General features: G+C 42.0%; 2 protein-coding genes across 6 annotated transcripts in view; both read left to right on the top strand.

Moving 5' to 3' along the window:
- Window positions 1-93,620, top strand: part of NEK1 (NIMA related kinase 1) — a 145,082-nt gene extending 51,462 nt beyond the window's left edge. For 2 of the 5 annotated variants that reach the window (XM_077815444.1, XM_077815447.1), the window contains 20 exons: window positions 14,715-14,893; window positions 14,974-15,105; window positions 29,845-29,947; window positions 37,701-37,784; window positions 39,716-39,793; window positions 40,097-40,135; window positions 41,286-41,381; window positions 43,067-43,240; window positions 47,629-47,694; window positions 47,791-48,013; window positions 53,930-54,082; window positions 56,731-56,913; window positions 57,395-57,521; window positions 58,864-58,967; window positions 61,878-62,095; window positions 69,797-69,951; window positions 80,445-80,656; window positions 84,171-84,304; window positions 84,574-84,706; window positions 91,678-93,620. In XM_077815444.1, the coding sequence (XP_077671570.1) occupies window positions 14,715-14,893; window positions 14,974-15,105; window positions 29,845-29,947; window positions 37,701-37,784; window positions 39,716-39,793; window positions 40,097-40,135; window positions 41,286-41,381; window positions 43,067-43,240; window positions 47,629-47,694; window positions 47,791-48,013; window positions 53,930-54,082; window positions 56,731-56,913; window positions 57,395-57,521; window positions 58,864-58,967; window positions 61,878-62,095; window positions 69,797-69,951; window positions 80,445-80,656; window positions 84,171-84,304; window positions 84,574-84,706; window positions 91,678-91,691 (2,607 nt within the window). In that variant the 3' untranslated portion in view covers window positions 91,692-93,620. Of the gene's footprint in view, window positions 1-14,714; window positions 14,894-14,973; window positions 15,106-29,844; window positions 29,948-37,700; window positions 37,785-39,715; window positions 39,794-40,096; window positions 40,136-41,285; window positions 41,382-43,066; window positions 43,241-47,628; window positions 47,695-47,790; window positions 48,014-53,929; window positions 54,083-56,730; window positions 56,914-57,394; window positions 57,522-58,863; window positions 58,968-61,877; window positions 62,096-69,796; window positions 69,952-80,444; window positions 80,657-84,170; window positions 84,305-84,573; window positions 84,707-91,677 lie in introns of those variants that run through there. The other 3 variants (XM_077815445.1, XM_077815446.1, XM_077815448.1) reach the window with 3 other exon arrangements.
- Window positions 93,621-133,162: 39,542 nt separating this feature from the next.
- On the top strand, window positions 133,163-287,566 carry SH3RF1 (SH3 domain containing ring finger 1). The gene is made up of 12 exons (XM_077814509.1): window positions 133,163-133,549; window positions 211,364-211,639; window positions 213,127-213,222; window positions 225,520-225,822; window positions 227,922-228,032; window positions 243,981-244,135; window positions 248,059-248,229; window positions 248,416-248,675; window positions 255,412-255,417; window positions 259,160-259,512; window positions 262,475-262,815; window positions 287,398-287,566. The coding sequence occupies exons 1-12, from the start codon at window positions 133,163-133,165 to the stop codon at window positions 287,564-287,566; spliced, it is 2,628 nt and encodes an 875-aa protein (XP_077670635.1).
- Window positions 287,567-288,358: the final 792 nt, after the last annotated feature.

Raw genomic sequence — 288,358 nt, 5'->3', positions numbered from 1 at the left:
CAAATCAAATATCCTTAAAATACTGTTAAATATACAGACATGCTACAAAATATGTCTGAGAGGTGGTCTACAACTTCTCTCTAGATAACCTCTCATGGACATTACATCAGTGTCTGGACTTTGGTGGTGTAACTGAATCAGAAACATCTTCCTGCTTTGTAACGCTAAGGTCACCTGTAGTAGAAACAGGGACATGAGCCTCACTGGTAGCATCACAAGTCACTGTCTACAGTTGTATTGTAGGCTTGGTGCTTGCAATCAGCATCACTGGTGTAGGACATCCTGAAAGCTGGTTGACGTGTTTGGTGGCACTTCTATCCAATAAGACAGAGGACCAGTCTGTGATGTAATCACTCTGGGTTTCAATGAATTATCTGAGTAGTCTCTTCATAAGACACTTTTCCACATGAAAACCTTGCATCTGGGGGTGTGCACAATTTGGCTTTTGATCATTGTTTCTTAAGAACCTCTCTCTGTAGATTGAGTTTAATGAGTCCAGATGAAACCTCAGATGATATTCTACAATGCTGGTATCTGATTTGTAGTAGCATGCACTTCCTTTCTAGAAGCCAAGAGAAGATTTGCAGTTGTATGTTGTAAACTGGTACAGTATTATCCAGAGCCATCGCATGTATCACTTGCTTGAGTATTTGGATAAACCAATAATGTGAATTGAAGTTATCCCTTTACATGTGCTAATTGTGAGGTGCTTCTTTCACTGTCTTCAGTTTCCATTTGTTGTAGGTAGGGTTGGGGCAATGTCTTACCACCAGCTAGGGATGCAAATGTATGGGTAGTTTGAAGTAATCACAGCTACCGACTATCCTGTTTTTCTTCATTACTGGCACTACAGAGGTGCTCCATTAACTCCTTACTCTTGGATAAAATTCTAGAGAGCTATAAGTGCTGTAGTTCTGCTTCTACTTTTGGCTGTATCACAAAAGGTACTGGCTGTGCTTTGAAAAATTTAGAAATTACTCCCTTTTAAAAGCATGGTTTTTGTTTTCTTATGTTTTAAAGTTCTGAAACCATCCTGAAGGATATCAGCTGCCTTCTCCAAAAGTTCAGCTGATTTTTGATTTGTGCTGGAGTCTGGTTGGTTGAACATGCAAGAATGTTATGCTTTGCTAGTCTAGCTAAATCTCAGCCATTCTCTGCCAAATAGTACATGATCCCCTCTTTATATCATTGAGGTTCACATAAGTTACAGTAGCTTTTCTTTAATAACAGCCAAGGCTGGCCTTTGGAGTGGGCTGTATGGGCCCCCGCCCAGGGCAGCCTGCCCAAGGGGGTGCTGTGCGCAGGGTTTGGATTCCCACCTGACCTGCTGCCGAGAGGCCAGCTGGACTGACGGAGGCAGCAGGGTAGGCAGGCAAGCAGCAGTGTTGGGGAGGGGGAAGAGACCCGAGCTGCAGGGCGCAGTTGGACGACCAGCCGTCAGAGCTAGGTGACTCCTCGGAAGTAGCAGTGCCCCTCCTCCGCCCTGCTCCACGTGTGCAACTGCTGCTGTTCCTGTCCTCCCACCCCCCTGTTCCTCCCTGGAGTTGTCCCGGGCCACTGCAGACTGGGAGCGTCCTCCTGTCTGCTCTGCGGGAGGAGGTGGGGCTGATGGCGGGGTCTCCCCCTCCATCCCACCCGTGTACCCAATTTCCTCTAAATTGGGATGACAGGACAGGGGGAATCTGTGTGCTGCTGCCTCTCTAGGCCTGGAGCTGCTGGCAGATGGTTGTCTGAACGTGTGTGCCTGAGTGAGTGAATGCGCTTTCTTTTTAAGAAAGCACTCATGGTCAGGAGCCTGAAATACACACTTCCCCTCAACACAGGCACACACGCATTCCCCTCAACACCTTCCCCCCCAATACACACACCAGGGCTCCCTGCATCCAAGTCACTTCCCCACCTGGGCTGTGCTGAGGCATCAGGAGCTGCTGCTTTCCTGCCCTCCCCTTACACAGCCCGCAGGGAAAGTGACCTGGATGCAGGAAGCCCTGACATTGCTCCTTGCTCCTCCTCCCCCTCACAGCCCCCTAGGCCCCCGTGGGGCAGAGGAGCAGCAGCCCAATGGGGGAGTGAGCAGCAATGCCAGCTGCTTTGTGCATCCAGGTCAGTTTCCCCATGTGGATGCAGGAGGAGGATGCAAGGTTAGGGGCAAAGGGGGCACAGTGCAGGGGTTAGGGGCACAAGAGGGGGGCAGGTGTTAGGATGCATGAGGTGAAGGGGGCATGCACAGTGCAGGGCTTAGGGGCAGGGGTTGGGGTGAGGAGGCGTGCACAGGTTAGGGGCTTAGGAGGGAGGTGCAGGGGGTAGGAGGGTAGGAATTGGGGCACAAGAGGGGAGTGCAGGGGTTGGGGTGAAGGGGGCACAGTGCAGGGGTTGGATGCACAGGAGGGGGCAGAGGTTGGGAGTGAAGGGGGTCTAGGGATTAGGGATGCAAGAGGTGGAGCAGGCATTAGGGGCGAAGGGGGCACAGTGCAGGGATTAGGTGGGAAGGGAGGGTGAGGAGCCCATGGGGGGCCACGGGCAGTGGGGGCAGGGGTGTCACCCTCACAGGGACCAGGGGCACCAAAATGCAAGTTTGCCCAGGGTGCCATTTTCCCTAAGGCTGGCCCTGATAACAGCCAGTTGAGCAGGATTTCCACTGTGTATGGCTTTTACTAGCACTGAGGTTTTCTGCAACTTCAGTTGTTTAAGTAGTCTGTGATAATGCTGTGAAATTGCAGAAACTGCAAATTTCTGACCAATCTTCATTTTAAGTCTTTCTCCATCCACTTGTAATTAAATCCAAATAACACTTTTTGGTTTTTGCATACTGCAAATATACATCCTACTCATGATTTGTGGACACCCCAGCACTGAAATTTGGAATATTTTCACTAGCAGTGTACAGCAGAAGTTGCACATGTGCTCTTCATGCTCTTGTGCTCCCTCCCCCCTCTGCAACATAAAGAACATGGTGACCCACTTAGTTCCTTCAGACCACCTTAAGTAGAACAGTTGAAACAACCCTAATGTCACTTGGTTACTTTATTCTGGACTGTACTGGAAAGTAGGTCGACATAGCTATGATGCCCAGGGGTATGAAATTCACACTTCTGAGTGCTGAAGCTATGCTAACCTGTCCGTTCCCTTCCCTTCCCCCCGCTCCCCCCAAAAATAGATGCAACTAGGTTGATGGAAGAATTACCCCCAAAAGGAGAAAAAAAATTAAAAAGGCTCCTGAGGCAATCCTGATAATTATAGGCTAGTAAGCCTAACTTTAGGACCCAGCAAATTGCTGAAGCTATAATAGAGAATAAAATTTTCAGGCACATAGATAAACATGATGTTTGGAAAGAGTCAGCATGACTTTTGTAAACAGAAATTACGTCTTATTAATCTGTTAGAATTCTTTGAGGACATCAATAAGCATTTGGACAAGGTTGATCCAGTGGATGTAGTGTGCTTGGATTTTTAGAAAGCCTTTGACAAGGTCCCTCGCCAAAGGCTCTTAAGCAAACTAAGCAATCATAGGATAACGGTTACTTGTTGAAAGCTAAGAAACAAAGGGTAGGAATAAATGATCAGTTTTCACAATGGGAAGAGGTAACTAACAAGGTCCCTATGGCAGGGACCCTATCAGCCCCGAACTGGTGCAGCAGGTGTTAACTGTTCTGTCTTGTCCGAGGAGACCACACCCCCTCGACTCTGCTGGGTATGCTCCAGCTGGAAGCAGGATATAAAAGCCAGCAGAACAGCTCAGTCTGGGCTGAGCACCCCGGGGTGATGGCCCAGCTCACCAGTGTTACTGACTCTGGCGTTAGGCCACACTGCTCCAAGAGCAAGGGACGTATTATTGACTCGGGCCACTAGGAAGCACTTTCCCGAGACCAGGGGCTATGTTATTGACTCCAACCATCAGGCTGCACTGCCCTGATTGCGAGGGTCATCTGACTAAGGCCACAGGGCCACGCAGCCCCGAGACTGAGGGGAACCCTACAGATACACCCGTCACCCTACAGCCCCACGGTTGCATCAGCCCTGCGACAACTGGTCGAGAATGCGAGCAGCGATCGGGACCTGCTACAAGGACCCAAACCAGACAAATGGAAGCCAAGAAACTTCTGAAATGGCTATTAGAAAACCAGTAGCAGAAGGCTGCGCAGCAGCAGCAGACACAGCTGCTTCAGCAGCTCACCTCCCAGCAACAGTTTCTGATGGCGCAGGAACAGCAGCACCAGCTCATGCGGGAGTTAGCCACCCAACAACAGGCGCAGCAGGAACGTCTAGTCCCATGAATGGCATGGCTGTTGTGGACCTCCCCAAACCCTTTCCCTAGCTTGGCAGGAGCAGACTGGGCGGTCTGATGGGGATACCGATATGCCACACAAAGATGGGGCCCAGTGACGATCCAGAAGTGTTCCTCATGACACTGCCACCCAGTGGCTACCCGAGCACTGGACCCCTACCTGACTGGCCCAGCACAGACTGCATACAGGAACCTCAAGCTGCAGGAGGCATTAGAATACTTAAGGGTCAAGACAGCCATCCTGGACCAAACAGACGTCAACGCCGAAACATACCACCAGCGACTCCGCTGTGAGCGGTACCCACCACGGGTCAGACCCAGAGTGGTGGCACAGCAACTCCATGTTGGCAGTGGCTGGAACCGGAACATTGGACTGGGCTCCAAGTGGCCGAAGCTGTGGCCCGGAACAGTTTATCCAGATCTTGCCTGCTGGGGGTGGAAGTAGTGGGTGCAACAGCGTCACCCGACGACCCTCGCTGGCAGAAGACTACATGGCTGCTGAGGGATCGGAGTGATTGGCCCATAAACGGGGGAGCCCAGGAGATCAAGACTGACCGGCAGGCTGGGGACCCCGCAAGACTGACGCGGGGAATCCTCACCTTTTATTCCAGGTCGCCGGTGCCGACAAGGACGCTCAGCACAAGGGACCCAATTGGGGCAACCCCTGCCTGGGAAGAGAGGACCCACCAGGTGGACGGAGCACACCCCAAGCCACTCTACCTACAGGGAGGAATCGTGTCCGATATTACGAGTGTGGACAAGGGGGGCATTTCTGTAGAGAATGCCCTACATGGATTGTAACTAAAAGCACGCATGGGTAGTCGGTCATGGTGCCTGGAAGAGGGACCCAGGTAAGATCTTGATTTGTTCGGGTGAACGGGTTGCCAACAACAGCCCTGGTTGATTCAGGGTGCAGCCAAAAGCTCATTCGGACCAGCCTGGTGAAGATCACAGGCTCGGCCAGAGCACCCATACATCTTCAGGACATCCACAGAGATGTGAGACCATACCCGACCGCCCAGGGAGTGACTTGAGGCCGTTCATCAGGAAGGCCTATGCTTGGTTGGGGTGGCCCCAAAGCTAGCCTACCTGGTGATCTTAAGGCGTGAATGGCAGGGCTTCACTGAGCTCCTGCATGGGTGGAGGGTACACCCTTCAGGAGCTAGCAGGGCATGCCCTGCACGGGGGGCGTTGTTGGGCCTGGACAACCCCAAAGAAGGACGCTCGGGGAACCTTGGGACACCAGAGACCAACCTCCCCCCACCTGAAGCCCCACCCAGGGAAGGGGAAGGGTGGCTAGACATTGACAGGGACCTCCTAGAAGAACAAAGGGAAGACCCAACCCTCAACCGGTCCTGGGAACAGGCGACAGGCCCTACCTAGGAGGAGGGCTAACTCCAGTGCTTTCCCCAAGGATCCCAGTTTGAGATCCACCACAGTCTTCTCTACTGGCTGGTCCAAGACCTGCAGACAAAGGAAATCCTGTGCCAACTGCTGGTCCCACGGTTGTTCTAGCGAGACTTGCTGCGCCTGGCCCATTCTGTGCCCTGGGCTGGGCATCTGGGGAAGGAGAAAATGCTTCAGAGGGTGGCCCAAAGATTTTTATGGCCTGGTATACACCAAGAAGTGCGGGACTACTGCACCTCTTGCCCCGAGTGCCAAAAGGCTGGCCCAAAGGTACCGAGGGCCGCCATGGTGCCCTTACCTGTGGTCAGAATCCCTTCAATCATATCGGCCTAGACTTGGTAGGGTCCGTGGAAAAGAGCAGCACAGGTATATTCTTGTCGTAGTGACTACGCAAAGCGGTACCCCGAGGCTGTCCCTTTGCGGTGCACCACAGCTCCCGCTATTGCTAACGAATTCATGCAGTTCTTCACCAGAGTTGAGCTACCACATGAGATACTAACAGGCTGGGGAACTAATGTAACATCAAGGTTGATGGCTACCCCGCCTGCTAAATATCTATGCCCTCAAAACCTCAGTCTGCCACCCCCAGATGGGTGGGTTAGGGGAGCGATTTAACGGGACCCTGAAGTCAATGCTGAGGAAGTTCGTGGAGGATTATCCACGGCCCTGGGATAAGTTGCTGCAAGCACTACTCTTTACCGTACGAGAGGTCCCACAGGTGTCCACTGGTTTTTCCCCCTTTGAACTTCTCTATGGAAGACAGCACCGGGGAATCCTGGATCTACTGAGGGAGATCTGGGAGGAACAGGAAACCCAGGTCAGAGGATCTGTCCAGTACAAACTACGGTTGCGGAAGCGACTCAAGGATCTAGGTACTTTGGCTTAGGAGAATCTATTGCGAGCCCAACATGCCCAGGAGAACCAGTACAACAGAGGGACAAAGATGAGGACCTTTGATCCCGGAGACCGGGTCCTGTTGTTAGTTACTACTCTCCTCAGAATCTAAGCTTCTGGCTAAGTGGCATGGCCCCTTTGAAGTAACCAAACTGGTAGGGCCTGTCGACTACGAGATACAGCTACTGGGACGCTGGAGAAACATGCGGGCCTACCATGTGAATCTCCTCAAGTCCTGGAAGGAACGGGAAGGCCTGATGATTACCCTGTACCCCCCGGAACCTGAGCTGGGGCCACTGGCTGATGAACCAACTGAACTGAGGCCAGTGGCAATTGGCCAGGAGCTCAATGTCGAACAGTAGAAGCAGGTACAATGGCTAGTATCAGCCTTCCCCATTGTCCTGACAGCCTGGCCAGGGAGGACGAATGTGAAGAGCAATCACGTTGCCACTATCCCTGGCCAGAAGGTGAGAGAGAACCACCATCCACTCTGCAAGAAGAAGTGGGGGGTTGTGCAGAAGGAAGTAGAAATGATGCGAGCTCTAGGAGTGGTTGAGGAGTCCAGAAGTGAGCGGCGGAGCCCCATAGTCCTGGTCCCTAAGCCTGACAGAGCGGTCGGATTCTGCATTGACTTCAGGAGGGTGAATGCTGTCTCTTGGTTTGATACATACCCCATGCCAAGGGAGGATGAACTGCTCAAGTGGCTGGGCAACGCAAAATTGATCTCTGTTAGACCTAACCAAGGGATACTGTCAAATCATTCTGACACCAGCCTCCCGAGAGAAGATGGCTTTTCCTATGCCTTTTGGCCTATATCAGTTCACCAAGATGCCTTTTGGCTTGAATGGGGGTGTAGCCAGCTACCAATGGCTTATGAACCAAATACTGATTTCCCCCATAATTCATACGGTGCTGCATACATTCACAATGTTGTCTATAGCGCAGGCTAGAAGGAACAACTCCAACACCTCACCAGCGTGCTGCGGGCCCTGTGGGATGTGGGCCTCACCGCAAACCCAGCCAATTGTCACTTATGACAGCGGGAGGTGATGTGCCTGGGCTACACTGTGGGTAAGGGAAAGCTACGTCCCTTAATAGACAAGGTGCAGGCCTTGTGTGACTCCCCACTCCCATGACAAAGAGACAAGTGCGGCAATTCTTGGGGCTGGCTGCATACTACCTCTGTTTTGTACCTAACTTCTCCATGCTTGCCATCTCACTGACAGACTTGACAAAAAATTCCCAACCTCGGAAAGTCCAATGGTCAGAGGACTGTCAGGTCACTGTCCAGACCCTATGAGAACAGCTGACCTGAGAGCCAGTGTTTTCTACGCTGGCCTTCACAAAACCTTTCTTCCTCCAAGTGGATGCTTTGGAGGTAGGACTGGGAGTGGTGCTGTCACAAGAACTAGAGGGGGAGGAGCATGCAATCTTCTATCTCAGCCGCAAGTTGTTCTCCTGAGAGACCTGCTACTCCATGATAGAACGAGAGGCCCTTGCTGTTCAGTGGGTTGTCGATGCCTTAAGGTGTTACATTTTAGGGAACTCCTATCTCTTGGTCACTGATCCTCTGATGAATCCATAGTATGAAGGACACCAATGCATGAATCATGTGCTGGTACCTCTCCCTCCAACCTTATGCCTTCTACGTGCTGCACCAGCCAGGGACGGCCCATGCGAACATAGACGACTTCTCCTGGGCGGAAGGAGAAGAAGGGGAAGGAAGACAGTCCCCAGACACCACCTTAAGGGGTGAGAGGGGATGTGATGGGGTGTATCAGCCCCGCACTGGTGCAGCAGGGGTTAACCCTTCTCTCTTAGCTAAGGAGGCCACGCCCCCTTGGCTCTGCTGGCCATGCTCCAGTTGGAAACAGGATATAAAAGCCAGCAGAGCATCTCAGTCTGGGCTGACTGCTGGAGAGGAAGGAGGTGTGCTGCTGACTTCCAGCGGAGGACTGCCTACACTCCAGGACGCAGAGGCCAGCCAGACTGAGACGAACCCCCCCACACACTCTCGGGATGTCGCAGAAAGGGGAAGAGACAGTGGAGGCCCAGAGACAGCAAACTACAGAAAATCGGGTAGGAAGCCACCAAGGGAAACTTTGTGGGGAAGCTGTTGTAGAACCATAGACAGGCTGTGTGTTTCAGTAGGGTCCTTGCCGAGCTGGTGATGGGCAACGCCGCCACCAACAGGGCCCTGGGTTGGGACCTTGTGGAGAGGGCGGGCCTAGGTCCCCCTATCCTGGCCACCGCCCACCCCAGGTTGGTGGCCTAGCTCAACAGTATTACTGGCTCTGGCCACTAGACCGCACTGCCCCGAGAGCAGGGGCCGTATTATTGACTCTGGCCGCTAGGCTGCACTGCCCTGATCACAAGGGTCATCTGACTAAGGCCACAGGACCACACAGCCCTGAGACCGAGGGCAATCCTACAGATGCAACCGCCGGACTGTAAAGCACCCCACCCCTACCCCCAAAAGGGTGATGGGTATATTAGCCCTGCTACAGTCCACCAAAGATCTGAGGTGGGACCAGTGCTCTTCAACATATTCATAAATCATCTGGAAAAAGGGGTGAACAGTGAGGTGGCAAAATTTGCAGATGATACAAAATCACTAAATATAGTTAAGTCCAAAGCTAACTGTGAAAAGTTACAAAGGGATCCCACAAAACTGGGTGACAAAATGGCAGATGAAATTCCATGTTGTGAAGTGCAAATTAATGTACTCTGGAAAACATAATCCAACTATATGTCCAAAATGATGGGGTCTGAAATAGTTCTTTCCACTCAAACAGGAGATCTTGAAGTTCCTGTGGATAATTAACTGAAAACATCTGCTTAATGTGCAGCAGCAGGCAAAAAAGCTAGCAATGTTAGGAGCCATTAAGAAAGGGGCAGATAGGAAAAGAGAAAATTATCATAATGCCATTATACAAATCCATGATCCAATTACACCTGCAGTAGTGCATGCAGTTCTGGATGTTTGGTGTCAAAAATATATATTAGAATTTGAAAAAGGCTCAGAGAAGGGCAACAAGAATGATTAGAAGTATGGAACAGCTTCCATATGAAGAGAGATTAGAAAGACAGGGACTGTTCAACTTGGATATGATAGATGCCTCTAAAATTATGAATGGTATGAAAGTGAATAGTAAAGTGTTATCTAACTCTTAACGTAGTAAAAGAACTAGAGGTCACCTGATGAAATTAATAGGTGGCAGGTTTAAAACAAACAAAAGGTAATAGGACTTCACACTACACACAGTCTGTGGACTCATTGCCAGGGAATGTTGTGAAGGCCAAAACTATAATGGGGTTGAAAAAAGCATTCAATAAGTTCATGGAGGATAGGTCCCATCAATGGCTATTAGCCAAGATGGTCAGAGATTCAACCCCATGCTATAAATATCCCTAAACCTCCAAAAGCCAGAAGTTGGGACGGGATGACAGTGGATGGATCACTTGAAGTTGTTCTGTTCTGTTCATTCCCTCTGAAAGATTTGGCAGCAGCCATTATCAAAAGACAGGATACTGGGCTGGATGGATCATTGGTCTGACCCACTGTGGTGGTGTTATGTTTTTATGTTCTAAAGGAGTAACTGACGGCACTCAGTGCCTGAGCTTGAGTGCCACATCTACAAAGAGACTGGAAAGATAACTATGCTAAGCCTATGACATGGTAGTTACTATCATTGGCTGTGTTGGCAGTGGTACATCAATCACTGTCTGTCTGTTCCAGCACTATCTTGCTTGGAATCTTTGCTTTTGGCGCTGTCAGTTTCATCTTCAGTAGCACTTTCAAAGCAATTAGAGGAGGCTCCAGATCCCTCAGCACACATACCCTTGAAGAGGGGTTTCACAGCTCTGAAAGGATTGTTCGTCTTTTTTGGATCTTAAGATCACCTCAGAGTATGCGTTTCCATTATAAGAGACTTCTCCTATTTCTGTGCCACCAAAATCTCTTTGAGAAAGATCTCAGGTACCTGTACTGAAAGTTTATCTCCAGCAATGTGACGGCGAGAATGAGAACAGAAGTCTTACCCAGATATTCAAATCTCCAATTGTTACCCGATCAATGGAGGGGCTTTTGTCTTCTGAGTCCAGCTCCTCCTTGGAGTCCATCAGGAGTTCTTCACGTAAGAGGAAAGCAGGTCAGCAAACAAATAAAATAAAACCAGACAAGACAGTATAAATGAACCTCATTATTCTTGGTTTCCTCTGAAATGAGTGAATGTCTTATCCATTTGGTCTACAGATTTGGCCGTTTTGGCCACCATGACCTCAATATGCACAGTATTCAGGACAAGTTTTCCCCCTAGCGTGTGGGGAATCATTTTTAAATCACTTACTCCAAGTGTCTCATAATTCTCATAATTTGGTTATGGAAACAGAAGAACATCAGAACTCTAGTGGTGAGAAAACTCTGGTTCTTCAAGAAGATTCATCTGGAGTTCCACATGTTTCTCCTCCTTCACCTGATTGATGCTGTTTCATCTTCTGTACTTATGGCAATGGACGATTTAAAAACCTTTCAAAAAGTATTGAAACATATAACACAAATGCTGCGAATCCCATTGAAAATGGTACAGGAGAAGACATATAAACTGTTTTTTTTTTTATATATTTTACAACTGGCATATAACAGTAGAGTTGCTCTTTCTACAGATGCAGGAATTTTAGATCTGGCAAAGACTTTTGAGGTACTTTTGGGGTACTGCTGGCTTGGTTGTAACTACTTCAGAACATGCTGTTGGTAGAAATCAACTGCCCACCATAGGTTTTGAGTATTTTTACACTCATCTGACTCCATCTTCACTTGTCTGTGTTGCCAAAGAAAAACTGAAACAAATAGGAAAGTGAACTCCCGAAGAAAGAGAGAACAAGTGAGACTAGATATCTTTGGAAGAAAAAGTTGTCAAGGCTGTCCCCCTTCAATGGGGCAGTCTGCTAATTTTAGGAAAAAACTGCCCTTTGATCTAGCCTTATCCCTAAATTCTATGTGTGAAGGTTTACTAATTGTTGAAACCTTTCAGGCTGCACTGGATGCAGCTGATACCAATGTCCATTCAATGGCTACACCTATTGTTCTGAGATGTGCATCATGGTTGTCAGCATCAGGGTTGCTTGCCTAAGGAAGTTCAATCAGTTACTGAAGATTATCGATTTGGTAGACAAAATCTGTTCAGTGCTAAAATGGATGAGTCTCTTTATTCATTGAAAGACTCAACGTTCATTCAGATCACTATGGAGATATACACCCACTTTTAAAAGGAAGCAATTTCTTCCTCCTTTCTTCTTCCAGATATAAGATCACTGCATATTCCTTATATTTGTATCAACAGAGCTCTTCTGACCAATGCAAGAACATATTAGGATATCCAAGAAGACTGTCAGCTCCATCATGCTCTTTGGTAATATTCCAATCAGGATAGACACAGCGGCATCAGATTTGATATGATGGTTGAGGGTCTTGGAGGGAGACAGTGGAGAGATACAGAGAGAGAGGTGATGTGTTCAAAATGATGGGCTAGGAAAATGGTCTTTCGAATGATATTCTGAATGGATATCAGAGGGGCAAGATTGCATTTGTCAAACAAAGTAAAGGTAGTTGCTGTAGTCCAAACATGAGATTAGAGGTGGGATGAGCATTTTAGTTGTGAAGATGGATAGGAAAGGCTATATTTTAGAGATGTAATGCAGAAAGAATCGGAACGATGTAGACACAGCCTGGGTGAGAGGACCTAAAGAGTTTTTTGTGTCAAAGATACAGCACAGGTGATAGGCAAGAACAGGGGTGGGCAAACTTTTTTTGTCCGAGGGCCAGATCGGGGTGCGAAACTGTATGGAGGGCTGGGTAGGGAAGGCTGTGCCCCCCAAACAGCTTGGCCCCTGCCCCCTATTCACCCCCTCCTACTTCCCACCCCCTGACTATCCTCCTCAGAACCCCCGCCCCGGGATCCCACCCCCTATCCACACCCCTGCCCCCAACAGTCCCCCTGGGACTCACCTGACTGCCCCAGAACCTCCTCGCCACCCAACCCCCTCTCACTGCTGCAGTCTGCCGCTGCCCCCTTACCATGCCGCTCAGAGTGGTAGGAGCTCGCAGCCCTGTTGTCTACGCGGCCGCATGGCTGTGGGGGAGGAGGAACAGCGGGGGAGGGGCCGTGGACTAGCCTCCTGGGCCAGGAGCTCAGGGGCTGGGCAGGATGGTCCCGCGGGCCTGCCGTGGCCTATGATCCATAGTTTCCCCACCTCTCGGCAAGAAGGTGGTGGTGGTGTCCACAGTGATTGAAAAAGGAGTTAGTGGGGAAGCCTTGGAGGGGGAGGGGAGATTAGCAGCTCTATTTAAGTCATGTTGAGTTTGAGGTGATTGCTAGACATTAACAAGATTTTGGATTAATTTAGATTTTAATTTGCCCAGGAGACAGTTCTAGAGTAGAGAGAGTGATCCATAGAGAGGATAGTTCGAATTTTTGTTTGCAGATGAGATTGCCAAGAGATAAGGTGTAAATGGAGGAGAAAAGGGAACCGAGGAGAGAGCCTTGTTGAACCACCCCCCTTCTCCCCTCTTCCTCCTCTTCCCCCCCGACCCCCCCCCCCCAAAAAAAAAAAGTTGTGACCGGATGAGGGTTATAATCAGAAAGAAACACTGAAGGACCAGTTGGAGAAGTAAGAGGAGAACCGGCAGAGGACAGTCACAGAAGCCAAGGGAGACGATTTTAAGAAGAGTATAATCAACTATCAGAAGTGGCTTGACAGGCCAAGGATGAGGATGGAGTACTGGTTCTGGCCTTTAACTAGGTAGAGGTCATTAGAAACTTTGGCAAGAGCGGTTTCAGTGGAGTGCAAGGGACAGAAGCCATATTGGAAAGTGTCTAGGATGAAATTGGAGGAGAGGAACTCCTGACTGATTGTGCATGTTCTGATGCACATGTTCAGTGATCTTAGAGATGAAAGGGAGAGGAAAGATGGAGCAGTATTTGGAGAGGCAAGTGGGCTCAAGGGTGGGCTTTTTTAGGATTGGAGAGACTAAAGCATGCTTGTATTTTGAGGGGGAAGAGCCAGAAGAGAATAGGAGGTTAAGGAGGAGAGTAAGGATTGGGAAAAATGTGGGGTATGAAGGAGATGGGACGATTAACTTAGGCATCTGTGATGGGAGAAGGAGGTGAGATTTGTAGGAGGGGAAAGCAACGCAAGCTATGAGGAGCGAGGATTAGTAGTAATAGTATCACATGCCACTGACAGCAGTAATTTTCTACATTGGCTCTAGAACACAAATCTTTTAAATAATTTAGAAACTGATAATTTCGTCAGTGAAATACTAGTGTTTTATAGATCTGTCAGTAGAAATTCACTGTAGAAATGTTATTGGTGTGATGTTTTTCATTAGGGAGATATCCCCATGTATTGCCAAGAAATATTGAAAACTGCTGCCAGTTTCACACATGACCTGCAACTTTAAAGCTACTCATGTGTATTCTTTGTAGCAAGAACTCCAAAGATGTCTTTATAACTGGCATATTAATTGTAATATAAGTGGACCCTTTTTGTCTAATAACTGCAGGAAAGAATTCATGTCATTCTGGGATTCCAGTGATTCCAGTTACTTTATCCACAATAAAATGACTGTTGCGTGTCACAGTCACCAAACTTTCAGAATATGCACATGGTTAAACCAAAACTGAAGACTGTAATGAAAAACAGGGTTTATTTTAAGAAAAAGACATATGAGAGGCACTAATTTTTACCATTCTTTTACTTTTATAATGATAGCACTGTCCCTCTTTCCTTGATGATTCAGTTCCTTCACTGTGGTAAATGACTTAGTCTTTGGTGTAGTTTATCGATTTTGAAATGGGATGATTTCCTTTTATATCAGAGGGTCAGCCGTACTGTTATGTGATAGATATAGCACATATAATTTAACTGCTGACAGAGGATAATAAATAAAATATTAATGTTACTTGAGTGTAAGTTTAAATCCTCCTACTCTGTGTTAAAACAGGTACATTTTGGGCATATTAAACTTCAGGAAGAAATACTGATTTGTTGTTGTTTTATTAAGAGTAGTGGACATTGCCAGGGTTTATTAGGACAAGGGTATGAGAGTTATTTCTTTAATTCCCAGGCACCGTTTTTTGGCGGTGGAGGAGGTGTTGGGCCTTCCCCTTTGCCTGCCAGAGGACAGTATGAACACTACCATGCTATCTTTGACCAGATGCAACAGCAAAAGGAAAATATTAAAGTAGGTGAGGAGAGAGAAACCAGCTGGAGAGCAGAAATACGAAGTCGGGAAGCTGTTGAAAGGTATGACTACCTTCCATTAGAGTTGCATGTGCTCTGTTTTGATGAAAGTAATGAAAGTTACTGTACATATTTATCTACAGAGGAGTTCCACCTGGAGTACGTCCAGGATTTCCTAATGGGCCTGATGGTCATCACCATTTACCAGATGCTGATGCAATTAGGAAAAAAATCAAAAGATTGAAGGAGGTGTCTAAACAAGCCAATGCAAACAGGTTGGACTGTGATAATCTGTGAATGCATCCCTACGTGTTAGATTTTTGTCCTATGTTGTGTTTAGCTTAATCCTAGACACTTTTAAAAACCATCTTTATTCACTGAAGCTGTTTTGTCTGTTCATGTGTTGGTTTCTCACAGAATGCATAACCCTTTTAGAACCATTGGTGCCTTAGTTCCCACTGAAGATGGCCAGTGGGTTTATGTATCTTATCTTGCAGCCGATTCTACCGTTTCTTCCAGTGCTTATGGATGAAATCATTAGTAAATCTAGCTACTATATATGCTGACAACTTGTTCTGGTAAACTCAAGTTGTTAATGGTTGTTAAAAAATTAGTCTGGTAACTAATTACGAGCAGCCTTTAAGAATGCTGTGCTTTTGGTTTAAAGACCCAAATTATAAACTACTAATGAAATGACAGCCTGGACTAACCCATAAGCCTCCTTTTTTTTTTTTTTTTTTTTTTTTTTTTTAAATAGTCCATAGTTCTCTACCAGCTGTCCTGGGGCATTCCCTCCTTTTCCCAACTCTTCCTGTTACCTGACCTGTTTGATTCTCTCGTGTGGAAGTCTTACAAAACTCACCACTAGCCTGCTTCCACTACTGTATTTCCAGTTGCTCTGCTTAAAGCATGTTGCTCAGGAGGAGACTTTGGCGGAGCAGGCTGGGGATGAGAGTAGCTTTCCAACACTGCTGACCAGAAATGGGAAGACCGGATAATATAGCTAAAAAGAGGGTATGTCATTGTATGGTAACAATGTCGTTGAACTGTGGAAGAGTGCTGTCATTACTACTAAAATTGTGGGGGGGGAGGAGGGGGGTTTCTTCAATAAGTGTAAATATTTTTAAAACAAATGCCCACTCCCAAGTTGAGCTTCTTTTATGCTACCCTTCTTTTTCCTAGGTATGATCTGCATGGTATGACCTCAAAGGCTATGTCTATACCACTCAGTTGTGACAGTGTCTTTTTAGCAAGAACAGTGCTCAGGCACAGTTCATTAACCTAGTTTCCCTTGCCAAAGCAGACAGGGCGAAATCCTCTCCCACGTCTTTACCTAAACAGCTGCTGCAGGGAGGAAGGGCTGAAAAATATGTCCCAAAGAACCTAATTCCCGCCCAGAGATAAAACTGAGGGGTAGCAACAGGGGGGGATAGGAGGAATACCAGGGCAAAGATTGACTCGTTCTCCAGCCCAATCTTTAGATAACTAATTTTACTGTATTGTATTGAAAAATATGTGATTACCTAACTCAAACTATCATCATCCATATGTCTAAGGGGACAAAGTTAAGCTTGCACATGCAGTATTAACTTTGCCTTTCTGGCTTTTCAGTCCTAAAATTTGTAACATTAATATCATATTATAAAATCTCTGTTTAATGAAGTCATTTACCATTTTGTGTATTAGCACATAATCACTATCTCTGAATTGTGGAAGACAGTCAAGACTATTGTTGTACCGTGACTGCATATGTTCTTCCAGGCCATCTGGCACACTATCTTCATCCTTGATGACTGGAAGAAGGGTGCTATTCTGCGTCTGTTCAAAAAGAATAATAAGGCTGAAAAGAGCAACTACAGCAGGTGTTCTCAAACGGGGGTCGGGACCCCTTGGTGGTCATAAGGCTATTACGTGGGGCGTCATGAGTTCTCAGCCTCCACCCCAAACCCCTCTTTGCCTCCAGTATTTATAATGGTGTTAAATATATATAAATGTATTTTTAATTTATAAGGGGGGGTCGCACTCACAGGCTTGCTATGTGAAAGGGGTCACCAGTAAACAGTTCGAGAACTACTGAACTAGAGAAAGATTATGCTGTTTACCTTCCCTGGGACCAACTTTACTTCTGTCTTAATGTCTCAAATCAACAATGCACTTCATAGCAAGTGCTGGGATACTCAGTGCAGCTTTAGATCTGGGTGTTCCTTTGTTGACCAGATCTTTACTTTGATGCAGTGCTTTGAGAAGATGGTTGAATTTAATAAATTCTGTGCAACACTTTTTATAGACTTCAGTCAGACCTTTGATTCATTGCATTGAGCAAGTTTGTGGGATGTGATGAGGTGACTTGGTGTCCCTTGGAAGATCGTGCCATTGAGGGAAGAAGCCTATAAGGGAATGGAAATCTGCCTTTGAGTCAGTAGCAGATAGGTGGCATGGTTTTCTATCTCCACTGGAGTCTGGCAAGCCTGCGTTCTGTCACCATCGTTTAATATCTGCAGTGACTGATATACTCCTGGGGCAGTTCCGTGCCAAAAAACTAAAAGTTCTAGACACGGTATTTTTAAATTCTTCAAAATTCCACATTTTTTATTTTGTCAAAATAACACTATATAATCAGGCCAGTTTCAATTATTTTTGTCATTTATTTCAAAATACCTCTCAGCAACTATGTCTGTAACAATACAGATACAAAAAATTTTCCCCAGCAGTAGAGGTAAAGAAACCAGTTTCTCTGCCCCACCCCCTCCGCCTCAGACCAGCAGAGGGGCCTGACACCATATCCCTCCCTCTCCAGAGCCCAGCTGTGGGTTCCCCCCAGCCCAGACACCCTTACCCCCTAAAGCCCAGCTGCAGAGTCATCTCCCCCGCCCAGACACTCACATGCACCCCTTATACCCCAGAGTTCAGCTGTGGGCCCCCACCCAGCCCAGACCCTTGCATCCTCTCCCCACCAAAGGCCAGCCATGCCCCCCACCCAATGCCCAGTCAAGGGGGCCTCCCCAAGGCCGGACACCTGCACCCCCTAACCTCCAAAGCCCAAGGATCCAGAGGGAGAAGCAGCCTGATGCTGCATCCTGGACTTTTGTGGAATTTGCTGCACACTGCCTCCTTCCTTCAGGGGATGCTGAGAACTGCAGCTTCTGGGAACCCTCCAGCTCCTCCTCCCCACTAGCAAGCAGCCTCCAGCTCCAGTTTACTCCCAGCTCTGTATTAACCTGCCTAGATAGGACATCAAGTATGTAGCAAGTGTCAGATATTTGGGCAGCATCATTGCAGGTGCTGGAGGGTGCTTGAAAGCCAGATGTGGTTCTTCTTTGAGAGCTAGTCCATATCCATATTAGTTGAATGTATATCCAGTGCAAGCACATAGAAGAAATTTCTAGTCAGCTGTATCTAATGGGATGATGCATGTGCCCTTCCCTTCCTTGTACACTTTGTGAAGGTGTAAAGGGTGGAACTTTCCTGTGAGAGACAGTTCATTCTCTACCACCGGTGGTATTTGTTGGAACTACTCCCTCCAACAATTTTTTTCCTACAGCGATTTTTGCAGTAGTTAGTTACCTCTTCAGGATGCCTTAGAGGAAGAAGAGCCCTCTTCTTTGGTTGCTGGTGATGTTGCCTACTATGGCTGACCATGGAAAATCCCTGGGATTTAAGAACTGCTCACCCTGTGAGGTTTCTGTTGTGCCTCGGTGAGGGGCATGCTGCAGATCGCTGTGAAATTTGTAGGTCCTTCTCAAAGCAGACCCAGTACTCAAGAGAGGCACACCAGAGGGTGTTCATTATGGAGCAGTGATGACCCTGGACTCCAAGTGTCTAGGCTTTTGAAGTCCAGAGGGCTTCAACTTCTGCCCTGGCATCTGCCTAAGACTTTCCCAAGCTGATGCCTTCTTCATCCAGAAAGCATAGAGACAAGTTGTATGTCTTCTAAGGAGAAGAGGTGAAAATTACCCTCTCCAGATCTGACTGCAAGGCCTCAGACCACCAGCCTGTTGGTCATTAAATGTGTTTCAAAACTTAAAAAATGTTCCTTGAACATTGGAGCTTGTACTAGCAGAACAGAACCACACATACTAGAAGCTCTGGCAGTTGCGTCCGTGGTCATTTTAGTGTCTTTGGTACCAAGGCATCGGAGTGGCCACCATGGTACTGGGCAGAAGCTCTACTCTGGTACCAGCCAGGCATATCCTCACCTAAGACTACTTTACTAGGCCTAGCACCACTGTACCTTTTAGAACTGTACCCTCCTCTGATTCCACTAAGGTTCCTGGATTCAGTAACCTTGTTGCCCCCATCTTTGGGCCAAGTGCCCCCTATGACTATGGGAGGAGCACCCCCTTTTTCAAGAAGTGGTTCCCTCTTGTCTTTTGACTTACAGGGAAGTTGCCAATCCTCTCCAGGCAGGTGTTGGGGCTCTGCAGTATCAGTTGAACTGATCTTGTTTTTCTTGGTGAATCTATGGCTGTTGCCAAAACCCAGGACTGATCTAGCCTCATACCAGGACTATTGGTGCCAACCCCTATGGAAAAGTCTCTACCTGTCAACATCAGCCCTTCTTCCAGGACACAACACTCAAAGCCCAGGGATGCAGACAGTGGCCCTTGAGAAAGAAATCTGCGGGGGAGAGGGGGCAACCTCTTTATTAAAACTCCCAGAATGACACTGACCGGGTAGCATATTTGACCTGGTGCTTGGGGGCAGCATATCAGTTATTCTATGTTCTTTACCCTCTTCCTTTTGGCAACTGTCTGTCTTGCTTTCAACAGACCTGATCCAACATCTCCTCCAGATGGTTGTGTTTTGGATGCGGTCCAGAAAGGCTGTGCTATCCAGTTCCTTCCTGACTCTCTTCAGGGAACCCTCCCACAGGACTCTGCTTCAACATGAAGCATAGTCCCTTCTGGGTCTGGGTGTGATAGAAGTTCCCCCTCACTGCAGGGGAAGGGCATTCTAGTCAAGGTATTTCTTTACTCCCAAGAAGTCGGGGTGTTCTGTCTGACTCTAGATGTCAGAGCTTTCAATACTTTTATGAAGTTCAGGTTGGTCTCCCTTGGATCCATCATTCCCTCTCTGGTCCAGAAGGACAAGTAGTTTCTCTTGACATCGTGATTCCCCCAGTACATAAGTGTTTTCTAAGGTATGTGTTGAACAACAAACATTACCAATACTGGGATCTGCCCTTCATGCTTTTAACAGCACCTTGTGTTTTCACGAAGTGCCTTGCAGTGGTTGCAGCTCACTTGAAAAGGGTGGGCATTCAGATGTTCCCATACTTGGTTGAGTGGCTCGTCAGGGGCCACATGCAATCTCAAGTTTGGACATACATCGTGTCCATCCTACACTTGTTCACTTGTCTAGACCTCTTTGGGAACAAAATGAAGCTTATATTTAAATCCTGCTTGATAAATAGAATTCACTGGGACTGTATTCAACACAGGTCTTGTGACTGCCAACCTGCAACATGACAGATTTCATATAAAATACTATATCTGCTCCCACCTGCAGTCCCCACCCCCTCACAAAAGCCTCAGGCTTTTGGTCTTGTGGCAGCATGTGTATTTGTTATCCCATACACTGGACTCTGCTTCTGGCCACTTGCAGCACGACTATCCTTGGCTTTCTGGCCAAGAAGATGCCATCCAGTCAAGGTTATCCTAGTTCAGAGCAACTGAAAGTCTATTCCCCCTGGGTCATCCAGCCATCACCTCTGTTGGGCAGAGTCCTGCATCTTCCTCCTTTGTGACGGGGGTATTTCCAGATTGAACAGTTCCCTGACTACGCTGTTGTTATCCAAATGATAGACTGTCTAAGTAGGCCTGATTTGCTTCTGTTGGAGATGGTAAACTATGTAATGCCAACAGTTAAGTTACCACACAGTTCTTTCTATGCAAGCACTTGTCCTCTTAAGATAAAATCATTACAGAGAAAACGTATTAAAAACAATAAAAGAACTTGCATGCATGCTAATAAGCTTACCAGAAATCACCCCCTCCCCCAACTACAACCAGGACTTTGTTTTGTGGTTAGTCCTTCAAACCTCACTGAGATTTTTTTTTTTTTTTCTGTAGCTACAAGTTCATCACAGATTCAGCTCAAAACAAGCACCCAAATGGGCCAAAGGTCTATCCCTTCCCTGATTGATGCCTCCCTTGGATCAGAGGTCCTGTCCATGTGCTGGATCAGAAAGAAGACCCTGGGTCAGTTTTAATTCAGGGTATTGAACCAACAGTCTTTTCATTGTCTGCTGGCCCATGAAGAATCCAGTTTAAACTAGCATATGCGAGCCTCTCTACAAATGGTGGTAGCCCTCTGGAGGTATTAAAATCGATTGAATTTGCCTAACCACACCCACCTTTATTAGTTCCTGGAGGGCTGTAGTCCCTCTCCCCCTGGAAATATGTACAGTCCCTCAATAGTACATAAACACTTAGCATTTTTAATACAATGAATTCCTAAAATACTTAAATTCAGCAAGGTTTATTCAAGATATTTGTCACAGCATCTCCCCTTGTCAGTCCTTCAGTCACTGGACTGGGGGAAGGACTAGTGCAACATTTGCAAGAGTTTTCTTTACAGCACCATTTCACCCTCAAGGACTATCATAACTGTTGCCTCCTTGCTTGGATGCGGGACTCAAATGGGGAACTTTAAAACTCAGGGCCTGTGGTCCATACAGAAAGGGCCCTGCACATTGGTGTTCTAGAACTCATGACTATACCCACAGCATGCACTGCCTTCTTTCTGGACATTTGGTGCCGATCTGTATTGGTGATGTCTGACAACATGGCAGCTGTCTTACTTATGCCAAGAGGTCATTTAACTCTGGGTTTTTGTCACACATTACTTTGTCAGCCATCTCCCAGGAGTGGACAACATGAGGGCAGACGGCCAGAGCAGGCATTTCTGTGACAACCACAAGTAGTTGTGCCACCCGAGGGTCCTTCAGGACACTTTTAACCTTCTGGGGGACTCCCCCACAAGGACCTCTTTGGGAAACCAGAACAAGTGTCCCAGCTTTTTTTTGGATTCCTTTCTCCTCTCTTGAATAGAGGGCCTAAATACGTTCCCTCCCATCCCCCTGCTTCCCAGTGTTCTGCAGAAGATCAAGCAAGAGAAAACCAGGGTAATCCTTATAGCCTCGTTGTGGCCGAGGCAAATGACCTTTTGCACCCAAACATGAGTGCTCTTCACCTGGTAGCATGGATGCTGGCTGGCTGACACTAGTGGAGTTGGTCTGCTCACAGGACATTTAGAAAATCCCTATGAATAGCAGGAGAACTTCCACTAGGTCCATGTACTACTTCAGATTTACAAATGGAGCTTTACAGCATCAGTCTTCCCCTCTGCATACTGGAATACAATAGATTCTGGACTATTTCCTGCACTTGAACTCTGGTCACTTGCTAAGCTCGCTACAGATTCACTTGGTGGCCATCTCTGCAATTTACTCACCTGTGACCAATTTTCTTTCATCCTCTGGCAAACAGTTTACTGAAGAGCATCTTGAGGCTATTCTCACTTGTCAGAAATCCAGCCCCAACTTGGGATCTTAACTTTTTCCTTTTGAAGCTGGTGGATGTCCCCTTCCAGCCTGTGGTTACATGCTCTTTACCCTTTCTTTCTATGAAATTGGCCTTCCTCTTGACAGTCACATCTGCTAGAAGTTGGAGAATGCAAACCCAGATAGCAGAGCCATTTTATACTATAAATCTTATACTATCATTCATAATGACAGTCTCTGAGACCACATCCCAGATTTCTTCCCAAAGTTGGTGTCTGAATTCCACACTAATGAAATCATCCAGTTACTTGTATTCTTTCCCAGATGTCATGCTGGTAGAGCAGAGCAAAGACTGTGTACTCTAGATGTATGTAGAGCCATTTTATTATACCAGGACAGAACAAAATGTTTCTGGAAGTCACCCAAGCTCGTTCTTTCTTACACGGGGAGTGTCAAAGGACAAGCCATTTCTACGTGGAGAATATTTAGTTGGATTGTCCAGTGCATTAGATCATGTTACCAACCAGTGGACTAGCAGTCACCTGACAAGCTGCATGCCCACTCCACCAGGGCACAGTCCACATCTCAAGGGAACCTTCTTTGAGGCTGACAGGCCAGGTGCCAGCGCATGTCAGAGTCTCGGGACAATTCACGTGTATGTGAACATCAAAGAAGTGTTAAGTGTTAGTGTGCATTCAAACTAATTCATTCGTATGTTAATAGAAATGAAAGGAGATGTTGATTATATTGTTTTCATCTGCCTATATCATGTAGTTTTTGCTGTTAAATTATTTCTACATTTAATTAAATAACTCTAGATCAAAGGAGTGTTAATGTAGAGTGTATTCAGGTGTTAGAATCGAAGTGAAACATGGACATTGAGCAAGGCTGAAGAACACCAGATTGATGTTTGCAGTTCTTCTTCTTGTTTGCATCAGCTGCTTTGTATCAAGTGGCAGGAGAAGATCAAAAATAAAGCCGAACCCAACAACTTCCTCCACTAGCACTGGTTTGGTTCCAGCAGCTTTCTTGTATGGACGTTTTATTAGTGCAACACAGCTGAATTTCAAAGCATATGTATCAGAGTGCCACTGCATGGCCAGCAACCATGTTGGGCATCAGGAGTTTCGGTGTCACAGTAAGCTTTCCAATGTACTGCCAAGATCACCTACTGCACTTTTGCCAGAGATTGAACTGGGTGGTGCTTGATCTGGAAAGAGGCCATTTCCTTTTGGGATTTGCCATGATGATGATGGTAATGACATTCACTGTTTTGGTTACTGTTTCCTATGCAGTAACTTGAGCCTTTGTGATGTAGTTAATGTTTTTCCTGCTGCACCCAGTAAGTGGGCATCTAGTCAGCTACATCTGCCACCTTCGGACTTAATTTCTTCGATTTCCCCCTCCCCATTTCCCTCCCTCCCTCCTTCCCTCTCCCCAGGCCATGTCTAGGCTAGGAAAATGGGTTGTATTTTTAAAAATGCTGGTTAAAACATGTTAGCTAACATATTTTAACCAGCATTTTTAAACACTAGTGTGAATATGACTAGCCAAAATATTTTAAAGGTTTAAACCCTGTCTACACTCGTGCTTAAAAACATGTCCATTAAACATCGCATGTTAACTAATATTTCAAACATTACCTATTTTTTCAAGACTAGTTTGAGCCATAAAGATTTAAAGAAATTAAGACCAACCAGGGTGGGGAAAGAATAGGGTTGAATATGATTTCTTCTAGATCTCACCTTTTCAGAGTGTTTTTCATTTATAAATTGGATCATCTTTGGACTTAAACCATGATATTATCGTCAGAAATGTGTGAAATACTCAGTGTATTACCTATAAGCATTACACTATTTAACTTAGTAATAGTTCCCTTGTGTGTGATGGTTTCAACTGAAGGTGAACTGCAAGGGTATGAGAGTAGGATGGTTGGTTAAAGCAAGAAACTAGCTAAAAAAACCAGTAGTTCAGTTGTATTTATTTTTAAATTAGTTCATACACATATCTGAGTGACTGAAAAACCTTATGTAGTTTAACAGAGCCTTTCACTAGATCTTAAAACTGTTGTCTTTGTATAATGTATACCGTTCCTGTACCACACACTGTGGATGTAAATGATTACAAATTCATATTACTAGTGATATTTGAGTGAACCTTTCTGCTTGTCAAATATTGTATGCAATATATGATTATAAACAAGCTTGTTCTGCAAAAAGAACAGGAGTACTTGTGGCCCCTTAGAGACTAACAAATTTATTAGAGCATAAGCTTTCATGGGCTATAGTCCACTTCATCGGATGCATAGAATGGAACGAACACACACACACACACGTTGGAAGTTACCATACAAACTGTGAGAGGCTAATTAGTTAAGATGAGCTATTATCAGCAGGAGAAAAAAACTTTTGTCATCTGAAACCACTTAGTTGACAAGAAGGTGTGAGGATACTTAACTTAAGGAAACAGATTCAATATGTGTAATGACCTAGCCACTCCCAGTCTCTATTCAAACCAAAGTTAATGGTACCTAGTCTGCATATTAATTCAAGCTCAGCAGTTTCTCCTTGGAGTCTGTTTTTGAAGCTTTTCTGTTGCAAATTGAATCTATTTCCTTAAATTAAGTATTCTCACACCTTTTTGCCAAGTGTCTGCATGGCTTTCAGACTACAAAAGTTTTTTTCTCCTGCTGATAATAGCTCAACTAATTAGCCTCTCACAGTTTGTATGGTAACTTGTGTGTGCGCGTGCTTACTATATGTTCCATTCTATGCATCCGATGAAGTGGACTGTAGCTCACGAAAGCTTATGCTCTAATAAATTGGTTAGTCTCTAAGGTGCCACAAGTACTCCTGTTCTTTTTGTGGATACAGACTAACACGGCTGCTACTGTCAAACCTGTCATTATGAAAGGCGCTGAATTTAGCTGTATGGAACGGAAATCCATCAACTTTGTGAAAAAGCTCGTACAGATACAGACAGATATCTTCCTTTCTAAATGCAAACAGATGGACATCATACGAAAAGGACTAAAGGTAAAAAATCCATTAACATCTACTTATCACACAGACTATGCTGAGAGATTGTGCCACACGCTCTCAAAGAAACTGCGGAACCACCTGATCAACATCCTCTACAGCAAACAGGGAAAGATTCAGAATGAGCTCTCAAAACTGGATACTCTCATAAAAAACCAACCTTCCACACAAACTTCCTTGTGGCTGGACTTTACAAAAACTAGACAAGCCATTTATAACAAACTTTGCTTCTCTACAAAGCAGAAAGGATACTAAACTACTACATGCCACAAGGAGCCACAACATTGGTTCCCTTAACCCATCCAACAATATTGTTAATCTTTCCAGCTGTACTCTTAGTCTGGCAGAAAAGTCTGTCCTATCTCAGGGCCTCTCCTTTTGTCCCTCCAGGCCCACGAACATGATACAGTTCTGTGGTGACCTAGAATCCTACTTTCGATGTCTCTGACTCAAAGAATATTTCCAACACACCTCTGAACAACATACTAACCCACAGAATCCTTCATATCAACACTACAAAAAGAAGGATTCTGTGTGGACTCCTCCTGAAGGTCGAAACAACAGACTGGACTTCGACATAGATTGCTTCCGTTGACATGCACGGGCTGAAATTGTGGAAAAGCAAAAAGAAAAGGAGTACTAGTGGCACCTTTAGAGACTAACCAATTTATTTGAGCATAAGCTTTCGTGAGCTGCAGCTCACTTCATCGGATGCAGCATCACTTGCCCCATAATCCCAGCCGTGCTGAACACAACGCCATCAACAGCCTCAGGAACGACTCTGACATCATAATCAAAAAGGCTGACAAAGATGCTGTCATCATCATGAATAAGTTGGAATATGAACAAGAGGCTGCTAGGCAGCTCTCTAACTCCACATTCTACAGGCCATAATCCTCTGATCCCACTGAGGATTACCAAAAGAAACTATACCACTGCTCAAGTAACTCCCTGAAAAGGCACAGGAACAGATCTATGCAGACACACGCCAAGAATCCCGACCAGGGGTACTCTCTCTGCTTCCCAAGATCCATAAACCTGGGAATCCTAGACACCCCATCATCTCAGGCATTGGCACCCTGACAGCAGGATTGTCTGGCTATGTGGATTCTCTCCTCAGGCCCTACGCTACCAGCACTCCCAGCTGTCTTCAAGACACCACTGAGTTCCTGAGGAAACTACAATCCATCGGTGATCTTCCAGAAAACACCCTCCTTTCCACTGGATGTAGAAGCCCTCTACACCAACATTCCACACAAAGATGGACTACAAGCCATCAGGAGCAGTATCCCAGATAATGTCACAGCAAACCTGGTGGCTGACCTTTGCGGCTTTGTCCTCACCCACAACGATTTCACATTTGGGGACAATATATACCTTCAAGTCAGCGGCACTGCTATGAGTACCCGCATGGTCCCACAGTATGCTAACACTTTTATGGAGGACTTATAACAAAGCTTCCTTAGCTCTCGTCCCCTAATGCCCCTACTCTACTTGCACTACATTGATGACATCTTCATCATGTGGACCCATGGGAAAAGAAGCCCTTGAGGAATTCCACCATGATTTCAACAATACCCATCCCACCATCAACCTCAGCCTGGACCAGTCCACACAAGCAGTCCATTTCCTGGACACTACTGTGCTAATAAGCGATGGTCACATAAACACCACCCTGTACCGGAAACGTACTGACCGCTATACTTACCTACATGCCTCCAGCCTCCATCCAGGACACACCACACGATCCATTGTCTACAACCAAGCTCTACGATACAGCCGCATTTGCTCCAATCCCTCAGACAGAAACAAACACCTACAAGATCTCTATCAAGCATTCTTAAAACTACAACACCCACCTGCTGAAGTGAAGAAACAGATTGACAGAGCCAGAAGAGTACCCAAAAGTCACCTACTACAGGATAGGCCCAACAAAAAAAATAACAGAATGCCACTAGCTGTCACCTTCAGCCCCCAACTAAAACCTCTCCAACGCATCATCAAGGATCTACAACCTATCCTGAAGGACGACCCATCACTCTCACAAATCTTGGGAGACAGGCCAGTCCTTTGCCTACAGACAGCCCCCCAACCTGAAGCAAATACTCACCAGCAACCACACAACAAAAACACTAACCTAGGAACCTATCCTTGCAACAAAGCCCAAATGCATCCTCTGTCCACATATTTATTCAAGTGACACCATCATAGGACCTAATCATATTAGTCACGCCATCAGGGGGTCGTTCATCTGCACATCTACCCATGTGATATATGCCATCATGTGCTAGCAATGCCCCTCTGCCATATACATTGGCCAAACTGGACAGTCTGTACGCTAAAGAATAAATGGATACAAATCTGACATCAGGAATCCTAACATTCAAAAACCGGTAGGAGAACACTTCAACTTCTCTGGCCACTCAGTAAAAAAATTAAGGGTGGCAATTCTGCAACAGAAAAGTTTCAAAAACAGACTCCAAGGAGAAACTGCTGAGCTTGAATTAATATGCAAACTAGATACCATTAACTTGGGTTTGAATAGAGACTGGGAGTGGCTGGGTCATTACACGTATTGAATCTACTTCCACATGTGAAGTATCCTCACACCTTCTTGTCAACTGTCTAAATGAGCCATCTTGATTATCACTACAAAAGTATTTTTTTCTCCTGCTGATAATAGCTCATCTTAACTAATTAGCCTCTCACAGTTTGTATGGAAACTTCTAACTTATCTGTGTGTGTGTGTGTGTGTGTGTGTATGTATGTGTGTGTGTATATATATATATATATATATATATATAATGTCGTCTTACTATATGTTCCATTCTGTGCATCTGATGAAGTGGGCTGTAGCCCACGAAAGCTTATGCTCTAATAAATTTATTAGTCTCTAAGGTGCCACAAGTACTCCTGTTCTGTTCTTTTTGCGGATACAGACTAACATGGGTGCTACTCTGAGAGCTTCTTCTGGTTGGCTACATATAGTTCCAGAGCCTCACAAAAAGGACATTTATTTTTAGTTAGTTCTTTCATCATGCTTACAGCATACATTAAGTAATCTTTATGTGCACTAAAACTTCAAAAAGCCTGAACTATACCACATGGTTTTTGGAGTTAAAGATGGTTACTTTTGTAGTGGAACAAGGTTTATTTTTTCTCTGGTATTGTATGTTGATCACTTATTTGGCTGTACACGGTGCTATTGGACACTAGATATGTACTTTGATTATGGAATTTATATTCAGTTTACTTGACAGTTTTCTAGGCATGAAATTACTTCGTCTTGCATCAAACAATAATGAAATTTGGGACTTATACTAACACTATTGTTTCCAGTGGCATAATTTCAAGCTTGTCTGCCAGCAGAGAAAACAGTGTTACAGAGGGGTGATGGAACCTGACATTTTGCAGTTTGGTATTACAGCCTTAGATAGCTTAGAGGAATGAGGGAGAAATGGAAACCCAACTGGAAAACATGGTGCAACCATAATTGATTCACTTGTAAAATCCTCAGGAATAAAACCGAAATATCTTTGCATTACAACATTATTTCATTCACCTTTTTAACATTTCTAATGTGTGATAAATCACCAGGTTGATACTGTACACATTATACATTTTGTCATTTTTGTCTAAATTTGTACTTTTTTCTTTTAAAAATATTTTGTTATTTTATATATCTTAGTTTCTGGCTGCTGCCTTTGCCATCACAACCATGTTGTCTTATTTTTAGTCTTTGGAAAAGTAGTTTCCTGTTTGGGAAAACACCTGTGCTGCAAAATTGTAATATAAGCTGACATGATTGAGTGATATAGCATTGAGGCAGAATTTCTTTATCTCACAAATCAGTTAATCTGAAGTGAACAGTAGTTATCAAACTTTACCACAGGATAGACCACATCTTAATCCCGAGATTCTCATACACCCTTTCCTTTCCCAGTTGGACTTGCATGCACCACCTCCCATTTGCAGTTGCATAACACCCCTTGGCAACTACAGCAATTGTGCTTACACATTAAAGTATTGTATCTTTGGCTGTCTTTTAATGAAGTTTAGCATCTGGAAATAAGGAACAGTCAGTGCCAAGTGATCAGCCAGCTGTCTGCAGACCATCTTCAAGTGTTCTATGGACTGATAGTGATTCACACACCACAATTTGAGAACCTCTGGAATAACTTCATGCTTTAGTAAAAATAACCTCACTAGCCAAGTTGTAAGACTCCACTGTGTGGATGGAAAACATTGGGGGTTGTAACTGCTTTTTCAAAAGTGGGGACAAACCAAGTGAGCTTCCTGTCAACTTCCTTTTGTGAAATGTCTGTGTTTTGTTTTTGGCTGGTAAAAGGTGCTATTAGATGGTGCCTTCACAGAATGCTGACTTCTTTGTTCTCCTGTTATTGTATGTAAATACATTCATTTTGAATGTGGCATTCAGAAACTTTTAATTGGCATATGTTCCAATTACTCAGGCAAAGAGGATGGGTAGCAGCAGAAAGAGCAAAACAAGTTGAAGAATTCTGGCAACGAAAGAGGGAAGCTATGCAAAACAAAGCTCGTGCTGAAGGACATATGGTATGGGATTTGGTCTTCATATTTATATTACTATTAATAATTGTCAGTTATGAATATACATCCTTTTGAAAAGTGAGACATAGTGTTTCATTTTGTCAAACATTTTACGTTCTGATTTTATGATTAATAGTTGACATGTTTAAAAATGTACTTAACGTTTGCTGATTATCTTATAGTAACAGTGCGTTGGTGGAGTTTTAAAAATTTTATTTTGAAATTATAAATTTAAGTAGATAAGAACTGGAAAACAATTTTTACATTGATAAGTGCATTTAAAATTAATTATGTGAACTTTGTGCATTGTTCAGCAGCTTGCAGTTTACGGTAGTTTGTCCGCTGTGTCTCAGCTACATTCCCTTGATTTACAATAACCTATATGCATATTAAGTTATTTTTAAATTAAGTACATTAAAATAATTTTTACTTTAAACATATTATAAACACTCAACATCAAAGTTAAAATCAACAAATAGTTTTAACCTTTAATGGAGGTTAAAACTTTTGAACATTGGTATAACATGTAGATGAGTTATCTTTTTGTGTCCAACTAGTTGTTTCAATTATAAATGTAATACTACTTTGGAAAGTTTTTCACAATACTGCAGCTTCATTATATAACTTATTTGCTTAGAATAGTTCCATTGTTCAGTTGAACGATGTTTGTTTGTTTTTTGAATAGGCAAAGAGATTTGTGTTTTCTAACACCAGTCCACACCACAAATACAGCCAAGTCAGGGATCCTGTTACAATATTGTTGTCCTTTAGACCCAGGTGGAGCTGGTTGCGGTCTTGTTGCAGTTGGGTCAAAGGGACAATGAAGTTGTAAATGAGTCCCCTTACTCAGGTATTACTGAATCTTAGAGTACTGTTTTACCGGCCACTTCTTCATTTCAGGGCTAATTTTGGTGCCAGTGGACAAATTCCTTATATATCTTCTCTGTTTCAATTTTGATGATTACTGCACTCCCCTTTGCTGATGTGTAAGATAGTGAAGCATCCTTAAGAGGCTTCTGTCAGTGTCTTTGTCTTAAGGTGGCATGAAGACAGATTACACCTTTCAAAACCATAACTCAAATCAACAAGTGGCCTTCATGACACACATGGTCTACATCAGTTTAGGAAGAGGCTCACTGTTCAGGGATGAGTTCAGTGTTTGATATCCATTCAGTCCTTGGCCTTGGTTGCAATTAATGTAGTATAATAGAGAAGAAATCACTAAGATTGCCTAATTAATGTGTAAAAACAACGAGGAGTCCTTGTGGCACCTTAGAGACTAACATATTTGTTTGGGCATGAGCTTTTGTGGGCTAAAACTCACTTCATCAGATGCTTGGAGTGGAACATACAGTAGGGAGGTATAAATACACAGAATATGAAAAGATGGGATTTACCTTACCAAGTGGCGGGGGGGGGGGGTCAGTGCTAATGAGACAATTCAATTAACAGTAGGATACCAAGGGAGGAAAAATAACTTTTGCAGTGGAAATGAGTGGCCCATTTCAAAAAGTTGACTAGAAGGTGTGAGTAACAGTAGGGGGAAATGAAGTTTAGGTTTTGTAATGACCCAACCACTCCCAGTCTTTATTCAGGCCTAATGTGATGGTGTCCAGTTTTCAAATTAATTCCAGTTCTGCAGTTTCACACTGGAGTCTGTTTTTGAAGAATTGCCACTTTTAGGTCTGTTATTTAGTGATCAGGGAGATTGAAGTGTTCTCCTACTGGTTTTGGAATGTTGTCATTCCTGATGTCAGATTTGTGTCCATTTATTCTTTAGTGTAGAGACTGTCCGGTTGGCCAGTGTACATGGCAGAGGGGCATTGCTGGCACATGATGGCATATATCACATTGGTAGATGTGCAGGTGAATGAGCCCTTGATGGTGTGGCTGATGTGGTTAGTTCCTATGATGGTGTCCCTTGAATAGATATGTGGACAGAGTTGGCACTGGGGTTTGTTGCAGGGTTTGATTCCTGGGTTGGTGTTTTTGTTGCTGGTGAGTGTTTGCTTTAGGTTGTGGGGCTGTCTGTCAGCGAGGACTGGCCTGTCTTCCAAGGTCTGTGAGAGTGAGGGATCGTCCTTCAGGATAGGTTGTAGATCCTTGATGATGCGCTGGAGAGGTTTTAGTTGGGGGCTGTAGGTGACGGCTAGTGGCTTTCTGTTACTTTCTTTGTTGGGCCTGTCTTGTAGTAGGTGACTTCTGGGTACCCTTCTGGCTCTGTCAATCTGTTTCTTCACTTCAGCAGGTGGGTATTGTAGTTTTAAGAATGCTTGACAGAGATCCTGTAGATGTTTGTCTCTGTCTGAGGGATTGGAGCAAATGTGGTTGTATCTTAGAGCTTGGTTGTAGACAATGAACTGTGTGGTGTGGTCTGGATGAAAACTGGAGGCATATAGGTAAGTATAGCAGTCAGTAGGTTCCCGGTATAGGGTGGTGGTTATGTGATCATCGCTTATTAGCACTGTAGTGTCTAGGAAGCGGACCTCTTGTGTGGACTGGTCCAGGCTGAGGTTGATGGTGGGATGGGTATTGTTGAAATCATGGTGGAATTCCTCAAGGGCTTCTTTTCCATGGGTCCAGATGATGAAGATGTCATCAATGTGGAGGAAGTAGAGTAGGGGCGTTAGGGGACGAGAGCTGAGGAAGTATTGTACTAAGTCAGCCATAAATGCGAACACTGGCTTTTTAAGAGTTGGACTATGACTCTCAAATGGCTTCACATAAGATATCAAACCAGACTTCAGATAAATGTACTAGACCTAGATTACATTTTAGCTAGAAGTCTCGAGGCTCAGTAACTGAATTGACAGACCCCTCAACCATCCTTACTGTGAGTAATGTGTTTCTGGCCTAAACTATTAATGAATTTGCATTGCTGTCTCGCATTATAAAATCCAAATCCTTGCAATACAAGATTCTAATATTCATATTCTGAGAGGAACTCAACTATGAAACAGTGAATGAAGTATTATTGAGTGTGTCTAACTAGATACCTAAATTCTTAAAGCTTTTACTTCCAATTTCTTTCTCACTTAGAGACAACTTCTATTCTAAAATACCATGGCTCCAAAGCTGCCAGAAATAATTTTAAGCTAATTTAAATATAAACATGAAAAGCAGACTTAAGAAATTTGAGGTGACAGTGAGCATTTTTGTAAAGCTGATAGGTACCATGTATTACACAGCTTTATAAGAGCTGGAAATTTAAATCCCCTCTCTCTTCCACTCTTCCACTCTCCCCTTTCCCCATTGTGGTAATATTTGGAAAACTCTCCATTCAGCTCAGCTATTGTAGATTGAAAGGGTTAACAGTTAGAAACATTTCTATCCTATTTTGAGGGACTCTATCAATCATAAATTGAGATCAGAATTTCATCTGCTCATGGCAGATCTCCAGATCTTATGTAACCCAGGCTTACTTCTTGTGCTGTGCAGTCCTCCTGTAGTAGTTGGATCACTGACGTTTATAAGTCTGCTGCAGTCTTCGAACTACTTGAATCCAAATGTCTCAGATATGATCTTCCCCGCCCATCAAAAACCTACCTGCGAAATCACATTACAAGTAGTGACCGCAGTTGGAATTTGAGCTGGGTGGACCTCTAAAGTTTCCTCAGCCAGTGGGAGCATGTAACTTGTACCCAGTGTGGTGCTATATTCCTTTCTATTGGCTGGACCACATAGAGATTTACAAGTCAGTTACTGACTTTTAGTTAACAGATATGGATTTTTTTAGCTCAAGCTGTAGAGACTTGTGCTTTTAGATCCAGATTCCCCTTGCTGATGACCCGCCCAGGAGCATCTCATTACATGCACCTCCATTTTATTTTAAATTTTTGTTTTGACTAATGGGACAGTCTTGAGTGAATTGGCTGTCTCTGCAAATTAGAATTATTATTCAGGTTTTTTCAAATTTCAAGCAGAAGAAGAAGTGACTGCCACCTCACTGTTGAAAAATGTGAACTTTTAAAGTTTTCTTGCAGTTGTTTTGAGCTTAATTATGTTGTGAACTCCCTTATGTTTTTAATTATTGGCTTCCTTAGTTTTTGTGGTGTGTGTGTGTGTGTTTGCAAAATTTACTATCATGAAACCCTTTCTCGCACAAGTAGTCTGATTTTGGTGTGGTGTCAATAAAAGGTCACTAGTTTGGGGCTGCAGTTCCATAAGAACTGGTAATTATATTAAGGCATTTTTAACTTTTGATGGGAACAGTTAGGCAATATGTTCCCTGGATTTATCTGTGCAGTCTTGGCAATTTTACTGTATTTGTCATGTTTACAGTTCAAAACATTTACTTTCTCTTTCACAATTGTGACTCTTCTCTGATTTAAAATAGGACTTCATGTTTGCTGTAACCAGCATTGATACTGGTAGGATTGGTGGAGAAACCAGTGTTCATTTATGCTCTTTGGTTTGTTTAACAAATGTCATGAAACCAAACATTTTAATTAGATTAGAAATGATGTTTTTTTAACCAGAAATACCTTTCTTATTTTTATTTATTTTTCTGGTATGAAAACACTTCGGAAGTGCAGGGAAAAGCAAAATGTTTCTAGTCGCCAATTTACAATACAACTCTATTTATTTATTTTTAAATCTAGTAAATGCTGTGATAAGTACTTAAACTGTTTATATATACACTAATCTAACTTTGGATATGAATAAAATTTCCATGAGCTATTGTTAATATTTTACATTTAAAACTAGAATAAAAATGATTAGATATACTAGGCTTAGCTGAGGAATGCATTATTATTGTCAGCTGTGTGCTGCGGATGGTGCAAAAGACAAGTAAAAAGAAAGCCCATACCCCAGAGAATTTATAATATAAAAGATTTAGCTAGAAAAAACTAGACACATATGGAGATCAGAAGAGGGAGCTAAATATGTATAAAAATCTAATTTATTAGACTGCTCTGAGGCTTTCTCTTTGGTTACTCAGTGTTTTTGATTATTACTATCAAATGTTTCTTGTAAATAAGACTTGTCAGGGAAACTCATAAGAGCTGAAAATCATCTATGTTTCCCATAAGAAATTTAATACAGTTATTGTTGGATAAGGTAGATAATGTTCTGGCCCTAGCCATTCTTAAACTTGATACATTAAATGGTGAACAGGGTACACTGCAAAACCTGGCAGCTATCTATGGAGGCAGGCCCATTTCTGCAAGAGGAAGGAAATCCAGAAACAAGGAGGAAGAGGTATGCTACCCGCATGTTTGCCACCTTCATCACAAAATAGCATCACTTTGACTTCGCCTCTGCCTTGTTTTCCTGCATGGTTTATAATTTATAATAAATACAAGAACTTCATAGATCCCAAAGTATTATAGAATATCAGGGTTGGAAGGGACCTCAGGAGGTCATCTAGTCCAACCCCCTGCTCAAAGCAGGACCAATCCCCAACTAAATCGTCCCAGCCAGGGCTTTGTCAAGCCTGACCTTAAAAATATCTAAGGAAGGAGATTCCACCACCTCCCTAGGTAACGCATTCCAGTGTTTCACCACCCTCCTAGTGAAAAAGTTTTTCCTAATATCCAACCTAAACCTCCCCCACTGCAACTTGAGACCATTACTCCTTGTTCTGTCATCTGCTACCACTGAGAACAGTCTAGAGCCATCTTCTTTGGAACCCCCTTTCAGGTAGTTGAAAGCAGCTATCAAATCCCCCCTCTTTCTTCTCTTCCGCAGACTAAACAATCCCAGTTCCCTCAGCCTCTCCTCATAAGTCATGTGTTCCAGTCCCCTAATCATTTTTGTTGCCCTCCGCTGGACTCTTTCCAATTTTTCCACATCCTTCTTGTAGCGTGGAGCCCAAAACTGGACACAGTACTCCAGATGAGGCCTCACCAATGTCAAATAGAGGGGAACGATCACATCCCTCGATCTGCTGGCAATGCCCCTACATATACATTCCAAAATGCCATTGACCTTTTTGGCAACAAGGGCACACTGTTGACTCATATCCAGCTTCTTGTCCACTGTAACCCCTAGGTCCTTCTCTGCAGAACTGCTGCCGAGCCATTCGGTCCCTAGTCTGTAGCGGTGCATGGGATTCTTCCGTCTGAAGTGCAGGACTCTGCACTTGTCCTTTTTGAACCTCATCTGATTTCTTTTGGCCCAATTCTCTAATTTGTCTACGTCCCTCTGTATCCTATCCCTACCCTCCAGCGTATCTACCTCTCCTCCCAGTTTAGTGTCATCCGCAAACTTGCTGAGGGTGCAATCCACACCATCCTCCAGATCATTTATGAAGATACTGAACAAAACCGGCCCCAGGACCGGCCGTTGGGGCACTCCACTTGATCCTGGCTGCCAACTAGACATGGAGTCATGGATCACTACCCGTTGAGCCTGACAATCTAGCCAGCTTTCTATCCACCTTTTCGTCCATTCATCCAGCCCATACTTCTTTAACTTGCTGTGAAGAATGCTGTGGGAGACCGTGTCAAAAGCTTTGCTAAAGTTAAGGAATAACAAGTCCACTGCTTTCCCCTCATCCACAGAGCCAGTTATATCATCATAGAAGGCAGTTAGGTTAGTCAGGCATGACTTGCCCTCGGTGAATCCATGCTGACTGTTCCTGATCATTTTCCTCTCGTCTAAATGCTTCAGAATTGATTCCTTGAGGACCTGCTCTATGATTTTTCCATGGACTGAGGTGAGGCTGACTGGCCTGTAGTTCCCAGGATCATCCTCCTTTCCTTTTTTAAAGATGGGCACTACATTAGCCTTTTTCCAGTCGTCCGGGACTTCCCCCTGATCGCCATGAGTTTTCAAAGATAATGGCCAATGGTTCTGCAATCGCATCCGCCAACTCCTTTAGCACTCTCGGATGCAGCGCATCCAGCCCCGTGGACTTGTGCTCGTCCAGCTTTTCTAAATAGTCCCGAGCCACTTCTTTCTCCACAGAGGGCTGGTCCCCTCCTCCCCATGCTGTGCTGCCCAGTGCAATAGTTTGGAAGCTGACCTTGTTCGTGAAGACAGAGGCAAAAAAAGCATTGAGTACATTAGCTTTTTCCACATCCTCTGTCACTAGGTTGCCTCCCTCATTCAGTAAGGGGCCCACACTTTCCTTGATTTTCTTCTTGTTGCTAACATACCTGAAGAAACCTTTCTTGTTACTCTTAACATCTCTTGCTAGCTGCAATTCCAGGTGTGATTTGGCCTTCCTGATTTCACTCCAGCATGCCCGAGCAATATTTTTATCCTCTTCCCTGGTCATTTGTCCAGGGAAGCTTCTTTTTTGTGTTTAAGATCAGCAAGGATTTCACTGTTAAGTCAAGCTGGTCGCCTGCCATATTTACTATTCTTTCTACACATCAGGAAACATTAATGCATATAGTCCTAGAGTTTGTTGCTCAATATTCTTAGTAATAGCTGTCTACATCAGTCGTCTTTCAAAAAAAAAAATCATTTCTTTTCTTTTTAAATAAACACAAACACCCCAGACAAAAACAAAATCCCAAAGCCACCTCCATTCTTTTTGTAATAAATACAACTACTCCTAGTTCCCCAGATCTTAGCAATCTTAATAACCGTAAGCTTATCAAGTTTAATATTGTGGAACACTAGTTATGGTTTTCATTCATTTCATTAGAGAAGAAATCAGCTGAATTTCTTTTAGAAATTAATAAATGTTAATTTAGCAGTAGTTTTTCCTTTGTTTGACCTTTTTGTGGAACCATATGAATTTAGATACAAAATGCAAAACTCATTGTTGCCTTTTATTTGAAACTTGACTTCCTTTTTCGTATAGGAATATTTGGCAAGATTAAGACAGATCCGACTTCAAAACTTCAATGAACGCCAGCAGATTAAAGCTAAACTTCGTGGAGAAAAGGTTGGACGAAAATAACTTTAAAGGCTTTGAGGAGCTAGTAGTGAAAGGCTCTAGAATATTGCTCATGAGATCTTTTTATGCAGATGTAATTCTCCCCACCCCACCCCCCCTTTTTTTAAATGTACATCTTTTAGGCTGACATTTTCCATGTTGAGGCTTTATCTAAAGGTGAATCTTTTTTCATTAAGTATGAGCAGCTCCATATAGCCCTTGTGGAGTAAGTATGTGAAACTTTTTTATTCTTGAAAAGAAATGGAAAGAAAAAACAACCCTGGAACCATAATCTTTTAAAGAAGATTGTACAAAAAACTGCTGAAGTTTGAAACAATACAGCTGAGGTGCTCTTTGAGTTCTAGTACTTACTTTTCATTCTAGTCTGGCTTTGCCTTCTTGCTGTATCCTTAATTTATGTATTTTGTTATTTAATCCAGTCTAAGGCATTGAAATGCCATCAACAGGTTTAAAATGGAAATTGACTTTGGATCAGTTTAAATGGCCAAAAACCTGCCATGATACAGGGTTACAACCAAGGAACCTGGGGGAATCCCCAGGGCCAAGAGGGGCAGATTACATTTTAAGAATTTTTAAACTGCTCTTAAGGTTGTATATTTATATAGGTATGAAAATGTTTGATTTTTCTAATCAATCTTTTACTAACTAGTGAATGTTAAAGCTACAAGTATGAAGCTTACCAATTATGTTGATAAAGCACTATTTACATTTGTTGCTTGTTGCCTATTAGAACTGGGGACTCTTTCCTTTAAAAATACTTGGAACTTTTAAAACTCCTTATAAATGCGATGTGAAAGAACCTGCCAATGCTGTGTTAAGGTTGTACAGTTTAGCACTCAAGTCAAAAAACTTAAAAGTTAAGATTGAATGTTCAATCTGAACTCTGATCCCTTGTGTGTATACATTAGAATACTGTCTTCACTTATGCTAACATGGCTTCTTCAAGTAATTGTTCATATGGCTTCTACTTCTGGTGTGCTTGTGCCTCACGCATATGAGATCTGATTCTTTTGACCAGGAGTGTTTTGGGGCCACAGCTGCACCCTGGATTTCCTCACGCCTCTTTTTCCTCCTAAGGCATAAAGGGCAAAGGAGGCCTCAGTTCCTTCTTATTCTCTGTATCACTGAAACAGAATTTTCATGGTGTATTCATACTTTTCTGCCACTCTAGTAGTATTTAGTTCTCTATTAGTTAGCTAGTCTTTTAGTCGCCCAGTGGCGCATAGAGTTTTTCTCCTAGTTAGTAGGCCTGGAGCCCACCCCCGTTACCAAGACTTTAGCTATGATGTTAGGAGCTAAATTCCTGAGGTTTAATGTCTGCCTCTCCTGTAATGCTTGTGTGCCATTTAATAGTGGGCACTCTGGTGCTTGTTGTACTTAGGCAAAGGGCATACAGTATCTCAGACCTTGCCCCATCTGCTGCCTTTTTCATAAATACTTTTATGTTAAATACAGTCTAATAATATGTGATGGCAGAATTAGAGATGGCTTTGTAATGTATACAGGTAGGGTTAAAGCTGTGCATTCATGCTTAACTTTCTGATTTTGTGAGTGCTAAGCCTTGCAACCTTAATATTGTGTTAATGTGGTTATTGCTCTTAATAGAAACACATTCTTGTATGTATTTACATTAACTGGATTAAAGGTATTTTAAATGTGGTATACTTTTAAAATAATTGTTTTCTGTTGGTTTGTAAAAATTTCAAACTTTCAGTTTAAAGACTGGATTTGTTCATAAAAGATGTGTTCCAGTTAAACCACAGGTTACTGACCTTGATGCAGGAATTACTGAGTGAAATTTTATGGCCTGTGTTATGCAGGGAATTAGACAAGCTGATCTGTGTTCCCTTCTGGCCTTCAGATCTGTAAACTGTGAGCTAACTATGACTTGCTCACTTTTAAGAACTTTTACTTTGTAGAATGAAGCTGATGGTTCTGATGGACAAGAAGCAAGTGAAGAAGCAGAATTGAGACGCAAAAAAATTGAAGCACTAAAGGTAATTGAAAAAAGAGGTTTAGAGTAAATTCTTTAAAATCCACTTAATATTCTTCTATCTGCATTGAATCAGGCAGTAGACTAGGAATATAGTTGTACAGTTTTACAATTGTATATTTGTTATTTGCAGTAGCTACACTACATTACTAAATATTTGGTATTTCTCATTGTAAACATTAAATACTGTAATGCGTGAATCTGTGTTTTAATGACACCCTCTGTATATATGAAGAGGAGTTGTATTTTTTCTGTAGCAAAACATACATTCTCTAGAAGTATGCACTGTGCACCATTCTTCATTTAGCTTCAGGTTGCTGTGGAGAAGTCTGGTGGACATGTAAAAGTAAGTTTTTAGTCTTGAGTTTGAACTAATTTAACTTATTTCTTCCAACACATAGGTTTGTTTCCACTTTTTTGAAAGATAGAATTATAAATACTTTGAATTGTATTGCAGTAACAAAACTATTAAGTTGACATGTTACTTCAATACTAAAGTTTATTTTTGGTCACTTACACTATGACATGTTCATTTAAAAAAAAAAAGCAAGCTACATTTTGAGTGAACCTTTTCTCACTGTTAGGCTTGGTTCTGAAGACAGTTTGGTGTGGGCATGATGGAAATGCTGGAGGAAGACTGAGTGCACCATGAATAATCTGTCGTTTTTTGGGGGAGGAGGAAGGGGTTGAGTTAATTAAACACTGGCAAGAAAAGACTTTCCAGATGCTCTTGCATGCTTTGTGTTCAGGCCTGGTCTTCAGGCCATAGTGTAAACAAATACAGTTGTGAATAAAGCTTCATGGCTTAATTTCAAAATTATATTTCTCTAGCAAAGTTTTGAGCTTTCTGTTCCACAGGAGGTCTACAGAGTTCAGAGCTTTTAGTCTGAATTGTGCTCCATGGTCTCTTGTAACGATAACTGTCTACATCACACTAATACCAAGTATGTGTCCTTTAAAGTTGATGGGGAAAATGGGCAATGTGAAAACAAATTTGACTGTAATATTATGATTAAAGTAACTAATTTTGGTCTTTTCTGTATATGTATTATATACAGAAATGCAAAATGTTTCATTTAATGTTCATGGTTTCTGTAGAAACCATGACCTTGAACTTCTGTATTGAAAATTTCATCTTAATGCTGCTTTAGTTCAAGGTTTTTATTTCCATTTTGTTTGTATAAAAAGTGTACAAGGACATTTTGACATTAGAATCTTCTTTTAAAAAATTTATTTGGGGCAGGATGGATTGTTGTGAAAAGACTTAAAAGTTGGTGAACTACATTAAGTAAATTCTGTGTGGAACTATTTTGTATTATTGGGTGTTTTCTGAGTATGACATTAGTTCTCATATTTGACATGCAAAGTGTCACATGTTGACAATTGAAGAACTGAGGATCTGGGATGTTTCATCTGAAGTGGTCTGCAGAATGAAGAAGTTGGAGAACTACTGTTTATGACATTGGATTGAAGCCTATTTTTTTTCTTATTTGTAGGCTCAAGCAAACGCGCGAGCTGCAGTTCTGAAAGAGCAACTAGAGCGAAAGAGGAAGGAGGCATATGAAAGGGAGAAGAAAGCTTGGGAAGAACATGTAAGAAAAAAAGAGCTTTCTTACACACTGTTGGTTTTGTTTGGCATGACCACTCCCCAGACTTGGTCTCTCAGCCAAAGAGTACAGTGTTGGCCTTATATTTTAGTCATATGAAGAAAATGTTAAGATTTTCAGATCTCTGTAACTGTAGTTTTGGCTGCTAAAACTGAGGTGTCTCTCTCTGAGGGCACTCTTATTTATGATCTTAACTTCAGGCACCAGGTATGAAAATCTTGGCTTAAGTTTGAAAAGTACACTGAACTTTAAAAAAAAAAAAAAAAAAAATCATTAGGATCATGTTGAAATATTTACTATTGTTCATGTGTTGAAATCCACATAACTGTTCTTTTAGTCATAAAAACTTTGGAGTGAAAAATCAGATTGGTAAAATAGCAGCATAAAAGAAGAATGTTTTGATGCTTGTAAGTAGGAAATAGTGAAAGAGTACAGCTGTTGATCTTTTTAGGCAGCATGAAATGGTGTGTGAACTATTTGTCCCTTTTCATAGTACATAGGAGCTTGTTGACAAGCTGTGCTCAACTCAGACAATCTTTAATGAATGAACAAATGGTGATTTATAATGAATTTTAACTGGTTTCTATTGATGCAATGAACTGCAACAGTGGCAAGAATTAATGTTATAATTTATACTTGTTTTCAACATTTGACAGGCTATAGTGCTATTTTCAGTCTTTCACTTGGTGGCAGTGCTGTTGTGAATTTAAAACTAAATTAAATAATGAAATTTACCTGAAAATGCTAAAAACAGGTTTTCATAAAATCTAACACCCACGAACTCTACTCCTTTTTAAAATACTCAAGCAAAAAAAAAATTTATTTTGGGCAAAAATTCAAGGAAGAAAAATACAAATAATATTTACTGTCTTGTTGTTCCCCAGCAGTAAGTGGAGAAGCTTTCAGCCTTGTGGCGTGATTTCCCACCCACCCCCTACAAGTCTTTTTAATATTTCATGGGCATATACAGGGTCCTCTAAAAATAGTTCTCATAAACTGTTTTTAAAGATGTCCTGTCAAATTAAATCATGTAATTTTAAAAAAACCTACCTGTGAGTACTTCAGATGTCACTGAGGCATGTCTATATTCTGAAACTACTTTCTTTTCAAGGGGTTCTACCATCAAACTTTAGATCAGCAGTTTATCATGCCTTTACTATGGTAACTCTTTGGGTGCTGAAATCTAGCTGTCTTCACATCAATCTGGCTAATTTCCCATATTTCTAATTGTTTAACCTTTTTTTTTTTTTTAAATTATTACCCCCTGTTAGCGCTTACATGCAGAACCTTTTTATTTCTCCATTCTAATACCCCTTTCTTTTTGGGTTTTGCTAAGTTTAGAGAGTGCCTCTCTACTATATTGCTGCTTTATTTTACATGAGTTGAGTCTTTAGTGTAAAGTGTTGGTCTTTCATAATAAATTAAGAATCAACAAAATATTTAACACCTGTCTTTACAGAGCGAAGATATTTACCACTTAATTTTGTTTTTGAGGAAATAAATGTAATAACACTTGACAGTTCAAGGAGAAAGTCTTTTTCTGTCATAGGATTAAGTGAAACTGGCAATCTCACTTTAGATTTAAGTAGATTCATGGTACATTGATAACTTTGTGCTATTTTTGTTGGTTCATGTTAAAATAGAATAGCTTTTTTTTTTTATAAACACAGTTGACAGCAAAAGGGGTAAAGAATCCTATGGTGCCTTTTAATGTGTCAGCAGCTGGGGTTAATCCTGTCCCTGGGCAACAAGAACCTGGAGGACCTCCTGCCAAACCACAACTTCCATTGAAGCCCAGTACACCACTTATCTCTATGACTTCAGCTTTGAAGGAAGTGGGTGTGGTAGGTATCTGCTAAAATCTAAAATGAACAAAAATAAAAAATGAAAAAAAATCTGCTGAACTGGCACAAGATTTTAGAAGATATATTTATCCAAGACTGTTCGGATTTTATAAACTTAGTTTAAGAATACTATGTGTTTTTAATGAGAACTGGATGCCTTAGAAATTGATGGAATTAGTATTGGTATAAATTACAGATCTATCAAGTTAACCTCCACAGAGATCATCAATTTATAATTTAGATTGGTCAACTTCATTTAGTATCAATGCAAACACTAAAAATCCAGAATATCACCACTTGAGCTAATACATATTGAAGTCCAATGAGGCCAGGATTTTGCCCACAGTCTGGAAACTTCCAGGGAGGTCATTGGGAAGCTGGAGCTTCAGTTCTTTCCCCCTCCTCCCGCCCACAGACAAGGTAGTTGCAAAACAATTTTTAAACTTATGACTGTTTTGTGTTACTCCTTTCTCAGAGTTTTAAATTAGCTTACTATGTGAGAAGTTTGAGAAGATTGTAACTGTTGTCACTATTATTTTTGTTGTCTGAGACAATAGCAAAGAGTTTCTTCTTGCTTTTTTTTTCTTTATTCCGGGGCCTTGATCCTGCAAACACTTATATATGAGTTTAACTTTATTATTGCGAGCGTCCCATTTAATTTCAGTGGACTAATGCAGGAGCAAAATTATGGACGTGTGTGTTTGTAGAATGGGGGCTTTGGATAGTATCTTTAATGATTGGGACACAATATCTTACAGGATTTTTTTTCAGTCATACAATCAATGGAAATATGTAAGAATACATTTTTCCTCAATATGGATAGTTCTCATCATGTCTCCTCCTATATTCAGCCATCCGTCTTGCATTAATGTCATTGTTGATTCTTTTAAATCTTCCTTTGATTTTGTTTTTCCTTTTTTTCACTTGAAACATCTAGTTATAGAGCTTTCTTGGGTCTACTCATCTAAACAAATTTAAACTCAGTTGTTTATATTTCTTTAAATTGTTCACTTTGTGCTACGTTAAAAACTGTAACTTTTTTAGCAAGTTCCAAGTCTCTGACTTGCAGTTGTTTTTATAGTCTGATCAGTGATATGGATCTCTGCCATGTTTAGGTGTTGAAGATGAACAGACATACTTCCTAAAATGAAGCTCAGATTGAGTTGCTGGTGGAAGGTCTGGAAGAAATATTTAAATTAGGGCTGACAAGCGATTAAAAAATATTAATTGCGATTAATCATGAGATTAAAAAAATTAATTGCACTACTAAGCAGTAGAATGCCATTTATTTAAATATTTGTGGATGTTTTCTATGTTTTCAAATATTTTGATTTCAATTACAACACAGAATACAAAGTACAGTGCTCACTTTATTTTTATTTTTATTACAAATATTTGCACTGTAAAAATGATAAACAAAAGAAATAGTATTTTTCAATTCACCTCATACAAGTACTGTTGCGCAATCTCTTTATCATGAAAGTGCAACTTACAAATGCAGGGGGTTTTTTTGTTAAATGCCTGCGCTCAAAAACAAAACAGTGTAAAATTTCAGAGCCTACAAGTCCACTCAGTCGTACTTTTGTTCAGCCAATCACTAAGAGAAACAAGTTTTTATTATTTTAAAGGAGATACTGCTGTCTGCTTCTTGTTTACTATGTCACCTGAAAGTAAGAACAGTAAGAACGGGTGTTTGCATGGCACTGTTGTAGCCAGTGTCACAAGATATTTACATGCCAGATGTGCTAAAGATTCATGTGTCCCTTCATGCTTCAACCACCATTACATGCGTCTATGCTGATGACGGATTCCACTAGATAATGATCCAAAGCAGCGCAGACCAGCGCATATTCGTTTTCATCATCTGAGTCCGATGCCACCAACATCAAAATCAAAAGGTTGATTTTTCTTTTTTGGTGGTTCGGGTTCTGTAGCTTCCACATCAGTGTATGGCTGTTCTAAGACTTCTGAAAGCATGTTCCACACCTCATCCCTCTCAGATTTTGGAAGGCACTTCAGATTCTTAAATCCTGGGTCGAGTAGTGTAGCTGTTTTTAGAGATTTCACATTAATATCTTCTTTGCGTTTTGTCAAATTTGCAGTGAAAGTGTTCTTAAAATGAACAACATGTGCTGGGTCATCATCTGAGACTGCTATAACATGAAATACATGGCAGAATGCGGGTAAAACAGAGTAAGAGACATACAATTCTCCCCCAAGGATTTCAGTCACAAATTTAATTAACGCATTATTTTTTTTAATGAGCATCATCAGCATGGAAGCATGTCCTCTGGAACGATGGTTGAAGAATGAAGAGGCATATGAATCTTTAGCGCATCTGGCATGTAAATATCTTTCGACGGCAGCTACAACAGTGCCATGCAAATGTCTGTTTTCACTTTCAGGTGACATAATTAAGACGTGTGCAGTATTATCTCCTGTAAGTGTAAACCAACTTGTTTCTCTTAGCGATTGGCTGAACAAGAAGTAGGACTGCGTGGACTTGTAGGTGCTAAAGTTTTACTTGGTTTTGTTTTTTGAGTGCAGTTATGTAACAAAATCCCTACATTTGTAAGTTGTACTTTTATAATAAAGCGATTGCTCTACAGTACTTATATGAGGTGAATTGAAAAATACTATTTCTTTTATCATTTTACAGTGCAAATATTTGTGATAAAAAAATAATATAAAGTAAGCATTGTACACTTCGTATTCTGTGTTGTAATTGAAATAGATATATTTGAAAATGTAGAAAAACATAAAAAATATTTAATAAATTTCAATTGGTATTCTATTCAACAGTGTGCAATTAATTTTTTAATGTCAGTTCATTTTTTGTTAATAGTGTGAGTTAAATGCGATTGACAGTCCTAATTTAAATTATTATTGTGCCTATATTTCAGTCATTGTAGTAGCTTAAAAAACGGACTCATCAAACTTGACAATGATTTGCTCTTCCACGTCAATAGATAATTTTATTCAGTGGCACATTTGATCCTCAAAAATATCCTCCCAAAAAACACCCTAATTTAATATCCAATTTTTTTGTGATAACCCTAAATCTTTTCTCTTGTTGCTTAGTAACTGTTGGCAGGACTTACATTTTACCTTACAAGAATTCTGTTTTCATTACATCATTTAGTTGCTTATTTCCTTCCACGTCTCTCAACTTTTAAACATGTTAAGTCAGATAAATTCATGCAGTGATGTTTGGTAATGCTTATCACTCACTTGCAATATTAATGAATAGTTGTCACATTTACGATAGCAAGAAACAATCATTTAGTGAAATCAGTACTCTGAATTCTGAAAAATAAGCTTCCTGAGTTTATATAGAACCTTATTATCACATATCTCACTTACATTCCAGGATTTTCTGTATTCTAGCAAACCATGCTCCTTAGTGGTACACAGTACCATTCATTCGTCTCTCTTCAACATTCATTGGCCGCTGATTCTACCCAATAGCAGTCGCCTTTTTCCACCCACTCTTTTTCCCCCTTTAGAAAGCTGTGTAATTTTCTTCTTCCTAGTTGCCATAAGCTGAACTTTGATGTTATCACTTGCCTTTCAGTTTATTCTAAAAAATTTTGATTTCATAGATTGAAATTAGTGTGTAATGTTTCTAATGACAAAACCTTTCAAATGTTTAAGCTCCTATATGTTTCTGTGTGACATAAAAGTTCAAAAATACTTGATAAAAATCTCAATGTAGCCATAAATGAGGGGCCACCATAAACTGGTGTTACATAGTTGCCAACATAATAGCATTTATACTTTTTTGAAAAAATTGTGGATCCATTTTTTTCTCCTCCTCCTCGATCTGGATGACTACTTTTGATACTACTGATTACTTTGTGCTCAAATATTGAGAAGATGATGTTTCTCTCATTCTTCTCCCTACTTAAATCCAACCACTCTAGCCACTCAATTTTTATTTGTAATGAAGATTTTATGTCTTCCCTTCCCTTTTCCTTTTTGTGTAGGCGTATCTTAACTCTTTCTTTGCCCATTTTCTGTTCTTTCAAGAGTTACTCAGTCTTAACTTCAGGCATAAATGTGAGTGTTCATAGATAATGCCCTACTTTATCTCCCCTGGTTTATGTTCTGATGCTTCTTTTTACTGTCTGCTTATGTAGACTCTTAGCTTTTTAACTTTTAACTTCCAGGTACTGAATGTTTCAAAGACAAAATTGGTCCTAGAAATTCTCTGAGTGAAGCTACATAATAAAAGTATTGTACAAAAATGAAAAGAGTGAACAGTTATCAATGGAGAGATTTTTAGAAAGATTTTCTTCTTCCTTCACCTAGTACAGATTATAAATATTCTAAAGATACTTTTCTGGCTTGCATTCTTGCATTGAATTTCATGCTTCCTGGATCTACAGGATGAAAATACAACTGCTATCCAGGAAACCACAGAAGAAACGAAGAAGGCAGATCTTGCTGTGCAAGTAAGTCAAATTATATTTGGTTTTATTTGATTTTTCCTGTTCCTTTCTCGTCAGAATTTAGAATAATTTAACCGGTATACTTTTGCCCTTTTTCAGAATAAAAGAGAAATACTAAGAAGATTGAATCAAAATCTTAAAACACAGGACGATGTAAAAGGAATAAAGGAGCCTAAAGACACCTGTGAGGCAGCTATGGCTGAAGAGAGTAAAGAAGAATATCCACTTCTAGTAGATCGCAAGAAATGGGAGGTGGCAGCAGCTGAGTTGGTGGTTCCTCTTGCACAGCTAACTATGGAGGAATCATTTTTGGGGACAGAGAGTAAGCAAGCTTTCTGCTTTGCCTACCTGAGCATTTCCATCACTGATACCTAGGTGCCAATCTGTTGTGTATGGTATCAATTCACTAGAATGAAAGTGCTCCTAATCTTAACCCTTTCACTATCTAAATGGTTACGCTGCCTCTCGGTCCAAGTTCTTCAAAGACTTCAAGATGACTATTTCTAGGGCTGTCAAGTGATTTAAATCGCGCAATTAATTGTGCTGTTAAACAACAATAGAATACCATTTATTTAAATATTTTTGGATGTTTTCTACTTTTTAAAATATATTGATTTCAGTTACAACACAGTATAAAGTACACAGTGCTCGCTTTATATTTATTTTTGATTACAAACATTTGCACTGTAAAAAAGAGAATAAATAGTATTTTTCAATTCACCTAATACAAGTTCAGTAGTGCAATCTCTTTATCATGAAAGTTGAACTTACAAATATAGAATTATGTACAAAAAACGTTCCTTCAAAAATAAAACAATGTAAAACTTTAGAGCCTATAAGTCTACTTCTTGCTCAGCCAATCGCTCAGACCAACAAGTTGGGTTAGGATTTGCAAGAGATAATGCTGCCTGCTTCTTGTTTACAATGTCACCTGAAAGTGAGAACAGGTGTTCACATGGCACTGTTGTAGCTGGTGTTGCAAGATATTTACGTGCCAAATGCTGGGTTCTGCTCGCTAACAATCCAGAGCAGACTGATGCATGTTCATTTTCATCATCTGAGTCAGATGCCACCAGCAGACGGTTGATTTTCTTTTTTGGTGGTTCAGGTTTTGTAGTTTCTGCATCAGAGTGTTGCTCTTTTAAGGCTTCCGAAAGCATGCTCCACACCTTGTCCCTCTCAAATTTTGGATGGCACTTCAGATTCTTAAACCTTGGGTCAAGTGCTGTAGCTATTTTTAGACATCTCAGATTGGTACCTTCTTTGCATTTTGTCTAAATCTCTGTAGAAAAAACATACGCTGGGTCATCATCTGAGACTGCTATAACATGAAATATATGGCAGAATGCGAGTAAAACAGAACAGGAGATGTATACAATTCTCCCCCAAGGAGTTCATTCACAAATTTAATTAATGCATTATTTTTTTTTAAATGAGTGTCATCAGCATGGAAGCATGTCCTCTGGAACAATGGCTGAAGCATGAACAGGCATATGAATCTTTAGTGCATCTGGCAGGTAAATATCTTGCGATGCCAGCTACAACAGTGCCATGCGAGCACCTGTTCTCATTTTCTGGTGATGTTGTAAACAAGAAGCAGGCAGCAGTATCTCCCGTATATGTAAACAAATTTGTTTGTCTTAGCTATTGACTGAACAAGAAGTAGGACTGCATGGACTTGTAGGCTTTAAAGTTTTCCATTGTTTTGTTTTTGAGTGCAGTTATGTTTAAAAAAATAAAAAATAAAAATAATCTACATTTGTAAGTTGCACTTTTATGGTAAAGAGATTGCACTACAGTACTTGTATTTTTCAATTCACCTCATACTATTTCTTTTATCATTTTTACAGTGCAAATATTAGTAATTAAAAATAATATAAAGTGAGCACTGTACACTTTTTGTGTTCTGTGGTTGTAATAGAAATCAATATATTGGAAAATGTAGAAAAACATCCAAAAATATTTAATAAATTTCAATTAGTATTCTATTGTTTAATAGTGATTAATCGTGGTTAATTTTGTTTGATTAATCGCAGTTAACCCACACAATTAACATCCCTACTGTGTTCTATTTTGGTTAAGAATTGATGTACGAGTCAAGGGATTAACTAGTTTTACTGAGCTGGCCTCAAAGGGGTTAAGTTCTACTGCTAGAACAAATAGTTAACTGAGCTTGAGTGTTTGTATAAAGTTATGCTGACTAACTCCCATTGCAGATTATCACTACAAGAATCTTTTTACACATTTATTAATCACACGTAAGAAGGTAAAGCAGTTAAGGCATTTAAAATTTAAGAAGTGAAAGAAAACCTCACCATTAAAATGTCCATGGTACCCTTTCCATTTTAGATGGTATTAAAAGCCTTTGTTAGGAAAAAGAATCAGTCATAGGATGACTTGTTGCTGAGATCTGAACCGGTTTCTTTTGAGGACAAAACAAAAAAATTACAGAAGGAAAGAAACAATATCAAAGATACGACAGAGATACAGTTACTGTCTTTTTCACTTGCATTTCAGCTGCTGGAAAATTTTCAGGCAAAACTCTTGCTTTTTTACGTATCTGGCTAAAGCATTATTTTTAATTTGTCTCCTTGATCACATTTTTGTTTTTGGAGGGGGGTGAGGCATATATTAGCAGAAACCTTCAGTTTGTATCCCAGATGTTCAGTTGTTGAGTATTTAACCCAGTGAAGCTGGTGATGTCATCTGGCTTCCTTCTTCAGTGTGTTTAGAATATCTTTCAGGATCAGGAGAACAGTGTAATGGCAAATTCCTGGGTCCCAGTATATGATGGTGAAGTATATTTCCTCCCGTTGTTCCTTCTCAAATAAGCTACCAAATACACCCAAAAAACCCAATTTCATTCCATTAAAACTGATCATCTGGTGGTCTCATGTACAGGCACTTATTTTCACTTTAATATCATATTGGCCCTGTTTCTATAGCATGTTTTGACTTTACTCAATGTTTCCTAATTATAGATTTTAGTTTATATCATTTGACTCTAATCTGTGATCATTTTTATAAAACCATTTATATACTGATCACTATGGCCTCTTTGTTACCTTTTTAGTTCCACCTCTTTGGACCAGCTAAAATTCTAGCCCAGAGTATCAGTCTCCACAGAAGTAAACTATCATTCTTCTTTGAGTGTTTTCTCATATCCATTCCATGCTAGGCGTGTGCGTGTGCACTGCGTGCAGAGTTGCTGGACATTTTTTCCCTTAGTGCTATCTGTAGGACTGGCTCTAGCACTCCTTGGAGCTGCACGCACATGCACCAGTATAAGGGGCTCTGCCCCCGCTCAGTTCCTTTTTACCGCCCATGATGGTTGCTTGGAGTGATCCTTCCTGCTCTGGCAAGGCTTTCTTCTCAGTGGTTTGGACTTTTGTCATATATTATATAGTTATTGTAGATAGTTCTTACTACTGTTAGTATGGATAGTGGTCCCTGTCGTTGAGGGACTTTCGCCCCTAGGGCTGGGCATGTCCCAGTCCCCAGACTTCAAGCTGTGTACTGGCTCCAGCAAGCCCATGCCTGTGAGTGACCCACACTCTAGCTGTCTAAAGTGCCTCAGGAAAACTCATGTTAAAGAGAAGTGCCAGATATGCATGTGCTTCAAACACGCTTTCAAAAAGATAGAAACATTTGTCTGAAGGCCTTCCTCATGGAGGCAGCCTTCAAACCGGCCTCAGAGCTGAGCCGCTCCGAATCGGCGCCAAGCAGTTCAGCTTCTGTGTGAAGCGCTCCATTGGTTCCGTGCTCCTCCTGGCACCATTCTCCATCCGTGGTGCCAAAGAAGAAGCATAAGAAACAGCTTCACCCGAACCTCACCTCCCTGCACCTGACAGCATGGTTGCTTCGTGGCTGAAACCTGAAGAGCAGGCCTGCTTTGAACAGGGTTACGACGAGTCTTGCTGGGTAGCAGAAAGCCTGCCATGAGGGCCACCTACTTGGCTACTTGTTGGGCCTCCAAATGGAATCTTTCTCCATCCCAGTCTTCTCTGCAGTCTGTCTTGGACTATCTGCTCCACTAAAACATCAAGGTCTGGCTCTCTCATCTAGTAAGGTTCACTTGACAATCGTTTCTGCCTTCCACCCTCCAGTTCAGGGCTGATCAGTGTTCTCCCATGAGATGACAGTCAGGTTTCTCAAGGGCCTGGAAAGACTATACCCTCAGGTTCATGAACTGATTTCCACAATGGGACTTAAACCTGGTCCTGTTAAAGCTCACGGGACCTCACTTTGAGCTGTTAGCATCTTGTTCCATACTGCTTCTCTCTTGGAAGGTTGCCTTCCTTGTGGCGATCACCTCAGCCAGAAGGTCTCTGAAATCAAAGCCCTGTTGTCAGAACCCCTTTATGTGGTGGTCTTCAAGGACAAGGTCCAGCTGCTCCCCCATCCGGCCTTCCTACCAAAGGTGGTGTCCAATTCCACAACAACCAGGACATTTTTCTTCCGGTCATCTTTCTGAAACCTCACAAGACCACCGAGGAGCACTGGTTCCATACACTAGACATTTAGCAGGCCCTAGTCTTCTATGTCGAGAGGACTAAGCCCTTCTGCAAATCTACACAACTCTTTATAGCAGTAGCAGAAAGGATGAGAGGGCTGCTGGTGTCATCCAAAAGAATCTTGTCCTGGATATCCGCCTGTATCTGGGCTTGTTACAAGCAGGCGAAGGCTCCGCCTCCAGCCATCGTGACTGCTCATTCCACAAGAGCTTAGGCTTCATCAGCAGCATTCCTGTCACATGTACCAGTCCATGATGTCTGCAGAGCTACAATATGGTCGTCGGTCCATACCTTTGCATCCCACTACACCATCACCCTGCAGGCCCGTGATGATGCCAGGTTTGGAAGAGTGGTGTTGCAGTGAGCACATCCATAAACTCCGAGCCGACCTCCAAGGGGTACTGCTTGAGTCACCTATCATGGAATGGACATGAGCAAGCACTCAAAGGAAAAGAAACAGTTACTTATCTTTTGTAACTGTTGTTCTTCGAGATGTGTTGCTCTTACCCATTCCATGACCCACCTTCCTATCCCTCTGTCGGAGTTATCAGCGAGAAGGAACTGAGATGGTGCAGAGCCGGCGGTGCTCCTTATACCGGTGCATGTGTGCACGGGTTCAGGGGGTGCTAGAGCCAGTCTGAGGGATAACACTAAGGGGAAAATCTCTGGCAACTGTGCACGCGGCACACACATACCTAGCATGGAAGGGACATGAGCAACACATCTTGAAGAACAATAGTTACGAAGGATTAGTAACCATTATTTCTTCTGATGGGTGTATGCCATCTCAAAGTACTAGAAGATATAATGGAAGAGATTTTTCAATTTAGATTTATTACTTTTATTTTAGTTTATGTTGGACCCTTTCTCAGTTTAAGCTTGATAGAATTCTTGATATTGTTGTTCAAGCTTAATACTCTTAAATTTTGTCTTCTCCACGTCTGATAGTCTTAAAAAGTGGGAGTTCCCCTTCTCCCTAGCAACTGATCTTTTGGCTCTAAACTAAAATGCAGGACTGCTGTTCAGGAAGGATGTTGCAAAACCCTCTGCTTTTAAGCATGCATAAAATGGGAAGCTCAAAGTCTCCCTTTGCAGCAGAACCTTTCAAAGGAATTTTTAAAAATTTAAACTGAGTTTATCTAGTTTTCTTTATTCTATTGGGTGCATTTCTCAGAATTATTTTCAAATATATATATTTTTGGAGACTTTTGGGGGCTTCTGAGGCAGCACCTTCCTTTGCCCGCCCTTTCCCTCCCAATCCTTCCTTCTGAAATGGCAGACGCAGTCAGCAAAATAAGGGTAAGAAATGTTGCTATTGTCCCTTCCTTCCCCAAAAGCCAAGTTCTTTGATGCAAAGGTGAAGTTCTTGGTATGAAGTCAGGTCTGCACAAGCCCGTTGAAAAGGTTGTGGAAAATTCCCCTCTTTGTGTGGCTTACCCACATTGCCTCAGGTACTAAAAACTAACAAACAAAAAAGACACACCACCTCCTTCTCACTAAAACTTATTGGTGGGTCTGCTGCTGTTATGATTAAGTGGAAATTACAGGGGAAACTTCTGAAGCTGGTGCCCAGAGAGATTTTCTGACTTTTTAGATTTAGTCAGGGATCTATCTTTGCAGGATTGTGTGTTCAAAATAAAAAGCAATAGACATAGTCGTTCCTTGATTTTATAGGATTGTGAACAACGATGATAAACAGATTTGTTCTTCATGATTCCCAACAGGGCAGACCGTGGGGGAGGTAATTAAACTAGATGTTGGTGAGCCCCAGAGAAAAGTTTGGGGCAAAAGCCCTACTGATTCAGTTTTGAAGATACTGGGGGAAGCAGAGCTACAGCTTCAAACTGAATTACTGGAGGAAATAATTATCACAAATGGTAAGCAGGAATTGGGGGTTGTCTGAACTGCAGGGTTAGAAAATTACCTTGCATAGAGTTTGAGAGTAATGTTTTTTCCTGTTGAACTTCTTATCACAATATAATATCATGATTTGGCTAGTTCTTCGAGTGATGGTCCCTACTGTATTACGCTGAGGGTTCGCATGCACCTGGAGTCAGAGAATTTTAAAAGTGTCTTGATCTGCACATATGCCTGGATCACCTTGTGCTTCTGTCCAGGGCAATAAAGGGTGGGGCAGATTGACTTCATCTACAGTTCCTTCTTCGCAGTGCATGGTCTGGGTCAAAAGTTTGTGTGCTTGTCTCTGACACACTTGTAAAAGATGGTTGTCAATAGTTTTAGTGATTTTTTTTTATATATATATATATATATATATAGCAGTTTTAGCAGTTTTGTTTTCTTCGTAGTTTTAAGAGTTAATAGTTTTAGTTATTGTTTTAGATAAACTTTGGGCTTCAGATTCTGTTCCTCCTGTCCATGATCCTTCTTGGTCAGCGGCGACCACCAATGCTGTCTCTACTGCCTGGGAGAAGATCATATCCGTCTCCAGGTGCAGTATTTGCTAGTCCTTGCTCAGCTGTGCCTGAGAAGGCTGGGCACTTAGCCTCCAGAAGCATCTCATGGAGCTCGCCATAAGAGCACATTCAGATCTAACCAGAGGAACCGCGCCCCCCCCCGAATACATAGGTCTGATTCAGCAAGGAGCACGCTTCCAGCTACTATGGCTGACCCCAGTGCTGGTGTAACCACCCCCGAGACCTCAGGGTGGGACCTAGCTGGGAGATAAGGAAGCATGGGACTAAGTCTTCCTCCAACTCAAAGAAGATGGACACTCCATCCATTAGCTCAGTCCAAGGGGATGGAGTACTTTCCGAATCTCTCAGGCACGAGAAAAAGACCCATAAACAATGAGATCCAGTGGTTCCAGGCGGTATTGATGATTCATTGCCATCTCTGGCACCCCCATAAGATGTGGATGAACAGACACTAGTTTCAAATTCTCTGACTCCAGGTGCATGGTGTGCATGCATAACCCTCAGTGGAATGCAGACAAGGAACACACAAATCTAAGAACTTCCAGTTACAGGTAAGTAACTGTCACTAATTTTTCAGGTAGGATCTTAATTAACAAGACAGTAAATCCGCTATTCAGCAGAATTCTTTTCAGCAGCTGTTGCTCACTTGCTTTTGTGCTGAGGACTCCTTCCTAGCAATAGAAACTTATTCTGTTCCTGTTTGTTCCTTCCTCTTCTTCTTCTTCCTCATTCCCACTCTCATATATCAATTGTGATAAATACAAAGAAACAAAATTAAACTTGATAAAGAAACAGGATGCTAAAAAGGACTGTGAAAGGCAGGAAATTTAATTTTATTGAAGCAAATTTGAAGTTGCTTCAAAATAATATTAGAATATCTGGACCTGTGGGTTTTGTTGTTGTTTGTTTAAATGAATAGCTTCAACTGGACAAATAAATTTATTATTTAGCTCCATAATCTTCTTGTCTGTGTTAATTCAGGATTAGACATCTGGCAAAGTGGAATCGTTTGGACAAAAAAATAGGAGTCATTCTTTAAAACCAGTGTCTTGGCACACTTGTGGTCTGATATTAGATAAACATATTGAGCTCCTCACCTATCAATCCTGGCACTTTCAAAGCAGCTATCTCTGATAGGATTAATATCTTTCCCCTGTGTTCTTTGGCCTCTCTTTATTTTATTTCCTCCCCCTCCCCCCCCCCGCCGCCCCATGCTTCTGGTGTTTAAATGCCAGATGCTGTTAGTGTTTCAACATCTAATGTTAGTTTCTTTCCTTGTGATTCTCCACTGAGACAGTGGACCATGCTGTCCTGGCAGAGAGAGACAAATCAGTGTAATTGCACTGGGATTTTCAACTCTTAAACATAATCCCATGCTCTAAAACTGAGTATGTCTAACTTTTTGGAATGGTACATTGGTGTACTAAGGTAGTAAAAGTTTAAAAAATCTTAAGAATTAGGATTTGACAATAATTAATTGTCTGTCTTTTGCAGCTGTGCTGGGTAGATCATTAAATACCAATAGTTATTCTCACCTAATCAAGTAAACAGAAAATTCATTCAGCATAATGTTAAGGCACATAAATCATATCATCTTACATAAGTCATTTGTAATAATGTCAGTTTTGTGTCTTTTGTGATCTCTTTTCATCCTTTCAGGGATATGTGAACTCATGTATGTTTCCAACCTTTGTACACTTACATTTTCATAGATTAGGTAAAAAGATTCCTTTGGTAAAACTTGTAATACTGCAAAAGAATATTTTATATTAGTCTGAAGCATACAGACTTAAAAGAGCAAGACAGTTCCATTTCTGGGCAAATATAGTGTTTTTATTACCCTGCAATTATGAAAATAATAATAAATAAATAAACCTGTTACTATTTTTAAAGCATAGTAGATTCACCTTTCCTCTTCATGATTTTTTTTTAAAAGTTTGTAAACATGGTGTTTTCCTTACTCTTAGTATGTGTAGTTGCTTATTTTTAAAAGGCTTATCAACTCTACAGTTTACCCTTTATCATTACCAAAATAGATAACGCTCACTTTTTAAAATTGTAGAATAAATTTGTATTATTTGATACTATAGATCTTCCTGAAGAAGGTACTCAGCCCTTAACCATGAAAGAGAACAGTGAAGTAGAAATTGCTTGTATTGGAGAGAAATCTTCATCTCCAGTTGTTGGTATCATAGAATCTGAAAGGACAATACCAGAGGAGTCACAAACATTTGATGCCACCCAAGTGCTGTCCAGGCCTGTTGTGCTACATGGTATGATTTTCATTACTAATTCTAAAATAAACATTTTCTTAATCAGTAGGGAATTAAAAATAATGTAATTGATTTGTTACTTTTTTAAATAAAAAATTGCCAGAACTTTGATGTATACTAATACGTTAGTATGTCATATTACAGTTCTAGTATATTAAATGCCAAAAACTTGTAGACAATGTTACATTGGGATACTGGGGATAGAATTAAGGAAACACTGAGTTTTCCTTGGAGGTGGCCTCTCCATATTCCCAATTGTGGGTTGGGCACCCTGGCACTGCTGTGCTTTGGGAACCTACTAGAAAGCAGTGCCTTTTGGGTCTGCAAAAGTGCCTTCTGTTAAAGTCCTAAAATCACTGAACCTCCAAGAATGTAAATGTAACCTTTTCAGACAAGAAACACTTTTGTGAGGTTTTTTTTTTTCATTTGAGCATCTGACTGTGATACTCTGTAGTTGTGATCATTCTTTTATTTACTTTAGAGCTGGATGATTTGGAAGCAGAAGTGTTGGAAGAAACTGAAAAAAATAAAAAGTGCAAAAGTGACCAACTTCTCATCACTGTTCATGATGTGTGGGTTAAAGAAAGGGAAACAATAACGGAGAATGAGTAAGTAACAATTTTCACTTTTTTTTTTCTTGGGCACTGTCTGTAGAGCCATTCAAAACAATAGCTAGCTTTTGACAGACTAGTACTTTAGATATGTCACTTAATTAAAATGTTCTACTTGGCTTTAGCTCTGATGCTTCTAATTGTCTTGTTAACGTGGGGTATATCTACTCTTGGATAAAAAACCCATCGCTGGCCTGGATCAGCTGACTCTGGCTCTGGGGCTCAAAAATTGCTGTGTGGACATTTGGGCTTGGGCTGGAGTCTATGCTCTGGGAGCTTGTGAGGGTGGAGGGTTCCAGAGCCGGAGCTCGAACATTCACAAGCAATTTTTAGCATGTGATCCCGAATCACCTGATCTGGCTAAGCTGTTGTCATGTCATGGGGCTTTTATCCCTGTGTCAGAATGGATTGGATTTAAATCAAAGTGATTTAAATCACTAGTTAGGAAGAATCAATTTAATCATGGATTTCTACATAAAAGTGCATTCTTGTTGGTTGTTATAACCTTAATACATATTCTTCACAACTCAGAGATAGATATAGGTTCCATTTTTAGAAGGCACACACTATACATTTTTAAGTGATTTATTCTGAAAACTTTTCAGATTAGTTTTACAGCTATATCAGACAATGAATGATTGTTTGGTTATTTCATTTACCAAAGGTAATTGAAGCAGCAATTTATGAAGTCATTGGGAGGTGAAGGATCTCCGGTTCAATAGGTTAATCATTAATATTTGGAGAGTTTTCTTTCCATGCTGTATTAGGAGGAAAACATCACCAGACAGACATTTAAATTGTTTTATTTAACTATTTCTCACCTCTATTTATTTATTTTATTTATTCGTTTAAAAATGTTTTTGCTGTTAACAAGCATGTTATCTCTGGAGACACAACTCCACTGTTCGAGAACTGCAAAACTGAACATCTCTGATGGTATCTTCTAGGCTGAGCACTGAGTCCCATTGGGTAGATAGAAAGATTAACCTAAACAATCTATACAGAAGCCCCTGGAACCCCATACGATTGGGTCCCTAATCCATGAACTATTGGAACTCATTTACAAAACTCTTTTTAAACATTACATGAATATATTGTCTCATACTATAGAATTAGAATTTATAATCCCTATTCCATGATGAGAGATCTTTGAGCTATCATGTATCTTCATTAAAAGTATCTTTAGATTGTTTTTTTCCTCAAAAAGCATTTTATCAAAAAAATTGAATTTAAATAAAAAAATTGATTTTTATCTACCCTGCCCTGTGTAGACCTGCCCTTGATGGCTGGCTGACTTTCTCTGTAGATGAATTGCATTAATAGTGATTTTAAATTGCAGGCCCCTGGAAGATACTGCCTGTCAGAAAGATGGTGGTGGTGAAGAAGCAGCTTTGGAGAAGGAAATGCCGCAGAATGCGCAACCGCGTAATGAAGTTTCTGCTGGTCAGTGAGCAGACTCCTTTTTTTTTTTTTTTTTTTTAAATAGTAGCCTTGGTTAGACAGTTTATGGGTATTACCTTTTAACTACAAAAGACAAATCTGTTCTGTCCTATTGCCACTTTCACTCTGTAGTTCTAGAAAGTTCGTAAAGGCATTCTGCTGATAGATTAAGAAAGCCAAATCTTGGACTTCCCAATCAAACTTTTTCTTCCCAAAAAAGTGCCGTTTTTCTTTTCAGTGATTTGATCACTGTACATTAGGTATTAGTAAAAGCACTGTTAACCTGAAGTTAGAAATATATATTTCTCTCTAGCTTGGATAACTACTAATAATTTCAAGTATTGCTAGCTGATTATAACCTTCCTTCTCTGTAGTTGCTAGAAGAATTTCTTCTACAAGGGTTCACCGGTGGTCTATGGAGTACTTCCAGGTGATCCACGGACTTTTTCATGTTGAAGTGGCTGTCCGTCTATGAGAATGACAGCCCTGTTAACTGTAATGCAGTCCAGGACTCTCTTAGGGTTTGCATTGCCTTTGTCCAACTAGTTTGAAAATCTCAAGCACCTTTCTTTCTCCTTGGGATTTGCTGCAGGTCTTCTTTTGTTAGGTGGTGTTATTGCTGTAAATCAATTTTGCGGATGACACCAAAATTGGAAGAGTAGCAAATAAACAGGACAAAAGACTTCAGCTGCATAGTGACTTAAAGAAATTGGTGCAGGAAGGATGTATAGACAACTAAGGGATATTCATTATCATGAAATGTAAAGACTAAATCCAAACAAAGAGGAAGAAATAAATGGGTGGGTGAAAGGGGAATGTTAACAATCAGCTATGCCTGTAGCATTAAAGCAGGTTTTTATACCTGCTCTTCTTAATTTTCCTAATATTTTTTCATATAAGCAAACAAAAGAGTAGCCACAGAGAAGATGATCACTTTAAGACCTTTATCTGAAGCAGTTGTTCCCATTTTGAAAAATGTTGAGGGGAAACTGCAGTGCCTGATTGATGCATACAAACCTATCCCTTGGCTGAACGATACACAAAGGGTATTATGCAATTCAGAGGTCTGCAGTGATGTAGAGCTTCTTTACAGCCATGGGCTCATTTCTAATATGCTCTGTTAAAAATCTCACAAATTTAGGAGTCAACTTCCATTGACTTCAGTGGGAGTTTAGCATAAGCAAGGATTAAGACTGAGGATTGTAATTCTCAAAAGGCCCAGAGTTAATTTGTCTCTTCCCTTACGTCCGAGTTGCTTCTTTGTTTCTTTCCCTCCATCAAATGAAGTTTGACCTTGTGCATTCAGTTCATCCATGCTGATCTGAGGTGGAGCTGTGCAGAGGCAGGAGTACTACAGGGGGATTTTGGGCACTCTATACTTATCAGTTTCCTGCTCCAGGGCATCCATCAGGGAGAACAGGTTGAATGTGCAGACAAGGCTTCACAAGTTACATTACTGGAGGCTATCCAGTGCATCACTTGGATGCTCTTAAGCCATCCCCTACATGGCTAATGCCATCCATTCTTGGAGCATGACTGTCTAGATCTGGATTTCTAGTGTTAAGGTGGTGTGTATGTATCTTCTTCCACTGTGCTTTAGCATTCTGCTGAAAGCAGAATCCTCTGTCCTGGGTTATTTCAGCAGAAACTGGTAAACTCTTAGGGGGAGTGGAGGTTTCTGTTGCATTTTTCAAAAAAACAAACAACAAACCCAAAAAGTATTTAGGGTCTTTTTTAGTGGAGGTAGAGCAAGCAGATTTGGAAATATTTTGCTTGTATTTCTTCATCTAGTAAGCTGCTCAGGGAATTGGCCTGTCTTTTTAGTGTCTTCTGTGAAGCACAAGTACACTTAAGCCACTATAAAATAATAAATAGTAATAATAATAATAAATAATAAACCTTTGTAGATCCAGGATAGAGGAAGCTTTAAAGAAATTTTTTGCTCCTATGAAATTTAGGGCTCCAATTTATATGGTGCGCACATACATACAAAATACTGTATTTTTAATACTAGTTCCAAATTTCCCATAATGGGTATTTGTCCTACAATATATTGCATGCAAGACTAAAACAGGACAAAGTAGAAATAAAACTATATCAGAATGACTGGACTGTGCTGCAACAGTTAATATTATTAAACAAATATGTTCCCACGATCGACACATTTTAGGGATGATTCAGTATCCCTGACATAAAATGAATACTTCAGAACATGTACAGTATTTTACATGATTGTTTCTATATTAAGATTTGTATTGTGAGAAAATACTCTGTCAACTAATTACATTTCTAAATTTCATCAGACTATATATATTTAACTTTTTGTGCTATAGGTTTTTAACATAATGTACAAGATTTTATATAGTAATTTACAAATGAAATGTGGCTAGTCAAAACTTTCTTGCAGTAATTCCTTATGGGAGCTTCTCTGTAATAAACTACAAGCAATATACCCTGCACAAATGTACCTTACACTAATGAAAATGAACCACCTTAGTTTTGTAAGATACAGTTAAACAGTGTGAAACCAAGTAAAAATATGACAGCAGAGTATATGTTGGCCATATACAAAGTAGTAGTTGACAACTTACACACAAGTTTCAAAAGCTGAATATTGATTAATAAAAATATTCATACTGCAACTTTGTAATATTTTGCATCTATTTTTTTAAAGGCCTTGGTAAATAAAGGAGGGGAGGAACCTGAATTGAATTTCCTAGCATAAACATTTTTGACCATTTATATTAAAACAAATAAAACAATATATTAAAGCAAGTGAAGCTATAGAGATTAGCTGATATGCCTCTCTTTATGATATAATTGGACTATCCTAATTCAACCTTTGTTGCCATTTGCTTAGGGGTTTGGAATTTTTGTCTACATGGATTTGTAACATTTCTCTCTCCACCCCAGACACTTGTCTCAGTGACTCTATGCAACCTGAACCCTTTTTCCAGAAGGTGGCACAGCCACAAGCCGTACCAGCAGCCTCACCAGTTCTGTCAGCTCAGTCTTCACTGGAAGAGCCTTTTCCACCTCGTTCACGCTCTGTATCACCAGCAAAAAGTAAAGGCAAAAGTTCATTATTGATTGGGCTCTCTACTGGCCTGTTTGATGCAAACAATCCAAAGGCGAGTACACAGTAATGTTACCTTTTATTAAAATCAATCTTATCTTTTCCAGAGCTTGTCTACACTACAAAGTTTTACTGGGAAAAGTTTTGCCAGTATATAGCTACAGACATAGCTATTTGAGAAGAGAGCATTCATATTTGGCTGCCATAGCTGGTGCAGTCTGTCCTCACAGCACCAGGTTACATCAGCTGGTTGTAGTACAGTGCATTCTAGTGTCCCCCACACCATTGGCCAGTGCACCACCTTTTGGGAAATTTCTTCAGTGTAATTTTCTCAGGGAATTGTGGGAGTTAATGTTCAAATGCCCTCTTGTCCATCCCAAAATCTGCTTCTTCACACTGGATTTTCAGTCTCTCACCTTTGTCACTCGCAGAAGCTGCAGGTATTACTTTCCAGGTGTACATGGTGGTTCAGTGGTTGTGGCCCTGTGAAACGAGCACTGAGTGGTGGGATCGAATCACGGTGCAAACTGGGGATGACCAGTAGTGGCTGCAGAACATTTGGTTGTGGAAGGCCAGGTTCTTGGGTGAGCTTGGTAAACAGCTCCCAGCCCTGCAGGGCAGACACACCAAAACAAGAGCTGCGCCGGCAGTGGAGAAGTGGGTGGCAATCATTCTCTGGAAGCTTGTAACCTTAGATTGCTGTTAATCAATGAGAAATCAGTTTGGTATTAATACAACATATCAGGCTGAGTCTTAGATTTTGTGAAAATAAATTAGCTTTATTTATTAAGTAAGAACAAATAATATAACATGGAACTGGAAGCATTAAAAAATAATTTTATATACACAAACTGCTCATCTTACCCTGTCTGTGTAGGTCTATCTTGAGCTTTTAATTTATTTACAAATATACATACATAGTGTGCCATGACTTGTCTGATGTCACCTCTCAGTACCAAATCTTGTTGAGTTACTGGGATGACTTCAGGAATCCTTCACCTTCTCTTAAGAGTATTTCCCCTCCAAAGCCCACCATGATCTGCCTTTGTGGGAAGTGTCTGGGGATAGGGACACCAAGTTGAGCTCTCTTCAGGTTCCCTCCTCAGAGGTCTAACTTCTCTTTAGTTAGCCCACTTCTCAGGTAAATCTAGCCAGACCTTCTGTCTGGCCCTCTGACTCCCAGTTCCCTGTGACTGCCCTGTTACAATTCCCAGATTGCCCTCTCTTGAAATCCACTTTCCAGCTGTCACTCTGACCAACCCCTCCAAAGGTTCCACTCCTGGTGGTGGTAACAGTCTTTGCAGTTCCTTCACACATACCCCTCCTGAGAGCTGAGGTTTCATGGTCCAAACACCTAGCCCCTGGACCCAGTGCTGACTTCCCCATACTTTTTGCATCCTTTTTAGACACCCCTTTGCAGAGTTTCACCCTTATAGGCATCCTGGATTCATAGGTTAACTCTTCAGGGGCCTGAGGTAGGTTTAGCACATAACACACACATGTGCGCATATCCATATATAGGATTCTAAAACACCATTGCTCTTTATTGAGAGAAAGCACAAGAAAATACGTATCATTTAGAAAACAAAAAAACCCTGAATATATGTCCCTCACTGTAGCTTATCTTTTCTATGGGGGAGCCATCTGAGTTCAGGTAGGCAGAGTTCTCCCCTGCCTCATCAGGCTCCTGCAGCAGTTTCCCTGAGCTTGAGCTGGTGAAAAATGGTCAAAGATCCCTAAGTAGAACAGCCCCTGTTCTTTCATATCTTCCAGTCCCCTCAGTTAGGTGACTCCTTGATCAGCTTCCTCAGGTGATCAAACCCTTACAGGGTAACCTCTTCACTGACAAATGGTGGTTGTGGGTGGGAGCCAGCCTGTGGTCTAGGATGTTTTTATTTGAATTGAGGAGGTCCTGATTTAATGATCCTCTATTGTCAGCGCTACATCACTGCCCTTTGGAATGACGAGATGGGTGAGGTAATATTTCTTTTATTAGACCCACCCAACTTTTGTTGGCGAGAGAGACAAGCTTTTGAGCCACAGAGAGCTCTTCTTCAGATCTGGGAAAGATATTTAGAGCATCACAGCTAAATGCAAGGTGGAACAGATTGTTTAGCATAAGTAGTTATCACATATTCTAAGGGACCATTCAAGGTAGAGTGTCCTGTTAACACCTCTGCGGTCATAGGGAAAAAGAGGGGGTTAGTGGGTTGCAGATTGTTGTAATAAACCCTAAATCCAGTGTGTCTGTTCAGTCAATGATTTTTGGTGTCTAGCAGAGTTATGAATTTCAGCTCCCAGGCTCATCTTCTGAAAGTATTGTTCCAGTTTCCTTTGAGGAGGAGTACTGATAGGTCCAGATATAGAGTGATTGCTTTGTGGAAAGTGTTCGCCCGCCGGTGATAGGGTGTTTTTTGTCTTTTATCGTTTTCTTCTGTGAGTTCATTCAAGAGCTTAGTGATTGTCTGGTTTCACCCACATAGTTGAGACATTTAGGGCACTGGATGAGGTATACCACATGTTGTGATAGGCATGAGTAGGATCCATGGATTTTGAAAGTTGTGTTATGGGGGGTGTTGGTCATTGTAGCAATGGAGATATGGCTGCAGGTTTTGCATCTGTTTTTCTGTCAGGGTCTGGTGCATCTTTGAGTTGGTTTGTGGGGAGCTTGCTTCGGTTGGGGGCAGGGGAGTTGTTTGAAGGCCAGTAGTGGGGGTTCAGGAAACATTTATTTCAGGATGGACTTGAGTATGTCTTATAGTTGTTTGTTTGGTACCCCATATGGGTTCCAGTGTGGGGTGGTAGCTGTCAACTAGGGGGTCTGTGATTGGAGAGGGTTTTATTTCTTTATGGAAGCTGGTTCTTTTGCGGTATTTGGGTGGCCTGTTCCATGATGCAGTCTACTTTTCTGGTGGAGTCTTCTTGTTTGGCAAAGGTGGTTTTGAGTATGTTAAGATATATATCCTGGAGGTTCTCCTCAGAGCATATTCTGTGGTATCTGAGTGCCTGGCTGTAGATAACTGATTTCTTGGGAGGATGTGGGGTGGTTACTGGATCTGTGAAGGTAGATGTGGTGATCTGTGGGTTTCTTGCATATGGTTGTCTGTAGGATTCCATTATTGAAGCTGATGGTGTTGTCCAGGAAGTTTGTGCTAGTTTGGGAGTGTTCCAGAGAGAGTTTAATGGATAGCTGGTGATTGTTGAAGATGTGGTGGAACTCTATGAAGGCATTTACTCAGTCTGTCCAGAGTAGGAAAATATCATCAACGTGTCTTTGGTATGTCATTGGTTTTGTGGTTCGTTTGTTCAGAAATTCTTTTCCAAGGTGGTCCATAAAGAGATTGGCATATTGGGGACCCATCCTAGCACCCATGGCAATTTTTATGGTTTGGACAAAATGTTTGTTTGAATGTAAAATTGTTTTGGGGATGAAATGGATGAGTTTGGCAAAGTGTTTGGGGTGGATATTTGAGAGTTGTTCATTGTCTCAAATGGTCCCTTAGAATATGTGTTTAGCATAAGTACTGTAGTTAGCAATCTGTTCCACCTTGCATTTAGCTGTGACGCTTGGAGTACCTTTCCCAGACCTGAAGAAGAACTTTGTGGCTTGAAAACTTTTTCACCAACAGAAATTGGTCCAATGAAAGATATTACCTCACCCACCTTGTGTCTCTAATATCCTGGGACCAACATGGCTACAATTGCAATGCATATCCTTCAGAATGTCAGCTCAACATGGAGCTAAAAAGATAACAGAAAAGGCAAAGAGCTGCACATTCAAATGAAGTTGGCAGCCTGATGAAGAAACATACAGAGAATTCATAATCTCACCCAGAATCCATAAATTACACAGACAGGTTCCCCAAAATATCACAACAGTACTTCTTGACAAACTGGAAGCAGGGACATTTTTTCCACCGGCAGTGGTGATCCTGCCAGATACATAGCTCATGAAGCTGCCAAAAGTCCAGCAAAGGCAGCCATTCAAGAAGTCTTACAGTTGCCTGGACTGTGTGCTGTTGGCTTCTTCACAGTGATGGCCTCTCTCCCTCCAGGGATCCTTGGAGAGTGGGAAAGTGTTCTACCTTGGCTGGAGAAACAAGGCTGCTGTGCCTAGAAATGTCTGGGGAAAAGATCAATTAAAACTTTCTTGAAATCTTCAGTGAGATTGCCCAAGAGGACCAAAAAGCTGCACAGGCCAAAATAAACCAACAACCTTGCAAGTAGTGGAGGGTTTTGATTGCTGGGTATATTGGCCAAACCAAGTCCCCTCTGAGCTAACCACACACTGTTTTTGTCTCTTTCCACAGCGTGCAAATCATGTGTTTTGGATTTTTAAACCAGTCAGTTACAATGTATGTTTTGCAAAATCATGTTTTCTGAAATCCCAATTATTGGTTTGCTTGCAAGTACTATTTTCTGTTTTAATTGTATGTATTCTATTTTATTTGTAAGCAGGTAGTCATTGTCCCAATATGTACTTTGAATGCTCAGGTATTGGTTTGTGTGTAGCTTACAATTGCTGGAATTTTTTTCTCCTGTTTGCAGTGTGTTTAATTTTATTTGGTTACATTGCCTGTGAAGGAATGTATTTCAAGATCATCAGGGCTATTTGCAAAGGTATTTATTTGGGAATGCTTTTTGGTATCTCTCCTCCCCCGCCCGCCCATTTTCATTCTGTTGGTTTTGCCCAGTACTGCCAGTTCATGCTCTTAAAATAAACTGGTTACTTTAAAATATAATTCCTTTGTTGCCTGCGTGCATGCAGTCAGCTACCATTTGAGGGGGTGGTGAAATGTATGGTGCTCTTGAGAAAGTGGTTCATTGGTTGGATGGTTTGTTTTTAAAGAGCCGCATAAATAGGAATTATAAATGTTGCCTTCCTGAGTCCTCTTACTCCGTGATTAGTTTGCTCTCTGGGTGTCAGAGTGTCTGGCTCTCCGTTGGCTGCTTACTGTCCATGTCCCCCCTGCATCATCCATGTCCCTCTCCTCAGTGAGCTCCTTTTTATTCTGCAGTTCTGAGGTGCCTTCCTCTGGAGCTCATGAGTGTCTGTCAATAATAGGATGGCATTGAGCTCCACATAATAACAGCAACTCTTGGGAGCAATGCCAGACTTTTTGTTGCTCTCCTTTGTGTCCTGGTAAGCCTGCTGTAGCTCCTTCCCATTTTCCTGGCATTGAAACTTGTCCCTGTCGCACCTAGCTTCCGTGTCTCCTTTGTAATATCAGCATGTACCTCTTTATTCCTGTGGGAATTCTGCAGCTGTGCCTGCACAACTGCTTCTCCCTAGAGGCTGAGGAAATCTAGGACCTCTTTCCTGGACCTGGTAGTCGCTCACACTTTAGTTGGAGTTTTAGCCAGAGCCATACTTACATACTTGCAAAGATGAGGTAGCAGAAAAAGTGTTTCCAAATACAATGGGAATTTTAAATGATAGGGTGTTACCTGCTCAATTTAATGCACCCTGCCTATACGTTACCGAGGGCTCAAGGTGTGACCTGGTCAATTTAGAACACCCTGCCTATATCATACCGAGGGCTCAAGGCGTGACCCAATCAATTTAGGAACCCCCACCCTTTCATTTTTGAGGGCTCAGGGTATAAGGCACCTATCCTTACCCACAGCGCTCAGGAAGAAAACTGGTCAATTTAAGCACCTGCCCTTTCCCTCGGGGCTCAGGTCTCTACGGGTCTGTGGAACCTTTTCACAGCGGAAGAGCCTTACACAGCTGTGCTCTAAACATCTATTTATTAGCAACACACATAGAATACATATACCAAGCAAATCTCTTATGCTCACCACTCCCAATATACAGACAAATTTCACCTGATGGCCAGTCAAGATTCATTCATCTGGGGGTTCCTGGCGATGCCTCTGCACGTCACAGTCGTGCAGAGGGGGTCGGAGTTCTAGCAGCCTGACGTTGCACTGCAATTGGGAAATGGTTCCCAAAAAGCTTTTGTTTTTCATTTACATTATATAGGTAAAACTAGCTCCCTCCTTCAAATTTACTAAACCTATCACATATCAGAGGGGTAGCCATGTTAATCTGGATCTGTAAAAAGCGGCAGAGAGTCCTGTGCTGAAGAAGCGGGTATTCACCTGCGAAAGCTTTTGCTCCAGTACGTCTGTTAGTCTATAAGGTGCCACAGGACTCTGTGCTACTTAAACCTATCACATTATCCCATGCTCCTCAATAACAAATTTTTTTTCTTTTTTTCTTTTTTTTTTTTTTTTTTTTTTACCAATTATGCCCTGGCACCTATGTGTCCTCCTTCCTGCCCAAGTTCTTTACATTTTATCTTTCATGCCCAAATTGTAACTTAGTTGTGACCGTCTCTATTTGTCCAGATGGTCAGCATAAAACACTGGTCAGAGCTTATTTTACCATTTGTTGAGTCTCTTTCTGTATCCTCCCTAATTTCCCAGCGTCTTTACAACCTCGGTGGTTATAACTCTTGTTAGGAACATTCCTGAGGTGGGGGGGAGGGTGCTTTATTAGCTGCAGAACATTCCTTTTTTCAATTGTAGTGGTGAACTCCAAGTTTCGCCCAAGGCTGGTTTAATATTGTGGGTAAGGGGTGTGGGAAGTGTTGAACAGCTCTCAGGCCTACAAGGGCATATGCTTCTGGTCATTATGACTCCAGGGCAGCAGAGTTCTTTGATCAGAGTGGTTGCTTCTGTGGAAACAGTTAAATTGTGGGCTTGTTGCTAGAGTACTGTACTGCTGTCTACTTCAGCATTCACACTGGCATTGTGCTGATAGAACAGTACTTAAGTCCCTTGGGGAACTGGTTTAACTTCACCAGCAAAAGTTCAGGGTTTTGTCAGGAGGATTCAAAATTGTGTTAATATATTTCAAAGTTCAGAGATGCCGTTTTTCTGGTAAACTTCAAAGTGTAGGCCAGGTCTTAGTGTTGTTTTTCACCAAGAATGTGTATAATGTACAGTATGGTTTCTAGAAACCTAATTATCAGAACCGTATCCTTTGTTTGAGCACAGAGCAAACAATTACTTTGTTCTATTTTTTTAAAAATTTCTGTTGAGGTAGAATCAGAGGGTGTTTTGTTTTGTTTTTAAAACAAATAAATATTCTTTGTTTACCACTAACATTCCAGAACACTGCTGTGGATGAGAACTTGTAAATGAAACTGACTTGAAATGTACTATGAAAAAAACTGAATTGACTTGTGTTCATTTCCTTTTCATCTCTCAGCTTAAACAAACACTATAAATAGTGCAAAATAAACTGACATTTAAAAAACTTATTTCAATTTTAATTATAGAAGGTGATTTTAATAAGTTAATTGAGATTTGTTTTGTAGAGGTGGTTTAAGATGGTAGTGATCTGATGATGACTTTTAGGAAATGTCTGTTCTTGAACTAATATATATGTATATATCATTTGTCCGATGTAATTCGTTTTTATCTCCGTAAAGTTCTTATTTTTTAAAAAGATAACTAGCAGGAGAATGAACAGTCTCTTATGTAAAAAAAATATAAATCAGTTTACATGTGTTCTGAGTTTCTCAGACCCGCTCAACACTTAAAGTAAAAGGAACATTTTCCCATTTTAGTGGAAAGGCAAAACATGCAGTCTCATGTGTTCCATACTTAGTTTGCTAATTGTGTAGAGGTTTTTTATATAATATTTTAAATAGGTATTCCTACTTTGATTTGATCTTTAATTTCCAGTTCTGTTTCTTGTTTGTTACTGAATATCCTAATCTGAAGTTTTTTGTGACCTTTTCAGATGTTAAGAACATGTTCACTCCCAGATCTTTCCAAGTTGTACAGAACACTAGTTGACGTTCCCATTGTAGCAGATGTACAACATCAAAACAATCTTGAAATAGAGGATATGGAAGATGAGCATGTCAAAGAAGGGCATTCTGATTCTGAAGACATGTAAGCATAATTTATTTATCAACTCTTGCAAAAAAAAAAAATAGAGAGAAATAATAAAGGCCTCTTAATTTAACTGAAATACACTAGAAAATAACTATTAACCTCATCCACCTATACTTCTATTTTATCTCTTTTATTGGACCAACTTCTGTTGGTGAAAGAGACGGTTTCGAGCTACACAGAGCTCTTCCTTCGGTCTGGAAAAAGTACTCAGAGTGTCACGCCTAAGTACCACGTGGAACAGATAGTTTAGCATAAGTAGTTAGCACATATTTTAAGGGACCGTTCGAGGCGAAGTGATCCTTGAATGGTCTCTTAAAATATGTGCTAACTACTTATGCTAAACTATCTGTTCAGCCTTGAACCCAGAGTGTCACAGCTTAATAACTTACCTAGACATGAGGAAGAGCTCTGTGTAGCTCGAAACCTTATCAGAAATTGGTCCAATAAAAGATATAACCTCACACACCTTGTATCTCAAATATCCTGGGACTAACACGGCTACAACAACAATGCATACCACACAGAGGTATGTTTTACTCTCTCCCATCTTAAACAAAAATCAAAACCCTACCTTAACACCTCTTGCTTCTCCAGCTACCACTCTATCTTTCTTCCTTCCATCTCTAAGCTCATTGAATGCACTGTTGTCAGCAACTGTTGCCTGGAGTTCATCTTCTCTAGTTTATTCCTAGATGCTCTTCAGGCCCCTTGCACGCCACTAAAACGAAACTCTTGTTGACACTAATAACTCTTTTCTAGTTAAAGTTCAGAACCCAATACTCCATCCTTGTTGTCTTTGACCTGGCCAGCCACCATCACTGACCGTGCTCTTCTTGAAATTTTGTCCTCCATTGATTTTTCATGGCTCTGTCCTCTCCTTGTTCTTCCCCTACCTCTCTAATTGCTCCTTTAGCTTGTCCTTTTGAAGGATCTCCTATACAGCTCTGTCCTTGTTGTCTCCTCTTCTCCCTCTATACCTTATCTCTGGGTAGTCTTCAAACACGAATTCAATTACCATTTCTATGTGGAAGATTCATAGATCTACCACTCTATAGTTTTGTCCAAACTATAATCTTTGCCTGTCTCTCTGACCTCTCCTAGTGGATGTCTAGTTTTCAGCTCAAACAGAACATGGCTGAAACAAAGTTTTTACTCTTCTTCTCCCAACCCCCCACCGCAATTCTATCTGCGACCGCCTTTCTTGATCACCGTGGACAACACCAGTTGCCTGTCTATCAATCAGGTCGATAACCTAGGTGTCATCTTTGACGTGGATCTCTTTGTAGGTTATCATAAATATAAAGGGAAGGGTAAACCCCTTTAAAATCCCTCCTGGCCAGAGGAAAAATCCTCTCACCCGTAAAGGGTTAAGAAGCTAAAGGTAACCTCGCTGGCACCTGACCAAAATGACCAGTGAGGAGACAAGATACTTTCAAAAGCTGGGAGGAGGGAGAAAAGCAAAGGGTCTGTGGCTGTCTGTGTGATGCTTTTGCCGGAGACAGAACAGGAATGGAGTCTTAGAACTTAGTAAGTAATCTAGCTATGTATGTGTTAGATTATGATTTCTTTAAATGGCTGAGAAAATAGCTGTGCTGAATAGAATGATTATTCCTGTCTGTGTGTCTTTTTTGTAACTTAAGGTTTTTCCTAGAGGGATTCTCTGTTTTAAATCTAATTACCCTGTAAGATATCTACCATCCTGATTTTACAGAGGTGATTCCTTTACTTCTATTTACTTCTATTTCTATTAAAAGTCATCTTGTAAGAAAACTGAATGCTTTTTCATTGTTCTCAGATCCAAGGGTTTGGGTCTGTGGTCACCTATGCAAATTGGTGAGGATTTTTACGAAACCTTTCCCAGGAAGTGGGGTGCTAGGGTTGGAAGGATTTTGGGGGAAAGACGTGTCCAAACTCCATTTTTTCAGGAACCCAGATAAAGTTTGGTGGTGGCAGTGGAAATCCAAGGGCAAAAGGTAAAATAATTTGTACGTTGGGGAAGTTTTAACCTAAGGTGGTGAAAGTAAGCTTAGGAGGTTTTCATGCAGGTCCCCACATCTGTACCCTAGAGTTCAGAGTGGAGAAGGAGCCTTGACGTAGGTCCTCTCACACTACGTCTAAATCTTGCTGATTCTTTCTGCATAACCTACAGCCTTTTTTCTCCGCCTACAGAGCCAAAAATCTCATTTAGGTTCTTCCTCATCTTATGTTTTGATTACTGCAACATCGTTTACTGTGGTCTCGACAAATGCAATCTTGCCCCACTCGTATGCATCCAGAATGCTGCTGCAAAGATTGTTATCCTTCCCCATTGCTTCTACTGTGTCATGCCTTCTCTTTGCGTCGCTACCTTGTCTTTCCCGCTTCTCTGTTGCATAAGAACAGCCATACTGTATCAGACTAATGGTCCATCTAGCCCAATGCTAGATGCTTCAGAGGGAATGAGTGGAACAGTGCAATCAAGTGATCTATCCTGTTGCCACTCCCAGTGTCTGGTAGTCAGATGCTTAGGGACACACACAGCATGGAGTTGTCCCTGACCATCTTGGCTAATAGCCATTGATGGACTTATCTTCCATGAAATTATCTAATTCTTTTTTTAACCCAGTAATACTTTCGACTTTTACAACATCTCCTGGCAACGAGTTCCACAGGTTGACTGTGTGTTGTGTAAATAAGTCATTCCTTTTTTTCTTTTAAACTCGCTGCATATTAATTTCATTGAGTAATTTTTTGATTATGTGATTTTTTGTCTTATGTGAAGGGATAAATAACACTTCCTTATTCATAAAAAGAAAAAGAGTACTTGTGGCACCTTAGAGACTAACAAATTTATTAGAGCATAAGCTTTCGTGAGCTACAGCTCGCTTCATTGGATGCATACAATGGAAAATATAGTGGGGAGATTTTATATACACAGAGAACATGAAACAGTGGGTGTTACCATACAGACTGTAACAACAGTGATCAGGAAAGGTGAGCTATTACCAGCAGGAGAGCAGGGGCGGGGAGAGGAACCTTTTGTAGTGATAATCACGGTGGGCCATTTCCAGCAGTTGACAAGAACAGTAGGAGGGGAAATAAACAAGGGGAAATAGTTTTACTATGGCTAGTGGCGTTCTGTTATTTTCTTGGTTGCGCCTGTCCTGTAGTAAGTAACTTCTGGGTACTCTTCTGGCTCTGTCAATCTGTTCCTTCACTTCAGCAGGTGGGTACTGTAGTTGTAAGAACGCTTGATCGAGATCTTGTAGGTGTTTGCCTCTGTCTGAGGGGTTGAGAGTACCAGAAGTTACCTACTACAGGACAGGCCCAACAAAGAAAATAACAGAACGCCACTCGCCATCACCTTCAGCCCCCAACTAAAATCTCTCCAATGCATCATCAAGGATCTACAACCTATCCTGAAGGAGGACCCATCACTCTCACAGATCTTGGGAGACAGGCCAGTCCTTGCTTATAGACAGCCCCCCAACCTGAAGCAAATACTCACCAGCAACCACACAACAAAAACACTAACCCAGGAACATATTCTTGCAACAAAGCCCGTTGACAACTGTGTCCACATATCTATTCAGGGGACACCATCATAGGGCTTAATCACATCAGCCATACTATCAGAGGCTCGTTCACCTGCACATCTACCAATGTGATACATGCCATCATGTGCCAGCAATGCCCCTCTGCCACGTACATTGGCCAGACTGGACAGTCTCTATGTAAGAGAATAAATGGACACAAATCAGACGTCAAGAATTATAACATTCAAAAACCAGTCGGAGAACACTTCAGTCTCTTTGGTCACTTGATTACAGACCTAAAAGTTGCAATTCTTCAACAAAAAAACTTCCAAACCAGACTCCAACGAGAGAGTGCTGAATTGGAATTAATTTGCAAACTGGATACAATTAACTTAGGCTTGAGTAAAGATTGGGAGTGGATGGGTCATTACACAAAATAAAACTATTTCCCCTTGTTTATTTCCCCTCCTACTGTTCTTGTCAACTTGCTGGACATGGCCCACCTTGATTATCACTACGAAAGGTTCCTCTCCCAGCCCCTGCTCTCCTGCTGGTAATAGCTCACCTTACCTGATCACTCTTGTTAGAGTCTGTATGGTAGCACCCATTGTTTCATGTTCTCTGTGTATATAAAATCTCCCCACTATATTTTCCACTGTATGCATCTGATGAAGTGAGTTGTAGCTCACAAAAGCTTATGCTCTAATACATTTGTTAGTCTCTAAGGTGACACAAGTCCTCCTTTTCTTTTTACAGATAGAGACTAACACGGCTGCTACTCTGAAACTTCCTTATTTACTTTCTCAACATCATATCATGATTTTATACATCTCTGTAATAGCGCCCCCCCCCCCCCCCCCCCAGTCATCTCTTTTCCAAGTTGAACAGTCCCAGTCTTCTATTTCTCCCTATATGGAAGCTGTTCCATACCCATAATCTTTTTTGAGTTGGGGTGACCAAAACTGCATGCAGTAGTCAAGGTGTGGGTATACCATTGATTATGGCATATTTTCTCTTTTAGTATCTATTCATTTCCTAATGGTTCCTAACATTGTTAGCTTTTTTTCACTCCTGCTGCACATTGAGCAGATGTTTTCAGAGAACTATCCACAATGACTCCCAAGATCTTTCTTGAGTGGTAACAGCTAATTTAGACCCCATCACTTTGTATGTATAACTGGGATTATGTTTTCCAGTGTGCATTACTTTGCACATCTACTATTTTCTTGCCCAGTCACCCAGTTTTGTGAGATCCCTTTGTAATTCTTCACAGTCTGCTTTGGACATAACTATCTTAAGTAAGTTAGTAACATCTGCGAATTTTGCCACCTGTTTACCCCTTTTTCCAGATCATTTCCGAATATGCTGAACAGCACTGGTCCCAGTCCAGATCCTTGGGGGGAACCCCACTGTTTACCTCTCTCCTCTATGAAAACTGACCATTTATTCCTACTGTTTCCTGTCTTGTAACCAATTACTGATCCATGAGATGACCTTCTTTCTTATCCCATGACTTCTTACTTTGCTCAAGAGCCTTTGGTGAAGGACCTTGTCAAGGACTTTCAGAAAGTCCAGGTACTCTGTAACCACTGAATTACCCTTGTCCACATGTTTGTTGACCTCCTCAAAGAATTCTAACAGACTGATGAGGCATGATTTCCCTTTACAAAAGCCATGTTGACTGTTCCCCAACAATACTCCTGAGGGAATTCTGCAACAAAATATTAAAAATTCTTCCACAAAAATATTTTAAAATTCTGCATATTTTATCTGTCAAAATAACACAATGTAATCACACCATTTTCAATTATTTGCTGAGAAGTATTTTGAAATAAATTACCAAAATAATTGAAAATGATGTGATTATATTGCTGCGTTTGTTATTTTGACAATTAAAATATGCAGAATTTTAAATTGTTTGGGTTTTTTTATGCAGAATTCCTTCAAGAATACCAGGGTTTTGTGTTGCACAATCTGGGTGCGGGGTCTGGGTGGAGGGGGAATAGGACTCTACTGGGGAGTCCAGGTGAAGGTGGTTAGGGCTCAGTGGGGTGGGGGGGTCACGGTTGGGGCTCAGTGGTGGGGTCTGGGTATGGGGAGCTCCTCATGCAGGGGCTGAGGCTCGTGGGGTGAGGATTTGGGGAGCGGGTAGGGGGATTCTGGGTGTGGGGGTCTCTGGATGCAGAGGGGACTTGAGGGGGTTCTGGGATGTGGAGGGGGCTTGAGGGGAGGGGTTCTGGATGCGCAGGAGGGGGAGGAGTCACTGTACAGGGAGCTGCTCCCGCCGCCCGCCCGCCCACCCAAAACCCCCGCCCCTGCACTCAGATCCCTATGCTGAGCCACCGCCTTCTCCTCCTCCTCTTCCTCCCCCCGTGGTGCAGAGCTTCCTGCAGCCAGGGGAAGTTTCTGGGGCATGATCTGATCCAGCACCATCTGTTCCATGCAGGGAAAGGTGAGAGAGAGGGGGAAGTCAGTTTCCATCTCTCTCTCTCTCTCTCTCTCTTCTCCCCCCCCCCCAGCCCCCAAACTGGTAATGTCCCTGGACAGCCCAGGCATCCCCAGACCCCTCTCCCCCACCCCCGTGATTTACCTCTGCTCCCCCTCCCGGTTGCCCAAACAGACATGTCTGAGCTAGGGATGCCAACTTTCTATTTGCAAAAAACTGAACATTCCAGCCATGCCCCTTCTCTGAGGCCCTGCCCCTTCCCCAAGGCCCCGCCCGCTCTTGGACGCCCTGCCCATTGCTCACTCCATCCTCGCTCGCTCTCTCCCACCCTTGATCACTCACTCCTTCTCATTAGGCAAGGGGTTGGGTTGTGGGAGGGGGTGAGGGCTCTGGGGTGGGGCAACGTGTTGGGGTGTGGGATCTGGGAGAGAGCTTGGGTGCAGGAGGTGTCTAGGCAGGGGGTTTGGGCTCCCCGTGGCGCTCACCTCAGGAAGCTCCTAGAAGTGGTGACATGTCCCTTCGGCTCCTAAGTGCAGGGGTGACCAAAAGGCTCTGCGCACTGCCTCTGGCCACAGACGCAGCCACTGCGGCTCCCATTGGCCACATTCTCAGCCAATGGGAGCTACGGAGCCGGTGCTCAGGGTGGGGTGTGGGCAGTGCGTGGAGCCTCGGAGGCTTCCCCTGCATCTAGGAGTCAGAGGGATATGTCGCCACTTCCGGGAGTGGCATGGAGCCAGATAGGGACCGTCCCTGCACTGCAACTGGATTTTTAATGGCCCAGTCAGCGGTGCTGACAAGAGCTGTCAGGGTCCCTTTTCCGGGTGTTCCAGTTGAAAACCGGACACCTGGCAACCCTAGTCTGAGCTGCTGAGGAGGGGTGAGTGAGTACTGGTGCAGTTTCTCTTTGCTTCCCCACAGAAACCATTTTCTGCAAGGAAGCAAAGGGAATCTGTGGGGTGGGGGCATTTTTCTGCTGCACCACAGTGGTGCAGAATTTCTCCAGGAGTACCAACAATCATGTTCAGCCATTTGTCTGATAATTTGTTTGATAGTTTAAACCAATTTGCCTGATACTGAAATTAGGCTTACTGGTCTGTAATTGCCAGGGTCACATCTGGAGCCTTTCTTAAAAAGTAGACATTAAGTATCTTTCAGACATCTGGTACAGAGGCTGAGTTAAGTAGTAGGTTACGTACCATAGTAAGTAGCTCTGCAATATCATATTTGAGTTCCTTCACAATTCTTAGGTGAATACCATATGGTCCTAGTGACTTATTTCTGTTTCATTTTATCAGTTTGTTCCAAAACCACCTCTATCAACAACTCAGTCTGCAACAGTTGCTCAGATTAGTCACCTAAAAAGAATGGCTCAGATATTGGAAGTGAAGACTGATGCAAAGAATTAATTTAGCTTCTGTACAATGGTCTTGTCTTCCTTGTGTGCTCCTTTAATGGCTCCACTTATTGTTTGGTATTCTTCCTGCTTCTGATGTACTTACAAAAACTAACAGCAATTTTTTTTTTCTTTGCTAGTGCTCTTCAAATTCTTTTTTTTGGCTTGTCTAATTATACTTTTACATTTGATTTGCCAGAGTTTGTTCCTTTCTATTTTTCTCAGTAGCATTTGACTTCCAATTTTTAAAGGATGCCTTTTTGTCTCTAACCACCTGATCAGTTACACAGGGTTTGTCTTCACTTACAAGGCCCTTCACAGCATATTTCCACTCTGCCTATCATTTTTCATTCAATATCAAGATGTTGACTCCTGCCTCCGATTGGTCCACTTGTTAAATTTTCAAATAAGCACCTTTGTGCTTTCTCCCATGCAGCCTCTCCATGCTTGGATGTAAACATCTGCAAAGTTACCTCAGAATCCTGCTTTGCTCTGACTCCTACAAAAAACTTAACAGTTAGGATGTTGGTGTGCTGAGACCACTGCCTATCATGCTGACCAGTGTTGTTTCCTTGTACTCTCTATCTGTTGCGTCTTGCTGTGACGTTCCCTCTGGTGTTATCTGGACTGGTGATCTGCTAGGTCAGTCCAACCCTTGACTCTGGGAGCCAGCCTTACCCTGCTCTGCTGTGAGAACCCCCGCTCCCGGGATGTTCACACACAGCCTCTGGCATGTAAGCTGCTCCTTGGATTGTGCAACCGAATGAGACTAGCCAATACCTCCGGTCCCAGACACAGCCCTAGGAACCTCTGTCTTGCAGTGTCCAGTTATGCCCGCTGGACGCTGCAAGCTTATTTGAGTTTGTCAATTTAACAAAGAAATTGATATGCACCAGGTTGTTATCCCAAGGGGAGTCTCTTATCATGCTTCAAACCAAACGAACTGCTTCAGGTAGAATAAACAACAGATTTAATAACTATAAAGATAGATTTTAAGTGTTTGTAAGTCAAAGCATAACAAGTCAGATTTGATCAATGAAATAAAGGCAAAACGCATTCTAAACTGATCTTAACAATTTCAGTGCCCTTACAAACTTAGATGCTTCTCACCACAGGCTGACTGGTTGCTCTTTAGCCAGGCTCTCCCCTTTGATCAGCGCTTCAGTCACTTGGTGTGGTGTCTGCAGATGTAGGTGGAAGAAAGAGAGAGAGCATGGCAAATGTCTCTTCCTTTTATCATGTCCTTTCTTCCCTCTTGGCTTTGCCCCTCCCCCCCTTCAGAGTCAGGTGAGGATTACTTCATCACAGTTCCAAACTGACCAAAGGAAGGGGGGGTGACTCCCTCGAGAATCTAACCGATTCTTTTGTTGTTGCCTAGGCCAGTGCCCTTTGTTCCTGTGAGGCTGGGCTGGGTTTGTCCCATACCTGGGCTGATGAGGTGTGAACTGCCTCTCTGCTCTTGGAGAGTTTTTGCCTGGGCTTCCTTTAAGCCATGAGGATACATTTTCAGCCTCATAACTACATACATGAAATTATAACCTATAATATTACTGTAACAACAATGCTCAGTGCATCATGAGCCTTCCAAAGACACTTGACATGACAAACTTTTAATTGGATACCCCACAATCATTTTACAAGGATGAACATGGGGGGTGTAGGGTGTTGCCCCGAGGTACAGAGCGTCACACTTGTTTTATACTGAGAGTGTAAATTCTTTGTGGGCAGGGGCCATCTTTCTGTTCTGTGTGTACAGTGCCTAGCACAGTGGGGTCCTGTGACTAAGGTACAAATAGTAATAGAATAAACATAACCAAGCTACATTTCTAATTGGGGACAGCAGGGGGATGCTGGGGAAACTAATGTGCTGGCCTTTTACCTGTGGGGAACACTGTCTTCAAGCAAACCAAATGTATCAAATTGTTTCAATGAAACTTCAGTTTGAACAGAAGTGAATGTGGCAAAGCATAAAATACCACCAGAGGCTGAAGACTTGTGGAAAATATTCTGCTAAGTCTTACAATTTAAAAATGGTTCAGTAAGTTACTGTCATGAGCTGCTGCTAAATTTAAATACTTGTGTATTTTACAGTGTAAATGTATTCTTGCAAGACTGGGTGTTTTGTACTGTATTATATAGGTATAGAAAACAGATGTGGTACTGTCACTGCTTATCAAGTACCTTACCATCATGGCTTATCATGTTTCACAAATTAAGTTGCACTATTACAGTGAAGATTCATTCAGGATAAGTGTAACTCTGTATCCTGGCTTCTTCCTCGGTGAGAGACAGCTGGTTTTCCCTTCTGTTTCTGAGAATGTCAGAGGCAATTCATACTTCCCCACAGGGCTCTAGGACTTGTTTGCTTACCTTCCATCCTTACCCCAGTTTCTCACTCCAGCAAAACAAAGAGAGCAGGGGTACAGCAATCCTGCTTTATCCACTGCTATCTTAATTTGGGGGAAGCAGCGAGTGAAACCTTTCCCCCCCGCCACTCTCCTTTTGCTTAGTGGACCAAAACTTAAGGGCTTTATTCAGAGACAAAACTAATGCTGAGCTATTTCCCTTCTCCCACACACTTCATTGTGGTGGGACAGACCTAGCAATGCTATGTCTGCAAGATGATCCTCTCAGGTGTCACAGAATGAGAGTTCTGCCATGACTGCTCCCAGTTCTAAGGGCAGCCTCTTGCCATTCATTGTATTCAAGCTGTAAAGGAGAAAGAGCCATCAGTCTAAGTGAATGCAAGATGTTTTCTTTAACAAAAAATGGTAATAAGAAAAGGAGGACTTTTCTTACAGCTCACTTCACGTAGCTCATGAAAGCTTATGCTCAAATAAATTTTGTTAGTCTCTAAGGTGCCACAAGTCCTCCTTTTCTTTTTGCGGATACAGACTAACACTGCTGCTACTCTGAAACCTGAAAAAATGGTAATGTATCATTAGCCAGTGTCATAGTCTTAACTGCCACACAAGTATAAGGTTTGGAATGACCTTTCTACCTAAGATAAGGAGGGGAAATATCACCCTCTTTCCAAGAATATCCCTAAACATTTTGGTTCAGATTTAGAGGAAATTTTAGAACTGTCTGGATGGTGTTACCTTTATGTTATTTGTGTATATTTTTCTTCTCCAAGTATGTTTGGTGAGGCAGATACAGACTTGCGGGCTCTTCAGGCCTCGATGGAACAGTTACTTAGGGAGCAGCCTAGTGAGGAATTTAGTGAAGAGGAGTTGTCTACCTTAAAGGCAGATACTGCAGCACGCATAGCAAATGGTACCGAGTTGGATGATGAGGATGACAACAACCCCAGCAGTGAAAGTGTACTTAATGAAGAATGGCAATCAGGTATAAACTTTGTTACTTGCAATTTCTCTTACTGATGTTAGTGATATAAATACAGAATTCAGTAACAATTCTATAAAGGGTTTTAGCATAGTCTCTATAAAAGACATTATACAGAATTAAGCTTCATTTTATTACAAAACTTGGAAAAGTCAAATTATAATTAGATCTTATTTAGGGTTATAACATATAACCAGTGTTGAAGGGAAATGTTTAGTTTTCAGTGGACAAAGATTACAAATTAGTATGAAGTAACTTTGTTATCTGGAACTGTTACCTTCAGGAAAAATCTAAGACTATGCACTGCTGCACATCTTTTCCCACCTACAGTGCATGATTGTGTCACATAAATGTGAACAGGGAATATAAACTGGTGTGACTGGAGTAAATGAGAAGCTGCACTAGGATAAAGCATACAAAGGACACGAGGTTTTTCAACCTTGCCATTACTAGAAATATCTAAAAAAGAAAAAAGGAGTACTTGTGGCACCTTAGAGACTAACAAATTTATTTATTTAGTCTCTAAGGTGCCACAAGTACTCCTTTTCTTTTTGCGAATACAGACTAACACGGCTGTTACTGTGAAACTAGAAATATCTATTAATGCGATGGAACTGAAAATATGATTTAGTTCGTTTCAGAAAATCCCATTACCTTGCTGCTTTTAGGATGTGATGTTAGCAGCATAAAATGCTGTACTAAAGTCTTAATCTTACATTTCAGGTTCTAAAATTCTAGTTAAAAGTAGAATATTTTAGTACCGCTTAAAAAAGGCAAATGTGAAAATTTAGGAAGTGGTCAGGATAAATGAAGGAATTTTAATGAGTTCTGTGTTGTGTGGGAATATAGTATAATTTATGCAAGTGTAAAAGTGTAACAATATTCAAGAAATAAGATTGTATAGATATCCCTATCATTCTTGGATTGATGTAGGGTACGTCTCAACAAACCAAAGATATGTGATGTCCTTGTAGTATAATACTTCTTTTTTATGAGAGATCTCAAAGACTTTTATAGAAATTAAACAAGCCTCATAAATTACTACTGCTTTTCTCCTCCTAATTCCCACTTGTCTCTGTAGGTGTCCCCATTTTACAGGTAATTAAGTGTTGTTCACTCGTGAATTTTTATCAGAAGTCTCTCACTATTGGTGTCGTCTTAACGTGACTCCAGGAGCTGGGGCATTATTTCATGAGAATCTTAGCTTTCATTTTTAATAAAGTATTTTAGACCTTATGGTACAGAGTAAAGCTTGAAAACACAACTCCTACAGGCTCAAAATCCAGAGGGCAACCTCTCCCCCTATAATATAGTGCTTTAAAGATGTCATGATTTAAAGATAAGCTTATGATTTTTTAACACTTTAGGTTGGCAGTACTAGATTAAGCTTGTAATTTGGTCAAGTCTGTAACTTGCCACAGTCATGGAGAGCGTTAGTGGTAGAACCGGCTATTAAAATTTGGAACTGGAATTTGAGATTTCTGGGGTTTAACTACTAGACAATGCTACCTGCTTTGCAAAATTTGTTAATGTAAACTTTATGACAGTACTTCTGGGTTTCTATTGGCAATTTAAAAAAATGCACAGTAATAGGTATGTGCTCCCTATGTTAAATTGGAAACACAAATCTCCTCTCAAAGTCCATGCACCATGTTATACAGATCTCTGAGCTGTTGTCAGAAGTGAACCCAAGGGTTGTGTGCATGCGTATTGTTTTAGGGTGAGATTTAGGACTGTTAGGTATTCACCTTTGAAAATCATCCCTTAATGATAAAGATTGTATATGTTCTGCCTAAATTAGTGGATGGGCGCATTTTATTAAGCTGTTAGAGTAGAACCTCAATGTTACGAACACCAGAGTTACGAACTGACCGGTCAACCACAGACCTCATTTGGAACCGGAAGTATGCAATCAGGCAGCAGCAGAGACACCCCCCCTTCCTATCCCCCCCCAAAAAAGGCAAATATAGTACAGTACTGTGTTAAACATAAACTGCTAAAAAAAGAAAGTTTAAAAAAGATTTGACAAGGGAAGGAAACTGTTTCTGTGCTTGTTTCATTTAAATTAAGATGATTGGAAGCAGCATTTTTCTTCTATATAGTAAAGTTTCAAAGCTGTATTAAGTCAATGTTCAGCTGTAAACTTATGAAAACAACCATAACATTTTTGTTCAGAGTTACGAACAACCTTCATTCCTGTGGTGTTCATAACTCTGAGGTTCTACTGTATATAAAAATGCTGCTTAACATGTACAAAGCAATAGAGAAACTGAAGAAACATTTGCTGTTCCTGTTTCCTACTCCCGTTGAAAGGTCTCTGAATTGTTGGTTTCTGACCAGATAGCATGTGGTTTTCCGTAGATGAGGTATTATCTTGGTGTCCTTAATGTAAAGAAATTCCTTAATAAATACGAGTGAGCTCCAAGCCTTAATAGCTCATCTCTCTTACACTAATTCTCTTAGATCATGTCTCGACTCAAAAAATAAATTGTGTTTTTAAAAAGTGTTGGCTAACAGGGTTTAAAATAAGAATTTCTATCTTGTGCAGACCAGGCAAATAATAATTTATAAAAAATATTTTAGCTGGTCATGGTTCACTCTAAGCTCCCACATGTGTTGACCATGTCCAGCTAACAAATTTAAAAACATGTCTTGTCTTCACTATGTGCAAAGTCCAGCTGTTTTTCTTCCCTACACACGAGGGCACATATAGGCTAGTTTTGCTACCAAATCAGGATGTGAAGTGAGAACTTGGGAGTTAACTAAATTATGACTAAAAAAAGGAGGACTTGTGGCACCTTAGTCCTCCTTTTCTTTTGTGGATACAGACTAATACGGATGCTACTCTGAAACCTGAATTATGACTGGGTCTTCCCAGAAGTCACCTAGATTTATTGTGGTTGGAGAAGGATGTACCTTAGCACAGAAGGAATCCAAACAGATGATTCTTTATATTCAAATCTTTATCTGCAGATGGAAGATTAGATGCCAGATTACGGACTCATTTTGTAGGCTTTTGCAACCTGCCATGGTGTGTTAGACCCATTTTTGAGACTTGTGGAGTGGTTACATGGAACTTTACCCGACAATTCTGTTTCAGTGCCAAGCTTAAGTCAGATGTCTGTTTTGGGACAGCTGTTTTATTCTTTTATGTGAATTGTTACTGCTGGTTAATCTACAGAGTGGGGTGTATGGAGAAGACAGCTACGTAACATTCGAGCACCAGGGACACTCCGACTGTATTGGTTCCACAGAGCCACATTCACGCACCTTCTTTCCTCACAATTTCTTCAGATCATCCAAAGGAGAAAGGGTCTGTTACTGCTTTTAATTAGTGACTCAGTGCTGCTGTGAATGTGTGGTAGCATGTGGCGCATTCTTGAGGTGAACTGCCTTCAATTTGGTTCACAGGTCTGGGTGGACTTCAAAAGTTCAGGGACATGGAAGCAATATATTCAGAACTGAAGTGGGATTAAACTTTTTGAATTGTTTCTCCTGTTGTATTTTCCTTTCCTAGACAACAGTGATGGGGATATTGCCAGTGAATGTGAAGCATATGACAGTGTCTTCAGCCATTTGGAAGAATTGAGATATAATCTGGAGCGGGAAATAGGCTTTGATAAATTCATTGAAGTTTATGATAAAATAAAGGTTTGTGGAGTGCTCTAAGTGAAAAATAGATCAATCTACCTTGAGTTGCTCATTGCTGCATAGTGTTATATGACTAGAATTTATGAACATTCCTGTAACTTCGAATTCTGTTCTGCATACTAATGCTAATACAGAAAATTTCATTGTGTGACCTAAAAGATAAATGTTTGTGTTAATCCATGATTCTTTTTATAAATTTGTAAATTGTTTCACTTTATGTTCATTTCAAATTTTAAATTGGACCACTTACATTGTCTACTCTTTTATAGGCAATACATGAAGATGAAGATGAGAATATTGATGTTTGTTCAACAATAGTTCAGAATATTCTGGGAAATGAATATAAACATCTGTATGCCAAGATTCTTCATTTAGTGATGGCAGATGGAGCCTATCAGGAGGGTAATGTTCTTAATACTTTATTGCAATTGCGTACTATTTCTGTATTATATTCTCCTACCCTAGATAATCTCATTTGTGATAGTCTCTGACATTAATAATATTTTTTCTAAAACAAACAGTTTTAAACTCATTATTACATTAATTACTTGGATTAAAAACTATCAGAAATTCACAAAGGATATTGGGAAAAAAAATAATCCTTACAGCAAATAGTAGTTAAGGAAATTTATCAAATTTCTCACATTGAACATTTTTTATTAGTACTGTGCACATTCATAGAATCATAGAATATCAGGGTTGGAAGGGACCTCAGGAGGTCATCTAGTTCAACCCCCTGCTCAAAGCAGGACCAATCCCCAACTAAATCCTCCCAGCCAGGGCTTTGTCAAGCCTTACCTTACATTCCTTCTGTAGCTAATCACAGATGTGCTCCTAAAGGTGAAGTTGGTTATTTAGCTCTGGAGCGTATATGAATGAGGGCAATAAAGAAGGAATATAATAAATAGTAAAGCTTTCAAAACTAAAATGATTTTGCTGAAAAGCGGTGATTGTTACAAATTCATTAGTGCTTTTCCTTCAGTGAGTTGCAATGGTAGCTGAACCAGGTTATCTGCAGCTCCTCTTCACTACTGCACAGGTTACTCTTCCCTTTCTCAAAAAAGTGTCAAAAAACGCTGTCCATCATGCTCCTACTATCGCGGTACACTGGCACACTTAGACTAGCTGCACCTTTTCAGAAACCAAGCCAACATTCATGATTCTGATGAAAAAAGCATTGCCAAATTCTAGGACTGGGTTGAAATTATAACATTCAGGATAATTAACTGAAGTACTACTTCTACTTCAAATCTGAATAGATATTGGTATAGGGAGAGAGAACACAAGACGACAAATTCCCTAGGGAAATCCTCAAGCATAGGCAGAACGTGCCAGTGCTACTGCACTCGCCTACTTCCATGACACCCGTGGTCAAGACAGCAAACTGTTGAGAAGTTAAAGCTGTTGCTGATGGATGCAAGGTTTGGTAATAAACAAAACCATCACACACACTGCTTGTCATCCAGCCTCTGTAATAGAAAGTCTCTTCCAAATCAGAGTGACCCTCTTGGCTACTCAGTATAGCAAACGAGGGAACCAACAGCAAAGGAAGCAAAGTAGCAGTCCTGTTTTCCTTGAACTTAAGATTCAGAAGAGACCCTACCTTGGACACAGCTCCCATTGGTGAACTGAGGCCACTGGGAGCTGCGGGAGGCCGTGCCTGCGGACAGTCAATGTCAGCAAAATGTCTTGTGGCCTGCAATCAGATTACCCTGATGGGCCGCAGGTTGTCCACCACTGCTCTAGACAAATTGGTGTGGATTCCTCCTGCAGTCCTACATTCCCTAGAACGGTGGTTAAATAGGAAAATATATAATATAGGGGGTGTGTGTACCTTTTTCCTGCCCCCTCCCAACCAAGACAGTCATTACCAATGATTGTCTCATAGGGTGGGATTCGCACCTAAGGGTATTGTGAACCCACACATTAAAGGTAGAGTGAGAAGCTGCTTGTCATGTGTCCTTGCACTTTGAGCAATTTACAAGGCTTTACCATGCTTTTTCCCCTCACATCAAAGGCTTCTTGGTTTAGGTACAGACCAACAATGCAACCACAAGATACTAAACTGGCAGGTCAGGGCACAGTCCAATCAGCTATGCCAGGAAGCTATGAATCTCTGGGACTTTTTTTTATCAAGGAAGATATTTCTCCCATTGCTGCTCATTTACTGGGCTCCCAGAATCAGTTGGCTGACCCCCTCAACAAGAGGTTCTCCCAGTGTCATGAATGGGTTCCTTAAGAACAGTGTGCTGAGGACTGTCTTCCAAGCCTGGGGTATTCATTAAGTCTCAGACCACTGATAAAAAAGAGTAGGCGCACTGGTTCTCCTATGAAATCTTGAACACTGTTCCACAAGAAAGCCCTGAGACATTGGGTCCAAAAGGGAGAGTTTCTGTGAGGTTCCAAGTGGCTCCAATATTGTGAAGTCTTCTAAAGCATATTGTAAGAGCCAGACCTTAAAACAGGATTTGGTACCAAGGATATCTTAAATTTTGGACAGTCGTACCCAGGTTACTAGAGGTTCTGCCTGAAAGAGATCTGTGTATTCAGACTCTGTTATCCCTTTGATACCTATACCATCATCCTGTACTTCTGCATTGGTACCAATGGAGTTTGACCCAGATCTTCCTATCAGGCATATGGGTTCTGTACTATCGATAGTGAAGCTGGCTTTCACAGGAAATCATCTAATTCTTACCTATATACCATGGTTCCAAAAGAGTTTAGATATGCTAAAGACCATGTCTCCACTAAGCCCGGATCTCTGTTACTAAACCATACCGGTCATCTTGCAGTCTGCTGGGTCACCAACTCCACATCTGTCATTGAGGCCATTTTACTCACCAACTTCAGTCAACCAGGGCAAACCATTCTCTCTCTCACACACCCACCCACCTGTTTTCACCTCCCCCTGAATATGTTGAAGAGGACTCTGACTCACAAATTTTAGTAAAGGGTTCTCCTGTATATTCTAGGAGGCATCATTTGCCCACATGTACTGACACTATGGAAGAAACAAGACCTCAACTCCCACCCACTGAGTATGACCAGTGGTTGATGTCTTTCCTGTGCCCTTTGGACCCTCCCCCAGTGGGCTTGTTGGGATCCTCTGGCTATTTACCTGTTCCAGTTTAGGTCAGCATCTACTCACTCCCAAAGGGAGCATACACAGTGTCATTCTTCTCAACCTCCTCTCTCATCCTCCCAAACAGAGGAGGGGAGACTTTGGAGGAGCAGGAGGCAAGGGCTGACAAAGAGGTGACACCTGTTTGTTAATATTTTGTCGCCATTGTCTGATGAAGCCATCATGCCTTCACTACCTTCCATGGCGGATGACTTCAGGATGTTTCAGGAGCTGATGAAGCATATTGCCAGTATGCTTCAAACTCCATTGGAGGAGGTCCAGAATTCTAACCATAAACTCCTGAACGTTTTGCACAGCTCAGCCTGTATGCGTAGCCATCCCTGTCAATGAACTTTGCCGGAGCCTGCTAAGATTATCTGGCAGACTCCAGTTACCACAGCACCTACTTCCAAATATGCAGCTAACACGTACTGTGTCCCAGTCAAGGATTCTGAGCTTTTATTTTCTCACCCTATACCTCTTTAGTAGTGGAGGCCATCAATGGATAAGGTAGGCAGTGCAATTCTAAGTCTGCCCTTTTCTCCAAAGATCACAAGAGACTTGACCTCTTTGGTTGTAAGTCCTACTCCTCGGCCACATTACAGTTTCAAGTTGCGAACCACCAGGTGCCTATGTCAAAATATGGTTATTTAAACTACAAGTTTAATTCTCTTATTCAAAACTTACCAGCTGAGCATCAGAAAGGTCAACTTTTGGCAAAAATATCATTACAGACATGCCTCCTTTAAATGCAACCTACACTGCAGCACAGTCCATAACCACCATGAGCGTGATGTGACGAGAATGTTGGCGGCAGCTGCTGGGTTTCCCTAGTGAGGTTCAGAGTACTGTTGACCTTCCTTTTGACAGCCACCAAACCATTTGCTAAGTCTACCACTGACTTTCTTCACCCTCTGAGGGACTCAAGGACCATGCTCAAATCCCTTGGGATCTATACACCTGTGAACAAAAGAAGGTTTAGCAGGTCTCAAGATTTCACAGCAGTCTCTTCTACACCGTTTTTCTAACTTCCATAGGCCACCTGAGTTACCAACCAAGAGACCTAGATATTCAAAGAAGCCAGCTTCTGCCACAGCTACTTTGTCCCACCATTCACATCTTCTAAGCACCAGTTTTGATGGCTTGGACAGGAGTCTCAACCGTTTAGTTGACAGATCTTACTGCTATACCATCCTATGGTCAATCCCCCTTTTGGATACCATCTCTCTCTCAATTTCAAGCTGCATGAGAGAACATAACGTTGGACAAATAAATGTTGGAAACCATAACATCTAGTTACACGATTTCATTTCAATTCCATCCCTTGCCCACTACCCCATCCCTTTTCAGCTACCTGTCTCATGCTCAATTGCTGACACAAGATATTGCCTCTCTTCTGTGTTTAGGAGCCATAGAACCAGTTCTTGTATAGCACAAGGGAAAGGGATTCTACTCAAAGTATGTTCTGGTTTCCAAAAAACAGAGGATGGAGGCCAATCATAGACCTCAGACATCTGAACACATATGTGAAACAAAATAATACAGGATTGTGACCCTTGCACGCACAATTTCCTCTCTAGATTCTGGAGGTTGGTTTGACTTTCAGCCTACAAGAACACATTTTCATGTGGTATTCCAACCTCCTTACAAGAGGTTTCTTCTATTCCTGTTCAATTAGGACCATTACCAGTACCAGGTGCTCCTTTTTGGCCTCTCCTTGGCTACAAGGATATTCTCAAAGGTTATAGCAGTCAGCCACACACCTTCATCATGGAGGCATAATCATCTTCTCTTATCTAGGCAATTAGTTGTTCAGGGCGGCCTTTATCAGAAAGTATTATCAGCGGTACAGGTGATACAATCCCTATTCTGCAGCCTAGGCCTCCAGCTCAATCTCAAGAAGTCCATTTTGATACCACTTCAGCGTCTAATTGTATAGAAGGTTTTCTGGATGTGCTGGCAGGCAGGGCTTCTATCCCTTCCAACAGATTTCTCACCTTCCAGAATTTCATCTCAAGAATTCAGTGCATTCCCCAGTTGGCAGTGAGAAACTGTCTTCAACTGCTGGGGCACATAGCAGCTTGTATTTTGTATTTCAGCATGCCAGGTTACATCTTTGGTGTCTCCAGTGATGGCTTCGGATGGGCTACAGACTACACAAGCACAGTCTGGACAAGCTTATATCTGTTCCCCAGTGGGTTCTGAAGTCACTCAACTGATGGAAGACCCTGTGAATATCGGTGCCAGAGCCACATTTATCCAAAATCCCTCTACTGTCATGATAACATCAGATGCATTATTCTTGAAATAGGGGACACAGCTGGTACCCCACACAATTCAGGGCAAATGGTCACTGCAAGCACAGCTCTTCTGCATCAACTTTCTGGAGTTGAGAGCGGTCAGAAATATTCATTTTCATTTTCTCCTTCTAATCTGAGCCAATTCAATCAAGATAATGACAGACAGCATGGCCTGCGTGTATTATATCTATTGTCGCGGGAGACACATTCCCCTCTCCTTGCATGGCTCCTCAGTGGTTCTCAAGGTTAGAGATTTCCTGTTCCTTAGAAGTGCAACAGGTATTAATGAATAGTAGAAAAGAATCTATAAGACATAATTAGCTTCAGAAATGGACATATCTTTGGTGTAATAGGTGAAAGCTTTCACCTGCTCATTCTTCTCTTTCCAGAGTCTTGGATTACTTGTTAGAATTGATAAGATTGAGATTTTTTTTTTTAGTTTTGTCAGGGTTCACTTAGAAGCGATTCCAGCTTTTCACTCTCCATTAGAAGGTTTTTTGATCTTCATCCATTCTATCATAGTGAGATTTCTGAGAGGTCGAGTGAATCTCATCCCACCAACCAGAGATCCTTGTTCTTAATTGCCTCATGAAACATCCTTTCAAGTTACTAGCTATGTGCTCCTTCTTACATCTATCTGTGAAGACTGCCTTCTTGGTGGCCATATCTCTGCCCTTAGGGTCAGGGAACTGGGGGCTCTAATGGAAGACCCTCTTTTCAGTGTTCTCTACAAAAAGGTGTTACTTTGACCCCATCCAAACACATTTTATCAAAGGTTTTTTCTGAATTTCATATTAATCAGACAATTCACCTTCCAGTTACTTTCCCAAAGCCACATCAGACTAGATAAGAAACTTCTTTCCATACCGTAAATGTGAGGAGGCTGTTATTCTTTTACCTGGATAGAACCAGACCCTTTAGAAAAATCTTCTAGGCTTTTTTGTGTCAATTGCAAACAGATTTCAGTGATCCCCAGTCTCTATGCAGAGACTCTCAAGATGGATCTCTGGTTATATTATATTACCTGGAATGAGTTGGCTGCTGATCAGCCTTCCCCGAGAGTGATAGCTCATTCTACAAGATGACAGTCTAGATCTGTAGCTTCTCAGATATGTTCAAGTTGCTGAAATCTGCAGGGTTGAAACCTGGACATGTGCACCTACTTTCTCCAACCATTATGGTTTTGGTTAATGCTGCTAGATCAGATGTTGCAGGAGGCAATGCAGTTGTCTCTTCAGTACTGAACTCTGCCCCGAAGCTCCCTCCTCCTTAGGGAGGTACTGTACTGGAGTCGCCTGAAGTGGAGCACCCCTAAGGATGTAATCAAAGAAGGAGCGATTACTTACCTCGTGCAGTAACTAGAGTTTTTCGAGATGTCTACCTAATGGTGCTCCACTACCCCTCCTCCTTCCCCTTGTGGAGCTTTACGATAGAGAAGGAACTGAGGCCAGTTTGCCCACACAATGCTTTATATCCTCCTTGTGGGGGCACATGTATTGGCTGAATGGGCACTATTACCAAAAATCTCCGATCAAAGGCGCAAGGGCATGCGTGCATTTGAAGTGCAACACCCATATGGACATCCATCTTGAAGAACTCCAGTTACTACATAGGCCAAGTAATCTCTCTCTCTTTCTTAGTAGTGAAAGGATTTCATTGTGATAACAGCTTTGTTGTATATGATTTAAGTTGAGCAGGCCATATAGAGTGCAGCAATCTTAAGAAGTTTATTAGTCCAGTAAAGATGTAATGCTATTCTTTGCTTTACAGGCTTGTATGCATAGTGCTTTCAGTGCTGTTTTGAAGTCTGTTAACAATTTTTTTAAAGTTGTTCATTTCAGTCTTATTTTATAATAGAATTTTTATCGTATATGGTTGCTTACTTAACTATTTATCTTATTAAGTTTTACTGAATCTGCTAAATTTGTCTTTTTTTCCCCTCTCTACAGATAATGATGAATAAACCTGCCTCAGGAAATGCGATATGTAGGTGTCTGGATTCTGTACAGCAGAATTGCGAGTTACAGTGGAAAATGTAATAATAACTGAATAAGGAGCAAGAAAGTGGGAGACCTAAGAAAAGCATGCTGATTGCATGATGAAGATGGAAAAACATGCCTATATTTCAGATGAGATGTTTATGTATTTCCTTTTATATGTTTCCTCATTTTTAAAGTTACCTGCTGCAGAAATTACACTTTATCTTAAAAATTTCAACCAAAGTATACGGAGGATGGCCCAGAAGATGGTTTTTGTTTTTTTAAATCAAGATAGATTTATCATGTATTAGAGGCCTTGCCATATTAATTGTTGGCTGTTAGGTGTAAGCAGTTAAAAGGATTACCGTGTTTTGAAAATACCTGCTTCTAGCTCTTCACTTACACACTAAAAATAATTCTATTTATCCCTACTAAAGATTGTATTTCATTTTCAGTTGACCAGTTAGACTGTATTTAAATAATCACATTGTGTCAGTAGCCCAAGTTTGAATATTTCACATTTTTAGAATAAAACTGGTAGCATGTTGAAGTTTCCATTTGTCACTTTTTAACCAGTGTCACCTGAACTATCTTAATAGTTTTTGCAAATTAAGGCAAACTGGTCTTTAACACGTCATTGAAAAAGTTAATTTTTTTTCAAAGGGATAATGGAATTCCTTTGTAACTGGAGAGTTTGTACCATAATCTTTCTAGCAGACACATTCATATTTTGAATTTTGCTATCTTCTCTAACTATAAAACTGTGCAAAAGTTAAGGCTGCTCTCCCCCCCCCCCAACTCCTGCCACACACACGCAAACAAAATGGAATAACCTTAAGTACTGTTACTATTGTCATTTTGACACTGATGATTTGTTGTGTGATCTCCCTGGACAATATATACCTAGATTTTCCCCATACTCTGCTCCACTGTCAGAGGGAGCACCATATTGGCAAAATACGGTGTGTTTTTTTTCCCCAGAGACAATAGCTAGAAAGTGTTACTAGTCTGTGTGTATAACAGGTCAGGTATTACAGATCAAATGAAACTTATAATTTTCAGTTACCCTATTGGAGAGAGATGGATTTCCAACCCCTGAGTAATAGCAAGCTCAGGTGGAAAAATTTAAAAATTAAATTATTTTAGCACTAAGTGAAAGTTAATATGTACATTATTTCTAATCTTCATAAATAAATACTTGATTTTTGTATAACTCTTTATTTTTATGGTATTACTATTAAAAATTCCTCTCTTGCCCATTGCAGGGGGGCAAAACAATGTTAAATTCTTTTTGCTTCTGTGGAATTGTTTTTCTTTACATGTTTTAGAACCAGAGTGTAAAATTAATTGGAGGAAGAGGGTCAAAATCCTTTGTTCTCTTGGCTGGGTTACCAATTTAGGAATCCATAGTGAGATTCCCACTGATGTCAGTGGGAGATTGTACAAAGATCAGAGGTAAATGGCAATGATGTATTACCTAAACTTTCAGTTGTTATTTATTGAGTACCTTAGTATTGTCTCATTCAGTAGAAAAATTAACTTCACCTTTACGACCCATCCTCTTCCTATCTTGTGTTTCTCTTCTTTCCCCATCTTTTCTCTATTTCTCTTTGTCTTTACTACATGTCTGCATTTCATTTTCTGCAACAACTCTGTTCTTCCCTCCAGGCTTTATTCTCTTCCTCTTTCCCCATTTTATCCACTAAAATGATCAGTACTAAAGTAGTTAAGCCTGACATTTCAAGTATCTATAGAGATAACTATACAAAAAAATTAATTGGGAAATGGGGAGATCACACCTTTTAAAATTCATTGTTTCAACCTGTCTACAGACTCAGATGCACCCTTTGACACTGGTTTTAGTTCATATTTTCAATGTTATCTTTGTAATTGTTTAGAAATAAAAAAAAATCCCAGATTCTGCAGGATCTGAATATGCCATTCAGACCACAAATATACATCAAACTGGCTGTTGGATGCTTTTGTTCTAAAATCTTAAACTTCCACAAAATTCCTGAGATGAAATCTGAGCCCAGTGATGTCAATGGAAATTTTGCTATTGACTTCATTGGGACCAGGATTTCACTTAAATGTGCGTTACTTCTAACACATTACCTACACTAGGCACGGCTTGCTTCCTATAAGAGTAGGAAGTAAGTTTGGCCATACTGAGTGGACTACAAGCTTTTAAGATGATGGGAGTACTTTTGCCAGTTAACTGTTTATGCAGAATCCATGCATATTTTTCACATTTAAAAAAGAGAATAATCTTAAGGCCTTCCAATCAATTCTGAGTTCTCCTAAATCCCTCGAGCTAATTTAAGGCTGCATGAAATAGTAAATAAGAATATTATTCGAGTGTGGAAAAATTAATCCACATTTTAAAAAATATTAATCTGTCTAAATGTACACTATAAGAGGATCAAGACAAATGTTTGCAGATTTCAATCTATGTAGGAGAATTATTTTTTTTATGTCAATTGTTTAAATACTTGGTTGGGAATTAACACAAAACCCCAGCCAATTATAAGAGGAGGTTGTCCATAACGTGTGTAGTATCTTGAGTGTAAGTTATGGCAGTTTATTTAAAGAAATGCTCTTTAGGCTCAGAACTAACTGGGCCTTAAAATTATTTAAGGAAAGAGATCGCTTGTTGAGAATCTAATTTTGCAATGACTTTCTATTATAGAAAAAAACTAAATACTAAAAATTGGCCCACTGTGGGTCTGATCCTTAAGCCCTGTGCATTTGAAATTCCTGTTTACTGCAAATTGAGTTTTGAGCTTCTTTTCTCGATTTCTTCACTCCTTCCCCCCATCAGACCAAACTGAGCAAGCTGAAAACTAGGAGGTGCTTGGTATGCAAAGAGACTTAAGAGCTGCAAAAAGATAGATATTTCTCCATGACCGCTTCCAGCATGGGGACCATCAATCTGCCAGGCAAAGGCGTTCTGATTCAGGACATATTGTCAGAGCCTCTGGTCCCTGCCACATCAACAGATTCCATCAGAGATGCCTCCACCAGGATGGGTTTGTCCTCTTCTTGAATCAGCTCTCAGGACTCAGTAAACCGGATTATCCTCTGCAAAAAAGGCATTTCAGGAGTAAATAAAAAAAACTTGCCCACACCTTGAAAGGGAAAAAAGCCCCAGGGTCGCATCCCAGTTGTGTAATAATCAGTCAGGAAGAAATTTGGCGTCTTTCTGCCTCCCTTTGTTCAGAGGGGAAGATGTGGGTCTCTTAGGGATATTCCCTTGCACTTGCTCTCCAATTATGTTTTAATTGATGAGGGTTCAGGACTCCTTACATGGATTAAGATTCAAAAGATATTAGACAATAATAGCTAATGACCCAAAGTGGGTATGACAACACTTTTTCCCCAAATGACCAACCCTCTACCCCCACAAAAGTAAAAAAAAAAAAATTCCCCACCAAACATGCCTAGATCTTAATCCCTTACAAAACTCTCACTCCTCCGTCAAGGAAAAGGAACCATTGGTTTTGGATAATGTAAAATTCAAGCCAGAGAGGCTGGAGAGAGATTCCTCCCCACCCCGACACTGGACTTAATCCCAACTGATTTAATTCAAGAAAATTTCAGACATCTGTGAAGTTGCCACCTGGTTATCCTTTGATACCTTTTTTATATTAAGAGCTACAGACTTGACCTTTATCCCTCTGCAAAAGCATCCTTATGTTCTTGGACTGGGGATTCAGAATGGAAGATTTTTATGTGGTTTCCTTTGAGAATGATCTCTGCCTCATTATGATCCATCCAAAGCACGTTCTCCAGTTGTCTATGCAATCACCTCTTCAGGAACCATGTATGTAGCTAACACAGTGAAATGAGATGTAGATATAGAACATTTATACTTAACCTCTTAGTAAAAATGTTGTTTTCCATACAGGTATGGCACAATTGTTCTTCTTTGAGTGATAGCTCATGTCCATTCAACTGAGGCGTGTGTGCTCGCAACATGCACCGGTGCCAGATGTTTTCCCCTCAGCAGTATACGTAGGGGACCGGCTCTGGCACCCCATGGAGTGGCGCACATATGCACGGCATATAGGGTGCCGCCGGCCTCCTCCACCCTCAGTTCCTTCTTGCTACCAGTGACGGTGCATGGACTGTTGCTGCTTCAGCTAGCGCTGTTGCTTCTCATTCACTCAAACCTATTTACCTCTTGTATATTATTGTATATAGTTCCCCTAGTTTTAGTTTCCCTATTTGTTAGTTAGAGACTTAGTTAGTTAGGGACTTCGCCTTGGGATAGGGCATGCCCCGGTCCCCAGGCTTTAAGCCCTGTGATCGCTGTAAAAGGCCCATGCCCATTAGTGATCCACATAACAGTTGTTTACAGTGCTTGGGCAAAGGTCACATTAGGAATAAGTGAAGAATCTGCAAGTCCTTCAAGCCCAGGACAAAGAAGGAGCATGACATTCACTTGAAAGCGTTCCTTATGGAGTCTGTCCTTACCCTGATGCCAGAGCGGCGCTCTGATTTGGCGCCGAGCACCATGACCTCTGTGCGCAGCGCCCCACTGATACCGTCTGCGCAGCACCGGTCCCCTTCCATGGCTCCAGCCAAGAAGCCTAGGAAGACGGGGTGAGGAAGGTCTCCAGTTTCCCGCAAGGGAAAAGACAAGTCTGAGGTGGACCAAGGCCCTGTCTGGGGCCCCTCTTCACCCCCTTCGGGATCTCGGGCCCCAGCTCAGGTTGAGCGGTGTAGCCCAGTCCACTCACCGCCGGCTACCCTGGATAGTGACGGAGGTCCTTGTCAGCTCTGGGTGCCGTCCACCCCGGAGGCCCTGAAAGCGGCGCAAGAGATTATGTCCCTCCAGGTGACACCCACTCTGGCCCCTGCAGGGTCCTGGTGTAAACCTGCGTTTGGACCACCACAGTCTCCACATATATGGCAAAGATCCCCATCCAGTCTCTGGACCTCGGACAAGGGCAGAGAGTCTCGAGGTGCAGCTTGCCAGTAACCAGGTGCAGACCTCTGGAGGCACATGCCCCCCCAGCAGGAGTTTTGGAGTTGGCACCAGAATCTCCGCAGCACCGATACTGCTCCAGGGACAGGTCGAGGGACAACGGTACTGTTCCCTGGACTGTCGCCAATCCCCCAGGGTGGCATCACTGCATGTGGCTGCAATTTCATGATGCCAAACCCACTCTGGTTCCCAGTCCTGCTCCACATCCTGGTATCGCTTGTTAAGTGTGAGCCGTAGATCACCGGCTGGGAGCTGTCGTGGATCTGCTGGTCACCGACGCCCTGATCCATGCGCTCGTTGAGGTCAGTGAGATCCAACTTGGGGAGGAGCGGCTGGTACCGATTGGAGCAAAGCCACCACTCAGCTTGGTCTTGGTTGCAGGGGAGCGACCCCTCGGGATCTAGCTCACGTTCGGAGTGAGGTTCCCTAGCTGCAGGACAAGCTCCGATACCTACGTCGACGGCACCGCAGCTGGCCCCGTGGTCTCAGGCTCCGTGGCCGGCACAGTGGTATCCATGGAACCCATGGGGATTCACTCAGCCCTCCCAGGCCTCCTGCTTGGTATCCGGAGCTTCAGAGAGACTGACTACCTCCCTCTCCCACCCCCTCTACAGTTCAAGAGACCTTGGCTGCAGGCACCCTACAGGCACAGGAGGAAGTGGGAGAGCAAGCCGCCGGACCACCTCTGCTTGTGGAGAACCTCTTGATACTGGCTTCCTCCTCGTTGTTGCCAGATGCGGGTGTAGTGGGGGTCCTTCCACTGGTTCCCCAGGATGATGCTAAGGCACATCAGGAGTGTTAGAGGGTTGTCGCCAAGCTGGGCTTCCAGGCGGACTCCCTCTTTGATGTTCTCTGCCCCGTAGCCCCGGCCAGGGTAGCTTTGCCCCTATATGAGGGGGTTGCAAAAATTACAAGTGCCTTCTCTGGAAAACCCCCTCCTCCTTGCCTCTGGTCTCCAAGAAGGCAGAGTGCAAGTACTTTGTGCCATTCAAGGGTCACAAATACCTTTATAAAAAGAAAAGGAGTACTTGTGGCACCTTAGAGACTAACCAATTTATTTGAGCATAAGCTTTCGTGAGCTACAGCTCACTTCATCGGATGTTGAACACAACAGGCAGAGCATGATCCTTGGCCCTCTGCCAAGAAGCACTCTGTCTCTGGGACTTCTGCATCGGACATGGAATCCATCCAGAAGCGGGTCACCTTCTGGATGCCAGGAATACGCTAGCAGATCACCGAAGCAGGGACTTCTCTCACCACGAGTGGGCGTGCCACCCGGAGGTGGCCGTCACGATCTTCCAGAGGTGGGGAACTCCACAAGTGGATTTGTTCGCCACCATGCAGAACAGGAAGTGCCACAGGTTCTGCTCCAGACAGGGTCTGGGCAAGGGCTCCCTCTCCAACGCCTTCCTCCTATTGTGGGCAGGAAGCTTGATGTATGCATTCCCTCCGATTCTGCTCATCAGCAAGATCCTAGCGAAATCAGGAGGGATGCACGTGGGAGAGGTTGCATATCAGGTGTCTTCAGGCCTCTATTCTGAGAGTATGGGACCATTCCCTGGAGCAAATGCAAGACCAGGTACTGGTTCCCAACCATGTGCTGAATTCCCCAAGATGATGGACGGTCCCAGAGAATGTCAGCAGGGGTCTTCTGATATGACTTCTAGTCCTGCAAGTTCTCACAACAGACAACAGTCTGAAGGAAGGGTGAGCCCTTCTTGGGACTTGGAATGATGTAAGGTAGCTGGAGCTCCAGGGCAAGAACCACAGCATCAAGCTCTTGGAGCTCACAATTATCAAACTATCACTACTGAGATTCCAGAGCTCCCTAGAAGGCAACTACATCTTGGTCCAGCCAGACAGCATGGCCCCTTCATTGCATACTTAAACAACCAAAAAGTGGATACAAGGAGGGTAGCTCTACATGCAGAAGTGATGGAGACAATGGAATGGGCAGACAAGACTCCCACTTCCCTAAAAGCAATACATGTGAAAAGAGAGCTGATCCAAATGGCAGGGTGGCTCTGCAGATGCAAAGTCAACTATTCAAAATTATGCCTGAACCAGGAAGTCTTCATTCTGGTCTTACAGACATTCGGTCTCTCCTCAGTCGACCTCTTCGCCAATCACAAGAATGAAAAACAGTCAAAATTCTTCATCTGGGAAGCAGACCCCAAGTCCATAAGGACAGATGCTCTATTGCACAGATAACCAAAAGTCCTGCTGTATGCATCCCCATCCTTCCCTTTCCTAGAAAAGATGGTCCAAAAGATAATGTGAGAAGAAGCAAGGGTGACCGTGGTAATTCCATACCAACCAAGGAGAGAATGGTTTTCTGATCTGATAAAACTGAATCTGGAACCACAATTGCAACTTCTGACAAGACCAGACATCATTTTCCCAAGGCCTATTCCTCAGTCAGATGCAGATAGTCTTCAAATAACAGCCTGGATACTGACAGGGAAGCACTAGCTACACGTGGCCTATCTTTCAATGTGATCAGGACTCTGCTCTCATCCAGGAGAATTTCCATGCAAAAAACCTACTCCTCCATGGGGACCAAGTTCAGTTTGTTGTGCAAAGCATGCATCACAGATTCAAGGGCTCCTGGGATTCTGGCCACTCCAGACTTCCTTCAGGAAGGTGCGGATAAGGGCCTTCAGCCCAGCACTGTAGCATGCCCAGTATCCACCCTCAGAAGTGTACTATTTGCAGGATCCTTGTCAGAATGCTCAGGTATCCAGATTTCTCAGAGCAATCAGACTTGCCAGTCCAGCGATCGGACAGATCTTCCCTAAGTGGGACCTACTACTGATGTTGAAAGCCTTAACCAACCATCCCCTTGAGCTTCTGACTGCCTTCATTCTGTCGAGCACCAGAGCTTCCAACCAAGAAGTAGTGGCACACTCTAGATGTCAGAAGAGCACTAAAAACTTATAACAAGCATACAGAATTCAAAAAGAGATTGGGCTTCCTATTCATTTCCTTTCATCTTGAAGTGCTAAGGGCTTACAGTGTCCAAGCTATCCCTTTCTAGATGAAACAGACTATGCACTGTTGAGGCATACAAGCCATCCAGTGCACCTATTCAAGAAGGAATCAAGGTGCATGATCCCTGGCAATCTCATGGGCCAAAAGAGTGTGCGCTTCCACTGCAGAAATCTGCAGAGCAGCCGCATGGTCATTTGGCTAACACTGCTGTCATACCCTTTAAGACTTGTTTCCACCAAGGCCTCCTTGCTAGGAAGGTGCTGCAGGTGGTAATATAACTTTTTGCCACTGCAGCAGTTCAAAAGGGGTGTTTGTGCCTTCCTGATATCTTAAGAAAATAAGAACGGCTGTACGGGAACATTCCAGTGGTCCATCTAATCTAGTATCCTGTCTTCTGACAGTGGCCAGTGCCAGATTTGTCAGAGGAAATGAACAAGACAGGACAATTTCAAGTGATCCATCCTCTGTTGTCCATTCCCAGCTTCTGGCAAGTGGAGGTTTAGGAACATGTAGAACAAGGGGTTGCATACCTGACCATCTTGGCTAAGAACCACTGATGAACCTATCCTCCATGAATTTATCTAATTCTTTTTTGACCCCAGTTATACTTTTGGCCTTCACAACACCCCCTGGCAATGAGTTCCACAAGTTGATGGTGCATGGTGTGAAGAAGTACTTCCTTATGTTTGTTTTAAATCTGCTGCCTGTTAACTTAATCAAGTGGCCCCTAGTTCTTGTGTTATGTGAAGAGGTAAATAACATTTCCCTATATACTTTTCTCATACCATTCATGATTTTATAGACCTCTATCATACCCATCCTTAGTTGACTCTCTTTAAAAAGAATGGGACTATTCATTTTCGATCTCTCTTCATATGGAAGGTGTTCCATACCCCCAATTTTTGTTGACATTGTCCGTACCTTTTCCAATTCTAATAAATATTTTCGAGATAGTGACCAAAACTGAACATAGTATTCAAAGTGTGGGTGTACCATGGATTTATATAGTGGTATAAAGATATTTTCTGTCTTATTATCTATCCCTTTCCTAATGGTTCCTAACGTTAGTTTTTGTTGACTGCCATTACACATTGAGCAAATGTTTTCAGAGAACTATCCATGATGACACCAAGATCCCTATCTTGAGTGATAGCAGCTAATTTAGACCCCATCATTTTGTATGTATATTTGGGAATCTTCTTTTCAATGTGCTTTACTTTATACTTACGAACATAGATCTTCCTCTGCCATTTTGTCAACCAGTCACCCAGTTTAGTGAGATCCCTTCGTGACTCTTTACAGTCAGTTTTTGACTTAACTATCTTGAGTAATTTTGTATTGTCTACAGATTTTGCCACCTTACTGTTCATTTTTTCCAGATCTTATGTTCACTTTTTTATCCCTCCCTACACTTGTTCACTGCTCGCTACTTCCCATATGCACCAGAATTGTGGGAGAGACAGTGGGCTGCAGAATGAAAAATTTCTTACCAGCTAATTTCCTTTCTGTTAGGAGCATCTCTCACAATTGTACCCATCCTGAATGGCTTCACAGCCAAGGGGCAGCATTTTATTTGTATCACATAGGCAGTGGCCTACTGTACGTAGTTAGTATTATTGTTCCTAATAATTTTCTAAGTTTTCTTTTTTTCACTGCTTTGGAATGAATCATCTGGCAGCAAGCAGCAGAAGGGGTCATAGCTAGCATAGGCTGTGCTGCAACTTTGAGTCACCTCCAGAAACTGCGGACAGGAAAGGAATAGCCCATATGTATCAGAATTGTGGGAGATGTTGCTAGTAGAAAGAAAATTATCAGGTAAGAAACTTTCCATTCCTGCTCACTTTGTGGAGACTGTCTGTCATAAATATAAAGGGAAGGGTAAACCCCTTTAAAATCCCTCCTGGCCAGAGGAAAAATCCTCTCACCTGTAAAGGGTTAAGAAGCTAAAGGTAACCTCGCTGGCACCTGACCAAAATGACCAATGAGGAGACAAGATACTTTCAGAAGCTGGGAGGAGGGAGAGAAACAAAGGGTCTGTGTCTGTCGGTATGCTGCTTTGGCCGGGGATAGAACAGGAATGGAGTCGTAGAAGTTTTAGTAAGTAATCTAGCTAGGTATGTGTTAGATTATGATTTCTTTAAATGGCTGAGAAAAGAACTGTGCTGAATAGAATGACTATTCCTGTCTGTGTGTCTTTTTTGTAACTTAAGGTTTTGCCTAGAGGGATTCTCTATGTTTTGAATCTAATTACCCTGTAAGGTATCTACCATCCTGATTTTACAGAGGTGATTCCTTTATTTCTATTTACTTCTATTTCTATTAAAAGTCATCTTGTAAGAAAACTGAATGCTTTTTCATTGATCTCAAATCCAAGGGTTTGGGTCTGTGGTCACCTATGCAAATTGGTGAGGATTTTTACCAAACCTTTCCCAGGAAGTGGGGTGCAAGGGTTGGGAGGATTTTGGGGGGAAAGACGTGTCCAAACTACATTTCCCAGCAAACCCAGTTAGAGTTTGGTGGTGGCAGTGGATATTCCAAGGGCAAAGGATAAAATTAATTTGTACCTTGGGGAAGTTTTAACCTAAGCTGGTAAAAGTAAGCTTAGGAGGTTTTCATGCAGGTCCCCACATCTGTACCCTAGAGTTCAGAGTGGGGGAGGAACCTTGACACTGTCTCTTACTATATATAAGCACAGCACATTGGGATCCCTGATCTTGTTTGGAGCCTCTAGGTGGTATTCTAATAATTTAGAATTAAAATTTAAAATGTACTTTGAAAGGCAAGATTCTATATGATATACACGCATATGTACGTACAAGTGATACATGTTGTCAGATAATCTGATCAGATTCAAAGTAGCCAGTCAGAGTTACAGAGCTTTTATGATTAGAAGTCAGTTAACAAAAACAAAATCCACACATCAAGTTTACAGTATTCTTGACAAGGTTGTGTATTCCTGTTGTGGATAACACCATTTGTCAATAATTCATGTTCTAGCTTCTCATGCCCCTTTTGGCTGGCTTGCTCCTTACTCTACCTGAATATTGTATGTTTGCTCTTTATGCATGTTCTCAACTGCCTTCCTTCTAAAATTTAGAGACAAACCTTGGACACTGGTGATGGAAATTTGTGATCATTGTCAAATTCTGGCAAGGGTGTTTTCCATGTTTCTTTGCAAGAGAAATGATCCACTATATTAAAAAGCTTCTAGAGCAGTGGTTCTTAACTTTTACTGCAGCCTGCACCCCTTTGGTTCTCAAAATATATTCTCGCACCCCTTATCAAAAATCATTGAAGTAGGTCAGTTCTTTAAACCTAGATATATTTTTGTTTGTATATTACAGTAATCGTTAAAGTATAATGTTAATAAATACATAGGTTTGATGAAACAAAGTAGTTGTACTTATGTGCCTGTGCTTAATTTGTGTTTTCGATGATTTACCTTCTAAAAAAAATCTGGCACATTTTGCACCCCCAGAAAGGGTATCTCGCACCCCCAGGGGGTGCATGTACCCCATGTTAAGAACCACTGTTTTAGAGGAACTTTAACTGGAATTGAGCTGTTAAAGCTCCTGTCACTGTGCTCAGATGATACCCTTTCCAATTGGTTAGTTTTGTAATTAAAGTATTCCTAATACTTGCTTTAAATTAAGCATGCAATATACTGTACTTTGGTACACTTCACTGTAATTTTTTAAAATATACTCCATTAAGGCTGTAAAACAGAAAACACATTTTGCAGTGGCCAAGAAACCTGTTATCAGCCACTACATTATTCAGTTTGACTTATATTAAACATGCTTCTAGAAACATGCAATGCTTAGCTTACTGGTATGCATTTTAACTTCTCTTACACCATCTGGGTGCCAATAAACACAATCCTATATTTGATGCAGTTCTTCCGAATTGGGCAACTCTAAGATAGGGACAGCATATATAAACAGAATGCTCTTCTGCCCCCATATATCATGGAACTATGGGATGCTGCATGGAGATCATGCAAATATGTATGAACAAGGGAAGAGGAAAGTAGGGGGAAAATACTACTACTCTTAACTATTGAAGTCATTAAAGCAGAACCTAAAATATTCATACAAGGATGGGGGTAAGACCACTAAATCATAATTGCTGAATTGAATTTAAGTCACGATTTCCAAGAATCAAAAAACACATCTAGTAAATGAAATAGCCTTAATAAAATTACTATAATTTTTATAAACTAGATTATTTAATTGTAGGTGATTTGTGGCTTAAAATATTAGCTTAAATCATGTCTCATGAAAATGTTTAACAAGATAGCCATTCTTGCTTTTAGATCCTTCCCCACTGTCATGTTAGAAATGCATTTTCTTGTCTTTTTAAGGATGGTATTGAAACACTGGGACCAGTATAGATAGTTGCCACAGGCTTTCTTCATAAATGCTCTTTGGTTAGCAGACAGTTAGTGTCAGAGGTCAAGACTAACACAGAGGAATGTTCTGCATTTGAGGGAGTTATATTCCCAAAGCAGAAGTGTCTAAAGTATTTAGTGATTAGAGAGGACACAAAGCATCCTACTTAGTTGTTCCTCAGACACTTTTAAACACCCTCATCTCTCATACTAAATAATGTGCCTCCAAGGCATTTAAAATGAATCCAACTATTAAATTAATGTCATTTCCTGCTAAACTAGCTATGCCCTTATGGCTGGGATCCAAGTCAAAGGCCAGTTGTTCATTTCCAGTATATTCTTAGAAGTAGCATAGTTGATCATTCATGGGAATAAAATGCTAACAAAAACTAAAACTTGCTTGTCTCTGTTAAACAGCTGGGTCACAGAAAAGGAAGTTAAAGTCCTGCCTACGGTATTCAACACTCCAGCAGAAGTGTTCATGTGTGCCACTAAATAGCAGTAGCTGTAGTTCCCATGGAACAGTACCCATGGAATCAATGGATACAGACCCTTGCTGTGTGATCAGGTACAACCTTATATAATTCTGAACCACACCATAGGTCAGGAGGGAAAAGCAGTCGCTTACTTGCAGTCCTGCTTGTCACCTTACACCCCTGGTATTGTATTGAAAAGTGCCAGTCTCCACCTCCACTGCTACCATGTGTTTAAGCAACACAAAGATGGGCCATGGGCTGAGCACTGAAAGGAAAGCAAAGATGCATTTTGTATCAGAAAAATATGCACCTAACCCACCACCCAGGTGTGCAAAAATAGCATGCAACTTAAAACTTATTTAATACTGTCACGGTTTCCAGAACGGGTCACAGCTGAGACAGTCTCAGGTCAGACTGTCAGAAAACAGGGTAGACGTCCCCAAAATGGAGGTATGTTCTATAATTAGATTTAATCAAACCAGCAACAACTGTGTGCACCTGGATCATTATACTAGCTTACCATGCAGCCACAGTCAGTCCCCAGACACGTCAGCCTATATTACCATTCAGGCAAACTGGACTTAATTACGAAAGGTTATTAAAACAAGAAATCATCACACATTTGGTTACTCCCAGCCCAAGAGAGCCAGTCAGTTACCCCAGGTCAAGGTATACTTCAGATCTCCCCAAAGACAATGCGGAAGCCAATTCCTTTATTAAACTAAACTAAAGATTTATTAGTTAAGAAAAAGAAATTAGTTATTTAAAAGTTAAAGCAGGTAAAATACATTACAGATGAATCAAAGTTTGTAGGTCCAATATGATGGCAGAGGGGCAGTAATTTGCTGGTTTCCAATAGTCTCTCAGGGTTACCTAGAATGGATCTAGCAATCTCGGTCCAACCACTCAGAATTCCACCCTGTCAGAATTCATCAGTCCAGAGATGCAGAATCATTCCATTGAATCAGTATTTATACATCAGGCTCACATAAGGAAAGCTGACAAGCCTCTTGACCCACATGGGTGCTTCCTTTGCTGATGAAGATTAGGAAATGCAGCCTGGGGCTGTGAACCCCATTGAATAAAACAATGGCTCTTGCTTTGAAGTCAGCAGCCTTCTTCATTTAAATTTCCAACTCTCCAATCTTGTATGGATAAACATAATGTAGACACAATGTGATAGCCAGAAACAATTCATTAGTTTTCATGCAGTGTTACACATCAAGTACATTTACATCTAAACACTAAGACATATTTCAATTTAAATCTAATTAAGTACAAGATAGCAATCACAGGAAACAGATTGGTGTAGACAATAACATTACCATTTCACTAGCTTTCATGCATTTAAGCAAATGTAATTACCAGGCACCTGCCAAGTAAATTGTAATTCGATAACACCCCCCTTTGTTCTATTCTAACAAGTGAATTGGCTTGAACTTATTATGACCTTTTAGCATTTGTTTGATATACACACATAAGTGAATTGCCCTGTTGCTCTGATTTGAGCTGGTCTGTCTGCGTCACAGAGCTGGTAACCTGTTTAGACAGCATTGCAAGCACATACAACCTTCTCCTGTACAATAAACCTGAAAATAGTTCAATTTGTGGATAATGGGTCCATTTCTTGCTCTATCATTCACTCATTGTTATGGTAGCTTGCATTGCTCAATCAGCCTCTTTGCCATAATGTTTACCCATTTATATAATGGTATAACAACTGTTTTGATGATGGAATTTAGAATCCTAAGTACCAAAATCCCCACTCCTAAATGAGATTTGGGCTTCTAAATCAGTTGGATTTTGTGATGCTAAACACAGTAACACCTAAATAGCTTTAAAATCTGAGTCTTAATCTTTGTGTCTCAGTTCCCCATCTGTAAATGGGGATAATAATATTCCATACTACACATGGAATGTATTTCTATACACTGACAACTGTGATGCACTTAGATATGATAATATAAATACCATAAGATAAGCTATAAACGTTTGTTGTTTTTCCTCCAAGGAATAAGATGCTGTAAACATGTGTTCCTAATGTAAACCATATTCAAATGACACACACATCCTACAATCACCTTTTCTGAATTAGTTTCAAAATTACCTTCCTACTTCTCAAGTCTCTGGGTATGCTGCATCCTATCTTTTTGGTTTATATTCAGCTGCTGAAAGGGATAGAGAACAAGACAGAAAATATCATAATGCCTTTATATAAATCCATGATACGCCCATCTCTTGAATACTGCGTGCATATCTGGTTGCCCCATCTCTAGAAAGGTATATTGGAATTGGAAAAGGTGCAGAGAAAGGCAATAAAATGATTAGGGGTATTGAACAGGGATTAAAAAGATGGGGACTCTTCAGCTTGGTCAATTTCACTGTCATAGGAATTTAAAAATGGTAAATTTCATGATTTCACCTATTTAAATCTGAAATTTCATGGAGTTATAATTGTAGGCCCAAAAAGGAGTTTTGGGGTGGTCACAAGGTTACTGTAGGTGGGGGTTGCAGTACTGCTGCCCTTACTTTTGCGCTGCTGCTGGCAGCAGCCCTGCCTTCAGAGCTGGGCAGTGTGGCTGCTGGCTAGAAGCCTAGCTCTGAAGGCAGAGTCACTGCCAGCAGCAATGCAGAAGTAAGGATGGCATGGTATGGTATTGCCACCTTACTTCTGCACTGTTGCCTGCAGAGCTGGGTGCCTGGCCAACAGCCACTGCTCTCTGGGCACTCAGCTCCGAAGGCAGTGTAGAAGTAAAGGTGGCAATATCGCGACCCCCCTAAAAGAACCTGCAACACCTGGCAACTCCTTTTTGAGTCAGGACCCCCAATTTGAGAAATGCTGGTCTCCCCTGTGAAATTTGTATAGTGTAGGGTAAAAGCACACAAGAGACCAGATTTCACGGTCCGTTATGTGTTGTCCATGTTTGTGAATTTGGTGGGGCCCTAAATATGACCGTACTTATGCTCTCCTCAGACTTGGCTACATCTGTATTCCCTCCCTGCACTCTCCAGCAGTTACTTGGCTTGCAGATCATGTTTTGGAAACATCAGAATCATAAACTACCTGTATATATTGTGGTGTCTGAAGTTGGTGAGTGAAGAAAGTAAAGCAGCTATTGTCCCTACTGCTGTGCTTGGAATTTTGTAATATCAACGTCAGTAGTTCACTAACAATAGTGTTAATTTCTTTGTCCAGCCACAGGGTGGCAGCATAAACCTGAAAACTGTATTGGAGGAACACAATAACAGGAAATACCAAGAATACATTACTCTTCGATAGTAAACTTGTTGGGGCAGGGACCCCACAGCGGTATTTAGTTTATCTATGAGCAGTGCCATCCATCCCCATGACTCTGTGTCAATGTTAAATACTAACATGCTACAGTTATGTTATGCTGCTGTGATGTCAATTTTATATACATAGTTGTTATAATTTTGGAAAGGGATATAAACCCCCATGTTTCAGGGTTTATGCTAATCTCTGACTACTAACTAGAGGACAGATTATCCCACATCTGCCTATTGAAAGGTTTCTTGCACTTTCCTATGAAGTGCTGGGTGCTAGCCACCGTTGGAGACAAGATACTGGACTAGATGCCCCTTGGATCTGATACAGTATGGCAATACCTATAATTTTACACATTTTTATCATGATACCATATTCTAAAGACACCTCATATATGCAAAACTTTCACTTCATCCACCAACAAAATGCAGTCACTATTTGAGAGCAATGCTGTAACCGTAACTGCACCAGTAATACGGCATAGCTGTTTTAAGACCAGGAAAGAATACATTACTCAACTGTACAAGAGTATTCAGTCAGATTCAGTGTAATTGCTCAATTTTAAATTTACGTGGGATACTATGTCTAACACCACCCATATCCTTGAAAAAGTGTCATGGAATATTTAATTTCACCCCAAATACCTAGGGCATCAATATGTGTCTTGGCATCTTTTCCCAGAACAGTCCTCCCCAACAACATGGTGAGTTGTTAAGTTCAACAATGACTCAGAAAAAGATACATGCCATGAACCGAATTACCAGTTTGACTTTCTCCAGTATTTAGGGCATGTCTACACAGACAAAAAAAAAACAAAACAAAAGACATTTGGTGGTGAGTCTTTGAGCTCACACTGTAGGGCTGAAAATAGCACTGTAGACATTTGGGCTCAGGCTGGAGCCAGGGTTCTGAAACTCAGCAAGAGGGAAATGTCTCAAAGTCCAAGCTCCAGCTATTTTAGCCCTGTAGTGCAAACCTTGGGAGCCTGAGTCAGTTGACCAGGTCTGATATTTGCTGCCATGGGTTTTTTTTGGCTGTATAAACGTACCTTTTAGCTGTCTCTCATCAAGGTCCTAACCAAGCAAGATTTCCCCTTAGCTAGTAAGATACAATGAGACACTTTGATTTACACTGGATGCTATCCCATCATGTCTTAAAATCTGTCCTGCTTCAACCTGCTCAAAGTACCTTCCACTCTTTCAGTATCAGCTTAAAACTCTCCTTATTTGTCTAACTTTTATTGATGTTTGAATTTATATCTGTTTTGCAGAACAAAATTTTTTCATATAACAATGATTGACTTTCAAAAGTATTGTATAATAATGTGTTGTACAGTAAATATTCTATATAGGTAAAAGCTTAGCATAAAGTGTAATTAAGTTAGCTATCATTTATACTGTGTACTTGCTTTTGCGACTTTTCATGTATTTTGAGATGGAGCAGCTTACAGAATTGTAAATATTACTCTTAAGAGCTATAAAGACATTCTTCCTGTAATTTAAAATTTGTTTCTAATGCCACATTTTACAAACACATCTGTAAGTCAAAATATGTTTTGCAGTTCAATTGAGCTGATGATTGTCAATTCAAATAGCATCCCTTTAAACAGCTGGCTTGTGAAAGGGGATCTTTAAGCCTTAAAAACATTTGATCAACAGTTGAATCTATCATTAAGTAAACATAATGTAAAGTTGTTTGTGATCGTAGAACCGTAGGGTTAGAAGGGACTGCAAGCATCATATAGTCTATTCATAATATACATTCTTCTTCAAGTTCTTGCTCATGTGGCTTCCATTCTAGATGTGCTCACACCTTAGCGGTATCTGTAGGGTCAGCTGTGGCACCCTCTGGAGTGTCTTGCTCATGTGTTGGTATATTAGGCGCCAGCAGCCCTATGCCCTCTCAGTTCTTTCCCCTGGTTGCAGGGTTTTAAGCCCTGCACTGACTGTAACAGGCCTATGCCTGTTAATGACTCCCACAGCAGCTGCCTGAAGTGCTTCGGGGAATCACATGTAAAAAGTGTCGCATCTGTAAGAACTTTCGTCACAGAACACAGAAGGAGCACAAGGCCAGATTAGACTCCCAGCCCTTTGGCATCGCTGCGTAGTGCACCCCCGGCAGCCGGTTCTACCCGGCACAGCTCCCCTTCGCTGGTGCCCGAGAAGAAATTGAAGAAGCGTGACCTGGCACTGAGCAAGAAAAACCAAGGGGCATGGGGTAAAGAACCCTGTTTGGGCTGCCTGACCACCCTGGAACCACATCAGAGTGTCCCCCATTTGGAGGCTTATAGCCCCCCAAGGGATCTGCCACTGTCTCCAGGGTATGGTAGGGGTCCCAGACTCTTGGCGGAGCTGCTGCTTTCCCAGGCCTTCCCGGTGCCTAGAGAGCAAAGGACACTCCTAGCGCAGCTGGCATTGCATGTTGCAATGGCTCTGGCAAAGGCTTCCTGTGAGGGCAAGCCAGCCATAGTATCCTCCCAGAGGGAGAGTAAACACTGCTGGACCCCAGAGCCAAGGCAGTGCACTCAATCACCACGCCCTAGATCTCCTAGTTCACCACTTTAGATCACTGGCACTGTGCTCCCAGAAACCACCCTCTTGAGGAGGTTCACCCAGAGAGAGACATGCTGGTCACTGTATGGCTGGTTTAGGTCATCCTCCCGCCAACCGTCTCCCCGATGTAGGTCGCTGACAACTGGACCATGGGAATGTTCCCTAACGCGGTACCGATCCCTCCCACTCCCGGCACTGATCCGCTTATTCAAGGCACTGTTCACCCATGGTGACACTTAGCCACCAGACTCAGGTGTCAATGGTCCGACCGTGGTCACTGGAAGGGGATTCCTTCGGCATGGAGAGGGAGTTCAGCCCCTCACCGAGGCAGCACCAGCACGACTGGGCATCTGAGGCTGTGTCCACCTGTGCGATGCAGTCCTGGCAGCAGAGCCAGTAGCTGGCGCATTGGCCATCCTGAAGGACCTGGGCTGTGCTAGTTATGCCGATGACTCCTTTGTATCAATCGTCGGTAACTGCTTCAGAAAAGCGACAGACAGCACTGGGATTGGTGCATGAAGTGCAATCAGATGCCGGATGGAGGAGTGAGTGCCAACCCCAAAACCTTCATCCCCCATGGGGTATGAAGCCCCGGGCTCTCCCCCAATGGTCCAGAAGTCCTAATCCTCTCTAGATGAGGCTGTTGCGGGGCCCTCTCACGCTAGCCCACCAGACTATTTTAAGGAGCACCAAGCCCTCCTCTGAAAGGTGGCCACGAATGTAGGCCTAGAGGTGGAGAAGACGGCGGAGCAATTGGACACCTTGTTTAATGTGCTTTGTGCATCAACCCCCGCACGCATCATGATTCCAGTGTACGATGGGGTCCTAAAGATTGCCAAAGCCCTCTGGCAAACCCCATCCGCAATCTCTCCCACCTCCAAGAAGGCTGAAAAGAAGTATTTTGTCCCAGCCAATGGGTTCGAATACTTGTACAACCACTCTCCCCTGGGGTCGTTAGTCATTTCTGCAGCCAACGAGAAAGACAGATGGGCAATCCAGTGTACCCCCAAAAACAAAGAGGCCAAGAGGATTTTTTTGAAGGAAAATTTATTCCTCGGCCAGTGTTCAGTTCAGGGTCACAAACCACCAGGCTCTTTTGGGGACATATAACTTTAACTTATGGGACTCCCTACCCCAAGACTCAGCCCAAGAATTCAGGGCCCTTATTACCCTTATTGAGGAGGGTAATACAGTGGTATTACAGTGGGTCCCTCCAAATGGTGTGGGACGTAGCTGATTCGGTGGTCAGGGTGGTCGCTTCAGCGGTGGTCATGAGGTGCAGTTCTTGGTTGGGGGCCTGTCCTGGGAGATGCAGTCCTAAATCTAGGACCTCCTGTTCGATGGGGTTGGACAGATGTGAGGCTGTATGGGCTAAAGGACACACAGGCCACCTTCCACTTGCTGGGTTTCCATACACCTCAGTCGACAAGGAAGCAGTTCTGGCCACTCTCATCCCCAAGGCCTTGGCAACCTCAACAGGGGTCTGCAAGGAGAAGGGATAGGGACATTAATTTTAGTTGGCAATGGCCTTCCTCCTCCCACTAACATACACAACTCGGCCCAGCAAAACATCACAGGGGCCAGAAGCGCCTCATTCTTTTCTCAACCATCTTCGTCCCTACCGTTTGGCCTGGTCACGGGTCACCTCAGACCTGGGTGCTAGAAATTGTATTTCTGGGCTACACTCTACAATTCATCGCCACCACCCACCCCTCCCCCCTCCCTGTTCCTCTTCAGGGACCATTCTCATTCAGGAGGTCGACAACCTCCTGCAGTTGTGGGAGTAGAGGAGGACCCTTGGGAAATAAGGGGGAAAGACTCTTCTCCTGCTATTTTCTAATCCCAAAAGCAAAAGAGGGCCTACGACCCATTCTGGACCTGTGGCAACTCAACAAATATTTCAAAAAGCTGAAGTTCCGCATGGTCTCCATCATTCCCTCCCCGGGTCTGGGAGACTGGTATACTGCTCTCGGCTTGAAAGACACTTGTTTTCATAATTCCATCTTCCAAGGACACAGACGTTTCTCCCTTTTATGGTGGGCTAGCATCATTTCCAATTTATGGCGCTGCCCTTTGGTCTCTTGTTGGCCGCAAAATACATGGACCTGGTAGCCACTTACCTGAGATGTTGAGGGGTCGAGGTCTATCCTTATCTCGATGATTGGCTCATCAAGGGCAGATCACAGGATCAAGTGCAGAGAAGTCTCAATCTGGTGTGTTCTACCTGTCACGACCTGGGCCTATTAGTAAACTAAAAGAAACAGGTGCAAGGGATAGAGTTCATAGGGGCAGTCCTCAACTCCACGCAGGCCAGAGCCTTCCTTCTGGAGGCCCATTTCCAAGCCATGTTGGACTAGATTTCCCATATAAGGGGCCACCCACTCACCACCGCCCGCTCCTGCCTGAGGTTGTTAGACCACATGGCAGCTTGTACTTATGTGGTCCATCGTGCCTGGCTCCATCTCTGGCCGCCGCAAGCATAGTTGACATCAGGTCTACACACCCAACAGGAGTGATCTAGACCTGGTAGTCGGGATGCCGGAACACATCCAGTTGTCACTGGAATGGTAGTTGGACCCCGAATCGCTGTTGGAGGGGGTTCCCGCCACGGCCCCGTTGTTGACCCTGGTTTCTGATGCCTCAGGCCTGGGCTAGAGGAGTCCACCTGGCTGAGCTCAGCATGCAAAGTCGCTGGTTGCGGGACAACCGCTCCCTCCACATAAATGTCAGGGAGCGCAGAGCAGTTGGTTTGGCCTGCCGCACTTTCTGGTCCCACTTGAAGGGCAAAGTGGTACAAGTCCTGATGGACAACACTACCGCAATGTTTTATATCAACAAGCAGGGTGGAGCCAGGTTGACAGCCTTTTGCCAGGAAGCTCTCTAACTCTGGGACTTCTGTGTGCAGCATGCCATTCATCTCGTGGCCGTGCACCTCCCGGTGACCAGAAACATACTAGCAGATCACCTCAGCAGGACCTTCTTGTCTCACCATGAATGGTCACTCTATCCCGATGTGATCAGTGTGATCTTCCAAAGGTGGGGAACTTCCCAGGTGGACTTGTTTGCGACTTGTCAGAACAGGAAATCTCATGCATTTTGCTTGATTTGGGGGATCAACAGAGGCCTGTCAGATGCCTTCTTATTCCTATGGTCGGGGGCTCTGATGTACACCTTCCTGCTGGTGCCGATAATCCACAGAGTCCTCATGAAGATCAAATAGGACAGGGAAAAGGTAATACTAATAGTCCCGGCTTGGCCTTGCCAGCACATTGCTGGATCTCTTGGTGGTGGCCCTGTGGCAGCTGCTTCTCTGGCCAGATTTGTTGTCCCAGAACCACAGCAGTCTTCTGCACCTGAACGTGGCAGTGCTGCATCTGGCAGCTTGGCTGCCACATGGTTAAATGTGGAAGAGCAGAAGTGCTTGGCCCATGTCTATCAGGTACTGTCAGGCAGCAGGAAGCCCTCTACCAGGGCAGCCTACTTGGCCAAATGGAAACATTTCACGTGCTGGGCCTTGGACCAGGGTATTAGGCCTGAGCAGGCTTCGCTGCAGTCGATCCTGGACTACCTGCTACATCTTAAGCTCCAGGGCTTGTCCCTTTCATCAATTAAGACCCACTTGGCCACTATATCAGCCTTTCACCTTCCAGTTCAGGGTAGCTCAGTCTTCACTCACGACATGCCGGTCTGCTTCTTGAAGGGTCTCAAGTGACTCTATCCCCATGTCCAGGACCCCATCCTTCCTTGGTACCTGAATCTAGTGCTGGCATAGCTCATGGGTGCCCTATTCGAGCCACTGGCTTCCTGTTCTCTTCTTCTCTCCTGGAAGGTGTCATTCCTGGTGGCGATAACGTCTGCCCTTAAGGTCTCTGAGATTAGGGTCCTTACCTCGGAGCCACTCTATACGGTGTTTTTGAAGGACAAAGTCCACCTGCGGCTGCACCCAGCTTTCCTGCCCAAGGTTGTTTCAAGTGAGCCAGGACATATTCTTGCCAGTGTTCTTCCCAAAGCCTCAAATCTGAAGAGGAGCGTAGATTGTGCACTCTGGACGTCAGGAGAGCAAAAATCTCTGACAACTGTGCTCGCAGGCACACGCACACCTAAAATGGAATGGACATGAGCAACACATCTCAAAGAATAACAGTTATGAAAGGTAGGTAACCATTTTTTCCAGAGGTGCTTGAGGCCAACAATTTGGATGCTGAATTTGTTAATTTTTATAGACTTTATTCCCAAGGTCTTTTAAAGAAAAATGAGGAACAGTTACTTTAGATTAATTCATTAACTACATCAAATACCTAGTCAACTTGACAGTTTAAAACTCACAGGCCAGATGCTTGGTTGTATTCTGGCCTTCTTGCATTACCAGATTGCCCAGCGGAGGATTCCACCAGTGTGGAGGAACAATCAGCTGGCACAGAGCAGGTGTAGCTATTCTCCACTCAGCTCCAAAGTAGGCAGTGTGTCAGATGTGCAGCTGGAACATGATGTGCTCCACCTATGCTCAGATGACACATACTCCCTTAGGGATTATAGCCATTTTGGGGAAATGAAAGTGGTTCCCATGCTGCTCTAAATTGCACTGGGGCTCAAGCTGGTGCAAATGTGCTCTGAGAATAAGAGTGCAGTAAACTGATCCCTTATGTCTCTGCAGCATCCAGCAGAAATTCCAGGCCATAATCTTTTCTCTGGGGGGTGGGAGGGACAGAGGAGGCACATTTGAGTATATAATGGAAGTTGATCCCTGGTTTGAAATTTCAAACAAAATGTCTTCAACTCTATCTCCATCTTAATGTAATGTGAAATCTCATGCTGGCTTTGTTTAGGGAGGGTATTCCTTCCCCACATCTCTCATCAGTAAGCAAGAAGTTACATTGCAGTTTGATTTTTGTTATAGCTAGTACTGTTTTATTTAAGTGGAAGTGTTAACAGTATATGGAATTGATATTTTGATAAATAGCAGCCTTGGAAACAAGTGATATTGAAAAGGCAATGATTGAAATGGGAGAGCAGAGAAGGTTGAGGAAATTTGTAGAGTCTCATAATAACTAGCTGTATCCTCTTTTTAATGTGAATCCATATTAATTTGCCTTCTGCTAAACAGCCAGATTCTCAATTTGGGTAAATCAGAGTAGCTCATGTCTTCTTGTTATATCTATGAACTCTGTTTTGTACGTATATTTGGGCCATAGCAACTACTGATAAAGATGTCAAAGACAGTAAGAGCTGACATGTGGTTTGTTTGGTGTATTACTTTTATTGTAGCATGCTTGATCAATTAGCATAGTTCCTTTCTAACATTTTATGTTCTGTAAGCATTCAATTGATGTTACTGAAGCCATTAACAACCCTTAAAAGGAAAGGAGGGGAAGGGACTCTGTTTGCAATAGGGTTCCAATTTTCTAATAGCACAAAACTGAACACCCCACCTGCACCCCTTCCCTGAGGTGCCTGCCCCGCCCTTCCTAAAGCCCCACCCATTACATTCCCCTTCCTTGGTGGCTTGTTCTCCCCCACCCTCACTCACTTTCACTGGACTTGGGGTGCAGGGGGGGTGAGGGCTCCATCTGGGGATGTGGGCTCTGGGGTGGGGCTGGGGTTGAGGGGTTTGGGGTACAGGAGCAGGGCTCCAGGCTGGAGGGTGGGACTGGGGCAGGGGTTGGGGGGTGGGCTTACCTCGGACGGCTCCCAGTCAGTGGCGCAGCGGGAGGGCTAAGGCAGGCTGCCTGTCTGTGTTGGCGCTGTGTGCACACTGGTAGCAGACAGCAGGTCTGGCACTAGTAGGCGGGGGCGGTGCAAGAGGCTCCATGCATGCTGCTCTCGCCTGCAGGCACTGCCCCCCCCGCAGCTCCCATGTGGAGCCAGTGCTCGGGGCAGGGCAGCAAGCGGAGCCCTGTGGCCCCCCTGCCTAGGAGCCAGACCTGCTGGTCGCTTCTGGGGCGCAGCACAGTGCCCCAGGACAGATAGACTAGCCTGCTTTAGCACCGCCAACCGGAGCCGCCAGGGTCCCTTTTCGACCAAGTGTTCTGGTTGAAAACTGGACACCTGGTCACCCTAGCTTGCAACAAGAATCATATATTCTACTGAATCCAAAATGGCTGACCATTAGTCTGCATTGTTTTACAGTCTTGCCCACCTGACCACGCTCGCTCGAGAGGAAACTGAAGCTAGACAAATTCAGACTGGAAATAAGGCATACCTTTTGAATAGTGAAAGTAATTAATCATTGGAACAATTTACTAAGGAGTGTAGTGGATTCTCCATCACTGACCAGTTTTTAATCAAGACTGGATTTTTTTTTCCCTAAAAGCTATGCTCTAGGAATTATTTTGGGGAAGTGCTATGGCCTGTGTTATATAGGAAGTCAGATCAGACGATCCCAATGGTCCCTTCTGGCCTCAGAATCTATAAAATCAACAGGTGAAAAGAGATTGTCTTGAAATTAGAGCTTTTCAATAAAATGTTTTTTGGATTTACACTGAACAGAAATTCTTTTCTGCCTTCTCATTTGGAAGAAACTTTGTAATTAGTGGCTTCCAAATGCCTGCACATTAGTAGAGCACATACACTTAGACACCCACGAGGTGTTAGTAACGACATACTTCAATTTACAAAATGTTTCCACATCAGTGGTCTGATTCCTAGCCTATCACAAGATTTGTTGTTGGTTTTGTTTGTTTTTTGCCAATTAAATCTTTTGTCAAGCTTAGTGATGTCCTGCTTGTCACCCAGGCATGGACAGGTGTTTTGAATAAGCTAGTTTCTACTGTGGCTAGTTTTCATCATCATTCCTGATGGTCACAAGTGCCTGCACATTTCTGTCCAGCTGGCTTCATGTTCAAGGTGCTTGAGAAGACTATGATGATGTTGGCAAAAAGACACACAACAGATCTACAATGTGTGCAGTCCTATTTATACAGATAAGTGGCTTCTGGCAAATTTGACCTCTGTCAAGCAGCTAACCAGTGCCCTGTGGAAGGGTAGGTGAAGGACTGTTTCTACCATTGACACTGACACTTACCCACATTGGCAGTGCACTGGTGGAGAATTAGCACAGTGGAGAACCACACAGTCAATGGCTTTACTCAAAGGAAGCATAATTCAAATAAAGTGTGACCATCTGTTTTTGTGGTATATGTCAAACAGCAGTCAGTGTGGTAAATTCCTCTAGCATAGAATGGGCCTTAACGTATTTTCTTAAAAAATCACTGTGGCAGTTTATTCTAACTTTCATCAGTTGGCAAATGTATTCTGGCTTAGAAGCAGTTAAAAACACACAAATCCCAGTAAAATTACATCAGTCATCATCACTACTGTGTTTTACAAATGGTGATATTTCACACTGATTGCTACCTGGAATATGAAAAAAATTAAGTCTTTCTACAGTCACTCATTTTAATTAAGAGTGTTTTAGATATTCTGACCAACTCTGGCATTTTCAGATAAAGTTTAGAAGGCTGGGCATGTGGTTAAGACAGAGTACTGGGATGAAGGAGATGTCATTTCTACAGACTTCCTGTGTGGTCGCTGCCAAATCACCTACTGTGATAAACGGGGCGGGGGAGCTCCCTTTTATGGACACCTAGCCATCCAGTTAGCTAAAAAATCCCTGTTAGTAGCTGTTCTCCACTTGCTTTACCTATAACAACCAAATGCAGTTCAGTGGTTGAGAAGTGTCAGAAAGCCTTTAACCAGTTTAAGGCGGCCCTTACATCTGACCCTGTACTAAGGGCCCTGGACTACAACCAACCTTTCGTCATAATCACAGATGCGTCCAAGCGTGGTGTAGGAGCAGTTTTAATACAGGAAGGATCAGATCAACTATTCCATCCTGTCATGTTTCTCAGCAAAAAGCTTTCTGAGAGGGAAAGCCACTGGTCAGTCTCAGAAAAAGAATGTTACGCCATTGTGTATGCTCTGGAGAAGCTAAGCCCGTACATTTGGGGATGGCAGTTCCACCTGCAGACTGACCATGCTGCACTGTAGTGGTTTCACACAGTCAAAGAGACTAACAAAAAACTTCTTCAGTGGAGTTTAGCTCTTCAAGACTTTGATTTTGAAATACAACACATTTCAGAAGCCTCTAACAAAGGGGCTGATGCACTCTCCCGGGAAGGTTTCCCAGAATCAGCTGGGTAAAATGTCCCTATATTCTAAGTCATTGTAGTCCTTAAAATGTGAAAAATACTGTTTAGCTCTTCTTGTAATTAGTAGTAAAATTAAAGGTGCATGTATATTATTAACTCTGTTTCCTAAACCTCCAGGAAGAAATCCCAGCTGGTGTGGACCTGACCTGAACTAGGCTGGCCAGCACCGTCTGTGATTTGGGGGGGGTGTGATAAATGTAGGGAGGGAGGTAGCTCCCTTTTATGGACACCCAGCCAGCTACTGTTAATAGCTGTTCTCTACTTGCTTTTCCTATAAAGGGCTAAAAAGTTCATAGGTAAAAGGAGGGGAGTGGGCACCGGACCAAAAGAGCCAATGGGAAGGCTAGAACTTTTAAAATTGGGGAAAAACTTTCCTTTTGTCTGTCTGTCTGTCTGTTCTCTGGAGAGAGAGGACAGAGCAGAGACAGGGCTGGAGGTATGCTGTAAAAAGCTGTGGGCCAGGTATGAAAATCACCAGATCATACCTAGAAACTACTCATTTGAAACCCCATTTATGTAAGTAGATCAGGAAATGTCTAGGAAGATGCAATTAGCTTTATCTTTTATTTCTTTATGGCTTGTGGAGTTCTCTGTGCTAACCCCAGGTGCATTTGTTTTGTTTGTCACCTTTAAGATGGACCTCAAGAGAGCTATCTTGATGCTTAATCCTTGTAATTGTTTTTTTTAAAATCTGGCAAAAAGCCTAAATTCCAAATGTATTTTCTTTTTTTTTAAATAAAATTTACCTTTTTTAAGAATAGGATTGGATTTTTGTGTCCTAAGAGGTTTGTGCATATGTTGTTTAATTAGCCGGTGGCAAAAGCTAATTTCCTGTTTTCTTTCTCAGCTCTTCCCCAGAGGGGGTGTGAAAGGGCTTGAGGGTACACCACAGGAAGGAATTCCCAAGTACACCTTCCTGGGTTCCAAAAGGGTTTTTTTGCACCTGGGTGATGGCAGCATCTATCCATCTAACGTCAAAGAGAAGCTGTAACCTTGGGAGTTTAATACAAGCCTGGAGTGGTCAGCATTAATTTTTAGAATCCTTGCGGGCCCCCACTTTCTGCACTCGAAGTGCCAGAGTGGGGAATCAGCCCTGACACCTACTGTCGGATTTATTTATTTTTTAAATAAATCCCACTGATGTCAATGGAAGGTTCAGGTGCGCAGAACCTTTGACTATTAGGCTATTAAACTCTGGTTGCCTCTCCTCCCCATTTATAAAATGGGGGAAATGCTCAGTGTGTTGTTGGAAAGCTATGCACACCAATGTTTGTAAAGTGCTTTCTGATCTTTGGACAGAAAACATTGCAGAAGTGCAAATTATTTTTTTTAATAAGAAGAATGTGGGATTTCAGGTGTACTAGGAAAATGTTTGATCCTTAGTTTTTTAGTTGGAGAATAGATTTTTCTAATGAACACACTTTCTGTGACTCAAGCTTTACTATATATTGGGCATAGAATTAGTCAACCAGGGGAAAAAAAGGAACATTAAATGGAACAGCAGGGAGGCCAACTCTCCATCTCTGACTCCCATCCCTTACTGTGTCACTTTCACGTTCTCATTCTCTCCCTTTCTAATGCAAGCTAGGGAAACAGTGACTGGCTCAGCAGTAGTCACATGAAGAAAAACATTAAAAGCAGCATGTGGGGAGGCTACAGTTTCAACCCCTCTCCCTTCCTTGCTCAGGAAAATATCACCTCTTGACACATCCCATGGGAAGCACATTTTGTGCTTTTAAATATTATTAAATTGACATGGGCATTTGCCAAATAAATACAGAAAACTACATTAAAATAGCATTGTTTCTGTCTTGAACACACAAAAGTCATGGAAAGTTTGAGTTAAGACTCCCACAGCACCCATAACATGCTAAGCCCCTTCTGGACAGTCATTGCAGCAGCACAAATGGATCTGTATCAAAGGATTTCTAATACGTTTTCAGAACACCTCATAGCCTAGCAAAAACCTTTTGGAAATGAAAAATAAAAGTACCAAAAGTAAGTTATGGCCTGTCCCTTTTTTAGTGTCCCAGAAGACGTGGTGTTCTGGCTACAATTACCTTGTTCAATGCTGTGTAACTCTATGGTCAAAACAGGTGTCTGCCTGTTCAAATCTCTTGTGAAAATAAGAAATTAAGGTACTAAAAGGAAATTATAGCCTGGAAGTTTACTCTTGTTTTGTCATGTGATTGCTGGGATGGCTGATTACTGAGTGAGTGTTTCGATTAACACAATATTTGTTTTATTTGCTAGCACCTGCCACAGTTTCTAACTATTTTCCTACTGGTTTGGAGCAGCATCTAGTATTGTGGGATTCTCTTATTTTTTATTTTACATTTGTGAAATTTACATGCCCTTTCCATGCTCTGGGGACCCTTATCTAATTTAATTATCACAGTAACTATCTTAATAGATTCTTCAATCTGGTCCAACAGTAAATTAAATATACAAATATGTCCCAACAGACATAATAATAAAATAAAACTCCTTCCACAGGAGGCATAATGATGTGAGCTACGTGCATTTTTTCCTTGACTGAAGAGTTCCTTTGAAATCTTGAAACTGAATTTCCTAGCTTCTTTATTAAGGAAATAATGACTGACTTAAGCTTAAACAGGGAACATTTTTTTTTTAAATGACTAAAAATGTAAAGTGAACAGTCTATTCTTTTTAAACTAACAAAAATAGTGGCAGTTAACAGAACAAAAAAGGAATTTATTTATGGCAGCTGGGGAGATATATATATTTTAAAGCAGAATTAGCCCAATATGACAGTTACCACCCTGTCCACTTACTTGTATTCTGTATCCCATTCTGCTACCCGCTGTCTTCATAGATTTTCAAGGTCTTCAGGGCATACTGTGTCACCCTATACATCCAAATAGCTCACTGCATAACACATAAGTAAACAATGATAAATAGGAAGGAGGGCTTACTCACCTCATGGAGTAACTGGAGTTCTTTGAGATGCACCTTTGATCAGAGGTTTTCAGTAGCAGAGCTCATTTGGCCCATGCATGTGCTCTAGCTATCCTCATGCCTTGCAATGAGGGTATATAGGGCTGCAATGGATGCAGTTCCTTCTCTATGGCACAGTGTGATGGAGATGAGACTCCAAAGGAGGGTGGGTAGTGGAGCTCCCATAGGGCGATACATCTCAAAGAACTCCAGTTACTGCCAAGGTGAATAATCCCTTCTTCTTTGAGTTGAGTCCCTATGGGTGCGCCGCTTGTGGTGACCCCTGAGCAGTTTGCTCTGAAGGAGATGGATCTAGAAGTGTTTGCAGAACTAAAGGTCACGTCAACTCCAGAGATGTGCACTAAGGCCTAGTGCTCAAGAAGGTGTGAACTGAAGCCCATGTGGCAGTTTTGCAGATTTCAAAATGGCAACAGAGGTGAACTGAGCTCTGGTAGTATGGGCTATGATCCTAGAAGGGCATGGCAGTTTACCAGCTGCATAGCAGGAGAGGATGCAGCCAAACACCCACTTAGAAAGTCTCTGGGTGGATATTGGTATCCTTTTAACCCTGCTTGTGATGGACACAAATAGCCTTGGAGAAAAGAATAAATGGACAAAAATCTGACATCAGGAATCATAACACTCAAAAACCAGTATGAGAACACTTCAACCTCTCTGGTCACTCAGTAACAGACTTAAAGGTGGCAATTTTGTAACAGAAAAGCTTCAAAAACAGACTCCAACGAGAAACTGCTGAACTGGAATTAATTTGCAAACTAGATACCATTAACTTGGGCTTGAATAGAGACTGGGAGCGGCTGGGTCATTACACAAATTGAATCTATTTCCCCATGTTAAGTATCCTCACACCACCTTGACAACTGTCTGAAATGGGCCATCTTGATTATCGCTACAAAAGTGTTTTTTTCTTCCTGCTGATAATAGCTCATATTAATTAATTAGCCTCTTAGAGTTGGTATGGCAACTTCCACCTTTTCATGTTGTCTGTATGTGTATATATATCTTCTTATTATATGTTCCATTCTATGCATCTGATGAAGTGGGCTGTAGGCCACGAAAGCTTATGCTCAAATAAATTTGTTAGTCTCTAAGGTGCCACAAGTATTCCTGTTCTTTTTTTTTTTTTAAAAAAATTTAGTTCTGTCCCAATAATATTTTAGCACTCTAGTAACATTTAGGTTGTGAAAGGCAGCATCCACCCTAGTTTGATGAAGTTTAGGGTGGAAAACTATCAGATGAAATTGTCCGATTAATATGAAAGTCCAAGACAACTCTACGTAAGAACCAAAGGTGTGATTCAAGGGATCCCTTATCCTTGAAGACTATGGAAAGGGGGGTCATCCCTCAACTCTTTAAGCAGAGGTAATTGCCACTAAAAAGGGAGTTTTCATTAAAAGGTTTAAAAGGGTACAAGTAGCTAGTGCTCAAAGGGAGGGTGCATCGGAAATTAAGAACTAAGTTCAAGTCCCAAGTTGCGGTGGGTTCTCTGACATTCAGGAAGAGATTCAATGACCATTTGATGAATCTAGAAGTTGTAGGGTGAGCAAATAGCAAGAAACTTTCTACAGGAGAATGAAATGCTGTGAAGGCTACTGGGTGAACTTCAGTGGAGATCAAAGAGAGACTCCTTGCTTAAGAGTGAAAAGATATTCTAGAACAGTGGTTCTCAACCAGGGGTACACATACCCCTAGGGGTATGCAGAGGTCTTCCAGGGGGTACATCAATTCATCTAGACCCCTCTCCCCCCCCAGAGGTGGTCTCCCTCCAGGGCAGGGCTGGGACATACTGTGGGGTCAGCAGGCTTTGCGGCGCCCTGGTCATACCCTTCCTACTGAGAGACAGGGCTCCAGTCCTCAGCCCGGCAGGACAAGTCACAGAAGTGTTGCCATCTGAACAGTTTTATAACAGACTACAGAAAAAGTACTAGCGAAGTCTGTGCAAACTAAAATTTCATACAGGCAGTCACCTGTTTATGCTGCTTTATATACTATTCACTGAAATGTAAATACAATATTTATATTCCAATTGATTTATTTTATAATTATATGGTAAAATGAGAAAGTAAGCAATTTTTCAGTAATAGTGTGCCATGACACTTTTGTATTTTCGTCTGATTTTGAAAGCAAGTAGTTTTTAAGTGAGGTGAAAGTTGGTACACAAGACAAATCAGACTCCTCAAAGGGGTACAGTAGTCTGGAAAGGTTGATAACCGCTGTTCTAGAACATCCAAGGTAGGAAAGTTGAAAGGAAACAGGAACGGTGACTACACCAGTGGTAAAATCTTTTCCATTTCTGAAGGTAAGTTTTCCTGGTGGATTCTCTTCCTGTTCAACAGGACTTCTTGAATTCTCTGGAACAGGAGAGTCATAACCCTGAGAGCCATCCAAGCTCTGGGTCATAGTGTGTTCAGGTTGGGTGGGGTCACAAACATTCCCCGAATCCTGAGTGAAGAAACTGGGAATCAGCAGGAGATTGATGGCTGGCTGGGAAAAAAGGTAAAATAGGTAAGCCAACTACACTTGTTTTAGCCATATTGGTGTGATTAAGATTACCAAGGCTTTGTCCTGTCTAATTTTGTTTAGAACCATGAGGATTAGCAGCGTTGGAGGGATCTAGGAGACTTCTCAATCAAGATAGGATAAAGTCAAACCCCCCCCCCCGGAACAGTGACCAAGACACATCCTCTTGACAAGAATTTTGGACATTTCTGGATTATAGTGCTGGTGAGGTGTACGTTTGGAAAAGACCAGGTAAGCAATATTTGCCTGAGAATGGATCTGTCAAATATCCACTTGTGATCTTGAGTGAAGTGACTGCTGAGGTCATCAGTTATAGTATTTTAGAGCCCAGGCAAATGATAAGGATTCAATGGGCTATGCACCAATTCTATAATCTGATTGCATTTGGGCAGAGGAAGGGGCTCTCGCTTAGCCTTGTCAGTTTATGCAGTACATACTGGCCCTGTTGTCTCTCATTATGCAAGTGGGTTGACTTTCCCTCACAAGATCGGATATGGTGGCAAGCGTATCTCCTGGTGGACCATGTCTCCTGGATAGCACTGTACTGTTAATATGCTCCCCATCCTAGGAGAGATGAGTCTGAAATGGGATAGCTGAAGGGAATTCCTGAGCACACCTTGTCCAGATTCTTCCACCAGTCAAGAGAGACTAACATGAGGCTGGGAGCAGAGAGTAACTTTTTTAGGCTGTCTTTGCTGGGAGTATGAACTGTTCTGAGCCAGGCTTGGAAGCAGTGTGGGTAAAAGTGGGCATGTCATGTGAAGGTAAATGCTGTCGTGCACAAGCAGGTGCAGGCACCATCTGGCAGTGACCTGTGGGCTCGCATGAACTTGTGCGATTAACTGTGTTCGAATGAGAAATCTGTCCTCTCATAGACAGGATGAAATCTGTCTTCTCTGGATGTCATGGCATAGAGAGTGGCCCCTATAAACTCTATCCATTGCAGAGGTAAGAGGGAGGACTTTGCAGTATTGAGCTGAAGGCTGAGCATGTGAAAGAGAGACATAGCATTCTTTACTGCGGTTGGAACTTTGACATAGGAATGCCAATTGTTGAGATAGGAGAAAATGAGCACTCCCCATTAGTAAAGCTGTATAACAACTACCATGATAACTTTTGTAAACATCGTAGGGGTGGTAGAGAGTCAAAAAGGAGGATTTAATACTGATAGTGGTCCGACACCTGACCAATGACAAAGCATAGGAATCTCTTGTGAGAGATGTAGCATGACATGTAAGTATGCTTCTTGAAGGTCACAGGTCTCAAAATATAGTGTCCCAGATTCAGGAATAGAATAGTATCTGTGAATGTTGCCATCTTGAATTTCTGCACCATGATGAAGGTAATCAGCATTCTGAGATCAAGAATTGGCCTCCACCTACCCTTCTTTTTGGCAACCAGAAAGTGTACTTGGAGTAAAATTTGCTTCCTTTCCATTGATGTATTGACTTAATGGAATATATGGGTCAAATGTGTTAATATAACCCAGTCACTATCCAAGATTAAATAGTGTTAAATAAGGTGTGGGGTTTGGAATAGAGACCTCAACCTGCTCAGTATTCTGGCAAACACCGTTAAACATCTTTTTAACCTTTTAGTAAAGATAAAGAAAGGAGGGAAGAACTTAACATTTGCAATATAAAGTGTAAACTAAGGCTTTCATTTTAACAACATCCCTTGTTCCATTTCCTTTTAGCTGGAGAGAGCTTTTTACAAGGAACTTTCCCGCCCCTTTGTTTGACAGTCTCTTAAATGGTATGAAAGATGGCAAAACCTGTCCTTTTGGGGGAAAGAGAAGAAACTAGCTTAGATGGGCTGGAGGTGGTGGTGTTAAAGTCCAATCCTGTTTCGTGCCAGGTGGTAGCTGGGATTCAGCTGGAGCTGGTATAGGTGGTGATGTCATATGGGTCACTCTCTTTGGCCCTGTCTGGTCAGGACATCTTTTAGGATAAGGATGACGAGATCCCAGGAGATGATGGGGTACGAGCCACGATGGTGAAACTCGCTCCAGTACCCAATTTTCCCCCCCGCAAAGTCTTCCTTTAAATACTCACAATGGGAATGGTAGGCAGAATAGCCCATCCCTTCATTATTTTGTCCACCAATTAGGCATAATTTCTGATACATGAAATTTGGTTCACTGATGTCTGGTTCCCCTTTTCTTGTTTACCATGCATGGCATTATCAGTCCTTGAGTTATATCAGTAGGCCTTTTTGTTTGGACTAATTAAGTCGGTCTCCCTTTCATACCCTTTACCATCAATATTTGTTGTTATAGGTCTTAGGAACTTTCACTTACTTTTTACTGTTGAGTTCACAATTACAGTAAATTTGTAGGCCCAATTATTACAACAGTACTCAGTGGGAACTATATCCACAGCTTAGAAGCAGAGGGAAAGAATAGAATCATAGAATATCAGGGTAGGAAAAGAACCTCAGGAGGTCATCTAGTCCAACCCCCTGCTCAAAGCAGGACCAATCCCCAATTAAATCATCCCAGCCAGGGCTTTGTCAAGCCTGACCTTAAAAACTTCTAAGGAAGGAGATTCTACCACCTCCCTAGGTAACGCATTCCAGTGTTTCACCACCCTCTTAGTGAAAAAGTTTTTCCTAATATCCAACCTAAACCTCCCCCACTGCAACTTGAGACCATTACTCCTTGTCCTGTCCTCTTCTACCACTGAGAATAGTCTAGAACCATCCTCTCTGGAACCACCTCTCAGGTAGTTGAAAGCAGCTATCAAATCCCCCCTCATTCTTCTCTTCTGCAGACTAAACAATCCCAGTTCCCTCAGCCTCTCCTCATAAGTCATGTGTTCCAGACCCCTAATCATTTTTGTTGCCCTTCGCTGGACTCTTTCCAATTTATCCACATCCTTCCTGTAGTGTGGGGCCCAAAACTGGACACAGTACTCCAGATGAGGCCTCACCAATGTCGAATAGAGGGGGACGATCACGTCCCTCGATCTGCTCGCTATGCCCCTACTTATACATCCCAAAATGCCATTGGCCTTCTTGGCAACAAGGGCACACTGTTGACTCATATCCAGCTTCTCATCCACTGTCACCCCAGGTCCTTTTCCACAGAACTGCTGCCTAGCCATTCGGTCCCTAGTCTGTAGCTGTGCATTGGGTTCTTCCGTCCTAAGTGCAGGACCCTGCACTTATCCTTATTGAACCTCATCAGATTTCTTTTGGCCCAATCCTCCAATTTGTCTAGGTCCCTCTGTATCCTATCCCTGCCCTCCAGCGTATCTACCACTCCTCCCAGTTTAGTATCATCCGAAATTTTGCTGAGAGTGCAATCCACACCATCCTCCAGATCATTTATGAAGATATTGAACAAAACCGGCCCCAGGACCAACCCCTGGGGCACTCCACTTGACAAGGGCTGCCAACTAGACATGGAGCCATTGATCACTACCCGTTGAGCCCAACAATCTAGCCAACTTTCTACCCACCTTATAGTGCATTCATCCAGCCCATACTTCTTTAACTTGCTGACAAGAATCTCTTGTCTCGGCTGAGCGAAGAAAAGGGACAAAGAATGTGTTTAAGCAGTTGGATTTGTTTTGATTTGTTTGAGAATTCTGGAGAGAGACAGAGGCTGCTCTCCGTAGAACAGGGTAGTGGTGCCTTATGTGAGGTTTCTGTGAAGGGGAGATGTCTGGGTATAGTTTATTCTCATCTCTGTTTGAGGAAACAAGACTTGCGTACATTTTGTCAATACACAAATTACACTAACATACTTGATGCTTCGTCACTGATTTCTGTTCCAAATGTAAAATTGACCTGCCATACTCCAAAATCTGCTACTACTCACACAGGCAATAATACTAATAACTTACAATGTCCCCTTACAATCTCTGTAATACTTCTCACATTCACATGCCCAAGTGCTCCCAAAACAGAGTTGTTACACAATAAGCAGCCTGTTCATCTATCAGAGAAGAAAGGACAGAAAGAAAGGAGAGTGGTTGACTGCTTGGGACAGAAGGTGGGAATTATACAGACTGTATAATGCATAAATACAATGAGCCAAATGCCACTTTCATCTATACTTGGTTATCAACCTGGAGTGCTTCTGTTGACACAAGCAGGTCTGAATTGTGCAGTTTGTCCAACAGAGGGCAGTGGTACATACACTAGACAGTTTATTCCGTACATTTGTTTGAAAATTATCTCTTGCATAACTCCTGCTCATGAATTATTGTTTTGTCTTTATGTATGGCAGCTCTTCTGTGTGAGGCTCTTTATAATTTTAGCTAATATATCAAGATGTGTTAATATTTTAGATACTTTACTTAGAATGTGATTGGAGCAACATTCCTCATACAAAAACATAAATACGAGATCCTCCTTCCTGCTTCTCTGAACTTCCACCTCACTTCACTAGCATATCTTCCTGAACATCAGTGTCCTTACTGCAATAACAAACTGTTAACAAAGCTGCAGCTATGTTGCCTACAAACTATTAAATGCTAAGAAAGCTCAGTAAGATGGTACTATTCAACACTGTACCTTGAAGAGGATCTTTTGAGAAAGTTATGGTTGATAAAGAAGTCTGATTGTGGGGTGGATTTCATTATAGCAGATATAATAGGAATCAATATTTTAATCTGCTGATGATCTTCCTTTTTTGTTATGGTGGTGGGACAGGAGGAAAAACAATGGTGAGATAGAATATTCCTAAATGTGGTGTTTGTTCTATTCTTCTATATTATTATTTTTTATTTTTATTACAGTTGTGCCTAGGAGCCCCAGGTATGGATCAGGCCCCACTGTTTGATCTAGATTAGCACAATAACATGGAATAGGTGTTTTCTAATTAATAGTGTACATGGTGTTTAGCATTTATAATAACAATTAAATGTGTGCTATTCAGTATTATTGTGTGTATTCAAAAATAATACAGTAATCATTGTTTCCTGTCATTTGAGTATTGGATAACTAAATATTTTATTGTGTAAAAGGCAATTTAAAAAGTCCTAGGAATGGTGGGATGTGATTTTTGTGGGGGGGGGGCACCCTATGAAACTGACTTGCAAAAATACATTTAAATAATGCTAAGGTTGCACCAGAAGCCAATAAAAACTAACAAAAAATGTAAAGATACATCTCCCAAACCTAGACACGAGTCCCTCTTTGGCGGGTGGGTTCCTTATTGCACCACAGCAATCAAAGTAATTTAAAACTAGGAATGTCCTCCTTTATATCACAATCTTCATGTTCTCATTTTGGTTTAAAAAATATCAGTGCTTTTCTGTTTTCACGTGATATCTGATTTTACACCAGCCTCAAACTTTTTTTCCTTTTTTATTTTGGTTATAGTTAATTGTTTAGAAATATTTTACAGGCAAGCTTCCTGTGAGAGAACCACTGAGCATCCTGATTGTGAGTTGTGTGTTGGAGAAAATATACAAAATGGAGAGGGTTTCTCAGATTATTTAACTGAAAAACATTAATTTAAAAACTTCTGTTTTCTTTTTTCTTCCACACACACACACACAGAGAGAGAGAGAGAGAGCGAGAGCGGTTTAACTCTTTGTAATACACTTGTCTTTATTATCCAGATTGATGCAGAGCGGTAAAGAGGAGACAGTATCTTGTTTCAGAGGCTGGTGCCATAAACCTTCCCTCGGGCTCGAACGCCTCCCATCTGCTGAAGTGGGCTGTAGCCCACGAAAGCTTATGCTCTAATAAATTTGTTAGTCTCTAAGGTGCCACAAGGACTCCTGGCTTTTTTGTGGATACAGACTAACACAGCTGCTACTCTGTAACCTCATCCTAGTTTCTCAGGTATCACCCCAATCCTCCCATTCCTATCAGCAGTTCAGTCTGAGTCCCAACTATCACACCAGTTCTACCTGTAATAACTTCATCACAGGTAAAAGTCTGAAGACAGCAGGGTCCTTAAGGGAATTGCCCAGGCCAGCTTTCACAGTGCTCCTAGGTTAGGTAGTGTGTCCAACATCTCGCACGAACAGGCTGCTGCTACATGTTGCCTGGCTTCTTTCACGGGTTGGGGTTTTGGACCGTGAGTCCCTTTGCTATTGTCCTTTTCTGCCTGAGTGGCAAGTTAGTACCCACCCCAATATTGTCTCTGTTTTGCTCCCCTTTACTAAGATTAGGCAGCTTTCTTCACTACGTTAGCGGGAAAAGGCTTTTCATTGCTCATTCCCCGAGGCAGTGTCTGCCGCCCGCTTGGTCACTGGAGCGGAAAGTGCCTCCCTTCCGGCACGGAGCGCGGTTGTAGCACCGAGCCTCTCCCACCTTCCCCTCGTCCCAAGGCTCGCTCCCGGGGTGGGAGGCCGCCCGAGCTGTGCGGCGGGGCGAGGCGGGAGTTTTACCTGCGGGGCGCAGGGTCGGGGGCGCTCGCTGCCCAGGCTCTACGCTGGCTGTAGGCGGCGGGTTGGTTTCCCCAGGCGGCACCTGGCTTGGCGGGAGCGGGGCTGCGCCGGTGTGACGGGCAGGGGGCTTTGGGGCCGGGGTCTGGTGCCTCGTTCCCCTTCTCGTTGCTCTTACCCCTCCTCCCACGGGGTGCCTGGCGGAGTCGGCTCCGCCAGCTCGCCGGGCGGGGCGGGCTCCACCTCCAGGGCCGCCCCCTCCAGCCCGAGCCCGGCTTTCTCTGCGGGGCGTTGCGGTGCCGCCCCCCGCGTCAGCCCCGCTCGGCGAGGGGGTGAGGAGGAGGCTCCTTGGTGCCGCGTCGGGAGAGAGACAAGCGGCGAGAGCGCGGCGGCGGCTCCTCCCGGGAACAAAGAGCGGAGCGCGGCAGCGAAATGGTGAGTGACGGCGCCTCTGTCCCGCTCGCCGCGGCAAGAGGGTCCAGATCCGAGGGGCCCGGCTGGCGGCGGCGCAGCCGAGCCCAGCTCCCTGCAGGGCTCCCAAGAGGGGGCGGAGAAGGCCCTGCGGAGCCCCCAGGTGGTGTGACAGCCTCTCCCTCTGTGACAGCGGCCCCAGGGACCGTCACCCCCCCCCCAGAGTCCGTGTCACCCCCTCCCCAGACAGGGTGCGGTGCGTCCCCCCCGAGTCCGTGTCACACCGCCCCCTTCCCCAGACCCTGGTGGAGTACTGTCTCTTAGGGACCGTGTGACCCCCTCCCCCCTTTCCAGGTGTGAGTACAGTTTCATCCCACTAGGACCGTGTCACCTCCTTCCTAGACAGGGATACGGTGCCTCCCCCAGAGATGGTGTCATTTCCCTCCCATAGGGACACTATGTCCCGCACCAGCCCTGTGACACCCATATACCCCAGACAGTGATATGGTGCCACTCATGCACCCCCCCATACATGGATACAATATCACTCCTCCTGAAAGAAGGTATCACCTCCCCCCGCAACTGTGATACATCGCCACAGCCCCACGCCCTCAGAGACAGGAGACGGTGTACCCCCCCATCTGCAGGCAGTGATATATTGTTCCCCCAAGTGTGTCCTTCGTCCACAGAAAGCATGTCACCTGCCAAGAGTGTCTCTCCCCCCCCCACCCGCACAGGGTATGTCACCTCTGCTCCCCACTGTGTGTCGTCCCCCATATATGGAACGGAAGTACACATGCACAAATATGTGCCAAATATATAGTGCTCGTGCCACATATATATGTGTAATAAAATATGTTTTATCTCTGTAAATATCTCAGTAACTATAAGTTTAATAACAAAATCCAGAGAATAAGTTATTAATGTTGTATGTGCAGATGTATGTAATATATTCTACACCCATATGTCTTATGAAAAGTGAATGTTCTCCAGGCCTGAAATAAATTTTGAAAGTAATTTTTAACTCTGTTTCTGAGATTGTGTGTGTCCGTTTTGTCTCTCTTTCTCCCTCTAGCCTCACAGTGAACTCTAGAGAAGCCCCATGTACATAATAAAAATCTATATTATGTGTCTAGTAGTGTTACACCAAACAGCTGTGTTTCTTAGCATCAGGTACTGGAAGCTTTCTGTGGCCAGCTAGCCACTCAAAACGTCTGCGGGGAGGGGAGGGGAAGGGAGGGAGAGAGAGAGAGAGAGTGTGTATATGTATGTAGTGGTGAAGGATTATGAGTGAAATAAGTGCTTTTCTTGTTGAGTGTCCTTGATGTGACTTCCCAGCAGCTTCCTGTTACTGGCTACATTGCATTCATGTTCTACTACCAGTATTCCAGCACTCAATACACTATAAAATGATTTTGGTAATAGTTTTGTGGTACTACTTAGATATAATACCAGCACTGCAATCTATCATTTTGTCAACTTCTTCAGTAAACTTAAAAGCTTGTGAATTAGTGTGTCTGTTTTCAAAACGGATGTGTTAAAACAAACAAAAACACCTTCGTCTTTTTCTTCTCAAAAACTTGACAAATTAGATTTTTTTTAGCTCATTCTAGACTTACATCTGACCCTGCTAGTGACTCTCTCTGATAGTGGACCCTTTAGTCCTATAGAACAGCTTGCAAATTCAGGGTCTTATTTTTATTCTCTCTTGTTTGTTTGTTTTAATTATGGAAAGGACAGGCCTGTCTAATATGAAACAAATTGTAAGAAATATTAATTTGTCTATTAATTGTGTTTTCCACAGTCATTTATTGATGTATCCTACAAGGACAAACTTATTAAACTCTAAAATGGTTTAAGAATATTGAAGATAGTTAGCAGTTAAAAGCAGACAGAACTGCAGTTTAAAATCTTAATTGTTACTCTTGATCACCATGTTTGAGCTAAGTAGCTCGCTAATGCAGATAAGATTGCCATTAGGATGACCAGTGATAATTCTCTGTTGTTATTGCCTTTCATAAATTGTTCATATTTACAGAAAACCTTTAGCTATATGTTTTAAATTGTTTTTAAACATTTATGTACAAAATGAGTATCTGTAGTGATTTGTCTTAAATTAGACTGGAGATCTTTTAATTTTTGATGTTGCTTAGTGAAGGAATCTTGTCAGAGGAAATACTTATGTGGATTCATTTTTAAAAAGCTAATTGTTTTTTGCAGATTATTGATGGTTTGTTCTTTTTCTTTGTTTTCTAAACAATTTCAGAGCAAAGTCTGAAGAGGCATGGATGTAACATGAGTCCCTTTACGTACTCAGAATAGATATGAATTTTGCGAAAGTTTATTTTTTGGTAAATTAAATAAAAATGGATGAATCGGCTTTGTTGGATCTGTTGGAGTGTCCTGTTTGCTTAGAACGTCTTGATGCTTCTGCAAAAGTCTTGCCTTGCCAACATACATTTTGCAAACGTTGTTTGCTGGGCATTGTGAGTTCTCGAAATGAGCTTCGTTGCCCAGAATGTAGGACTTTAGTTGATTGCAGTGTTGATGAACTTCCCAGCAATATTCTACTGGTTAGACTACTGGATGGCATCAAGCAAAGGCCCTGGAAACCTGGGACTGGTGGTGGGACTAGTTGCACAAATGCATTAAGAGCCCAGAGCAGCACTGTCGCTAGCTGTGGTTCAAAAGACCCACAGAGCTCACAAGGTGGACAGCAGCAAAGAGTACAAGCACGGAGTCCCCCTGTTAGGGTAAGTATCCACTATAAATAATAAGCCATACCTACAGGTAGCAGTTTGTTTTGTTGTTGCAATTACATCTCTTTCTAGACTGTTTCAGAACATTTGAATAATAACATTTGTTGCTTCAGGGGTTAAAGAAGGGCAATCAAAAGTGTCATTTGCAAAAGCAAAATAGTATCTGTTCATTCCCAGTTACGATTTAAACCAATTTTTCTGTATAACAAAAACTTTGAGCTACTGTTGCTAGAACATTTCCAGGGAAAATGTCAATATTTATCACTTTCTTATATTATATACCCTTGGCTGTATTTATATTGGTAGTTACTGACTGCTGGGGGGAATGTTTGTAACCAAAAGGTAGGATGCATTTTTCTGTTTAAAACTTTTAATTGTTGAATTTAAAATAGTTCGGGGGAAGAAAACCAGCACAGGACCTTAATGTTCCCATTGACACTAAAGAGGAAGCTAAATACCTTGAACAAGACAGTTGGTATGAATTGATTGGTTGTATAATGAACAATTATTCAGTCTTGATAAGAATATTTTTTAAATTGTTTGCCACTTGTTAACTCTAACACTAGAAATTGATTTTATTCTAGATTGTTCTATGTTCTATTGATTTTTCTGTAAGAACAAGTATTGCAATCAGATTTCCATAAATTTCCCATAATGGTTGTTAAGCACTTTCAGGGAAATTCTTGCCTCATTGAAGTCAATGCGGATTTTGCCATTGACTTTAGTGGAGCTAGAATTTCACCTCTATTTAAGAACCCTAGAATTGGTGGTGTTTGATCATTTCTCTCTACTTTTTCACTTTTTGTTTTTAAAAGGGCAAATTTTATAACCATCTTTCATAAATTGTTCCATCACATAATGGGTTGGCTAATTCCTTTTGATTTTTTTTCTTTCATTTTTTTACTTTTGATTAGTACCATAAGGATCATATATATTCATGCAAGTTTTCTGTTTAGTTTTCAATAAAATAGATAGATTAGCTAAAGTTCAGTTATTAGGAAGTGTTGTTTTACCAATGAATACATGGAAAATTCTCTTATTCTCTGATTATTGTATTTAATATCTGTGTATGATGTTGATATTTGAACTCGTTTTGTATGTATGAAACCCAGGCACTGAGAATTGAGCTTATTGGCTCGTACCTCTGCTTCTGTTTCTTCTTGGGATTCATTCAACTTGTAGAATCTTTCATGCCTTGTACTCAAAACTTCAGTAGCTTGATTTATTATGATTTCTTCTAGAATCAGAAATTGAGATCATTTTCTGAGCTGACTTGACCCATCTTTGTTTTATCTAATGACAGACCAGATTAGCTTCTTTTAAAAGGTTTTGCTGCACATTTAATGAAACTTATACATGTAGAGCTTCTGGGTATGAATTAAAATTGGCTTAATGATTTAAGTGCTTTACCTGTTTGAAGAATGCGTTGTATTTTGAGAAATGGCCTGATGAAGTTGAAGAAAGGGATGTAAGTATTAGTTTTAGAGGGCTATTTTTTACCTCAAGTAAATCATCTATATATTTAGGTTTTTTTGAGGCTAAGGAATCAATGACTTGCACTGAATAACTTAAATAATTACTGCTTTCCTGAATTACTTGTATTTCTCAGATGCCACTTAGGTACCTCATGTACGTCAAACTGTGTTGAGAATATAAAATGTATGGATTCTTCCACCAGGTTTTATATTTTGGCCTTTATATTCTAATATTCACTCTACGATTTTCTTTAGAAATTTAAAAAAATAATTTGTCATGCCATTTTCTGTAAACTGTCTCATGACTTGGATGGAGTATGTCAGTAATAAGTGTAGATATTGATAGAGTAAAGAATCCAAAAGGGTACAACAATTTTTGTGTTTAAAAACTGAACTTTGTGAAGAAACAATAGCAGTTACAAAAAGGCTCTCAATCTCTCCCAGAACCCCAAAGCAATTTCACATTAACAGCAGCAGCTACCAAAAATATTCAATTGCAAAAATACAAAATACCAGTAATAATTTCAGTACGTCTTACCCTTTAGACCTTTCTAAACACATACTTTATAAAAATTATTACCTTTTTAAAAATGTAAGAGATTTATATTTCATCAACATGCTGTGAACTTATTCAAGTGCTCTCCGTAACTTCTCAGGTTTATGGGAAAGTTAATATTGAATATTCCCTTTTGAATTCTTCTCTAGGTTTAAATGTACTACAGTATCCTGAAAAAAGAAAAGGAGTTCTTGTGGCACCTTAGAGACTAACAAATTTATTTGAGCATAAGCTTTTGTGAGCTACAGTTCACTTCATCGGATGCATCCGATGAAGTGAGCTGTAGCTCACAAAAGCTTATACTCAAATAAATTTGTTAGTCTCTAAGGTGCCACAAATACTTCTTTTCTTTTTGCGAATACAGACTAACACGGCTGCTACTCTGAAACCTACAGTATCCTGATGTGGAACATTTGTGTTTCCATGTTGTGCAGAGCAGAAACTGATAACATAGGGAATGTTGCATCAGTTTATTAGTTATGTGATACCATGTGCCACTAGAATTGTGGCCATGTGCTTCCCTCATGTAGTTAACTGACATTGAATGAACATTAACAGCAGACTTGAACATTTACAATATGCTGTACACATCTTTTTCCAGGAAGCTAAGGTTGCCTGCTTGACATAATATAGACATTTCTGTTTTATCTTTGGCGTGGAGGTGGGGAAGGGTGACCCACAACCATTCACCCATTCTGGCCTGTTGAGACTCTTTGGTGGAGGGGAGAAACATGAAAATCAGGTGGTTGTTTTGTAAAGGGAGCAGCTATCTAACTTCTTTATCAAAAGAATGAACAAAAGTAGAGTGAGAAAGCTCAGAAAATCTATCAACAAAAATAGGAAATGGTAATTTATGTTGCTTCAGTGTTAAGCTGAATGCAACAGTTGTGTTAAGAACTGTAAAATAGGGGTGGCTGCGCTACAAATGTATCAGAAGGCTTCTTTACTGGAATTGGGTGTAGAAGAGTCTTTCAAGATGAGTGGCAGAATCAGTAGATTTGTTGAGCTATTAAATTTTTCTAAAGGGGAACTAATAAACAAATGTTGCTCTTAAATTAAATGAAGTGAGGTGAGGTTTAAATTAAATTAAATTAAATGAAGTAGGTGAGGGTTAAATATTCTGCTTGCACCTGAAGGAAATATTAAACCAATACATGCCCTTTCGGAAGATGTTTTATTTTTCAGAAAAGGTTAATACATCATGCACTGTTGCATTAATTCCTGAACTGTGTCAGTAGCTGCGGAATTGCTAGCCCTTTTATTACACAGTGCTGTGTACTGCGTTCTTTCTGTGTGTATGGACACATTGTGCAATATGCAAAAAAAAATGTACTGAGCTTCTACAAGATTCAGGATATGAACATAATTTTGAGAACAGGTGTAGATTGTTAAGTCTATCAGCAGTTGAAGTTAGTTTTCATTTACAAGAATCTGAAACTGGCTTTTATAGCAGCAGTTGGGAAGGACTGGAGGTGTTTCAGGGAATATAAACCCTTTAAAAACATTTTTTCACTTTGTATAATTTTAAAATTCTTCCTTGAATTTTTGTATGCATAATACATATGTATACACACTCCTTTTCTTCATTTTCCAAGGTATTTCTATTTCTGCCATTTTCCTGGTAGAGACTATAGCCTTAGCTAAAGTTTGTTGTTGTTTTTCCGCTATATCATATCACATGCCTGTGAGTAACATTTACCCTGTAGCCAACCTAAAAGGTAGTGTTTATTTGAAAATGGATGGGCATGTGCATGGCAGTCTGGGAACACTGGTCTTTGTATTCTCCATATTGTGGGACACGGAACATTCTGAAAACTAGTAGGAAATGAAAATGCTGCTGTTGTTTGGAGATCTGGTAGTGATCTCCTATATTTAGTTGCCTGTAGTGTTCTGTTCTTAGGGATGTTTTTTTTTTACATGTCTGACGTCACAGTTATTTGCAGCAGCTCTTTGAATTTCACCAGCAATAAAGCTCTTAGATGCAGAAGTACCTGTGTTTGTCCCATTCAGTTTCATTCAGATTTAGCTGAGCTATAAAGTATTAAACCCTATCATTTCCATTCTCTTGTGTTCTTCAGGAAAATTTTGGTAGCAAGCTAAAATAATAATGAACACAAACATTCTGAAGAGCTGGGCCCAGACCGTTGTCAAAACAGCAGCAGCACATGCTACACTGAGAATGCCTTGGAGCTGCAAGGGAGGGAGGAGAGTGCGGAAAGGATCTCCTTCCCAACCACACTCTCTGGGAATGGCACGCTGCCCCGCATCCCCATTTCACCCTCTGGGGGCATCACATAGTGAGGGAGCCCTTCACTTTTTGGGAGGTCGGGAGGAAAGTCTCAGGGTGGGTGGACGAGTCTGGGCTTCCCTGACAGCTAGTTGCAAGCAGTACATGACACCATCAAACCAAACACCCCTCCTTCCTGGATAACAGCTTCCTTATTCCGCCAGCTAATATAATTAGTCCTGTGCAGGGTGGATTTGATTTAAATCAAATTGATTTAAATCACTATTCAGGAAGACTTGATTTAATCATTAATTTCTACATAAAAGTGCATTCTTTGTGGTTGTTATGACCTTAATACATATTCTTCACAACTCAGAGATAGATGTAGGTTTCATTTTTAGAAGGTAGAGACTAGACATTTTTAAAGTAATTTATTTTGAAAACTTTTCAGATTAGTTTTACAGCTATATCAGAGAATGAATGATTGTTTGGTTATTTCATTTACCAAAGGTAATTGAAGTGGATATTTATGATGTCATTGGGAGGTGAACAATCTCCAATTCAACAGGTTAATCATTAATATTTGGAGGATTTTCTTTCCATGCTGTATTAGGAGGAGAACATCACCAAACAAACATTTAAATTTAAATTAAAACAACATTGTGTATTCTGGATTTTTTCTTCAACAGCAAACATATAATATTTTAATAAAACAAGCATATGAATTTTTGAATTTAGGTAAATATTCAAGTTTTTTAGAATCAGGTTTGTTTTTGTTAAAATTGTTTTTAACTAAAATAGTTAAATGAAATATTAAAAAAAAAAAATTAAATAGACTGTGTCAGCCAGGTCAACATGAGAAACTTAAAAATATTGGCTTCTGCAGCCTACTTAGTTATTTTGATCTTCATTTTCCTGTTTGTTCATAATCTGGAAAAGAAAAACAATCTTCCCTGCTTTTTCAGGTCCCAAACGATTTCTCAATTTGGAATGAATTAGTCCAAAGGAAAAAAATATTCTTTCTACGCTGGCAGAAGAAGCTACTGCTGTTAAAAGTGAGATTATCACTTCAACTGTCTCTAAATCCAAGTGCTTAAGTGACTTCTACCAGTTCACTGGTGTGACGTTCTTAAAGCTTCACTAGCAAACATATATTTCTTGAATGGTGCTTATTCCCAAACTGAGTCTCTCTTACGGCCTGCTGCCATTATAGGTTTTCCATTCCAGTGAGAGAATGGTATGGTAGATCTCAAATCAATGAAGGCTACACTCAGAAAGACCTCAAGATTTCTGGAATATGCAGCTCAAACAGTTTCACTTTGTTTCTACACTGTGTCCCTCTCCTCTCACATTTATCCCAGACTACTTCTCCTTGTCCAGATCTATTCAGCCCCCAGCAATCTTCTATTCACTGAACTTTTTGAAACTTTGCACTTTTAGAGAGAGGTAAGGGATTGACTCTGTGTACACAAATTTGCAAAAGGACAATAGGGTTGAGGTCTGTTATTTCTCACCTCTGTATATTATTTATTTAATTATTTAATAACATGCTTAGCAAAAATGTTATCTCTGGAGACACAAATCCACAGTCTGAGAACTGCAAAACTAAGCATCTCTGATGGTATCTTCTATACTGAGCACTGAGTCCCACTGGGTAGGTAGAAAGATTAACCTAAATAATCTATACAGAAGCCCCTGGAACCTCATAAGATTGGGTCTGTAGTCCATGAACTATTGGAACTGATTTACAAAACTTTTCTTAAACATTACATGAATATATTGTCTCATACTGTAGAATTAGAATTTATAATCCCTATTGCATGATGAGATATCTGAGCTATAATGTATCTTAATTAAAACTATCTTTAGATTGGTTTTTTCCTCAAAAGGCATTTTTTCAAACGAAAGAAAATCTGATTTTTTTTTTAATATATTTTTTTTAAATCATTGATTTTTATCCACCCTGGTCCTGTGGTAGATGTCTATTCTGAATTCCCAGGTGTCAAACTCTGATAATGACACAAGTTTGCAGGGAGGAGGGGAGGTTGCATTGTACATAATTGTGGCAAATTGCTGACACTACTATGATAGGTCTCGCGCTCTCTCTTCTTGGGGGGGTTCAGGGCACCGTTTCTTGCCCCTGAACTGGGGTATTAACTGCCCCACTAGTGTCCTAGAGGAGGGGAGTGGAGAGGGAGGGACCCAGGCCCACCCTCTACTCCAAGTCCCAGCCCAGGGGCCCTAGGGATAGCGGTAAATCACTTGAACTAGCGGTTCCTTCCCCGGGCTACTTCCCTCTCCTCCCTCTCCTGTGGGGCTTCCTGCTCTCCCTCTACACAAAGCAGGTATCCCTTTACCTAAGGTCTTGGTCTTCTTAGCTGACCGCAGCACTTCTCCAAACTCTCCTCTGCTTCCCTCCAAACTGCTCTCTGCTCCAACACCAATCCACTCTGCTTCAACTCCTCCTCTTGTCTGATTGAAGCAGGGGTTTTTTATCAGGTGACTGGCTTCCAGTGCTTTAATTAATTAAACTATAGCAAACTTTCTTCCCTCTACAGGGAATAAGGCTCCCTTGTAACACTCTCCTGCTGCCCTCTGGCCATGCTGTATCACAATAATATAATTTGTTTTTGCCTTTTTCTTTTAAACAGAATGTCCTAGGAAATCACATTAAAAGAATGTTATGTTATGTTATGTGGCAAAGTGCTTGAAATTTAGGAAATGCCAGATTTTTGGTCGTTCATGCAACATTAATCCCCTTGCCCCTCCCCCCCCCAGCACACATGCATTATGATAATCTTCAATTGCAAGATCATATACAATTTTTCCACAGGACACTTGCCTCATTCAGTACAGATTTTGGTCCCACAAGGGGACAGAGTTTAGGTTACACAGGCAACCATAAATTTGGTATTTCCTAACTTTTGAGTGTGTGATTTTTCAGCCTAAATAATTGGGGTGTTTATAGTGTGTGTGTGTGTGTGTGTGTGATGGGGTTAGGGACAAAGTTGCAGTGTGTCCCAACTTACAGTTTAAAGGAGGCTTAGACAGATGCACATAAACATTCAGAAATGAAAAATACACAACATTTGACAAGATTATGTTGACCAATGTATGTTTACTTTTCTTTCTCACATGGTCTTACAAAGAGTAAAACCAGTATATTTTTCTTAAGGTTGCTTGTTAGGTATTTTTGAATTCTGAAATTGAGCGAGGTAACATTTTAACTGTTTCTATGTAGCAATTCTTTGTCATGTTTTATTTGATTATACTTTAGTGATAGTGGTGTCTGTAGCAGGCAAATGAACTGTCTCTTGTGTTGTCACTGTGTGTTTTCTAAATAACTAAGCAAAGGAGGAAATGCTCTTTAAACTATGCCAGTGGACTGGCATTCAGAACTTCTAGATTAAATTCCTTGGTCTGCCACATACTTCCTTTATAACCTTGCACTCAGGTTTCTTTGTGTCTCTTTTTCTCATTTGTAAATAGGAATGATAATGGTTCTATTGTCTGACTCATTGTTTAGCTTGGTCTGCTATGTGGGGCAGGGATTGTGTCTTCCTTTCCAGATTGGGGCCACCAGGCACTAGGTTAGTAAACACAGTTCACACTTTCAGTGTTCAGATTAAATTTCAGTGTAATTTACAGATTGCTTCAGAGAGATGTTCACAGTACATTTTCAGTGCCAAGGATTGTCCTGTGGCTTGTGTTAAATCATTGGAGGGATTTCACATTGGTTTTGGACAATTAATAGTAAATTAGATAAATAGCTCAGCAAGGGAGAGGCAGACATTTTTTTTTAATCTTTAAAAGCTACTATATTTTTTGGCTTGAGAAATTTGTGTGTGACTGCAATACCTAGTGTGATTTTTTTTTTGTAAATGAATAAAGAAAAAATATATATTATGAATGCTACTGCTAATACAGAACGGTTTTATTCATATATTTTGACTCTTGATAGCAAACTTTAACTGCCTGCTAGTCTTAATTAGTACTTTCTTGTTTAAAAAGAATAATTAGTGTTACTCAATCATTTAGAAGACAGTTAAGTTTTGAAGTAATTTTTTAGCATAACTTCACAATGTGGGTTATTTTGTTTGAAAATAACATGCTATGTACGTGATATTCAAAAACATTACATCTCCTTTGTTGTTGATAAATTGTTTTTCTGGATATCATTGGAAAGACTGTTGCCTGAACAAGCATATCTCACTGGCTGTCTTATTCATTGTCTTAGTATTTCTCTGTCTCTCAAGACTCTATCAAGAGCTTCTGTGAAACAGGAAATAGACATGACATGAAATAGTATTTTTGGTAAAAGCAGGTGCAATAAATTGGCAAGTGTGGTTACTGCTCTGTTCAAAAAGTTTTGATTATTCAGAAAAAGTGTCACTATCAAAAAGATTTAAAAGTTATACTTTAAACATATCCATGAAAGAGACATTTGTAAAAAATAAACTGTTTTTTTGCTTATTACCATAGAATTAAAATACCTGGATTGACAAGAGACTGGTAAAATACCAGTTAGTCATGTAATTGAGTGAGTTATTTTATGTGTGGTGTGTAGCTTTTGTTTGGTACCCCTTATTTCTAAATGTGTATAGCTGTAGGAGCAGTGGCAGAAGCAGCCAAAGCAGGGACTGCTGCATTGGGGATGAGGGAGAAAAATGGAGCCTACCCAATGCCATCTATGCCACCACACCCAGAGTTGTGCAAGAGAGACCCTCCACCCCAACAAACACACTCTGGGTCCTGGGTGGTCCCTCAACCCTTACCCCCATGTGGCCTTGGGAAAAAAACTGCAGAGAGGAACTATCCAGAAACTCCACCTCTTTAAGAGAAGCTGCAGAAGCAGCCAAAGCAGAGACCATCAGACATTCAGAAAACTTTCTACAGTTTTGACTGAACTTTCTCTGCCCTGTGCTGATTGGCTGTTTGTATTAACTCTTTATTGTATTCACTTTAGCTTTACTCTTAACTTGCCCCCCCTTACACTTTTCTTCCCTGCCCTGTCCCCTTCATCCCCTTCCTTTCAGTGTCCCCTCTCTCTTCACTTTTCATTTAGTTTTATCCCTTCCTAACTAAACCGACCAAAATAAATAGATTTAAAAAATCATAGAAATAACATGAAGGTTGCTGCCATCATGTTGTTCATTCTGTTATATGTTCTTTTTTTCTACCTTGTGTTTCCAGTCTATTCAGACTGTAAGCTCTTTGGAAAGTTACTGTTTGCTCATCTGTGTTTGTACAGATCCTAATACAATGGGGACCCATTTTTGTTTGGTCCTTATGCACTACTACAATAAACATTATTAATAATTAATAAAATAAGCAGAGTATGTTTTTGTTTCTTGGAGTTTCAGTAGATGGATATGGGAGCCTCCCAGTAAAATTTATAGTGTGGTGTCAACTGTTGTATGGATGAAAAGCACTGTATAGAGTTAACGTTATTTAATATTTTTGTCTGTATTGCATATTTTGTTTCTTCATCCTGTTCAAAGCCATTTTTTTTTATGCCTGACTTTCTCTGCATGGGGAAACCGATCCTGTGTGACAAGATGTGAATGTCTCAAAATAGTTATTGGTTAACTTTTCTTAGGAGGTTTCTAGGAGCTTTGGAATTATCCAGTCCAATTATCAGAATATACTAAGCTCTAGAGGGTGAACATCTGATTATTGTAGAGTGTGAAAAATACAATGGCCACTCACCCATCTACCTCAAGCAACTTGTGACTGCAGCACACATGGTTTTCTATTATCAGAAGTTAAATTATTGTGGAAATGTATGTTCATACTTTTAGCAGTACTAAAGAAAACCGATTCTTGTTTAAGTCACAGGTTCTTAGCTTTAGATCAACTGTTTATATCTGCAAAAAACAGACATTTGTGTAGTCTGAAAATTGCAACAGAATACATCTTGCAAGTGCTTCCAAAATGGCCATAAGACTTCTTTCACATGATACATTGCTAATGTTTGAAAGGGTGCTCTGACTATATCTAATCAGCTGAAAGGTTGAATATGACTTTAAAATATGAAAATGGGTTTATTTTGATATGAGCTCTTACTTGGTGTGTGTTTGTCTGCCCTTTGCACCTTATAAATGTGCGTGATTCTTTAGACTCTAAAGTTTAGAGAGTTCATACAACATACCACATTCATTACTCATGTAGATATGCGAAGTGCAGTTTTATAGTCTCCAATACAGAAATTTTTGTTATGCATAAATACATTTTGATAAAAGATCATAATTTGAAGAATATTTAGAAATAAATAGATGTGCCTTTCTCTCTTTGAAGTCACCTACATTTTTAATCTGCTGCTAAAAAGAAAAACAAACCAAGCCTAAAACAGTAAAAATTTCCACTGGACTGCATATACCTGAAGCATTCAAGAGCAATGGAGCAGTTTTCTGTACAGATGGTGTTCTTTTGTAAGATAAACCACCTTTGTTCCATGTCACTGACTCATTTCTTACAGGTGAGGTCACTTTGCTCTGGGTATGTTGTTCCTTTTTATAAAAGGGAAATGGATGCTGCACCCTTCACATTCCATTTCTCACAGTCCCCAAAAGAAGTTTAAAATGTGCATTAAAAGCTTTTTCAATAATTAAAGGCATTTTTTTGCAGATTCTGTGAACCATAAATTCACAGTAATTCTCTGTTTCGGGCAAAAAAAACCCTATTCAATACTACAAGACTTCCAAATTGTTTAAATAAAGGAAAGGAGACTGGTCTTCTTGTTTGAGCATAGATGTAAGAAATAAATATTGAATAATTTGAAACAACAGCTCCCAGTTATTCTTCACCAATATACTAACTTGATTGTTTAAGTGCGCACATTATAAGATACATTGTCCTATTTATATCTGGTGTAGAAAAACTGAAAAGTTGACAGTTTTAGATTTTTTTTAATCAAGGAAGTCTAAGGATAAAAGTGTGAGGGGGTAGCCGTGTTAGTCTGTATCCACAAAAACAACAAGGAGTCCAGTGGCACCTTAAAGACTAACAGATTTATTTGAGCATAAGCTTTCACGGGTAAAACCTCACTTCTTCAGTTGCATGGAGTGAAAGATACAGCTGAAGGATAAAAGGTATTCAAAGAATATCAGATGAGTATCTAACTTGGCATAAGTAGGTCATATCTGTTCTAGAAGCTAATTTTAAATAAACACAGTTAGGATATGGTAATATGGTTTTGAAGTAGATGTAGCTTTTACACTGGATCTTTGAATTTACGAATAATAAAATAAAATCAATTTCATCTGGTGGGCACCTCTCTCTCTCTCTTTCAACATTTAAATAAAAACTTCATACTATTGCATGCCCTTCTTTTTCTTTTCTTTCCACTTACAAACAATCGGGTGATAGGTCTTTAGAGGAATCTGTGAATCCCTATCCATACTAGACAGTTAAGCCATTTAAAAAAACCCTTTTTAACTTAAAGCAAGTTTTAAATGCGTAACCTTATTAAGTTAACAAGCCTTTAGCCATGCTACAATGTTGTGCTATAGGAAAAGATGTTGACTCTGTAGACTGCCTTCTGGAAGTCCTTATGGTGATATTTTTCTTAAAATTTATCATTTTAACAGTGATAGCAATGGTGGAAGTTGTGGGATAGACAAGGTATCAGTGGTTTTGTATCACTATAGTGTTTAATCCTCTTTAGAGGAAGTTTAGATGACACAATGGGTACAAATGCTGGCAGTCACTAGTACCTTTTCCACACTACAGCTCCCACCAGAGCTACTTCTCATGGTGCTGGAATAGGGGAAAATGTTAATGAAAAGGTTAGTGTAGATGAGGGGTTAAGGTTAGTACCTGACCATTAACTCAGCACGTTGTTAAGGATTATTGTGCTACAGAAAGATGAAAGACCTGAAACCGAGGATCTGTAGCCTAATCAGTAATTTTAAGGTTAACTTTTATTTAGTATGCAGTGATCTGAGAATGTTCAGCCCCAGATCGGCTACACTATAAGGTTGTCATTAAAATGTGAACCTTGAGTAGCACACAAGAAACAATTCAGTGCTTTTATTAGCAGTTTCACTTACAAGACTAATAAGTTAACTTTAACTATAATTTAGCATTTTGTTAACAAGACAAACACAATCATGCACACTGCAATATAGCAAATCAGAGAGAGAGAGAATATAGAATGTCCGGTACTTGGATTACTCAGATCATCCCTTGGGGAAACTCCGAAGTAGGAGGTTGATGAAGTCTCAAATGTTAGTAGGTGATCATCATTGTGGTGTGTCTCACTGCACACAGGCTGGGTAACATCTTTTATAATGTGTTACACTGATGCCCCCTGTATCTTATACATATTAATGAGGTTTTCAGACCCTTTCTCCTTATCTGAACTTCTGCTTTTGTTGAGCTCCCCCAATGTCTGTAGGTTAATTAAGTATTTACATCCAATTTATTAGCATTTACATCAAATAATTGCCCTGGTATTTGTGTGGTTAATATCTATAATTTTGGTTATACTTATTCCCTAAATTTATCCTAAAATACCAGTAATCTTTATTTGTGGTTTCACCCTTCATACCAATCAACTTTCCTATGAATGGGATTAATCTTGTGACTTGCTGTCACTCACCTGTTAGTTCTTTATATCAAGCTACTCATGTCAAACTAGGACTTAGTTAAGTTAAGCAACCTATCATACTTGCTTTTGGCCTGCTATTTGTCACTTACATCACTTTTCTTACTCTAATCTAATTATCCCTTTAGTGATCGTAATTGGTCAGATCTGTAGCCTTGCATATATATACATGTATATTTATGTGCATGGCTACAGATCTGACCAATTGTGCTCGCCGAAGGGGCACACTCAGATCAGATTTTGTCCAAAATGTAGGTTCTTTAGAAATAAAATTTTGCAAAACCTAATAGTGAAAACATTATTCAAAATAAGGAATGGAGTCTCCTAGCCAACCAGAGCTGGTAAAAAGAGTTACTTGTGCATATTGCTATGTGGGAGGTCAGCATCAGCAAGAAATCTAAGGTTACTCCTGGACTATGGACTGAATTGACCAATTGTGGGTGGGTATTTTCAGTCAAACATGGTTGAATTTGTATTTATGGATTAGATTACCAAGAGATCATGTGTAGTTGGGGGAGAGAAGGGGACCAAGGACAGAGCCCTGTAGAACCTCCACAGAAAGTTGGGGGCAGGGTTTGAGGAGGGTCCTCCAAATGGCATGCTAATGGAGCAGTTACAGAGAGGGAAGAGGAGAATCAGAAGACAGTGTCATGGAAGCCAAGGAAGGACAAGATTTCAAGAAGAGAGCATCTTCGGCAGGGTCAAAGGTGGCCAACTGGTGAAGGAGGAAGAAGATGGAGAACTGGTTCAGAGATCTGGCTAGAATAGGTCATTAAAGACTTTGGCGAAAATGGTTTCAAGGTAGTGCAAGGAGCAGAAGCTGGATTGGAGAAGGTCTAGGATGCAATTAGAGAAGAACTGCAGACAGAAACTGTAAACAATACATTCAATGGGCTTAAAGATGACAGGGAGAAAGGAGATGGGTGGTAGTTGAAAAGGCAAGTGCGGTGAAGGATGGGTATTTTTAATATGGAAGAGATGAAAACATGTTTGTGTAGTACCAGAGGAAAGTAAGAGGTTAAGGAAAAGGATAAGTGTGTATATGAGAGAGATCAGGGGATAGGATGGGATCACTGGGGCAATTGGCGGGGTTAGAAGAGGAGAGCAATCAAGAAACTTCTGCATCTATGACAAGACAGGAGAACGAGAGAGTTGTAGGAGGTAGAGGGGGAAGGTCACGTTATATTTTGACAATTTTCTCTTGGCAGAAACTGGTAGGATCCTGCGCAGGCAGGACACAGGAGCATTGGAGGAGTGAGTAAAGATGTGGTAGAAAAAAAGAGGTGGTGGAAAAGTGGAGTTAAAAGGTGGTGGGACTGTGGGGATGGGATTCAGTTGAGTTAGTTATTTAGGTAGGTATACTGCAGAACTGAAGTATGAGAGAATTAATTTGTAGTGGAGGAAGTCAGCCTGGTCAGGGGATTTTCACCAGAGATGCTCTTGCAGAGTGAAAGCAGGAATGGAGGAAGCCTATCTTGGGAGTGAGCCAAGGCTAAGTGTTGGTAGGATGGACCTTGTGATGGGAGAGAAAAGAGTTAAGGGCTCAGAAGAGTGAAGCATGAAGAGAATCAACAACCATATTGGTGGAAGAAATGGAGGAGAGGGCTGAGAGCAAACAAAGTTATCAATGCTGACGGGTTATCAGTCTTGGAAAGGTAGAGTTACTGCAGGGGAGGTGGAGGGGCTGATGAGCAATGGTGAAAATGATCTGGTTACAGTTGGAGAGGGAGAACTCAGCAACAGAGAAATCAGAGAGAAAGAGGGAGAAATGCTTGGTGAAGACCAAGTCAAATGAACTTTGTGGTGATTGGAAGTATTGAACCAGGGCTGCAGGTTAAGTGAAGAGGTGAGGGCAAGGAATCTGGCAGCTAAGGGGCTGGATGCATCATCAACATGGAGGTGAGGTCACCAAGGATTAGTGTAGGCGACTGCAAGAAGAAGAGAGCCAGGAATCAAAATCTTATAGGAAGGCTGAAGGGGCAGAGTTAGGTGGATGGTAGATTACAACAATATGGGTTAACTCTAGTTAACTTATACTAAATGACTAGCTAGATTCCACCTGTATGTTTAATTATGTGCAGTATTCTTCCTGTTTTAAAATATTGTATACTATTCAGTGTACTTTTAAACCTCTGCATTTCACTTCAGAGGAAGGTGAAGACTTCTTTATGCAGGTGTATACGGATTAATTTATTTAATTCTCTAAAGTGCTTTGAAATTCTTTGCTGAAAGGTGTTACGAAAATGTAAACTACTATTCAAAAACATTTTTATAACTCTTACAGAAGCCATAGGCTATGTTCTAGTTAGATTTCCTCTAAAAAGCAGCTCAAATATACTTTGTTTAATGTATAGACTGAAGACACAATACAATGTACTTCTAGGCACCTTGGTGTTGCTTGCATTAACTTGGATTTTATTATTATGAAAAGGATACCCAAAGAAGTGAGGAAAACGTGCATTGAATGATTACCCTAGCTTTGTAGCATTTTCTAGCATCCTTCTTCCACATTATCTTGAATCAGTATTTCTTTCTTTCAGGTCACTTTGCACTCTGCAGTGGCCATACAAAGATGGAAACATTCCTAATGGCTTACTGGAGAGAGTCACAACTTTAGAGAATGTACATTTGAATCTAGTCCTACATAAAAATAAAATGGAGGTTGTGGCCTAGGTTCTCTAAGCATACTTGCAGGAGTATTTTCACTGCATTTCCAGTTTAGCTCACTGCAGCTCAACTTTCTATGAAACACTGTGTGGGGGAGCTGTCTTTCAAGGATTAAATTTCCCAGGAATGTGTTTTGTACAACTCCATACACTTTAGGGATGTAAATATCGTTTAAAAAGTTAACTGCTTAAATGATAAGGAGTACTTGTGGTACCTTAGAGACTAACAAATGTATTTGAGCATAAGCTTTCGTGAGCTACAGCTCACTTTATCGGATGCATTCAGTGGAAAATACAGTGAGGAGATTTATATACATAGAGAACATGAAACAATGGGTATTACCATACACACTGTAACGAGAGTGATCACTTAAGGTGAGCTATTACCAGCAGGAGAGCAGGGGGGGGGAAATACCTTTTGTAGTGATAATCAAGGTGGGCCATTTCCAGCAGTTGACAAGAATATCTGATGAACAGTGGTGGTGGGGGAGGGGTGGAGGAATAAACATGGGGAAATAGTTTTTACTTTGTGTAATGACCCATCCACTCACAGTCTTTATTCAAGCCTAAGTTAATTGTATCCAGTTTGCAAATTAATTCCCCACTGTATTTTCCACTGCATGCATCCGATGAAGTGAGCTGTAGCTCACGAAAGCTTATGCTCAAATAAATTTGTTAGTCTCTAAGGTGCCACAAGGACTCCTTTTCTTTTTGCGAATACAGACTAACACGGCTGCTACTCTGAAACCTGTCATTATGCAAGGCACTGAATTTAGCCGTATGGAGTGGAAATCTATTAACTTCATGAAAAAACTCGTACAAATACTGACATCATCTTCCTTTCCAAATGCATACCAAAAGGACTGAAGGTAAAAAATCCATTACAATCTATATAACATACAGATTTCAGAGTAACAGCCGTGTTAGTCTGTATTCGCAAAAAGAAAAGGAGTACTTGTGGCACCTTAGAGACTAACCAATTTATTTGAGCATGAGCTTTCGTGAGCTACAGCTCACTTCATCAGATGCATACCGTGGAAACTGCAGCAGACTTTATATATACACAGAGAATATGAAACATACCTCCTCCCACCCCACTGTCCTGCTGGTAATAGCTTATCTAAAGGAATCATCAGGTTAGGCCATTTCCAGCACAAATCCAGGTTTTCTCACCCTCCACCCCCCCCACACAAATACACTCTCCTGCTGGTGATAGCCCATCCAAAGTGACAACTCATCACATTCAAAAACCAGTCAGAGAACACTTCAATCTCTTTGGTCACTCAGTTACAGACCTAAAAGTTGCAATTCTTCAACAAAAAAACTTTAACGGACTCCAAGGAGAGACTGCTGAATTGGAATTAATTTTGCAAACTGGATACAATTAACTTAGGCTTGAATAAAGACTGGGAGTGGATGGGTCATTACACAAAGTAAAACTATTTCCCCATGTTTATTCCCGCTCCCACCCCCCACTGTTCCTCAGAAATTCTTGTCAACTGTTAGAAATGGCCCACCCTGATTATCCCTACAAAAGGTTTTTTCCCCTCCGCTCTCCTGCTGGTAATAGCTCACCTTAAGTGATCACTCTCATTACAGTGTGTATGGTAACACACATTGTTTCATGTTCCCTATGTATATAAATCTCCCCACTGTATTTTCCACTGAAGGCATCCGATGAAGTGAGCTGTAGCTCACGAAAGCTTATGCTCAAATAAATTTGTTCTCTAAGGTGCCACAAGTACTCCTTTTCTTTTTGCGAATACAGACTAACATGGCTGCTACTCTGAAACTTGTTTAAATGATAGAATTGTAATAGTTTAAATGGTTAACCGATTAAAGGGAGAGGGGCTGGGGTGGGTCAGCCAGCCAGCGGGTCTGGGGGCCAAATGCTTACTGGTTAACATTTTCCATCCCTAATACACTTTACAAATAAATGGCAATATTTTCCTACGAACCACTTGAGTGACTAGTACAATTGGAAGAGAGTGTCTTTGGCATTTGTACGCAGAATTGTACATCTCACTGAACATAGGATTGTGTATGGGTTTCAAAATAGCTCAAAATTTTACATGAAAATTAAAGCTTACAAAAGGTTCAGGGAGGTCTGTTACACAAACTGCACATTTATCAACATTTTGTGTTTTGAAACACGCATGCTCCTGCTATCTGTCCTTTACTTCCGTTATACATACCTGTTTTTAAGCAATGTTTTTCTTTTTTCATACTGCTGTCTCTACACTCAGAAAGAAGAGCCCTAGTTGCAAACTTATTTTTAATTATGGCTCATGGTATATATCTTTTTATTTAGTGAGGTAAACAAACCTTCTCTCTCATTTTTATGCATAACGTACGATTAAAGCTGGTTGTTTTTATGGCAAAAATGAAAAAAAATCACAGCTCAGTGATTGCATCATGATGCACACCCCTAGCTAACACAAAAAAGAGAGAGGGAAGGGGGGAAACTAGACCCAAGTTAATTTTAGCTGGTTAGGGAAAAAAACAAAGTTACCATGCACATTTTTTCTTATACAACCAGAATTTTTTATTTAAATTATTAAAACATTAAATAATTATGTCCTATGTATTTAAATAGGAAACAATGTTATATACCTGGATAGAATCCAGGCTTGTTCTGGTAATATTTCATCCACCACCTTCTTCGTTCTGTTCCGCATAATGGTAGACAGTACTTTATCCAGGATCGATAGCTGTACAATACCTCTTCAGTTAGGGCACTTAAGGGCTTGTCTTCACTACTGGGGAGAACGATGCTGCTGCAATCGATGCAGTGGGTGTCGATTTAGTGGGTCTAGTGAAGACCTGATAAATAGATGGTAGAGCGCTCTTCGGTTGACCCCAGTACTCCACCTCTCTGAGAAGAGTAAGGTAAGTCGACCGGAGAGCGTCTCCCGTTGACGCAGAGCAGTGAAGTTATGGGGGTAAGTCGACCTAAGCTACGTCGACTCCAGCTATGTTATTCGCGTAGCTGGGACTCCAGCTACGTTATTCGCGTAGCTGGAGTTGCGTAATTTAGATTGTCTTCACTACCGGGGTAAGTCAAACACTGAGATCACTCTTTTTTGGCAGTGCCACCTTTCCAGTCCTATAGCATTTGTTCTTTCACCCATATTTTACTGCAGACATTTGTTAGCTGCTCAACCAGAATTTCACCTCCAGCCTTTAGTATGTCTGCTTGAATTCTGTCAACCCCAGGAGATTTCTGCTGTTTGAGACTTTTGATGTCTTCTTTAATTAACTTAGTATTGGCATTTCTCTAGAACCTGCACATGATCATTGGCTCTAGACAATTTAATATGGAATGGAAATGTTCTTTCCATCATCTGGCTTTTCATGCATTTTCAGCATCTGTCCATGAGAGTTCCTGATGGGCATCAGCTGTGTCTTCTTCTTTCTGTGAGGTCTTTCACTATAACTGCTTCAAATTTCCCTTCTGTGTTGATGCTTCTAACTTTGCAGCCTTCAACTGAACCAGACATTTCTATCTTGCCTGCATCTATTTTTTATTTTTGTCCTTTTCTTTGTATCTTACATCTGCCTCTAAGTGCCTGTCTTGCACTCTTCCTTTTTTGTCTTTCCACTCATCAGTTGCTGACCATGTTTCAGGTGCAATCCATGAATCTTTTACCCTCTTCAGTGGTCCACTTTTTCCTCTGCTGTCTCGACTAACATTGACCATCTTTCTTCCAGACTTTCATCAGCTTGGTCCTATAAAACACTCGAACGATTGCTAAGTGCAATCAGCAATCTGATTTGCATTTCTTTTCTTTGTTCTTCAACTTCTCTATTGCTATAACACTCTTTTTGTCTGATAATCATGATCTTTTTGAGTTTAAGTTGTAACATGGCATTGAACTCACCTATCATCAGCTTGATATTGTGGTTGGGCTCATCATCCAATACTTACTACACTTGCTTGTAGAATGTATGCTTTTCATTGTTGCATGTTGCATTTGTTGGTGCATATGCTTGGATTATTGTAGCATTTGACATGTCTTGTTTGCATCCTGGGTGATAATGTTCTGTTGTTCTTTGGCTCCCAAGCCAACAGAATCTTCGCTGTGTGATATTATCCAGCATAATTCCTATACCTCTTTTGTGCATTGTTCCTCCTGGTTATAAGATTGTAGCATCATCTTGCCATTCCCTGTTCATCTGTCTCACTGATACCAAGTACGTTTAGATAGTATTTTTTTTCATTTCTTATGTGGTCTGTGCCAACTTTCCTGTACCATATAAATATTTACATTCCACATGCCTATTCTTGTTACAGGTTTGATCTTCAGGATTCAATGTTTAGAGACCTCAGCTTCCTTTTGGCTTTCACTGTCATACATGGTTTGGAGCCCCATTTACATCTACTATCTTCAAGTTTTGGTTTAACTGTACTGTCTGTTGCAGTAAGGTTTTATCTGAGTGGGTTGCAAACCCAACTTCAGAACCCTCCTCTTTTATCCAGGCTTTGGACACTACTGTTGCTAACGGTGGTGGAGCTGCGATAGGCAACACTTAATAATAATAATAATAATTAAAAAAGAAATAAAAATAATTTTAGCACCATTTTTACACTTGCATTAGGAGAGAGCATTTGAATTTGTGGTACTCGAAGGCTCAATTCTGTGAATTAATCTACACAGGAAGATCTGACCCCTGCATCTGTATGGAGCACTGTTGATTTCAGTGTGACTGCACATAAGTGCAGTAGGAACAGCTTGGAGAAGTGGAACCTAAGTTTGGTTATATTAATAAATATTAGTGGCTCAAGCAGGACTAATAATTAGGACGCCACCAAATTCACGGTCCATTTTGGTCAATTTCACTGTCATAGGATTTTAAAATCATAGATTTCATCATATCAGCTATTTAAATCTGAAATTTCATGGCGTTGCAATTGTATGGGTCCTGACTCAAAAAGGAGTTGTGTGTTTGTGGGGTGGGGGTTGCGGCTCTGCCTTACTTTTGCACTGGTGGTGGTGGTGGTGCTGCCTTCAGAACTGGGCAGCTGGAGAGTGGCGGCTGCTGGCTGGGAGCCCAGCTTTGAAGGTAAAGCCGCTACCAACAACCGTGCAGAAGTAAGGGTGGCATGGTATGGCAACCCTTATTTCTACGCTACTGCTGGAGTGGTGCTGCGTTCAGAGCTGAGCTCTTGGCCAACAGCTGCCGCTCTCCAGCCACGCAGCTCTGAAGGCAGTGCTGAGGTAAAGGTGGCAATACCGTGACCCCCCCTAAAATAACCCTATGACCCTCCTGCAACACCCTTTTGGGGGGGACCCCCAATTTGAGAAACGCTGGTTTCACCTGTGAAATCTGTGTAGTATAGGGTAAAAGCACACAAAAGACCTGGTTTCACAGTCCATGATGTGTTTTTCATGGCTGTGAACTTGGTAGGGCCCTACTAATACTAATATGGATATTATAACTGTTAGGCATACCTTATACTTCTAAAATATTTCCACATAGAAGTATTTTGTGGCCTTCTTTAACTTTGAAAAACATTTGCTAAAAAGAACATTTGGTAATAAGTCTGCCTTTGGCAATTTTAGCCATAGAAAATGGAGAACCAAATAGTACAAATCATGCTTTTAAAACAAATCCTAATGAATTGTTTTAGCAAATGTATTGATTCTGTTTGGGGAAGCAGTTAGGTATCTAATCTGTGTTGAAAAAGCCGTTTCATGCTTAAACAGCTAACTATGCCCCCTGGGTTTGCATATTTGCTGCAATCTAATTTAAAAATGCCATGGATTCTTCCCTTTAAACATCTTCTACTTTAAATGTTACTGGGTGCAGTTGGGAACAAATAATATTGGGCTCCATTTGCTGAAAATTTGGGTCCTATTATTGGATTCCTACTGTCCGCTCAAAGCAAACTGGCTCTACTAATTTTCCAACATTTTGAGCATAAATGGGTTTGCTTAAAAATATTAGCTCAGTGTTCCTTCCCCATTTTTAATTTTGTGAAAAAGGTGTAGATAGATAAATGCTAGAGTCAAGGTTATAAAACTATTGGTAAAATATATATTTCTCGTTTAGTAAAAACGCATTGTATCATAAGAATGACAGACCATCAAGCTGCAATTGCAAAGTTCAAGGAGTTCAAGTGGAAGTGTCATCAGTAGCATTGTGATACAGTAGTTTTAGGTGCACTCTCAACCACTGCTGTTTAAGTTGTGTGTTCAACTGCTGCCAAAGTCATGGTTTTCTTTTCAGCTATGACAGTTGAGTTTTATACAGGTAAATGAATATGGATATTTCAGTAGCAGTACTAAATGAATGAACTTGGCATTTGAAGTATACTGAATTTTGTTTAAAATATAATTTCACTAATTTTTCTATGTTAGATTTTACTGGAAGCAATCCATCCAAGGGGGTCTTAAATAAATACCAATTGCATTTATATTTCTTCATATAGGTCTTAAAGCATTAGAAGTAGAAATGCAGTTTTGCAATTCATTGTCAAAGTATACTGTGGAAGTTATGATACTGTTAAGCTAGAGATGTTAATGATTTCCAGCAATCACAGACCTTGTTAAAGTCTATGGGTGTACTGAGCACCCTTCATTTAGGGTAAAGGAAGGACAGTTAAATGTCCCTTTTTGTAGCAATAGTTGGAACAATAGGAGCCACTGCCCAAGTCAATGGCAAAAATGGCAGGAACCTGAGCAGAAGCTAAGCCAAGCTATGTGAACTGAGGGGTTTCCCTTAGTGAGTCACTGAAAATGCAGGGCATTGATTAGTTGCACCTGTGTCCATGTACCAGCAGGAAAAAGAGAAAGAAAAGGGACAGCGGAGAGTGGGAGAAGAAGTTGTGAGCATAGCCCTGAGAGGGAGCAAAACCTGAGGTCCTTTGGGCAAAGATTTGCTGGCAAGGCAGGCTTAGAAATTGTGAGCAAGGAAATTGCCGCCTCCTTGTTTGTTCCTTTTGTGTTCAGGGAAACAGGACTTTGTATACATCCTCTGTAAATAAGATTGCACCAAAGAATATACTTGACCTATATAAATAATTCCTCCTTGTAATGGAAACAACCTGGCAAGGCCCTGAATATTGGGTGACTTCTCACACCAAGGGACAGCAGTACTCTGGGTTGTACTGAGACCTATGCTTTTTTTTTTTCCTTCCCCTTTCTTTGAATTAAGTGCTTTCAAAAGATGTCAGAGTGATGCTAATAAAGAGTGAGAGAGATGTTTGAGGTTCCATATCTTATTTTAAATACCTGTTGGCCGTCTGTTTCCTTGTATTTAGTACAACTTGATTCAAGCAGTAGACTTTGCCTCTTTTGTATATCTTGATAATTTAGTACAGGTTTTAAAATGAGTTACTTTTCTTAAACATCCTTCATGGCAATAATAATAATAATTAGTATTTATTACTTTTTCTTTACAGAAAGACAGGGTTGCAAGTGCTTTGGAGGATAGGATTAAAATTCAAAATGATCTGGATGAACTGGAGAAATGGTCTGAAGTAAATAGGATGAAATTCTATAAGGACAAATGCAAAGTACTCCACTTAGGAAGGAACAATCAGTTGCACACATACAAAATGGGAAATGACTGCCTAGGAAGGAGAACTGTAGAAAGGGATCTGGGGGTCATCGTGTACCACAAGCTAAATATGAGTCAACAGTGTAATGCTGTTGCAAATAAATCGATTCTTATTTTGGGATGTATTAGCATGAGTGTTGTAAGCAAGACACAAGAAGTAATTCTTCTGCTCTACTCTGTGCTGATTAGGCTTCAACTGGACTATTGTGTTCAGTTCTGTGTGCCACATTTCAGGAAGGATGTGGACAAATTGGAGAGAATCCAGAGAAGAGCAACAAAAATGATTAAAGGTCTAGAAAACATGACCTATGAGGGAAGATTGAAAAAACTGGGTTTGTTTAGTCTGGAAAAGAGAAGACTGAGAGGGGACATGATAACAGTTTTTAAGTACGTAAAAGGTTGTTACAAGGGGAGTGAGAAAAATTGTTTTTCTTCACTTCTTAGGACAGGACAAGAAACAATGGGCTTAAATTGCAGCAAGGGAGGTTTAGGTTGGACATTAGGAAAAACTTCCTAAGTGTCAGGGTGGTTAAGCACCGGAATAAATTGCCTAGGGAGGTTGTGGAATCTCCATCATTGGAAATTTTTAAGAGCAGGTTAGACAAACACCTGTCAGGGATGTTCTAGGTAATACTTAGACCTGCCATGAGTGGAGGGGACTGGACTAGATGACCTCTCAAGGTCCCTTCCAGTCCTGTGATTCTGTGAATATTTTAATATACAATCCTCTCAAAACTAAGTTATGTTCTTAGAACAGAACTATCCAGCTTTGTCTACAAGAGAGAGTTGCTCTAGTTGAATTTGAATTGGTTTTAAACCTGTTACCAACTGAATTAAGCTAAACTGAAATAGGACAGTCTTAAAACAAACTAAGAATCCCTACACAGAAGGTTTTCATCAGTTTAACTATGTTGACGTAACATAACACCTTAATTAAACCAGTGCAACTTTCTCATGTAAACAAGCCCTCAAATATTTACTCCGATACAGGCACCCATATTATAATCTTTATTGATAAACTGCAAAGTAATGTGCACATATCTATCTTGATTCTGGGGATCATTTCAAATCAGTGGTCTGAGAGAGTTAGATGTTCAGGAAAAAGACACATGCTATAGACAATTTATGGCATACATGACGTAAAAGTTTCCTTGGCCTGGAATGAGGCATATGAAAAATACTCAGGAAAGAATGATATGATGTCCTTGGTGGGGTATGTGAATTGATGTGATTTGCTTAATTCATGCAATGTTATCTCATTATGATGGGATGTATAAACCCCACACTGGGCCCAAAGGGGTTAAAGGACAGTACTGGGCTCAGGTAGCAGTGTCCCTACAGACCATGTTCCAGTTGGATAGCAAGCTTAAAAGAGAGCAACTCAGCTTAGAAGAGGCTGTGGAGAAGACAGACCTACCTTGAGGGCTCCTGAACAAGGGTATTGAAGAAGCCTCCTTGTGAGGAGGAAGACTACCTTTTGAACTGACAATTGGCTGAAGGTTTAGTTGTCTTTTGTTTTTTTGTTGTCTTGTATTGGACTAGGAGCCATGATGAGAGATGGATAGTAGGAAGTGACCTGGGGAGTAACTCCAAGGGCACTATAGGGTGCTGGTCATTGTTGGCTCTCATTGGGCCCTGGGCTGAGCCCAGTGGAGTGGGAGGGCTCGGCTCCCCTTCCAACTGCCTTTGCTGCAGAGGGACATAAGCCCCATTCTCCCTCTAGTAGCAAACGGACAAGGACATAGAAAACCATGAGGTAAAACTAAGCCCCATACAAGGGTTAGGAACGGGACTGAATGTCCTTCTTGCTCGAAGGTGAGCCTGGAAACTGGGTGCATTACCCACTAGGTCATCTGGCCTCTGAGGACTCTGTTACATCATTCCATCCCCATAATATGTTTTATTAGACAGGCTGTATGCACTAGTTTATTGTAGTTCCTTACAAAGTTACTGCTACTAACCAGGGTTATTTTTCCTTTCCTCCCCATGATCCTGGTATATGTGCACTAGTTTTAACCCAAGGAAAAGTTATGGCTTCAAGTATGTTGATCCCAGTTATATATAAACATAGAAGAGCCTTCGGGGTGGTACAGTGAAGGGGTCATATAATTTACAGTGGATTCTTGAATCCACAAAAATGTCTTGTGAAATACCAGACTGGGTAGGAAGACATCAGCTGTTGTTCTTAGTTTAGTAGAAAACTCTTCACAACTATCAGAAAGGTTGTACATAATCAACCAAGCTCATTTGTTATGGAGGTGTTTCCAGATTTTTAAAAATTAAATCAATGGGTACCAGCCTGGCACCCCAGAAATATGCCTCTTACACTGCTCAAGACCCCCTTGATGAGAGTAAGCTCATTAATTAGTTCATCGTTTCATCAGAGGAAATGATCAGGCCACAGCCTTTGTCAACCTGAGTAGAGATTTCCAAGATACTCCAACCAAAACACACTGTTTTAGATAAAACATTAAAACAAGTTTAACAACTAGAGAAAGATAGATTTTAAGTGATTATAATTGATAAAGGCATAAAAGTCAGAATTTGGTTACAAAAGGGAAGAAAAATAAAATTGCAATCTACTTCCTGAATTTTTCCAGGACTAATAGTTCTAAAAGCAAAAGTGGTTGTCTCATCATAAGCTGTGATACTGTCTCCTTTCAGTCCAGGACCAGCCCTCCCATAGTTCAGTTCTCTTTATTTTCCAAACAGTCCTGCTTCCATGTGTCGAGATGGGGGAGGAGAGGTAATGGGGAAGCCATTGTCTCTTATTTTTGTACCTTCCCTCCTCTTCTTGAGGAATACCCTCTGCCAGGTGCAGACAATTAGTCTGTGGGAGGCGTGAGATTTGAGGGGTCTTTCAGGTGAATTGTAAATTTCTTGCTTGCAACGTTTGTGTATGTGACATTTGAAGCATCTTCAGGGATGACATTCAAGGCCTTTGTTTACAGTACTTTTGTTATCTTTAACGACCTAGTCTGTGAGTGTTCCCTGGACTCACAGCATGTCCCAATAACAAACATATAGTAAAATTTCATAACTCCATATACAATGATGATACACACATGTTAACAGGACACAAGGCATGCTTTGTACAAATGTATCATAACCATACAAAAAGTGGTGAACGTGGGGTACACCTGGGGAACGCGGATCAGGGTGTGTCAAGGTTCCTTCTCCACTCTGAACTCTAGGGTACAGATGTGGGGACCTGCATGAAAACCTCCTAAACTTACTTTTACCAGCTTAGGTTAAAACTTCCCCAAGGTACAAACTATTTTACCCTTTGCCCTTGGACTTCCACTGCCACCACCAAACGTTTGTCTGGGTTTATTTTTGTTAGGAAAGCGTTGTTTGGAAACGTCTTTCCCCCCAAAATCCTCCCAACCCTTGCACCCCACTTGCTGGGGAAGGTTTGGTAAAAATCCTCACCAATTTGCGTAGTTGACCACAGACCCAAACCCTTGGATCTTAAGAACAATGAAAAAGCATTCAGTTTCTGAAAAGAAGGATTTTAATAGAAGTAAAAAGTAAAAAAGAATCACCTCTGTAAAATCAGGATGGTAAATACCTTACAGGGTAATTAGATTCAAAACATAGAGAATCCCTCTAGGCAAAACCTTAAGTTACAAAAAGACACACAGACAGGAATCGCAAAAAGAAAAGGAGTACTTGTGGCACCTTAGAGACTAACCAATTTATTTGAGCATAAGCTTTCGTGAGCTACAGCTCACTTCATCGGATCCAATGAAGTGAGCTGTAGCTCACGAAAGCTTATGCTCAAATAAATTGGTTAGTCTCTAAGGTGCCACAAGTACTCCTTTTCTTTTTGCAAATACAGACTAACACGGCTGTTACTCTGAAACAGACAGGAATATTCATTCTATTCAGCACAGCTTAATTTCTCAGCCATTTAAAGAAATAATAATCTAACGCATATCTAACTAGATTACTTACTAAATTCTAAGACTCCATTCCTGTTCTGTCCCCGGCAAAAGCATCACACAGACAGACACAGACTCTTTGTTTTTCTCCCTCCTCCCAGCTTCTGAAAGTATCTTGTCTCCTCATTGGTCATTTTGGTCAGGTGCCAGCAAGGTTATCCTAGCTTCTTAACCCTTTACAGGTGAAAGGATTTTTCCTCTGGCCAGGGGGGATTTTAAAGGGGTTTATCCTTCCCTTTATATTTATGACAGGGTGTCACTTGGGATGTAGTGTGTCACAGTACCTACTCTGGAGAACACACGTGGAAACGTCAAGCCTGGTGATAAATGTAACAAGGAAAATGGAGATGATGATGATGGCTAAATGTGAAGGGGCGTGTGTGTGTGTGTGCGCGCGCGTGCGTGAATAAATCTCTGTAAGCCAGGGTCATGATCTTTTTTTTTTTTTTTTTTTTTTGGTAAAGGTTCACATCCAATGTGAGCGTAGTATTGAATACTTAGTAAATGAAGATATCTAATTTTTTTTACTTAAAAAAAAAAAGAAGTGCATGAGAAAATAATATTTGTACATGTGTGGTTCTGGATACTTAAAATGTTTGAAATTTGGGTCATGTTTGTGAAGGAGTTTTTAATGGAAAGATTTCAGTTTGTGATTTGGTATTCTCGAATCATCTTTTGGGATGAACATTTTCTGTGGATTTTTTTTTTGTTGGAGTTTGAAGAGAATTTAGATTCCAAAGCCAGAAGGGACCATTGTGATCATCTAGTCTTACTTCCTATATGACACTGGCCAGAGAACTTCTCCCCAAAAATAGAGTATAGCATCTAATCTTGATTTTAAGATTGGTCGGTGATGGAGACTCCAGTATGACCCATGGTAAATTATTCCAGTCATTTAGTTGTTTTTATCAGCACATGAATAAATGATGACTTTTCACTAGCTAAAGCACTTCCATTAAAATATATATATATTTTTTTTAGCTCAGTAACTTTGGATTTAAAACTTCAGGCTTGCCATGTTTATAACCCATGATCTTTTGCTAAGTTTGAAAAAAAAGTTTTATTTAAAAAAGTGATGAATGAGTGAAAATTAATATGGTGGCTATATTATCCTCTTATTAGCAATTATAATTAGCACACAGATTATAGGTGCTTACGTGCACAGGAGTAGTGTATGTGTCTCTCTGTAGCCATACTCATCTCTTGGTCTTTCCTGCATCCTGACAACGTTTTCCTACTCCGCCATTTTCTCCAACTCAGATTTCTACTTTTCCTGCTTTAAAGATGTCACCTGAAGCAGCCCAACGTGAAGTATATCCTTCCAGCTGGGATTCCAGAAATAGAATATTAAATTTTGAATCCTCTAGATTGCAATGCATGCAGAGGGCAAACAGTTTGAATTTGAGACTAGAACTTGCATTGAAATGTAGTGGCCGTGCACAGTCAAATGCTAGTTTTTGTTTATTTAAAAAAAAAAAAGTCCCTAACACCCAAGAAAATTAAAAATTAAAGCTACACAAATGCTGTAGTGTTGAGAATTCAAAATCAAGGTCAAAAGTCAGAATTATGATTCTGTTGAACTGTAACTGTTCTACAAATGACTCCTTGTGTGCTGCTTGTTTTTATAAAACCTTCTGCTTTCTAAAAAGCTGGGGATGACATTTGTGTATTCTTAGCCACAGTGGTTTCTAAACTCATGGTTTTTTCGCAGTTTGCTTTGTGGTTGGCAACTATTTTATTGCCATATTTAAGTGTTTGGATTTTTGAATTGTAAATAAGTAGAGCACACACAAAAAAGGCTGATGGGTTGGCTTGAACTCCCTAGGATGTTATCTACTCTAGAATAATTAGTATGGTTATTGCAGCAATTTCCAGCAAGGCTTTATTTACTCTGATAATTCTCCCACTATTGTCATAGCCGGGCTAACAATGGTGGAAGCAGAGCAGTGCTGTAGGCTAGCCACTGGCATTTTTACCACCGTGTTACCCAACACTGATCAGAGCAGGTCTAGATGACACCGTGTTAAAAATATTGGCATCTGGTCTATCATAATACTCCCTCCATTGCTAGTACTGGTGGAGTTGCAATACAGGTCAGAAATAGCCAACATTTTGGGCTTGTCTACACAGGCAATTTAGAGCGCTACAACTTCCTTGCTCGGGGGTGTAAAAAAACACACCCCTGAGCGCAGCAAGTTTCAGCACTGTAAAGTGCCAACGTAGACAGTGCACCGGGAGCTACGCCCCTCATGGAGGTGGTTTTTGTAGAGCGCAGGCAGAGCTCTCTCCCAGGGCTCTGCTGTGACTACACGAGCCATGTTAAAGCGCTGCTGCAGCAGTGCTTTAGCGTTGCCAGTGTAGACTAGCCCTTTATGTCCTTCCAGGCACACTGCGAAAGCCATCTGTTTGACTGGGTTTTTGGAGAAGGCTGAGGGTGTCCCTCCAGATGATGAAGGGGTAGAAAGTGTCTGGCAGGTTGAGTTCCTGTTGAACTAATCATTTAATGTCGTGGACGTTTAATTGTATTAATGAAGTACTCGTGCACCTAGACCCTTGGGTAGGTGCCTTTTTTAATGTATTTATTTTGATTTAATTTTTTCCTAGTGTAGTTGCTCATTAGGATGCTTTCCCCTGTCCTCACAGCTAACAGCTTAGATTCCCTGTCAGGACTTCATCTTGTAATAAGACAACTGCAGCAAGTTTTCAGACCTGCATCAACTTGCTGTGTGTGGTTCCATGGAACACAGAATGTGGCTTTCAGTCATGGGGCTTCTTTTGCCTTGTCCATAGTGTTGATCAAAAGCAAACATTAGCTGGGCAGCGGTAAGAGGACAGCCCATATACCAATCAAGATGTTCTCCTAACTGTGCTGTCTGCACAATGATATGTCTCAAGAGTGGGATGGAGATTGGAAATGTAGAAACAAAATTGGTTGTTATGAAAAATCCAGAAACTGTATAAAGACTACGAAGAACTGTAATTAATGCTAAATTGTTGTTGAACTCAGTGTGTGCGTGTATATGTACATACACACACAATGCCCAGTGAAAATACAAAAAAATACAATTTTTGTAATCAACTGTTATTAGCCTCTAAGCTTCATCATAATACAATTCCAGTTCCAGACAGTGTCTGTAAAGAATGGTTGTCATTCTGTTTCTTGGGAGGAATAGCGGTTGTTTCAACCAAAAGGAAAGATATAATAATTAAGAGGCATTTCAGAGGATGTCTTTTAAAAAATCTGAAACAAAGACAATAATGGGGGGGAAAAAAGTACATCAACTGTATTCCTAAAACATGCCCTAAATTCAAAAATATAGCCAAAGTCAACTTTTATCTTATTGAATTTTTAATTTTTTTTTAAAGAAATTCCAAATCCTTTTTCTAAAAAAAGGTTAAAAATCCATTGTGATTGACTATTTAGAACACAATTCTGTAATTTTGCTTTAATTGGGTTGGTACATGTAAAATATTGGATTGCCTTTCCTACTGCGTTTTGTATGTAAAATGTAGCTAACAATACATCACAGAATGGGGCTCAGGAAAAAACAGAGAAATTCCAAGGACTTTTTGTAGTAATGCAAGGAACCTTTCATTTTGAATACAGAACTGTATCCAAAGTTTACTAGGCTCTTTTTCTAAATGCAATAACATAAGACTAATTCAAAAACAAAAGTCCATACCACTTGTAAATATCATCAGGTTGTATTGTTTCAAAAGAATGTGGTAATCTTATTCTGTCGGGTAATCTAAAATGTTGCTGAGATAAGATGAAGGAACTGTTAATGAATAAACAGTAGTACCTTTGCGGGTATGTGTAATAATAAACTGGTTAATTTAAAAACTGAACACCAACCTGTGATTTGTGCAGGAATTCTTGATGAGGGAGAGAGAACTAAATGTAGATGTTTACTTTCCAGAACAAAAAACTTATAGCATCTGCATGGTACTAGAAGGAAGAAGAAAGTAATTCTGTACAAGTGTGTGTAAATACCAAAATTACTAGTTGAGATCAGCCCAATTTTCCGTAACTTTTCTCTGGATCATCATGAGGATGGTTTTTAATTAATGTTGTTAATTTTAAAGGCATTATCACAATTATGGATTTTTACTTGTTACAAGTGTTTTAACCACAAACTCTCTGAATATAAAAATTTATCCGGCTGATGACATGCATCATACTAGATACTGTGCAGTTGAGATGGATTTAAGGTAGTCAAAGAGCAAGTGTAAGGTCATCTTGGACAGAGGAAAACAGCCCATAATTAGAACTAACTCTTCATGACCTTCTTTAGATTGAGCACTATATTGCAATTCTGTAGTCATCAAACCACTTATGTGCCCAATTATGTGATGAGGAGGTTAAATCCTCTTTTGTTGTGTGTAAAGACATTTTCTGCTTTTAAAACCACGTTGAATGTCTTTCATAAGCATATTATTTCAAAGAGCAAGTTATCAAATTAATCACTACACTTTTTGAATGAGGATATTTAATATATTAATGCAGATTTTACAGATGAAAGCTAGTAAATTTGGTTAACTGGTTGGGGAAGCAAAGGAGGGAGTTAGGGTGCCAATATTCTGACTGAGTGGATAAGAATTGCTGCTTTTTTACTACAACAAGTATATTCTTCTGGGCAAATAACCTGGATCTTCTAGAGCCATTGCTTGAATTCAGCACTAGATAATTTCTAATTTTATTCTTTAAAATAGATTATGGAGTCCTCTTTTTCACAGAAATAACATTTAAAATAAAAGGGGTGCAATGGGAAAAAAGCAGTCATCTATGCCTGAATGGACGGAACCCTGGGCCGGCAGAGGGCTGAGCAGGGCCGGGACCCGGCCTGGTAGGATCTGGCGGACAGAACCCCAGACCAGCAGCGGGCTGAGCTGCTCAGCCCACTGCCGGTCTGGGGTTCCGGCCGCCGGCCCCGCTCAGCCCGCTGCCAGCCTGGATGGACGGAACCACGGGCCGGCAGCGGGCTGAGCAGGTTGGCAGCCAGGACACCTCCTGGCAGGGGCTGGCAGACGGAATGCCGGGCCGGCAGCGGGCTGAGCAGGTTGGCAGCCAGGACACCTCCTGGCAGGGGCTGGCAGACGGAATGCCAGACTGGCAGCAGGCTGAGCTGCTCAGCCTGCTGCCGGTCTGGGGTTCCATCTGCTGCCTCCGCTGCCGGTCTGGGGTTCCATCCGCCAGCCCCTGCCAGCCGGGGTCTCTGCTGCTGGCCCCGCTCAGCCTGCTGCTAGTCTGGGGTTCCATCCGCCGGCCACTGTAAATATAAAATGTATTACTGGCATGCAAAACCTTAAATTATAATAAATAAATGAAGACTTGGCACACCACTTCTCAAAGGTTGCTGACCCCTGTACTAAACATCCTGAAGACCATTTCGGTTTAATGTTTGGTTAAATAATGTAGATCTTTAGAGAGTTCTCAAATAATGAGAATTCAGTATTCTGCAATAGTCTGTACAATAGTAGAAATAAATTCTGTCTTACTATGCTAACGCATTAGCTGACAGTGATATTCCTGTTGGAAGAGTAGTGGTGGTAGTGATATTTTTTTTTAAGCATGTGTATGAATTCTGTTGGCTGCCTTCACAATAAAATTCCCTTACATATTTTTCTTTGTTAGATTACTCTACTCATCTGCATTAAATCATTATACTTTTCTTCTTCACAGAATTTCCCTTAATACAGCAAATGTTTGCCGCTCAGGGATGATTGTATTATGATGCAGAAATAATTGCATAAAATGGACAATCCAAAATTCTGAAAAGCAGAATTATACTTTTTAATGAGTTTTCATTTACCACATATGGCTTGACCCCAATGGGCATTGTATCAGGTCCATAATTCTGAAGTGGTGAAATAGAATGGAACCACAAGTGAGTGGCCTTAAATCAAATACATGGAAATAGTTATTTTGCATAAACCTTGTAAGATGATCTCTGACTTCCTGTGAAGGCTTTCTTGCCCATGTATTTGTTCTTACTATCAGTAGCAGTAACACTGAAACTGAAAATAACATGTTTTCACAGTTAATGATTCACATCTGTTATTCCCTTTGAGACAAATATTAAATTGTATTGGAAAGTTACTTCCATTAAAGTGTATGAATGTGCATGCAGGTACTGTATTAGTACAATAACATGTTTTTACATATAAAGACCTTGTAGTATAGAAAGCATAGATTATACAAAAATCTGTCCCAAATCCATTTTTTCCTAACAATAGGCAATTTTCTTCCATGCCTGGATTATGTATGCCTGGCCCCCTTTCCAGCACCACACATTCTGGTCAGGGTCTGTTGGTATCAGTGGAGACAGAGAATACTTCTGTTTTTTAATGTTTTTTCACTCCTTGACCAAGGAGAGGCGAAGAATAAATCCTCACCCCCACATACTGTTGCTGTAAGGAAGCCCAAAGATATATTTGATTAAATGGAGTTTATTTCTGTAATAACTTACAAAATAGCATGTCATCAGAGAAATATGGTAATTCAGACGCTGCAGTGAAATTAGACAGTGTTTCAGACCATTTATCAAAATGATTGCAGTTTTAATTTTTAAGGCAGGTAAAATGAGAAATACTGAGCAAAATTAATCTGTATTCAGAGCACTTTAACAGCATTAGTGCCAAACTGCTGGCTATTGCAAACTGTCTTGTGGAGGTACTGTATTTTAGAGAATTGATTTAGGACTAAGAATATCTCTGGTTTTCTATCAAAACTTGTTTCCTAGTCTGGCACTCTCCTGAAATTCTTTTTTTACTGTTTGCCATCCCCCACTTTTTTTTTATTTTTTATAATTGCCAAGAGAACAGTGTCTTTTGGGAGAAAGGATGAGCAAACATATTACATATTTCTTGGAGGAAGTCATTAAATCTAACAGGATCTGTTTAACAATAGTTCATCTTGCAACCCCTCTTCAAGATGAAAAGGAGTACTTGTGGCACCTTAGAGACTAACCAATTTATTTGAGCATAAGCTTTCGTGAGCTACAGCTCACTTCATCGGATGCATTTTCCACAGTACGCATCCGATGAAGTGAGCTGTAGCTCACGAAAGCTTATGCTCAAATAAATTGGTTAGTCTCTAAGGTGCCACAAGTACTCCTTTTCTTTTTGCGAATACAGACTAACACAGCTGTTACTCTGAAACCCTCTTCAAGATGAATCTAAGAGCATAATCTCAGTTCAATTTCAGTTGGCTCAAGGTCTTTGAGGAGGCTCAAGGTCACTCCCAAACCTAGATTGTACACATCGTACCTAGCCTGCCAACATGGAGTATTCTAGATAAACTGTTGAGTCATTGTATCCTGAAAAGAAACAATAGAAAACTACGTAACATTAGAGAAAATAAGGTAAAAACAAAACATACACCTCTACCCCAGTATAACGCGACCCAATATAATGTGGGTTCGCATACAACGTGGTAAAGCTCCAACACGCTGCTCTGAGCAGCGTGTTAAGGGTGCCGGGCCGGGCGGTTGGAAAAGGGGCAGAAGGTCTTGGGGGCGGTCAGGGGCTCCCCCCCTTGGGTCTGGGAGGCAGGAGATGGGGGGGGCACTTTTGGAGACCCCGCAGTCCCAGAGTGGCCCGGGGGATTAGTGGGAGCCGGGAGCAGCCTGCTCCACTTCCCTCACCCCGGCCCCAGCCATGTCGCTTGGGGGAGGGGCCTTGGGGAAAGGGATCCCCCCGTGCTCACCGGCAGTGGCGGAAGCAGAGCAGCCTGGCCCCAGCCCGCTCCACTCCGCCAGCTCCCAGCTGCAGCACTCCGCTTCCCGCTGCAGGTGAGTGCAGGACCTTTCCCCAACCCCCACCCCCCACCAGCGACACGGCTGGGGCCAGGGCAAGGCAAGTGGAGCAGGCTGGGGCCACATCGCTCCGCTTCCCGCCACAGGTGAGTACGGAGGGCGTCCTTTCCCCAACCTCCCTGTACTCACCAGCGGCAGGAAGCGGAGCGCCGAGGCTGGGAGGTGGCGGAGTGGAGCGGGCTGGGGCTGCGTTGCTCCACTTCCCGCTGCTGCTGGTGAGTCCCTCTCGGGGGCGGGGTATGTGGATAGGGGTCGGAACAGTCGGGACAGGGGGGTTGGGTAGGGGGTGAGGTTCTGGGGGTGATTAGGGACGGGGTCTCTGGAGGGGGTGGTCAGGGAACAAGGAATGGGGGGTGTAAAGGTTCCTCCCCCACTCTGAACTCTAGGGTACAGATGTGGGGACCTGCATGAAAAACCTCCTAAGCTTATCTTTACCAGCTTAGGTCAAAACTTCCCCAAGGTACAAAATATTCCACCCGTCGTCCTTGGATTGGCCGCTACTACCACCAAACTAATACTGGTTACTGGGGAAGAGCTGTTTGGATGCGTCTTTCCCCCCAAAATACTTCCCAAAACCTTGCACCCCACTTCCTGGACAAGGTTTGGTAAAAAGCCTCACCAATTTGCCTAGGTGACTACAGACCCAGACCCTTGGATCTTAAGAACAATGAACAATCCTCCCAACACTTGCACCCCCCTTTCCTGGGAAATGTTGGATAAAAAGCCTCACCAATTTGCATAGGTGACCACAGACCCAAACCCTTGGGTCTGAGAACAATGAAAAAGCATTCAGTTTCTTACAAGAAGACTTTTAATAAAAAATAGAAGTAAATAGAAATAAAGAAATCCCCCCTGTAAAATCAGGATGGTAGATATCTTACAGGGTAATTAGATTCAAAAACATAGAGAACCCCTCTAGGCAAAACCTTAAGTTACAAAAAAGATACACAGACAGAAATAGTTATTCTATTCAGCACAATTCTTTTCTCAGCCATTTAAAGAAATCATAATCTAACACATACCTAGCTAGATTACTTACTAAAAGGTCTAAGACTCCATTCCTGGGCTATCCCCTGCAGAAAACCAGCATATAGACAGACACACAGACCCTTTGTTTCTCTCCCTCCTCCCAGCTTTTGAAAGTATCTTGTCTCCTCATTGGTCATTTTGGTCAGGTGCCAGCGAGGTTACCTTTAGCTTCTTAACCCTTTACAGGTGAGAGGAGCTTTCCCCTGGCCAGGAGGGATTTCAAAGGGGTTTACCCTTCCCTTTATATTTATGACAGGGGGCCAAAGCAGGTTCGATATAATGTGATCTCACCTATAATGCTGTGAGATTTTTTTGTCTCCCGAGGACCGCATTATATCGGGATACAGGTGTACTTTTAAAAAATTTAAAAAACCCTCTGGTATCTATAGGATGTGCTTAGAAATGTTATTCTTGTCTACTTAAATTCAGTTTATTTGAGAGAAAGGTCTTGCGGTTATAAATAGGATTTGGATCCTGGTTCAGTTACCAGCTCTGCCACAGGCTCCCCATGTGGCCTCAGGCAAATCACTCAATTTCTGAGTCTTAGTTCCCCATCTGTAAAACAGGAATTATACCTCCTTCCCCCTTTTGCTACCTTGCTCGCTTGTCCATCTTGTCTATTTTGAATGTGAGCTCTTTGGGGCAGGGATTCTCATTTAATATACATATGTACAGCATATAGTATGTGAATAGGGGAGAAGTGGTAGATATGGTATATCTTGACTTTAGGGAGGCTTTTGATACTGTCTCACATAATCTTCTCATAAACAAACTGGGGATCTATAGCCTAGATGGAGCTACTATAAAGTAGGTACAAAGCTGGTTGGAAAACTGTTCCCAAAGAGTAGTTATCAGTGGTTCACAGTCAAGCTAGAAAGGCATATCAAGTGGGGTCCCACAGGGATCGGTCCTGGGTCCAGTTCTGTTCAATATCTTTATCAATGATTTAGATAATGGCATAGAGAGTACACTTATAAAGTTTGCGGACAATTCCAAGCTGGGAGGGGTTGCCAGTGCTTTGGCAATGACCTGGACAAACTGGAGAAATGGCCTGAAGTAAACAGGATGAAATTCAATAGGGACAAATGCAAAGTACTCCACTTAGGAAGGAATAATTAGCGGCACGCACACAAAATGGGAAATGAATGCCTAGGAAGGAGTACTCTGGAAAGGGATCTGGGGTTATAGAGAATCACAAGCTAAATATGAATCAACAGTGTAACACTGTTGCAAAACAGGCTAACATCATTCTGGGATGTATTAGCATGGGTATTGTAAGCAAGACACGAGAAGTAATTCTTCCGCGCTACTCCAGCTGAGGCCTTATCAGCAGGGAGTATTGTCTCCAGTTCTGGGCACCACATTCTTCTTCGAGTGCTTGCTCATGTTGATTCCACTCTAGGTGTGCATGCGCAGTCATCAGACTTTTTGCCTTGGCGGTATCCATGGCACTCAAGGGCCGGCTTTGGCACCCCCTTGAGTGCCACGCTCATGCGTCGGTATATCTGGTGCTGCCGGCCCTGCGGCTGCTCAGTTTCTTCTTACCGCCCATGGTGTGCCTTTCCTTGCATAACAAGGGCTAGCGGTTTTTCATCTCTACTGACTTCAAGCCTTAGGACCTTGTACATGGTTTGTTTTCAGTAGTTCTCGTCAAGTGTAGCTAGTAGGTAGTCCCAGCTGAGACTTCGCCCCAGGTGGGACATGCCCCTGTTTTCAGGGTTTAAACCCTGCACTGTCTGTAACAGGCCTATGCCTTAAGTAACCCCCATAGCATCTGTCTCAAGTGCCTGGGGGAGTTACACATGAAAGACAAGTGCCATATTTGTAAGAACTTTCGGCCCTGCATGCAGAAAGAGCTGGATATTTGTGTATGGGCTCTCCTCATGGAGTCCGCCCTCCGTCTGACTTCCAAGCCATCCCATCAGGATTCGCCGAGTACCTTGGCACCCATGTGCAGTGCGCCTCAGGCCCCGCCTGACACCGGTCCCTGTCACTGGCACCCAAGAAGAAGGCGAGAAAGCACAGCTCCCCGGCACTTGGAAAGAAGAGCCAGGGGTCTTCGGGCAAAGGACCTGAGTCAGGCCGCCCAGCCACTCTGGAGCCACGCATTTGCACTTCTCCAGTTGGGGCTGTTAGCCCCTTTAAAGGTCCTCCTTCAACTCCTGGGAGTGGCATAGTACCTAAACCCCTGACTGCACTGAAGCCTTTGCAAGCTCCCCCGGTGTTGAGAGAGCAAAGGCTTCTGTCCGCGCCGCCGACACAGCATGTGCTGCAGTTTTCGGCAAAGGTTCCCCCAGAGGGCAAGCCAGCCACCAAGACTCCTCAGGGAGCAATGGAGCACCGCTGCTCCTGGAAGATGACGGCATGCTCTCCACCTCCGTGCCGCAGGTCACTGGAGTCACCGTGCAGATCCTCTGGGGGTTGCCCTTGGTCACCAGCACCACGATCGCGGTCCCCGCCATCTCAACACAGATCGCCTAAAAGGAGGCACCAGTCTCCAAACTACCAACACCGCTCGTCCTCGCACTGGTCATCTTCTCGACACTGGTCCCAGTCGCCTAACCTATGGGAGTGCTTTCCATCCCGTCTCCGGTTCCCCTGGCACCGACACCAGTCTCCACGATACCGGTCCCCTCGATCAGGCACTGTCTCAGACAGTGAAAGCCAGCAAACACACACAGGTGTCTATCGCCCCACCATGGTCACTGGAAGGGGATTCCTTTTGTGCAGAAGGACAGTTCGACCCCTCACCTAGACTCCATCAGCAGGAATGGGCACCTGAGGCTGCATCAACATTGTCAGCGCAGTGGCAGCCCGACCAATGGCTAGCGCAGTGACCTTATTGGAATGCGTGGGGTCATGGCGATGCCCCCTTCGCACCATTCGTCTGCCGCTGCCTCGGAGCAGCAGCTGGCAACACAGGGCTCGAGAGAGGCACCCCCGGAGGCTGAGGTGGAGGAGGCTTTGCCCACTCCTCAGCCTGCCACCCCCTTTGAGGGAAGAGGACCAAGGCCTCCCCCAGTGGTACAGTCCTCGTATTCATCCCCTGACGGGACAGTCGAGGGACCCATGAGGGCCATCCTGCCAGACGATTTTAAGGATCACCAGGCCATGCTTCTTCAGATGGCCAAGAACTTGGTCCTGGAGGTGGAGGAGATGGCTGAGCAGGAGGACACTTTTTGTTTAATATCCTGTCAGCCTCTACCTCAACCCATGTCGCACTAGCAGTGCATGATGGGGTCCTCAAGATTGCCAAGACCCTGTGGCAAACTCCTTCCTCCTTCTCTCCCACATCAAAAAGGGCTAACGGACACCAGGACCCACCTTCGCTTGCTGGGCATGCATATGCCACAGGCAGTGTGCAAGCAGTTCCGGCCGTCCCCCTCACTAAGTCCTTGGCAACCTCATCAAAGGTCTTCGTGGAGGAGGGACAGAGACACGAGTTTTAGTCATCTCTGCCCTTCCTCCTGCCACTTTCCCGTGCAACCCGGCTCAGCAAAGCATCCCATGGGCCAGAAGCACTCATTTTGACGGTGTGCTCGAGAGCGATGCCCCAGTCAATTCCCCACATCCACCTTATTCTTTCCTTGACCATCTTCGGCCCTACCATTCGGCCTGGTCGTGGGTCACCTTGAATCGCTGGGTACTGGACATAGTATCTTGGCGCTATTCCCTGCAGTTTTCGGACATCCCTCCCTCCACCCCCCTTTCTTCCCCGTCCCTCTTTATGGACCCTTCTCACAAGCAACTCCTTGTATAGGAGGTTGAAAATCTCCTGCACCTGGGGGTAAAGAAAAAGGTTTCTCAGGACATGGAAGGAAAGGGGTTCTACTCCTGTTACTTCCTAATCCCAAAGGCAAAAGGGGGCCTCAGATCCATCTTGGACTTGCATCAGCTCAACAAGTCTCTCAAGAAGTTGAAGTTTGCATGGTCTCCCTGGCTTCCATCATCCCCTCCCTGGATCTGGGAGACGGGTATGCTGCCCTCGACTTAAGATGCTTATTTCCATATTCCCGGTCACAGGTGCTTCCTCTGTTTCATAGCGGGTGGACGCCATTTTCAATTCATGGCACTGCCCTTTGCCCTCTTATCGGCCCCAACGGTGTTCACAAAATGTATAGTACTGGTGGTGGCCTACCTGAAATGCTGAGGGGTCTAGGTGTTCCCATATCTCAACTACTGGTTCATCAAGGGCAAATTTCAGACCGTGTTATGTCGTCCCTGGATTGGTGGTTGAACTTGTGGTTGGTGTTGAAGGGAGTCCCCTTTGCGACCCTGTCCCGGTTGCTGACCCTGGTCTCTGACGCCTCGGGACCTGGGCTGGGGAGCCCACCTGGGCAAGCTGAGCACCTAGAGCCACTGGCTGTGGGACAATCTGGCCCTCCGTATCAATGTCAGGGAGCTCAGAGTGGTTTGCTTGGCCTTTCTTTTCTCACTCAAAGGGAAAGGTGGTGCAGGTCCTGATGGACAATACCCCTGCGATGTATTACATGAACAGGCAGGGTAGTGCCAGGTCCTCGATTCTTTGTCAAGAAGCTATCCGACTTTGGGACTTTTGTGTGCGGCATGCCATTCAGCTGATAGTCGCACACCTACCAGGAACCAAGAACGTCTTGACGGATCACCTCAGCAGGACCTTCTCACCAGTGCCGTTGACTCACAGAGTCCTTGTGATGGTCAAGCAAGACAGGGCGATGATTATCCTAATAGTCCCTGCGTGGCCTCACCAGAACGGGTTCGGCATGTTGCTAGCCTTTTGAAAGCCGCCTCACTGCAATTGCCTCTTCAGACAGATCTGCTGTCCCAGAACCAAGGCAGCTTTTTGCAGCCGAACCTGGTGGCACTGCACCTGTTGGCTTAGCTACTTGGATGACTTAGCGTGGACAAACGGGCATGCTCAACCCATGTTCAGCAGGTTTTGCTGGGCAGCAGGAAACCCTCCACTAGGGCAACCTACCTGGCCAAATGGAAAAGGTTCACGCTGGGCCTCAGAATGGCATATTTGGGCCGAGCAGGCCCTGCTGCAGGACATCCTATGGTTGCACCTTAAACTCCAGGATTTGTCCCTCTCATTGAACAAGGTCCGCCTGTCTGCCATTTTGGCTTTCCAGCCTCTGTTCCGAGGCAGGTTGATCTTCACCCATGCCATGGTTTTTAAAAGGTCTGGAGTGTCACTATTCGTACATGTGGTATCTGGTCCCTCCTGGGACCTGAATCTTGTGCTGTCGAGGCTCATGGTGTCTCCCTTTGAGCCTCTGGCTTCATGCTCTCTACTGCTTCTCTCCTGGAAGGTTTCATTCCTGGTTGTGATAATGTCGGCCTGCAGGGTGTCCGAGATCAGGGCGCTTACTTCGGAGCCACTCTCTACAGTCTTCTACAAAGACAAGGTCCAGCTACGTCTGCACCTGACGTTTCTGCCCAAGGTCGTTTCCCAGTTTCATATTGGTCAGGACATATACTTACCCATCTTCTTTCCAAAGCCTCATGCATCGGATGAGGAATGCATACTGCACACCCTGGACATCAGGAGGGCGCTGGCCTTCTATTTGAAGAGACCAAAGCCATTCTGTAAGTCAGCACAGTTGTTTGTTGCGGTGGCAGAAAGGATGAAAGGTCGTCTAGTGTCTATTCAGAGGATTTTGTCATGGATTACGGCCTGCATCCGATACTGCTATGAGCTGGCGGAGGTGCAACGGCACACTTGACGGCATCATCAGCGGCCTTCCTCGCACAGATGCCACAATCCAAGAGATCTGCAGGCCAGCTACCTTAATGTCTGAGGATAGGACAAGAAGCAATGGGCTAAAATTGCAGCAAGGGACGTTTAGGTTAGGCATTAAGAAAAACTTTCTAACTGTCAGAGTAGTTAAGCACTGGAACAAATTGCCTAGAGAGTTTGTCCAGTCTCCATCATCGGAGGTTTTTAAGAACAGGTTAGGCAAACAACTATCAAGAATGCTCTAGTTATTACGTAGTACTGCATTGAATGCAGGGAACTGGACTAGATGACCTATTGGGGTCCTTTCCAGTCTTACACTTATGTTTCTATGATGGCATCTCTCGTGCCACTGCAATATAAATGATGAATTTAGGTTTAGGTAAAGAAAAATAGATTCCATGAAGGATACAATATTCTAGAAAGGGCTTACCAGATTCACTTATCTTTCACTTATTAACTGTGAAATGTGCTTCACAGGGTGAAAGTTTAACCAGAAAATCAGTAAAGTGAATAAAGTACTGGAAACAGGTCTTTAACGTGAACTACTTTTATATGAAGCAAGGGTAATTATACTGTTAAAATATGTATAACAACAGATCAGTAAATTGGGTTTAGCTATAAAACATAAAACTTAAGTGACTAATTATAAGGAAGGGAGTGAATAACGGAAGTACCAGCAACTCTGGTTCTGGCCCCGCGGCATCCGTTGAGTCTGGTTCCGATGAGGAAGATGCCTGCACTGACTGTTTCCGCACCAGTGGTTTACCAGCTGGCTATGTCTCTGCCTTTTTGTCCCGACCTCTCCCTTGATCCAAGACTGCCAGGGCTACATCAGTGTACTGTTGGCTGGATGGGCTGCTGAACCTTTGGGTCCATCGGGACTGCACCTCAGTGTTCCCCTTCTGCAGCCTGTGGAAACAGGGCTGTTGCTCTGATCAGACCAAGGGACCATCTCTGTCTCCAGGAAACTCCTCAGTACTGTTGCATTCAGCACCATTGATGTTACCATGGTGTGTCTCACCACCCTCCACTTCAGCACTGTCAGCTACTTTGGTGCCTTTGCTGACTTTCAAGGTCAATGTAGGCGTATTTGATGCGGTGGTACCATTTCCACCATCACTACCAGTCCCTTCTTTATTTTGGGTGACGGATGAGTCAAACCAGTTACTCACCCCCTAGGGATTGGCTCTACCTTTATCCCTGGAAACCCAAGGCTCCATGGTGCTGAGGTCAGAATCTTCCTCCTCCTGCTCTCCATCTCCTGACCCACATAAGGGGCCATTTAAAGAGTACTCTGAGCACCAGGATTGACACTCGTTTTGCAGTTGGGACAGGGCCCCCTGGCCTAGTGCCTGCTGGCCACCAATGCCCTATCCTTATGCCTCGTGGTCTCCATGGAATCTTTGGGATGTTCCTTGGTCACAGAGGTCGCACTCTTAAGCTCGCCAGTATCCAAGACATCTTGGAGTAGTTGCTGCATCTTCCGTTGTCAGGCCTTGTGCTTAGCTCATTGAGGGTGCATCTAGTGGTGATCTCAGGTTTTTATCCACTCATTCATGGAAAACTGGTATTTTCGAGTATCATGGAGGCGAGATTTTTAAAGGGAATCCTTCGTCTCCATCCACTGGTGTGAAAACTGGTTCCCTTGTGGAACCTTAACATGGTTAGTGGCACTGATGAGACCTCTGTTTGAGCCTCTCTCATGTCAAAAAACTGCATTCCTTGTGGTGATCACATCTGTGAGGAGAGTATGAGAGTTGCAGGTTTTAATGACAGAGTCTCCATGCATGTAATTCTCCAAAGACAAAGTGACATTGTGGCTACACCCGAAATCTGTGTCTAAAGTCATCTCTGTTTCATTTAAACCAGGTGGTATATTTGCCTGTGTTTTTTCCCTAAGCCGCATTCATCTCTGGAGGAGCAGTGTCTTCACACATTAGAAGTCAGATGATATCTGGCCTTTTATCTAGACAGGATTAAACCCTTTCGGGCTTCAGTTCATCTGTTTGTGTCTAATGCAGACCATATGAAAGGACTGGCAGTCTTCTCTCAGAAGATCTCTAAGTGGATAACTTTCTGCATCCAGACTGTATGCAAAACAGCTAGTGTGAGCTCATTCTATGATAGCACAAGCTCCTTCAATAGCGTTCTTAAGTGACATCTCAATATTGGATATTTCTAGGGTTGTCACATGGTTGTCAATACATACTTTTACAAATCACTGTACCATTACTGCAGCATCCAGCGCTGACACAGATTTTTAGGAAGTGCTTGTTTAAATAGATTCCCAGCCCCACCTCCAATGGGTACTGCTTGTGAGTCACCTAAGTGGAATAAACAGCTGCATCTACTCCAAGAAGAAGAAATGGTTACTTACTGTAACTATGGTTCTTCAAGATGTGATGCAGATGTGTATTCCACTACCCACCCTCTGTCCTGTTTGCATCAGAGTCTTGTCTATGGGCGTTTAGTGCGCAGGAACCGAGGGGTGGGGGGTTGGGGTTGACCATCCTCATTTAACCAAGGATGGGGCTATGGCCGCGAGGCACAAGCAGCACCTCTCTATGGGTACTGCTAGACAAAATTCTTCAGCTCAGCTCTGATGCATTGAGCACGCATGCACCTAAGTGGAATACATGTCTGCATCACGTTTTGAAGAACCACAGTTACAGTCAGTAGCCATTTCTACTATTGTTTGAAAAATAATGTGATCACATACTATTACATTTTGGGACAGGTAAGTTTGTGTACGCAGCCATAATTTCATTTTCTGACTTTTCAGTGTTTAGCTATACAATTTTAACATTTTCTTCATTTAATTTGGGATGGCATTTCCTAAGTTACACAGTATGTTTAAGATAAAAAAAAATAGGAAAAATTCAAACGTGGAAATATTTGGTGAGCACCACTTTAAAACTGCCTCATGCACTTTCAGAATCTGCAGGATGAAGCCCGTATATACTTCACCAAGTCTTCAGGAGAGAATAATTTGCCTGCAAACTTCAAGAGCTTAGCATTTTTACTTTGCAAGAAGAGCTGGCAATCCCCTTCCCTTATTGACTGTTTGCCTTTTGTTAGTATTTATTAAAATTAGCTGTGTGACCTTCCTCAGCTGAGCATTTTATGAGCTTAGTGAGAATTCCTTGCAAAATATACTGTGTGTGCTGAGTGTGATTTGTTTAAATGGCTCATGACTCAAATCAAACCCAATTCCTCAGAATACTCAAATGCACTTCCCTTCAGTGAGGATTATTGCAATGTTTGGCCCCAGTTGTTTAGGTACTAAGAGTGTTTTACAACATAATAAACCAAGATTTATTTTTATAATAGGGAAAGTATTTCTTTTCCACACTTAATGCCAGCCAAAGTATGTTTGCTCTGACAAAAAACAAACAAAACTCCCACAACACCCCACAAAAAATCAAAGCAAATTAACAAAATGAAACCTTTATGCTGAGAGCATGACTAGAAAAAAGCCAGGCAAAAGGTGAAAGCAACAGAGAATGTGGAGTTAAATGTGGAAATGCTTATACAATTGAATTATAGCAGGACAAAATTTTGGTTAACAGTCTATTTAACATACAGTTTAATGCTGCATTTTTTTGATTGGAGATAGAAAGCAGTAGTTGTGAGAATTTTCTGATTTTGTTGCTGTGGAAACCAGATCTTGAAAGTGGTTCCAAATCCGTGACTGCATTATGAAAGAACAGCAGGTTGATTGTCTAGCATGTTTTGTCTTAGACATTCGTTTTGCTATTCAGATGTGGTGCTTTGAGATGCTATTCTGAGTTCTGTCCACAAAGCCTGTCAGAAAAAGCCAAACACAGGAAATGTCCTCCCCTGTCTCTGCTGTTAATCATATGATAGTGCTAACATTTATAAAGCTTTGAGTAATCTGATGAGGTCTAATTGTTATCTTCTCATATTAATCTTATTAGGAATTATGAATATATAGGGAAAAGAGCAAAGCTTTGAGTTGTTACAGGCAAAATTTGCTACAGAAAATGTAAACTGTGAGTGTCAACATCTAATTAGCAACTCTGATTTTGTTTAAAATCAAGTTGTATTTAAACTTTCCTGCAAACTGAGGTACAAAAAACAAAACAAACCTCCTCCCCAAAATATAAAAACTGTATCCTATCTGAAACCAGTGTTGTTTTTTTTAATTTAGTGAACTTCAAGGATCAGAAAATTAAGAACTCCCTATCAGTTAAAATCATAAAGTAAATCAAGAGTGAAGGGCAGGATTTAAAACATAAAAATAATAAAATATACATTTTGCAATTTATAGCCCTCCTAACACTTTCTTGTAGCCCGCCTGCTTACTTGTCTTGTTCAATTTGTTCACTCGTTATCAGGAACAATTAGTAGGCATGACTGAAGTTAGTTAATCTTTTCCAGATTCAAATTTTAAACATTTAACTATAGTAGAATTGTTTGGGATGACACAATACATTATATTTATTCATATGCCCAGCAGAACAGTGTCTTTCTCCAAAAAAGAAACCAACTTCAGTACGTGAATAAGGCAAACTGAAGTCAGTTTCATAGCTCAATTTCTTCATATGTAGAAATGCTGTGTTTTAGTTGTATTGTTTGTTTTTTCATTTGTATTTCAGTAGTACCCAAACGCCCTCTATTGTTAGACATCATTATGGTAGGCACGGTCCTTGCCTTGAATAGCTTATTGATGGTAAAACAGACGTTAATTGCTTGCAGATTTTGTAATCTAATGAAGTAAGTGGGAAGGTAGTGAGGGCAAATACTAGTGATAACTTCTAATTATTTGTTTGGTATGAATTTCTGAATTTTAGAATGACAGACAGTGGGTTCCTGCTTGGGATTGTGCAGTCCCTCTCCACCTTTAATTTTGTGAAAAATAAATACCAGAGGAAAGAAATTATTTTCTGGAGGAGGAGGTGAAACATAATTCATTTCTGGCAGAAGACAGCCTTAGCATATAATTGGTAACAGAGTTTGTGAAATGTAATATTATTCAAAAGGAGTGCACTTTTTCTTGATCTTCATGCCTGAGGGATTTAAGCTTTATTCTGGCTAGCCAGTAATACTTTACTGTTAGTTGCAAGGGGAGATGCAACTCACACACAGTTTATGCTTGATTAGCTCACAGATATGTGTCTATGGTAAAACTTGAAATTTTAATATAAAGTTTACAATGTAAAACTTATTACTATAATTTAAAGATATTTTAATGTGCCTGTTAGTCTCAGAAACTGAATAATAGCTTCAAAGAGAGTGGATTACATTTAATATCATAGTACTAAAATGCTGCAACAGTTTTCCAGAAGGAAGACTTGTATGTAGAACAGCAGTTTCTCTATTGAAGACACTTCAGCTGCAGAAAAGATGAGTAGGATAAATACCACTCTTCAAAATGTTAAATGATTACCTGAGTTCATCTTTGTCCTTATTTTTAAAAAAAAAAAAACAAACCATTATGATCTGATCAGAAAATCCACTGGTGAAAACTATCTTAGTTTCTTAACAGCAGGAACCCACTTTGAAAGGTTATTTGAGACTGAACTAGTTGAGTAGTCAAAGCCTGCGGTGACTGGTACTTTGCCTATTACACAAGATTGAAGGAAGCGGAAAAGAAAAAGGATAAAGAAGAAACAAACACAACTGTCAACCTACCATATGCTCTTAAAATATTTTTGAAGAGTCGAAAGGAAGGACACCAGGTTTCTGCAACATGGAGCTTTGAAGGGTGTGGAAATAACTTCACTGAATAAGATAAGTGTGTGTGAGAAAACCCATACAAGATAATAGTAATATTTAATGTTTTTGCTGACAATTTTCAGCAGTGAAACATGAAATAACAGGCTTTTGTAGGCAGGGAAATAGGAGGAAAAGGAATACAAAGAATTTACTTGCTACCATGAAACACTGGGGGAAGTATCTGGTTAAGTAAAGGAAGGAGGGAGGAAATATTGTTGCTTCAAGGGACACTGCTTCACAAAAACAAATGCACTCTTGACTGTCCCTTTAATGGCTCCTGATCCATATTCTCAAGAAACAAGTTTTTCCTGTAGTGATTTTAAAATTCCATCTTGTTTGGTTGACCAATCTTGTGCTTATATTCTCTTGACAGTATGTAAAATCTAGCAATCTGGACGGCATTGTCTAGCTGATAATATATTTTGTGCAGCTTTGATGCTTTTGTCGTAAGAATTTCTTTTTATTTTTTTGGTAGGTAGGGAGATGCCAAATGTTCATTTTTAAATACTTAAGTGCACATGCACTTAAAAGAGTTCAGAGTCAATATGTTCGCATGTTATGCTTTTTATAACTTTTAAATTATGAAGATTGCAGTTTGAGATACTGTACGAATCTTGATATTTGCAAATGTTCTTATTAACCTCTTAACTGCTCTTGTACTGGTGATCATGGCAAAGGAAAGAGGTACTATATGCCACGACCTTAACCCCATTTTTACCATTCTTCCCATATGGCTTTAACAGATTATTTCGTCCACCCCACCTCCCAGCATTAGTAGTGGACCCTGGCCCCACTCCAGAGCCCTCACCCCCAGCTGGAGCACTCACCTCCTCCTGCACCCCAGCCCCCTGAGCCTTCCAGGTGAAAATGAGCGAGTGAGTGAGGGTGGGGAGAGCGAGCAACAGAGGGAGGGGGATGGAGAGAGTGGGGGGTGGAGCCTTGGAGAAGGGGCAGGGCCTGGGCAGGGCTTTGGAGGAGGGGCGGGGCAAGGGAGTTCGGCTTTCTGTGAGTAGAAAGTTGGCAACCCTATTTAAAATAGTTGTTTTCAAGTGATCGTAAGTTATGCATTTACTATCACATTAAGTGTTTTATCAAAGCACCTATCCGTTTTTCTTAGATTTGGTGGCAGAAATCTGACAGTTTTCAAATAATGGGCACAGTTGCTTCTGTGAGTTATACATCTGGTGGTGATTTTGATTTCTAATTAATCAATCCTTTGAAATGTAATATATAAACAGTATGCATAAAGTAGCTAGGCTGACCGGCATTAGCTGTCCCAGTTAAAGTTGCCAACTTCAGGAATACTGTAATCCTTGGTAATAGTCAGATGTCAAAACAGTCTGTCAGATTTTGAAGATATTGGATCTAATGGATCTCTATGGTCCATTTAGTGTGACAATGTCCTTTTATTATGTTTTAATACTTGTTATCATGATCACTGTTGGGCATCCAACACAAGAAAATAAATTTGCAAAACAGAATTTTTCAGTCTTATCTATTTACACACATAAGTGTATGGGTGAAGCTGACAGCAGTGCCGAATGTGCCCTTCCTACAGGCCGGTGTCTTGTGATCCCAAGTATTGTTTCATGTTAATATATGTCCTCCCTCCCCCCCCCCCCACCCCAAAGTTTCCAAAAGAACTTAAGGCCCATTTTCAAAAGAGACTTAAGCATTTATGTACCATTGTCTTTAAATGAAACTTAGGTTCTAAGTATCTAAGTCACATTTAAAAATGGGGCTTTGGCTCCTAAATCACTTATTCTCTTGAGAAATTTTTAACTTTAATTTCAGGTAGCCTTTAATATAGGCAATTGTATTAAAATGGCCTGATTTTTTTTAAAGGGCTTTACACCTGCACTTCCTTTTATTACTTTTACTGAGGTGTTGAAAATATGGAGTTAGAATCTCTTCAGAATTATGGCCTTCATTTAATTCAGGGTTAAAGTTATATCTAATATAATGATGAACATATTTTTATATTTTGTGTGTTTGTTTCAAAATATCCCTTCCTTTTCCTTAATGAAGTAGATCTCATTAGTAGTAAACTAAAACATTTCATCAGCCATTCTGGAAAAAGCAAACATATTAAAGAAGCAACAGCTTACAAAACAGGAATGACAGCTTACAAAAAGCAAGCTGGAATGATAATACCTTGCAGCAGTCAGCCTTTATAATAGGTGGAACTGGTAGCACAATGTATTATTTAGGCTGTCTCATGGTTTCTATTATAAGACCCCTTTCACTTGCCTTTAATTGTCCACGCTTTAGCCATAAACTTCAGCCAACACAACTGAGTTATTCCCGAGAATGGGCTAAGAAAAAATAGGTGGTTTTGCCTATGTAAAAAAAAATCTGGTGACCTTTTCTTTGAATTGCTCTGGGTCCCCTATGCTTTGTCGCAGGGACTTGCAATTTTGTAGTGGATTAGCATTTCCATGAGGGAATGAAAATCCACTCAGATTTGGCCAAGCTATACATTTTTTTAAAAACCGCAATTCTGATATGCTCAATAGAGACTTTCTTAGATTTTATCAGCTAAATTCCCCAAATTCCCCAAAGGTTCTGTCTCTGGGCTCTAGCCCAGAGTTGAGCAGGACTTTGCCTGTAATTGCAGCTCTGGGCTGTTATGGACTGCCTGCGCTCCAGATCCAGGCACTGGAACTGAGAGCAGAGAGACTGTCGTCATCATCATCATTTTATTTTGTGTTGTGTTGTGTGTTGTATGTTTTGTTATGGGGTGGGGCTTGTTCTCCATATAGGTACTTATAAACTGTGGTCAAGTCACCTCACAACTTTCTCTTTGTTAAATGAAATAGATTGAGATGCTTGAGTCTTTTACTATAGGGCATTTTTCCCAGTCCTTTAGTTATTCTTGTGGCTCTTCTCTGAACCATCTCCAATTTTTCAACATTCTTGATTGTAGACTTCAAAACTGGGCACAATATTCCAGTAGCTGTCACACTAGTATCAAATACAGAGGTATAACTTGCCTACTTTTCCTCAGTATTGCCTTGTTTATACATTCAAGGATCTCATTAACCCTTTTGAATTAAATAACTGCTTGTTAAATGAGAGTGTCCATTCTGTGCACTGAGTGATTCAGGGGCCTTTTGGAAAAAATAGTATGTGATTATGTAGTTAAAAACTGTATCATAAAGCATATAGCCAAGGGGGCTGAATTAAGGTTGCAGACAACCTTAATTCTGGCATTTCCTAATTTGAAGTGCTTGACTTTGCAATCTTAGTGTGTATGTGAGAGTGAGTGAGATATGTAACTTACTTGAGGGAAAGACCTGGACATGAAAAAAGGGAGTGAAAAACTGTTTCGTGTTTTGTTAGATTTAAATTTGTCTTGCTAGTTAAGTTGCAGGCTAGCTTTTCTGATTTTTTTTCTTCCTTTCCTATAGAATTCTGCACTTCAGATCCGATAACACCCCCAATAGGGTGAAGAACCAACCCTGCTATAGTACCTTTTTTCTCTGCTCCCGAAACAGTGAGCTTCTCATGCTATTAGTCAACTGTTGTATCTGAATGATGTGAAGTTACATTAAGGATTTATTTCTTGGTTATTGGGTTTTTTTTGTTTCTTTGTATAAAAGGTTATCCAGTCTAAAGAACAGATCCAGAAACTTGTCAGTCCAACTCATTTCAGTTAGTAGAACAAATTACTATGTGATCTATGTTTGATTCTGCAGTCAAATTTCTGATCTGGGTTAGTATACTGGCTTGATAACTCTTACTAATGCCTCTTTTTCTCAGGTTGCAGAGAACTAAAGATGTCTTTTGATATTTTTTGTTACAATGCATCTTATCACCAGCCCTTCTCCTGAGTGTATATATATCCTCTATCCTCTTTCCATCCCCCAAGTCAGGTCTTCAGTAATCCTGTCAGATTCTTAAATTTCCCTGATTACATTCTCCTCCACCTCCCTGGTTTGCTCAGGTGCTATCTGCTCACTTTCTGGTGGGCCTTTCTGTCTGTGCTGCACTTTGATCAGCCTGAGGGGTTGCTGTTGATTGACACAAAGTATCTCTCTACCCACAGGGCAGATTGCTGTGTCTCAGCAGCATCCTACCCCATCGTCTCTGAGAGCAAGAAACTAGGACAGAGACACCAGGTTTTGGATAGCATTTGGAAGGAATCAATTTATAAACTGAACATATTGATTTCTAACAGTTGTTTTATAAGGATAATTTTCTGTTGAAATCACCAAAAATTTGATTTGTCATTCACTTTAAATGAAATTCATGTACTGGACATGAAATACTGTTTGTTGTGGTTATGTTTGCCTTTTCAGGATAATTTCATTTCCTTAATGAAGATTAAATCTACCTAGTCATGTGGAAGTGATTTCCAGAGAGTGAAATAAACTATAATTTTGAACAAATACCAGATAATATTTGTAAAGGGACAGTAATGAGATGGACCAGTGCAGAATTATCTTTGCCTCTTGTTGGAATGAATTAACTACTGAACATACACATATCTTCAGGAAGCAGCTGTTTAGTAGACAGTGCAGAAAACGCCAGCTTTTGAGGATTAAACTAGCATTTTTAGAAATTAAAGTATTTTTTCTATTGTCCATCTGTAAACTGAGTCAGAAAGATGTGTAAAGAGAGATTAGAAGGTGTTAGTGCTATTAAAGGATGTTGATACTAATTATGCCAGTAATTTAAGAGGAAACTGAGTTATGAAGATCTTGGAAACCACTAGTATAATCTGTAGTTATCTTGACTATGAAAGATAACTGTTTATAGAAAAGAAATGAGAGATATTGACTCATTTGTGTCTCTATTCATTAGGATCTAATACACATTTATATTGTAGTTCAATTTTCTTGTAGTTCAGCATATATCCAATATCTGCAGAAGGTAAAATCCTTATTATTGAAATAATGTCATTGTAGACCTTTATATTTTTTTTAAAAAGACACAGAGATAAGAATTTTTTTTTCCTTCACTTCAAAGGACAAAGTTCAGTTTTTAAATTGCCTTGTTGAAGTTTGCAAGTAGATCTAGTTATGTGACTATATACATATGAATAAATTATAAGAAGTAGAAAATTAGATTAAAGGCAACATGTTGATTTACTTTGGCTGTGGGAGGATAAAACTTAATAGTTCTGCTGTCTTTTTTTCACAGACAAATAAGAGTCCTATGTCAAAATCATAGAATATCAGGGTTGGAAGGGACCTCAGGAGGTCATCTAGTCCAACCCCCTGCTCAAAGCAGGACCAATCCCCAACTAAATCATCCCAGCCAGGGCTTTGTCAAGCCTGACCTTAAAAACTCTGAGGAAGGAGATTCCACCACCTCCCTAGATAACCCATTCCAGGGCTTCACCACCCTTCTAGTAAAAAAGCTTTCCTAATATCCAACCTAAACATCCCTCACTGCAACTTGAGACCATTACTCCTTGTTCTGTCATCTGCTACCACTGAGAACAGCCTAGATCCATCCTTTTTGGAACCCCTTTCAGGTAGTTGAAGGCAGCTATCAAATCCCCCCTCATTTTTCTCTTCTACAGACTAAATAATCCCAGTCCCCTCAGCCTCTCCTCATAAATCATGTGCTCCAGCCCCCTAAACATTTTTGTTGCCCTCCGCTGGACTCTTTCCAGTTTTTCCGCATTCTCCTTGTAGTGCAGGGGTAGGCAACCTATGGAATGTGTGCCAAAGGTGGCACGCGAGCTGATTTTCAGTGGCACTCACACTGCCCGGGTCCTGGCCACTGGTCCAGGGGGCTCTGCGTTTTAATTTAATTTTAAATAAAGCTTCTTAAACATTTTATAAACTGTATTTACTTCACATGCAACAATAGTTCAGTTATATATTCTAGACTTCTAGAAAGAGACCTTCTAAAAATATTAAAATGTATTACTGGTATGCGAAACCTTAAGTTGGAGTGAATAAATGAAGACTCGGCACACCACTTCTGAAAGGTTGCTGACCCCTGTTGTAGTGTGAGGCCGAAAACTGGACACAGTACTCCAGATGGGGCCTCACCAATGCCAAATAGAGGGGAATGATCTCGTCTGTCGATCTGCTGGCAATGCTCCTACTTATACAGCTCAAAATGCCGTTAGTCTTCTTGGCAACAAGGGCACACTGTTGACTCATATCCAGCTTCTCATCCACTGTAACTCCTAGGTCCTTTTCTGCAGAACTTCTGCCTAGCCACTTGGTCCCTAGTCTATAGTAGTGCATGGGATTCTTCCATCCTAAGTGCAGGACTCTGCACTTGTCCTTGTTGAGCCTCATCAGATTTCTTTTGGCCCAATCCTCTAATTTGTCTAGGTCCCTCTGTACCCTATCCCTACCTTCCAGCGTATCTACCACTCCTCCCAGTTTAGTGTCATCTTCAAACTTGCTGAGGGTGCAATCCACGCAATCCTACAGATCATTAATGAAGATATTGAACAAAACCGGCCCCAGGACAGACCCTTGGGGCACTCCATTTGATACTGGCTGCCAACTAGACATGGAGCCATTGATCACTACCCGTTGAGCCCAACGATCTAGCCAGCTTTCTATCCACCTTATAGTCCATTCATCCAGCCCATATGTCAACTTGCTGTCAAGAATACTGTGGGAGACCGTATCAAAAGCTTTGCTAAAGTCAAGGAATAACAAGTCTGCTGCTTTCCCCTCATCCACAGAGCCAGTTATATCATCATAGAAGGCAATTACGTTAGTCAGGCATGACTTGCTCTTGGTGAATCCATGCTGACTGTTCCTGATCACTTTCCTCTCCTTGAAGTGCTTCAAAATTGATTCCTTGATGACATGCTCCGTGATTTTTCCATGGACTGAGGTGAGGCTGCCTGGCCTGTAGTTCTCCGGATCCTCCTCCTTCCCTTTTTTAAAGATGGGCACTACATTAGCCTTTTTCCAGTCATCCGGGACCTCCGGCGATAGCCATGAGTTTTCAAAGATAATGGCCAATGGTTCTGCAAACACATCCGCCAACTCATTTAGCACCCTGGGATGCAGCGCATCCAGCCCTATGGACTTGAGCTCGTCCAGCTTTTCTAAATAGTCCTGAACCACTTCTTTCTCCACAGAGGGCTGATCACCTCCTCCCCATACTGTGCTGCTTAGTGCAGTCTTCTGGGAGCTGACTTTGTTCGTGAAGAAAGGCAAAAAAAGCATTGAGTACATTAGCTTTCTCCACATCCTCTGTCACTAGGTTGCCTCCCCCATACAGTAAGGGGCCCACATTTTCCGTGACCACCTTCTTGTTCCTAACATACCTGAAGAAACTCTTCTTTTTACTCTTAACATCCCTTGCTAGCTGCGACTCCAAGTGTGATTTGGCCTTCCTTATTTCACTCCTGCATGCCTGAACAATATTTTTATACTCCTTCCTGGTCATTTGTCCAATCTTCCACTTCTTGTAAGCTTCTTTTTTGTGTTTAAGATCAGCAAGGTTTTCACTGTTAAGCCAAACTGGTCGCCTACCATATTTACTATTCTTTCTACACATCGGGATGATTTGTTCTTGCAAGCTCAATAAGAATGTTGTAAAATGTTACATTTAATCTTATTTTTTCTTTAAAGTACATTTTATTAGTGTGATTTTCAAAGGATTAGATATTAGAAGATGTATTGTTACCCATTAATTATGCAATCATATCTGCCACTATAGTTAAGGGTCTCTCATTTTTTAATTCTTATTTTTATTTACAGGTTTAGTGAGCAGTAGAAATGTTGGTTGACAGGCCCTCAGCACCTTGCAGGTCTAAGATCTATCTAGATCTGCCTTCCAACCTGAGGAGGCTCTGAGATCAATTGTACTCTTCAATGAGGAGTAGTTACACATCTGGTTACAAAGCTGAGATGTTTATTGAATGATCTGTGTGTAAAACATTCATACTTTTTTTAAATGGGGAAAATGTTTTCTTCTCTCTTGCAGAATTCAGTCAGCAAAGAAAAAAATTTCCCTTTGACCAAATACCAAGGATTAGAAGCTTTCATCCAAAATGGGATTTTTTTTCTGAAAGTCATGATCAACAGGGGGGTTATCATCCAGACCATTCAGAAATGTTAACTATTAGTGTGTGCTTGAACACTTATAATGATACTTATAAACTAAAAGAATTGGATACTTTTGAATCACTTTCTAAATGTTTTTTAATTTATTATTATTATAACTTTATTATGTTAAAGTAAAGTTAATATTCTGATTTAAAAAGACAAAAGCAAGGAAATTCTGAGCTAATGTAGAGCGTTTAGGTTCATAAGTGTATTTTATTATGATGGATGTTTTTGTTCTGTACAGTAGTTTTAGTTAAGATTCATGTCTGGTCTTTCCATTATGAAATGGAAGAGTTTTATGTGATTGGGTACACTGGTAGTCTGTCAGCATTAGGTGCTGGTGGTTTTAGTACACATATTTGACTAATTGCAGATAACTGTTATAAAAGGAGATTGAATTATCTGGAAGAATGTCTCGAATTGTTGGTTCAAGTAACATTTATACAGAGGCACTTGAAGCTTGCATTGGCTGTAAACAGAATTATGAAAACCAAAATATGCTTCATCATACACATCTGGAAAAGCTTTTATTCTAAATGGTTAATGCTCTGTTCAGAAAAGCAATTTAAACCTAAGTTATTTTTACTAGCACAAGACAGCTTAATTGCGTTCTCACAATGTTCTCTCTCCATTTTGGGAGGAGGGGCGCATTGTACTACAGTATCTGAGCTGTTAAAATGTCAGTGTGCCTAAATAATTCCATTGAAAAAGTCAGCTACAAGTGATATGTTGTTAAACTATTTCCTTAGTGACATAGGCACCAAAAAACTAGGCAAGAAAAGAGCATGTGCTTAATAATCCCAGACGAAAGCTTGAAACACAAAAAAAAATGTAGATGCAAGGAGCATTGAAGAAATCATCTTGTCAAGTCTGGCTTCTTCTACACAAAGCTAGTCATTTAATAATCATCTGTGGAAATTTAAAGTAAGTTTAATTTGTTAAATTAATGTCTAAAACTTTAAATTTCGGACAGTGTGTGATTTCTTTCAGGTAATCTGATGTATGTGTACAATTAAAGCTGCAATTTGTAGATGATTAATGAGAAGGATGGAATTGTATGCATGGGTGGTTTGAGAAGGAAGACTGTTGTATTGTAATACTCTGCATTTTTGTAGTTTAGATTTGTATTTATAGTATAAAGGCAAGATAAGTACACTAGTGCCTGACCAGTATTGAGATAGGATATCAGGAATGTGTCTTAATAATATACCAATAGCAACTTCATAATTTTTGAGGTCCCTGAAGAAACTGTGACGTGGATGCATACTTTAGATCGGAGTCGGCAACCTTTCAGAAGTGGTGTGCCAAGTCTTCATTTATTCACTCTAATTTAAGGTTTCATGTGCCAGTAATACATTTTAAAGTTTTTAGAGGGTCTCTTTCTAGAAGTCTAGAATATATAACTAAACTATTGTTGTATGTAAAGTAAATACAGTTTTTAAAATGTTTAAGAAGCTTCCTTTAAAATTAAATTAAAATGCAGAGCCCCCCAGACCAGTGGCCAGGACCCGGGCAGTGTGAATGCCACTGAAAATCAGCTCGCATGCTGCCTTTGGCACGTGCGCCATAGGTTGCCTACCCCTGCTTTAGAAATAATTTTAGTCTCATCCTGCATAGGCAGGTATAATCTTTAGTTCTTGCTGTAATTTACAGACAAATTAAATGCTGATTCTGGAACATGTGTTAAATAATTGAATATATAACAATTGGGGAAAAAAGGGGGAAACATAGTAATCAAAATCAATTAGAAGTTATGAGGGGTAGAAAATTGATAAGGTGAATTTAAGACATCAGGGGAAAATCCATGGCCAGCAGGGCTAAGGACAATAATATGAATGTATTTAGGAACAAAGATATCTTAGCAATGGTTTAAGCCTCTTACTAAATGGAGATGGTAAAACTGTTAATAATGACAATGCTGGAATGCAGAAGTGTTGTATATTTGAAAAGAATGTACTTACTTAGTATATGAGGATGATGAAGCACTTTCCAAGTTGGTAGTAACCAAGGAGGATGCTAAACAACATATATTTAGGAATAAATATTTTTAAATCTGGAGGACCAAATAAGTTTCACCCAAGATTTCTAAGGAAGCTGGCTGAGGAGTTCTCTGGCTCACCAATGTTGATTTTTAATAAATCTTGCAATCCTGTTGAAATTCCAGAAGATTGGAGGAAAGCTAATGTGGTGCTGCTAATCAAAAAGGGGAAGCAGGATGATTTGGGTAACTATAGACCAGTTAGCCTGACATTGGTCCCAGGCAAAATAAAGGAAAAGTCGATATGGTATTCAATTAATAATGAATTAAAGGATAAGAATATAATTAATGCCATACAGTATGGTTTAATGGAAAATAGATCTTGTCAAACAAACCTGACTTCATTCTTTGATGAGTTTACAAGTTTGATAAAGGTAACTGCATAGATGTAATATACTTAGACTTTTGTAAGATATTTGACCTAGTACCCAATGACTAATAATTAGCACTGTACACTATCAATAAAGCACGCAATAAATGGATCTCAAAAAGTAAGAAAATAGTCATCAGTAGGCAATCATCACATGAGATGTTTCTGGTAGGGTTCTGCAGGGATGGGTGTTAAGTCTGATGCTATTCAACATGTTCCATAGTGACCTGGAAGAAAATATAAAATAACTGGTGATAAAATTTGCGAATGACACAGACTGGTAGAATGTTAAATAATGGTAAGGACAGGGCAGGTCTACAGAGTAATCTGGATCACTTGGTAATCTGGGCTCTTTCAGACAGAAAGTGGTTTAATACAGCCAAATGCAAAGTTTTGCATATAGGAACAAGAAATACAGGCTATATCTGTAGAATGGGGGACTGTATTCTGGAGAGAAGAGACTCTTAAAAGGATTTTAGGGGTCAGAGTGGACAAACAACTGAAAATGAGTTTTCCTTGTGATGCTGTGGCAAAAAGGGCTAATGTGATCTTGGATGTATAAATGGAGGAGTTGTGAGTACGAGCAGGGAGTTAATATTACCTCTGTTCATGGCATTGGTAAGACACAGGCTGGAATACTGCATCTAGTTCTGGTGTTCACATTTTAAAAGGGATGTTGAAAAACTGGAGAGGGCGCACAGAAGAGCCCCAAAAAATTTTTAAGAGCTGGAGAAAATGCCTTACAGTCGAAGATATAAAGAACTCAACTTGTTAATCCTATCAAAAATAAGATTGAGGGGTGACTCGCTTACAATGAATTAGTACCTTCATTGAGTGTAAATACTGGATTGTAACGGTCTCTCCATTTTAGCAGAGAAATGTGCGACCAGAACCAATAGCTGGAAAGTAAAGCCAGACAAATTCAATTCAGAAATAAAGCACATTTTTAACAGTGAGGCTCTTTAATCATTGGCTCAAACTGCAAAGGGAAGTGGTGGAGTCTTCATATCAAGACTGGATGTCTTTCTGGAAGATACTCTATAGCCAAATGCAAGTTACTGAATTCAGAACGGGGGGTAACTGTGTGAAATTTAATGGTTGTCATATACAGATTAGATGAGCTAATGGTCCTTCCTTGCCTTAAACTCTATAAAGTATACAGGATATTGACAACATCTGATTCACTCAAGAAAATTTTTATATAATACTGAATAATATTAGAACAGACCATAGTTATGGATAAGTGGATTATATCCCCTTCCAAAATAGTGTAAATACCTGTGTAAATACCTTTGTCAGTATGCTAATTATAAAGGATATTTTTTACCCCTGGAATGCTAATGGGCAAAGTCACACCTTTGACTTGAAATATCAAAAGGAGGGGAGAAACTGCAAAAGGGAAAAGTGAGCCGTTGACCAAAAGCATCTTAGGGACTTAGATTACCATGTGCATTCTTAGATGTAAGTGCATACTTGATTAAAGTACTGTTTTATAAATTTGTGTTTTTAGATAAAGCTTTTACCCAATTCATCTTATCTATTTTTATTTTAATATAATTTTCTTTTTTCTAATAAATCTTGGTTTTAATTAAAATCCTTTTGATCTTTTACAATTTTGAGGAAATTCACACAGCTAACCCAGAAATAAATAAGCTTTCTTGCTCTGAAGAGAGGTACTAAAATAGGGTGTGGAGCCTTAAGCCTATTTAGGAGTCCTGGTCACAGGCATGGGCCAAGGGGTACTCTATCATGAGGTACAGTTAATGTCCATGCTGGAATTGGCACAACACATGGGTAAATCTTAAAGTTAGAGGAGTTTAAGGTAGCACAGCTCAGTTCTAATTTTGAGGAAGATCCCAGCAACTTTGGTAGAATCAGTAGTTCAGAGAAAGGGATAAAGAGCCTTCAACTTTTAGTCCTTAACTTGTTTTAGCTTCAGTCTCTCATTGTCATGCATCACAGTTGGGTAGTAGAATTAAATACTCTCTTTTTTCAAATTAGAAATAAGTACTTCAAATAAGTGGTTTTCTCAAATAAATTCTCAGAGTCTAGCTGTTCTGTCCACTCCCTATTAATGTTAGAACGATAAATAATACTCCGCTTCTTAGAAAATTCAAAGGCAAGAGGTGCAAATGCTAGAATTTGTCAATGAGAATTTATAGACACTTATGAAGAGTAGTTAGAAAAATTAAAGGTGCACAAAATCTGTTTGGGCATCTTCCTTCCAGTGCAGGGCTAGATTGTTTCCTTCAGAAAATTTTCTAGTACTTAGTCCATTCTAGTCATAAGTCATTTTATTCAAGCAATTTCATTATCTGGTGAGAACAGGTTTTAGAACCGGTCTGAATACAGTGGTGGTAACGTTTCTTAAAGTTTCAGAGTTCACTTACTGCAGTGAGAAATATTTTATTACTTCACAGAAAGTGTTGAGAGCCCTGGGGTATTCCATTTTTCAGACATTTTACAAGACATTTTAATTAGCCACCATGTGGATGGAAAAGATGAGGGGCTTAATTTACCATTTTAGATGTTACAAGTTCTTTGTAATATTGAAACTTCACAGTTCCATTTTTTCTTAAAATTGTCATATTGTCACTACATTTTGAGATTAATCTCAAGCCATCAATGAGTAAAGGTTTAATAATGGAGCCATATAAACATAATCATATGGAGTATGCTCTGTGCGTCCTGAAATATTAACATTTTTAGGACTTTCAGCAAGCAAACTGGGAGCAGAGGGAAGGGAGTGGTATCTGTTTATATGGCCCAGGGAATTCTACTCCCTGCCCAAAAAACCTCAAAACAAACAGAAAAACAAACAACATCCTCGCAAGTTAGAAATAGCTTATGGCACAAAGGCCATAACTTTAATAAATAAAAAACAAGAATGTAAATAAATGAAGGTGGGAAAGAGTTTTTGCAGAAAATTGTGACTGTAGCTGCTCCACCTTATCGTGAGCCACAATCTGTTCTGATTGGCAGACGCCCATGTCAAAAGGCTATCCAGATAGCGATGCTGTCTAGCCACCCAGGGAATGATGTACAGTTTGAACCACAAGCCGTATTCCACTGGCATCAAGATAGAACCACTATGGAGATAGACTCCAGGCCATCTCTGCTAGTGAGTCTTTCAATCCGCACTCTACACCGAATCCCACAATTCTGAGAGAGAAGTACCTCTCTCTACCTTCTGTCCAAACTTAAACAGCCAATTAAATTTCTATTCAAAGTCAGCATTCACCAGGAGCTGTTTGGTTGACATCCCACCACACACAAAGAGCCTTCTGCTATTACTGGCACCAAATAATATAAGTAAGTTAAATACTGTAACCAATATACAGAAATGCACACCATTCAAAAGAAACAAATCTGGGCAATCATAAGTAATATCTGAATGCTCCAGAATGTCCCCCTTGTAATTGACAGTGTACTTCCTGACTCCTCAGTCAACATCTCTCCTAGATGTATCAGTCTCCAGTGCTGAGGAGGGTCCGTCTAAATCGCACTACAAGTTCTTGTTTGACCAAACCATCCTGGCTACCAGAGTATGTACCCGAAGTATGTTCAATCATGTTTCATCTTAAGAGGACATTCAGTGCTAAAGGAACACCTCTGAAATGGTAAAAAGACTCCATTAGGGTGAGTAACCTGTTTCTCTCTTTGTTTCATAGTTACGCACAAGCTGTAATAACCTTTTCCAAGAAAAAACAGACTGTTGATTAAACCATTTCATCATGCTGTGCTTGACCAGAACCTATAGCACTCAAGCTTCATTTGTTGGGGCTATAAACTTTTTTCTGTTGTATGAAAAAGTACAAGAAAAATATCAGTACCTCTGGCTTTGTGAACAAGTTAATACAAATTAAATGTGATGGATCATATTTTTAACTGCCTATTGCAACAGGAAAAATGATGCTTTTATTTGAACTATATTAGAGACCCAATGTCTCATTTGTGCCTTGGTCACAGCCAAGAAGAAGAGTGTTGCCCCCTTCATCCTTATTCCTGTGTACAGTTTGAGAATAAAAATGTATTAAATATTTCTTGAACGGAGTGTACAGATTGGTAAATATAATTTTGGAGCTTCTGAATGCAAGAGTGACCTATATTTCAGATTTAATTTATTTTATGAAGAGAACACCAAACTGTTTGCTGGCACAGGGTGGGGAAAAAAGGAAAACCTTTAGGAGAACTTGTCTGACATAATGCTAGAGATGACAAGAACTGCCTTATGCAGTGAGAGAACTTGTTTGTGTAAAGGAGGAAGCACTTGTCCAGATGATGTTGAAAGACTAAAATACCATATTATAATTAATGCCTTCTATTTTGAGGCTATTTAAGTGCAGTATAAGGCTGTCTGACCAAAGAAGAAAATCCCAGATGAAATTATCTCTAAACAGAGAAATTTAATCAGTGTTAGAACTGCATACTAATTGTTTGTTCTTTTTAAAAATTCAGCTTCTTTCAGGAGTACTACAAACATAGCTGGTGAAAAACTATTTTTTTAAGTTGTTAAAATAGCTTCCAGTTTTGGTGGCAGTGTGGATCTGTTCTGTTTACATAATTAGCCAGTTACAAAAAATGTCAGCAATTGAAATGAACTGTAGGATCGGTATTTATGTAAGCAGTGCAAACTGAGCAGGCTGTCTCTGGAACTAAGCTTTTGTAATTTTTCTATAGCAGGAACAAACAACAAGCCTTTCTCTTGAACGTAAGCTTCCTTTTTCACATCACTTTTTACCCTTGTTCAGATGTGACACTGAAAAACTTGTTTGGAAACGAGTAAAATTTAAAAGGAAGTAGGAAAAGTTTAATAACACCATCGTTCAGATGTATTCTGCAGTACCTACCATTGCTTTATCTACCCACTGGGGACATCTCTCCTGCTCAGACCTGTGCTATAGCATTACAAGGATGAGAAAAATTAAGTGACATGACTGAAGTATTTAAACTAACTGTTATGGTAAAACATAAGTATCATGGTCCAGTTGAGACTATTGGACAGACCAGAAATAGGCAACATATTTAAGAAAAATATAAAAGCCAGATTCTGCCAGCCTTAATGAGGTTGAGTGGTACGTTGAAATCACTGGAACTGTTCATGGAGTAAGGTACTAATCAACATAAGATGAGCAGAATCTGGTTCAAAGGAAGTATTACTTTACTGAGAGAATGGTGAACAGATGCAAGTTACTACAAGTTGAGGTATGTTTTGAAAGTGTTACAGGGTAGTGATGGCTGTGTCGTCATCACATCATCATTACAGACATAAGGAGCCCACGACATGCTTTTAGCCCTATACAGTTAAGTTGTGTTCTCACACACTAATATTCCCAGGCTCAATTATATCCTTTTGAGTAGCGCAAGAAAGATTTATTACAATGACTGGAATGTAGTACACTGTTTCAGTATACATTACCAGATCTGAGTCTGCTTTAGCAGCTTCACACAGAAGGATTATCTTAGCCTGGAAATGGAGTAATGGTTTTACAGCCTGGCTGACCTTCATGTAAGGTGCAAATTTGAACTTTTCTCTACAAGGAAAAAATGTCAATATAACAGTCTTCTGTGTTCACCTAGTCTTTTGTTATGATGAGTTCCAGTGATTTCAACGTACCACTCAACCTCATTAAGGCTGGCAGAATCTGGCTTTTATATTTTTCTTAAATATGTTGCCTATTTCTGGTCTGTCCAATAGTCTCAACTGGACCATGATACTTATGTTTTACCATAACAGTTAGTTTAAATACTTCAGTCATGTCACTTAATTTTTCTCATCCTTGTAATGCTATAGCACAGGAATGTATATTTGAGGGAAAATATGTAATTCAGTTAGAATTAGTTGCCTTTTCAAAAGGCCAACCAGCTGCTTGAAGTAGAATACCATAAAATGTGTTCAAACAAAATTTTATTTCAATCAGTGTCTCACTTTGGAGCATAGGGAGTTTAAAGAACAAGAAATAATAAATATCAAATGGAGCGTGTCATTTATTCTGTGCACGTAGAGTATGTACATTTATGTATAAAGTAGTGAGAGCCAAAATTTGCAACTTTTCCTCTCCACAATAGGCAAGTGGGTTTTTCTAGCTCTGTATGTCACTGTAATGTTAACTTTGTTCCAAGAAGACTCCAAGGGAATGAAGACAGTCCCACCCCACAGCCATGTCTCCATGCAAATGTCTTGTGAGGAAAGACTGGGACTTCCCTGACTATCACTACCAAGGTCCTGTAACTCCCAATCTCAGGCATGGGTCCGAGAAAAAGACATGTTCCTGGATCCCAAACTTGAATTGGCAGGAGTTTTCCTTCTATTTTTTTCTAGTTAACCCCCTCTTAACCTGGGAGCCTGGCAAAGAATTTACGTATTCTCCCTTACCCCCAAGATCAGTGATCTTGTGAGTGATGTCTGTCACAGCTAAGGTCAACTGCACCTGTATTTTCCCTCAGTGATCCAGCAAGGGCACCCACTCTTAGGCTTCCAGCTCCCCAGCTGTTGCTTCTCCTGAGTTCTTCTGCAACTCTCATCTTGGCCCTTTTTCCATACATTTCCTTACACCTGGAACTTCCTCTGTCTCCTTTCACGCATTGAGCAAAGTCTAGCTCTTTCAAATCACCTCTTACAAAATGCATTTTTATGAAGTTTATCAGTGGTAATCTGCCAAAGAAAAATATGCTGCAGAAACACCATCTTCTCTCTCATCAGCCATCCTTCTTTAAGCCACAGAACCCGTGGTCCAATTAGTACCTTGGCAAAATAGGCAAGACACCTCTCTATCCCACTCACCCTCCCAGTATAGATAGAATTAAATAAATCTGTGCTTTGTTTATGGATATTATCAGCCCATCTGCCCTATGAACTGAACAGTGGCCTCAATAGTTACCATCTGCATAGATGGACTTTATTATAACCTTTAGCAAAGTCATAGTGAAGAAAAAATATTCATTCAACAGGACATTCACAAAACACCATACTGCTGTAATCCATATACTCAGCATCACAGACTTCAATTTCAGGTGACAGCAGGTGAGAATCTCTGCAACATATGTAGTGGCTGGATCACTTCAACCGCTAGAGCAAGGAGCCATCATACAGAGGACAGATAAATTCCCCTTTATTTCCTCTCTCTATTTAATTCTTCTGCTTTTTTTCTTTTTTTTTTTTAAATACCACAAAGGCTAACATTAGAAGGCGGGAATAAAAGGGAGCTTGCAAAGCCCTTATAGCGTGGTTCTGTACTCCAGCAGCAATCCCATGATAAATGAGATCTAATCAGCATGGTGCATGACAAGGTGTCATACTGTAGCAGTGGCAAGAAACAAGTGTGAACGTAGAGCATCAGATGCCCCCCACTGGTCTTATACTGACTAGTGGGTGCAGTCAGCAATAAGGGTTCATGTTTAAGAAAGTGACATTTCACTTTCCCAAGACCCGTTTAAAGCTGCCTGTCTGAAACCCAATCTTTGTGTCAGGCAGTAAAGCTGTTTTGTTGTTTTTTAAATGGAAAAAAATTATGTTAAGTCTTCCTAATACAACTTACACACTTAGCAGAGTTATGTCATAGAAGACACTGAACATTTGACTCATTTATTGATCACTGACATTGGACTTTACATTCAGCAGAGGTCCCTGCCGCTACCTCAAGGAGTTGACATTCTAAAGCTGACAAGAGCAGAAGGGTTTATCACAAAGAAATGTATAAGGGGCACAGCAATATTACTCTTAGGTCTCTTTGTGAAGACTAACATTCAAGATATAGTCATATCTGGATTTTAGGGAGAGAGTAGCTTGCATCCCATATATGCAGTAGTTGTTTAGCTGTTTGTAAGCTAGCATGGATGGTTTTGGCAGGGAGACCGAGTGCCAGAAATACATATTAGAGTAACTGAGAGCTGTGGCAGTAGTAGAAGGGGATCTTCACACCAAATATAGAGCATGTATTATCTTTAGTTCATGTGGCAACTAAAATAAAAATGTACAAATGAATAGGAAGGAAATAAAGGGGAATATGGAATGGACAGGGAAGAAGTGGTTTCGGGAAACAATAGAACAATCTAATATGGCCTCCCTTTAGGTCTTTGTTAATTATTTCAAATTCTTTGTGCGCTTTCTGTGGTCAGGTTTCTTTAAAGTTTGCAGTTGTAGTATGGAGGTAAAAATTGTCCAGAAAAATTGAATGATGCTTAGATACATATACGGCAGCATTTATCATCCTCAGGAAATTAGTAATGATGCATTTAACTCCCTGCCGAAGCTTTGTGGTGGAAGAAACAGTTGTTAGTAGCACTTGCAGGGTTATTGCAGTGCGACTGCATGTCTTTGAAAATGTTTGTATGTGCAAAATGGAAAAAGAGCCTCTGGTCATTGGTCATATCGTGGGTGTTGGAATGATCCAGTAGTTACATAAATCAGGTCCAGTGATACATTGGCAAATCACTTGGTACGTGTCAATTTTAGACTCTTCCAGTTCATTGAGAGACTGTTAATTTAGATGTATTCATTTTATATAACAATAATTTTTGTGCTTCTATATACAACCATTTCCATCTCCACGTTCAAATCTTCCTTGGATCTACTTCTTTCAAAAATTGTTTCTGGCCCTTTTGGTTGTAAGATAGATCACACTGGGCAGGCAAAATGAAAAACAGGTGAAGCCCTGTCTTTCTGGTTGTGCAAGCAGCACAATAGCTGTTGCTCATAGCTTTGCCAAGCACCCATCCAACTCAAAGCCCTTTGGTAACATTAATGATTTAGTTTTCACACCTCTCCGGAGATGTAAGTTTGTATTATTTCAATTTTTTTTATATGTGGATTCCCATTTTGTAGATGGGGAAAGTGAGAGAGGATGAGATTTTCAAAACAGACGTCAGTAGGAGTTTTACCATTAATTCCTTTGGATGCAGAGTTAGACCAACACTGCAGAGACCAACCCAGAGAAGTTAGGTGACATACTAGAGGTCACACAGCTGGCCAGTGACAGTGTAATAATGTCCACAAAGCTAGTACATTCCAACCTGCCACCCAATGACCTACTAACTGTTGTCACAGTAGGAGCTGGATTCTGACAGATGACCCAGTCCTTTGAGCTGATTGGTGGAACACTCACTGGGTGTCCTGAATGGTCCACATCTCTTATTTAAACTCAGCACATGAGCAGGAATTTGTTCATGCAACTGGGTTCTTCCTGCTTAGGACTGAATCCCCCTGCAATAACTGCTCCTACTGCCTGGTGCTGACCTCCTGGTAACCTGACCCTGCCTGCCTCCTGACACCTGACTCCTGGTTTGCCCTCTGGCCTGTCTCAGACTCTGACCCCCTGGTATCTGATCCAACCTGACTCCAGACCCCTGCTCCGACTGCTAGGACAGACTGCCCACATCCTGATCATGACAGATACTGATCATCCATGCATGGTAAAGGGCCTGTAGCACTCTTGCCCAAGAATGAGTTAACTGCCGTAGCAAAGGGGTATTGAGTGATCAGCTGTGGTGTAACAACCCAGGGTACAAGAGTGAGATTCCTCCCCAGAATATGAGCAGCCCTTTGAGTTGGGGCAGCTTGTTTTCTGTCTGAGAATGGGGCATCAATTAACTGTAGATGCAATAGGTTGGTTTCATCTGTTGCCACTGTCCAAGCAGAGGTAACAGTAATGGCATCTTGTCAAAGGTCTGGCAGAGCCATGTGTGCTATCACATACAGACCAGAGGTTGGTGTATAGTTCAGACAGCTGTTTTTGATACTAAATTCAACATGGTGTCATCAAGCTGTGTGTGGTGGCTGTGCCCCCAGATCGTAGAGAAGTATCAACTGGAGAAAACACCAGGGCCAGTACAAATGAACAAAGGACCAAAGTGGCTGCTCCCCAGGAGGTTCTCTGATAGTTTTCATATCAAGGCAGTACAGGAAGAGATCTTCATTTTCAGGTGTTCCAGGTGAGGCGGTATATCAGGCTATGGTCAAGTTTTACTCCTACCCATGTGACAACTGGACAGAACAGCAGTGGCCATCTTTGGACACTGATAGGCTCAAGTTATGACTTTCACTGTCACAGACTTTCAAAGCAAATATACTTTGCTGTTGAAAAGAGTTACTGTGTATCAGGACCTTAGCTCAACTCACAATAAGCTTTAGGGTTGCTTTTATATTCTTGTGAAGGATTGTATTTCAAAGCAAAAAGATGTTGTAGTAAGTGGTGATTTGGGGAGTTTTTCAAAGTAACAAATTGGAGTTAGGCATCCTAACCTATTGGCTTCCCCACTGAAACATCAGTGGGAGTTAGGCACCTAATTCCCCTTTGTGCCTTTGAAAATTTCCTGCTCAGTCCTTACTATGTGTAAAATGTGGTGGTTTTTTTTTTTGATCCAGTGGTGGTCTTCTTTTAAAGGGCAAATCCAGTTTCTAGACAGTGACCATAGTCATTTTATTTAGCAGAAGTGAAAGTAATGAAATAAAATATTACAAGAGATATGTAACTTACTTCCTTTCTACTTCCTCTCCCCAATCTTTCTGCTTTGTATGGTGTGGGTTGTGAGGCTCATTTTAGTAGAAAGTATCCAAAATTTTCTGTGCTTCTCAAAACTGCAGAATCCTTTAAATAGTTGAGAATTCTGGCTCTCTGGTGGGCTAATCAGTGAGGCTGGCCTTCTGTGGAAGCTCATTTATTTGTTTTTAAATAAACAAAAATGTAGGTATAGTGTGGAAAGCTGTTGAGCTGGCCACAGTGTAAAAGGCTTTTTTATAAATGAGCATTCATCTAAACTGCCATGACGTTCAGGGTACAGCTACACTTCAAGCAGGAATTTCCAGCTCGGGAGATGTACACATGATAACTTTGCTTCAAGTAGCATGCTAAAAACAGAAGCATAGCCATGGTGGCAAAGGTAGTGAGATAGGCTAGCTGCCCAAATAAGTAGCGTGGTTCCCTGGTGGGATTTTACTTGGGGCACGTTGCCCGTCCTGCTGCCTACGCCACCACGGATACACTTTTATTTTTAATGCACTATCTCAGTCAAAGCTAGAGTGCATACATCTACCTGACCTGGAAATTACCCCTCCAGCTTGACGAGTAGCCATAACCTCAGTTTCATAGAATCATAGAAGATTAGGGTTGGAAGAGACCTCAGGAGGTCATCCAGTCCAACCTCCTGCTCAAAGTAGGACCAACCCCAACTAAATTATCCCAGCCAGGGCTTTGTCAAGCTGGGCCTTAAAAACCTCCAAAGATGGAGATTCCACCACCTCCTTAGGTAACCCATTCCAGTGCTTTTCCACCCTCCTAGTGAAAAAGGAGGTTTGATTCTTAAGCCTTCATGTAGCAAATTCTGAAGTGCCTTCAGATGCCTTCATATCCTTAATGCCTAACTTTTACTTCCAAAAAAAGAAAAGGAGGACTTATGGCACCTTAGGCCCTAACAAATTTATTTGAGCATAAGCTTTCGTGAGCTACAGCTCACTTCATCGGATGCATTCGGCTGCTGTAGCTCACGAAAGCTTATGCTCAAATAAATTTGTTAGTCTCTAAGGTGCCACAAGTCCTCCTTTTCTTTTTGCGGATACAGACTAACACGGCTGCTACTCTGAAACCTTTTACTTCCAAAACACCTTTGGGCCACAGGTTTTTTCATAGTTGTATTTGGCAAACTTTGGCTACGTTTACAGGTGCACATTACCGGTGTGCTATATCAGCAAAACACTCCTAGTGTGGCACAGTTATTCTGGCAGAGCTATGCTTTGTACCAGTATATTAAATCTCCTCCTATGAGAAAAACAGTAAAAACTCAGTAATGGTGGTATAACTGCTTCTGCCAACAAAGCTACGTTGGCATGGGATCATACCTCTTCACACCCCCTAACTGACATTGCTACACCAGGCAAAGTCAGTAGTGTAAACTAATATTCCTTTTCTGAGTCCAGCGAGGGAGAAATGGTAGCAAGACTTTTCCATGCATACCAGATGCAGCAGAGGCAAACAGAACAGCACAAGGCTTTGGCAAACGGATATCCTAGCTACACTGCAGATATCACATCTGTAAGTCAGGACAGGGAGAATTGACCTCACAACTTCAGACCATGATTTCCCCCCTTAAAGTGCATCCCTGACGCAGTGAAATCAGTTCCTTTTATCTGCAGAGAGAAAGTCTATCCTTGTGTTACACTCAGGGAACCCCTAGATGTCCTATGTCATGGAGTTTCTCTGATGCTATCAGGAGTGAAGTTAACTGATAATACTGTGTGTGGCAATCAGATCTGTAATGTCATCCAGCCACAGGAATCCATGGATGCTGACGCCTGTCATGTGATGAGAGAAATTAACTTTTGTAACCCTGTGCCATGTCAGGTGATGGTGGCCAAGAAATAGCATTTCTGTGTGTCACATCCACATTACATTTAAAGTTAGTGGTATAAATTGTCAAATGCAGTGGTATACAGAAACACAAGCATAGAGAAATTTTATAATTTACCTTGAAGAATCAGGTTAGGTGGAACTAAGAAGCCCATCAGCCCTACACAGCATTCACTAAGACTTTTCTTTATCTGAACTGACTAATAATAAACACTTTGCCTGATTTTCAAAGATAGCAGTCAGCTACGGTTCTCATTGATTGGAGCTGCAGGTGCTCAGCTCCTTTAAAAAACTGGCCAATGGGGTTGGTTTTTATTTGTTTATTTCTTATGCTGCCTCCTACTTTTTTCTAAACTAGGCTTCCCAGAAATGACTGATTGCTGTGCACCATTTGAGAATTTAAATAGCCATACAGATATGAGTTTTGACTAAATTAACCTAGTTTCAAACCGAGCCTCACCTGATTTACAGTTATTTTTTCATTAAGACAAGTAGGCTCCATTTTCTAGTCCTTTTTTTCTGTACTTGCTAATAGAGTTACTTCTGTTAAACACAGTAACTGTAATCAAAGTAGTGTCCAAAGAAATTTGCATTCATTAAGACTCCTACACATTTCTGTAAAACTGGTTAAAAAGATGAGGAAAATATTCACAAACCTTTCATGACTTTCCCCCACCCTTTGCCAAATTTTTTTTGGACAGAAAGTTGTGACCAGCTGTACCAAGGACAGTGAGCATTTCTCATTTACCCCTAGAAATAATTTTAATTTTGATGAGAGAGTTTATCTCCTATACCACCTTTGTAAAGGCCCATTCTCAGCTAATGTTATTCATCAGTGCTTCATGGAAGTCAGTAGAGCTACTGGAAGTTACACCAATAAGGATCTAGCCCTAAATACATTTATCTTTATATAACAGATGCCTCTTTATCCTTTACCAAGAAATCTGTACTCAAACTCCCTCTCTGTGGGCTCCTAATTACCTCCACAGCCATCCAGAAAGGTTCTGATACTACAGGTAAATACATAAAGTTGATTTAGGTAAGAATTGAGTGCTAGCTGAAGTAAATATTGCCCCAGTTAAGCAATATTTCTTTGAATTATTTCCTACATGAATAAAGCTAAATTTAGAAAGCCAACTTTCATATCAGTGAGTTTCTGGGATCATTTGCATCCTGGAATTCTGAGGAAGGAATGGAGTGTAATCCTAAGAACCCCTCAATGCCACCTGACAGAGGGCACACTGTTCTGTAACCCTATCAAGCCTGACACACCCACAACAAGTAACACATTGCTGTTATAGTATTTACGTGTGAAGAGTGTCATGTGTAGTATCAAAATGAAAGCTGGTGACACGTCAGTCACTAATATCATTATGTTATGTATGTACAAGTGGTGTGTAAAGAGTTATATATGTGTGCTGGAAATATGTTTATGTTTTAGGGGCAGACTTGATAAGTTTGTCCTAGACAAAGGACTGTTGATTTGCCTATTTGTCTCTGGCATCCCCATGCTCAATATATATTATAGATACAGGCAATGAGCAGTTCATTTGCATCAGTTGTCAGGAGAATGAGGAAACTGCATGGCGCAACATAGCAGAGAATACCAACAGTCTGAACACCAAAGGTTATCCTAACTCTTGAGACAAAGACAATGAACTTTGGGGGAAACAAGGAGAAGCAAAAGGGCATCTTTTTATCCATATTGAAGGAACAAAGAGTTCAGTGCTCTTTGATCTGTGGAAGGTGGATTCCCTACTATGTGGCTTAGTGACACTGAGAATTAGCTTTAGGTAGGAAACTTATCTTTAGAGAAGGATTGTAGCTTGTTAAGTCACTAGAAAGCATGATTATATTTTGTTTTATTTGGAACCATTTTCTGTTTCTATTATTTCTGTTCTTTATTAATAAATTTACTCTTGTTTTATGATAAATTAATATCAGTGCGGTTATATTAAAGTGAGCTGTGCATCTCCAGCTGAGCCATCAGGCCGTGTCTATTTTGTTTCTTTGGAGACAGCAGACTGAACATGTCTGTTAGTGTGCAGTGATGGGGGCCATAATACTGCAGAGGAAAACTCGTCTTGGGGGTTCAGGAACCAGGCCACCTAGAGTTACCTGCAAGGCAAAGGAAGGGCTAGCAGAGTCCTGAGGAGTTTCTTGTGAGTTCAATCCTTGAGGGGGCCATTTAGGGATCTGGGGCAAAAACTGGGGATTGGTCCTGCTTTGAGCAGGGGGTTGGACGAGATGATCTCCTGAAGTCCCTTCCAACCCTGATATTCTATGAGTCTATGAGTTTGTTGGGCTGCCTAACAGACTGGAAGGTCAGGGAGCTGATACATAGTTTAGTAGCAGCAAATCTCTCTCTTGCTGAGGCAGAAGAGTAACAAGGTGACTTATAGCTCTGGAAGCCTCGAGAAAGTATCACACAGAGACCTTATGAATTCAGATTCTGTGCTCTGTGGGTTCTGTAAGACAGTTTGAATACAATACATCAAGCTGACAGTGCTGTATGTATTGTTTAGAATAGTAAGACACTTTCAGAAAGGGCAATACATTTGCATATTTTTTAATCTGTTTCCTTTGAAGCATTAGGGATAGCCATGGCTGCAGATGGGACATTGAACTGGGAGGGCCAGGGCGCTGAGGTGGTACAGAGCATTGTGTCTCAGTTGATTGCCTGGCTTGTTCTTACTAACATGCTCAGGGTCTAACTGTGATCGCCATATTTGGAGTCAGGAAGAAATTTCCCCCAGATGAGATTGTCAGTGACCTTGCGGGGGTGGGGGGTTTGTTTGTTTGTTTTTTTGCCTTCGTATGCACCGTGTGGGTGCAGGTCACTTGCCAGGGTCCTTAGGGCATATCTTCCTTAATCATTTCCCTGCCATTGTGGGGACCGTGGGCACTGGTGCATCTCACTCTCTCCTATTCTCTGCCTGTGGCACATACTAATCTAGTCTCCTGTGGTCTGTAATATTTTAGTCTCATTTTAGTTGTTGGTTTTAGTGTGTGGGTATTGGTGGCCTGTGATATACAGGAGGTCAGACTAGATAACCTGATGGTCCTTTCTAGCCTAAACTCAGTGATGCTATGTATAAATGTGGATAACTTCCTTTTAAAAAGTCCCTATTTTTCTAATGTTTTCATATCTCTGAATCACAAAATACTTGAGCTAAATACAGTTACAGAAAGAGCAATAATGGAGACAGAGAAACTGAGCTATAAATTTGGGAGATCAGCTCGGTTTTAAGCTGAGATTGGAAATGAGATGCTAGAGCTGAGGTAAAGAGATACATGATAGCTATTCCAAAGGGCTAGAACTAAAAAAGAGAAGTCTCTTCATGCAGAGTGAACAGTCTAGAAAAGGGCAGAGGCTAAGCCAGACAAGTGCAAGGAATATAGTGAGAAATGAGGTGATAAAGGAAATTTATGGAGAGACTTAAATATTAAGATGGAAATGTTGAACCAGATCATAAAATGGGAAACCAGTGCAGTTGTCTAAGGTTGTGGGTGGAGTGGTCAAATTTTGTATATGTGAAAAGCAAACAACAATATTTTGTATATGCTGCTGAATTAATTGTGGGAACTTGAGGTGATCAGAGAGAAAGGATATACAATAGTCACAGAGAAGGGTACCTTACGTCGGTCAGTTATCGGAGGTGTTGATTAATAATGTATTAAGTTGCTGAGATAGTGATAGGCACACTTGCACATACAGGAAATGGGGAAGCAAAAAGTTTTAAAGTCAATTATCAGTCCAAGGTTATGGAAAGAGGAGGCAAGTGGAAGATCTGAGTCAAGAACAGAAGTAGATAAAAAAGACTGATGTAGTAAGGATGCTCAAGAAAAGCACTACTGTTTGTCAGGCGTTTTGTTGAAGGAGCTAGAGGCAAAGTTTCAGGTTTACCTGAGCAAGATAGTGTGGATAGGAAGGAGTCACTAAGGCCAGGTCTATGCTAGAAAAGGTTTGCTGGCATAGCTCTACTGGTATAGCAATACTGGCAAAACCTACTGGAGACACAGCTTATACCAGAAAAATACTGCTTTTGCCAGTACAGCTTACTCAGCTTCCCCAAGTGAAACAATCTATACTGGCAAAACCAGTTTTATATTGTTATAACTGTACCTACACTGGGGGTTTTGCCCATACAGAAATGCCATAAAAATCACACCTCTAATTGACATTATTGTATTGACAAAGTTTTGAGTATAGCCTGCTTTAAGGTTATGAAAGGAACATAAAATTGCCAGTTATCAATTTTAAAATGGTAGCTAAGAATAAAGGTAAAGATAAGGTGACTTAGGAAAGATGGGGAAAAATATAAAAGTGGAAAATTTGTGAACCTGTCGTTTCTATAGACAAAATAGATGAGGTTGGAGAGGGAGCCTCTGCCAGAGAGGTTTTACTATTCAAGATTTTATACTTAAATCTCTCTCTCTCTCAGACAATACATAACAAATGCAAATAGCATATGATAGAAGTCTTTTTATGATGTTGTAAAGTTGCTGTTTGTATTTGTTATGTATTGTCTTAATTACATTTTTTTTCCTTTGCTTTAAGGGCTTGGGTACATGTAATGTCCATTTTACTGTCTTGGTTAAAAATAATTAAAATAGTTTGTATAATATAAACTATAGCATAGAAATTCAGATATTGTTATTTTAAAAAAAACCTGAGGCAATAACCGTAAGAAACCTGTATTAGGTACAGTATCTTTAAAAAAAAATTAAAATGCATTTAAAACTATTTTCATTGTTGTAGCTGGTCGGAGTAAATGGCAGCTGAAAACATACGGGTAGATGGCAGAGATTTTTCTTCTTTAGCCCTCCTTTCATGTTTAGTCAAGTGAAAGACTCAGAGTGAAATGTAAACTCTGGCTCAGCAGATCTTCAGAGCTCTGTAGCTTGATGAACAACCTCTGAGAGTTTAGAGGGAAGGCAGCAGTTGGTAAAGGTTGTTAAAGGCAAAGGCCAAAAAGGCTTCAGCCGTGACTTGGGTCTCAGATCATCCAGATGAGAGGAATGTGGAGACAGTGCCCTGGTGGGCCGTTGATATATTACACTCAAAGGAATAGTGCTGTGCAATCAAAACCAATTGTTCTGACTTTATCCTTCAGATGTAACAGAAGGAAAAGGCATTTGCTTTATTACTCTTCCGAGTCGTTTAACCATTTATCCTTAATCATTGGCTGTCTAAGTGAGAACAAGAACTTAGTTCATTGAACTTTGTTCTTTTTGAAATTATAGAGTAGAATCCATTTTATCCAATGTGGGAAATCTCCTTTTGAGAAACTTGACATACAAACTGGCACACTAAGTCTTTGAGTTTCATTGAAAAGGAACATCATACAAAAACACAGCCAGATGTTTGATTGCAGATTAATTTGCATTAGCCTTTATGATACACTCTATAGTATATGATTTGTAGTTCCAATATCATGAGCAATCAATTAAATAATGTTAAATTAATGAGTCAGTTGCAATTACCAAGACACAATTTCATCACAATCACTGTTGAGTGGGAGGGCAGAGGGGGGAGAGATAGGGGAGGAGAGGAGTATTTGCCACTTGAATTTTAGAAACACTCTTCAGTGATTACTAGTAGTGAGAAAACTAATACTTGGATCAAACCACCCGAGTACAAAGAATATGCATTAACCTTAATATAGTAAATTAATTTATCATAGATTAACTTTTTTTGCAGTTTAGGTGTGTACAGATTTCTTGAAAGATCTATACAAGAATGCTTTCTTCTGAGTTCCTAAATATTGCATCTCAGTGAATTTATTTCGGGTGTATTTTGGACACGGTGGGTGGGGTGGTGTTTTTGGTTTTGTGTTTCTGTTTAATTGTAATATGGTGGTTATAATGATTTGGGGCAGTTGTCCATGTGCAACTTATGAATTCTGATTGATGTTATGAAGCTGTATGTTATATCAGGGAATGCCTCTGTTAAGTGACAATATTTCTTCTGTGCACAGTGTATCAACGGATGGCTCTCAAGGTGAGGTAATGTTACATAAATCATCCAACGAATAGTGACAGAGTGGTCACCTGTCTTAAGAGTTTCTCAGTAAGAGAGGGAAAACTGATGTAAAAAAATGGGAGAGAGCTGAAAACAAAAGCTAAATATGTAATTTCATCCCCCAAGTTCACATACTTACAGTGAGAAGAGGTCCAAAGCTCTAAAAACGGATTTGGGGATTATACTGAATCACAAATTGAGTAGGAGTCAACAATGTGAAAAAGGCTAATATAATTCTGGAGTGTATTAAAGTGCCATATCTAAGACATGGGGAGGTCATTCTTGCATCTACTCAGCATTGGTCAGGCCTCGGCTGAAGTACTGTGTTCAGTTTTGGGCTCCATACTTTAAGAAGGATGTGGACAGGTCAGAGAGGGTCCAGAGGAGAGCAACAACAATGGAAAAGTTGGAAAAAACCTGACCTATGAGGAAAGGTAAAAAAAAACTGGGCATGTTTAGTCTTGAGAAAAGAAGACTGGGTGGGAACCTGATAAGTCTTCAGGTATGTTAAGGGCTGTTATAAAGAGGATGGTGATTAATTGTTATCAGGTTCACTGAAGATAGAACAAGAAGTAATGGACTTAGTCTACAGCAAGGGAGATATAGGTTAGATATTAGAAAAAGATTTCTAACTAGAAGAGTAGTTAAGCTCTGGCCTGGGTTATCAAGGGAAGTTGTGGTATCCCCATCATTGGAGGTTTTTAAGAACAGGTTAACAAACACCTGTCAGGTCTAGGTCTGCGGGGTCCTCTCTCAGTGCAGTGGAAAGAATTAGATGACCTTTCAAGGCCCCTTGCAGCCCTTCATTTCTATGATTCTATTAAATTCAAAAAGATTTTGGAGTGGCTTAAGTGGGGAAGATTATCATCAGGTTAGTGACAGAGTTTTCAGATAAGTGCATGCAGGCTTTCCACATTTTTTTTGCATTAACCCAATTATGCTGAAATACAGCAAAGTCTGAAATATCATCCTTTATTATACTATGCATGTGGGTGAATTTGTGATTTTGTCTGTTCAAATGGATTTTGCCCTGAAAAAAGTGTCCTGTTACAAAATAATACTTTTAAAAACTCTTAATATATAGAATGAATACATATCAAACTCGTAATTGCTGTGTGAGTTCATCCAAGAGAAGAGGAAGAAAATCCAGCTGCACGGTTAAAAAATCTAATGTTCTGCTTTAGTGCTGGACAGATCCACATTAGTTGCCTGCAAACAAAAATACTTGCTTTATTTATTTTCGTAAAATTCTGGCCAAATTATGTTTCTTGTAGTCTTTGAAACCTCATTATTATTTCTAATCTTCAGAGTACTGGCTGTTAATGACTCCGATTCACTGCAAGCTGCTTTAGTGCTGAATTCTTGCAAAAAAAAATTATTTGTGTATTAACTACGCTTTTTGGTGAGGGATATGTTGTATTTTTCCCTCAAACTCATTATACTAGAACATTTAACACTTTAACTTAGCATATTGAAATTCTGTTAGAATCAGTAGTGTAAAAATTGGCCCTAGTTTTATTGTAGATAATAAATTGTGCTTTATTATATAATTCTTTTTATCTATCAATCTCAAAACACTTTTCAAAGGTTTGGACAGCATTATCACACCTATTTACAGATAAAATACTAATTTTAGTATTTTTCTTTTTTAGGCTATACCTCAGTTACCGTGTGCCAAAGCATTATATACCTATGAGGGAAAAGAACCTGGAGATCTTAAATTCAATAAGGGTGACATCATCATTTTACGTCGGCAAGTGGATGAAAATTGGTACCACGGAGAAGTCAGTGGTGTCCATGGCTTTTTTCCTACCAACTTCGTTCAGATTATTAAACCTTTACCTCAACCTCCGCCTCAGTGCAAAGCACTTTATGACTTTGAAGTGAAAGACAAGGAAGCAGACAAAGACTGTTTGCCATTTTCAAAGGTAAAAACATGTAGAAACGACTTTTAAAAAAGAAAGGATTTTCTTTGAATAATTATTCATTGACTTAGAATATTTTACATTGTTTCTGTTCTAAAAGTCTTGCCTATACGTTCTCCCTAGCTCTGATATGTTAAGAAGCCAAGGATATGTAAGTTCACAGGGCATTTCTTCAATATATACCACTTCTTTTCCTCCCTTAAACCACAGACACTGTTCTCCTCTGAGGATTTCACCACTGAAATTGAGAGTGCAGTTTTTTTAACTGCTTTTATATGCATTCTGAATTTGAGAGAGTCTGAATTGTGAATTTAAAGCATTCCCAGTCCAGAGGGAACTTTCACTTATTTTTAGTTGTCAGAGTTCATACTAATTGTCAAGTTTTCATTTAATCCAGGGCATTTTTAATACTAACTGTGAGCTTTGTGTCACTACATAAGAATAAAAATTGCCTTTTGGAAAAGAGTCAGTTCCTTTTGTTTTGTTCCTATTTGAGTTATTTTTCTGTCTTAGAAGGCATGAAACGATGTGAAGTTTTAATAGGAGTACTAAGATTATGAAGAGTAATCTTAAAAGACACTTAACCATAGCTTGGGGCTGTTTTTTTTCAGTTGCCTACAAATTTATAGTACGTTAATTTTTCCAGACTGCACAAAAAATGTTACAAGATCAGACATGTGAACTAGTTAGATGTCTTTACAGCCCTCAGCTATTAAAAATGGAAAGGTCACCTGAAATTATACAAGAGGGAGGCCTTAAATATTCAGTTCTCCCTCTTACGAGACCAGTACAACTACATGTGAACAGAAAATAACTTTTACTGAACAAAATGTTAGTGCTCCTAAGGATAATCAGCCTAGTTATTATATTGCATTGCAGCTTTGATTTTTAAGTAGTGTGTGCAATGTATGCATTGTTTGTAATCTTCAATTTTATATCAGTGCAAGTGTTTCTTAGCATGTCTGAGTTTTTCAATGAAATAAAAGTTAATGATGATTCTAGGGCAAAATAAATTTATTGAGCAAATAATAGCTTCTTTGCAAGCATGCTTAAAACTAAAATTCTGTATTTCAAAGGAGATATCAGTTATGCTTTCTAAGTTTGCTAATGTTCTTACATGAGGAGAAAAGCAACAGCTGGGAACACAGGGGAACAAGCTAGCTTATAAGTAAGGAGAGTTTGAGACTCAATTAGGGATTGATGGAATACACTACAGTTGGCACAGCAGGCAGTCTGTTGCTCAGGAGAAATCCAAATAACTGACTGAGATTAGTTCTTGGGCTGCTGTGCAGGACTTGACCAAGATGAGGAAGCTCTACTGGAAATCATTTTAATTCCAAAAACTGCAGGTTCCTATTGTGAAAATGAAGCTCCTGCTATGGAATTCTTCTTCATGTACCCCTTCGTCTGATGATGCTTGTGTTTTGGAGAGAAATTAAATGAATAGCTTAATTTGAGCTGGGAGACATAATTACTTCATGTTTGTACAGGATGATGTGCTGACTGTGATTCGCCGAGTAGATGAAAACTGGGCTGAAGGAATGCTGGCTGACAAGATAGGGATATTTCCCATTTCGTATGTTGAGGTGAGTAAAGTTGTGCCATCGTATAATAGGCCGTATGAGAAAAGTACTTTAAATAAATAGAAATATGTCTTTCTAAAACTATAAATGCTGATGATAATTCTAAAACATATAATATTAATCCAATATATGTACATGAGTAAACTGAGTAACCTCATAAACTTGCTGATGCAGTGAATGTGCATCCTCACCCTTTTCTCTCCTTACTGTTTGTTGCCTTTGTTCATTATATCACATTTAATATTATATTGTAAACCCTTTGAGGCAGGGACTTTGCCTTCTTGTGTGTCCTGCGAGGCGCCTGGTCCTTCCCAACCAACACTTACTCACAAAATAGAAAAAAATGAATGAATCAGGTATACAATACGCTTCCATTTCTCCCTAATGCCCACCACACCAAAGTAAATGAGCGTCATTGAAGGTCAGCAAATTTAGGCTATTGTGGACCAAACAAGGGAGTGAATTTCAAAGTTGAGGACCCTTTATGTAAAACAGCCTGAAACCTCTCTTTTAGACCTGGGAGTGGAGAGTGCAAATATGGTAAGTTTAAACAGGAAGAGAGGTGGTTTCTTGGGTATATAGGCCCAAATCAGTTAGGACTTCATAGGAGAAAGCCAACACCTGAAATTCCATCCAAAAATCGTAATGCAACCAGTATAGGCTATGGAGCACTGGTGTAATAATTATTGTTTGTATTGTAGAAGTGCTTGGAGATCTCAACTGACATTAAGGTCCCATTGTGCTAAGCCGGTGTAAACACATGGTAAAACATACTCTTTGCTGTGAAGACCTTACAGTCTACATAGACAAGACAGAGCATGGGCAAAAATAAGTGTTAACCCCATATTACAAATGCAGAAATGAAAGAGGCTAAGTGCTGTGCCCAAGTACACAGAGGAAGTCTGTGACTCAGCTGGGAATTGGGCCCAGGTCACTGCTTAATTTCATTTATTTATACATTAGCTTTTCTATGTTACTCACCACTGTAGTATCTGAGCAGTGCACATTCATTCAAGAACTTAGCTTCTCAGTACCCCTGTGAGTATTATCTCCATTTTACAGACAGGGAACTGAGGTATAGGTTAAGTAATTCGCATAAAGTTACACAGAATGTGGCAGCACCATGTCACTCCTAGTTCTTGTTCGAGTGCTTGTTCATGTTGATTCCAATCAGGTGTGTGCGTGCACACATGCACAGTAGTCAGAAGATTTTTCCCCTAGCAGCATCTGTCAGGTTGGCCTGGGCGCCCCTTGGATTCTTGCCTTCATGGTGCTCAATATGTTGACCCGCCAACCTATCAGTTCCTTCTTACAGCCAGTGACAGCTGGAACTTCCCTGTGCTCTTGTCTCAACAGGCGCATTTAGCAGTTTCTTACACTGTTCTCCATTAGTTTTCCATTGTTTGTTAATAGATAGTATTTAGTATTTTGTTAGTGTTAGATAAGTTTCCTTGGGGGTGGGGGGGGATCCGCTTCTCTGCTCTCCCGACGCCGGGGCATGCCAGGGTCTCTGGGCTTCAAAGCCTGCGGCAAGTGTATGTCCAGAAGCAATCCTCACCTCGTGCCTAAAGTGTTTAGGAGAGGGCCATCAGAAGGATTGTCGTGCCATTTGTAAGACCTTTTGGCCCAGGACTTTAAAAGATAGAGAGCAGCACCTGAAGGTCCTGTTGATGGAGGCAGCACTCCTCCCCATGTCCGACCCTGGGTCGATGGACCCTGCACTGAGTACCTCCTCCTCAGTGCAGAGCACTTCAGCATCGTCAGCACGAGCACCGGTGCTGGGTAAGGATAAGGACTCATGGCACCATCCTGGCTCCACTCACGGCTCACGTGCCGCATGCAGTCACCGTTCGCAATCGTTGGTGCTGCAAAAGAAGAGGCCGGAGCAGGGTGGCTCTCTCCCTACTAGGCCTAAGGAGCCTGCTGCTATGAGAATCGTGTCGGGCCACACTAGTGCTGCTCCACCAGTGATGATCGCGCCAAGTCCTGGCCACGTGGAAGGGCGGTTGAGTCCGGACCCTCCTCACTCGCCGAGCCGTGAGCTGCACCTTCCTTCGACACCTGAGGCGTTTGAGGCTGCCCAAGAACTGCTTCACCTCTCAGCACTGTTCTCTCTCCTCCCAGATGGGACAGGTCATCAGCACCAGTCATTCCCCGGGCTCCTTCAAGGGGAAAGCCCGCTATGATGGCCCACCAATCTCCGACCCCAGTGTGCCACTCCTGGCACCAGAGCACATTCAGTAGCCATACTGATCCCCGAGCCCTCAGCACGAAAGCTTGGTGTCTAGAAGTGCTGCTCCCCCAAAGTCATCGTTTTCAGACACCTCAGAGTCTGAGTCAGACTCCTATTGGTCCTGGAGGAATAGGAGCAGACAGTCCATGTCCTGGTACCGTGGCCCACCCCAATGGCAGACCTCAGCGCAATGGCCCTTTTGGACTCCTTGGGCTTTTCATCAAAGCCAAGGGTTTCATTCCAGGGAGACGTCAGTGGCCTCAGCCTCATTTGTACCCCTGCCAGCACCGCCAGCACTGGCAGGGTCGTGGGTAGGCCCATTACTACCCTGCACTATCATTTTGATGCCTCTGGTGCAACTGGGCCCAGGTGCCTGTGTCAATATATGCAGCCCCTACACTGAGGGGTGCGACACCATCTGTGTTGGCACTGGGCCAAGAAACCCGGGTGCTGCGGGACCCCTTGGGTGCAGAAGAAAGGGATCAGTTACCCCTCATGGGGGTCTCTTCCTCGTCCTCGCCAGATGAGGCATTGGCGGGCACGGCGACAGCCCCAGCCTTAGAGGACAACAGGGTTCTGCAGCAATTGTTGCGAAGGGTTTCCCAGGGCCTGGGCATTCAGGCAGAGGAGGTAGTGGAGATGCAGATCCAATGATGGACGACCTCGCCCCCTCCAGACCTGCTCGCATTGCCCTCCAGCGAAAGGCAACAAAAATTATTAGGGGACTGGAACACATGGGTTATGAGGAGAGGCTGAGGGAACTGGGATTGTTTAGTCTACGGAAGAGAAGAATGGGGGGGGATTTCATAGCTGCTTTTAACTACCTGAAAGCTGGATCCAAAGAGGATGGATCTAGACTATTCTCAGTGATAGCAGATGACAGGACAAGGAGTAATGGTCTCAAGTTGCAGTGGGGGAGGTTTAGGTTGGATATTAGGAAAAACTTTTTCACTAGGAGGGTGGTGAAGTACTGGAATGCGTTACCTAGAGAGGTGGTGGAATCCCCTTCCTTAGAAGTTTTTACGGTCAGGCTTGACAAAGCCCTGGCTGGGATGATTTAGTTGGGATTGGTCCTGCTCTGGGCAGGGGGTTGGACTAGATGGCCTCCAGAGGTCCCTTCCAACTCTGTTATTCTATGATTCTATGATCTCTGACACCACAAAACCTCTGTGGCAGACCTTTTTGCCCCCTACAGCTAACCACAATGAAAGACACTACTTTTTGTGCCATCCAAGCGTTACGAGCACTTATACACACATCCCACACCTGACTCTCGTGGTCAAAGCTGCCAACCAACATGAGCATCAGGGCTTCCAGGGACCCTCCCCGAAGAATCAGGAGGCGAAAAGGCTTGACCTTTATGGGAGAAAGGTCTACTTCACTGGAGGCCTACAGCTCCGCATTTCAAATCAGCAGGCCATTGTCAGCAGGTACTGCTTCAACACATGCAGGGCAATGGCTAGTTTTGTGGAGCTATTGCTGTAGGACTCCTGCGCCGATTTTCAGCTCTTGTGGAGGAAAGGAAGCTCATTTCCAGGGCTTCGCTACAAGCTGCACTGGATGCAGCGGATGCAGCTACTCCTGTGATGGCCACAGGCATAGCTGTGAGGAGGGGCTCCAAGTCTCAGGCTTGCCATATGAGCTCCAACAAATGATTCAGGACCTCCTCTTCGAGGGTCCGGCTCTATTTTCTGAAAAGACGGATAAAAGGCTGCAGAGCCTGAAGGATTCAAGAGCCACTCTCAAATCGTTGGGCCTCCATTCTCTGGCTAGACAGCGTAAAGATTTTAGGCCACAACCTCCTCCACGGTTCTACCAGCTGCAGAATCGTCAGGACGGCTCATGGAGGAGGAACAGGACCGGCAGAAGGCGACTGCACCCGTCCTCAGGTCAGAACTCTGACCAATCTAAACCACCCTCTGGGCCAAAACAGTCCTTTTGAAGGTGCAGATGAGGACGGCGCACCAGATCCCCAACTGGATCCACCCCGCCTTACCTTCTCATCTCTACTATCCCCTTTCAACCGTGCATGGTCCCGTATCACCTCGGACTGTTGGGTGCTCCGCACGTTAGAGAGGGGATACTCCATCCAATTCTGTGCCCTCGCATCCTTCCATCCCCCTTCCCTGTCCCTCTTCAGGGACCCTTCTCACAAGCAGCTCCTTGTCCAGGAAGTGCGGTTGCTCCTATCTCTAGGGGCACTAGAGGAGATTCCTCAGGAGCACTTGGGGTGAGGGTTTTTATTCCCAGTATTTCCTTATACTGAAAACCAAAGGCAGCCTCAGGCCCATCTTGGACCTGTGAGAACTCAACAAGTTCATGAAGAAACTCAAGTTCTGCATGGTCTCTTTGGCCTCAATCATGACTGGATCCAGCAGACTTGTATGCTCCCCTTGACTCAAAGGATGCATATTTCTATATCATAATCACCTAGCCCCACAGAAAGTACCTAAGGTGTGTGGTGAATGGTACCCACTACCAGTTTACAGTCTTTCCATTTGGCCTGTCAGCAGCACCTCGAGTTTTCGCCAAGTGCATAGCAGTCATCTCTGCATTCTTGCACAAGCACCAGGTACAGGTGTTTCCATACCTTGACAACTGTCTGATCAAGGGCCTCTCCAAGACCCAAGTGGAGGCTCAGGTCAGATTCATCAGAGCCACCTTCGACAACCTGGGTCTCCTTCTGAACGAAGCAAAATCAACTCTGTCCCCCATCCAGAGGATAGAGTTTGTAGGGGCAGTACTGGACTTGACCTGAGTCAGGGCATACCTGCCACGAGCAAGGTTTCAGGCCCTGATAGATATCATTCGAGGAACCAGACAGTTTCCCACCACCACAGCAAGAAACTGCCTGAAGCTTCTCAGACGCATGGCTGTCTGTACCTACGTGGTGGAGCATGCCAGACATAGGCTTCGACCTCTTCAGTCGTGGCTCACGTCAGTGTATTGCCCAGGCCGGTACAGCTTGGACAGGATCATGATCTTGCCTCGCCCAGTCATCGACTCCCTCCTGTGGTAGCTCGACCCTCAGGAGGTGTGCTCAGGGATTCCCTTCGCCACTCCGCAGCCATCTCTGTTGCAAGTGACGGACGCATCAGACTTGGGCTGGGGAGCTCATCTGGGAGACCACAGGACCCAAGGTCTTTGGTCTCAAGCAGACCTGGCTCTCCACATCAAAGTCAGAAAGCTGAGAGCAATGCATCTTGCATGCCAGACCTTCTGTGAACACTTAATTGTGTATCAGTTATGAAGGACAGTACAACAACAATGTTTTATATCAACAAATGGGGGGTGCACGCTCCTCTTCCCTGTGCCAGGAAGCCGTCATGCTGTGGAACTTCTGTGTGAAACATTCAATACCCCTGCAAGTGTTGTACCTCCCCAGGGTACAGAACAAACTGGCAGACCACTTCAGCAGGTTGTTTCATGCCTATCAATGGTCCCTTTGCCTGAACGTCGTGGTCTCAATCTTCCAGAGATGGGGCTTTCCCCAGATAGACCTATTTGCCACGTGATACAACAGGAAGTGTCAGCAGTTCTGCTCCTTCCAGAATCACGGCTTGGGCTCCAGAGCGAAAGCGTTCCATGGGGAGGGCATCTCTTTTATGCCTTTCCATCCATACTGCTCATTCACAAGGTACTCCTCGAGATCTGGAGGGAAGGGGTTCAGGTCATATTGATAACACCAGGCCGGCCCCGACAGCACTGGTACACATCTCTCCTAGACATGTCTGTGGAAGCCCCGGTCACCCTTCCACTCTTCCCGGACTTTCTGACACAATATCACAGTCGTCTTCAACATCCGAACCTCGACTTGCTTCACCTTACAGCATGGAAGCTCCATGGTTGAACCCGATGGAGCTTTCCTGTTCAGACCAGGTCAGAAAAGTCCTCCTTGGCAGCAGGAAATCCTCTACGAGAGCCACCTACCTTGCCAAGTGGAAGAGATTTTCAATTTGGTTGGCGCAGTGCCATTCACCCCTGATACTAGCCTCAGTGCTGCTCATTTTGGACTACCTCCTCCATCTGAAGCAGCAGGGGCTTTCGTTGTCTTCAATAAGAGTGCCCTTAGTTGCCATATCGGCCTTCCATCCGGGTGCAGGGGGCCGCTCGGTGTTTGCGAACCCTATGGTCAGCTGATTTTTAAAAGGACTTGACAGACTGTACCCTCATGTCCAACAGCCTGTCCTAGCCTGGGACCTCAGCCTGGTCCTCTCTAGGCTCATGGGACCACCCTTCGAACTGTTGGCAACATGCTCCCTGCTCTACCTCTCTTACAAGGTGGTGTTCCTGGTAGCAATAACCTCGGTCAGGAGGGTGTCTGAGCTCAGGTCCCTAACGTCAGAGCCTCCCTACACCGTGTTCTATAACGACAGAGTTCAGCTCAGACCTCATCCTGCTTTCCTCCCGAAGGTTGTGTCGCCGTTTCATATCAACCAGGACATCTTTCTCCCGGTGTTCTACCCTAAGCCTCATTCCAGCAGCAGGGAGCAGAGACAACACGCTCTGGATGTCCACAGGGTGCTAGCCTTTTACATCGAGAGAACAAAACCATTCAGAAAAATCGGTCCAGTTATTCATGGCAGTGGTGGACAGAATGAACGTTCTGCCGGAATTGTCACAACACATCTCATCATGGATAGCGTCCTGTATTCATGAGTGCTACAACCTGGCAGGGGTTCCTGCATCGCCGATCACTGTGCACTCCACCAGTGCGCAGCTTCATCAACAGCGTTCCTGGCTCAGGTTCCCACTCAGGAAATCCACAGAGCAGCAATATGGTCTCCATCCATACTCTTGCCACGCACTGTATGATTATCCAGCAGACCAGAGATGATGCAGCCTTTGGACGAGCAGTGCTCCAATCAGTGGACGACTCCAATCCCACCACCTACACTTGGGCTTGTGAGTCACCTGATTGGAATCGAGATGAACAAGCACGCAAAGAAGAAAAAAACAGTTACTGACCTTCTCGTAACTCTTGTTCTTTGAGATGTGTTGTTCATGTCCATTCCAATACCCACCCTCCTACCCCACTGTCGGAGTAGCCAGCAAGAGGGAACTGAGGGGGTGGCAGGTCGACAGGCCTCTATATTGAGCGCCAGGAGTACCAGAGTTATCCAGTCAAGACCAATCAGTATTGTGGCAAATTGCTGGCACAATTATGATGGGTCCTGCACTTCCTTTTCTTGTGTGTGGGGGGGTGTTCAGGGTGCAGTTTCCCGCCCCTGAACTAGGGTATCTACTGTCACACTAGTAACCCACCCTCTACTCCAGGTCCCAGCCCAGAGGCCCTAGGGATAGTGGCAAACCACTTGAACTAGTGCTTCCTTCCCCTGGGCTACTTCCCTCTCCTGCTCTTCAGCTTGTGGGCTTCCTGCCCTCTCTCTGCACAAGCCACGTGTCTCTTTACCTAGGGTCTTGTTCTTCTCCAAATTCTCCTCTACTTTAATTCCTTCAAACTGCTCTCTGCTCCAACTCCAAACCACTCTGCTCCAACTCCTTCACCTGGCTGATTAAAGCAGGGGGTTTTATCAGGTGACTGGCTTTAGGTGCTCTAATTGGCTTCAGGTGCTTTTAATTAATCTATAGAAACCTTTCTTCCCTCTACATGGAATAAGGCTTCTCCTCATCGTGGGACTTACGTATCTTTCCTGTATCACTCTCCTGCTGCCTTCTGGCCATGCTGTATCACGGTATGCATAGTCTATAGTGCTGAGTACAATGTACATTCTTAAATAAACTCCACATTTTATCCTTCTTTCTTTCTTCAACAAGAAATGAAATCCACATAGGCGTTCCTCCAAATATAAAGATTTTTTAAGTCTCCAGTAACAGCTAGAAAGTAAAGTGGTACATATAATGGAGTAAAAAGTTTTTTGGGAAACACTTGTCAGTTATAGGACATATAGAAAGGAAAATATTATTTTCAGATTTCTGAAATGTGAAGTAACTTGTTGAAACTGCAGTGGAATGAATGGCAGGCACTCTTACAATAATCCACCTGTAGTCTTTAAAAAAGTGAATCTATGCCAAATGCACAAAACATACAAGTATTAACAATACAAGTGAAATGTTCATTTTGGTAGAATTTTAAGAAGATAGTATAATGTCTAATGCATCCATCCCTTAGTTTGTGAGTTTAGTCACTGAGAACTCAAGATTTACCTACCAAATTAGTCATGTTCCTTACTAGCCCTCTTCTTCCTGCCCTAGCCCCAACCCATCAAAAAAGTAGTTTAACATGTTTCATTTTTTAATTATCTCCATTCCTTTTAGGGAGGTTGAATTCCTGACTCAGTACTTTTAAAATCTTGCATTTATTAGGCTAGACTCGCTGTTGATCACCATTAGACAAAGTAGTCTTAATTATAATGTTGGGGAAAAAATTAGTCTCTTCTAGTAATATTAAATCAAGAACAGTCGAATTAAACGTTTTATATAAACTTGCCTTCACTTGTCTTGTCAGCCTGGAATGTACAATGGAAAAATTATTCAAAAGTCAATGTTTTTCATTGCTTTCAAAAAGAGTACTTCATGTTCTTAATGGAAAAATCATGCTCTGGTACATGTCAAATTTATTTAAAGAGAAGTATTCATTGTAAATAACCTTTACATTCACATTGAAAAGGGTCCTCAAAATAGATAAGCCAAAGGAAATAAATGGGTCTTGAAGTGTGCCCAAAAAGTAGTCTGTTTGGGAATTTCACAATCAAGGATCCTTGACTGAGAGAGACTTAGCCCCAGCCTAATGCTGAATGAAAGTGCTGAGATGAAACTTAGCTAACTGTTCGTACCAGAAAAGGCTAAAGGGCAATAAATTCATTGTAGCCTATATGGTGAAGGTCTTCAGTTCTGTAATTTCTACATTATCATGAACACAAACTTTAGAACAATCACTAAAAACATATATAACCAATTCATACAAGCTTTCTTAAGCACTATCGAAAACCAGTCTTGCACTCACCATTTGCAATTGGACACCAGATTTATTTATATACGCACACCTATACTAAATCCCTTACAGTACTACCTACAATGTAACTTATGAAAGCCATACCAATTCTATATTGATCATGAAAACACATGAATATATAATTAGTAAATTCTAGTCAGAGTTCAAGTGTGCCCATTGGTATTCAGGTTGAAGGTGGGCTGTGGGTGGTAGATGACAGGTGGTTGAGGTTGAGAAGAGGGAACTAATAAATGGAACATAAATGTGGTGTGGCTTATTTCCTTGTGCTTTGTAGTTAGGGGTGGGTATATCAGTATGCTTCACTGATCCTCTGATGTGTCTGCAGCTCAGGCACACGAGAGCAGACTGGATGAGCTCTCCCTTTCCTATCCCAAGGAAGAAGCAAGCAGCTATACTCTGTAACTGTTACAGTCTCCATATTATTTTAAGGAAAGGCCAATAGCCAGTGCATTCCACGTAGGTTTAGCCTATATGCTGCTCTTTTGTGTTTGTTTCCCTGCCTAAGAGAGTTCAGCAGATTCCTTACGCTTGACTAATCTTGGATTAATCCCATAAACATGCCAAAAATCTTTCTCTAATTTGGGGTTCCCTCTAAATAGAGGAAACAGATCCTGCAGGCATTATTAGTTTCAGAAAGTAAACAACATAATTAAGTGGAACAGTTACCTGAGGAAGCTTTTAGCAGTGGTTTTTGAGACCCTTGGGTAAGCCCTTGCACTCATTTAATTGCTCTTCCCCAATAGGTGATTCTTGCTTTATAAATGAAGTATTGGTTTTCTTTCTGTAATTCTGGGTCATCTGGGAACAAAATCTTCATTACATACATTGCAGACAGAATAGAAATGGATGGGAATTTAAACTGTCATTGCCATTGTTTAAAACATGTTTTGCTAGAAGTTAGGATGTGCATATTCTTGTGAATGATATGAAGAATTTTAATCTGAGATGGAAGAATAAAATGGATATGAGTACAAAATCTGCAGTATGTCTAATCCTCACAGTGCCTAGCTACTTATCCAGGCTGCAGGATAGAACCATGAAAATTCAAGTGGCAGAGCAATTTTCTTCAGCTTCTTGTTAACATTTTTTTTTCTTGCTTTGTGTCCTCCAACCCACGTATCTGGAATTTAATCAATTTAAAGCACTGTAATAAATTAGCATAAAATGTTTCCCTAAGCTTCTTAAAAACATGTTTTTAGTCTTTTTATAAAATGTTGAATCTCAATACTAAATAAGGAGCATGGTTTTGCAAATTCATTGGCAGAGCTGTGTGTATAACCATTATGGTTAGGGTCTTTCTACAATGGAACAGGACTACCCTAAGTTATCTGTAGCCTTGCCTGCACTAACAGTCTTTGAAAGATATAATTCACCACCAATGGTAGCAACAGGGGAAGTCATAGTATACACAGGTCTTGGAAATGTTTACCACCATGTTGTTTAATCCTGTGTCTTCTGTGAAATTCCTATTGCTCTTCTCTACTCCATTCAAAACAGTAAGATCATCTTCAGTATTATTGCTCTGACCATGTCATCCCACCCTTTGAATGCCTCCACTGACTCCCCCTTTCCATGACACTAAGTTCAAACCTTTTGTCCTTGCTTTCCAGGTATTCCACAGCTCTGCCCTTTCCTGCTTATCTGCTTTTGTCTGTTTTAATGTTGATCCTCCACTACTCTGGCAATTCCAGCCTTTACCCCCATTTATCTGTTTCTCCCACATGTGTTTTTTTCTACACACTCCCACTGGCATTGAATTTCCTCCCTGAACAGTTCCTTCAGATCCCAGTTAAAGACCCATTTGTATTATGAAGTCTACATGAAATTTGCCAACTAATACTGGCTAAAGTAGAAGTCAGTTGGGGATAGTTAATATTTTTAATAAAGTCTGTATATGTATGCATGTGGGCATATTTGTACACACATGTACAAGCACACACTATTTTGATAGTATATTTTATCCCTATCTCCCACCTTTTGTATAGTACTTACCTTCTTAGATTGTAAGCTGTTCAGGGCATGGGCTGGCTTCCTTTGTGTGGACAGCACCTAGCTCAGTGTGGGGGCTGCCAGAATACAAATAATACAATAATTATATAGTGAGGTTTTGGTAAAATAAAGCATTTTTTTAAACTTCCCCTGAACATAGCAGGAGTCTTGTGGCTCCCAGGAAAATGGCTAAGGTAAATAAAGAATAGACTATGCTGACGTGAAAAAACAGTGACTCCATAGTAAATAATCCTATACTTTCCTCTTGATTGTTCTTACTTGGTTCTTCATGAAAAAATATGCCTCCCTGCCCCCCACCCCCTGGCAAAATACAAACGAATTTTCCAAATAGAGGTTATTCACACTAAAAATTGGCATTATCTTTAATGAGGATTAATGTGTTTAAAGAAACACTTGCAGTCTACTTGTATTGATGTACTTTAGTTCGTGAATGAATGTGTCTCCCTATACTGCTTCTTACAACAGTTTTAAGCTATACATAGAAATTCCTGGCAGTTAATAACATGGTTTTATGAAGAATAAACTCTTACCCTTCTCAATTTTATTTTATTTTATTTTATCTAGTGTTAATCTTCTGACGGTCAGAAGATTAAAATGCCCAAGATCCTTTATTTCTTTATTACAGAGACAGGATTTAGTTGCCTACTTAATATAGTGTAATTTATCATAATGGACAAGATATTAATGGATAAATTAAAACCAAAAGTCTGTTGCTTTTATTACTGCTTCTGCTAATCAAACATGCAAGAGTTGTGAAATCCATTAACAGAAGTGACCACAAAAGCATTAGGTCTTCAGGCTTGTGTTGTATCTCTTTGGAAAAGCTCAAAAGACTTAGTGTGGAATGACCATGTCAAACTTCACTTAAGTAGGTTATAGTGAAAGACTTGTACCTGTAGGGCATCTAGATGTAGAGTGAGTCAGTACATCATAAAGAGTTCTGAATTCTATAGTTTTCAGTTTGATTCTTATTTATGAATAAAAGTAAGGTCTAGAAGTGTTTCCTCTGTCTAGTCAACTATTTCTTTAATTTTCTTAAAGATTTCTAAAATCATTTCTTAATGTGTTGGTTGTTTTGCAGTTTAATACGGCAGCCAAGCAGCTGATAGAGTTGGATAAGCCCTCAGGTTCTGTTGTTGACTCTGGAGAAGGTACCTCTGGGGCATCCCACAACAATTCAGTCCAAAAGCACACTGATACAAAGAAGAACACCAAAAAACGGCATTCCTTTACCTCCCTTACCATGTCCAACAAGTCCTCGCAGTCTTCTCAAAACCGTCACTCAATGGAAATAAGTCCTCCTGTCCTCATCAGCTCCAGTAACCCCACAGCGGCTGCCCGAATAAGTGAACTGACAGGCCTCTCCTGCAGTGCTCCTTCTCAGGTAAGCTACCTGAAATTAAATACAAAACATTTAATACATTTTAATGAATATTCTAAAGCATTTTTGTCATAATAAAGGCTTCAAATCCTTTTCAAACTAAACATATGTAATAAATTATATGTAAAGGGATGTTTTCTACTAGTTTAGGCTCCAAATTTAGGGGTTTTGGGGGATTTTTTTTTTTTTTTTTGTGCAAAGCCTATTGTAATGTGAATAGAAAGGTTTTTCAGTTTAAGCATTTTGTTCAAGTGCTGTAAATAAAAGAAAACCATCAGCAGATTTATTATAATATATGGGAACAAGAAACTGGACTACTCAGTTGAATTTTGTCCAAATTGAATAAAATACTGAAAATTAACAAAGAGCATACATGGTAAAAGATAAATTTGATTTCAGACACTCTTGGACTTTGAACAATCTCTGATGTTATTTCTGATACTGATAAGGGAGAGTATTGGATTATATCTTCTTCTATTTTTAAAAAACCTTGAGTGTTCTTCTAATGTCTTGATTACACATTACTGTCTTTGATGAACAATCTTCTGTAGAAAGAAAAGGAGTACTTGTGGCACCTTAGAGACTAACGAATTTATTTGAGCATGAGCTTTCGTGAGCTACAGCTCACTTCATCAGATGCATACCGTGGAAACTGCAGCAGACTCTATATATACACAGAGAATATGAAACAATACCTCCTCCCACCCCACTGTCCTGCTGGTAATAGCTTATCTAAAAGCCATTTCCAGCACAAATCCAGGTTTTCTCACCCTCCACCCCCCCACACAAATTCACTCTCCTGCTGGTGATAGCCCATCCAAAGTGACAACTCTTTACACAATGTGCATGATAATGAAGTTAGGCCATTTCCTGCACAAATCCAGGTTCTCTCACTCCCTCACCCCCCTCCAAAAACCCACCCCCATACACACACAAACTCACTCTCCTGCTGGTAATAGCTCATCCAAACTGGCCACTCTCCAAGTTTAAATCCAAGTTAAACCAGAACATCGGGGGGGCGGGGGGTAGGAAAAAACAAGAGGAAATAGGCTACCTTGCATAATGACTTAGCCACTCCCAGTCTCTATTTAAGCCTAAATTAATAGTATCCAATTTGCAAATGAATTCCAATTCAGCAGTTTCTCGCTGGAGTCTGGATTTGAAGTTTTTTTGTTTTAAGATAGCGACCTTCATGTCTGTGATTGCGTGACCAGAGAGATTGAAGTGTTCTCCGACTGGTTTATGAATGTTATAATTCTTGACATCTGATTTGTGTCCATTTATTCTTTTACGTGGAAATGGCCTAACTTCATTATCATGCACATTGTGTAAAGAGTTGTCACTTTGGATGGGCTATCACCAGCAGGAGAGTGAATTTGTGTGGGGGGGTGGAGGGTGAGAAAACCTGGATTTGTGCTGGAAATGGCTTTTAGATAAGCTATTACCAGCAGGACAGTGGGGTGGGAGGAGGTATTGTTTCATATTCTCTGTGTATATATAGAGTCTGCTGCAGTTTCCACGGTATGCATCTGATGAAGTGAGCTGTAGCTCACGAAAGCTCATGCTCAAATAAATTCGTTAGTCTCTAAGGTGCCACAAGTACTCCTTTTCTTTTTGCGAATACAGACTAACACGGCTGTTACTCTGAAATCTTCTGTAGTACAGTACTTGTAAAGTTGACAGTTGTGGGGAGAATATATTAAAGAAAGCTATAAAATGCTAAGAGGATTTCACATAAAGCTTACAAACTAATTAAATGTTTTATATTTAAACTCATTTGCTCTCTGCTATTAAGAGAAAAATAAACATATAGTGTTTTTCACCCAGTTAGTTGCATGTATATCTCCCAGTTTTTCTGAAAGATCATTTCTGTCTTATATAGAGCCTGAAAAATTAGCAGTGTCATCTAATACAAATATTCTATGTAAATTACTACCAGAAAGTCAAAGTAACAAGCTAAAGTTGCTGATGGTGGTATTCACAGAAGAGTGCTGGTAGTACATTAATCAAAAAGTGTACCAATCTACCATGACAAGATATTGTTTTAGGAACTACCTAAAACTGACATCAATCTTTTTTTTTTTTTTTTTTTTTTTTGACAGGTTCATATCAGTACCACAGGACTAATTGTGACCCCACCCCCTAGCAGCCCGGTTACAACTGGGCCTTCATTTACCTTCCCATCTGAGGTCACCTACCAAGCTGCTCTTGGCGTAAGTAGCATTTGACAAAACTGAGGCTCCTTGTGCATCTTTTGTCTCCATTGTCATTCTCCTTTCTGCAGTTCTGGTAAACTAGTTAGAAACTTTTGTGTTGTTTGATGTGATTACATCTGTGATAGGTGGTAGCACACATTGAACTATGGCAAAAGTTTTGCACTAAAGATCCTGGACAGCATCCTATGCCTTTCATTCCGCAGTCTTGCTCTGCCTTGCTGTGGAGTAAGTATGAGAAGCATACTCCTGCCCCTTCCCAAGAGAACAACACTTTTACTCAATGTGAGTCAGAAAGCAAATTAAAAAAAAGGGGAAAGAAATGTCTTATGAAGAGCAACTTGCTTGAATCCTCAACTTCTGGATCTTTGTCCCTCCTGCATTCAGTACCCAGAACTATCATGGAACAATCCCTGAATCATCTGCTGTACCTGGGTCTTCCATTTCTAAATCAGATGAGCCTATTTTGATTATCCTGTCTGACCTCTCTGAATATCAAATACTATAGTCGCATTTGCAGCAAAGTCTGTTAGCTCTTCTGTTTTCATAGATTCAGTTTTTAAGGCCAAAAGGGACCATTCTTATAATTTAGTCTGACTTCCACATAAAACAGGCTGTAGACCTTTCCTGAATTAATTCCTTTTGCAAATCCAATAGCTGTGGTTGAACTAGAGCATATCTGTTAGAAGAACATCCAATCTTGATTTTAAAATTTCCAGTGGTGGAGAATCCATAACAGCCCCTGTAAGTTGCTCCAATAGTTAATTACCCTCTCTGTTAAAAATTTGCACATTATTTCTAGTCTCAGTTTGTATATCTTCAACTTCCAACCATTGAGCTTTTTTATACCTTTGTCTGACAGATTGAAGAGGCCTCTATTTTAAAATTTCTGTTCCCTATGTAGGCACTTGTAGACTGTGATTAAGTTATCCCTTAACCTTCTCTTGAACAAGCTGTGACATACCAGGGTACAATCCAGACTGAGTAGCTGTCACCCCTGCCCTATAACCTGTGGTGCCCTTTACAATGTTTTGCTGCTGTGGCCCCCAACCTAGACTGTTCACAAACAGCCTCCAGCATGTAAGTCACTCCCAGCTATGTCTGTGAGTGTTGTGCAGCCAGCCAGCCATACCTTGGCTCTTACTAGCCTTAAAAATTATTACAGGGTGATCCGAACACAATCCCAGTCCCATATTTTTCCCCAGAAACATAAGGCCTTGTGAGGCAGTGTCCATGCAACAGTGCCCCCCTGGACAAACAGGCGGGCGTGGCTCTGGATCACGCAGCTCAGCAGGGTGGTCAGTCCATTCTTGGTGTCCAGGAATCTGGAAACTCTTTGTTCTCAGGTCTGCCAGTGAGTGGAACTTAGGCCAACGCACTCCTCTGGATACCAGTTCAGGGCCCTCAGGCTAGACAAGTAGAATAAGGATTCGCCGATTCTGACAGTGCCCTGAGCTCCTTTCTACCTTCCCTCAGGCCTTTGTAGGCTCTTCAATCTGTTGGCCTGTTTGCTGCTTTTCTGGGGTGTTTGTCCCCGGGCGTCTCTCTAGCACAGACGTTCCTTTTTCCAGTCTGCTCACTTTCCTGTTAGCCTCCCCCCTCTTCTGCTTCCCAGCCCTTTTATTCTCCCAGCTGCTGTGAAAATGCAGATCAGCTGTGGCCAGCAGTGCCTGTATTACCCATTTGGTTGCTGGGCTAGCATGTGGCACATACACCCCATGATAGTCCTGTTCTGCCCCGCTGCTCCTGGACCGTACGAATATAGTAAGTCCATTATTTCTTTAAGGGAATTATATGCTCACAATTTGTTACTCCAAATGACATTACCCAGTACTTCAGTTTGAGCACACTGGATTAGATAAAACAATAAAAAAAGTTTATTAACTAAAAAGAGAGAGATTTTAAGTGAAAGTAATGAGGCATAAAAGTGAGAAATAGTTACAAGAAAAATAAAGATAAAACACTTACTGGTGCCTAACTTAAGAAACTATATAGATTCAAAGCAAAGTTTTCTCACCACATGCTTTCAGCAGTCTTACTGACCAAAGTCTTTAGGTCAGGACCTCTCCCACAGAGTCCAGTGGCTGCTTTCTTTGTCTCCTCAGGTACAGTGAATGCGATGGGCAGGGAGAGAAAAAGAGGTGCATTGGAATGTTTGTGCCTCCTTTTTATAGTTTCAGTCCCCCTCTTGAAAAAATTTCCACCTGAGATCCAGGAGTCTCGTTCCCTCCTGGTTTTTTCACCTGTTTGATCTTCCTTTGTCTTCCCTTCCTGCTTGATGACTCTGTTTACTGCTTAAATGTAAATTAAGGCAAGCACACATTTCTTTGTTTAGGACAGACCAGTTTGCCAGCTTCTGTTTGGGCAGGGCTCTGGGGTTTGGAACATGTATTGTTAACACCACACGTATTGTTAACACCACACACTGGAATCTTTTAACTTCACGTACACTGTTGCCACACATATTTTACCAGGACAATACTGACCAGCAGATTTTGAGTTTTCAAAAGATACCTACAGACATACTTTGTACAAAGATTATTACAGTAGCATGATGGGTGTGAATACAGGGTATATTCCATCATACAAGCTAAATAAATTCAGCTCCTTGCATCTCTCATTAAAAGGTATGTTTTCCAGTCCTTTACTTATTCTCATGGCTCTTCTCTGAATCCTCTCCAGTTTTTCAACATCCTTGAATTGTGGACACCAGAACTGGACACAGTATTCCAATGGTAGGTGCACCTGTGTCAAATACAGAGGTAATATAACCTCCCTATTCTTATCCGATATTTCTTTGTTTGTACATCCAAAGACCTCATTAGACCTTTTGGCCATAGTGTTGCACTGAGAGCTCATGTTCAGTTTATTATCCACCATGATCCTCAATATTATCCACCATGATCCTCAAGTCTTTTAAAGTTACTGCTTCCCATGATAACATCCCCCATTCTGTGTAAGTATGGTCTTCATTCTTTGTTCCTAAAGGTAAGATCTTACATTTGGCCATATTGAAACACATATTGCTGATTGCTGAGATCCAGACCATGTTGAACAGTTCCTGTCCTCTTCATTACTTACCAGTCCCCAATCTTTTTATCATTTGCAAATTTTATCAGTAATGGTATTCTTTTAATTTCTTCTGTTCTATTCTATGAAGATTCTTACACCACTCTCATCACTGTAATATCTGAGCACTTTCCAGTAGTGCATAAAGTTACTTGATTAATATATGTCATGCTTTTGTTCTCTCATCTACTCCCCGGAGGGAGAAGGGTTTTTGTTTTGTGAATATTTTTATATTCTATAATATTATAAAATTATAATAGATTGATAGATATAGATATATGGGCTGTCAGTCACAGTTATCTCAAGCAATGAACCCAAAACAAATTAGCTGGATTAAAAAAATTAATCCCGATTAGTCACAGTTTTAGTCGCACTGTTAAACAATAATAGAATACCATTTATTTAAGTATTTTTCATGTTTTCTACATTTTCAAATATATTGATTTCAATTACAACACAGAATACAATGTGTACAGTACTCACTTTATATTATTTGTATTACAAATATTTGCACTGTGAAAAAAGATAAATAATAGAATCATAGGACTGGAAGGGACCTCGAGAGGCCATCTAGTCCAGTCCCCTGCACTCATGGCAGGACTGAGTATTATCTAGACCATCCCTGACAGGAGTTTGTCTAACCTGCTCTTAAAAATCTCCAATGATGGAGATTCCACTACCTTCCTAGGCAATTTATTCCAGTGCTTAACCACCCTGACATAGTCATAGTGAAAGCGGCCTACAGCTTATCTCTGACAAATTTTCAGAAGCAACTAAACAGTTTTTCCTAATGTACAGCCTAAACCTCCCTTGCTGCAATTTAAGCCCATTGCTTCTTGTCGTATCCTCAGAGGTTAAGAACAATTTTTCTCCGTCCTCTTTGTAACAACTTTTTACGTACTTGAAAACTGTTATGTACCCTCTCAGTCTCTTCTTTTCCAGACTAAACAAATCTAATTTTTTCAATCTTCCCTCATAGGTCATGTTTTCTAGACCTTTAATTATTTTTGTTGCTCTTCTCTTGACTCTCTCCAATTTCTCCACATCTTTCCTGAAATGTGGCACCCAGAACTGGACACAGTACTCAAATTGAGGCCTAATCAGCGCGGAGTAGAGTCGAAGAATTACTTCTCGTGCCTTGATTACAACATTTCTGCTAATGCACCCCAGAATAATGTTCAGGTTTTTTTGCAACAGCATTACACTGTTGACTCATATTTAGCTTGTGGTCCACTATGACCTCCATATCCCTTTCCGCAATACTCCTTCATAGGCAGTCATTTCCCATTTTGTATGTAAAGAAATACTATTTTTCAGTTCATCTCATACAAGTACTGTAGTGCAATTTCTTTATTGAAAATGGAATGCACCTAACAAATGTAGATTTTTTTTGTTACATAACTGCACTCAAAAACAAAACAAAAACCAAAAGAATGTTAAACTTCTTGTGAAGCCAATTGCTAAGACAAACAAGTTTGTTTAAGACAATGCTGCTAGCTTCTTATTTACAATGCCACCTAAAATTGAGAACAAGCATTTGAATGGCATTTTTAGCCATAGCCGGTGTTGCCGGGTGCCAGATATGCTAAACAGTCATATGCCCCTTCATGTTTCAGCCACCATTCCAGAAGACACTATGTAAAATAATAATAATAATTCTACATTTGTAAGTTGCATTTTCATGATTGTACTACAGTACACGTATGAGGTGAGTTGAAAAAGACTATTTCTTTTGTTTACAAATATTTGCACTGTAAAAATATAATAAAAAATAATATAAAGTGAGCACTGTACACTTTATAGTCTGTTGTAATTGAAATCAATGTATTTGAAAAAGTAGAAAACGTCAAAATATATTTAAATAAATGGTATTCTATTGTTGTTTAACAGTGTGATTAAAACGCCGATTAAACGCATTTTTTAAAATCAAATTAATTTAGAAGGCGAGGTCAAAGACATGTGGACAGTGATGAAGTGTGTAATGGCCCTTCATTCCTGGGGTGGTTAATTCCATAGTTTTGGGCCAGCCTCCAAAATAGCTCAGTCTCCTTCACAGACAATCTTTACACATTACAGTTGAAAGTTCAGTTTTGCCAGAGGAGCGTAGTTGTCAACCATGATCTTCATCCCAGAGCTTTAGTCGATCTTTTAGGCACCCTGTGACCACACCATAAAGTGTCTTGAAGATAAGGACTGTGGTTTTGAACATGCTTAATTATTCTATGGGAAACCAGTGTGAGGAGTGGAGGACAAATTTGATGTGTTCACAGTAGCTAGTGTTGCTGAGAGGAGACTGCAGCATTCTCTAGCAGTTGGAGTTTCCTCAGTTGTGAAGATGCCATACCCCCATTGCTTTAGTTCAGCTGAGAGGCAACAAAGGTGCGAATAACTGAGGCCACATCATCATTTGGCAGGATGGAAATAAGTCTTCTAGCCAATTGGTATGGTAGAAATGCTATTAGGTGAGATCTTAGAATTAGTTCACTTTAATCCAAGAGCACTCCTAAGCTACACGCTGAATTTTTTGATTGTGGCTCAACCAAAGGAGACTGCACTGTGGCTGTGAACTCTTCACTCAGCCCACAAGCATAAGCTCTGTCTTGCACAGGTTGAGACAGGTCATTGATGATGATATTACTAATCCCTGTGGGACCCTACTAGAAACACACCAACTCAGTGTTGACTCCCCATTTACAAATACATTTTAAGAGCTATCAGTTAGCCAGTTTTTAAATCTGTTTCATATGTGCCTTGTTGATTTTGAATCATTCCAGTTTCTTAATCAAAATATTGTGTTACCAAATCAAATGCCTAACAGAAGTTTTAAGTACACTACTTCAACACTATTATCATTATCAACCAAAGTAAATAGTCTAATCTAAAATTATATCAAATTTAATTTGACGAGATTTATTTTCCTTAAACATACATTGGTTGACATGAGTTATATTACCATCCTTTAATTCTTTATTAACCAAGTTCCATATCAGCTGTTTCATTGTTTTCCCTGAAATTGAAGTCAGGCTGACAAGTCTATAATTAAGCGAGATCATCCTGATTATCTTTTTAAAATATTGATACAACATTAGCTTTCTTCCAGTCCTCTGGAACTTCCCCAGTGTTCCAAGACTTATTAAAAATCAACTATAACAGTCCACAGAGTTTATTGACCAGCTCTTTTAGAACTCTTGGATGCAAGTTATCCTGTCCTGCTATGTAAATATGTCTAACATTAGTAGTTTTGTCTCTAATCCATGTCCTGTACTCTGAGGAAGGTTCTTTCATCTGTTAGAGACATCTTGATATGGAAGACAGTGCTAGTGAGTACAGACAACACAACAGTAGTTGCCTAGCTGAGATAAGGGGCACTTAGTGTGTGTTTTCTGGTTTGGATCCAGCTTTCTCTTACTGACTGAAAAAAATGTATCTTCTGAGACAAAACATTTCACAGAGAATTTAAGTCACTGTGCAGTCAGTACTGCAGAGCAGTTCTCCCAGGAGAAAAATCCAGATCCAGATATAGGTGCCGCCTCTTAGATATGATAGTATCTTTTTTGAATTCCATGCTGCCCTACTATTGCACCTACTGCCACTCTCTGTAAACTACTCCAGAACATGCCTTTGTAATTTTTGGCCTTTTTATTCTTCCCTGTCTCTCCTTCATGAGGGTACCTGTAAGAACTGGCAGACAAAGTCAGTACCATAATCATCTGTGCCATGCAAGATGAGAAGTTGCAGATGTCCACTAGTAGGTCTTGTTTTTGGCTCAGGTACCCAATCTCAAAAAGACATGTGTGATTCAACATCGTGATTTCAAGAAACTTGTAAGAGTTCTGTCTTAAGGTTTTTTCCTCTGTCATAACTAGTACTCTTCTTTATTCTATGAGATCCAGTAGCTCCATGTTTGTTGCCAAACATGCAAGTCACTTTATTTTGCTGTTAGTGAAAGTCATTAAAACTACCAGGTTCCTTTAGTTGCATTGGAGTTTCTTCAAAAATGCCTGACAAAGGCTGTGGCATTAATACCCTTAAGAGTTAAACCACAGCAGTAAGTGTAACCCAGAGCGGGAGAGACATCATTGGTTCACATCCTCTAGTGGTGCTTTCTTTTTGACCAGGTTCCGTGTTAGGCCTCTGATTAGGCAAGGCATGTAATTCCTATGGGGAATCTGAATTTATTCTCTGCTGTCTGCTTGAAGTCCTGGGCTTTATGTACGGAAGTCTGTTGACTCTTAATGTTCTTTTTCTTATTACCTTATTTTTAGTAAGAAGAAACTGTGCGCTGGCAGCTTTATTCTTTCTATGTATACAAGCTACAGTCTTGTGGCCCTGTATTCTTCTACTGTAAATAATGTTAGACACGTCTTCAGATGAAGCAACCTATGGTCACAGAATGCACAACAGTTCTTTTAAAATTCCCCTTTCTCTCCTGTTTCATAACCTCTTGTCTTATTTGTAATAGTGTGCTAGACAGATCCTAAGAGTTCCAGATGGCTGTTTTGGAGTTGTGTAAGGTAGATTTTGTATCTGTAAACGATGTTTATGCATCCCTGGACTCTGAGACTGATACCTCCTTGGTATCTTGGATAGTATTAGTATCAGTGATAGGTGCAGTTGGTTCTTGACATTCATAACCTGTTAACCATTGCTGGCTTAATTTCTTTTTTTTTTTTTTTGTATTTAGAAGTGGGAACTAGCTCACGGATTTTTAGTTACTGATTTTTAAGGCTCTCCCTTTAACTTTCCTCTTTGATTCTGGAATACTGTGGAAATTGCTTGGGAATCTGAATGCAACAGGGAGTCTTTAATCCCAAAACTTTTGCTATACTTTGATTGGTGTTTCTGGCTATTATATGTGATGACCATAAACAACCCAGTAATTTCAGGCTCGTGTTTCTGTACCTGTGATATTTTACTTAAGGGTGGTGGCTATTGTTTTAGCTATGGACTAACCCAAAGATGGCACAAGGTTTAGTTCACGTAATACAGCTCCTTTTATGTTACAACAAACTAAGCTGAGAAGAAAAAGGAGGAGGAACTGAAGAGTCAGAACAGGAAGTCCCAACCAACTCCTCTAAGTAACAAGTGTCCATCTTTAAAGAATCTCTGAAAAAATGTATCTATCATATATCTGTGGGGCCTAATGGAGAAAAAGTTACTGTCTTGTTCCATCCCCTATAGGATAAGAGGCACGCTTATTTTCTAGGGAGGGTATGACAAGCCCTCTAGGTTGAACTGGAGAGCAAATGGCTCCAGGACAAATCTGAGAGAGTTCCTGGAGCTAAGGACTCTGTGGGTCTTGTAGCTGTGCTCATGTTTAAGGCCCTGCTATGATTGAGTGGTTGCACTCTCCTGTCTTGAAAGTGATACACATATATGGTCCAAAGAATGTCAAGACTGCTATTCTTATTCCCTTTGGAATACTACAGTTGTGGATGCTGTTTTGACCAAAGCCAAAAGTTCTATGAGATGTGAAATTTATGACTTTGGACTAAAATCCTTAGAGATAAGCATTAGGAATGGGACAATTTTCAAATTGGAGTAATAGCTACATGCATTGTAAACTACTTGTACTGCATGGGCAAAATTTAATTTTATATTTACAAGATCTATAATTTCACTGTTTCTGAAAGAAATTCAGAATATGGTTTTAAAGAAGTTGTACCTGGGATGATGATTCAGCAGGAGTTCTCTCTACACTAACAGCAACAAAATAATAATTTAGGTATAATTTGTATGGTATAACTTCTAATAGTAGAAAGATACTTGCCATGGTTTTCACTGAAAAATGCAGATCGTTAACAGGTGTTTTGAAGGAGGAGAAAGGAGGTAATTTGCCCTAGTAGAGTGAGAGAATTCCATTCAGAAGTAGCAGAGGAAGAGAAATGTAACGTGACACCATCATATTGATTGCCTCATGATCATTCTGCCTTTAGATTCTGGTATGAGACTGAAACTACATTGCTGGGTTTGGGCAATGATCTCCTATCCAGCAGTGTCCATGCTGCTGCCTTTTGATACTGCTGAACATGAAGTGGTGTTGACAAGTTTGCAGTAAATAGTAGCATATTGAAGAAAAGGAGTACTTGTGGCATAAGTTTATGCTCAAATAAATTTGTTAGTCGCTAAGGTGCCACAAGTACTCCTTTTCTTTTTGCGAATACAGACTAACACGGCTGCTACTCTGAAACCTAGTAGCACATTGTTTTACTTTGGAGGACTCTGAGGGAAATTAGGGGTTATTTGTTACCCTAAAGGGGGAACTACAGGATTCTGTCCTGGTCACACACACAATTTGTGTGTGTTTGTGATTGAATATGAAGCTGTCTGATAAGGAGGCATGGACTGTCATGCTTTAGTGTGCTAATGACACTTCGCTCTATATCTCCTTCATGTCGAACCATCCGATTCAATGGTACAAATAACTCTGCAGGAGGGGGCATGAATAAGAGGCTAGCTGTCTGATGGTTAGTCTTTATAAAAGGAAGATAATTTCGGTAGGCTGGGGGAAACAACCAGAAGTCATGAGGGATTATATCAGTGTGGCTTTTGTAAGTAGTTCAGGTCATAGTTTAGGAATTTTGTTAGACCTGAACCTGAATTAATTAACCTTCTGGGCATGGTGCAAGGCACAAGTTTTTCCAGACGTTTTGGCAGGTGATGATCAGAGGGATGATAGGACATATTATTGTTACTTTGCTATTATGTCTTTTTTGTAATATTTTGATGTTTAAGATGACTATTGATCTTTAGTTGATAGAGGTAGAGAATCGGATTTTTTACATCTGATTTTTTATATTATTTATGAGTGCCTAGAACATAGGAGGGATGCCTATATGGAATTTTTAACCTGAAGTAAATAAAATAGCACATCATTTTAGCTATTTTGCAACAGAATGTGGTGTGTGGTACTTTTTAAAATTTAAAACCCTGCCATTTATGGTGAAGACTTTTGAAAAATGCTGTTTTCTACAGTCAAGTGCATTCTGTGGCTGGAAAGTGATTATGCAATCACAGTGAGCTCTATTTTTTTCCTCTTTGAATTTCATTAGGCAAAAAATTCCTTTTTAACCAGCATAAAAGGTTTTACTCCCTCACTTATATTTGTGCTTTTTTTGTGTGAAATATTGAATATAGGAACTGTCAGACTTGGCTTGAACTAGAGGCAGTTTTGTCTCTCAGTATCTCTAAGAGATGGCTGAATGCCAGAATTTCTGAAAATTTGGCTAAAGCATTTGGATCTAGTTTATTAAGTTGGAGCAGAGCAATTTGTGGAGCATTTTTTTGTCTACAGTCAATCAGGTATTTTGTTTAGATTTCTAAGTACTTGCCAAGTCTTCTGAAGTTTAATTGGGGTGCAGCTTGCTGCAGGTTTTATCTCTATAGGGTAGGTTTAGACAATGGCGAGGACAGCATAAGAACCTGAATAGAATAGAATAGAATGTTGTGAGGGATTGGACTTTAAAAAAAAAAAAGAACTCTCTTTATGGCATGTATTCATAAAAGTAAAGTACATCTCCAAGAAGGATACACATTTTAGAAGATAATCAAAGTGTAAACTGGTGGTGCCTGCATATTGTGTGTAAATATTTGCTGCATATTGTCAGAATTAGTTTCCAAGGACTTCTAATTGACCTCTCTCATAAAGGATAGACATAAGAGGATCCTGTGCTTTTGTTGGTTGTTTTGAATACTAGTTTACATTATTAGTATTGTTACTGTTACTATTACTATTATTATTATATTTGTATTACCATAGCACTTAGGGGCCCCAGTCCTGGAGCAGGACTTCATTGGCTAGGCACTGCATAAACACAGAACAAAGAGTTAGTCCCTGCCCCACAGGGCTTGCCATCTCAGTATAAGACAAGAAACAACAAATGGAGACAGAAGGGGGAGTACAAGGAAACAAAGAGGCCATGTATACACCCAGAGCTAATGCGAGCATAGTCCCATAGGCTGTCTACGTTTACAGCAGAGTGTAGTAGAAAGCTGCTAGTAGAGAGTGTAGCAGAGAGTACAGGAGCTGCCAGAACCTTTCCCTGCTGCAGGAGCCTTTCTCCACTGCCTCCCCACTGCCAGAGCCTTTCCTTGCTGCCAGAGCCTTTCAAAGTGGCAGGGAAAGGCTCCGGCAGTGGGGAGGTGGTGGGAGATTACATTGCTAAAAATATGTGTAGATGTTTGAGGTACTACTTAGGCTTGTAGAGACCTGTGTAGGGTATATTGCCTAAGGTTCAAGCATGTGTAAGCGGGGGAATAGTCTCGCTCTTGTGGGGAACTTTCCTGGCTTCTGCACTACCCCGGTGAAGTGGGCTAGCGAAAGGATCAGAGTCCTCGCTCCCACTTCCTTTACCCAGTGGCCTCCCTGCCCTGGAGGACTCCCCTTCCACTCTCCTGTCTGGCAGAGTCCTCAGAACCCCAACAAGGCTGGGCCCAGGATTCCTGGGGGCTCAACCTCCAACCCTGCTGTGGTCACCTAGGACAGGGGCTAGGGTGTCCCCACTCCGTGGTACTCTCTCTGCACTGGTCACTTCTCGGACCCACTGACCATTCCATACAAGTTAAAGCAAATGCAAGTTATTTAACCAACAATTTTAAAAAGAATAAGGAAAAATGGGAAAGGTTAAAGGAAACACATCAACCCGCTCTGTGGCAGGGAACATCACAAACAGTGTCTCTGGAATGTCAAGGCAGTTCACAGTCTGTTCCTTGTAAGTCCCAGGCCTTCTTCTCAGGCCCTGGCTGTGCTGTAGGGATGCTGTGGGTTGGACACTTGCTCTGGTGGTGGCCACACTCTCTCAGGCTCTAAGTGGTAGGACCCTTCTTCCCAGTGTCGCCCCCGCCCTGTCGGGGTTACGATCCAAGCCTGGCCTGCAGAGCCTCTTGGCTGAGGCGTCTGCCTGTGCTGGGCCCGCTGCCCAGGGTCCCCCTCGCTCTCCCCTGCTGCTCACTGCACCCAGCTCTGGACTGCTCCAGCCCCAGCTCCACCACTCTGGCCCCTCTGGCTCTGGTTGCTGCAGCTCTGCTCCCAGGACAGGTCTGCTCTGCAGGCTGCTTCTGTGAGTCTGCTCCTAGCACTGACCTGCTTCCTGGGCTGCTTTTCTGGCCCCTCTGGCTCTGGTTGCTGCAGCTCTGCTCCCAGGACAAGGTCTGCTCTCTCTGGGCTGCTTTTCTGGTCCCTCTGGATCTGGCACAGCTCTGCTCCCCAGCTTAGCCTGGGCCCCTGCTTTCTCCTTAGTTTGGCCCCACTCTGTCTGACCCAGGCAAATCCAGCTCACTTGGAGGATGGGACCTCCCTGGCCTCCTGACTCTCTGATTAGCCTGCCCGATGGGGAACGGGGGGCGGGGGGGGTTTGGATAGGGGGTGGAGTCCCAGGGGACAGGGAGTAGGGGGTGGAGACCCGGGTGACCTATCGGGGGCGGGGGTGTTGATGGGGTCGGGGCAATCAGGGGACAGGGAGCAGGAGGGGTTGGATGGGGGTGGGGTCCTGGGAGGGGGCGGTCAGGGGACAAGGAGTGGGGGGGTTGGATGGGTTGGGGGTTCTGAGGGGGGCAGTCAGGAAGTGGGAGGGGGTGGGGGCCAGGCTGTTTGGGGAGGCGCAGCCTTCCCTTCCCGGCCCTCCATACAGTTTCGCAACCCCAATGTGGCGCTCAGGCCAGAAAGTTTGCCCACCCCTTGTATAAGGCAAGAAACAGCAGATGGAGACAAAGGGGGTACAAGGAAACAATGAGGCCATATCCACACTCCAGAGCCTACGCCGGCGTAACCCTGTATTGTAGATACTTGTCTGCTGACAGAAGTTTTTCTATCAGTATGGTAATACCACCTCCCCAAATAACATTAGCTATGCTGACAGAAGCGCTCTTCTTTCAGCATAGTTGTGTCTACACCTGGGCTTTTTCAGCATAGCAATGTTGACTAGAGGGTGTGATTTCCCTGTGCCACCCACCCCCGCAATCCTTGTGATGTAGTTATGTCAGCATAACTTAGTAGTGTAGATCAGGTCTGAGACAGTATTGGTCAATATGCCAGCAGTCTAACTGTTGTCAAATTTTTGGTAGGCAAACATAATGATAGTTACTTAAGGTGTTGAACTCCATTAGTTTAATTTCATTAACCTTCTTCAGCAAAATACTTTCCATGGTCTGTTTTTATTTAAAAAAACAAACAAAGCAGAGATCCTGTACTATGCTACTGGTGTACAATCAAGTGTATTAACAGAACCAATAAAGTACAAGAGATATCTCACCATACAATTCCATACAGTGGTATTGTAACATCTGTGGATGTTACAGTTCAAGTGTTAAGAAAGTAACTGAATTTGTAAATTCCAAATGATCTCCTGTCCTTTATATAATTGGACTATAAATAACGTTGTCAACAAAAATAATATAAAGTAGTTTTGATAGTGTTGTTATCCAATGCCAAACATTTTTTAAAACCTTGGGTTTCTTTTTGTTTCACTGGTCTAGAATCCTAAATGGATATTATCTGGCCAATGTATATAGCTGTTACTAGCATAGCACGTTACATTCTTCTGGGAGGTCATGTACGTTCTGTATTGGGTACAGTTGATTTATTTTGAAATCACAAGGCTGTATCTATAATCAGAAGAAGATTTAAATGAAAATAAGGTATAGCTGTTTCCCATCTTACCTTACTGATCACACCATTATTAAGCATTTTTGAGGAATACATTTTCATTATATTGTGCTTATAAGGCTGGTTGATGTGTGACCATTTCTGCTAGGTTTTGAAAACCATGAACATATAGTTCATTACTGAATTCTGAAAGTGCAAGATTGCATTTTATGAAGCTGTCTTTTATTAATACATTGAATGCAGTATGGTGGTAAGCTCACTGTGTGTGTTGCTACAGCATCTTGTATGAATATTTACTTAGAAACATGTGAAAGAAAAAACTTAACAAATCAGTGTTCAGACAAAAAATCTGCTTGAATGTAATTTGAATTCTGAATGTCATGGTCGCAATTTATATTTATGTGCTGATGTATTGGAACAGACAGGTATACAATACATTTTGTCAATGTATATTTTTAATTTGGGGTCTTCAAAGCTGAATGAACAATGAGGCTCGTTCACCTGCACATCCACCAATGTGATTTATGCCATCATGTGCCAGCAATGCCCCTCTGCCATGTACATTGGTCAAACTGGACAGTCTCTACGTAAAAGAATAAATGGACACAAATCAGATGTCAAGAATTATAACATTCATAAACCAGTCGGAGAACACTTCAATCTCTCTGGTCACGCAATCACAGACATGAAGGTCGCTATCTTAAAACAAAAAAACTTCAAATCCAGACTCCAGCGAGAAACTGCTGAATTGGAATTCATTTGCAAATTGGATACTATTAATTTAGGCTTAAATAGAGACTGGGAGTGGCTAAGTCATTATGCAAGGTAGCCTATTTCCTCTTGTTTTTTCCTTCCCCCCCCCCCCCCCCAGATGTTCTGGTTTAACTTGGATTTAAACCTGGAGAGTGGTCAGTTTGGACGAGCTATTACCAGCAGGAGAGTGAGTCTGTGTGTGTATGGGGGGTGGGTTTTTGGAGGGGGGTGAGGGAGTGAGAGAACCTGGATTTGTGCAGGAAATGGCCTAACTTCATTATCATGCACATTGTGTAAAGAGTTGTCACTTTGGATGGGCTATCACCAGCAGGAGAGTGAATTTGTGTGGGGGGGTGGAGGGTGAGAAAACCTGGATTTGTGCTGGAAATGGCCTAACCTGACGATTACTTTGGATAAGCTATTGCCAGCGGGACAGTGGGGTGGGAGGAGGTATTGTTTCATATTCTCTGTGTATATATAAAGTCTGCTGCAGTTTCCACGGTATGTATCTGATGAAGTGAGCTGTAGCTCACGAAAGCTCATGCTCAAATAAACTGGTTAGTCTCTAAGGTGCCACAAGTACTCCTTTTCTTTTTGCGAATACAGACTAACACGGCTGTTACTCTGAAAAATGAAATGGTTCAGAAATTTGTTTAGAAATTAAGGGATTGCTTTACAGTAGAGTTGATAAGTGAAAATAGTTTATGCTTTCTGTATCACATACTGGGGGGGTTGTATTCAGTTCTTACATGGGATGGTTCAAAGAGGGTTTGGGGGGGGGCAGTCCCCCATTGTGAGCCTGTTTTCCCAGGAGTGTCAGTACACAGGCTCCTAAAGAATTATCTGAGGTTTTATAGATCAGAAGGTAACAATTACTCTATTGATTTTCAAAAGGAATGGAATCCTGTAGGCAGAACCCCCGTTAGGATCTGCCTGTAAGGGAACTGCAGCTTTTCACTGGTGTGCTTGTTAAAGATTACCAGTCTTGATAATACTGAATTTCAAAAGCTGGCACTTCTAAATAAAAGAATAAATGAAAATGGCAACAATAGCACAGTGACTGTGGTCTGCTATTGTTCTTGCTTTTTGTAGCCCACACATCAAAGGGAATTTTCTACTAGGAGTGGTTTTGGGTGCACTGCAGCTGAATTGTATATTGTGTTTCAGCTTCAGGCTACAAAAACAACCAGGGATTGAAGTCTATTCAACAGTAGGATGTAAAACCTACCTCTTGGAAGGCTTCTGGATTCTTGTTAAGAATTCTCATGAAAATGTTGTTTGTTATAATTAGAAACAACACTTTCAGCTTCCCCTGTGCTGGGAAATTACTTGTGTGTTTCCTAAACTGGCTCTAGTGAATTCAAGATCTTAAACTGGAAAAAGAGAGACAAACCTAGTTGTCTAGTTATGTCTTATCAACCGATGGTAGAATGCTGTGCTCAACTAATTTACTGTTAAAGATTTTTTTTCAGTATCTTAACACACTGTATTTTCTCTTGCTCTTTTTATTCTTTTAATACTAGAATATGAATCCCCCCCTTCCGCCACCACCTCTTTTGTCTGCCACAATCATTGCTTCAACATCTTCAGGGCTGCCTTCTCCAGGAGTAATACAAAGGCCTGCATCAGGATCAACTGACCAAACAGCACATTTACGGCCACAGTCTCGACCAAGTGTGTAAGTGAAATTGAAATGTGTTACCAGTTGTCAGTTTGGGAAGTGGGCAGAAGGGAGGTGTGAAGGGAAGGGGAAAGAGGAGAAGAAAATACAGTAAGACAGGTCATGTCAGATATAAATTGGTACATGTTCATGACTCACCAGCTGGCTTGAGTCCTGCTAAAATTCCCAGAAAGCAGTGCTTATAATTAGAAAACAAAAGCAACACAGTGGAGTTGATACGTGATCTCCCCTAACAGTCTTCATGCTGAAAGCTATTTATAGCATAGGTAAATATAATAGCATGCTGCTGCATTATATTATGTGAATAAAGTACAAATATATGGAATATTCATCATGTAGAGAGGGAATGTACTTTTCTTCCTTGAGTTAGGGATGAGGACTATCTAATTAACAAGTGGCAATGTCCTGAGTGAGTTCCTTCAGTGTCATCTACTATAAAAGGAATCAAAAGACCATCCCCATGTAGAATAATTTATGCTAGGACACAGAAAGCGTTGTATCTTGTTTGGCATGTTATATTAGCATCTCATTGTCAGGCTGCCTGTGCAGGTTGCAAGTGCAGTTCGACTGAGGATTCTACAGTTAAGTTAATTAGTGGATGGCAGTTTGGAATGAAGACAGAAAGCTGCTAGCTAGTGTTATGTCCTCACTCTTGTAATACAAGCAAATGGGAGTAATATTGCCAGGTGAAAAATATTTAATATATAACCTGTGGTCCTGACAGCATTTCTCTTCCTGAAAATTACATTGTATGAGCAATCTGGGAAAGTAGATTATGTAGGTGGGGGACTGCACAAATTGCTGGACAGGTGGAAGCAGTAAATGTTTGATATAGGAGGGAAGGGGACAAAAATACCCGCTTCCTTTAATCAGTGCACCTAGGACCAATTTTGCCCACACTGACAACATTTTGTAAAGCCTCTTTTTCTCCTTCCCCTCTTTTTCCTACCCCTGAGAATGAGAGTGGAAAGATTTGTTGACTTCCCAGCCAGTGTATGCAGTGATGGGCCCTTTTTCAAAAGGGGGCTTTTGTATTTTTGAAAAATGCTATAACTTATTTGTAGATGTTATTTCCCAGGGGTCTGATATAAACACATATATTTTAAAGTAAAAAACAAAAACAAAAAAAGCTTGCTCTTCATTTTATCCTGGTGCAGAGTGTAGAAGAAAGGTGGTGAGCAGACAGTTTCTCCCACTCTAAAGTGGCAATTAGAAATCCTACACTACTGGGAAATGTCCCTAATAATATCTAATACAGAACTGTAGACGTATCTGTTTTATTTTTATTTTTGAAAAGCTAAGTTTGGAAGTTGTTAAATATATCTTTTAAAAAAGAAACAGAACAGGAGAGGACAAAACTGATACTCCTCCCTACTTCTTCCCCCAGTCATGATTCCAGAGTTACTACATTAAGCTGTAGCTTCTTAGGAGGAAAACAAGTGGGTTTTAAAAGTGAAACAGCAGCTACTCTGTTTGTAGGCATCAGTTTCCAGCAACATAGCACATCTCCCTCCAGCACTTCAGTTGCACTGTAGGGACCCAGTTCTCTGATTTAAAAAGAAAAAGTTGAATCAGAAGTATTTTGTTTATTTCTGAATCTGGTCTTTCATTCCCAAGTATAAATACTCATGGAAAGGAAAAGAAGTGGTGGGGGAAGGCATGGAGAAGGATTTAATGGCTAGGGAAACCCAGAAAAAGAAACTACAGTAAATAACAAAATTTACAGTTAGTATTTTCAGTTAATTTCTAATGTACAGTAATTTTAATAACATACACTAACAAGGAACACACAATAACTGATTAAAAATTTAACATAATATTTTTCCCTTAATAGCGCTGTTTTTTATAGTTGCTACAAGATGCTGGTGGTGTGTCATTAGATGGCCTGAGCACTTCTTGGGGTTATGATATCCCAGCACCTGTCATGCTGTAGTCTTTAATTGTTGCCCTTCACTTTGAACTCTTACCCAGTCAGGAAAGTAGAAGAAAGTGATTGTGTACCTTTTTATGTTTAAACTAAGGCTGTGAAACAATTAAAAACATTAATTGTGAGATTAAAAAAACACAGAAATCACAGTTTTAATCACACTGTTAAATAATAATACAGTAGCATTTATTTAAATATTTTGGGGTATTTTCTACATTTTCCAATGTATTTATTTCAATTACAATACAGAATACAAAGTCTACAATGCTCACTTTGTATTATTATTTTTTATTACAAATATTTGCGCTGTAAAAAAGATAAAAGAAATAGTATTTTTCAATTCACCTCATACAAGTACTGTAGTGCAATCTCTTTATCATGGAAATGCAACTTACAAATGTATGTTTTTGTTGTTACATAATTACATTAAAAAACAAAACAGTGTAAAACTTTAGAGCCTACAAGTCCACTCAGTCCTACTTTTCAGCCAATTGCTCAGACAAACAAGTTTGTTTACATTTATGGGTGAGAATGCTGCCCACTTCTTGTTTACAGTGTCACCTGAAAGTGAAAACTGGCATTCACATGGCACTTTTGTAGTTGGTGTTGCAAGGTATTTACATTTCAGATATGCTAAACATTTGTATCCCTCTTTATGCTTCGACCACCATTCCAAAGGACGTGCTTCCATGCTGATGATGCTTGTTAAAAAAATAATGCATTAATTAAATTTGTGACTGAGCTCCGTGGGGGGAGAATTGTATGTGTCCTGCTCTGTTTTATCCACATACTTCATGTTCCGCTCGATAATGATCCAAAGCAGTGTGGATTGACGCACATCCATTTTCGTCATCTGGGTCAGATGCCACCAACAGAAGGTTGATTTTCTTTTTTGGTGGTTCGGATTCTGGAGTTTCTGCATCGGAGTATTGCTCTGTTAAGACTTCTGAAAGCATTTTCCATACCTCGCCCCTCTCAGATTTTGGAAGGCACTTCAAATTCTTAAATCTTGGGTCAAGTGCTATAGCTATCTTTAGAAATCTCACATTGGTTCTTTTCTTGTGTTATGTCAAATCTGCAGTGAAAGTGTTCTTAAAATGAACATGTGCTGGGTCGTCATCCGAGACTGCCATAACACAAAATATATGGAAGAATGCGGATACAACCACAGAACATTCTCCCCACATACACATACAGTTCTCCCACAAGGAGTTCAGTCACAAATGTAAGATCCTGCCCATAAGCCTTAGGTACTTCAGCCAGCCTAGCAACAAGGACCTCTGGTTCTATTTTAATGTGCCCGGATGAGCCATAGACTGGTATGGGACTTGGCATATGTACAAGCATGTCAAGACTAAGTTCTATGTGTGGCCCAACAATCTGGAATGGTGGCCAAAGCATGAAGGGGCATATGAATGTTTAGCATATTTGGCCCGTAAATACCATGCAACACCAACTACAAAAGTGCCATGCGAACGAATGCCCGTTCTCACTTTCAGGTGACATTGTAAATAAGAAGCGGGCAGCATTATCTCCTATAAAGGTAAACAAACTTGTTTGTCTAAGCGATTGGCTGAAGAAGTAGGACTGAGTGGACTTGTAGGCTCTGAAGTTTTACACTGTTTTGTTTTTGAATGTGGTTATGTAACAACAAAAATCTACATTTGTAAGTTGCACAGAAATATTATTTCTTTTGTTTTATACAGTGCAAATATTGATTTTAAAAAAAGTGAGCAATGTACACTTTATATTCTGGGTTGTAATTGAAATAAATATTTTTGAAAATGTAGAAAAACATCCAAAATATTTATAATAAATTTCAGTTGATATTCTATTATTGTTTAACAGTGCGATTAAAACTGCAATTAATCACAATTAATTTTTTTAATTGAGTTAATTTGTTTTAAGTTAATTGCTTCAGTTAACTTTGATTAATTGACAGCCTTAGTTTAAACATTAGATAAACAGATTCATGTGCTTTCCTTTCTTCTAGGTATATTGCCATATATCCATACAGTCCTCGAAAAGAGGATGAACTGGAACTGCGAAAGGGGGAGATGTTTTTAGTGTTTGAACGTTGTCAAGATGGCTGGTTCAAAGGAACCTCCATGTATACAAGCAAGATTGGTGTTTTCCCTGGCAATTATGTGGCACCAGTCACAAGGTATGATTTCTTTTTTTAAGCAAATATCTGAATAGTTTACTTTTTTTCTAGTTGTTCACATTGATTTGTTTGTTATACTTAACCGTAAAACCAGCTAATGATATGAAGAGCATTGCCTTTTAGTAACTACTTATGTTTTGGGTTTTTAAAAAATAACTGAATCAAAGGACTTTTTAATTTTGGCAGGACGGTGACAAGTGCTTTGCAAGCAAAAGTCCCCATGTCTACTGCTGGCCAGACAGGACGAGTGATGACCATGGTCAGCCCTTCCACTGCTGGTGGAACATCACAGAAACTTCAGGGGAATGGCCTGACCGTCCATTCCAATGTGGTCCCAACCGCTGTGGTTTCTGCGGCACATATCCAAACTAGTCCACAAACCAAGGTTCTTATGCACATGTCGGGGCAAATGACAGTCAACCAGGCTCGCAGTGCTGTTAGAACAGGTAAAAAGAACTTGTGCTTCACACCGAACATAGTCAGTCTGTGAAATTCATTGATGCAAGAGATCAGTCAGATAATGTGGATTGATTTTTTTTTTAGAGACAGATAATTTCCTAAACTCTAATACACCTTTCTGAAATTGCTGAGTGACTCATTTTTCTCATCTGAATGCAAGGCAGAAAAAGCTATCCAATGTAATAAAAATATTTTTGATGCTGCAAAGTCCAGGCCAGGCCCTGTCTCTCCTAAACTTCCTTGTTGAAGCTTTCATGGTACTCCAGTAGATATCGGGGGGTAGGGAGGCAGAGATGGTCTATTAAAGTGTACATATAATTTAGTGACTCTTCCTTTCCTAAGTGAGAGAAAAGACATCTGGCTCCTACCCTAGGTGCTCTTCTGTGTTTGGAGAGCTGTATCAGATTTGTGAATCATGTCTGTCTTAGCCAGGTAAGAGCGAATTTCTACAGTGTTGACTCAGTCTGCCCAAATTGCGAGAAGTGGGGATCAGGGGAATCAAGTACTAGAGGCTGTGGTTCCATGGTGTTGCAAAGAGGTCCCAATAAGCAACCTAAAAATGTCACTAGTAGCAGAAATACTAGAGCAGATTGGTATTTGAGGAGAAAGTGAACCAACCTCAAAAGTCTATCTGAACATCAAGGTCCAGAACACTGAGGGAAGGAAGCCACACTCCACTAGGAGGACTGCACTGTGGCTAGGTTTGTTCAATCTATATGTGACTATTTCATGTAGAGCTTTGCTAGGTGCAGAGTTATTAGTCTTCCTATGAAGTTTCAGATGTTGGCCAATGCGAGTGGCAAAGTACCAGGCTTGGATTAGTTCTTCTTCAAGTGGTTGCAGATGTGTATTCCACTCAGGTGTGCAAATCTCTAGCATGCCAAGGCCAGAGAACTTTGCCTAGCAGTACCCTTAGGGGCAGCATGCATGCCTTCCGGCCCCTCGTAGCCCCTCCCGTGGCTATTTAAGGGCAGTGCCACCTTGACTCCTCTCAGTTCCTCAGTTAAGTAGGATTTAGCCTGGTTTGATGCCCTTACCAGGTTTGAAACACTGCCCATTATGTGGGGTGGCTACCCCTAATAGTGACCCCACACTCTGTGTTTGTGTCTTGCAGAAGGGCACATTAAAGAAAAGTGCCCCATTTGTAAGTCATTCAGAAAGAGAATGCAGGCTAGAGACTTGCACTTAAGCAACACCTTATGGAGCCAGGCATGAGGCCTGTTTTGGAGCAGGGTGCATCCACTGATTGTCCAGCCCCTCAGAGAACTTTGGAACCGGCACAGGTTGTTGTTCCATGGCCAGATTCTGATTCCTCTCTGCGGAGAAAGAGAAATTGTTCTCCTTTCTCTGGTCCTCTGAGTAGAAGGACTCTCAAAACAGATCAGAGCCACTCCAGAGCTTGGAGAGATTCCTTCTCATCTACTAAAAGGAGTAGAGGCTGGCACAGGGATTCCTTCAGAATACAGGACAGAGTTGGGCTATCTACCTGCTCTTTGGTACCAAGATGATTGGACACTGTATTGTTGATTCCGGCATCGTCTGTGGGACATCCATTGAATCTGGTGATGTCAGCACTGACTGTTTCCGTTCCACTGGCATATCTGGCAGCGTCAGACTCACTCTGCCTTTCTGTTCCTGACTCTCCATTAATTCAGGGGGACTTAGCTGTGGTGGTTTCTTTTGTACACTCAGCACTGGCTGGATTGGTTGCAGAGTATTCCCTGTGCCAGCACTGTTTCAGTACCATTTAAAACTCAGCATGCAGAGCTGAGTTCAGCCTTTTCTTTGGTACCTAGGAGCTCATCGAGGCAGATACTGTCTTCAGTACTGACTATGTTTTCGGTGTAGACCACGCCTGATGTATTGGTACCAGCCTCAACTTCAGTACCAAAGTCCATTCCATTGCCAAGCATAAGTGCAATGCCTCAACCGGTATCTAAGATGCCAGCTACCTTAATGTTGGCACCAATGTGGCCTGCATATTGGGCTTCAGAAGAGGCTGGATGTTTGCTTGCTCCGCCTGAAGTGGCTCCTCCATTGCCACCAGGCTACTTGGAAGGTTCTTCGAGATTGAGCTTGGAGACATCTTCCACCTCTCCTTTCCCTTCCAAGTACCATTCTCAAAAATCTTTGAGACTTCCTGGGGATCACCATCGGTACTGAGATCGGCACTATTCCAGCAGTAGGGAAAGGGGCTCTTGGCTCAATTCCTACTGGCCACCAATGCCATATCCTTATCCTCAGTAGCCTCTTTGGAACCCTTGGGATGTTTCTCAATCTGCAAAGTTCTGATCATCTGCGAAGTCCAGGATAAGGTCACCAGTCCCTTTGGTAGTCTCCCTTCTTGAGTCTCCCTCTCCCCCTACTCTGCAGAGAGACTGAGGTTGCTCCCTCTGAACTAGTTCAGCCTGAACCAATTTTACAGGGGCAGGTGTTGCTGCCGGAGATCTGATTATCTTCTCTTCCTTTTTCGCCTCATGGAGTGATTCCACAATGCTGGATTCATCTTCTCCTGTGCCAGAGGATTTTAAGTCATTCAAGATCTCCTGAGGCGAATGGTTACAGCCTAGGGCATTCAGGCTGAGTTTGTTCAGGAGAACATCCGTAAGTTGGTGGACCTTCTCCAGCTGTCTGTTACAGGGAGGGTAGCTCTCTCGCTGTAAATGAAGTGCTTTTGGAACGTACAAAGACTTTTTGGCATACCCTAACTCCCTTGCTGCCCACAACGAAGTGTACTGATGAGAGGTATTATGTCCCTCTGCAGGGTTTCAAGTGCTTTCACTCACACTCAGTCCCTACCTCTCTTGTCATTACAGCATCAAGTGAGAGGCTGTGACAGAGGAGGTATAAGTCCATGCCTAAAGACAAAGAGGTTAGATTTAATGGGAAGGAAAATTAATTCAACCGTGTCTTTACAAATGCACATTTCTAATCAGCAAGTGCTATTATCAAAATATAATTTTGTAATTAGGAGGCTATATCCAAAATTATGGATAAGCTGCTAGAAATCCTCCAGGGAATTGTTTAAAGCTTTCATTGCAGAAGGCCATCTAGTGGCAAAGATGTCACTACAGTCAGCACTGGATGTGGTGTGTGCCACTTCTAGGATTATGGCCTCAGCTACAACAATGAGAAGAGCTTTGGCAAAGTTCCTGAGGTCCAACAAAGCATAGAGGACTTACCCTTTGAAGATCAGTTTTTTGTTTTATGAGAAAACCAATGAGTTCTCAGAGCCCTGGTCCCTGTGTTTATTCCACATATACATACGCATCTGTGCCATGCGCCCACGTCCAGAAATTCAGTAGATCTCCTCATGCTCCCTACCAAGGACATAAGAGGCAATGCGGTCCGATGCCTCGCCAGTTCCTTCTTACTGCCAGATGTCCTGAGTGAAAATCTCTGTGTCCACTGGACTATACCCAGAGTCCTGGGGTTGAAGAATTGTATCTCTTGCCCTCACTTCTTCTCTGAGAGCAACAATCACCAATGTTACTTCTGTGGCATGGATGAGACGCATATCTCTAGTAAGTGCAGTATTTGTGTCTTGTTTCCACCAAGAACACACAAAGGTTGTGAGCTTTGTCTAAGGAAACACCTTATGAAGAAGGCTGAGGCCCCACTCTGAACTGGGCAAGGAAAACCACCCACCCCATACATGGGACCCAATAGACATGCTGTACCCTCCAAGCATGAGCTTAGGAGCAGAGTCTGTAGCTCCTAAGCACAAGGACTCTTTACCTAAGGCTTCCCATGAGAGTACAGTACACTCTCATGGTCACAAGGACAGAACCCTGTCCTGTACTGTCCACAAGAAACACAATCCCTTCATGAGCCCATCAAAGTCAGGTGAGCCTTTGTGTGTGGTTCCTAAGGGACCAGCACTGCTGAAAACCTCTAAATTGGAGGGTACAGCATGCAAAAAGAAAACTCTGATTCTGTTGGTGATGCCAGCTCCATAATACAAGGACCATCATCTGCCAGTTCTGTTTAAGAGTGAAGGTCTGGACTTGTCAGTACTGGCTCGCTCATCTAAGGACCACACTAGCTCTCAAGACATGCTGGAACCATTGGTTCTGACCATCGGAACCCCCCAACCCCACTCCAGACACTGGGACATACAGAGACATATACTACACCAAAGGATATCTTCCTTCCTTATGTGCAGTGCAGTCTCCCATCCTTTCCAGCCCGGCCCTCCTAAGGGACATTACGAGATGAGAAGATAATACTACTTCGATGTCTCAGGAACTATCTCATCTCCAACCATTGGGCAGGCATGCTCTGGTGCCAATGGCCCCACCATTGGAAGGGGAGCAGTTTTCGGGCTTGGATGAGTCAGAATTTCTGGCCACTCCTCCATCTCCTTGGAGAGAACCGAGCTCTAACAGGAAGTCAATGAGATCTGGATGCTACCCCTCCAGCTGTGACTTCCCTACGGACCCCTGGTACCTATTTCCATGAAAATGTCACCACCACCCCAGTCAGGAGTTGCCCCTTCTCAAATCTCAGGGAGGTTGAGAGAGAATCAGACACCCCAATCTGGACTCGCTCTATCTCATGGCCTGGTGTTTGGTTGTGCATCAGAAGTAGAATGCTCTTGTTTGACACCCATTCAAGCTATCCTTTCCCAAAGTAGGAAAGGTTCAACTAGGACCTACTATCTAACTTAATGGAGATGTTTCTCTATCTAGATGCAGCGTAATGAGCCTTCTCCAGGCATTGCAAATATTCTGGTCATTTTAGATGATCTCCTGTCTCTTAAAAACTCAGGCTTTTCCATTAGCTCACTGTGGGTCCATCTCACAGCGATTAGTGCCTTCCTCCCTCCAGTGGATGGATGTTCTGTCTTCACACAGACACACCCCAAAAACAGTAAGATTCATGAAGGGCCTACTCAGGACCTTTCCACCAGTGTTCATACCTACATCTCAGCGGGACTTCAATTTCATCCTGTCAACACTCACCAGAACATTGTGTGAACGATCGGTGACATGCTCCATCTCCCAGCTGTCCATGTAAGTTGCATTTTTAGTTGCTATCACTTCATCCAGGAGAGTGAGTGATTTGGGAACCCTCATGGCAGACCCTCCTGGCACACTTTTTCCACAAGGAAAAGATATCCCTTCATCTCTGTCCTAAATTCTTGCCCAAGGTTATTTCTGAATTCCAAGCTAACCAAAGTATCCATTAATCTGTCCTTTTCCCAAAATCCCACATTTCTGCTGAAGAGAAAATACTTTCTTCCCTCAACCTCAGATATGCCCTGGTTTTCTATCTGCCAACGACCAAACCTATCAGAAAATCAGGACTTTCTCACCGTAGCAGAAAGGCTGCAAAGTCAAGCAATATCCTCTCAGAGAATCTCTAAGTGGGTGTATCATAAAGTGATACAGATGAGCCCATATACCTTCTCCTAACACAGGAGGACACATGCCATCTCTATAGCATCCCTGCAGGATGTACCATAGTAGATATATGCAGACCAGCTACTTGAAGTGCCATCCACACATTTGCTAGACATTATGTGCATATTGAGGATGCACCAGTGGGAACTGCAGTACTGCAAGCTTCCTCACATGGCCCTTCAGTCTGAGCATTGCTTGTCAATCACCCATGTGTGGAATACACATAGGCACCAATACTCGAAGAAGAAATTGAGGTTATTTATCTGTAGCTGGAACTTCTTTGAGATTTATGGTCCCTGTCTGTGTTCCATTACCTTCCCTCTATCCCCTCTGTTTCGGATCCCATTGGATTTGTGGTCATAAGAAGAACTGGAGAGACAATGGCTCACACTACCTCTTGTGCCCTTGGTTGGGAACACGAAATCTACTGTGCATTTGTAGGCCAGCGGACACTGCTTGTTAGAATTTCTGGATTTGGGTATATGGTACACATGCATACCCACATGTGGAATACAGATAAGGACCACACATCTCAAAGACCTTCCAGTTACAGGTAAGTAACCTGCATACATTACATTCTTTCAGAGACACTCAGGCTACTTTATGTTCAATGGGAGTTTATACCCAGTGTCAGACATGCCAGTATGGAGATCAGCAACAATAGCAGTAGTATTTCTGGCAGTCAGCTTATCTGGCTAGACAGCAGGACTTTTCTAGGAAGAGAAATAACTCACAAACGAGAAGGTCTTCTGATTCAAATTTCAATCTACCTGCCCATTCTCCATCAGCTTTGGGCATGCAATCAACTTGACTCTCCTGTTGAGGACAGCATTCCTGTTGTGATTATCCCCATGATATTTCCTCCATTTGGGGGCAGGCTCTCCCACTCCTACAGTGCTTGGGAACCAATAACCATGTACAAGTGGGTCTTAAACACTTTGGATTGGGTTATGCCATCCAATTTTTGTCTATCCCCACCTCCCACCACCCTACCCCATCTTTTTTTCAAAGACCCCTCTCATAAGTCACTGCTCCTGCAGATCCAGACTCTTTGTTTCACAAGCTATAGAGGAAGTTCCCCTTCAGAATCAGGGAAAGGGCTTCTATTCTCATTACTTCTAGATCCCTAAGTCAAAGGGAGAGGTGAGACCCATTCTGGATCTTCAAGGCCTCAACACATACATCAGATATCAGATTCAAACCTTGGCTATAATTGTCCCCACATTAGCATATGACTGGTTTGCTGCCATCAGTCTTTAGGATGCCTACTTTCTTGTGGCAGTTTTCCCAAGCAACAGGAAGTTTCTGAGATTTGTAGTAGCATGTCAATATTATCAATACACAGTTCTTCCCTTTGGCCTATCATCAGCCCCACGTGTGTTCATCAAATGCATGACAGTAGTGGCAGCCTCTCTCAGCAGGATGAGAATTCATGTCTTTCCTTACCTGGATGATTGGTTACTGAGGCACAAGTCTGAAGCGCAAGTGTAGTAACCCTGGCCCTAGCACTAGCACCTGCTCCAGTTTCAACCAAGATGGGTAGTATTAGGGCCTGCAGCTATGATGCAGCAGCACAGAATTCTATTCTGGCAAGAGAGACAGCCAATGAGATGGCAGCTCAAGCTGGGGAGGAGGCTCAGGAAGTGCCATAGAAGCAGCTGAAAGACAATTAAAGAAGAAGGAGGCTAAAAGAGAGCAGCGCTGGGTAAAAAGGGGATTTGCCAGAGGAAGCTGTGTTAGAGGAAGCAGGACCTGGAAGGGCCAGGACCAAGGAGCCGGGCGACAAGGGGCCCAGGGTGTATGAACAGTGAGATTGACCACTGGGACGCTAACAGAGGGAATGCAGTTTGGGTGCAGTAGGTCAATGGGTAGGTCCAGGTGAAGAACTCTCATTCACAGGTAAGCCTGTTGGAAAGTGGTCTGGCTCTTTGTAGTGTCAAATGAAGAAGCATTGCCAGGCTGGAGAGAGGTGAAGTTGGGACATGAGAGGTGAATTCAGACTTTGCAGCCAGGGAGAGAAGTAGACGATTCCTTCTCGGGGGACACAGCATGGTATTGACAAATTTATTTTATTGTGTTGGTAATTTACAGTTTATTATTCTCATAAGTAAGTATTTGATGTTACTTCATATTATTTATGTTCTTAACGAATTTCTGGGTTTTCCTTCGTAAAGTTTAAAAATTTAAGGTTTGCCTCTGCCTCTCCTCACAGTAGGCATAGCCTAGCTGAAGCCTGGAACACTGCATTAGTCCTCATTCCTGCCCAGTTCACACTTCATCTCTTTGATTTACTGGGGTTGATTTTGAACAAAAGGAAGTCAGTATTAATTCCAGCAGAAATAATCGATAATCACTGGGACCCTACTGGACTCTGAGTTTAAGGACTTTTCTACCAAACTGTTGTTTTCAGACAATTCGTCACCTATGTCTGTCCCTCCGGTCTCATGCTTCAACTACTGTTCGTGTTTGTCTGTTGTTACTAGATCGTATGGCTGCAGTAGTACAACATGTGAGATTGCATCTTCATTCTCTTCAATACTTGCTGAAGTTGGTCTGTTTCCCATGTTGTCAGTCGTTGGACAAGCCTGTCTGAGTGCCACTGGCGCTCGTTGAGTCCCTAGAGTGGTGAGCACATCACAGCAATGCATATGAAGGTGTTTCATTTGCCCAGCCTGCACTGACCAGGACTATAGTTACTTATGGCTCCACATTAGGTTGGGGAGCACATCGAGAGACTTTGAAAGGTTAGGGTTTGTGGACAAAATAGGAAGCTCCCTTCATATAAACATCCTGGAGTTTGAGCAATTTACAATGCATGCTGGACCTTTCGAGCTCAGATCAAGGGCACAGTGGTTCACCTGCTTATGGACAATACCACCACAATGTATTATGTGAACAAGCAGGGAGGAGCCTGCTTCAACCAGCACTGTTAGGAAGCAATATAGTTTTGACTCTTTTGCATCAAAGAAGACATCACTTATCCAGCCACACACTTACTGGGGGCTCAGAATCAGTTGGCTGATCCCCTCAGCAGGAATTTCTCCCAGAATCATAAGTGGTCTCTGAAGAGCAGCATTTGGAGCTGCATCTTCAGAGAATGGGACTTTCTGTCTGCCTGATCTGTTTGCTACAAGGGACAACAAGAAGTGCCATCAGTTTTGTTCCAGATCAAGTCTCAATCCAAGATCTTTAACTGACATCTGTGATTGGAATTGGAGATCAGCCCTGATGTATGCTTCCCTCCCAGTCCCTCTCATCTCTCAAGTAATTCTCAGACTGAAGATAGATCATACCAACCTGATTCTTGTTGCACCAGCTTGGCCAAGACAATGTTGGTTTTCTGACCTTAAAAGTCTATCCGTTCAGTCTCCCAGGTCTCTTCCCCTTCTTTCTGACTTACTGATGCATCCTCTTGGATGCTATATGGTTAGATGAGAAGGAAGGAAGATGTTCAGACACAGTTCAATGAGTCCTACTTAATAATAAAAAACCCTCTACTAGATCTACCTGTTTTCCAAGCGGAAGCATTTTCAGTTTGAGCACTAGCTCAAGGAGTCCAGCCGATGCTAGCCCACATTCATTTTGAATTACTTGTTACATCTTAAGTCCTCAAGACTGTCTGTCAGCTCAGTGAAGGTCCACTAAGCAGTGGTTTTGCATTCCACCCTCCAATCCAAGGGAATTCAATTTTTTCTCTTTCCCTGGTAGTTAGATTTCTAAAATGAGTTGTTTATCTTTTCCCACCTGTAAAGAAATGGTTCCTTTGTGGGAGCTTAACACTGTGCTGGCTTCGCTCATGGGACCTCCATCTGAGCCTTTAGCAACTTGTTCTCTCTCCTTCCTTTGTCAAAAGGCAGACTTTCTTATTGCCATAACATCCACAAGGAGAGTAAGTGAACTGCAGACCCTAACGGCAGGGCTGCCCTATACACAGTTTTTCAAAGACAAGTTAGCCTTAAGACCACAACCCAAATTTTTGTCTAAAGTGGTTTCACTCTTTTACCTTAAGCAAATATACTTACCTATATTTTTTTCCTAAGCCTCATTCAAATGCAGATGAACAGCATCTTCATTTGCTGGATGTGAGATGATCCTTGGAGTTCTATGTGTAGAGGACTAAACCATTCAGTTCATCACCTCATCTTTTTGTGTCCTGTGTGGATTGGATGAGAGGTTAAGTGATTTCTGCACAGATGATCTCCAGGTGGATTATTTCTTGCATTTACAGTGGCCTATGGGGTAGCTCAGGCCACACCATCACAGAGACTTGTGCTCATTTGAGCAGGGCCAAAGCAACTTCAGTTGCATTTCTCAATGACACATCTGTATTGGACATTTTCAGGGCTGCCACCTGGTCTTCACTTCATACTTTCATCACACACTCTGCTATTATAACTGCGTCTAGATCAGGTACAAGGTTTGGAAAAGCAGTTCTACAGTCATTTTTAAGTATACTCCAAACCCAACCTCCTGGTGTTTCTGCTTGAGAGTCACCTGAGTGGAATACACATCATCAACCACTTGAAGAAGAAAAAGCACTTACTTACCTGTACTATAACTGTTGTTCTTTGAGATGTGGGTGCAAACGTATTCCATGACCCACTCTCTCTCCCTTCTGTGTTGGAATCTTGTGTCTGGGATTTTGGTGCAAAGGAACTGAGGAGGTCAGGGTGGCGCTGACCTTAAATAGCGATGGGAGGCGCCAAGAGGCACCAGAAGGCACGTGTGCTGCCCTGACGATTACTTCTAGGCAAAGCTCTCAGGCTTTGATATGCTGGGCCCATACACACGTGAGTGGAATATATATCTGCACCCACGTCTTTAAGAACAACAGTCTCAGTACAGGTAATTTTTTTTCTCTGTTCTGGTTTGGTAAATCTAATGTTGAGATGCTGTGTCATAACACCCACATATACTATTACAGTTTTCATGACTGGAGGGGTGATGGTGGGAGGGAAGCTTTTTTTTTAATAAGTTGTTATATCACTGTGACTAATGTCTCAGTGTGTATATGTCTTTGATAATGATACTTCCTTTCACATTTCCTCCCCGTATCTTCGTTGCAGTACACAGCCAAGAAAGACCTACAGCAGCAGTGATGCCGATACAGGCTCAGAGTTCAGCATGCCTCATTCCTGCAGCTGTGATCATCCCCCACCATTCTGTTGCTTCCCAGCAGCTCCAGCCTCAGCTTTCAAATGCTGCTGCTTACGTCACTCCTGTGAATATCAGCCGATCAAATGTTCCACTAGCTTGTGCAGCAGCTTCTTTAAACTCTTCCAGCATCACCTCTGCATCTTTAGATGGAGACATGAGTGGGAGAGCTGTGAGTGTTCACCTTGGGGCTCCTGCTTCTCCTGAAAATGCTTTAGCAGCTGGTGGGAATACTGCAGTCAGTAAACCAGACAAGGATAACAAGGTGGGCATGGCATTATATTTGCATCCCAGGCAGTGTCTCACTTCTATCACGTGAACTTTTTAAATAGACTTACATTCATGTCTTCGTATGATTTAACAGTAACATACAGTGGGCTTTTATGGAAGATTGAGCAAGTTGGGCATTCATTTGAATAACTGTATGTTAGGGCAAGTCCATACTTGTGAGAATAATTTAGGGTGGTGGGTGCATATTGGAGCAGAGGTGTGATGGGATAAAGAGTAGGATACAGAGTCCAGCAGGATTAGGAAAGAGAATTGCTGCAGGTCAGAGGGATCAGTTGCTCTGTTGTTGGAATTCTTTATATTTCATGTGTTTCTTTCTGGAGCTGTAACCTGATTCCTGGATGCTTCAGGGGACTCTTGCATGGTCAGCAGCTCTAATCAGTCGGCCTCTGTAAGTTGATAGGTGAGCCTGTAAACACAAATTTATGAGAACATAAATTATTTAGTCTAATAAAATAAAGTTAATATTTAATGAAAATCAATATGTATTTAGTGTGTACAATTTCCTTAAAAAAATAAGTCAGAAAGAGTTTAATATTTTATGGCAAAAAAAAATAAAGATCATTTCCCTCATTATGTTAATACCTTAAATGAGAAAATTGACATTTATGAAAAGTTTAATTTCAGGATATTTCTGTTGAACAAGAAAAAGATCGTGAACTAAAATGTCAGTTGTAGAAGCACGGCTCTCTTCCAGATTCTGTGTTTAGTAGAGTCTCAATTAATCCATTTTCTTCCCCGTGCACAATTTGCTCCTTGCAGTGTTCTCCAGTACCACTTTCAATTTTAAACTCAAGCTTTCACCTTTCTCCATGGAGTGGTTCTTCCTGCCTATTTGATCTTGCTATTAGGCTGCATTTGAGGAAAAATATATGACATTTTCCTTTGGTTTTTAACTGTAGTATATTATTTGTAGTTTATACCCCTTTTGACCACTTTCTTTAACTCCTAGGTTAAACACTTGTAGACATTTGTCTTGTAACTTTTCCCTCACAGTCACTGCTTTGTCAAGCTATACATAAGTAGTTATTGTAATATTTCCCCACAGGCTAATCTCTGCTACTCTTAATCATTTTTGTTGTTCACCTTTAAATTGAGGTGCCCGGTACTGTGCATTCATGTTATTACTTCATTTGCAGCAAACTGAGATTAGGCTGAAATGTCTTTTAGGCTGAAGTTTTATTGAGCATCTACTGTTTTGGGAGTTCTCTCATACATACCTAAACTTATTCAGTCAAAGGGTTTATGTAAGAAGATCACTGCCAGACTCTTTAAAAAAGGAAGAAATGCAAAAGTGGTTTGAACAAATCAGTGCTGAAAAGGCTCTGGGGGTTATAGTGGATCACAAATTGAACGAGTCTACAATGCCATGTAGTTGCAAAAATGGCTAACTTCGTTCTGGTGTGTATTAACAAGAGTGCTGTATAAAGTGTTGTTGTAGCCATGTTGTGTTTATTACAAATGCTAAACAGTCTGTTCAAACCTTATATTTGGCAATGACATTTTGACTTAGTGTCCCAGACCTAAAGAAGAGCTCTGTGTAAGCTCAAAAACTTGTCTCTCTCACCAACAGAAGTTGGTCCAGTAACCGGAGTGTCGTATTTAAGACATGGGAGGTAATTGTCTCACTTTGCTTGGCCCTGGTAAACCTCAGCTGGAGTACTGTGTCCAGTTCTGAGTGGCACACTTAGGAAAGATGTGGACAAATTGGAGAGAGTCCAGAGGAGAGCAACAATATGAGAAAAGGTTTAGAAAACCTGACCAATCAAGAAAGTTTAAAAAAAGGGGCATGTTTATTTTTGTTAAAAAAAAGACTGAGGGGGGACCTGTTAGTCTTCAGATATATTAAGGGTTGTTATAAAGAGGATAGTAATCAATTGTTTTCCATGTCCATTGAACATAGGACCTGAAGTAATGGTCTTAATCTACAGCAAGAGAGATTTAGGTTAGATTTTAGGAAAACTTTCTAACTCTAAGGGTAGTTAAGATCTAGAATAGACTGCCAAGGGAGGTTGTGGACTCCCCATAATTGGAGATTCTGTAAGAACCGATTGGACAAACACCTGTCAGGGATGGTCTAGGTTTATTTGGCCCTGCCTCAGTGCAAGAAGCTGCACTTGATGACTTCTTGAGGTCCTTTCTAACCCTACATTTCTATGATTCTGTAGTCTTCGGGGGTTTCTGTCTGAGCAGGTAAAAAGAATGGTTACAGTTCTCCCTTGTAACAAGGACACAAAACACAAACAATTCCCCTCCTGGCAAAATTCTGCTAACCATTCAAGATCTCCTTTGTGGGGAATAATGGAGGAAAAATTGGAGGCACTCGTCCAAACCACAGGCTGTGGTGCAGATTATCCTCCCTGCTCAGTATCAGAGGAATGTCTCCTCTTTCCCAGGATCCTCCCCTCTGACCAAAACTCTCAACCTCTAATGGCTATCTCTTAAAGAGCCCTCAGCTGACTTCTCCACCCTGTAAACTCTCTTTTGAAGCATAGTGGTTGGCGTTTAAGGCAATCACTTGGCTGGGTTCATTTTCTCAGATAAGTGAAGGAGTTTAGCCCATTGGTGGTCCTGCTTGAGTGAAGGAAGGTGCATACATTCCTTTGCAGCAGAAGTGTTTTTCTTTTTTGGTTACTAAAAAAACTACTAGTACTGTATTCTTACAGCAGAAATTAGAAAAAGACATTTCTTTCTCTAGTAACTTTTGCAGCCAAGGGCATTTATTTAATGGAAATAATTTATAACACTACTTAGTTTGCTAGACTTAATCAAAATGATTACTTTGTGGAGGTCTCAAAGTATCTGTCCTTGTTAACGCAGTCCTCTGAGATCAAAGTGACCATGTATTTTAAAAAAATTTATTTCAGCTCTTCATTGTCTGCCAAATATCTCTTGTTTTAAAATGACTTTAATTTACACTCTTTATTTTTGCTTAACAGAAAGAAAAAAAAGGTTTGCTCAAGTTGCTTTCTGGAGCATCTACCAAACGCAAGCCCCGAGTGTCACCTCCATCATCACCAACTCTGGAGGTTGAGCAAGCAGCTGCAGAGATGGCCCTGCAGGGCGCAGTAGGGCCTGAGGTTCCATCAGCTGTCAGCCATGGCAGAGCTGGATCCTGTCCTGTGGACAATGAAGTCTCTGCAGCAGCACTAGCACAGGAGACTCTGCATCGGAAAACAAGTTCTTTGGATTCCAGTATTCCTATAGCACCGCCCCCTCGGCAGCCATGTTCCTCATTGGGCCCTGTCCAGAATGAATCCAGGCCTGTTGTTTGTGAAAGGTAAATCATTGCATGTGGCTAAACTGAGACAAACCGGCATCATTCAACAATATTTATTAGAGCTGGCAGAAATTATTCAAAATTTTGATTACATTTTGAAAATTTTTAACAAAAAAATTTGACAGTTTTCATGATTTTTTTTCTGGATTTTTAATGAACTATAAAGCCACTCATAATGTTTTGATTTTTTTAAAAAATTCCAATGATGTTTTTTAAAAAAAAAAATTCTTGATATTTTTTTCTCAGTTTATCAACCAGCTCTCATACTTATATATATATTTACTTCCTTTACATTATTTAAAGATTCTGGGACCTGTAAGCACTCAGATACTATAGTGGAGGGCAAAGTATAAAAACCTTGACAGATAACTTACGTATATGGTTAACTTTATCACCATGAATAGTCCCATTATTAATAGTGCATCAAGTTCAGTATAAGTCTTTGCGGTTTCAGGTCCTTGCTTGTGAATAGACTTAAACTGGAAACTTGTTAATAAGCTGTTGCAAGGTATTACCATTGCCCTAATGTCCTACTACTCTGAATCTCTTCCTCTGGGCAGTAGCTCCAAAAATGCACAAAACTATCTAGATTCTGAAAATCCTTGCTAGTTACTCTGAATCCCTGTCATTCTTAATTGATGCTCACCACTTTACCACAATGTACCCCCATAGCTTCACACTTCTGGGGTCTCAATATTACCCAATGGCTATGAAGTGAGTAGAGGCTATTCCAGTGCTAGAATACTGTCCATTTTTATTTTCCCCACACTATTTGTGCTAATATTGCACCAGTGACATAGGGTATCTTCTCCTTTGCACTATTTGATTAATAGTTCTAGAAATGAACACTTGTCTTAATGCAAACTCCAGTGGTGTTAGCCAATATTGAGGGAAATAATTCATGTTTGATAGTAGATGCTTCACTGTCTGTGTATAGTTTTAAGCTTTGACCTGATCCTGTAATTCACTACATGCAGGCATAATAATGCATTTTAGAAAGATCGTTTCTAATCTTATGTACTCTCATTCTATAATTGGTACCAGACTAAACTGCTATCCCAAACCCATGCCCCTCCCAATCATACATTTATCTTTCATCAAATGTACTTTAAATGAAGTTTCATCCGATGAAAGCTTATCCTCAAATAAATTGGTTAGTCTCTAAGGTGCCACAAGTACTCCTTTTCTTTTTGTGAACCTTTACACTGGTTTCTCATTGTCCCTTCTTTCGAAGGGTTAATTCCTCCCTTTCTGTGGCTGCTCTAGTCAGATATTTCCATTGCTATAGGCCAGGTACTTGTTCGCTATTTCATAAGAATTCATCACTTACATTGCACTTGAAGTCTTCAGAGTATTTGACAAGCTTTAATTAAACTTCCTAAACCCTCCATGAAGTAGGTAAATTGCTGTCTTGTGAGGAGAACTGGATGACTGGAGAGAACTAAATTGTTGAAGCAATAACATGTTTCACAAAGAAGGAAGAAAATGTATTCTTGAAGATAAAACAAACAAAACCAAAATACCCAGTGAAATATCCAGCAAGATCATACTTCCTTCTGGTTTACAGTTCCAGTCCCAGGTGCCAAGGTGTTTTAAAAAGAAACAAAATTCTTCCTGCTCTGACCCAGGCTTTGGGGTAAAATTATCAGAAGTGCCCAAGACTTTCAGTGAGACTCAGGCCTGGTCTGCATTACGAAGTTATGCTCCTAAGTGCCTCAGACCAGGTCTATGCCTAAAACTTAGGTCAACATATCTACATAGCTCAGAGGTATGAAAAATTCACACTCGAGAGACATAGTTAAGCCATTGCAAAGCCTAATGTAGACTCCTCTAGGTCAATGGAAGAATGTTTCTGTCAATTTATCTACTGCCTCTTGAGGGGGTGATTAACTACACCGCTGGACAAACCCCTTCCATTGCTGTAGCAAGTGTCTACGGTGACGTAGTTGTGCTGTGGTAACATGTCTAGTGTAGATATAGCCATAGTCACTTTTGATAAATGGGACTTAGACTCCTTTTTGAAAATGTTACTATTTATGTTTTAATCAGATTTCCCAATAGACGTGCTTTGCTTAAAGGCACAGTAATAAACTCCCAGGTACGCCCATAGCTTTCACATACACTAAGACTATACACTTTCATTACGCCAGGAAACTTTTCCCATCTACCCTACAGAAAGAAATAGTTTTAAAAAAAAAACCAACTGTACAATTAGAGAGAGAAATTAAAGATTGTATTCATAAAGAGTAAGTGGATCAGCTCACTTGGCATCAAACCAAATCAAACATACATGGTGAGGGTTTGCAGACAACCCTTCTTGCTTTGGCATCCCTAGCTGTCCCTGGGAAGGAAGTGACAGAAATGAGATTACTTCTTCGAGTGTTTGTTCACGTTGATTCCAATTAGGTGTGTGAATGCGCATGTGCACAGTAGCCAGAAGATTTTTCCCCTAGCAGCAACTGTAGGGTCAGCCTGGGTGCCACCTGGAATCGCGCCTTCATGGCACCCAATATAGAGTCCTGCCGACCCGCCATCCCCTCAGTTCCTTCTTACCGCCAGTGACAGTAGCTGGAACTTCCCTTGCTCTTGTTCTAGCAAGTGACTTAGCAGTTCAATTCCTGTTGTACTCACTTTGTTTATTCAGATGGTGTAGTTTAGTACAAAGAAAAGGAGTACTTGTGGCACCTTAGAGATTAACCAATTTATTTGAGCATAAGCTTTCGTGAGCTATGATGAAGTGAGCTGTAGCTCACGAAAGCTTATGCTCAAATAAATTGGTTAGTCTCTAAGGTGCCACAAGTACTCTTTTTCTTTTTGCGAATACAGACTAACACGGCTGTTACTCTGAAACCTAGTTTAGTATAGTTAGTCAGATGTCAGTTGTAAGTTTCATTTGTGGGGGTTCCCCCCCCTTATTTGTTGCAACCGGGGCATGCCGCAATCCCCGGGCTTCAAGACCTGCAAGGGCAGCGCGAAGCACATGCCAAAAAATGACAGCCCCTCCCCCCACACACACCTCCTGTTTATGGTGTCTGGGTGAGGGTCACCAAAAAGACCGCTGTAAAATCTGTTGTGAATTCCAGCCAAGAACCCTGAAAGAGAGAGAGCAGCGGTTTAAAATCCTCCTCCTGGAGGCAGCTCTTTTACTGCAGTCAGACCCCAGTGCCAGGGATCCCACCACCAGCACACCCTCTTCGAGAGACCAGGCACCAAAGAAAGATGCGGCCAAGGACTTTAGGCACTGTCATGGAGTGTCTTGGGGACGCTCCAGCCTTCAGAACCAGTCCCAATCACCAGTGCAGAAGAAGAAGAGGATCAAAAGGGGCCGATCCCCTTTGCCTAGATCCAGAGACCAGCCATCAGTGGCACCACAGTCAGGCCACGGCTCCGAGACTCAGGGGGCAGCACCCGCCCCCTGTTTTGAACCTGTGACCATCACTCCGATCCCTGTTTTTCATTAGTTGTCCCCCATATTCATTTGGTTCCTTGGTCCAGTGGTCCCTCCCGCTAGGCTGGGGGAGGGGCCTTTAGAAGTGGGCGGGCTTATGCCCACCCACCTCCCAGGTTTTCCAGTAAGGACTCCTGCCCAAGGATCCTGAGCCAAGGATCTCGCTCGGGTGCTGCTTCAGTCGCATCTGCAACCTTTGTCCCACCACGTTCAGCAGCTGAGCAGTTACCTCCAGCATCAATGCCAGCAACCACTGCATCAACTGTGGCGCCGTCTTTGATAATGTCCACTCCGGAGGTGTCAGCGGCTCAGGTTATGGTGCCAGCCGCACTTTGGAACTAACTACGGCACCGGCACCATCATGGACACTGCCTGCACTGACGTCGATTACCACCACGGTGCAGACACACCATTAGACAGTGCCGCCGGCACTGGTATGGGGGCCGGCATTGACGCCCGTGTCTGCACCTTTCACGGCACCAAGACCGGACCATCCCACCACTGTTCCCACCATCTCAAGTGATATCTCTGGCGGGGATGGAAGGGAGCAACCACCTCCTTTGGTGGCCTCCTCATCATCATCTTCCCCAGATGAGGTGCTTGCAGGCACTGCCATTGTCCCAGCTCTGGAAGACTCGAGTGTGTTGCAGCAGTTGCTGCGCTGGGTCGCACAGATCTGGGTGTTAAGATGAAGGAAGCTGTAGATGATGCAGACCCTATGGTGGACATTGTGGCCACTTCAGGCCCTTCCGGTATCGCCTTACCACTGATCAAAACTGTCACAGACATGACCAAGACCCTGTGGCAGACCTCCGCCTCTCTGCCGCCTGCTGCCAAGCACAATGAACAGTGGTACTTTGTGCCCTCCAAGGGTTACAAACATCTATACACTCACCCACAACCTGACTCTCTGTTGGTGGACGCTGCTAACCAGCAAGAGAGGCAGCATTTCCAGGGCCTCTCCCCCAAGAATAGGGAAGCAAAAACACTGGACCTATTTGGGTGGAAGGTATACGCCCTGGGGGGACTGCAACTCCACATTCTTCTTCGAGCGCTATCCCTGTGGGTGCTCCACTTTAGGTGTTCGTGCATTTCTGCGATCGCAGTTGGAGACTTCTAGTAGCAGTGCTAGTTTGGGTCGCACATGCGTGGTCCCTGCCTCTTGCTGCTGCAGGCAGTTAACCGATGCTGTGCGACCAACACCCACTCAGTTCCTTCTCTGCCTCCCTTGGCTATGGAGTCTGAGAAATCAGCAGCACCTTGCTACTCTGTAGTTAATTAGTTACAGTCAATTACTTAGTTTCTTTGTTAGCGGCTACTTAGTTTGTTTCCCCTTTCTTTTCTCCTTCGTTTTAAAAAAAAAAAAAAAACCAAAAAACCCCTCACAGCCAGGAACTTCAGAAAAACAGCCTTTTTGAGGGCGAAAGCCCCCCCGCAACGGGAATGCCCAGTTTACCGGGCTCTCAGTGCCTTGCCTCCAGGCTCGGAGTGCCTGCCCCGACAGCCGCGGTCAGTGTGTTTGCTGCCTGTGTGTTAGTGCCTTCCATGCAGGCACTAACCAAGTGCTGCATTGCCTCAGGCTCACAGAAAGGCAGGGAGTGGAGAGGTCTCTCAGACCTGCATTGGGGCATGAGGCTTGGGACCCCCCTCGCCCACCACTTCGCCAGTCACAGCTTCGAACAGGAGTACTTTCTCCAACCCCACATCGGAGTGCCCCGCCGGGCATCACTCGAGGAAGCACCTGGGTCCCCACTGCAGGAATAAACGAAAAACAAACAAACAAAAAAACACAGCTGTCCCACGGATAATAATAGCACCAGCTGTGCTGTCAGCGCCGGGGGCTCGGGTGGCTGAAAGCTCCGGCACTGCTGCAGACAGACTTTGGGGAACAGCTCTGGCGCTGGCACCGAAGGGAGGTTGGAGCCCGTGACTCCACGCCACAATCTACAGCCACTCCGTGGGCAGGCATCCAATACCTGCACCAGCTGTGCTTTTGGCACCGGGAGCTGAGGTGGTAGAAAACCGTGTCACCGACGGCACCGCTAGAGCCAGAGATTCTACAGGAGCAGGCTCCGATGCAGGCACTGAGGGGAAATCAAAACCCTGTGCCTCTGCACCGCAATGTATGTTCATTCCGCGGGCAGGCATCCAATACCAGCACCGGCTGTGCTGTCAGCACCGGGAGTCAAAGTAGTGGAAAATCCCAGCACCCCTGGCACTGCTAGAGCCAGAGACTCTACAAGAGCTGGCTCCAACACAGGCACTAAGGGGAAACCAAAACCCTGTGCCTCCGCACTGCGATCTACAAACGGTGGCGTGGTGCCACTACAAAAGGCGGCTTCTTCAAAGGCACACCCAACACGCACAGAGGCGCAGCCAGCAGCACCACCTTCTCCTCCGCGGCCCTGGCACTGACAAGGAGACAGCCCCAGGGACCAATCAAACCAGCACATTAGCAGTTCCTCAGACAGAGGGTTCTGGTATTCAGCTCTGCCCCGATCCCCCTATTCGCGGTATCAATACAAGAATGATACCCTCGGCACCAAGTCTCCCTGCATTCCCAGCATCACTCACTGTCTCACTCCTTATTTGACGGAGGAAGATAAGGAAGAACAGGGAGCTATTCCCACATTCGCTCCTATCCATCAGGAGTTAGTCAACCCAGGAGTCTCTCCTGGGGCATATTATGCTGTCCCCAGCTAACTACAGTGGTATGGGGACCCCCTATGTGGCTCCCACTCCAATGGGCAGACTGGACTCCGTGGGTCATATGCCTCACACAAGGGGAGGACTGCCCGCCACAGCTTCTGTATCTGCACCCTCAGTGGTACCAGGGGAAGAGGAGGAAGAACCTCCACCCCTGCAGGGGACATCACCTACCCACTCACCATCATTATCCACAGAGGACACCTTTATGACTCCTCCCCCTAATATAGGGGATGATTTCAAACTGTTCCATGGCTTATTTGAGAGGGTGGTCCTCTCTGGACCTCTCCCTTGAGGAGGTCCCCATGACAGAGCATGGGCTAGTGGACTTTTTGCATAAATCCACTTCATTTAAAAAAAAATTGCACTTCACATGAATGAGGCACTGATGGACCCTGTAAGGGTCATTCTGTGGACCCCTGCGGCTGCCCCTCCAGCCAACGGGAGGTCTGACAAGAGGTGTGTACCAACAAAGGGCGTGGACTTCGCATCCAGTGCCTAATTTCTTAGTGATAGATGCAGTCCAGCGATGGGCCATGCAACAACAGCCCTGAAACACAACTCATGATAAGGACTGGGAAAAGACTTGATCAGTTTTGGCAATAAGGCTTACTCCTTGGATACCCCTCACCTCCACATAGCCAACTATGCAACATTACTAACAAAATACAACTATACAAACTACACAAAAATGTCCAAATTGATTAATTTTATTGCCAAGGACAAGGGAGAACAATTCGCAGCACTTGATCCTGAGGACAGGGCTGCAACATCTGTGTCGATGGTGGTTGTAATGAGAACGGCCTCATGGCTCTATCTTTCTGGCTTCCCCGACGAGATGCAATTCATGATGGAAAACTTTTCAGCCCAAATTATTCACCAAAAAGACAGATGACTTACTCCACGCACTGACGGATGCATGAGCGACTCTCCAATCCTTGGGAACCTATAACCCCAAACTGAAGAGGAAACAGAGGAATTACTTTACATCCCAATGATAGCACCAGCCAGTGTATTCACAACAACAGTGGTGATTTAGAATCATAGAATATCAGGGTTGGAAGGGACCTCAGGAGGTCATCTAGTCCAACCCCCTGCTCAAAAGCAGGACCCATACCCAATTAAATCATCCCAGCCAGGGCTTTGTCAAGCCTGACCTTAAAAACTTCTAAGGAAGGAGATTCCACCACCTCCCTAGGCAACGCATTCCAGTGTTTCACCACCCTCCTAGTGAAAAAGTTTTTCCTAATATCCAACCTAAATCTCCCCCACTGTAACTTGAGACCATTACTCCTTGTCCTGTCCTCTTCCACCACTGAGAATAGTTTAGAACCATCCTCTCTGGAACTACCTCTCAGGTAGTTGAAAGCAGCTATCAAATCCCCCCTCATTCTTCTCTTCTGCAGACTAAACAATCCCAGTTCCCTCAGCCTCTCCTCATAAGTCATGTGTTCCAGACCCCTAATCAATTTTGTTGCCCTTCGCTGGACTCTCTCCAATTTATCCACATCCTTCTTGTAGTGTGGGGCCCAAAACTGGAGACAGTACTCCAGATGAGGCCTCACCAATGTCGAATAGAGGGGGACGATCACGTCCCTCAATCTGCTCGCTATGCCCCTACTTATACATCCCAAAATGCCATTGGCCTTCTTGGCAACACGGGCACACTGCTGGCTCATATCCAGCTTCTCGTCCACTGTCACCCGTAGGTCCTTTTCCGCAGAACTGCTGCCTAGCCATTCGGTCCCTAGTCTGTAGCTGTGCATTGGGTTCTTCCGTCCTAAGTGCAGGACCCTGCACTTATCCTTATTGAACCTCATCAGATTTCTTTTGGCCCAATCCTCCAATTTGTCTAGGTCCCTCTGAATCCTATCCCTGCCCTCCAGTGTATCTACCACTCCTCCCAGTTTAGTATCATCCGCAAATTTGCTGAGAGTGCAATCCACACCATCCTCCAGATCATTTATGAAGATATTGAACAAAACCGGCCCCAGGACTGACCCTTGGGGCACTCCACTTGACACCGGCTGCCAACTAGACATGGAGCCATTGATCACTACCTGTTGAGCCCGACAATCTAGCCAACTTTCTACCCACCTTATAGTGCATTCATCCAGCCCATACTTCCTTAACTTGCTGACAAGGATACTGTGGGAGACTGTGTCAAAAGCTTTGCTAAAGTCAAGATACAATACATCCACTGCTTTCCCTTCATCCACAGAACCAGTAATCTCATCATAGAAGGCGATTAGATTAGTCAGGCATGACCTTCCCTTGGTGAATCCATGCTGACTGTTCCTGATCACTTTCCTCTCATGTAAGTGCTTCAGGATTGATTCTTTGAGGACCTGCTCCATGATTTTTCCGGAGACTGAAGTGAGGCTTACTGGCCTGTAGTTCCCAGGATCCTCCTTCTTCCCTTTTTTAAAGATTGGCACTACATTAGCCTTTTTCCAGTCATCCGGGACTTCCCCCGTTCACCACGAGTTTTCAAAGATAATGGCCAATGGCTCTGCAATCACAGCCGCCAGTTCCTTTAGCACTCTCGGATGCAACTCATCCGGCCCCATGGACTTGTGCACGTCCAGTTTTTCTAAATAGTCCCTAACCACCTCTTTCTCCACAGAGGGCTGGCCATCTATTCCCCATGTTGTGATGCCCAGCACAGCAGTCTGGGAGCTGACCTTGTTCGTGAAGACAGAGGCAAAAAAAGCATTGAGTACATTAGCTTTTTCCACATCCTCCGTCACTAGGTTGCCTCCCTCATTCATTAAGGGGCCCACACTTTCCTTGGCTTTCTTCTTGTTGCCAACATACCTGAAGAAACCCTTCTTGTTACTCTTAACATCTCTCACTAGCTGCAGCTCCAGGTGCGATTTGGCCCTCCTAATTTCTTTCCTACATGCCCGAGCAATATTTTTATACTCTTCCCTGGTCATATGTCCAACCTTCCACTCCTTGTAAGCTTCTTTTTTATGCTTAAGATCTGCTAGGATTTCACCGTTGAGCCAAGCTGGTTGCCTGCCATACTTACTATTCTTTCGACACATCGGGATGGTCTGTCCCTGTAACCTCAACAGGGATTCCTTGAAATATAGCCAGCTCTCCTGGACTCCTTTCCCCTTCATGTTAGTCCCCCAGGGGATCCTACCCATCCGTTCCCTGAGGGAGTCGAAGTCTGCTTTCCTGAAGTCCAGGGTCTGTATCTTGCTGCTTACCTTTCTTCCCTGTGTCAGGATCCTGAACTCAACCAACTCATGGTCACTGCCTCCCAGATTCCCGTCCACTTTTGCTTCCCCTACTAATTCTTCCCGGTTTGTGAGCAGCAGGTCAAGAAAAGCTCCCCCCCTAGTTGGCTCCTCTAGCACTTGCACCAGGAAATTGTCCCCTACGCTTTCCAAAAACTTCCTGGATTGTCTATGCACCGCTGTACTGCTCTCCCAGCAGATATCAGGAAAATTAAAGTCACCCATGAGAACCAGGGCATGCGATCTGGTAGCTTGCGTGAGCTGCCGGAAGAAAGCCTCATCCACCTCATCCCCCTGGTCCGGTGGTCTATAGCAGACTCCCACCACTACATCACTCTTGTTGCTCACACTTCTAAACTTAATCCAGAGACACTCAGGTTTTTCCTGCAGTATCGTACCGGAGCTCTGAACAGTCATACTGCTCCCTTACATACAGTGCTACTCCCCCACCTTTTCTGCCCTGCCTGTCCTTCCTGAACAGTTTATAACCATCCATGACAGTACTCGAGTCATGTGAGTTATCCCACCAAGTCTCTGTTATTCCAATCACGTCATAATTCCTTGACATCACCAGGACCTCCAGTTCTCCCTGCTTGTTTCCAAGGCTTTGTGCATTCGTATATAAGCACTTGAGATAACCTGCTGATCGCCCCTCATTCTCAGTATGAGGCAGGAGCCCTACCCTCACAGACATTCCTGCCTGTGCTTCCTCCCGGTATCCCGCTTTCCCACTTACCTCTGGGCTTTGGTCTCCTTCCCCCGGTGAACCTAGTTTAAAGCCCTCCTCACTAGGTTAGCCAGCCTGCTCGCAAAGATGCTCTTCCCTCTCTTCGTAAGGTGGAGCCCGTCTCTGCCCAGCACTCCTCCTTCATGGAACACCATCCCATGGTCAAAGAATCCAAAGCCTTCTCTCCGACACCACCTGCATAGCCATTTGTTGACTTCCATTATTCGACGGTCCCTACCCAGGCCTTTTCCTTCCATGGGGAGGATGGACGAGAACACCACCTGCGCCTCAAACTCCTTTATCCTTCTTCCCAGAGCCACGTAGTCCTCAGTGATCCGCTCAAGGTCATTCTTGGCAGTATCATTGGTGCCCACGTGGAGAAGCAGGAAGGGGTAGCGATCCGAGGGCTTGATGAGTGTCGACAGTCTCTCTGTCACATCGCAAATCTTAGCCCCCGGCAAGGAGCAGACTTCTCAGTTTTCCTGGTCAGGGCGGCAGATAGATGACTCAGTGCCCCGGAGTAGAGAGTCCCCGACCACCACCACCCGCCTCCTTCTCTTGGGAGTGGTGGTCGTGGAACCCCCCATCTCAGGACAGCGCATCTCATGCCTTCCAACCAGCGGAGTTTCCTTCTGCTTTCTCCCCCCAGACATATCATCTGGTCCACTCTCCGCAACGGTACCTGTGGAGAGAACATGAAAGCGGTTAGTTACCTGTGTCCGCGTTGCTGGAACCCGGACATTCCCCCTTCTTCTTCTGGAGGTCACATGTTGCCAAGCTTCTTCACTGGCCTCTTGGCTCCGCTGTGCAACCTGCTCTAAATATTTAGAGCTTTGTGCCCGTAGAAGCATATCCTGACTTTTGTCCAGAAAATCCTCCGTTTCTCGTATGCAACGCAGGGTCGTTATCTGTTGCTCCAGACCTTCAATCTTCTCTTCCAGTATGGAGACCAGCTTGCACTTTTTGACTCACAGGATTTGACTCACAGGATTGCAGACACAGGCCCTGAGGGGACAACAATCTACTTCTCAAGTTGCTGCATGCCAACCATCAACTTCCCCTAACCAGAACTCCGGTGGATGGAGACCAATGCTCAACCTCCAATAATTCAACAAGTTAATCAGAAACACGACGATTCATGATGGTCACACTACATGCTATAAGCGACTGCCTGCTAAAAGCGTCAACCCAGCAGACATCACTGCAGGGCACCAAAGAGGTGGTAACCCTCTTCACATGTCTGGGCTTCCTAATAAATACCGACCAGCCCACTCTAACAACAGTGCAAGAGCTGGACTTCATTGGGGCCCACCTCAACTTGATCGAGGCTATAGCCTCGCTACCGAGACAACGTTCTCTCACTCTCACCAGCCTCATACCCACTGCATGAAATAGCCCACAGGTATCTGCCAGGATTTACCCCCAACTCCTTGACCACATGGCAGCCACAACATTTGCGTCAGACACACCAGATTAAACATCCATTGCCTACAAGGAAGGCTACGTATCAACTTTGTTCCTCACAGGCACAATATTAACAAGCACCCCACGATATCAGGCAAAATAAAGGACTCCCTTCTCTGGTGGGCAAAACCGACAATGTATGCACGGGGGCACCCTTCATTCAGACAACAAATGCCTTATTCCTGGGATGTGGAGCACATCTGCACCCACATTCTATATAGGACCACTGGTCCCCTGCAGAATCCCTTCAACATATAAACCTATTGGAACTTCAAGCTGTCCTCAACGCTTGCTTCCAATTCCTGCCACTCATCAAAGACAAGGCTATTTGAAGTCTTAGCTTGTGTGTATTATATATACAGACAAGGGGGAGCACACTCACAGTACCTCTGCCTGCAAGCCATAAAACCCTGATGATGGTGCATCAGACACAGTATCCACACCACCACAGCAGGTAGCCTCATCAGACAAATTTCTCAGGACTGCTAAAGGAGCTCGACAACACAGTATTCCTGCATGTATTTCAACACTGGGGGTTCCCCACAGTAGACCTTTTATTAACTGTGGAAAATACCAAACACCCTCATTTTTGTTCCAGTGCAGGTCTCAGTGTGCAGTCGTTAGGCGATGCATTCCTCCTCTAGTGGAATGTTCCCTTTCTCTATGCCTTCCCTCCTATTCCTCTCTTGAACCGAGTGATCCACAAGATCAAGCTGGGTGGGCCGCAGTAATTCTACTATCATGGTCTCGCCAAACCATGGTATCCTTACCCCCTCAGCATGACCATGCATCCATGAATCGTACTCCCACTTCTGTCTCACCTGCTGTCCCAGGACTCAGACCGTGTCCTGCATCCACAGAAACTCCATCTCAGAGCATGGTTCAGAGGAGGTACAAAATATACTGGCTATCCTCTGGGATCTTTGCATAGCCTATGAGATTCACCTCGAGGCGTCCTATCTCCCGGGGATGCGGAACGAGCTGGCGGACTCCCGCAGCAGGTCGTACCGCATGCACGAGTGGACACTCAGGGCGGACGTTGTGCTTTTGCTCTTCCGCAGGTGGGGGTTTCCCCGGGTAGATCTGTTTGCCACCAGGGCCAACGCCCAGTGCCCGCGGTTCTGCTCATTCCAGGGCCGCAGCCCGGGCTCTGTCACGGACGTGTTTGTGATCCCGTGGAGAGAGGGCTTGATGTATGCCTTCCTCAAGCTCCCCTTGGTGCACAAGGTCCTGCTCAAGGTGCGCAGGGACAGGGCAGTGGCGATCCTCATCGCCCTACCCTGAGCCCGCCAACACTGGTACACATCGCTCCTAGAGCTGTCGGTGGATGCCCCAGTAGTCCTGCCCCTACACCAGGACCTCATTACACAAGACGGCAGGCAGCTTCTCCACCCCGACCTGCAGTCACTGCACCTGACAGCGTGGAGGCTCTGTGGCTAATCACCCTGGAGAGCCAGTGCTCCCTGCCTGTACAGCAGATTCTGCTTGGCAGTAGAAAGCCCTCTACCAGTGCAGCCTATATGGCCAAGTGGAAAAGGTTCTCGTGTTGGTGTGAACCCTGACAGGTGCGGCCGGGCAGACCCCAGTGCAGGCCATTCTGGAGTACTTCCTGCACCTCAAGCAGCAAGGGCTAGCCCCGTCCTCACTCAGAGCGCACCTGGCGGCCATCTCCACCTTCCATCTGGGGTTCTCGGGGGGCTCGGTGTTTTCCCACCCAATGGTGGGGTGGTTCCTTAAAGGGTTGGAGAGGGTGTTCCCATACTCCCGCCCTCCAGTCCCTCCATGGAACCTTAACCTGGTCCTTTCTAAACTCATGGGACCCCCTTTTGAGCCCCTCGCTACCAGTTCTCTCCTCCACCTTTCCTGGAAGGTGGCATTTCTGGTTGCCATTACCTAGGCCAGAAGGGTGTCCGAGCTGAGGGCCCTCACCTCTGAGCCACCATACACAGTATTTCACAAGGACAAGATGCAGCTCCGGCCGCACCCCAAGTTCCTCCCTAAGGTGGTGTCCCAATTCCATCTGGGCCAGGACATTTGTCGGTCGGTGTTCTTCCCGAAACCCCATACGGACCCAAGTCACCACATCTTGCACACCCTGGGTGCACGTCGAGCGCTGTCATTCTATTTGGAGCGCCCCAGGCCCTTTCGCAAATCCGCACAGCTGTTTGTAGCTATGGCCGAGAGGTTAAAAGGCCTCCCAGTGTCAGTGCAGCGGATTTCGTCTTGGATTACAAGCTGCATCCGGGCGTGCTATGAGCTTGCAGGTGTTCTGGCCCCAGCGGTCACAGCCCACTCGACCAGGGTGCAGGCGACTTTCATGGCGTTCCTGGTACAGGTCCCGATCCAGGAGATCTGCAGAGCAGCTACCTGGTCCTCGGTGCACACCTTCACGACCCACTATGCGGTCAGCCAGCAGGCCAGAGAGGACGCAGCAGTTGGCAGAGCGGTCCTCTGAGCAGTTGTTCCATGACTCCTACCCTCCTCCAGAAGTAAGCTTGTAATTCACCTAATGTGCAATGGACATGAACAAGCACTCAAAGAAGAAAAAACGGTTACTTACTTTCTCATAACTGTTTTTCTTCGAGATGTGTTGTTCACGTCCATTCCACCCCCCACTCTCACCCCTCTGTCGGAGTCGCCGGCAAGAAGGAACTGGAGGGGGTCGGGCCAGCGGGGGTATATATGCGGGGCGCAGTGGCACCACTCGGGGGGGCCCGCCAGCCCAACAGGAGCCGCTAAGGGAAAAAGTTTCCAACGCTCGTGCACGCAGCGCGCGCACACCTAATGCGGAATGGATGTGAACAACACATCTCGAAAAACAACAGTTACAAGAAAGTAAGTAACCATTTTTTTCCTTATTAGTTTCTACAATAGAGAAGGAACTGAGTAGGGGTTGGTCGCACCGTGTCGGTTAACTGCCTGCACCAGTGCGAGGCAAGGACCACACATGTGCGACCCAACCGGGCACTGCTACTAAAAGTCTCCGACTACAAGTGCAGGGGCACACAAACACCTAAAGTAGAGCACCCACATGGGGACACATCTCTAAGAACCTCAGTTACTGCACAAGGTGAGTAGTCTCTTTCCAACCAACAGGCCATTGTCAGCAGGTACACCTACCACACCTGCTCGGCAATGGCTAAGTTTACGGAGTTACTTCCCTCGGATTCCTAGGATGAACTCTCTGCTTTGGTTGAGGAGGGGAGATTTATCTCCAGGGCATCTCTGCAAGCAGCGCTTGATGGGGCAGACGCTTCCACTAGAGTCATGGCCAGGCGTGTAGCCATGAGAAGGGGCTCGTGGCTCCAGGTCTCAGGTCTCCCCTTTGAGGTAAAACAGACCATACATGACTGCCTTACAAAGGTGAGACTGTTTTCGGAAAAGACAGATAAAAAGCTAAACAGCCTGTAGAACTCTAGAGCCACCCTCAGGTCCTTGGGACTCTACACACCTTCCATTCAGCGGAAACACTTCCGTCCGCAACCCACTCAGGTTCGGTCAGCAGAACTGCCAAGATGGCTCCAGAAGGTGGAACAGAAGCGGCAGGAGAAAGCCGCGCCAACCTTCTGGCCAGATCTCGGGACAACCGAAGCCATCTTTGGGACCTAAGCCAGCCTTTTGAAGGCATAGTTGAGGACGGTGTACCACAACTGGAAATGGATCCACCCCACCTTACCTTCTCATCCAGACTATCCCCTTTCTACCGTGCATGGTTCCTTATTACCTCAGACTGATTGGTGCTCCGCGGCGTAGAGAGGGGATACTCCATCCAATTCTGTCTCCTCCCGCCCTTCCATCCCCCTCCCCCTTCCCTTCTCAGGGATTCTTCTCACTAGCAACTCTTTTTGCAGGAGGTGCAGTCGCTCCTCTCTCTAGAGGCAGTGGAGGAGGTTCCTCAGGAGCACAGGGGGGATGGTTTTTAATCCCAGTATTTCCTAATACCGAAAGCCAAAGGCGGCTTCTGGCCCATCCTGGACCTGCAGGAACTCAACAAGTTTTTTTAAGAGACTCAAGTTCCACATGGTCTCTCTGGCCTCCATCATTCCCTCATTGGATCCAGCAGACTGGTATGCCGCCCGCAACTTGTAGGACGCATACTTTCATATTGCGATCACTCAGCCCCTCAGGAAGTACCTCAGGTTCATGGTGAACAACACCCACTACCAATTCACAGTCCTCCCGTTCGGCCTCTCGGCCACCTTCGTCAACCTGGGTCTCCTTTTAAACAAAGCAAAGTCCACTCTGTCCCCCTATCCAGAGGATAGAGTCTATAGGGGCAGCATTGGACTTGACCCAGGCCAGGGCATACCTGTTAAGTGAGGTTTCAGCCCCTGACCAATGTCATTCAAGGCCTCAGACAGTTTCCCACCACCATAGCAAGAAGCTGCCTGAAGCTTCTGGGATACATGGCAGCTTGTACCAACATAGTGCAGCATGCCACTCAGACTTCGACCTCTTCAGTCATGGCTGGCATCAGTGTACTGCAAAATGACTGGTGTGACATCAACTTCCTGAACATACAAAGTGACCTTAGCTGGCAACAGTTTTCACTGGGGATGTAAGAGCAGGTCTGACAATTTAGAAAACTGTTGAGGAATTAGTCAGCTCCTGAGGGGAATTGATATCCATAGAGGGAGTCAAGAACCCCATTTGAGGACTGATTGGGAGAAAGTTATTCGAGACAGTGCTGCAGGGGTGAGCCATGAAGGGGTGTCAAATAATTAGCAGAACCAAGATTTTGGCCTCAGTTGGTGGGAATTGAAAATAAAGCTTAATAAATTTGCATGACGTTAACTTCTAATAGCAATATCATCTTTGTCCTTCTGTTTTCCTGCATGTGAGAGGGTGGGACCTTTATCTATTTGGATATAAGATTACTGATTCAGAAAACAGAGGAGTACAGATAATATTGCCAAAAAATCTGGTACAGTTATCTTGGACGTAGACTCGTGTTTTATGGCTAATGAAACATAGCAATAAATTGTGCGGTAGAGAGAAAAGATACAAGAAATGTATCTATTTTTCTTGATGCTGGCCTTAGAGATTTAGAAAAGATCAGGAATGTCAATATTGCAGATGAAAAGAGGATAGAAAAAACTGAAGACACAAAAATATTTCACAAATACGAAGTGCCATGAAGACTGTGAAATGGAACAAGCCCTTTTAAGGACTTTGAGGGGAAATGTGTTACAGGTTGCATATTTCTGGGAAGTTTAAAAGATTTTTCATTATTGCCTAATTAAGAGAATGAAGACGACATTCCAGAAACAGATACATTTCCTTTCCTTTTTTTTTTTCCCGACCCGCTTAGGGAAATTTAACAAAGAAATGGGTTGGGAAGGGAAGCAGGGGACAGTGTTTAAAGAGCAAATTAAGTCAGGTCCCAGGACCAGATTGCTCATATTCCAAAATTCTAATGATAGTAGAGAACAAACTAAAACACATCAGACCCTTCATTCACAACAGAAGAGATACTCACAGGCTGAACGCAAACTAATATAACAGCCATAATTTAAAAAGGGATCAATGGAGACCTAGGGTACCATAGACCTGTGTGGAAGAAGGCAAGTCCTCACTCTGCATTTGTCAGCAACAAGTCAGAGACACTTTTATTATAAGCAATTGCAAGGGAAGACTGCTGTCGGAGTGGGGGTCCCCCATCTTTAGGCAGATCTTCGCCAGATGAATAATTAGGGCAAGCATTCATACCTTTTGTTGCATACAATAATGATCAACAGCCACGTCTTGAATATACATGTTCCTTCCTGATATCTTACTTTTCTCAGCAGTTCCTGCTACAGTCTGTGTTCCTTTCTTATCTAACACAAGGTCAAAGCAGCATCTCTTACAGTTTTTCCCACTTGCCCAGGCCCTGCCTTAAAGTCTTGCGTTATTAGAGATAGAGTTAGCCTGCCTCTTGCTCTTTTCCTAAGAAAACTAAGATGTCTGCGTCCAAATCCCTTTATCCCTTTTTCCACTTCCACACCTGTAACTCTGGCTTTCAGACTGGGAAAGATTTTAGAGTTACTGAACAGGGACAGGCATTAGGGCAACACTTGGAAAGGTTCAAACACGTTAAATTAGACATACTTTTCCAAAGGGGTGATCATGCTTGACAAAAGTAATTAATTTTTTCAAGGAATTAACAGTGAACTGATGGGGTGAACCAGCTGACACAGTGTAGTTGGACATAAAGAAGTCTTAAAAGATAACAAGTATTTCATAGGCAATTAAATATTTAATTTGAAATGTGTCCATAAACAAATGTTCTCTTGTTATGTCTGTGACGCTTCCTAAGAGTACCCAGGGTTGTGAAGTACCTCACGACCACCTGCCCTTAGCATGAGGTGTCCTTGATTGCCTGGTGAGGGTCAGCTCCCTAGTGTCACTGGCCACAGACAACACAAGCCCACCCCTCTAGGCCTACACAGGCCCCACTGTCTCTATACAGATTAGTACTAGGAACATTCCAACCCCTGAGCCCTCTGAGTGTCTAGACACCCCAGAGTGTTCAGCCCCTGTTGACACTCATGGCTTGTCTACACTTAAAGAGCTGTAAACGCTACATACACCAACAGGAGGGCTTCTCCTGTTGGCATAGAAATTCCACGACCCCAAGAGGTGGTAGCTATGTCAATGGGAGAAGCCCTCCCATCAGCATAACGCTGTCTACACCAGGAGTTAAGTTGGTATAACTGTGTCGCTCAGGGATGTGGATTTTCTACAGTTCTGAGCGACATAGTTATACTGACATAAGTTGCTAGTGTAGACTAAGCCTTATAGTAGTTACAGATTTGCTGCTTCCAAGAAGCAATGCACCCCAGCATACCAGTTACACCTCACACCACAGTCTAACTCACAACACTTAGATACGTTCATGGTGAAAACAAATAAAAGTTATAGATATAGAGATTCAAGTGATAACACGTAGATGTATTGGAAAAAATGATTACATGTAAAATAGAATCATAACACACATTCTAGAACCTGGAGTTACTTAACTAGATACTTTCTTGTCTTACAGAACAATGCACACCCAAAGTCTTTCCAGCATTTTACAGCCAGGCTTGGCTGTGATCTTCTGTTCATGGGACAAGTCACACTCTCAGTTTGCCTTCTTGGTGAAAGATCCAGGGTACGGCTGTCAAGCGATTAAAAAAATTAATTGTGATTAATCATACTGTTAATAATAGAATACCATTTATTTAAATATTTTTGGATGTTTTCTACATTTTCAAATATATTCATTTCAATTACAACACAGAATACAAAGTGTACAGTGCTCACTTTATTTTTTATTACAAGTACTTACACTGTAAAAAAACAAAATAAATAGTATTTTTCAATTCACCTAATACAAGTACTGTAGTGCAATCTCTTTATCATGAAAGTTGAACTTACAAATGTAGAATTATGTACAATAAATAACTACATTCAAAAATAAAACAGTGTAAAGCTTTAGAGCCTGCAAGTCCACTCAGTCCTCCTTCTTGTTCAGCCAATCTCTCAGACAAACAAGTCTGTTTACATTTGCAGGAGATAATGCTGCCCACTTCTTGTTTACAGTGTCACCTGAAATTGAGAACAGGCATTCTCATGGCACCATTGTAGCGGCATCGCAAGATATTTACGTTCCAGATGCACTAAAGATTCCTATATCCCTTCATGCTTCAACCACCATTCTAGGGGACATGCATCCATGCTGATGACGGGTTCTGCTCGATAACAGTCCAAAGCAGTGCAGATCGATGCATCTGCATTTTCATCATCTCAGTTAGATGCTACCAGCAGAAGGTTGATTTTCTTTTTTGGTGGTTTGGGTTCTGTAGTTTCCTCATCGGAGTGTTGCTCTTTTAATATTTTTGAAAGCAAGCATCACACCTCATCACTCTCAGATTTTGGAAGGCACTCCAGATTCTTAAACCTTGGGTCAAGTACTGTAGCTATCTCAGATTAGTACCTTCTTTGCGTTTTGTCAAATCTGCAGTGAAAGTGTTCTTAAAATGAATAACATGTGCTGGGTCATCATCCGAGACTGCTATAACAGGAAATATATGACAGAATGTGGGTAAAACAGAGCAGGGGACATAGAATTCTCCCCCCAAGGAGTTCGGTCACAAATTTAATTAACACGTTATTTTTTTTTAACGAGCATCATCAGAATGGAAGCATGTCCTCTGGAATGGTGGCCAAAGCATGAAGGGGCATACGAATGTTTAGCGTATCTGGCATGTAAATACCTTGCAATGCTGGCTACAAAAGTGCCATGCAAATGCCTGTTCTCACTTTCTGGTGATATTGTAAATAAGAAGAGTGCAGTATTATCTCCTGTAAATGTAACAACAACAAAAATCTACATTTGTAAGTTGTACTTTCACCACACAAAGATTGCACAACAATACTTGTATGAGGTGAATTGAAAAATACTATTTGTTTTGTTTATCTTTTACAATGCAAATATATGTAATCAAGAATAATATACACTTTGATTTCAGTTACAACACAGAATACAAAATGTAGAAAAACATCCAAAATATTTAATAAATTTTAATTGGTATTCTATTGTTTAATAGTGCAATTTAAACTGTGAGTAATGGCAATTAATTTTTTATCGCGATTAATTTTTTTTTTAGTTAATCGCATGAGTTAACTGACAGCCCTAATCCAGGGTTCCTGTTTGCACCGTATATATTTACAAACAATCCATTGTTGTTGTTCAGAAGCAGGACCCCCCCTGTAGGTTGTTTTTTCCCCCAGTATATTCCTTTCTTGTAGATTTTGCAATTTCTTAGTCAGCATTTGTCTCAGAGTGCAAGTGTAGGGTATGCACTGGGGGACACAATACACAATGACCAGACAGGGAGATAATCTGATTACCTGCCTTAAGAACATAATTTTCGATATAGACACAACTGCTTAAATATTATCTCTACGTACATTTTGCAATTATTATCATGACCAATAGGCTGCTGGCTCTCAGTAAAGACCTCACATGCCACCCTTCAGTGAATTATTATGCATATATCCAAACCAGGGGATGCCAGTAAAACTCTACGCATCCCTGTGCTCTCTGCCAGTTGGCAGCAAGAGGGTTCCTGGGTTACAGTGTCATAAGCCAGGATTTGAACCCAAGTTGACAGAAGTGAAAGGTAATGCATAAACCTGTGGTATTTTTTAGGCAAGTATAGTAAGAAGGTTATGGGTAAGTAACTGATAACATACCCTACATGACTGATTCTCTACTTGCCCAAGCCATACCTCCTTGTCTACACTGCTGTTTTTAGCAGTGTAGTGTCCTGTTGCCTGCCCCCACACCCTGCGGGAGCCCTCCCCTGCTGTCTGCTTTCTGCCAGAGCCTTTCACTGACTTACGTAGCTGCACTCTGCAATATGGATGTACCCTGCCTTTCACTGCAGCGTGCAGCTACAAGTATGCTTAGGGTGGCCATACATCCCATTTCGGCCGGGACAGTCCCATTTTTAAGCTCTGTCCTGGCCATCCTGACTCTTTTTTGACACAAATGGGCATCCCATTTGTTCTTCCCAACCGATCAGTTGACAAGAACAAACAAACAAATGCCCAGTTTACCAAGAAAGTTGGGCACGCCCCCCTGGAGGGGCACAGAGGAACGTTGGGTGGGGGGGCGGTGATGCAAAGTGACAGTAGGGCTCAGGAGTCAGCTCCAGCCCCAGGCAGCATAGGGCTCAGCCCCAGCCACAGGTGGCGTGGAGCTTGGGGGTGGGCAGCCCCAGCCGCGGGTAGCATGGGACATGGAGCCTGGGAGGGGGGAAGGAGATTACAATCCCTTTATACATTTGGGGCAGTTAAGTTCCAATAGAATCCCCTTATATTCTTTTAGCAAATTTGACTAAATTGTCCATAGTCAAATGATTTCAATTAGACAATTTTTTTGTCTGGATTATTTACAGACATTCCTTTGGAAGAGGCCCATTTTACCTTCAGAATGGCTGCAAAGAAACCAAGAATTTTCTTTCTATAACACTTTTCCTTTTTAACACTGTTACAACGTTCAATTGCTTAATTCCCTCCAGCCTCTGCAGAGTTAACTTCTCACTCTCTTTCCTTAAATCACTTGCTTATCTCCCAAAATGACATGTCCATCAACTCAGATTTCACCATTCCAAGTACTGTTTCAGGAATCTGAATTCCCCATGTTTGCACTTACTCCTTTTACTATGCCCTCAGGGCTTCCAACCTGTTTTCCAATTTTTTTATCTGTTGCCTGCCTGCTTGTCTGGGCCCGATCCTGTTTTTCTCACTGCGCCGTCCCTTTCCTTGGGCACAGGGTTTGTTCCACTACTAATTTAGCAAGGAGGGTGGGCTCCTTAATTAGCTCCCACTCCTCCTGGTCCTTTTCCTTAAACATTTCTTTCAAAATTGTGAAATCACCACAATATCACTCACAAGAAATACTACACTGCCCGAACTCCTATATCCTTCCGAGTTTGGTTTAACAGAGAAAGATCTGTTTAAAAGGAGTAATCTGTTGAACAAAGTATCATCTTTGGATTGCTTCCTTTTAAACATTTCGTACACAGGTGCTACCACTATTTGCCCACACTACTATATCCTTCAGAGTTGGGTCTCATATAGAAAATACTGCCAGAACATATTTCTTTATGAATCTCTTTTACCTTTGTAACTCTTTTGTTACAATCCGTTAGTACAGCTCTTAAGGTTTTTCTAGTCACTTGAAATTTCACGTTGCCCACGCCAACACCGGGATTTACAATGTTCACCCCCCTGGGCTGGAGGGAGAGACGCTAAGCCTCCCTCCGTATTACTCGGTCCTCTACCGCCGAGGGTCCATACACCAAATCCAAAACCCTTCTTGGGCAGAGCGAGAAACCCTAAATTCTCCTCTTATGCTCAGTCATGCTACGACTGAGGGTGTATGCACCGAGGATTTTTCCTTGCTCTTCAAGCGAGGGTCTCTAAACCCCCCTCCTATTGCCCAGCACATCTATGGCCAGGGGTAGTAGACCCACCTGCACCCTTCCCCTGCTGACCGGGGTGGAGAGAGGAATGCTGAACTGCCCTCCATTTCTCAGTCATGCTATGACTGAGGGTGGGGCACACCTTTAATCCTAAAATCCTCAACATGAAATACCAACCGTGCCGGGCCAGAGCAAACATGAAATACCAAGGGCAGACCAGTTGGTGAGCTCCATAGCTCCTGCCCCCACCGCGCACCATTCTCCACCAAAAATGTGACAGATTTATGTTACCAATCTGCCTGGGGCGTCAGGTGATCAGGCTGAGGCCACAGGATCGTTAGGGGAAGAGATGAAGGAGCACACCAAGTGACTAAGTTTTATTAATAAAATAACAGTGGTGAGTGCTGGGGCTCCCCATGTCACTCAGGGGAAGAAAGAAAGCGTTATTGCCTGCGCCCTAACCCACTTTCATACTCTCACACGCCCTACCTGAGGCTGGCCAAGCCTGGGTGTAACATCAAAAGAATAGGGGGAAGGGTGGACGAGAGTTCTGTCCTGTGCACAGGCCGTCCAGGGTCTGTTGTTGAGCTCCAGTTTGCTTCAGCTCTCAGGAGGGTTTTAAGTCCTGGAGTCTTTTGGGGGCATTCCGTTTAGGGATCTCTGTCACCTGTACTCTTTGTACCAGTCTAAACCAGCCTTCCGTGGCTTCCTGAGCTTTCCCAAAACACACCAGCTTCAGGGACGCAACACTGTGGTTTTCCTTCTTGCTGGCCTTCACTGTCTCACTAGTTTTCGCAGCTCGTGCAGTTCTGTTCAGCTGAATCCTCCTTTCTCACGGCTGGTCAGGGTTGGAATCCAGGCCCCTGTCTTTCTTGGCAGGCAGCCGAGAGTCAGTTGTGTGCTGTGGCCTTGGGCTGGAGTCAGCGTCTTATCTTGGGACCTAGCTGGAGCGTCAAGTTAACCCATTCCCTTCTCCTTTCCTCCCTCTACAGCCTCTTGTAACCTGCAAAGGAACCTTTCACTCCACACTCACACCTGCAACCCTTCCCACAATACATTTTACCACATATACAAGCGCTAGCAACATACAATGCTAAACTGCTTACCCAGGGATCCCCATGGGGGGGGGGGACAGTTATATTGTGACACTTGGGGGGGTATCCCTTTTTTATTTTAGGAAATATGGTCACCTTACGTATGCTGCATGCCGCTGTCAGTGATGCGTAGTATAGACATAGCCCAAGATGACTGAATGGACCTATATGTGCTTAAAACAGATTTGGGAGAAAGTGAGTTTTAGGAACTGTGTTTAATTTTGGTATGTAACTTGTGAGTGTAAGAGGATTAATTTTATATTACAGTGAGATAACTGGAAAGAGCTTTTTCTTATGGTATTTGAAGAAAATGTTTTTTTTCTTCAACAGTCCAGATGCCAAAGGAAAATGCTGATCTACACATTATGTACAGTAATTATTTATTATTTGTGTTACAGTAGCCCCAAAACATGCTAGGCACTGTCTAAACAAATAAGGTACCACGCTTCTTACTCTGAAGATCTTATAATCTAGAAAGACAAAAATAATAAACATGCAAGCAAGTATATGTCTTGTTAGTTACTCTTTTAAAATATGCCACCATATAATCATGCAATTGGGAAATGAAGTACAGTTACTGCTGTGCAATCTTGAAGTCTGATTATTGTTAAGTCACTGTAGCTGGAAGAAGACAGCACATATATATCCAAAAATGTGTTTACATTTCTTTCCCATTGTGTGCCATAACCATCATATATTTTTACAGGGATCTTAATGAAAGACCATAAGAGGTATTTTATATACATTTGACTTGGATTCCTTATGTTAACATTCCTTCTGTTATTTTCTGTCCAGGATACATTTATTTTTCAGTTCTTATGAGCTCTGTAACTAGTTCCAGGGAGCTTCCCGTTCTAATAACATGTATGGGAACTTTTTTGTAAACAGTACAACATTCTGTAAAAATCCTGAACTAAAATGCCTTTTTATTGTACAGATACAGGGTCGTGGTCTCCTATCCCCCTCAGAGTGAAGCAGAACTTGAACTTAAGGAAGGGGACATTGTTTTTGTACACAAAAAACGTGAGGATGGCTGGTTCAAAGGCACACTGCAACGAAATGGAAAAACTGGCCTTTTCCCTGGCAGCTTTGTAGAAAACATCTGAGAAGATCCTTTTCAACAGATGCAAATCACACTACACTATAAAATAGCACAAATATATTAGCAGAAAGAGTGCAGTCATGGAAGTCTTTCAAATTACAGTAATATAAAAAAATATATATTTCTCCAGTGTTCTATAGCACAATTGAAAGCAAACAAAGATGATGAAGGCATCTGCTATTTTTATCACATTGGATTCTTAAGTGTAATGTGTGCCTTGTACTGTCTCATTTATTATACAGGGGAACTCTTTTTCCTTCAAAGATGTTACACAAATGAACAATTGTTTACAAGGCTGTAACTAATTTATTCTTTCTTTAAAACTTGAATTTTGTGTAATAGCTAAATTCTTGTGATTTATGATTTTAACAAATTATTAATTTATGAAATGTTAGCTAAGGGGAAGCTGGATTCTCTCCTTTTGAGTGAGTGATTATCTCTAACATAGAGCCTCCCATTTTTCCTCCTGACTTTTTCCCCCACTGTGTATGACAGTGGAATTAGTCTTTGTTTTATGGGTTAATGTTGAGTTGTGGTGATGATGTGATGTCAAACTGAAATTGCAAACTGGGAAAAAATGGAATTGTGTGGTTTTTTTCCTTAGGACAGAATATATCAGTTGTTCTTGAGTCTAATTCTGCTTCTTAATAACTGCCCAAGCAGTGTAACATTTCTGGAAGGCAAAGGCATAACAGTGCAACTGAATAAACCTCAATAGTCTGAAGGATGGGAAGGAAGAAATTGAGAGGATGCCAATAAGAAATTCCCTGTAGCTTCTGTTTGTTCAAGAATTTGG

Source organism: Eretmochelys imbricata, chromosome 4 (genome assembly GCF_965152235.1).
Source record: "Eretmochelys imbricata isolate rEreImb1 chromosome 4, rEreImb1.hap1, whole genome shotgun sequence".
Classification (NCBI taxonomy): Eukaryota; Metazoa; Chordata; order Testudines; family Cheloniidae; genus Eretmochelys; species Eretmochelys imbricata.
Note: the sequence above shows the minus strand (reverse complement) of the source record. Positions and strands in the feature narration are given on the sequence as shown.

Excerpts from the sequence above, each read along its gene's own strand:
- SH3RF1 (XM_077814509.1), top strand. The coding sequence starts at position 133,163 with ATGGATGAATCGGCTTTGTTGGATCTGTTGGAGTGTCCTGTTTGCTTA. Across the intron at positions 259,513-262,474 it reads AACCAGACAAGGATAACAAG|AAAGAAAAAAAAGGTTTGCT; the intron begins GTGGGCATGGCA and ends TTTGCTTAACAG. Across the intron at positions 262,816-287,397 it reads AGGCCTGTTGTTTGTGAAAG|ATACAGGGTCGTGGTCTCCT; the intron begins GTAAATCATTGC and ends TTTATTGTACAG.